Source organism: Salmo salar, chromosome 02 (genome assembly GCF_965601325.2).
Source record: "Salmo salar chromosome 02, fSalSal1, whole genome shotgun sequence".
Taxonomy (NCBI): domain Eukaryota; kingdom Metazoa; phylum Chordata; class Actinopteri; order Salmoniformes; family Salmonidae; genus Salmo; species Salmo salar.
Window position 1 is genome coordinate 55,398,380 of NC_138292.1, and position 243,997 is coordinate 55,642,376.

The following is a 243,997-nucleotide window of genomic DNA, read 5'->3' on the forward strand; positions in this document are numbered from 1 at the left end:
GTGGACCTGCAGAAATCTTGATGGGCCCCCCCAAAGAATTGCTAACTTCCTGCAATTCTACACATTTTGCCATGGGGCAAAGAGACAAATTTGCAGTTTTATAGCTAATCTCATGCTATTCTACACATTTTGCCATGAGACTGAGAGAACATTTTGCATTTTTAAAGCTAATTAAAGCTAAAATCTAGGTGTGTTGACTGTAATAAAGGCACTGGATTATGAGCTGTGTTTTTTGCTAAATGAACAAATAAAGTAGGCAATGGCATGAAGCATAAAGCCATAGAAGCACAGTGACATATGCCTCAAGGTGGTCATGTTTGTGCCATATTGGGGGTGTGGCTTTTAGTTAGTTCTTTTTGGCCACCCATCCCATGAGCATGGACAAATAATGTCCTGGTTAGAGCACAAATTGGGTGGGCCTGGCTCCCCAGTAGCTGGGCCCAGACCCACCCAACCTGTGCCTATGTGGCTGCTTTCAATTTGGAAACATATTAAATCTAAGTATCTGGTCTTCAAAATGCAATATTCACTATTTTTATTAGATTTTCTTAGTCATTTATTAACAATACAATTATCTATAACTTAATCAAAATGCTCAAAACGAATAACTGTTGAACCAAAATGATGTTGTGCCTAGTTAACATACATAGTTTGACAGCTTCTTCCGAGTCCCCAATAACCTGATGTTCATGTTTTCAAGGGAAATGGAAAGAGAGACTGTTACTCAACTTTAGATTTTTTTTGGACATTAACAACACATTTGAACTCCTCCACATTTATTGGATTGGTTGAACAGTGCAGAAAATAAACTCCCACGACTGTTTTTTTTTCTTCTTGTCAAGACCAGTATTTAGGGGGATCTAGTTTCAGGCATTTCTTTTACGCCTGATACGTTAGGTTCATGGTTTGGCAATGTCTGAACACGGTACATTTTTATATTTTTACCTCATAAATGTATCAATTTGACATCATTAGGACAAAGTGGAAAGAGTCACTCTATGTGCAACAATTTGGAATTACAGTGCCTTCAGAAAGTATTCACATCCCTTTTGACATTTTCAACATTTTGTTGTGTTACAGCCTGAATTTCAAATGGAATAAACTGAGATTTTTCATTAATTACAAATGAAAAGCTGAAATGTCTTGAGTCAATAAATATTGGACCCCTTTGTTATGGCAAGCCTAAATAAGTTCCGAAGTAAACATTTGCTTAACAAGTAACATAATAAGTTGCATGGACTCTGTGTGCATTATAGTGTTTAACATTATTTTTTGAATGACTACCTCATCTCTGTATCCCACACATACAATTATCTGAAAAGTCCCTCAGTCAAGCAGCGAATTTCAAACACAGATTCAACCCCAAAGACCAGGTAGGCTTTCCAATGTCTCGCAAAGAAGGGCACCTATTGGAAGATAGGTAAAAAAAAAAAATAACAGACATATCCCTTTGAGCATGGTCAAGTTTTTAATTACACTTTGGATGGTGTATCAAGAGACCCAGTCACTACAAAGATACAGGCGTCCTTCTTAACTCAGTTGCCGGAGAGGAAGGAAACCGCTCAGGGATTTCACCATGAGGCCAATGGTGATCTTAAAACAGTTACAGTTTAATGGTTGTGACAGGAGAAAACTGAGGATGGATCAACATTGTAGTTACTCGACAATACTAACCTAATTGACAGAGTGAAAAGAAGGAAGCCTGTACAGAATAAAAATATTCCAAATCGTGCATCCTGTTTGCAACAAGTCACTAAAGTAATACTGAAAATAATGTGGCAAAGCAATTAACTTCTTGTCCTGAATACAAAATGTTATGTTTGGGGCAAATGTAATACAACACATTAACGAGTACCACTCTCCAAATGTTCAAGCTTAGTGGTGGCTGCATCATGCTATGGGTATGCATGTAATCATTAAGGACTGAGGAGTTTTTCAGGATAAAAAAGAAACAGAATGGAGCTAAGCAAAGGCAAAATCCTAGCGGAAAATCTGGTTCGGTCTGCTATCCACCAGACGCTGGGAGATCAATTCACCTTTCAGCAGGACAATAACCTAAAACACAAGGCTAAATCTACACTGGAGTTGCTTGCGAAGAATACAGTGAATTCACACCCCTTGACATTTTCGACATGTTGTTGTGTTACAGCCTGAATTTAAAATTGACTAAATTGAGAGTGGCCGAGTTACAGTTTTGACTTAAATCTACTTGAAAATCTATGCCAAGACCTGAAAATGGTTGTCTAGCGATGATCAACAACCAAATCGACAGAGCTTGAAGAATTTGAAAAGAATAATGGGCAAATGTTGCACAATCCAGGTGTGGAAGCTCTAAGAGACTTTCACGGAAAGACTCACAGCTGTAATTGCTGCTAATGGTTCTTCTACAAAGTATTGAATCTGGGGGGGAATACTATTTCATTTTCAATAAATGTCCTAAAAATATGTTTTCACTTTGTCATTTTGGGGTATTGTGTGTGGGTGCGGGAAAAAAATATATTTAATCTGTCACGCCCTGACCTGAGAGAGACGGTTTATTTCTCTATTTTGTTAGGTCAGGGTGTGGGGTGGGCATTCTATGTTTTGTATTTCTTTGTTTTTTGCCGAGTGTGGTTCCTAATCAGAGGCAGCTGTCTATCGTTGTCTCTGATTAGGAATCATACTTAGGCAGCCTTTTCCCACCTGTGTTTGTGGGTAGTTGTTTTCTGTTTTGTGTTTCTGTACCTGACAGAACTGTGCGCTTTCTTTTCCCTTTGTTATTTTTGTTCGAGTGTTTGTTTGATTTAATAAATAATCATGAACACGTACCACGCTGCATCTTGGTCCCCTCTCTACGACGATCGTTACAGAACTACCCACCACAACTGGATCAAGCAGCATGCCCGGGAGGAGATGGATTCCTGGTCTCTGGAGGAGTTGCGAGAGAGGAGAGACTGGACTTGGGGGCAAGTATTGGAGAGATACTGCCGGGGAAGCAGGTGAAGGCAGCGAGAGAGGAACTAGCACGGCAAGGACGGAAGCATGAGAGGCAGCCCCCCCCCCCAATTTTTTTACCACGGGTAGATTGGCGGAGTCAGGGTTGAGACCTGAGCCAACTCCCCGTGCTTACCGTGGTGAGCATGTGACTGGTCAGACACCGGGTGGTGCGGTGATGCGCGATGTATCTCCAGTGCGCATCCACAGCCCAGTACGTCCTGTGCCTGCTCCTCGCACTCTCCCTCCAGTGCGCATCCACAGCCCAGTACGTCCTGTGCCTGCTCCTCGCACTCTCCCTCCAGTGCGCCTCCACAGCCCAGTGCGTCCTGTGCCTGCTCCTCGCACTCTCCCTCCAGTGCGCCTCCACAGCCCGGTACGTCCTGTGCCTGCTCCTCGCACTCTCCCTCCAGTGAGTCTATTCAGCCTGGTACGCCCTGTGCCTGCTCCACGTACCAGGCTGTCAGTATGTCTCCTCAGTCCGGTGAGACCCGTTCCGGCTCCACGTAAGAAGCCTCCAGTGATGATCCATGGTCCGAAACCTCCAGTGATGATCCATGGCACGAAGCCTCCAGTGATGATCCATGGCCCGGAGCCTGTAGGGATGATCCATGGCACGAAGCCTACAGTGATAATCCATGGCCCGGAGCCTCAAGTGATAATCCATGCGGCCGAGGAGCCAGCCCGGAGCCGGGGTGTCCAGGCCGGCCCCAGTGCCATGGCCCGGAGCCGTGGGTCCGGGAGCCTGTAGGGATGATCCATGGCCCGGAGCCTGTAGGGATGATCCATGCCGGCCCGGAGCCTCCAGTGATGATCCATGGCACAAAGCCTCCAGTGATGATCCACGTCAAGAAGCCTCCAGTGATGATCCATGGCGCGGAACCTGTAGTGATGATCCATGGCACGGAGCCTGCAGCGACGGTCCCCAGTCCGGAACCTACAGCGACGCTCTCCAGTCCGGAGCCTCCAGCGGCGCTCCCCAGTCCGGAGCCTCCAGCGACGCTCCCCAGTCCGGAGCCTCCAGCGACGCTCCCCAGTCCGGAGCCTCCAGCAACAGTCCCCAGTCCAGAGCCTCCAGCAACAGTCCCCAGTCCAGAGCCTCCAGCGACGCTCCCCAGTCCGGAGCCTCCAGCGACGCTCCCCAGACCGGAGCCTCCAGCGACGCTCTACAGCACGGAGCCTCCAGCGACGCTCTACAACCCGGAACCTCCTGAGACGGCCTGCAGCCCGGAACCTCCTGAGATGGCCTGCAGCCCAGAGTCTTCAGCGGCGGCCTGCAGCCCAGAGTCTTCAGCGGCGGCCTGCAGTCCAGAGTCTTCAGCGGCAGTCGGCAGTTCAGAGCCTCCGGCGATGATCCACGGTCTGGTTCCTCCGGCGACACAGAAGCGGGGGGATCAGCGGGTGGAGTGGGGGCTTCGCCCCGAACCAGAGCCGCCGCCAAGAATAGATGCCCACCTGGACCCTCCCCTATAGGTTCAGGTTTGCGGCCGGGAGTCCGCACCTTTGGGGGGGTACTGTCACGCCCTGACCTGAGAGAGACGGTTTATTTCTCTATTTTGTTAGGTCAGGGTGCGGGGTGGGCATTCTATGTTTTGTATTTCTTTGTTTTGGGCGGAGTGTGGTTCCTAATCAGAGGCAGCTGTCTATCGTTGTCTCTGATTAGGAATCATACTTAGGCAGCCTTTTCCCACCTGTGTTTGTGGGTAGTTGTTTTCTGTTTTGTGTTTCTGTACCTGACAGAACTGTGCGCTTTCTTTTCCCTTTGTTATTTTTGTTCGAGTGTTTGTTTGATTTAATAAATAATCATGAACACGTACCACGCTGCATCTTGGTCCCCTCTCTACGACGATCGTTACATAATCAATATTGCATTCAGGCTGTAACACAACAAAATGTGGATGGAGTAAGTCAAGGGGTATGAATACTTTCTGAAAGCACTGTATAGTGTAGTGTACAATGCACTGCTGAAATTCCTGGGTTGTATTTAACAACATATTCCACTCATTATCCGAATTTCATTGATACACTGTAAGAGGACGAATTCCAATCAGAGAGACAGGCGATTCTGTATCAGTTGACGAGTCACGTAGAAAAAGTGATCTTGTACAATGTTGCATGGGGCAGAAACGGCATAATGGCTGATTTACAATAGGCTAACCCTATTGCTGATGATTTGTCCTACGTATGTACTGTATAAGGATAATGAAACTGTAAGACTGACATATTTGTCAATATGCTCACAACCTGCCATTGGATACAAATAGTGCATGGATAAATACAGTAAAATAGTGCATGGATAAATACAGTAAAATAGTGTATGGAAAATTATATTTACCATCTATGATTCTTTCTATTCAACACTTCAAAAAGAACAGTTTTAAAATGTGTCTTGTATTTTTTGCTATTAGATTAAATGGTCATTAAAATGACAAAATTATGTATTGGTGACTAAATGAAATGTGCTCATGTTCTTTCACTATAAACTTTGATTTTGCTTAACTAACCTTTTCCTGCAGTGGGCTAAATCAGCATCACACAGTGTTTCTTGGTGGTCTTAAACAAATCTACTTTGTAAAAAAAGTATTCACCTCACACACATGGTTATGGGCTTAAAGAAAGAAGGCATATGTACCATGTCCGATATAGAGTTGAAATGTCATACATTTTGAGTTTGCATCCCAATATTACACGTTATATACTGTACATCACAGAAGTCGGAAATATAACCAAACCGTTTGACATAGAAACACTGGATTTTCAGGTTATTTTTTATCATGTTTATTAATCATGAAATGATGAAAAATATTCATAAAGTTTCACCCATGAGGCCACCAGGTAATTTGACTGCTAGAACGGGCTACATGAATCAGAGGATAAAAATGAGTGAAACCCCAGTGAATGCACAATCAAAAGTTCTGAACATAAGATAGGGGGCATTACAAATGTTATCCGTTTAAAATGTTGCACTTAGAGTTTAGAAAATTCACCAAATCCTTGTGAAAATAGCACCAAAGTGATTAAAAGAAAACGGTAATATGCAAGATCCCTTCGGCTCAAGACACCTTTGTTTTAGTGTTAGTGTGCTTTAACTAGTGTACACTATGCACCAATATGATAACCAGTGCAATCTGAAATATTTTCTATGATCTTTATGTATATATTTATTTATCCAGGTTAGTCTCATTGAGATCAGATGTATTTTGCAAGAGAGACGTAATCTATAACAGATAGCGGCAAGTGTTAGTGTGTGTGTTCGTGTGTGTATTACGGCCCGCGGCAGTTCAGCTATCTAACCATGTTTTTATTGGCCTCTTAAAACCTCCCAGATAACTGTGTTTTGAGAACGTGGCATACGTGGTTTAGCATTCACACTCACCACCTGACCAAGGCAGCTTGTTTTCAGCGCCTTCCAGAGAAAAGGCAGAAAGTCAAAAGTACTGGAAAAAGAGGTGTGTGGAATTGGTCAGCCAAGCCTTCCCCCTCCCTCCCTCCCTCCTCTCTCTCTCTCTCTCTCACACACTCTTTCGCAAGGAGAAATTTTTATTTTGAATTTTTTTCTTTTTTTTGGAACCTGTGCAAACTTTCCTCTCTAACCCCCCCCCCCCTCCCCTCTCTCTCTTTGCTCTCTTTGTCACCCTCTCTCTTCATTCGAACATCCGCAGTCCAGCAGCAATGGTAAATCTTTCAAAATCCATAATTCAAGCTCCGGCGCTCGTCTCCCCTCGTCTCCCCCTCCCCCACTCCTGGCTCTCTCTGCCTGGGTAGGGAAAACCTCACACTGCCTGAGCTGGAGGAGAGGGAGAGAGGGAATGAGAGGGAGAAAGAGGGGGGAAAGGGAAAGATTAAAAAGCGAGAGAGGGAGAGAGAACAAACCGAGACCAAGGGAGAGAGTAGATAGGGAGAGAGCGATGAGAGAGTAAAAAAGAGAGACGGAGAGAAAGAGACTTAAATACTGATTCAAACCCCACATTGAAAAACAACAACCAAACATATGGCTGTGCTGCCACAGAAACAAACACCTTCGCAAATATACGCTCAGGCTAGGTGCTACAGTATGCAAACAATGTTTTCATTGATACACACTTTACATTCACAACACACAATTAGGAACCCCAGGTATGACCAAACACACACACACACACACACACACACGCACACACGCACACACACACACGCACACACACACGCCACACACACACACACACACACACACACACATACACTCACTCACACACATTCATTCTCTTACCCACTTTCATGGTTGAGAAAGATGAAGCAAAAGGAGTGGCTAATAAGTCTGGCTGCACAGCTGATTGGCAAACTTACTGTAAATTGACACATTATGTGACTGAACTGAACAAAAAGAAGAATAACTATTATGAAACTAGAGGCCGAAGAAATCTGTCTTGGCCCCCAAGACCCTCACAAACTTTTACAGATGTAAAATTGAGAACATCCTGTTGGGCTGTATCACCGCCTGGTATGGCAACTGCACCGCCCATAAACATAGGGCTCTCCAGAGGGTGGTGCGGTCTGCCCAACGCATCCCTGGGGCTGCACTGCCTGCCCTCCAGGACACCTACTGCACTCAATGTCACAGGAAGGCCAAAAATATAATCAAGAACATCAACCACCCGATCCCCGGCCTGTTCACCTCGCTATCATCCAGAAAGTGAGGTCAGTACAGGTGCATCAAAGCTGGGACCGAGAGACTGAAAACAGCTTCTGTCTCAAGGTCATCAGACTGTTAAATAGCCATCACTAGCCGGCTACCACCCGGTTACTCAACCCTTCACCTTAGATGCTGCTGCCCTATGTACATAGTCATGGAATCACTGGCCACTTTAATACTGTTTACATACTTCTTTATTCATTTCATATGTATATACTGTATTCTACTGTATTTTAGTCAATGCCACTTTGGCATTGCTCGTCTTAATATTTATCTATTTCTTAAATCAATTATTTTACTTTTAGACTATTGTTGTGAATTGTTCGATACTTCTGCACTGTTGGAGCTAGGAACACAAGCATTTCGCTACACCCGCAATAACATCTGCTAAATATGTGTATGTGACCAATCAAATTTGATTTGATTTGAAAATAAATTATATAAAGTATTATGGAAAGCTTTGGAGTACATTAAATGAAATGGTGGACAGAAAGACTAATTCAACTCCATCTTTCATTGAAACAGAAGGCTCATTCATCAATTGTTTTTTGATATTGCTAATTATTTTAATGACCGTTTCATTGGTGAAGTGGGCAAACTCAGGCATGAAATTCTAACAACAAACTGTGAGCCATCACATTCATACATAAAATACCTAATAATGAAAGATAAACTGTCATTTTTAATTCTGTAAAGTTAGTGTGGGAGAGGTGGAAAGATTATTACTGTCCATCAATAACGAGAAACCATCTGGTATTTACAACCTAGATGGAAAACTACTGAAAATGGTAGCAGACTATATTGCAACTCCTGTTTGTCATATCTTAATCTGAGTCTGGAGAAAAGTGTTTGTCCTCAGATCTGGAGGGAAGCTAAAGTCATGCCGCTACCCAAGAATGGTAAAGAGCCCTTTGCTGGTTCTAACAGCCGACCAATCAGCTTGCTGCCGGCTCTTAGCAAACTTTTGACAAAATGGTGTTTGACCAGATACAATGCTATTTCTCTCTGAACAAATTAACTTTCATCATGCGTATAAAGAAGGGCACTCAACATGTACTGCACTGACACAAATTACTGATGATTGGCTAAAATAAATTGATAGTAAGAAGATTGTAGGAGCTGTTTTGTTAGACTTTAGTGTTATGACTTATGTGTTATGACTTTATATCCTCTACCGTATCATGGGTTGAGAGCTATTTATCCAATAGAACACAGAGATTTTAATTTAATGGAAGCTTCTCTAATGTAAAACATGCAAATTGTGGTATTCCGCAACAGTAAAGGGCCAAGACAGCTGCCTTGCGGAATAATGTCCTATCACAGCCATTAAACTCTGTAACTGTATTAAAGTCACCATTGGTCCCATGGTGAAATCCCTGAGGGGTTTTCTTCCTCTCTGGTAACTGAGTTAGGAAGGATGCCTGTATCTTTGTAGTGACTGGGTGTATTGATACACCATCCAAAGTGTAATTAATAACTTCACCATGCTCAAAGGGATAGTCAACGTCTGCTTTTTCTTTACCCATCTACCAATAGGTGCCTTTCTTTGCGAGGCATTGGAAAACTTCCCTGGTCCTTGTGGTGGAATCTGTGTTTGAAATTCCCTGGTCGACTGAGGGACTTTACAGATAATTGTATGTGTTGGGTACAGAGATGAGGTAGTCATTAAAAAATAATGGTAAATGCTATTTTTGCACATAGAGTGCAACTTCTTATGTGACCTTTTAAGCAAATTGTTACTCTTGAACGTATTTAGGCTTGCCATAACAAAGGGGTTGAAAACTTTTTGAGTCAAGTATTTTTAAACATACAATTTATAAAATATCATCCCACTTTGACATTATTAGGTATGGTAGGTCATTGACAAATAATCTCAATTTAATCAATTTTAAATTCAGACTGTAACACAACAAAATGTGGAAAAAGTCAAGGGGGTGTGAATACTTTCTTAAGTCAATGTATATATAAAAAAGCAACTAAAGACACACCAATTTCACAAATGTTTAAAATAAATACAACCAAATGAATAATAATGTGTGGGTGTGTATTGTGTGTGTTAGAGTGTGTGTTAGAGAGAGAGAGAGAGAGAGTGTGCATCTATCAGTTGCACATATAGTGCATTCGGAAAGTATTCAGACCCCTTGACTTTTTCCACATTTTGATTATATTTCAAATATTCTAAGAATCTATGAAAATGTCAGAAAATGTTTTTAAAAAGTGTCAATCTTCCTGGGGGTATATATGACCAGATTATGATAAGATTTCCTCTTGCTGAAATGCTGTCAGTTCCACTAATGCTAGTGGTAGATCATTTTAACATTTTCTGACATTTTCATAGATTCTTAGAATATTTGCAATATAGAGTGGGAAAGTGGCCATGCGTTTGGACAATTAATAGACACTGCAGTAAATATAACCTAATAAAAACATCTGTCTTGTCCAGACCCGGAGTCTACACAGACCGTTGCGCCATAGCCAATCAAAGGCACAGTAGGCCTATATTGGAAAGGGAAAGGAAATGGAAAGGATATACCTAGTCAATTGTACAACTGAATGCATTCAACTGAAATGTGTCTTCCGCATTTAACCCAAACAAGCCATTTGCCACAAGGGCCTGCCATCATTCACTTTGAACTGGACTGTGTGTTTACAGGCAGTTGCATCAGCGCTACATTAGATCATTAGAACGCATTCGGCAAAAGCCACAAAATACACTTGAATGGATTTCTGCAAATATGTAGCTAAATACAACGGGAGTCCTCTTACATTTTGGAACTTTACAGTCCTATTGATCAAACAACCATAAAAGGGTAGGCTCTCTTTCCATATATGCACATCAACAACAACAAGATCAACAACTAATTCTAGCCAGAGCAAGTGGAGCTAAAATCTAATGAAGGAACATTAGATAAACCCTCTCAAACTTTTTTCAGCTAGTTGGCTGTCAAAATTGCACTAATAGACGATGGGGAATATTCTTTCTTCTGGCAAGCTGCCAATGCATGCGTTGTTCCAACCAAGCACCCAAGCTAACTGGCTAAAGTTGACTAGCTTGCTAGCTAGCTACTTCCAGACACAAATGAGAACACACCTCACTGACCACCGGACATATTTAGCGGGTCTTGCGGTTTCGTAAATCCATCCGTTATTCTGCCCTCTGGCACACTCAGACAAGAGTGCTCTGAAATGAGAGTAGATAGCTAGCCAGGGTGAATTTCCGAACACAAGAGATACAGTGCATTCTGAAAGTATTCAGACCCCTTCCCTTTTCCACATTTTGTTACGTTACAGCCTTATTCTAAAATTGATTAAATAAAACATTTTCCTCGTCAATCTATACACAACACCCCACAGTTTTTTAGAAATGTTTGCAAATGTATTAAAAATAAAAAACAGAAATGCATTATCTACATAAGTATTCAGACCCTTTGCTAGGAGACTCAAAACTGAGCTCAAGTGCATCCTGTTTCCATTGATCATAGGACATGATTTGGAAAGGCACACACCTGTCTATATAAGGTCCCACAGTTGACTTTGACAGGGCTCCAGAGTTCCTCTGTGGAGATGGTAGAGTGGCCAAACAGAAGCCACTTCTCAGTAAAAGGCACATGACACCCCACTTGGAGTTCGCCAAAAGGCACCTAAAGGACTCTCTGACCATAAGAAACAAGATTCACTGGTCTGATGAAACCAAGATGGAACTATTTGGCCTGAATGCCAAGCGTCACGTCTGGAGGAAACCTGGCAAAATCCCTACCGTGAAGAAAGGTGGTGGCAGCATCATGCTGTGGGGATGTTTTTCAGTGCCAGGGACTGGGAGACGAGTCAGCATCGAGGGAAAGATTGACAGAGCAAAGTACAGAGAGATCATCGATGAAAACCTGGCCCAGAGTGCTCAGGACCTGAGACTGGGGGCGAAGGTTCACCTTCCAACAGGACAACAATACTACGCACACAACCAAGATAACGCAGGAGTGGCTTCGGGACTAGTCTCTGAATGTCCTTGAGTGACCCAGTCAGAGACCAGACTTGAACCCGACAGAACATCTCTGGAGAGACCTGAAAATAACTGTGCAGAGACACTCCCCATCCAACCTGACAGAGCTTGAGAGGATCTGCAGAAAACAATCGGAGAAACTCCCCAAATACAGGTGTGCCAACCTTGTAGCATCATACCCAAGAAGACTCGACGTTGTAATCGCTGCCAAAGGTGCTTCAACAAAGTACTGAGTAAAGGGTCTGAATACTTGTGTAAATGTGATATTTCTGTTTTTTTCTTTTAATACATTTTCAAAAATATCTAAAAACATGTTTTTGCTTTGTCATTATGGGGTATTGTGTGTAAATTGATGAGGGGAAAAAAACAATTGAATACATTTTAGAATAAGGCTGTAATGTAACAAAATGTGGAAAAAGTCAAGGGGTCTGAATACTTTCCGAATGCACTATATGTGCAACTGATAGATGCACACACTCTCTCTCTCTCTCCCTCTCTCTCTCTCTCTCTCTCTCTCTAACACACACTCTAACACACACAATACACACCCACACATTATTATTCTTTGGTTGTTTTTATTTTAAAAATTTGTGAAATTGGTGTGTCTTTAGTTGCTTTTTTATATATACATTGATACATACGTCGACCAGTGAATTTCAAACACAGATTCCACCACAAGGACCAGAGAAGTTTTCTGATGCCTCGCATAGAAGGGCACCTATTGGTAGATGGGTCAACATTTAAAAAAGCAGACACTGAATATCCCTTTGAGCATGATGAAGTCATTAATTACACTTTGGACGGTGTATCAATACACCCAGTCACTACAAAGATACAGGCATCCTTCCTAACTCAGTTACCAGAGAGGAAGAAAACCCCTCAGGGATTTCACCATGGGACCAATGGTGACTTTAAAACAGTTACAGAGTTTAATGGCTGTGACAGGAGAAAAATGAGGATGGATCCACAACATTGTAGTTATTCCACAATACTAACCTAATTGACAGAGTGAAAAGAAGGAAGCCTGTACAGAATAAAAATATTCCAAAACGTGCTACTGTTTAAAACAAGTCACTAAAGTAAAACTGAATGTGGCAAAGCAATTCACTTTTTGTCCTGAATACAAAATGTTATGTTTGGGGAAAATTCAATACAACACATTAACGAGTACCACTCTCCATATTTTCAAGCATAGTGGTGGCTGCATCATGTTATGGGTATGTTTGTAATCGTTAAGGACTGGGGAGTTTTTCAGGATAAAAAATATAAATCATAGCGATAAACCTTGTTCAGTCTGCTTTCCACCAGACACTGGGAGATTAATTTACCTTTCAAATCAAATCTAAATTTATTGGTCACATATACACATTTAGCAGATGTTATTGTGGGTGTAGCGAAATTTTTGTGTCTTTTTTATGTATTTCGGCTGTATGTAATAACACAAAAAACGTTCTGGGCTAATATTGCAACAAAAAAAAAAAAAACTTTAAGTTGCTTAGGAGCTAGATCTGCCATGTCTGTCAGCACCATCTTGACAGGACAATAACCTAAAACACAAGGCCAAATCTGCACTGTAGTTGCTTCGAAGAAGACAGAGAATGTTCCTGAGTGACCGAGTTACAGTTTTGACTTAAATCTACAAAGAAAATCTATGGCAAGACCTTAAAATGGTTCTAACAATGATCCACAATCAGTTAGAATTTTGACAAGAATTATGGGCAAATGTTGCACAATCCAGGTGTCACATCCTGACCAGTATAAGGGGTTATTTGTTATTGTAGTTTGGTCAGGACGTGGCAGGAGGGTGTTTGTTTAGAGTGTTTCGGGGTTTGTTGGGCTATGTTCTTATTTAAGAGGGGGTGTTTGTTTAGAGTGTTTCGGGGTTTGTTGGGCTATGTTCTTTGTAAGTCTATTTCTATGTTCATTCTAGTATGTCTATTTCTATGTGGTGTTTATTGGGTTGACCCTCAATTGGAAGCAGCTGCTCCTCGTTGCTTCTAATTGAAGGTCCTATTTAAGAGGGGTGTTTTTTCTATCGGTTTTGTGGGTAGTACTTCCTGTTTCGTGTATAGCTGTATGCCTTACAGGACTGTTTGTCGTCGTTATTTTTGTATACGTGTGTTTTGGTCTGGTTTTCCTTCTTTCTGCCAAATAAAAAGAAGATGAGTGTACACATTCCCGCTGCATTTTGGTCTAATCAATACGACGCCCGTGACACCAGGTTTGGAATAAATCACTACCTAGAAAGACTCACAGCTGTAATCACTGCCAATGGCGCTTCTACAAAGTATTACCTGAGGGGTGTGAATACTTACGTAAAGGACATATTTCTGCATTTTCAATAGATTTGCAAAAATGTCAAAAAACATGTTTTCACATGGTATTGTGTGTAATGGATGAGAAAACAATTTATTTAATCCATTTTGAATTCAGGCTGTAACACAACAAAATGTGAAATAAATCAAGGGGTATGAATACTTTCTGGAGGCACTGGAATGTTTAAGTCTGGAATGTCTACATGTTCATGTTTTTAAATGTATATAAATTGAAAAGTATTTTTGTCTGTAATTATGTGTCGGATCCCAGTAAGACTAACTGTCGCCATTGGCGTCAGCTAATGGGGATCCTAAATAAAATCAGAATCTCTCGTACACACACACACACACTAGAACCCCCACACACACACTCTCCCAGATGGTGGCGTGGGACCAGAGGCCCTCCCTGGCTGTGTCTGTCTGCTCCACGTGTCTGAGCTGTCCTTGGTTTTCCGGCCCTCTTTGAGAGGCCTCTGATTTATGGGACAGATCTCGCTGTGTGTGTGTGTGTGTGTGTGTGTGTGTGTGTGTGTGTGTGTGTGTGTGTGTGTGTGTGTGTGTGTGTGTGTGTGTGTGTGTGTGTGTGTGTGTGTGTGTGTGTGTGTGTGTGTGTGTGTGTGTGTGTGTGTGTGTGTGTGTGTGTGTCTACGTGTGTATCTATGGGTTTGTGTATGTGCGTGTGTGTGAGCTGTGAATGCGCGCTGTCTGTCCATGCCAAATTTGTCTCGTGTTACTCTCCCAGGCCGCACAGCTTTGCACAAGCCCCCAAGTTATAATTCTGCAGACAGCCCTCAACTGGCCCAAGACCAACAGCTCTACCACTGGCTTTTGTATAGGGCTTGCATTGAGAGATGTGTGTGTGTGTGTGTGTGTGTGTGTGTGTGTGTGTGTGTGTGTGTGTGTGTGTGTGTGTGTGTGTGTGTGTGTGTGTGTGTGTGTGTGTGTGTGGGTGTGGGTGTGTGTGTGTGTGTGTGTTTATGATGTAACCGGGCTATCTGAATTGTGTCCCGCCACCCGCCAACCCCTCTTTTACGCTACTGCTACTCTCTATTCATCATATATGCATAGTCACTTTAACCATATCTACATGTACATACTACCTCAATCAGCCTGACTAACCGGTGTCTGTATGTAGCCTCGCTACTTTTATAGCTTTGCTACTGTATATGGCCTCGCTACTGTTATTTTTCACTGTCTTTTTACTGTTGTTTTTATTTCTTTACTTACCTTTTGTTCAACTAAAACCTTTTTTGAACTATTGGTTAGAGCCTGTAAGTAAGCATTTCACTGTAAGGTCTACACCTGTTGTATTCGGAGCATGTAACAAATAAACTTTGATTTGATTTGATGTGCATATGTTTGTTTTTGTGTGTGTACGGTGTGTGTGTGTGTGTGTGTGTGTGTGTGTGTGTGTGTGTGTGTGTGTGTGTGTGTGTGTGTGTGCGCATGTATATTTGTCTGCTCGTGTGTGCACCTACGTGTTGTGTTAATGTGTTTTTCTCCGTGTCTGCTTACGTTTACGCGTTTCACTCATCTGGCCCTTTCCCTGTCCACCCGCTGTCCTCTCTCTCCAGTCTCTTCGTCTCTCTCCACTCTCTCTCAATCTCCAACGTTGTAACAAGCCAGCCGTCTCATAACGAATTTGACCCTCACTAATGACCACCTGTTTGTTGTCGGGGGAACGTGCTGGGGCCAGCGCCTGTGTTGGTTAACGTGATTACCGGACAAACAATGGGGGCAGACGGGGTCAGGAGACAACAGACGAGCCATCAAAGGAACCCATCGGTTTAATGATGTTTCGTGGTCCCTCCATCCCCTTCATCCTACTAACTCTGGCAGGGAGCGAGGGGGCATTGAAGGCATTGAAATGGAACACCAGCAGAAGCAGCAACACCAACTGTCTGTCTCTTTTGTCTGTGAGAGAAGGCAGGACTTGGTTATTTATAGAGATTTTAACAGACTGGACTGGACTGGGCAGAAAGAGAGGGACTGGGCAGGCTGGATGGGACCCGTGGAGAGGAATACAGGGAAGGGAAGGATACAGGGACAGTTCTCTGGCATAGAGTGGTGTAGTGTCCCGTGGGATGGTTCATTCAGCAATCCACAGAGCTTGATCGCTGTTTGTCTCTCGCTGTCTTTTTCTTTCTCTCCCTTGCTCTCTCTGTCATTCTGTCGCTCACTCACTTTTGCTCTCGCTCTCATATACAGCACATGGGTGAAATCCAACTTCCATTTATATTTCCCTCTCTCTCTCTCTCTCTCTCTCTCTCTCTCTCTGTCTCGCTCTCTCTCTGTCTCGCTCTCTATCTCTCTCTCTCTGTGTAACCCAGGGTGAGATATGTACAGTGGAGAAAATGTGGCCACATGTCAAAAGCCCAGAGCTGGAGAGCCAAGCAGGCAGGCAAAGTCAAGAGAAGAATAAGGTCAAGATGAATACCAAGGCTTCATCCTAAATGGCACCCTATTCCATCGATAGTGCACTACTTTTGAACAGAGCCCTGGGCTGGGATGAGGGCAGATTCACGTAGGAAGTCCTATTAAAATCAATGAGAAAACCCCAGGATAATGGCCAAAGGAAGTGGACTATTCAGTACCTAGCCCAAATCCACTGGTGCTCTATAATTCAGTTTTATTTTTTTATGACCATAAAAGATATGATAAAAAGAACATGCATTGTCATTATGTAATAAATGCAATATAATCCACATATATGAATTTTATGAGAAAGAGCCAGGATAAAGGCCAAACGTTAATGCACTAGTGGGCTATAATTCAGTTCCACTCTGATATATAGTGTTATATGATATAAAATATAATACAAATAAAATGAAAGATCTTCCATTTCCCATATATGGCAATAGATAATAGTCTTATAGCCAATAGAGCATTTTATTGGTCAGAATATAGTGTGTATAACAAATACAGTCTATTGTCCTATTTAAACCAGGCATTGTGTAGACAACTTCTTATTTCTTTGTTTGAAAATTGGCCAAACCGCTTCCCTCCATTTTAAAACAGCTCTGCCAAATCGAATGATAATGATCCTTTTTTCCATAAAACATCATTTTCATGAATCCACTCCCTTGCCGCAGAGGAGGAGGCAGCCGTCGTTTTCGCTGGGAAAATGAAAAGCCCCATTACTCCCTCCCTCTCTCACTGCACCACCTCCGGAAAATTAAAATTCAATCAAAATAGGCAAATTTGCTCCCCCACAGGACACCATTGAGAGGAGCGTGCGCCGCGGCGTAAGGTACTCCAATCAATGGCCTTGTTCCCTCCTCACAGACCGACCAGGAACTCACAATTTGCATGACACAGAAGGGTGTTAGGCTCATACACACACACACAGGATATCTGGCACCTCCAGGAAAGGAAGCGATCACGTACATAAGTTTCCATTGAGCTGCGCTTTAATCCAACTTATAGCAGGACTGATGTGGTCTGGTTCATATCTGCAGTGGGCAGATAATGGATTTTGAATGGTGTGTGTATGTGTATGTGTGTGTGCGTGCGTACATGCATGCATGGGCTCTGCTACAGACACTGAAGGGCAGACGCACGGTTTCTTTCTTTCTCTCTCTCCCTCTCTTTCTCTCCTTCTCTTTCCCTCTCCCTCTTCTTCACTCCTGCACGCTCTGCGGCAGCCAAGTGCTCAATACGCTATCGACTGGCTCACCGTGGCAACCTGCAGAATTCCGCCGCCTCCCCACGAGCCTGGCAGCCTGTCCATCGACCCCCCCCCCCCCCCCCCCCCTCCCTCCCTATCTCCATCTCTGCTTCCCATCCCCCACTCACAGCTCCAGGGAAACGATGACGTGGGGGCTTCTTGCTTGGGAAAGAAAAAAAGAGGGAGAGAGAGAGGGAAGAACAGAGAGAGAGCGAGAAAGAGAGAGAGAGAGAGAGACTCCCTCCTCACCGCAGTAGCGGTGACAATGGCACTAGGAGAGCCATTTCAGAGCAATGAGCCAGAAAACGCAGCCCCACTGCTGCCATTCATTCTGCAGCCAAGCATCACACTCACTACAGTCTATGGCACCACAATACAATTCATCTATCAAATGGATCTAATATACAGAATACAACACCTGAATGAGATCCATATGATAAAAACAGCTGTATCTACTGTAGCTAACGTATTACATCTAATAGGACTGGATTTAATATTCAATTGAATATTCACATTTTAGCATCAGCTCCTCTGGTTTGGCAAAAAAAAATGTAAAGCATGTCAATGGAAATGGAAATCTAAAGCATTGCATCAAAACATACTGGATAAGTTCACATTAATGTCATATCCAAGTAGGACAGCATGTACAGGACTATCCACCTCAGTAACCAACGTTAGCCAGCTAGATAGCTAGCTTCCCCAATTAGCTTCCCTAAACTGAAAGGATATTCCATTTAAAATCGGCCCCAGGTCATCCATCTTGGATGAGTTTCCCCCCGAAATGAGAACAGCATGGCGTTAAAACGGTTGCTAATCATTGTGTTGGGCTAATAATAATCCTTCCTCAGTGGTTGCAGTCATCAGCACTCGGCTGGGCCTGGCTGGACAACCAGTGTGACGGCACAGCCTAATCATCCCCCATCGAGCCCTGTCAGGGTGGCTGCAGGCTGCTCTTAACATTTAGACACACTCACAGGCACATAGAATACACTCTTAGACCCTTACTCCTCAGCTTAAGATCCCCCTTCTCCCTCTCTCTCTCTCTCTCTCTCGTAAATGACTACTGGTCCCTATCAGGGTCTCTCTTTTTCAATTTCTCTCTCTCTCTCTTTCTATTTCTCTCTCTCTCTCTGTCACTTCTGGATTCACTAGGGTACCATCATGGCTAGAGGGATGTTGGGGGATCTCCAATGGTGGATCTGGAAACTCTCAGTCTAGCCTAGGCGGCAGGTTAGAGTGTTGGGCCGGTAACCGAAAGGTTGCTGGATTGAATCCCCGAGCTGACAAGGTAGAAATCTGTTGTTCTGCCCCTGAACAAGGCAGTTAACTCACTGATCCCCGGTAGGCCGTCATTGTAAATAAGAATTTGTTCTTAACTGACTTGCCTAGTTAAATAAAGGTTAAATAAAATGTTAAAAAGCCTATAATTATATGTCCAGGGTGGAGTTTAACTCGTGTATACTAATGTAGTACTCAACTCCCAGTTGTTATATTTCGGACAGGGTGGAAACCATACAGTAGTGACAGGAGAATGAGGATTATAGAGCTCTGTGGGGGTTTCTAAAATTCTCTTCAGAGGTTTTTAAAGTTCTGCAAGATCTATATGGCAGTAGGTAATCTTGGCCCAGGTAGAACCTTTTTAGAAAAGGGTTCTTAAAGAGGTCTTTTGGGGTTCTTCGCTAGGGGAAATGGTTCTTCTTGGAACCAAATGGCTTCTACCTGGAACCAAAAAAGGGTTATCATACAAGGTCTGCCGAAGAACCCTTTTGGAACTCTTTTTTTCTAAGTGTGCCTGCCTTTCCGGTCTGTCTGTTTGTCTGCTCACTCGACATGTCTATCTGCCTACCCAGCCTGTCTGCCCATCCTTGCCCAGTCTGTCTGTCTTCCCAGCCATGGCCAGTCTGTTCTTCTCACCCCGTCTGGCCCTCCATCACCAGCACCACTCTCTCACTGGGCCTCTTCCAGACCCCGACAGGCAACACAAATGGCGTCTGTGGCGCTCCCTGCCAGACACATGATTAGCGCGGTTAACATTCGCCATCAGAGGTGCTATATTATAGTGGACCAAGACCAGGGAGTCACTCCCTTTCTGCCAACTAACCCCACCTGGCTGCCAGTGAACCGATACATCACACCAACGACCACAAACGTCCACACAACCAACAGGAGCTTTTTATAGTCTTCTTTTTACTCTGATAGTTGACGTTCACAATATTTCCTGCTTTTATTGTTCTGGTGCTTAAAGGATCCGAGCTACCATGGAAGCAGAAGAAGCCGTTTGAACGTCACGAAGAGCGAGGGGGGTCGTAAACCGCGAAAGGCCCGGTCAATATTCCGATTGATGAACTGGTCTAATCTGGTGTGGCCGTGTGGAGTCAGAGAGGGGTGAGAGAGTAGAGAGGGATGAGAGAGGTAGACGGAGAGAGAGAGAGAGAGAGAGAAAGACAGACAGACAGACGCAGAGAGAGGAGGGAGAGGGAGGGAGAGAGTACGTCACTAGTCCCTGTCAGAACCGAAGCAGAGGGGAGAGAAAAATAAGAAAAAATAGAACATTCTCAACTGTGAGTCAGCTGACTGTTCAAAAGTCATGATTGTTACCTGCCTCTGACATCATGAGCTGCTCCGTAGACTCCCAACCAATTACTCTGCCTGCTCTAAGGAGGGTGTTGAGTCATCGTGACATCGTGGCACTCTCCCCTGACGTGTGGAGAGACGTAAACGACTTGCGTCGTGTCTGGTGAAGGCTGCTGGGAAGGCTGCTGTTTGACGTTACTAAAGCGGTCCTCTGGCATAAAAGCCATTATGAATGAGTCATATGTGTTTATTCATTTTGAGCTTTGTGATGGTCCCTACTATGAATGATTGAATATCAGAGCCGATGTTTCTTGAATAACCGGAATATTGAAGGTCAATAGAGATATTCATCACTCACAGTGGTACATTTGATTCTTTATTCCCATAAGAATGTGCCCCAACCTGGAAATGATTCATTTCGTAATTGAAAGTAAGGATTACTATGTGGGTGGAAGACTTAAATGATTGTTTTGAATAAAAGTCACTGATCCGAATGACGAAGACCTCCATTGGCAACCACTTGTTTGGTCTTCCAAATTGTGATCGTTTATAAGAGTTTAACAGGTGTCATTAATTCCACCTAATTAGCATATACATGGTGTAAATATTATGTAAATACCATGCTATATTATCCATTTGAGTTAGTCAATGCCGCAGCCAAGACTTTGTTCTCCTGCTTCAACTCTCAAACCTTTCTTCATCCCTTCCCCCATCTGTCACATCCACCTGAGACTCTTCCTGATTTACCTGCCTGTACAGTCCCTTTCAGTTCTAAATCATTTTTATTATTCTTATCATTCTCCACCATTACATACTTGGACAATAAATTCCTCATTCCTGGTCCCTTCCTCTTGTGTAAACTCTCATGTCTTCTCTCCATACACACCCCGAGAGTTTCTTGGTCGCAATTTAAGCTCTTCGTCATTTGATCTTTGTCAGGTTTCTTCTCTCTGACGCACATAAAGTCCGTTTATTTCCTACATGTAGGCTAAATGTCATCTTACTCAGATGTCGCCCTGTTGTATAAACAATCCTGTCACTACATACCGCCCCTTTTGTACACTGCCAAGCTCTCCCTGCTCTCTTGCCCACATCCCTTCAAACAGATTCATACATGCAGCAACGATTCCCTTCAAAACCCCTGACCCGAATGCCCTCCTCTTCTTTGTACCTACCCTGCACCATCCCCTACCCTTGTTCTGAGGGCCATAATTTCAATTTCTGACCAACCATGTCCCCTATACTTCCCATTGCTTAACATAATTCCTCTTTTTCTCTCTCCCATACCTAATGCATGTCATTGGACCCGTTATTGTAGACCTAATGTAATGGTTGTCTGTTTCTAAAAAGCCGTTCCAGAGCCCCGGCCATTCCAGAGCTAGCACACCTGATTCAACTTGTTAATAAACACAATAATAAAACCTATGGAATTTTAACAATATAATATGGCTATTAAACCAGAATAGAAAAACCTGTATGGTTCTACAAAGAGCCTTTGAGTTGATTGAGAAAGATTCTTTATAAAACCATTTTCCATAAAGGTTCTATAAAGAACCATTAAGAAAATAGTTCTATACAGTCTCAAAAAGGGTTCTAACCATAGCTAAATCATTTTTTGAAGCTATATAGAACCTTTTTTTAATGGTTCTTTATAGAACCTTAGGAAAGGGCTCTTTATAGCACCATACAAGTTCCAATTAGAACCTTATGAGCATTATTCTTTATAGAACCTTCAAATAAAGGTTGGTTACAAGCCAAAGAACCCATATATGGCACTATATCGAACCATTTGTTTTAAGTGTATATGTTTAATTTGGTTTATTCATTTTGCTCAATACATTTAGTTGAAATCCCATTTGACATATGGAGGCTATGAAGTACATGTCAGGCATTCAATTAGTTGTTTTATAAAAGCTTGACGTATATAATAGAGGATTTACTTGAAAGGAGGGCATATCACACTACAAGTCTTCTCAAATTCTTTATACAATCTGGTTGTTCATCCCAACAACCATGGCAACTGTAACCTAAATGAAATAGATCACTCAGTCCATTGAAACCTATTTGGTATGCCTTGTGCTATCAGGAACATCATTTTCTATCAAGACAAATGAATGACTTTGAAAGTCCTTTATGCATAAACTGTCATTTAAAGTTAAGAGGAAATTGGGTAGGCTATTTGCAGTCTCATGTGTGGTCATCATTCTATGTAAGAATGGAAATCTCCAATAAAACATTGAACCTGGATTTCACATAGGTTTATTATAGTGAGATGAATCATGCGTTATCTCTGTGGGTTAGAGGTTCATCAGGGATGACTTCATAAGAAATGCCCATAATAAACATCAAATTACTGTAGTTTTGGAATGACTGGTTGCAGTTATGACATGCTGCAGGCCTAGTCTATGATATAATTGTTCCTCAGATTGGCCATGTAGATCCCTTTGCTGGATTTTTTTACAGGTGCCATTGAGCTTTCAGTTGCTGAAAGGGTCAGTTCATATGTCGGGTTATTGAATGAGCATCGTATGGAGTTTGCATGGACACGATAACATATTAATAAGGCTGCATGTGCATCGCGTTCCCTTGAACCTTTGAAACATGTGTCATGCGCAAGTTGAAAGAGTGAAGTGGAAATGATGTGTTGGTGTCCATTTTTATCATTCCAATTACATCCATTGTTAAATCTTTAACTGATATGGCTCATAAATTGTAATATTACGCATAGCCTATACAAGTTAGGTAATACGACAGTCACAGCCTTTTGGTGACATACAAATAGGATTTTTCCATGGGCATATCAAGAGTCAGGTGTCATTGGAGAATACTGTATCTACTAAAAAAGATGGCAAAACTTCGTTTCAAATGGTTTTCATCAAAATAAGTGTATTTGAGTATTGTGGCCCTTGCAGTCAACGGTATGCCTCATTTATTTCGAAGAAGATTGCGAATGTTATAGAATTGCTGTTTTTTTTGTGACGGCTCGAAGCTTGCTGCTCGAGCCACAATGACAATGCTTTGTGGTCTTTCCTTTGAACCCATTGAAAAATAATGAATGTTTTGATAGCCAGCGTGGGTATGGGAGTGAATTTGTGCGCAAATACTCTTGTGAATCTGGTCGTTCAACTAGTTAATGTGATATTTGTCTGGCGTTTTGAGCTCATTGCCTTATAAGGAAAGGAAGTCGTGCCTGTCTGCAATAGGCTGAACATTGCCGCCTGCATGAACTGTTCTCCTTTAACCCTTGCGCTGCTGAATTTTATTTACGTTTAAAATAATACTCGACGCTCCCGCCTTTATACCGAAAACATATAACGAAATAAATAACAATGTAGACAAATACCAATCATTTTACAATGTGTAAGGCTTATACAATATAACAGATCATTTGACAAGCCAAATCGACGTGTGTGCGTGTGCATGCGCGTGTGTGTGCGTGTGTGTGCATGTACAACCGTTGTACGTACAACCGTGCGTGTGCGGTGACTATAGCCTACTTGTCAACATGTCCAGCCTTTTTTCATGTTTCAAAAAGACAGCGGGCATAAGACACACACGAACCACCACCAGCGGCAATAACTGTGCTGTTGTAAGGTGCAAAAAAAGAGAACACATTATGTTGGCTTTTCTATGTGCCAGAGGTAGGCCCATGCGTCTATCGCCCAAGTGATAACGCAGCGGCTGGTGCCCGTCATAGTCGGATGGCAGAAATAAACGCGGTGGAAGAAATGCCAACCGGGTTTAAGACTAACTGATGTGACCTACATATCTCTGACACAACCACGGGCCATTGATGTGCAGAGAAAATTCACTAGATCCCCCGTACCGCGACACTGGCGCTCGAAAAGGGCTTACATGTGACCTTGTATTAAGGACAGGATAATATGGATGGAGAGGGTAGATATTTATGGAAGATATTTACCGGCACGACGCGTCCTTGCTCAGCCATTGGGTATGGTAGCCAAGTCACTAAGGCGAATAGCAAAGCTCACGTTCATGGACATTCTTTCAAAGATCCCTGTGTGAAGTCTTTGGAAAACGATCATAAATAACCTGGGAAATCCATATTACAGTTATCACAATCGTATGAGGGTGATGATGGTTATTATTAGTAGAATGTGTAAATTAGATAGGGGAGTGATTCATACAATCTTCTATAGCTTAATTAGCTGCACATACTGTTTCAGTGTGCATAATGCTTGTTTTCTATCGTGGTTAAATGCTCAAGGTACCATTTATTGTATCATTCAGTTATGGGCTACAATAGGGCCTACATACCCATAATTAACTGTTGAATATATTTGTTTTGGTGTGGGAACCCAAAGTTGAATTTCAGTAGGGCCTATTGATGATGAGTCACTCACACAATGACGTTCACTTCATTTATCCATCGGTTTCAGCCAAACGGAAACCAGGGCTGTGTCCTTTATAAATATCTACCATACACTTGTAACACTTGTGAAAACGTTAATGGATACGTTAACAAACAGGCTACATTAATTAAAATGGATCAAAGGAGATGGGCATGGAGCATAGGCAATGGTAGCCTTGATTCCTTTTTTCATCATTTGGATGACATGCGTAAAAGGCATTCAGTTACAATTCCCAATTTGACATATCATAACACAATATTCTACTTTTCATAGCACCCTCTTTTGCAGTTCCATTTCACCCTACACATCCATGGGCTAAAGCATGAAACTGCCCCAGCCCCCAAAAGCGCCTCCTCCTCCTGACGTCACATCAATGGCTCTTTGCATTAACACTTTTCTGCAACCCCTTCTCGTGTGCAAAGCAAAACGGATCGCACTGCCACTGCCAACGAATTCCGACTAGAGTGAGAGGGAAAGAGAGGGAAGATCGGAGAGAAGGGAAATCTCCCGTATCAATTTGAACGACGGAAAAACAGCACAAAAGCGGGAAGGGTGACAGTTTCTACAGGCATTGGAAGAGAAACCTTCCCTTTGCATCGAAAATGGAGCTACCCGCCGCGGGAGAGCACGTCTTTGCGGTGGAGAGCATCGAGAAGAAGCGGAATCGAAAGGTTTGAAAACACTTCAAATATATGACTGCTCAATATCCACAAACAGGGTTCTTTTGTATCACTATACAATATATTGCGTAATTGATGGAAGTAAATGATGTTGTTGTGTTTTTGCAGGTAAGACTATAATGTCAAAGAACCGCTTATAGTCAAATTAACCAATATGTTCTCTCATCTGCGTATAGGGGAGGATGGAATACCTAGTCAAGTGGCGAGGATGGTCTCCAAAGTAAGTTAGCTTTTAAAATACTATAGCATACTTTAGTACTACCTTAGTAATGCAAATTAATATTTCAAGTTTTCAAGTGTGTGTGTTTGTGTGTGTTTGTGTGTGTGTGTGGCGGGTGCGTCTTTGCGCGCGTTGAAGCGAATGTTTGATTCGCTCGATGGCGCTTAGGATGCCATCACTAATTGATGTGTTAAGCGAAAATGAAGGTAACGTGAGGTAACTAGCCCCCCAATTACATTTTCTAGTAATTAACTCTTAAAAGCTAAAATCTAGGTGTCTTATTTAAGTTAAATAAATCAAATATTGAAACAAAATGGCATTGCACATCTCACTATTAATATCCTCACTATGATGAGGTTTTGATGTAAGGTTCCACTTTTCATTGGATTGCCATAATGGTATATCTATAAAAAGTGTATAGATCTAACGTAATTTGAATATATATGTACGTTTTTCTAAATGACCATCATTAAATCACCTTACCTCAGAATCGTTTTGTTAGAGTGACTTAAAAATGTAGATTAGACGGGTGACAACGTGGTTTGTGTGAGAAATATATGGGGGCAGTTACCCCGGGGACTTGTTACCCCACGTTACCCTAATCACCCTCATGATTCCCATAGAGTTGCTGTTTTGCTTGTGTTGACGTTGTGAAGTATACTTCCAAGCAATTATTAACACTTTATAATGACCTATTTCCAGAGTATAGGCTACTTACTTTATTACACATTTATCAATAATGTTTATGTTTTGATGTAGGCCTATTTGGTCAAGACTGACTGGTAACTGTTAACAGCTAACCTGATTACAGAAGTTGCCTAGCTACTTTACAATGGATTCTGTCTGCAACCAAGCGGATGACGGCCACATTTGATATATGGTTGATAGAAGGCGACCTCTGTTGATGTTGATAGTAATGTCTCTCTCTCTCTCTCCCTCTCTCCCTCTCTCTCTCTCTCTCTCTCTCTCTCTCTCTCTCTCTCTCTCTCAATAGATATAACACGTGGGAACCAGAAGAAAACATTCTCGACCCGCGGCTGCTTGACGCTTTCCAAAACAGGTGAGTTTGACAGACTCGATTTGACGTGACAACCTTGCGTAGTCAATGGGGGTGGGGGGCGCTGCTCTGTGTGTTTGTCTGTGCGTGTGCGCGCATAGCGCACCACTTCTATCTCGTGGTGTGCCTAAATGTGGCCTTAATTGAATTACATTTTCCTCTGGCAATGTTAAAACTTTTCAAAAGCCCTAAAAAGGACATGATGCGATCACAATGTTTTTAATTTGTATTTTTTATCTCAGTAGGCCTATAATAACAGTAGGCCTACACAGTGACCACACAAATCGGATTGAAAACATTTTGTAAAGATTGCGGTATGACTGTTACAATTTCGTAGTCGACCATATTGGACATTGAATTGTCCCTATGTGATATTCTTAGGCTTATAACAATAGATGGTTTGATTTTAGTTTGCCCATACCACAATAGGCTATCATCTTTCACAGGCTATATGCTTATGCAGACACCAGGGCCAAACATTCCTTGACTGCATGCTTTGTCTTGTCCCCCATCCCTGCTTCATCTCAGCATGTATTGGATGAGAAAGGCACTGATAACAACATTAGATAGACAAAAAGTGCACTAGTAATTTGTAATAGTAATTAGTAATAGGCGATATCCCTGTAACAACCGTAGAAGCAACCGCTTGAAGACACCGTGTGCCTTTTCAAGATGTCTTGTTTGCTGGATAAGCGTTACTATTCACCGGTAATTGCTAAACCTCCTGTGGGGGTTTTCTGGACGTGAACACACAGCTACAACTGCACTATGGCGCAAAAACCATGCAGTGACTCGGCCTGTGGTCGGGTTTGCAGTCATTCTCTCCCGCAGTGTGCGCAAACCAGCTTTTAAAAGAGAGAGGTCGCTCAGTAGGGAAAATGTTGACGGAGGGCGGTGTCTGTTTTCGCCATTATCTCTGTCTGTAAACGGGGGAGTTTTTATTGTAGCTAATTACGTGACTCTCCGGGGGGCATCACCGGGCAGAGTACCAGGCTATGAAAATATAAGACGTCGCCACCGTAATTAGATGTGCGAAAGGGGGGGGGGGGGGGGGGGGGGTGACATCAGTACTCATTGGGTATTGAATTACTGCTCTTGAGAAAGCATGGGAAACAGTGGGCTATAGGAAAAATATCCTATCCACCGGTTACATAGTCTGTAGATGTGTAGTTAATTCAAGCCCTGAATCTATTCCATCCTTATATGGATTGAATGTTGAACTAAAAACTATTAATTCCATGTGGAAATTATTTTGGAGTAATGCAGATTTAGTCAGGCCTAAACCATAGCATATTTGACAGGAGAAGGCCTTTGATATGCAGAAATGCCTGGTAAACAAGTAATAAGGATATAAGCCTGAAGGCCCTACACTACATAAAGCATGATATTTGTAATTCATGTCTCATGGGTTCAGTTAGAGGATCTAGTGGTAAACATGGGTATATGACTGAGGGGTATTCCACTGATGTTTCATGTCACCAATTAGGATTAAATGGTGCATGGGATTTTCCCATAAATCACTGCATTGCATTACTGTATTTCATTATTGTTAGTACATCATCATTATTGTGGATGGTTTGAGTGACATGGTGGTGTTCTCTGTCTTTCACAGGGAGAGATACGAGCAGCTTATGGGATATCGCAAAAGAGGGCCAAAGCCAAAGCACCTGATGGGCCAGGTGTGTCTTCACATATTTTGGAGGGGATAATTAACCCCCGTATTACGATATATTTGATCAAATAAATGTTACAATTATGTATGAAAGGCCCTCACAGAACTAAACACAAGTTTAGAACTAAACACAAGTTTAGGGCTCAGGACTCACCCAAAGGTCATCTAGAGGACACCATTTGATGATAGCATTTTTCTAACCTTCATTACAGAGAGAAAATCAGTGAAATGGGGATGTCAACAAGTCCGCTCTATCAGTTAACCAACAGCTGTGTTTTTCGCAGGTCCCGTCCTTTGCCCGGAGATCCAGCGTCCTCTCAGGCCTTCAGGAGACCACCCTGGACGAGGACAACCGGCAGAAAGTGGATCCCATCCAGACAGTGCGCTCGCAGACCCAGCAGTACCAGCTGAACAGCAAGAAGCACCACCAGTACCAGCCCCTGCTGGCCAAGGAGAGGGATGCCGAGCAGCAGGCCAACGGAAAGAAGAAGCTCTACTACCAGCTCAACAGCAAGAAACATCACCACTACCAGCCTGACCCCAAGATGTACGACAGCACCCAGTGCATGAAGCCAAGGGAGGCCACCAAAGCTCCGGAACTGCCCACCAACCACAGCTGGAACCTGCCTCCCGCGCTGCAGCAGAAGTGGGTCCGGGACAAGGACTCTGGTTGCCTGAGCAAAGTCAAGGATATCACCATGGAGCTAAAGAAGCTTCCGGCTCACCTCAACGGCCACAGTGGCGAATCGGAGCAGAGCAAGGCCACGGACAAAGAGGACGCACCGCTGTTGAAGGCCAACGGTGTCAGCGACAGCAAGCTGAAGATCGTCAAGAACAAAAACAAGAACGGACGCATCGTCATTGTCATGAGCAAGTACATGGAGAACGGCATGCAGGCGGCAAGGATTAAAAATGGAGATGTGGAAACCCTTGACGAACAACCCTTGATGAACCTTGACGAACAGCCGGACAATAATGATGATGCTGCAGAAAATCAACTTGAAAAGATGAGGCTCGTCCAGAAACTGGGTCTCACCAATGGATTCGCGAAAGACTACAACAAAGGGTCTAACAGATCTAACGTATTTAAGTGTCCTGCTGACAAGGTCGACTCACCCAAAATGGAGCTTAGTGCGACAGAGCAGAATAAACATTTCAATGTCAGGGGTCAGAAGGAGGCTACAGAGGATCAGCCCCTGCAGCTGACCACCAAACCTAACCTTGCCCCTTGGCCCTTTGAGATGGGGGTTCATAGGACTCAGCCAGGAAACGGCTCTTCTCCAGCCCTCAAACGTCACCTTTCGGAGGCAGACAAGGGCGAGGACCGGGGTGGCTGTAAACAGTTTCTAAACTCCCGGAGTATCAGTGCACCCTGCACTGTGTCCTCACCTCCTCAAAGCAACTCCATGGACCAAAATGGCCACCATAGCCACAATGGCCACCAGGACTACGACTTCCTGGAGTCTAACCAGGACGAGCCCATGGACCTCAGCTGTGTGAGGTCCAGGCGGGAGGCTCCAGTTCCCACAGAGACACAGGTGGCTCCTTCTGCTGAGGAGGAGAAGACTGCAGAACAGACAAAACTGCCATTGGCCATCACAACAGAACAGACTGTGAAAGGGGAGCCGTTTCCTTCATTCAAGCCTTTCCTTGGGAATATAGTCATCACGGATATTACAACAAACTGTCTCACGGTGACATTTAAGGAATACGTTACAGTGTAACGAAGCTAGGAAAAGACGATCTGAGGACAAGGGATTAACAGCAACTGTGTGAATTTGTACAAATGTGTGTTGGAACATATTGGTATTTTCAGATGTTTGAATGTAAATAAGAACCCTTACAGTTTGCATTTAGTGGGGTTGAGATTCATTTTGTTTCGGGTTTCTAACCCTTCTATAATTTGCATGTACGTAACTTTGGCTATCATTCTCTAAATGAGACCCAGAGTTTTTGTCATACTTGATGATGTAGGCTTCTAATTGAGTTACAAACTACTTTAGTACATGCTATTCTGACATATGGTATCAGGGCTCAGTGAAAAAGCACTTACTCATGTAAATATTATTTACTTTTGATAAAGGCTTTATATCCGTTGTGCTTTACAGTCTTTGTTTCAGGTCTATATATTGAGAAAGAAAAAGTCTATGTATTGTTTATTGGTAAATGACACCCTCTTTCAGTTTATTTGCCTGTGTGTGGTGTGTGTGCACGCAAGTGAACACGTGTGTGTGTCTGTGCGTTCATGTGTAGCGACGTTGCAAAATGATGGGCTGTGTGTGCGCATGTTCAGTACCAGTCAAACATTTGGACACACCTACTCATTCAAGGGTTTTTCTTTATTTTGACTATTTTCTACATTGTAGAGTAATAGTGAAGACATCAACACTATGAAATAACACATATGGATCATGTAGTAACCAAAAAAGTGTTTTATATGTTATATTTTAGATTCGTCAAAGTAGCCACCCTTTGCTTTGATGACAGCTTTGCACACTCATGGCATTCTCACAACCAGCTTCATGAGGAATGATTTTCCAACAGTCTTGAAGATGTTCCCACATATGCTGAGCTTTTCCTCCACTCTGGGGTCCAACTCATCCCGACCCATCTCAATTGGGTTGAGGTCAGGTGATTGTGGAGGCCAGGTCATCTGATTCAGCACTCTCCTTCTTGGTCAAATAGCCCTTACACAGCCTGGAGATGTGTTTTGGGTCATTGTCCTGTTCAAAAACAAATGATAGTCCCACTAAGCGCAAACCAGATGGGATGGCGTATTGCTGCCGAATGTTGTGGTAGCCATACTGGTTAAGTGTGCTTTGAATTCTAAATAAATAACTGACAGTGTCACCAGTAAAGCACCGCCACACCATCACACCTACTCCATGCTTCACGATGGGAACCACACACGTGGAGAGCATCCGTTCACCTACTCTGTGTCTCACAAAGACACGGCGGTTGGAACTAAAAATCTCAAATTTGGAATCATCAGACCAAAGGACAGATTTCCACCGGTCTAATGTCCATTGCTTGTGTTTCTTGGCCCAAGCAAGTCTCTTCTTATTATTGGTGTCTTTTAGTAGTGGTTTCTTTGCAGCAATTCAACCATGAAGGCCTGATTCACACAGTCTCCTCTGAACAGTTGATGTTGAGATGTGTCTGTTACTTGAACTCTGTGAAGCATTTATTTGGGCTGCATTTTCTGAGGCTGGTAACTCTATTGAACTTATCCTCTGCAGCAGAGGTTACTCTGGGCCTTCCTTTCTTGTGGTGGTCCTCATGTTAGCCAGTTTCATTATAGCCATTGATAGTTTTTGCAACTGAACTTGAAGAAACTTCCAATGTTCTTGACTGACCTTCACGTCTTAAAGTAATGATGGACTGTCGTTTCTCTTTGCTCATTTTAGCTGTTCTTGCCATAATATGGACTTGGTATTTTACCAAATAGGGCTATCTTCTGTATACCACCCCTACCTTGTCACAACACAACTGATTGGCTCAAACGCATTAAGGAAAGAAGTTCCACAAATTAACTTTTAACAAGGTGCACCTGTTAATTGAAATGCATTCCAGGTGGCTACCTCATGAAGCTGGTTGAGAGAATGCCAAGAGTGTGCAAAGCTGTCATCAAGGCAAAGGGTGGCTACTTTGAAAAATCAAAAATATATTTTGATTTGTTTAAGACTTTTTTGGTTACTACGTGATTCCATATGTGTTATTTAATAGTTTTGATGTCTTCACTATTATTCTACAATGTAGAAAATAGTTCAAATAAAGAAAAACCCTAGAATAAGAAGGTGTGTCCAAACTTTTGACTGGTACTGTATATGTGTGTGTGTTTGCAAGATGGACAGATTCAAATTAGGAAGATAGAAGTTTGTTGCTTGGACAGATCATGCCACATGAGACGACAGGGAGAGCCAAACAAACAGGGCCTCCCGGGTCAAACTGCACAAGTCAATGAAGGACCTTGGAGTTAACATGTACTTTGCACTGTTGTAGGCTGGCTGAGGGGGGTGAATGGCTGCTGTGAAGGGGATGGCCTTAGCCTCTTATCTGAGGGTAACGTTTAGGAAGATAGATATTACTGGTTTCAATTATTGTAAATATGTGAAATACCCACTCATATCATTCATTCCCTGTAGCTCTAACAATGTGGCATTTCAAGTCCCATTGGCCTAGTTCTTTCTTCAAGACCCATAACATGGATATTATTCATTTAAAACAATGCTATGTTTATAATTGATCCTATTTATTGTAGCTATTCACTATTAATGTGAAACATGAAGGGAAGTTGGAAATTATTTATATAGTATTAATTTTAGAAGGTCGTGTAGGCCAACTAACAATCACATTAATCCCTGAAGTTTTGTTGAACTAATGATGAATTCACCTAAATGTCATATTCAGAATGTAAACTATGGGTGATTAAATCAACATTACAGTTAACACAGGTAGTCTTTAATTTTCAGTGCATTTAAGGAAATGTTTGGCTACTCTTTTATTCACACTGTTTCCTTCATTCTCCGTTATAACTAGAAGTACAGAAGTAATTATGAACCATGTTCTCATAGCCAACACTCTAATGCTTATGAGTTTGATAGGCCTATGGCCTTTTGTGGGCTCATAACACTGTTAACTTGAGCCTATAAGAGTTGCATAACACTGTTAATGTTTCAATAGCATTCAGTGTTTTCATTGCAAGGGCAAGGTATATGGTATCCTAGGCTAGTCTATAGCCTATATTGGTATCATCAAAAAAACATTCATTCATGGGACGTTCTCAATGTTCTGTTTGAAACCCCTTTCAGCACTTGGTTCTTCAAATATGCATTGTAACTGCTTTAAGAGGGACATTGTTGTTCATGTGAGCAGACTAATCTCAAAAGGCTTCTTCTGATGTGTTTTGCAAAGAATAAAATGGTAAGAAAGTTATGAGCCGAATCTCTTCTTTATGGGCTAAGTGACTATGCATGATCAGATGATCAGGGGTGGCAGGTAGCCTAGTGGTTAGAGCGTTGGACTAGTAACCGAAAGGTTACAAGTTTGAATTCCTGAGCTGACAAGGTACAAATCTGTCGTTCTGCCCCTGAACAATGCAGTTAACCCACTGTTCCTAGGCCATCATTGAAAATAAGAATTTGTTCTTAACTGACTTGCCTAGTTAAGTAAAGGTGAAATAAAAAATGTTAGGGTGATACAGATCTACATTGTGTCTTTGGGTGAGCAAAAGATGATGAACTGTGGTCTTGCAACACAATCTTGTAGAAACCGCATGACTTGCTTCTTGCACTGGCACTCATCACAAGCAGGAGGTTAAAATAGATGCAGTACTAACCTCGCTTCCTGGCCTGCTGCAGGGCTGGCCCTAGCCTTTTGGGGCCCTAAGTGAAATTTTGTTGCCGACCCCCCCCCCCCACCTTGCGGGCAAAACATTTTAGTGGCCTATTGCCATGTCTTATTCCGATGTTACATGATGAGTGAGAGTCACTAACCTGTGGTTTAAAGTACATAAGTAAAAATAGTTGAAAGTACTAAAGTCGTTTTTTGGGGTATCTGTACTTAACTTGACTATTTATATTTTTGACAACTTTTACTTTTACTTCACTATAAAGAAAATGATATACTTTTTACTCCATACATTTTCCCTAGACACCCAAAAGTACTCGTTACATTTTGAATGCTTAGCGGGACAGGAAAATGGTCAGATTCACACACTTATCAAGAGAACGTCCCTGGACATCCCTACTGCCTCTGATCTGACGGACTCAATAAATACATGCATCGTTTGTAAATTATCTCTCAGTGTTGGAGAGTGCCCCTGGCTATCCGTAAATTAAAATAAACAAGAAAATGATGCAGTCTGGTTTGCTTAATATAATGAATATGAAATTATTCATACTTTTACTTTTGACACTTAAGTATATTTTAGTAATTACATTTATTTTTGATACTTAAGTATGTTTCAAACTAAATACTTTTAGACTTTTACTCAAGTAGTATTTTGCTGAGTGACTCACTTTTACTTCAATCATTTTCTATTAAGGTATCTATACTTTTACTCAAGTATGACAATTGGGTACTTTTTCTAACTATAGAAACTAACTATATTAATGGGGACCCCTTGGTGGTCAGGTCCCCTGGGCATATGCCCTGCGTGCCTAGTCAGTAATTCGACCATGGTTACTACGAGTTTAGATACCTGGCTAGATTAATTCCTCAAACAAACAAAAAATTGGGGAGGTTTGGGGGGTGTCGCTTATGCCTAGGACCGGCCCTGCCTGCTGAATTTAGATTATTTATTGATCAAATCAAATCAAATTGTATTAGTCACATGCGCCGAATACAACAGGTAGACCTTACTGTAGACCTTACCCCCCCCGTACAAATAGTTAATGCCACAAACTCCCTGAAAGCATGATCTTGTTTCTCTCACTGCTAAACTAGTTTGGGTTCTTGTGAAGTTTTAGACCTTACAGTGAAATGCTTACTTACGAGCTCCTAACCAACAGTGCAGCTTAAAAAAATACAGATAACAAATAAAAGTAACAAGTCATTAAAGAGCAGCAGTAAAATAACAATAGCGAGACAATATGCAGCTCACAGATCACTGCACCTGTACATAGCCCATCTGTAAACAGCCCATCTATCTACCTACCTCATCCCCATACTGTATTTATTTATTTATCTTGCTCCTTTGCACCCCAGTATCTCTACTTGCACATTCATCTTCTGCACATCTACCATTCCTGTGTTTAATTGCTATATTGTAATTACTTCGCCACCATGGCCTATTTATTGCCTTAACTTACCTCATTTGCACTCACTGTATATAGACTTTTGTTTTCTTTTGTCCTACTGTATTATTGACTGTATGTTTTGTTTATTCCATGTGTAACTCTGTGTTGTTGTATGTGTCGAATTGCTTTGCTTTATCTTGGCCAGGTCGCAGTTGCAAATGAGAACTTGTTCTCAACTAGCCTACCTGGTTAAATAAAGGTGACATTTAAAAAAAAAAATGTATTCAATTATTTTTTATTTTTTTAAATACAGGGGGGTACTGGTAGAGAGTCAATGTGCAGGGGCACCGGTTAGTTGAGGCAATATGTACATGTAGGTAGAGTTATTAAAGTGACTATGCATAGACGATCACAACAGAGAGTAGCAGCGGTGTAAAAGAGGGTGGGGGGGGGGGGGGCAATGCAAATAGTCTGGGTAGCCATTTGATTAGATGTTCAGGAGTCTTATGACTTGGGGGTAGAAGCTGTTTAGAAGCCTCTTGGACCTAGACTTGGTGCTCCGGTACCGCTTGCCGTGCGGTAGCAGAGAGAACAGTCTATGACTAGGGTGGCTGGAGTCTTTGACAATTTTTAGGGCCTTCCTCTGACGTCGCCTGGTATAGAGGTCCTGGAAGCTTGGCCCCACTGATGTACTGGGCTGTTCGCACTACCCTCTGTAGTGCCTTGCAGTCGGAGGCCGAGCACAAAGGTTAGCAGCAAGTCTAGACAACTCTGTAGACATATGTGTTGGTCACACTCATTATGCAATAGTGCTTTAAGTTGTGTCAAAGGCGTTGGGGCAAATGCATGTAGGCCTAAGGACAATCACAGTAACCTAACTGCTCTTTTACAATAAGCCCTCCTAGTTTCAGATGATCATCTCATGCATGGTCAGTTTTAATATATATATATATATTGAAGGACAGTATCTTATCTAATTCCTTATGCCAAGCTGACTAAACTCAACTCTATGGTGAAGGTTGTTTCTGATGAACTCCACCTATTCACCCAATGTCAATACTTCAACATGTTTTCATTATGAAACGCTTACCTTGTGCCTGTGTTTGTCCTTGGTAGTTGCATGTTTTTCTTTGTTTGCTGAAATCAATACTTTTTAATAAAACGTTAATCAAATACAACCACCGACTGTTTCCTTGTTGGGATTCAATGGGCACACGCACATTTGTGCTGAATTCCCGTCTTAGAGCAACAGCAATGAGCAAAAAGTCTGCGGTTATATATGATTAACGTTTATTGAAAATGTATGGATTTCAGCAAACAAAGAAAGGCATGCAACGACAGAGGACAAACATAGGTACAAGGTAAGCTTTTTATAATTTTGCAAACATGTTGTATTGACCTTGGGCAAATGGAAGTAGTCAGAGCTGAATTCCACGAAGCCTGGTCTCTACTCAACTCTGTTGCTGGTGTTAATCAGAGACTTCCTTCACCGTGAAGTTGAGTTTAGTCAGCTACCTTCTTCCAGGGTGCAACCCCATAATCCATGGTTGTTGTTCACATGTGAGTAAATTGCTGAGTTTCTACCCTAGGTCTATGAAATCCACCTTGGATGCATATGGTCTCGTTCACAACGTGTATGAACCTGTCCAACAAAACTGTTTGTCAATATGCAACTGAAGCTAGAAAGCCTGTTAATCAACACATGTAAGGTCAATGAGGCCTTTATCGCCTATGTAGGCTAATTTACAAGCATATTCATTAGTTTTGTTGCAATCGGGAGGCTCCACGGGGTTGTAGTCTACTTGTAGAAGTTGGCACAAGAACCCCCCCCCAAAAAACAACATTCAATGGATGGCATTATTGAAGCATTAACATTGCTATAGAATTATAGGCTGCAGGCCGATTTCCATTGAGATGATTTACCATGGTGCGTCATTGAACCATTTCCATTGAAGGAAGAAATTGATACTCCTCCTATAATTGCTCATAAATGAACTTAACCTTGGAAACTATGCAGATACAATTAAATCTATATGCTACGCTCAAGTGGAGGTGACAATGTTTAGCTGATCAGATGTAGGCCTAAGAAGGCTATATGACCCGGAAAAAGCCACATTTTCATAAATCAGTCGTTGCCTACAATAATGGGAATTAATAGGGCCAAACAAAAATAGTTTCTAATATCTCGCTCATCAACTAGCCAACTTGATCCGCCTCCCCATGCCAACTCTTCTCCCCAGCCAATCCATTCTCATAAATTATTTTGAAACCTTTTGAAGTTATATGGACAATGTGGTAACAAATTGTAAAAAGCAGAGTATCTAGTTACAAAGTGACCTGCAAAACCGGGTTTATATGGCATGTTTTGTAGGCCTCGTCGTTTTCCCGAATTGCAGAGATTGCTGCAATGATTTCGCATGCACCTTTGACATTAATTTCTCCCGAAAAGGAAAACGTGTGTCCCTGCCCTAAAAACAAGTTCGATTAAAGTCCAGTATACTTTTTGGTCCAATTTGTTTGAAGTAAAGCATGTCCTCTCTCTAACCTGCACACATACACACACACATTTGCTAAATTGGAGATTGACAGGAAATCTATGTATTATAGGAAAATATTTCATACTGGATTGGAGTGATGATATTGTTTGTTATTTTACAATGGCACTGAACGTTTTCTCATTCATAAATCTATCGGCTGTTGCTGTGCATTTATTTCCTGGTTGTTTGTTCATGCATGATTCAAATGTTGTTTTGTTGTCTATAACACCAATGTTTCTGTGTACCCTACTTATTTGACAGTGTTGGCAAACAAATGTTGACATTTTGGCTTATATGGTAGCTATGCCCTGCATTTGTCACAATGCGAGTCTAATTTATGTGGGAAAATATGACAAATGAGGTCAACCTGTGGCCGATTTATCATCTGTCTTCCCCTATTTGTCATGCAGTTTTTTGATATAGTAGATTTACAAACGCAACTAGGGACAGTGTAAAGAGTGTGAAGAATTACAGTTAAATGATCATCAACATGGCGGACTGACTGTAAATAGAGTCGTGACAGCTGCACAGTCGAGAGCAAAAGTTGCCCTTAGCCCCAACGCCTCATTGCGAAACTTCAGGGATGATGTGTCGCAAAAACCCATCGCCTTGACAAACCACGACCGCAGAGCAGAAGCTTTTTACTCTCGACCATTTTATTTCATTCCATTGCCGCGGAGCCCCCGAATAAAACAAAAACTGCTTTCGACACCTTAACGCGCAGAGAACGAGAGAGAAAATGGCTGTCTCTTTTAGTCTATCCAGCTTATTTTTTTATCGAGGTTTTAAAATGGGCGCATGTGACACCACCGAAACGGATGTAAATTAAATAAATGAGATATCTTAATGTTATGAGGTTAATATCTGTAGCCTAACTGTCTGGAGATCATAAAGTTAAAAAAATGTTACCAGCCTGCCAACGGAACAAACCCAACCCATTTTGTTAAGTGTCGGCTATGTGGCAATATAACAAAACTATTAACGTTTGTTTATTATATTACATTATTAGATAAATGATGTTCTTGTTGCCTCCAACCATAGAGATATAGATATATTTTATAATAGTGTTCTAATTCTACACCCCTATCCGCGAGAGCGGTGATCACTTTTGGCAGTCTATTTCAGTCATCTCAGAATGTTCACAACTTTGTTGTTTTTTGAAACCAATGTTACTTAATTTAGGCCTATACATTCCATTCTCTGTGAATTGTTCCTATAGGAATTATATTGTTCTAAATTATGTTTGGAAAGGATTGACATTATGAATATGCTAGTCTATAGTAACGCGTTGGGTCTTGTGGATTTAAATTTGTACCGTTGTTTCTTTTCACAGATACCTTGGCTGGCCCCGTAATTTATACAATTAAGCTCTATCGAAACAGAAGTTGCCGATGCCTCTTTCTCTCCCTCTGCGCACACATTCCACATCCCTCCTCCTTATCAGCAAAAAGTGTAACCTTGAACATTTGTGTTTGCAATATTGTGTGCACGGCAATGTGATCTCGGTTATAGGCCTAATGAAAATAGCTTGAAGGTCTTGGTTATAGATGTGACTTCCTTTAATGACCAACTGGATGAAAATAAAGGTGACATTTGAATTATGTCCGATGCAAAATGTGACAGATGTTGGCCAAGCTTTTAGACAACTAGCCCCAAGAAGTTGTGTTGTTATGCAAATTTCACCAAAATAATTAATAAGCACAGAGGACTTGAAATACATGATAACTGTGTCTGTGTGTGCGTGAGAGTGCGTGCGTGCGCGCTTGTGGCAATTATGTGTTCGCGTGTCTGCATAGGAGAGGAGAAATTAAGATTCGTTCTTCCCCTTGTGCATGATGTCCTTGCCTTTGCATGATGTTCGTTTTTCGCTTTTCTGTGCAATAGGTAATGGCGGTTGCCCAGATACGAGCGAACCAATAATCTTCTAACAGGTCGACCATGCACCCATATATGGCTGCAACCACTGCTGCACTGCAGTCGCGCGGAGACCAATGCTTACCCCATAAAAGGAGTCCCGCAGCCCGTCTTCCTCCGGTAAAGCGATGCAGAAAATTCATTACTGGCATCATGTTTGCTTGTGGAAAAATACAAGAGACAAAATGAAAACCTAATGTAAATGCATATGACGAATAATAACATGAGGGACGGTTCAATATCCCATCTAGCCTATTTTCTGCATGTCTTCTTTGTCCTGTACTGCTTCTATCTCAACAGGGATTTTGAGAGCATTTACATTAGGAAATGACTTGTAATTGACTAGATGTTGATGTGTTTGCATGGGTGCCGTCATGGGCCTAATTGATAGCATAACAAACAATGCAATAACATGCATTGATTGGCAAAGAGGGGGTCCTTTGTTTCAACCATATCCATTGCAGCCTGTCAGCGCAATATTGCCATTAGCCTATTGTCATTTCCAATGGATCCAGATTGACCTATAGGCGTCTAATTAACCAATGAAGAGTCTATGTTGTGGTTTAGGCATGCAGTCAGCGTTTGAGATTTGCTTTGTGTGCATGGACCTACCTGCATGTCTCTAAGCTTTGGGGTGGCCCGCTATAAATTAAAATCGACATGCATGCTACACTGAATCAACCATTAGTCTATCTCAGTTAGGTTTTTCAATTATATATTAGGCCTACCTCTCTCTCTCTCTCTCTCTATTCCTGTCGAGCAATAGGAAAATGGTATTTAAGTATTGCTTATTAGTCAAGATCAGATGATTTGAAATAGATTATGGCTGGGTCTATCAGGGAAACAATGTTATAATAAGCCTATATGAGTTTTCTCCTAAACGAGTTGCTCACGGGGGCCAAATGATCCCAGAGAGTAAAAAGCCTATAGTCTAGAAGTATAAGATGAAGGCTTGCGTGATCTTTGCATGCTTTAACAATGCAAACCTATTGAAATGAGTCAATGCCAATACCTAAGTTGTAGAAAACATTGTCGCTCCTCACATGTGCAAATAAACTTTGACCATAATAAAGGCCGACATCTGAGACATATTTTAATCAATATACTTTTTGTCAAATGGTTGTGCGTCCATCTCAGCTCATGTGTTGGCCTTAACAGGAATATTATCCGATTGATTAGCCTATCTGATATAGCTGTATTTATATAACTAGGAATAGATCAACCTAATTAGGAAATCATCATTCATATGAGCCTATATTCTTAAATGGAAGGATGTTTGTGTTAAATTAATGCCTTTTTGTTCGTGTAATTTAGTTCATAATATAGGCCTGTAATCTTGTTTGAAAATCAATCTGAACTTTTGGAGTCTGTTTTCTTTAAGGGAACTTGGTGATGAGGTCTGAATTAATATGAAGTTTCAAGAGGATATGGATATGTTATTTTTAGTACTCAATGAAATATATTTGCGAATGATTTGTAGCTGTCAGATTAAGAAAATCAGTTTATCGGTCAATTGCACACAAGGTCCAACCGAAATGTGACTTCTGCTTTTAACCCAAACCGTTCATATAGGCCAACAGGTTTTGTGGAGAGGTGCAGGGGGCTGCCACACTGAGCGCCCGGGGAGCTATTGTTGTGAGAGGTTAAGTGCCTTGCCCAAGGACACAACAGCAGGCAATGGAATCTAGGATTTGATAGGCCTACCAGCAACCCTCCGGTTGCCATCTCACTTCCTGCCAGACCCGGGATTCTAACTGGCAACCCTCCGGTTGCTTGCTCGCCTCTAACCGCTAGGCTACCTGCCGCCAATCAATTGGTGTTGTGAGTTTAACCTTCAGTTGAATGCACTTTAAATTAATATTTAGACTAATTAATTCTCTGACCAAAAATAATTCGAATGGAAAGTTTGACAATAATCCATCACGCGGGACATTATATAAATTGACCTTTTCCGATCCGACAAGTCTTTGGATGCTGTTCATTTGAATCTGTGCTATAATGCCATATTCATTTTATTTTAGAGAAATAATATTGACATAATAATGATAATACAGATAACAACAATAATAATAATATTATCGTTATTATTAGTATTAATAAATAAACAATTAAAATACATACGTAGGCCTATCCAATTAACAATAACGATAAATACTAGGATATTATTATTATTATTATTTGATCTATTTTGGTCTGACAAACCTGTCTTTCTTTTACATATGGCCTATATATTCCACATACTCCTTCAGTTGTTGCTGTAACGTGGATAAACGCAGTAGGCCTAGCTGACTGATTTATGCTGTGAAAACAACAGGATTTATCACACGTGTCTAATTATTTGAGCAGATCGTAATGAAAGTAAGCAAATTATTTAAAGCACCTATTTCAAGTCAGCGAACTCATTTACCAAGACTGAATTATTAGAGACCGCAACGGACGAGATTTTATGCTTAGTTTTAAGTGACGGGTTCGTGGAAATTATAGACCTAAATATATCCCTTGTTGAGTGGTTGTGCAATGATCACTTGGTGTTGAGTTGAAAATATTTTTTGCCTAATTGAGGCCCATGTATAGGCCTACAAGCTCTATTCAAAGCTTTTGTTTTTCTATATGAAGCCTAGCTCTACTCAATTAATTACACTACATAGGCCTACTTCCATACCCTAACTCAAACTATAGGCCAATTTCGCTCAACTTTTTGATAGGCTATAATTACAATATTTTCCCGATTAGTCTAAAGTTTATGTTCAGGTTAATTCATTTTATTTGAGGTCCTACCTAACAATTTGATGGCAATGGCCTACTCGAACACTTTAAAGGCTATAAATTAGGTAAATACTTACGACTAAGCTAAAGGTGCAATGTGTTCTCTGATCCACACATTTAGACATCTTCGATTGTGTTCGTTGAATGAAGTCAAACGTGTATGGAAACTGTAGCTTAGGTTTAAACGAATATCCTACTGAATGGAGACTATAATTGACACCATTTATTGCGAGAGAAAGAAAGAAAAAGCTAAAACACCCATGACGCTGCTTGTAGGGCTCAAGAGAACTGGAATAAGGATAAACTATTGCACATGAATGTGATCTATAGCCTATGTTCTATTTAGACATAGGACATTTCCTTTAGGCCTATATTGTCTCCTAGTGTCTTCATACAATTTACCTTATCATGACTGTAAGCTATTGATTAGGAGCACTTTAAACTGAAATATTGTGTGACAGTTCAGTTGATAACTGAAATGTGCACACATTCAATCTGCTTTCCTTCACCTCTTTGGCGTATTACATTACATTGTTCATTAATTTTCATTCTGCATATGTTCTGCGTTTAATATCTGGCGACATGTGTTTTTAAAGATCTCCGAATAATCCGAGTAATTGATCCACCGCGCTAACTCCACCATTTTCCCCTTAAGAATTTCCAGAAGTGGACGCTCCTCCTACTCACCTAGCAACCGCGGGCACGTAGCAACGGCTAACCCAATGGGCTTACTCTAAATGGTTCCACCGACTGCGGTTCCTAGGCAACACATCATTTTTTTTTTGATGACGTCTTTTCTGTGCAGGAGTATTATGGTCTGTCTGGAATTCACTCCGCGAGACAGGGGAGAAAAATATCTAGCGTTCACCACCAAGCTTTAGCTAACGGTAGCTGGATTGAAGTAAACATGGAGCTGTCTGCAGTTGGGGAACGGGTTTTCGCAGCCGAATCGATCATCAAACGGCGAATAAGGAGAGTATGTGAAACACATTTTCCTAACATGCATAATCTATTTTGACGCGCCACTGCAGTTCCCTAACGAAGCGTTCTTTTTCTATTTCTGATGACACGCAGGGTCGAATGGAATACCTTGTGAAATGGAAAGGCTGGTCACCGAAGTAAGTTGCGTTGAATTTAATGCTAGAGAACCTTGCTTCTACATGGATGTTGCTGGCTGCTAGCTGTGGCGTTCGCTTGCTAGCTAGGTGGCATCTGCTAGTGACAAAGTCAGCGCAGCACGCTGGCAGTGTTAGCAAGCTAGCTAACGTTAGCCCGTATCGATGCTTTCTTTCCCAGTGTAGTGGGAAACTAACCTCTGTCAATTGTATTTTTCTCCATAGATTTAGCACTTGGGAACCGGAGGAAAATATATTGGACTCCCGCCTCTTCGTCGCATTCGAAGAGAGGTAAATTGTATGGATATGGGCCTGTTCATGTTGTACATTCATTGCATGCAATGTTAGCAGCACAGCAAAATAAAATGCATCCGTCACGCAAGTCGCCTATTGCACTTCACTCTCTTGATACTCAAAATGGGTGTCTTGCTGTTTCAGGGAGCGCGAAAGGGAACTATTTGGGCCCAAAAAGAGAGGCCCGAAACCGAAGACATTCCTGCTAAAGGTAGCTATGTTGATATGCATGCATTGTTGAAAATAATCCATCCAACACGCAGTGATACTGTGGAATCTACTGAATTTAGGGCTGCATGGTTGGACACGATTTCTAGCATGTGGCATGTAAACATACCACAGTCTCCACCCACTATTTATCCACAGGTTCTTCATCTGGTTAATATATAGCTGTTGTTGCACTAACACGTAAATATGCAAGTTTGAAGGATCCACGTCAAGTTTTCCCATGAGAATCACCTTTTGTCTACCGGTATTAAGGCAACATCACATTTAGTGCAAGATGTGTATTTGTGTAGGTGTGAATGTGTATTTAGGGAGATTAGTTAGTTAGGCTGGTGCTAATAGACCTTAATACATTTTTTTTTAACCGAATCATGGTAAATTGGTTGGATTGACAGGTAGCCAAATTGATCAATAAACATGCCAGGTTAATTCTTTATATTTCGAAATGAACTCAATGTAGGCCTACACGTTTGGAATATAAAATGTACTTATAAAAGCGAGGGTCTATTCAGGCGTGCATCGGTTATTCGGCACGGTTAAAACTTATGACGTTTTAGCGTGTAATCGTCAGTAAAGCAATCGTTATAGCTAATTCCAAAAGTTTGCATGGGACTGGTTTTGAATGAAATCTTAAAATCTGAAGACTTCATCAAACGAATGCCCTTGTCTTTTCAAGAAAACCAACTATGAAAATTGCTAAATACCAGCATCTAATTTAAAATGCAGGTTCTCTCACAGGCCTGTAAATAGCTCTTTTCAAACTGAGCTAAAAATACATATATATAACAAGTAACTATTGTGAAAATGTAAAAGTGCTAGCAAACTGGTGTAGCCTGTAAATTCTTCAGGGGATATTATGCCAAGTTAAGATTTTGTCTACTGTCTTCATTTATAGTTGTGTACATGTATTGTTACAATTAGATTATTTGTTATAACATTGTTTTGCTAATTGCAAGTGCACATTATTTATTAAGCCATTATAAAGCGGCTGGCAGACTCTTAGTATATATGTGTAATGACAAATAGACTATCCTCAACTGACATTTTAAATTAGTCTTTATGAAAGAGAACATTATACCCACTGAAATTGGAGCAGTGGAAAAACATTACACATATTGCCAACTGCAATAGCCTACTTTCAATTTTCCATCTTTGTTGTTGATAAGATTTTCCCCAGTTCAAAAGTGGTTCTTCTCTGGTTTCCTTCCCCGTTTAGGCACAAGCTAAAGCTAAAGCCAAATCGTACGAGTTCAGGAGCGATGCAGTCCGGGGGATACGTGTCACCTACCCGACCCCAGAGCCTGTCATCACCCCCAGAGCCCGAGAGGGGCTGAGGGCCGTGGTCCCCACCATCTTCCCACCCAGCACCGTCAACAGGGGCGAGAGTGTGCGGGTCAGGCCCCCAGAACTGGTCCGAGAGCACCGTCAACCAGTCCTCCAGAGGCCCCCAGGCCCCGATGGCTTTGTGACCGTCCCCAAGAAAAGAGGGCCCAAACCCAAGCTGCGATTTAAGGACAATCCCTTCAGCGCTCCTCCCGCCGCCCCAGAGCCCCCCAAGAGGAGGGCAGAGGAGCAGGCGACATATGGCCCACTCAAATTGGCCAAGCTGGGCCTGTCCGGTGGTGAAGAGAGGGGGTCTGAGATGAGGGGGAATAAACTAGCCCACAGGCACCAGGAGGAGCTGGGTGGTTATCCCCACAAGCAAATTAGGCCCGTGGCTAGTGGGAGCACACAGCAGCACTGCGGCCCAGACAGGAGCATGTTGCACTCACACAGAATAGGCTCTGACTCCCAGGCCTGCAGGACTAAAGAGTGCCCCTCAAACTACTTTTCCCCTCCCCAACTAAAGCACCTATCCAAAAAGAATGTGCATCAACCCAGCGAAGAGCTTCCACAGAGGGGGAAGCCTTCACTCATCGCCAAAATCCCTGTGTCGCGGATCCTGGGCCAAACGGACGAGGTGACTTGGAAGCCTTGCTTGAACAACGTGGAGAAGGTTCTGGTGACTGATGTGACCACAAACTTTTTGACAGTGACTATCCGGGAGAGTAGCACAGATCAAGGATTCTTCAAAGATAAAAGATGATTGGCTCTGATTTTAATTGTCTTCAGCTCTGTCAATCTTGTACCAAATTATTTGGAAAAGTCCATACTTTATAGTGTCATTTATCATTCAGATTTTTTATGTAATGTATAAAAGCAAATTACAGGATTGTATGTGCAGATGTGTATATATACTATAGTTGGAAGTCTATTAAATGTAATGACCAAAATTAAAGGAAGTCCATTTGAAGCTAATCACCCGTTGGCTATTTGAAAGAGTTGCATGCCTTGTGTACTGCGTTTACTTGTTTACAAATGGCTTTTAGTTTTCAACAATCCGCTTTTAAACAAACAATATACTTTGTCAGACAGGCTATATTTATGTCAAGCTAGTACCTTTAAAACGTAAGAGGTATAATGTGGGCGCATTTGTCATTTGATTTCACATGTCAGTGAGAAAAATAAATATAGAGAAATCCTAAACCAATTATAGTGTGAAGTATATGTTCCAGGCCATGCCATTTCAAGTTGAGGTGTAGCTTACCCTATTCATTGCAAAAATGTATCAAGCACTTTTTGGAAGGTTTAATAAAAAGTGAATCAAATCTATGTCTTGTTGACCTACATGTCCTCTATAAGAGTTTATATAGCCATTACAATGCTATAGGCCAGCAGATGTAGGTCTTATTTCCAGATTTTATAAACGGTTAATGAAAATGGGAAAGGTGGTTGATGTTTATGAAGAACGTATATTGACATATTATCCATAAGGTCTTTCTGTTGACATCTGTGTTGGACATATAAATGAAATGCTTTCAGTGTAACAGAATGATCACAACCTGATGTCACAGTTTGCTTTTGAGATGCTTTCCAGTAAACTCGTTGCAATTGTCTCTGTTTCTGGTTGTCAGGATTTCTTCCAACTGATTTTAAGATTCCTTTTTTTGCCTTGGTTGTGAAAAGGACTGATGAAAGTTGCAAATGTGCTTTATAGATTTACAGGTTTCAGAAATACTTTGGTGACATGGGATTTTTTTTATTTAGGAAGCTGCTTTAGTTTGCATGTTTCCCGTTGTCCTAATTTCAAATAACGTTGACCATATTTCGGATTCATTGACCAACTGCAGGAATAGGTTTACTTCGTCTTTGCCGTGGTTCGTAATGACATTTTCTTAGCAATATGGTAGTGCCTATTATAGTATAGAAATAGGTCCTATTTTTCGTTGAGATTAGTGCGTTTTGGCAACGGTCCACAAAGGCCTAGAAAGTCGAGACCTTGGTTTATATATTTTGTAATGATTCAGATTTTTTCAAAACAAATCTGGAAGCAACTCAAATCTATAGGCCAATTTGCTTTCATTAAAAATACAATACTAATTTATTTTTATTAAAATGACAAAGATTGCTAAAAGAATAGGGTAGTAGGGACTAGGAATAGGGTAGTAGGGATTTTAATACGAGTTTTATATTGAGTTCTATTTAAATGTAATTGTGCTGTCCTCAGAGGTCGTACTGCAAACTCTTCACAGAAAAAAACCGTAGCCTATAATTATTCTAAGTGGTTGACATTGGGCTTACAGGAAGAATTGAATTGTACTTTTGCAAAAAAAAATCTCAAATCATAAACCAATAAAATCCAGCGCCCATCAGTATCTGCGGAATGGACACGCTGGTTATGTGGGGTCACAAGGTAGGTAGGCCTGTGTTACCAAATAGGTCATCAGAGCTAACATAGATTGCCTACGAAATGTATATTTTAACCTGCTATTACACTTATGTCTGACAGGAAAAGCATTTGCCTGACATAAGACTCCGGTCATTTTTGTATAGGCTGTGGCCTAATGTTTAATGATCAATTTGCATGATTGTTCCGTGCTTACTCTGTTTTTTTTTTACTTGGTTGGTTCCAGTGGCCTATTTGTACGCCTATCTGTGCATTTGTTTTGCAGAATCATTCGATGATGGTCGCATGCCACGTGCAGATAGTAATTGAACAATCTGACTATTGATAGGCTACAATGCAACGTCGGGTGTTAGATGTTGAATCATGGGGATATAATACAATACAAGAAAAGTTTCACATAAAACTGACCAAATGCTTCAAAAATTGATCGATATTTTTGAAAATCAATCAGCCCAAACACCAACAGCACATTTCTTAAATTGTATGTAAAATGTGTGCCGGTTCAGTCGTATACGGCCATATACGGCCATTATCAGTTTAATGATATATTACGCAATGTTACAAATAATTTGCACAACGTTCACTTCGGAGAATAACTGGATTTGTTCTTGTCTGGATATATTTACTACCTACACACGTCCAGAACTGCGTAGGATTTAGCCTAGTTTTAGCCTATAAAGCGATTAATACTTTGTATCAAATAATACCCCTCTTTCCTTTCACAAGTTGTTATTCATTGTGGTCAATAACATGCCGTTCTTCTGTAGAGCCTCCTGCGCGAGAAAGTAACAGCACTGTGCAGAGTCACACAGTGAACTCGAGGGAAGAGCACTGTCTTAAATTCCCCAAACATCAGTAAACAACGATAGTAACCTCGGGTCATGGCCGACCGCAACAACCGTAACCCTGGGTCAGCAGCGGGGTCAACCCACATGACTGCCTATGACACCATGGAAAATCTTCCGCTTCACATTTCCTCTTTCTTAGTAGTGAACGTTTTTATTTTCTCTGAAGAAGTCTAACCGAAGCATGTTCAAAGTCCAGTTTCAAAACTGAAGAAGAAAAAAAAACACCACATTTCCAACATCTTTTTATTTGATTCGATTATTTATTAAATTATTGTTTTTTTAAACATTGTTTTACATAATACAATGTATATTTTCTCATAACTGTATCCACATATAACCGGATCATGTATCCTCTATGTTGTTAACATAATTGTATATGTTTCCTATATGCTAATGTTGCTGGAATAAGCTGATCATGCTCTTATCACCAGTATCTACTGATGGCCGCTAATGTTCCCTGCTGAGGCTTCACCATGAAATGCATGTGATAGAGTTACACTCTGAGCTTCACCCTCATATCATTATCATGGCCATCATCATCATTGTCGTCATCACAGTTGTCAACATCCTTCTTGCCGTCAACGCCTTCCGCCACACAGAAAAAGTTGTTCGCCAGAAGACAACAACAAAAAAGATCTAGAATCAGTTTACCCCAATTCTAACTATAACCAATCAGGAGGGAAATACAAAACTGATCAGCGTCAAAAGGCACCATCATCCTATAGGCTAATTATAGGTACTGTACATTGTGTTCAATAGGCAGGAAACTGAATATTGTTCGAAATGTAGAGAAATTATGTACTTTCTGGTACTTTTTTTTGTTACACAGCATTTTGCTACCCTGTTCCCTACTCAACAAGCCCCAGGGGACCCAAGCAGGCATGTTTTATGGTTGTGTTTGACAGACAGGGACCTGGGCTGTGAGGAGTCAAGGCGAGGTCACTGGGGGTTAGACAGGGTGTCCGTAGTTCCTGTCACAGCGGGGGTAGCAGTGGGGGTTCAGCCAGTGTTCCAGGTTGGTCTCCTGGGCCCTCTGATTCAGAACTTGCATGTGGAGCAAGTGCTCCTGTACAGAGAGAGAGAGAGAGAGAGAGAGAGAGAGAGATGGAGATGGAGGGGGGGCAAGAGTCAAAAGAGGGGGGAAGAGAATGTGAGAGAATCATGAATGGGTTAGGCTGTCTTTTTTCTTTTTTTGGAATGAAACAGACCAGGGAAAGAAAGAGCTGACAAGCAGTTTCATTGTATGACTACATATTATCTAAAGTGCTGTTCGTTTTTCAAGCCGTAAGCAGCTCTCATTATCATATCAAAACAGAAGAAATTACAGGGTAACTGTTAAGTGAATTTTTTTTTATGGATTCTTAGAAGGATGACACCGCTGCAGGTTTGTAATTGTGCCCCTTGCACTTTGAACCCTACCCTCATTGGCTCATCGGGGTGGCCGGGCTTCTGCCTCTTGGTCCGCAGAAGTTGCTTAGCATAGCTCTCCTTGATGATTGGGTTTGCATCTGTTGATAGAGAGACAAAGAATTTCAAGACATCCATATCTCTTCGTTTTTCAAAGAGCTGACTCTTTGAAAAACTGTTTGCCTACGCAGGTTGGCATTTATTGTCATACTTTTTTCCCTGAAGGCAGCTCTGCAAAGTGGTCACTAGCTGGCAGAGCCACAAAGTCATGCAAAGTCATAGTTTTGTCGGACCTGGACTACTGCCCAGATGTGTGGTCATGTGCGGCAAAGAAGGACAAAGGTTAAATTGCAGTTGGTCCAGTACAAAGCAGCACGTATCGCACTTAGATGTACACGGAGGGAACGTGTCAGTGGCATGCGTCTCCTGGCTCAAAGATGAGGAGAGATTGACTGCATCACTATTGGTCTTTGTGTGAGGTATTGATCTGTTGAAGGTACTGAACTGTCTGTTCAAGCAGTTGACACACAGTTTGAACACCCATTGATACAACACAAGTCATGCAACCCAGAGGTCTCCTCACAGTCCCCAGGTCCAGAACAAGAGGCTGGGAAACACAGTAGTAAATAGAGCCATGACAACATGGAACTCTCTGCCACCCCAGGCAACTCAAGCTAGTAATAAAACCAGATTTAAAAAACAGATAAAATAACACCCTACTGCACAAAGGGAACTGTGAATTGACACAGTCATTTTTATATATATTGTATTGTAATTTGCACTGTACTATGTATTAGACCTAGATATTGTGTGTATGCACTGATACAATGCATTCAGAAAGTATTCAGACCCCTTGACTTTTTACACATTTTGTTACGTTGCAGCCTTATTAAAAAATGGATTAAATCTTTTTTCCCACAGCAATCTACACACAATACCCCATAATGACAAAGCAAAAACAGGTTTTTAGATTTTTTTTGTCTATATAATGTCTCACACAAACCAAGTCATGAGGTCGAAGGAATTGTCCGTAGAGCTCCGAGACAGGATTGTGTCGAGGCACAGATCTGGGGAAGGGTACCAAAAATTTTACTCCTCAGTAAAAGGCACATGACAGGGAAAGATGAACGGAGCAAAGTACAGAGAGATCCTTGATGAAAACCTGCTCCAGAGCGCTCAAGACCGCCAACTGGGGTGAAGGTTCACCTTCCAACAGGACAACAACCCTAAGCACACAGCCAAGACAACGCAGGAGTGGCTTCGGGACAAGTCTCTGAATGTCCTTGAGTGGCCCTGCCAGAGCCCGGACTTGAACCCGATCGAACATCTCTGGATGTGGAAAAAGTCAAGGGGTCTGAATACTTTCTGAAGGCACTGCATGTAGGCTATGTGTGAAGTTTTAAATGTATGTATTTCAGTCCTTGACTAATAACATTCTGTAATATGTATAATGTCATGTTTCATGTGGACCCCAGGAAGAGTAGCTGATGCTTTTGCAGTGGCTAATGATGCTTTTGCAGTGGCTAAATATTGCAACAATCAGTGACATAGGGTACTCTCTGCACAATATACCAAAAACCACATTCTTGTAATTTTCCTGAAATCAGTCATTATTTGTCACCCACTCTTTCCTCCTGTATCTCTCTGGTTGCTCTTGATTTTTATAACTCAAAATACAACTTTAACCCACATTTCCAGACTTGCCATTTCAGGTGCAGCCATTAAAACAGGAAGAGAAACTTGCATTCGATTTGGAACCATCAACAACAACCCCCACATCACACACCCAGCGTGTGGAGGATATAGGGGAGAAGCTGTGGATTCTGTTTGTTTGGCTAGTACATGTTGAGCCGTGTACTCTCTAATGTACCAGGCTGAGGGTGCAGATTAACAGCCCCTGGTCTACATCCCAAATGGCACCCTATTCCCTATATAGTGCACTGGACCCTGGTCAAAAGTGGTGCACTATATAGGGAATAGGGTGCCATTGGAGATGCAACCCTAGTCTCATAGAGCTCTGTCTCTGTCTGTCCCCCAGCAGCAGCAGAATATCATTAGGAGGCTGTTTTTTGGTGGAGCAACAAAGTACCCATTCATTTCCCCCACTCTCCAGAGAGCCAGGCCAGCCCATGGAGCACGTGACCCCCAAAGGCCAACCTGCGAGGGGGTATGAAAATGAACCTGGCTGGCTCTGTCAACAGCGCCAGGCACACACAGTGACGTGGCAAAGCACTACCCAGGACTCATGCAGGCTTTTTGCAATGATTTTGAAACTGCATTGATAAGAGCTTAAAAATAGAAGTACCCGATGTTGCAATAGGGGGCAGATCAATACAATATTTAAATGAGCTATGTGCATGCAGTTAAAACAATTCTGTCATATTTGTTTTGTTTTACGTGAACAATTATTTGTTTTGCTTATTTTCATATTTTCATGCAATATCTGCATACAACAGAAATGTATTTAGTTCCATATTTACTAGTTACAATGACGCAACACAATATTTGCTTTTCTGTGCACGACTGAATTGCATTTTTATTTTGTAAGTTTAATTATGAAGCAATTACTTTTCTTTATGCATGTAATTATTTGAGCATATAAATTACTGCATTAATTACTACTTAACAACTGCATAATCATATTTTCTTAAAACAACATTTCTATTGCATTAACATTTAGAAAAACATGCAAAGATAAACTTTTATCAGAAACCTTCAAAAGACTCACAAGCCACCAAAAGGTTAATTAATACATTTTTCTAAAGTCAATTTACCTCTTCAAAATGAGCCTACCTGCTGTGTAGATGATCAAGAGGACCAGACAGAGGGAAAATGCCACACACTTCTTCATCTTGGTCTCAGCTCTCCTGTCCGGCTCCTTCTGCACTGAGACCCCAGTCCGTAGGAGATGAGGGGGTAAATTCTCCTCTTACGTCACCGATCACCTCCCCAATCCAAATATCACAAAACAGGGTCACATAACTGTGAAAACATCTGTTGACTGTCACTGTGCCTGCTGTTCTGGCATGAGACATGTATTTATTTGTATATTTATTTGGTGGTGATTATAGCATGCAATGTACTTGTTTTTTTCATCAGTTTGAACTTTGCTACCGTACTCAAATTGATTTTTATTCTAGCATGAATTACATCTGTATCCAGTTGCAGTTTTAGCGTTATGATTCCAAATTTGCAATGCTGATTCTATCCACTTGATGGCGCGCAAAACTCATTTTATACACAGATAATTTGTTAAGGAATAATGGATGTGTTTTTCGCAAGGCAGTGGTTTTTTTAAAGGCTATTTTCTGTTTTGTTCTTGGTTTCCCAGAAACTAGGCCATGCGCCTTATCGGCCTTGGGCCACACTCTTTTTACGGCACTTCAATAAAAGTTATTTCCGTAGTAGGTTAGGAGAGCATGTTCGCTAACCATAACCCGTTTCTTAACCTTAACCTCAGAATCCTAACCTCCTTTGCAAATTCTCCTAACCTGCTTCAGTATCGAAGTGCCGTAAAAATATTGTTTTGGCCTTATCACTGTTTGGATTGCAAGATTTTTTGACGGCGTGCCGCGTTTTCAACAGTCATTCCAGCCAAATGTAATGTAATAAAGTTATTGTTCAACTTCTTTCTATCATCATGTAAAAATGCCCAAATAATGTGTCTGTTTTTCCTAAATATAAGATTTAAGAAATTCCGGGTAACTTCCTATAGGCCTAGTAGGCCTATCAGTGAATGTGAAGCTCTGTCTGCGTTTTGAACGAAAAGCTCTAAATCTTTCCCCTCAACAAACTGTTTTTGATCTGTTATTCAGTTGCCAGAGTCAGCTGAGCGCTACGTAAAAATGTACGTCATGGTCCCGTTAGCATATTGGCCAATTAAAACGAACGACACTATTGATAATGGGCGAGTCGAAACTGACTGATCTACAAATCACATTACAGCATAAATAACCATAGAGAATGATAGGGGCCTCTAGTGGCCAAAAGGCTATTAGCATGGACAGCGCCATTGAGGGTTTCCACCATTTTAAATGTAGTCATCTGGGTGGGACTTCATTGGCTCATCCCTCCTGGTGACCCTTTTGGAATCATGTCCAACTGGGTCAGCCAATCGGGAAGAAGAACATAGACTACTTCAAAATGGAGATAGCCTCAATGGCGCTGCCCATTTTGTCGCAAACGCTATAATGGCACAGATACAAAGATGAGTCCTATATATATCTCTATGTAAATAACTGCTCAATGTAATTTGCAGATCAGTCAGTCAAAATGTACCCATGATACAACACGGTTTTGACGCGATTGAACGGCCATTAGGTGGGAAGGCCAGTATTTGCAATGGAACATATGTTTTATCGATGAATCTATTGTTTAGTCGTGTTATTGATATAGTAATGAAGCTGTCATGTCAATGCAACCTTTAATATTATAAATTCCTGGGCATGCGTTTCGTGTTTATTTATTTTTTTACAGACGATGGATTATCAGTTTCTAATGTTGTCATTGCTGGGTAGGTAAGGAGCACATCAGGTGCCCAGTAACTATAGCTAGCATAGCTTCTGATAACAACAACAGTATGCTAATATTCCAAATGTTGGTGGTCGTCGTCTAGCCAAAAAAATGAACGGTAGCCAATGTTTATAATCTCGCTCGAGCCTTGTTTGATGCGTTATTTCGCAAAACGAGAAGTTTGTAATTTTCGCGTAGCTATAGCATGGACATCATGATGCGCGACTTGCGCACAGTGGTTATATTGGTGAACTCTCGTGATATTCTATGATTTGATTAGTTTATTCGCGTTAATACCAACCACTCTTCCTCGAATGTCTATGGAGATGGACGAGGGAAACCGCGACCAATCGTCACGGGAAGAGTGGACACTCCTGTTTTGGACCACTCTCGCTGTCGTAGTGCCCGTGATCATTACTTTGTGGTGCAGTGTCCAACGCTCCAAACGGAAAATACACATGAAAGACTTCTTCCGCAAGAGCAAGCACGGTTGGCACTGCACCGACCTGTTCAACAAGCCCACCTATTGCTGTGTATGCCAACAACACATTCTACAAGGGGCGTTCTGCGACTGCTGCGGAGTGTGCGCCGACGAGACATGCCTGCGTCGCGCCGACCGGAGCCTTGTGTGCAAAGAGATTATGGCTCCGTCCCAAACGGATGGGACACTGGAGCACCGCTGGGTCCGGGGAAACGTCCCTCTCTGCAGTGTCTGTGCGGTCTGCAAGGAGCAATGTGGGAACCAACCGAAGCTGTGTGACTTCAGGTAGTATTATTTTGCTTCTAGGCTGTCATTTGTGTGTGAGTTTTTGTCTGTCACATTAATCAGAGTGAAGCCCAGCGGGATGCAAAGGCGTTAACTTCTATGTGTATGGTTCTGGCCCGAGAGATGGAGAGGGTGCTATTTGTCATTTTTCAATCATGGGGAAGCTGAAGTTGCTTTATTTGCAAATTGACAGGAATGAATATCATATTGGTAACCAGCTCGCTGGCCATCTTTTGCCTTGACATTACAGTGAACTCCAAATAAATTGTGTTTGATGGGTGTGTGTTTGTCCCTTGGCAGGTGTGTGTGGTGTCAGACCACGGTGCACGACGACTGCAAGCCCAGCCTGTCGGACGGGGAGCGCTGTGAGCTGGGCGAGTTCCGCAGCCTCATCATCCCCCCTCACTACCTCCACCTCGTCAACAAGCTCCGCCGCAGGCACCCCGATGAGTACAGCAAGGTCATAGGTCACACCCAGGGAGGGGTCAGTGTCTGGGGTTAGGGTGTCCCAAATGGTGGATCGGAACCGACTGTTTGGTTGCATTACTAGCAACTATCACTCCCTCTTGAGTCAGGTTAGAAGACTGGGTTGTGGCTTGCAACAGGTTTTGTTTACTTTAATTTTAACTCTGTGTGTGTGTGTGTGTGTCTAGCTGGCATCTGCCTGCGGGAGCGGCTGGACTCCGGTGCTGGTCCTGGCCAACACTCGCAGTGGAAACAACATGGGGGAGGCTCTGCTCGGAGAGTTCCGCACCATCCTCAACCCTGTCCAGGTCAGTCCTCTGTGTAGCATATTATGGAATTATTAAGATGTCTAGGTCAAATTGAACTGGTGCACAATAGGCACTCTTTCGAGTTAAAGTGATTGTGGAGGTGGCACGTGATGGTGTGATGCATAAACATCTCCTCCCTCCCCTCCTATCCACCGTGTCCCCTTTGTTTCCTCCCATATCATCCCTTTTCTGTCTGCTATCCTCTCCTTATCTCCTTTTCTCTTTCCTCTCCTTTTCTCTTTCCTCTCCTTTTCTCTTTCCTCTCCTTTTCTCTTTCCTCTCCTTTTCTCTTTTCTCTCCTTTTCTCTTTCCTCTCCTTTTCTCTTTCCTCTCCTTTTCTCTTTCCTCTCCTTTTCTCTTTCCTCTCCTTTTCTCTTTCCTCTCCTTTTCTCTTTCCTCTCCTTTTCTCTTTCCTCTCCTTTTCTCTTTCCTCTCCTTTTCTCTTTCCTCTCCTTTTCTCTCTCCTTTTCTCTCTCCTTTTCTCTCTCCTTTCCTCTTTCCTCTTCTCTTCTCCTTTCCCCTTCTCCTTTCCTCTTCTCCGTTCCTCTTCTCCTTTCCTTTCCCCTCTCCTCTTCTCCTCTCCTCTCCTCTCCTCCTCTCCTCTCCTTTCCTCTTCTCCTCTCCTTTCCTCTTCTCCTCTCCTTTCCTCTTCTCCTCTCCTTTGCTCTTCTCCTCTCCTTTGCTCCTCTCCTTTGCTCCTCTCCTTTGCTCCTCTCCTTTGCTCTTCTCCTCTCCTTTGCTCTTCTCCTTTGCTCTTCTCCTTTGCTCTTCTCCTTTGCTCTTCTCCTTTCCTCTTCTCCTTTCCTCTTCTCCTTTCCTCTTCTCCTTTCCTCTTCTCCTCTCCTCTCCTTTCCTCTTCTCCTCTCCTGTCCTTTCCTCTTCTCCTCTCCTTTCCTCTCCTCCTCTCCTCTCCTCTCCTCTCCTCTCCTCTCCTCTCCTCTCCTCTCCTCTCCTCTCCTCTCCTCTCCTCTCCTCTCCTCTCCTCTCCTCTCCTCTCCTCTCCTCTTCTCCTCACCTTTCCTCTTCTCCTCTCCTTTCCTCTTCTCCTCTCCTTTCCTCTCTCCTCCCTTCCTCTCTCAGGTGTTTGACCTGTCGGAGCTGCCTCCCTCTAAGGCCCTGCAGCTGTGCACCCTGCTGCCGCCAGGCAGTGTGAGGGTGCTGGTGTGTGGGGGGGACGGAACCGTGGGCTGGGTGTTGGATGCCATCGACACCATGAAGCTCAAGGTAAAGGACTGTGTTTTTACATGTGTAACATGACAATGGGCAGGAGCAAATGAGTCGTGCAGCTCTATGCCAAGAGACTGTTGTAACTAACGTTGTAACCAACGTTTCTGTAACTGCTGTTGGTTATTATTGAATAACACGTCTGTAGATGGCGCGCATGTTCCATTGGAATCGCATTCGCATCTAATCGCTATAGATATTTTTCGATAGCTCAAACGGTTGGTACATTGTCAAGGAGGGCGGTCACGTTTGTTTGTGAGCAGAGGATCACTGGTTTGAGCCCGGTATAGGGACAGTGGAGGAAGATATAATGTTAGCAGCACACTGACGTCTGTTTCACATGCGTGTGTGTGTATTGGTCTCCAGGGCCAAGATCAGTTCATCCCCAGGGTGATGATCCTGCCCCTCGGTACGGGGAATGACCTGTCCAACTCCCTGGGCTGGGGGTCGGGTTACGCCGGGGAGATCCCTGTGGAGCAGGTGCTCCGGAACGTCCTCGAAGCAGAGGTGGTCAAGATGGACAGGTCAGTGGAGAGCCACAGGAAGTTGTGTAGCCTGCTGTGCTAATGCTACAATGCTACGTAACCCAAGTAATGTAGCCTGCTGTGCTAATGCTACGAAGCTCAAGTCATGTAGCCTCCTGTGCTAATGCTACAATGCTACGTAACCCAAGTAATGTAGCCTGCTGTGCTAATGCTACGAAGGTCAAGTAACAGCTTATAATACTACGAAATCCAATTCCTGTAGCCTTCTGTGCTAATGCTACAAAGCTCATGTAACGTAGCCTTCTGTGCTAATGCTGCAACCCTCAATATCCCTAGTTCCATTTTGTGTTGTAACATGGTTGTAAATGATCCAGTATGATCTTCATTGTCCTAACAGGTGGAAAGTTCAGGTAGCCTCAAAGGGGCTCTACTTTCGTAAGCCAAAGGTGAGTTGCATTTCACCCTCTCTAGCTAGCCTCTTTTGATCTTGTCCATTTGCCCTGCATTTTGATATAATTCAGCAACACGTACTATATTCAGTGTGTGGCCCATACAGGAATCACACCTATAACTCTGGTGTTTCCACTGCCAGAACCATGCTCCAACCAAGTGATCCATTGCAATCATGGGGCTGTTCCAGAAAGCTGTATCAATTAGTAAGCCAGCTAACTGTCCAAAATTGCTTGAAATAACTTATTTTTAAGAAAAAGGACTTAAAATTGACTCGACAAACAGCAACGAGTATACACATTTTTCATGAACCAGAAAAACAAGTGAAATGGTTGTTTATCAACGTTAGCTGGTTAACTTAATACTCCTGCTTACTGGTATAGCCTACGTGATTGGTTACTCATTGTTTATACCCTTGATTTGATCAGTAAAGGACCTCTTAACTCATGTGTACCATTCTCATCAGGTCCTGTCCATGAATAACTATTTCTCAGTGGGCCCGGATGCCCTGATGGCTCTCAACTTCCACACCCACCGTGAGAAGACCCCCTCCTTCTTCTCCAGCCGCATCATCAACAAGGTCAGTCGGCCAAAGACACATCTGTAAATATGAACAAACATATGCAAGTTACTTCACGTGGTTGAATTTACATACGGTATGAGAGGACGTATACAGGATGGTTGCTTGAGTGTAATGGTTGACACGTCAATTTTGGGGAAAAATGCTTTAATGCTACCTTTCTCTCTTAGTCAAATACATTTGGAAATGCTTTTACTGACTGAATATTAATTATGTGGTTGGTTGTTCTGTAAATGGCTGATTCAGAATAGTCTAGGAGTGGTTATTTGGGTGAAAATAAAAACATATTTGAATTTGTTCAAACGTGACCTGCTTTTGATACGACGTGTCCTACAGCTTTCCCCTTTATAATGGTCAAACTGCTGCCCTTCCTTCTAGGCTGTATATTTCATGTATGGCACCAAAGATTGCTTAGTTCAAGAATGCAAAGACCTGGATAAGAGGATTGAGGTAAGGCATGCAAGGAGACACACAACAACACACACACCAACAACACACACGCAGACACACATAGTGGCCTCAGGGAACGACTCTCATGTCTGTTGTGCACTCTTTCACCTCTATGCCTCTGGAAGAATTGAATAGAATGTTCCGTTGCCTTGGTAAATGTCACGAACTTAAAATGAACTCAAGCATTCTTTGTGCGTTGTATAATCCTTGGATGCCTCCTTGAACTAGCTGATACTCATATCATTAATAATATTGTGTGCCCGTGTGTGTTTGTGCGTGCGTGCCCGTGTATCCGTGTGTGAGCGTGCGTGCCTGTGTGTGCGTGCGTGCCTGTGTGTGCGTGCGTGCCTGTGTGTGCGTGCGTGCCTGTGTGTGTGTGTGTGTGCGTGCGTGCCTGTGTGTGCGTGCGTGCGTGCCTGTGTGTGTGTGCGTGCGTGCCTGTGCGTGTGTGTGTGTGTGTGCGTGCGTGTGTGCCTGTGTGTGCGTGCCTGTGCGTGCGTGCGTGCCTGTGTGCGTGCCTGTGCTCCCACAGTTGGAGCTGGATGGAGAGAGGGTGGCCTTGCCCAGTCTGGAGGGCATCATCGTGTGTAACATCGGCTACTGGGGCGGAGGCTGTCGTCTGTGGGAGGGCATGGGGGACGAGCCCTACCCCCCTACGAGGTGAGCACCACTGGCTCACACAGCACCTTAGACAATGCAGAAATGGATATAATAAAGTCTTCATAAGCCCTACCATCAGTCTATGTCCATTGAAAAGTTGCTTGTGTATTATCACTGAAAGCATAACTAAAGATCACTTTGTCCTTTTTTGTGAAGCCTTCATAAACTCTACATTAGGCCTTTTAGAGATGCTTCAGAGGTCATTGATAAGCTAATGTCATGCGACCTAAAGGGTGATTTGTGAAGCATATATCTAGGGCTTATGAACGCTCTATAAAGCCTTCCTAAGTTGCTTTCTAACTGTTCTTCATCTCCTGTCCTCTCTCCCAGGCTGGATGACGGGCTGCTGGAGGTGGTCGGTGTGTTTGGCTCCTTCCACTGTGCTCAGATCCAAGTCAAGATGGCCAACCCGGTGCGTCTGGGCCAGGCCCACACAGTCAGGGTGAGGTTCCAGCACCATCACCACCACTTGCTGTTTTATCTCCACAGTGTGAGAGGACAGCAGTGGTGTACTGGACACATTTGTGTCTGGTGTATTCTGTGTTTCCTTCCTGGTTCTGTCACTTTGACCTTAGCTGAATAGATACAGTACCAGTTTGAATAGCCATCTTTTGTAAGTAATGGAATAATTTGCTAGTTTTGTTTGTAAATGTGGTTGGTTCATGTACAGTGAATGTCAATGTACTTAAAATATGCTTTTACTGTGCTCATCACTATTCAGCTCTTCCAAAGTAAAACATATATATTTTTTACCTTCTCCTCCCTCCACCTCTCTCCTTCCGTTTTCTCCGCCCATCTCTCTTACCACCTCTCCCTTCCTATCTCTCTGTAGCTGGTGCTGAAGACGTCCCGGATGCCCATGCAGGTGGACGGGGAGCCGTGGGCCCAGGGCCCGTGCACCATCACCATCACCCACAAGACCCAGGCCTTCATGCTCTACCACAGCGCCGAGCAGACGGACGACGACGACGAATCCAGCACCTCCGAGGCTGAGAGCTCCGCCCCCCATGACTCTCCCAAGCCAGCAGGTCCCGCCTCTGCTCGTGCCTGAGCCCCCAAGTTCCACCTCCTCAATGTTTCATCCATACCCCTTCTTTTGTTCGTTATAGTAAATTCTGATGACGTAATGCCACGCTTGCACACTCCCCAGATGATATACGTGAGAGCTCAGGCATATTCCCGCCTCTGGGTAAAGGAGGGAAGGAGATGTTTCAGTGGAGGATGGTATATTTGCACTGATCCCTTGTACCATAGTTCCATAGTTCTAATAGTTCTATAGTTCTAACAGTTTGGCAGTGTTTCCCAACATGGACCCCGTGTGTCCCTGACTCAGAAGGAAGCATTGACCTCGACACTCGCACTCCTATGATAGAATATATATTTGTAAGTCAATCACTGGACTTTGTTTTGTTAACTCTATTTCATGATGGTGCACTGTTAATGCCACGCTGGCCAAATCCCCTATTACATGTGCTGTATTGGGCAGACACTAGTTAGTGGTTACTAAGTGTTAAGAAAATGTTACTTGACTATATTTCTTAAAATGAGTTCATTAGGACTCCTAGTTAACCATTCCTAGTGAAATATCCGTTGCTTATGAAGGATTTATTCACAGGTTTAATCATTTCGACCTTGTAATTTTTGGAGACGAAATGTCTACCGCTGTCTGTTAACGTACTCCTACTTTTTTTGCAATATTTTGTCCTTTTCTTAATAAGACCCCTTTGTGTTGGGCACTTCTTGTTGCACTGTAGGAATTACTCCATAGGATATAGTTAGAATTGTACCATCCCTCATAACCAAGTTGCAACTGGTCGAAGTATTCATAGGTATATTACACTGTCAGTATCTATTTTGTTTATGTTGTCTACGATGGAAAGATTGTTTATTTCAAACACTTTTTAAGGTCTTCATGCTGCTTAGCACTGGACAAACCGCTAGGTGACACCCTATGTCTGTCGCATAGAAATAGATTCGCATCTAGCCATTCTATTTCTATGGTGTGTCGACTGTCAACGTTTATTACCACTGAATGTTTTAAGGATCTGTGATTTGGGGTTTTTCTGAATCTCTTGTCACCTTTTTTGTCATTTTAGTGAGGTCAAGGGTCAAAGTTGAGATGATATCAGGTTTGTTACAGCCATAATATGAAGTTATAGGTGGTGTTCCAGGTCGACTGTTATGCTGGCACGCTGCGCACCTGGTTCCTAAGCACTTCTGCAGGTCCCTAAGCTTGTGGAACCAGTCTGATCACTGCGTTCGCCGTTCTATTTCAAATCACGTGCAGTAGAACAGAATAGTTAACACAGCAATCAGATTGGTTCCACCAGGTCCCCCCTGTCCATATAAACTCATTCAGTGTGAGCTATAAGGGAAAAGTGATCCTAGATCAGCACTCCTAATCATCTGTGCAGCGCGACTGCAAAAAATATGACCTGGAACGTCTCCAAAAAGTCTTGGCGCTTAAGAGATTAAGCCAGAGCCAACCAGTGGCATCAACTGTATAACGGGAGGATTGTCAATGTTCATCTAAACAGCTTCGGAGGTCCATAGTTATCAATATAATGCCAATGCTTGTGATATACAAGTGCTTACATTCCCTTTGTGTGTGTTAAGCCGTTGGGTAATCGTCTCGTTGCTTGAGGACACCCATTTTACGTGTATCTGCGCTTCTACTGTATGTTTACAACAAACCTGAATGTTCTAGAAACAGTTCTGAGCATCTTGACTGTGGACAGAAATGTTATTTCAAACAGTATAGGTCAGGGGTACTCAACTCTTACCCTATGAGGTCCGGAGCCTGCTGGTTTTCTGTTCTACCTGATAATGATTTGCACACACCTGGTGTCCCAGGTCTAAATCAGTCCCTGATTAGAGGGGAACAATGGAAAAAATGCAGTGGAACTGGCTTCGAGGTCCAGAGTTGAGTTTAGTGGGTATAGAGTCTCACACTGGAGGTGTCATAATACCCATAAAACCTAGCGGTCAAAACAGGGAAATGGTTCCAATTGTTTTTCCACCATACATTTTTCCTATTTTAAAAACACTTAATAAGGGCTGTGTTTCGTGTAGGCTAACCCTGGCGTGACGTTTTGATAATCATGTAAATCTCTCGGACAAGGTGACTTTTCAATATATTCTGCTCCATTTACACTTAGATTTGAAAATGCTAATTAGCATCAACGTAGAAATGCAAAACTACAAATCCCTGCAAGCTCCTGCACGTCATCTCTAGCTGATACCTTTGCTAACAGGTATTGTGTCAATTTAAAATTTGCACAAGCCCGTTCACAGAACTGTCAATTTTAAAATATTCTGCTAATTTCCTCATTACTACATTTAACAAACATTCGATACATTAATCCAGAGATTCTTACCTTTCCTTCAATTCGACGGTCTCGTCCAGATCGGCATTTGTAGTTCTTTATGATAGCCACATTAACATTTCATTTTTGGGGGGTAAATACAGGCAAATATATTTATAAAGGTCACCTTTTCCTAGAGATTTACCTGGTTATCAAAACATCACAGCAGGGTAAGCCTACATGAAACAGACCTTATTTTAAGTGTTTCTAAAATCTCCCATGGGATGTGACCGCTATGTTTTATGGGTATTATGACTCATACTGTGGTACTCTATAGGCTGTGAGGTTTTTTAGAAATGTAATTGCATTGCTGGAGAAAGCCTACTTTCATTCCATGTGTTTTGGAAAATGAGGTTTGTCGAAGAGCATGTACTGTATGCCACCGAATGTTCTCCATTAGATTGTCTTCAGATATTGAATGGTAATGGATAATCTTAGTCTTGGTAGTTTATGTACATGTCATTATGTCTACGCTTAACGGTGGAAGGAGACCTGTGATAGTCTATTGCTGATACCTTTTCCTGTAAAGATTCGAGTACAATTTACAGCGTACCATGAGGAACAGTATATTTGGAGATATATTTAGCTACACATTTAGTTTTTGCAGTCAAACCACTACATAAATGCACAAGATTGCTGTGGGAAGTGTCAAAGAAATCAGTTAGTCATAACAGCACTTTACTGGCGTAATAGAACAGAATGCATATGACTCCATTTTGTCTCCATCTAATGGTACGAAATTTGCCATCTGCTTCGTGGCCATTCAAAAAGAAAAGATGGATCGAGAGATGGATAAATTACTTTTATTGTAAGCAAACAATCACTTTAAAGCAATTAAAAACAGAGAAGCTACTACAGATGTTGAAACGGATCATTTCACTGAATGTAATAAGCAATGTAAATTAGAATTTGGAAACACCAATAAATATTTTCATATGTATTATGAATGTCATTGTTTTCTAATATGTACATTATTTCATTGTTAGTTTTGCAAGTATATAATAGGAAAAGCAATATCAGTGCTTTTCCTTCCCGTGCACTTGCAGTTTGAAGTAATCTAATTACCAAATGCAATATATGTGTCTAGATATGTGGAACAAATAAGCCACAAACACCACACTCATTAGTAACTATATGTATTTGTATGTGATACATTTTTGGAGGAATATATTAACACATAGCTTATAATAGTAAATCATGAGGGGAGATTATCAAGTTGTCTTTAACAAGATTAAACCCCTTATACACAATCTATACCTTACCCTTTAAAACACAACCAACCATTTCTAATATTTTTCAGTTAAACTGAAAGTCAGTAAACCAAACCAACACGAAGTACACCATCAGCACATTAAGAACCGAGCTTATAAGACCGAAGGAATGGACAGAGAGGATAACATGCTAACACACAAGGACCATGACTATGGCCCTCTGATCTTTACTCTTTATCTGGTGTTGTGTACGCGAGTCGTTCGGACTTTGTCCAAACCTTTGAGGATCTCTTAGAGCCAGTGGCAATAATAGCTTAAATCCAGCAAATTAATTCATATTTTCCTTAAATATCAGCTTGCCTTCATTCCACCAACAGTAGAAATCCCTTAAATCAGGAAAACTAGTGTTTCTATAGAGGGAGAAGGCAATGACACCAACTATTCATTTGGCACGGGGCTTTGCAAAGCAAAACGAATCCATCACATGCTATTCTCAACTTGCTCTCCGATCATAGCGATGGCTGTATATCCATAAACGGAAAAGTTCCAATCCACAATATCAGAGACATGAATTATGAGAAGCATGCACCCACGTCACAGACAATGTGACACCCACAGATGGCCAAAGTAACACCAACAGACCATCACTGTGCTACAGATATGTACCCTTCTTGGACATGAGAAGGCCCTAGCTATGGGCTATAGCTAAATTAGCTATAACTTGGGCCCAGAGTTTTTCCTTTGTCTGGTCACATAGACAGGAAAAACCCCAGCCCTAAATCATCCCTATTTACAAAACCCACAGAGTTGGAAAAACTCCTGTTCACAGGGTCTAAATGACCTCTGCTTGTTCTTATGGGCCAGGCTGGGTCTATCTAGCCTGGTTGCCAGATCAACCAACTCTGCCCTGTTCACTGTAATTCTAAACCAAATGCAGATCTGGCAACCAGGCTAGGTTCTATCAAGCCTTTAGTAGCAGTGTCCTAGTAGCAGTGTCAGGAAGCGCTTTCAGCACACCCTCACACTGCACCATGCGGAAACCCCCTTCACTTACAGGCTCTATGTGAAACACTGTAGCGAAATGTATTAGATCAAGAAAAAAGTGAACGATACCCACTTTTCCTTTGGGGGTATCAAGAATAATGTGGATGCTTTTCTGTTCTATTCATTGATTCTCTATATCCAGTGGTTATTGGATATGGCATTCCCTAATGCGGAATGCCTGACACCAGCAAAAGCCATCCACTCTCTTGCATAGGTGTGCCAATGCATGGCCTTCTGAACGTTGTGGTACTGTTCATATACAGAATAGATATATATAGATAGATATATAATAGATATATAATAGAGTAGATAACATACATGTTAGACACATGTTTATTAATGTTGTTTTGTGTATATTACATGTGATTACTGTGGACTACCAAGACCCACACCAAGAGATCATAAGCTCTGATAAAACAGCTACCCACAGACCACTTAAATGTATCTGTAAATAAACTGGACGATCAAGACATTTAGCCAGGACTGCAGCACAGGAGAAAGAACTCATTCGCCTGGTTGAAATACCACTTAGTAAGGTCATGTTTGCCTATAACACGTAACGTAACCACTTGCGAATCAGACATGAATAATCACAATGTCAGCTCATTTCTTCTATCCAGCCAATGTAACTCGCTGTGTCTGATTAACCATTAAGGAATACATCGACTTAAATTCCTTTCACGGCATGCTGCTGACATCACAACAGCAGTAAAACAAAGGTAGTAAGGATGTCATCATGCTTTTGACAATACAATAATATTGTATAATAATTTGTAATGTTCCTTTACCTGTATGCAAGTGCTTAGTTTTCATTAGTTGCTGATTAACAAATGCTGCCTGTTTAGAGGTTGCTGTAGTTACAAGAGACCAAAGTCCAAAATGATATGACCTACACTGCATTATTACTATAGTCAGTGACTACAACCAAATAATAACCTTTAAAGATACAAGCCTAATATCAGTATGATTAAGTCATTTATTGACCCAGATGCTGTATATTCTAATTATTTGTGAGTGAGAAGAATGTGTGTGTGTGTGTGTGTGTGTGTGTGTGTGTGTGTGTGTGTGTGTGTTAACTTCTCAAGACTGCAGCTTGCACAGGCTAATAGATGAGCCGCTGGAGAAAAGCCAGAACGCCGGGTACACTGCCTCGGCGAACTGGAACACAAATGTATGGAAAGGGTATGCCCGTTCCTGTATGTTATAGAAAGTGGCCGTTCCCTCTTCGCAATCCAGTAGCACGCCGACGCGGGTCGGATTCGGGTTCTGCAGTACAGTCTCACTGCTGGCGTGCCAGGCCGACAGCTTGACGTTGAACCACTCCACGCACCAGGACTGGGCGTTACGCCCCAGCCGGCTAGCCGGACCCTTCCGGTCGATGCTGTTGTAGGCCAGGCCGATGCCGGTGAAGTTGTTGCTGCTCATCTTGACCTCCCAATAGTGGCGGCCGCGGGAGAAGCCCTTGGAAGTGAGTACCTGGCTGCAGACGGAGAAACGGGCGGGGCCATCGGGGTAAGGGGTGGGCTCGTCTGACACAGAGGCCACGGTCATGTTCTCTGTGAGGGCGATGCGCTTGTGGGCCGTTTTGGGGTCAAGGGTGAGAACCGTGCCATCTGGTGAGGGAGAGACAGGAGGTAAGATTCTGTCTCGCACGCAAACACACCCATGCACACACTTTTCTAAAAGTTCCTTCAGAATGCAGCACTTGTTTTCAAGCTAGTGTTAGGAATACAGGGAGATAAGTGGTTAGACCACAGAGTCTATTTCCACTACAGACATCGCTCCACAGCTGGCAGCAGCTGCCAGGCCAGATGTTAGCAGTACCAGCAGGGTTAAGGATTGTGTAATTGCTCACAGGTGCGAGTGATTGACTGGCAATTACTGTAACAATCTTAGAAGCTGATCAAGAGTAGCATCCCAAGCCAATGGGGATTTCCTGCTGAGTGTTTGAATCTTTTTTGTCTGGTATGCCTTTTTGTATATTGTTATACTTGTCATCACATGAACAACAACAACCAATATGAGCCGTCTCCCCTAGAGACATTTACAACACCCTATTGACTTATGTTGAACGCACACTCGGAGGTTACAGACTTGCAGCTTGCCAGAGGATTCCAATGGAGCAGTGTGGATAAAAGGTCAAATTTGGAGCACAGTGGCATATCCCATCCCTGCATCGAGGTACGTTTTCCGTCCCATATCTCACGCCGGCTCCACGCTGTCTTAATGTAACCATGATTGAGTTCCGACCCCAGTGCAGCTCAGTGTAAACAAGCGTAACGGTAGGGTCGGTATCTTCTAGCAAACTTATAGCCTATCCTAGCTTCCCTAGACTGAGCCAGAGTCGGTTTGCTACGTGGTTTCGGTAAACACTTGTGAACTTACATTGTAGAAGGTCAGTTCGTTTTGCTGCAGACGTGATACTTGGGGGAACATTTGGTTGTCCTGTAAGAGAAATGCCATGAGATTAGTTTAGTAGAGTGCATAGGTGACTTTGATAAACCAGAGGGGTATTCCAGAAAGCCGGATTAGGGAGTTGGCGAGATCTGTCAAACCAGAATTTGAGCAAACTCCAGATTTACGGTTCCAGAAAGAGAGCTCGACCTATAGCCTGATCCAACCATAGCAACGAATGCTTCGGAAGCAAACCTGCTACCTAAGAGGTTAACTTGATCTTAGCCTGTCCTGGTGAATAAAGACGGGGCTTCTCCGACAATCAGATTGTTGTCCGTCACCATGGCCCGTCCCTTTGCGGAAAACACAATTGACATCAGAGCCTTTGTAATGCACGGCAAACAACGAAGGGAACAAACTATTGAACCTTGACTAGATCCTTGAAATTATTCAGAAGGTTATTTTTTGGAACCTTTTCCACACAATCAATATCTGGGCAACTTACTCAACCTGTACATAGCCAATGTAATCCAACGTAGTTTCGCCTTAATTGATATAGGCCTACAAACTTTGTATTACGTAGCAATTTTTTGGCCTCTGAAAGTTTCCTGTACGAGGGTGACGCTGAACGATTTGGCAAGGCAACTGTGCGTAGAGCCGTAAGAAGAGCGTGCCTTTCATTAGAGATTTTTTTGATGTCTTTGTTGCATTCCCCGCCCATCAAGCGGTCCATATAATCATGGAGGTCTTTAACAGAATTGCAGGTACAGTAGGCTGCGATGCTTTGCTAATCTCAAATTAATAAACCTAAGCAACATGATGAAAAATGATAAATAGCCTAATTCATCCCGCAGATTTTGAAAACATCATTGGTGATACAACTTAACATAGAACACATTGTTGCCCATGTTGTCATGAAAAGCACTCAATAAATTATTCATCCTATATAGGCTATGGAATGGGCCTACCATTGCAATTGTGACATGGCCTAATAAGTAAATTGTAGTAGCCTATAGCCGTGACACGAATATCACCAGCACTGCAATAACAGTGCTCTATCAAGTGAAAGCATCATTACTAGTCACCCATGTGTGTAAGCTAGGCCTATTAGATATTGGAATTGTGCCGCTTCACTTAAGCATTTACTCGGTCTGCAATTTTCTGCCAGGCACCCTCTCTGGCTTTTGCAGCGGCGGCTATATTACATTTTTGGTAAATATGTGAACATATTTGTTGTATGTTACAATAGTTTCTTGTTCTAAACTTGTGAAATATTGGGCTCTGTCTTTCTGAATCCATAGCTGTAGTTTATTTCTGTCATCGACACGAGGCCCTTTTTGAATGTTGCGTGCCAGTTGTCGGATCAACCAATCTGCAATTCGCTTAGCATAATTACTTAAACGAGAAGCAGATGTTCTGGAACCAAGAAATCACGTACTCCCTCATCTGGTTAAGAGAAGCGGGATATTTTCAGGGAATCCTAAATATGTAAAACCATCTTTCTGAAATACCCCCCAGTTGCGACAAGTATCCAGAATTGCATTCAAATTTGTCATTGGAGGCTCACTTATGGAATTCAGCTGCTTGAGCAGAGGATATCATTTTAAGCAACATTTCCCCAGTGTATAGATATTTATTTGCATGAACAACAGTTCTACCTGGGTCCTCTCTGTTCCTGGGTCTGGGTTCTGCTGACTGTCCTCTGGGGTGGTCCCTTGGTGTGTGTGGAACAGTTGTGGTAAACTCTCTGGGAGCATTAGGTGGCTTTTGGGGATTTTCTGAGGGAAGACAAACAACTAATTTAGAATATATTTTCATATCCAATGATTGCAGGCAGTACTTTTACGCAATATTGTATGAGTCAGCTGCTGCCTAAAGCATGTAGGTTAAAGGGATAGTTAGACTTTTTGGCAATTAAGCCCCTTTTCTTTTTTTTTTACTTACCCAGAGTCCGATGAACTCATTGATACCATTTTAGTGTCTGCATTTAGTTTGAAGGAAGTTGAGGGTAGTTTCTGACGCGATTGCTAACTAGTAGTAGCACAATGACTGGAAGTCTATGGGAGCATCTAGCCAAAATTTGCTTATTTGACAAAATGTCGAAATATCCCTTTAAGCGCTCTCTCCAAATAAGGTTTGCGGAACAGACTGAACAGCCATAACCCTGTTAAACCGGATCATAAACAAAAAACATGTCATGCACAGCACACCTGTAATTGAAGTACAGTGGGGGGAAAAAGTATTTGATCCCCTGCTGATTTTGTACGTTTGCCCACTGACAAAGAAAGGATCAGTCTATAATTTTAATGGTAGGTTTATTTGAACAGTGAGAGACAGAATAACAACAAAAATATCCAGAAAAACGCATGTCAAAAATGTTATAAATTGATTTGCATTTTAATGAGGGAAATAAGTATTTGACCCCCTCTCAATCAGAAAGATTTCTGGCTCCCAGGTGTCTTTTATACAGGTAACGAGCTGAGATTAGGAGCACACTCTTAAAGGGAGTGCTCCTAATCTCAGTTTGTTACCTGTATAAAAGACACCTGTCCACAGAAGCAATCAATCAATCAGATTCCAAACTCTCCACCATGGCCAAGACCAAAGAGCTCTCCAAGGATGTCAGGGACAAGATTGTAGACCTACACAAGGCTGGAATGGGCTACAAGACCATCACCAAGCAGCTTGGTGAGAAGGTGACAACATTTGGTGCGATTATTCGCAAATGGAAGAAACACAAAAGAACTGTCAATCTCCCTCGGCCTGGGGCTCCATGCAAGATCTCACCTCGTGGAGTTGCAATGATCATGAGAACGGTGAGGAATCAGCACAGAACTACACGGGGGGATCTTGTCAATGATCTCAAAGCAGCTGGGACCATAGTCACCAAGAAAACAATTGGTAACACACTACGCCGTGAAGGACTGAAATCCTGCAGTGCCCGCAAGGTCCCCCTGCTCAAGAATACATATACATGCCCATCTGAAGTTTGCCAATGAACATCTGAATGATTCAGAGGACAACTGGTGAAAGTGTTGTGGTCAGATGAGACCAAAATGAAGCTCTTTGACATCAACTCAACTCGCCGTGTTTGGAGGAGGAATGCTGTCTATGACCCCAAGAACACCATCTCCACCGTCAAACATGGAGGTGGAAACATTATGCTTTGGGGGTGTTTTTCTGCTAAGGGGACAGGACAACGTCACAGCATCAAAGGGACGATGGACGGAGCCATGTACCGTCAAATCTTGGGTGAGAACCTCGTTCCCTCAGCCAGGGCATTGAAAATGGGTCGTGGATGGGTATTCCAGCATGACAATGACCCAAAACACACGGCCAAGGCAACAAAGGAGTGGCTCAAGAAGTGGCCTAGCCAGTCTCCAGACCTTAATCCCATAGAAAATCTGTGGAGGGAGCTGAAGGTTCGAGTTGCCAAACGTCAGCCTCGAAACCTGAATGACTTGGAGAAGATCTGCAAAAAGGAGTGGGACAAAATCCCTCCTGAGATGTGTGCAAACCTGGTGGCCAACTACAAGAAACATCTGACCTCTGTGATTGCCAACAAGGGTTTTGCCACCAAGTACTAAGTCATGTTTTGCAGAGGGGTCAAATACTTATTTCCCTCATTAAAATGCAAATCATTTTATAACATTTTTGACATGCGTTTTTCTGGATTTTTTTGTTGTTATTCTGTCTCTCACTGTCCAAATAAACCTACTATTAAAATTATAGACTGATCATTTCTTTGTAAGTGGGCAAACGTACAAAATCAGCAGGGGATCAAATACTTTTCCCCCCACTGTAAACACACAGAAAAACACAGAAAAATCTGTTTTCAGTCTGCCTTATGTTCGTTCCCTTCCTTGTGATCTCGTTTCTTGTCTGACTCCGAAAGGGAGAAATGGATGAGACTTGTAGGATCAAAAAAAGTAACTGTGTCATAGTTGACCCTTTAGAGGTGTAAATAGTGTTATAATTGGCAGTAAGTCTTTATTGACAGTACAACAATGATCTGCCATCTGGTTTTTGAACCATTCATGTCACCGATGTTTCTGACTGAATAGAACGAGCTGTATTTGTCCTGTTTCTGTCTGGTCTGATAAGGAAATGGAGAGACCTAGTCGGTGCATCGCATTCTATGTTTGTTGAATGGTTCAATGTAGCGTCTTGGTAGAATGTACCTAGACACTAAAAAGGCAATCTTTATCAGGCTACAAGGCCACAACGACCCATCTTGAAAATAGCCTACTTCTCCCTCGGTTTGAATCGTGTGGAGGCTTCTTCCTCTGGTTTGCCCTGAGGGGGGCTCCTGGGCTGTGGGATCTACGCATTCCCGGATGACCTTGTGGTGGCATGCCTCCTGAAACAAAGACCAGATGAATCTTAAGATAGTGTCACACTGTATCAAAGTAAATACAGTGCCCAAGGTCGTGATTAGGCTATGAGTGACCACCACAACGAGTCTATTACTTATTTCACTAACTATTGTGGCTGTACAACTTAGCCGGACAAAAGCCATACCTTTCTGGAAAGTTACAACCGCTACTGTATGCCAGCAGGAGTTATTATGTAGTTATTATAAAGACGAGGGCATAACGGCACTCACCCATTTCATGGAAGTTTGGCAGCAGAGGAGGACCAAACCTCTCAGCTGTTGGGAAGAAATCACATTTTATTGGTAATGTACATATATTTAGCAGGTGTTATTGCCGTTGTAGCGAAAGGCTTATGTTCCTAGCTCCAACGGTGCAGTAATAACAATACACCCAAATCTCAAAAATAAAAAATGAATTAAGAAATATTACAACGAGCAATGTCAAGAGTGTGGAAAATAAATGTATACACTGAGTGTATAAAACATTAAAAACACCTTCCTAATATTGAGTGGCACCCACCCTTTGCCGTCAGAACAGCTTCAATTCGTCGGGGCATGGACTCTACAATAGGGATGGGCATATGACATTTTACTGTTCTAGTACTTGCATAATTTGAGTGCTCTAATGACAAAATTATAATAAATGGAACACACTGGAAAATGTGTGCATTTGTCTATGCCAACAGCACGCAACCATGCATAACTTATAACCATTACAGATAAGTTCTAATCGCTCGATTGCCATTCATTGAAACTATAATGAGCTATGTTAAGGCATCAGTTAGTTCGGCTGGCGCTTAGCCAACCTTGGCTAGCCTAACCGAACGAGTGTGCTCGCATACTCCCTCCCGTAAGACCTTCGCTTGAAAAACGAGAGAAAAAAGCGGCAATAGTACTGTTTGTCCATTTTGAGACGCTGTAGCCAGTATACACTTCCTCAAAATAGTCAGAATTAATCTAAAATATCGTCAAAATTAATTACATTTGAGTTTTTGCCGACGATCTTAGTCACGCAATTTTACATCTAACTAAGATGTTTTGTGCAGTTTTTTTACAATAAAAAAATGTGCATGAAAGAGTCGTGTCTCCTTGAATGACAGACTTTATTGAAGAATCCCTATTGTTGACCAATCACTGACGAATGGGCGTGACTTCGGCTCTGAACTTCGGCTTGCCTCCAGAACATTTTTTGTCTGCCCGAACAGCCCCAAAAAAATCTCACCAAAGTCCATAACTAACAAAAACGTCACAATAATATGCACAAATTCTACGGAACTGTTTCGCCTGGGAAGCATGCTTTTACATGCTCGGCTCTGGTGGCCACAGCTGCACTTTGCAGTGGCAAAAGACACAACGCGAGATGTCTGCTGTTGCTTGTCCAGCGCCGAGAACGGTTCTTTGTGCTTGATAAGCATGTGATTTGTCATGGATCTAGTTGTAGTTTCTGCTCAGTATAAGACACATTTTTTGCTTCAGTTTCACTTCTCCACTCGGATGAGAATTCACAAACTGGCATTCTATCAACAGACAGCTCTCTGATGTGTAGCCTCTTTGTTTCTCTCTGGTAAAATGCTAGATTAACTTCAAGCAAAACATTAGATTAGGAAATGTAGCTGGTTACATTCTTTCTATGATAAACATTAGACAGTTTGAGCTCTCCAAACAACCTGCACACTATGAGAATGAGAACGCTATGCCGTATTAATACATTGAATAAATGGAAATTACCATAACCAAACATTCTAGATTAATGGGGAAATGGCAATGATTAACAGTAGCCTACATCTACTACTGTTGATAATAGCAGGGATTTCATAATCATTGACAAACAATTCACACCATGACAACAATGAATATGTATGAATTGGCGGGAGAGTGAGCATGGAGAAAGACGTGCCTGGCACTTTGTCTCACAGTATTTTATTTTTAAAATCTATGGTTAGAGAGATTTTTAACGTCCTGCCCATCCCCACTCTACAAGGTGTCAAGCGTTCCACGGGGATGCTGGCCCATGTTGACTCCAATGCTTCCCACAGTTGTTTCAAGTTGGCTGGATGTCCTTTGGGTGGTGGACCAATCTTGATACACATGTGAAAACCCAACAGCGTTGCAGTTCTTGACACTAAAATTGGTGCGCCTGGCACCTACTACCAAAGGCACATCAATATTTTTTCTTTCCCATTCACCCTGTGAATGGCACACATACACAATCCACGCCTCAATTGTCTCAAGGCTTCAAAATAATTTTTTTAACATGTCTAATACCCCCATCTACACTGAATGAAGTGGATTTAACAAGTGGCATCAATAAGGGATCATAGTTTTCATCCGGATTTACCTGGTCAGTCTCATGGAAAAAACAGGTGTTCTTAATGGTTTGTACACTATGTATATGATGGTGTGTATACACATTATGAATAGAAATGGTATTTAAATCCGTAGTTAAATACGATAGGCCTTGACTACAGTATATAAACACACGAAGTGGGTAAAACAGTATGTAAACATTATTAAAGTGACCAGTGTTCAATGACTATGTAAATAGGGCAGCTGTCTCTAAGGTGCAGGGTTGAGTACTGGGTGGTAGCCGTCTAGTAACAGTGATTAAAGTTCAGGGCAGGGTACTGGGCGGAGGCCGGCTAGTGGTGACTATTTCACTTAGGTATTTTAAGTATAATGCTTAGAATCTGGAAAGCAAACGCCTCACACCACCAGATTGGTAACCAATTTGAGGGATGAGTTGTTGGATTGTGAATTATTGTTTGATTGGACTCATTGTTTGATCCCTTATTGATCTCCAATATAAAATAAAATCACCATTGTCAAACATGTCCATGCAAAGTTCTGGAATTAAATTAAATATCACAAGGCATCATAGAAATGCCGCCCATAAGCACATTTCATACACTTGTATACACACACACCTGGTTTGAGTATCTGCAGTCTGGCCTCTACAGGCTGTTTCAGTACATGTGTGAGATGCTCCCTCAGGACTGCAGAGTAGGCATGCCAGACTGCCAAGGCCTTAGAGTCCAGGTTGACCTTCGGGGTATAGGGGTCAAAGGCCACCACTGCCGGCATGTCAACTGAGGCCTGTCCCAAAGGAAAAGGTAAAAACCAACAATAAGATATAATATAATTTCAAGACCACTGAGCTAAGGCCGGGAGCTGACCCAAGTCTTCTGCTTTCAGGTAAGGTTGCTCATCATCACCTGAGTGAGAGCAGTTCACCGAAGCCACCTTATCTACACTGGACTCACCTGTAGGAAAGCCACGGTCTGAGTCTGACTGAGCAGGCTGTTGATGTCATCTTTTGCTGCGCTAAGCTTCACAATGTTCTGGTTGAACTTCTTCATGAGGTTCTGGAGTTTGGTTTGACCGCTCTCCTGCTCGCGGTCCACAGTGTTCAGAGCCTCACGCTCATCACGGTCCAGCAGCTCGCGGATTTGGCGGTACTCGTCCTCCAGAGCTCTCTTCCTGCTGGCTGCAGAGTCCTGGAGGAGACGGACACACAGTATACGTGGAGTTCTCAAATTGATCTCTCTCACAGCATCTCACACCGCTCTTACTGTGGCTGTTCGATATTTAGTTTTTCCGGGTGCTCAAAGCTTTCAAATGGCTTCACATGTTGATTACTTCCTAGTGAACACAGCAGTTAAGACATTTTCTTGAGTCCCTGGTTTAAAAAGTGATATCTCACCTTCAACATGCTCTGCTGGTCACTCATCTGAGAAATGACCATCTGGTTCTTGTCAATCTTTCCATCCAGCAGACTCAACTTGCCCCTCAAATCAGACTGAATGAGACATGAATGAATATCATCTTCAACCAAATAAAACATTTCTAACTCTTAAGATGGGTTAACTTTGGTTTTCTTTTAGGATTAGTGATTTGACCAATGACATCCCTTCTGTAGCAAAATAGGGTAAACAGTCAGTACTGAGGCTTGAACCAGTGACCTTACGCCTGTAGCCTAGCGGTTAAGAGCGCTAGAACGAGCCAATAGGATCTCACTAGCTCGTGCTTGGCTCTGTATGATTCATTTGCTCCCATTGAAACGACAGGCTCTGGTCTATCCCCTTTCCCTTATAAAAAAGTCCAGACCTCTAGACAGTTGTAATGCACTACATGGGGGCAATGGGCTGGCACAACACTACTGTATGCCTGACTGTGGATGGGATGTATTAACATCTATTGTGAACTTACCTCTTGCAGTGCCCGTTGTTCATCAGGGTTGGAGAAGGTACAGCCTTTATGCACCTGCTGCAGACAGACACCACAGATACAGCGGCCATGTTGGACACAGTAGAACTCCATCAGCTTGTGGTGGTCGGGGCAGATACGGTCGCGCAGGTCGCCCAGAGGCTCGTTCAGCTGATGCGCGCCAAACACTGGGTTCTCATGATGAGGCCTCACGTGCTCAAGGCAGAACGACGCCATACAGGTGAGGCAGGTTTTGAATGCTTTGGCTTCCATACAGGTGTCGCACAAGATAACCACCTCTTTGGGCTCCATCTTGACCGCATCCCACATGATTAAGTCGCCCATCTCACTGGGGAGGGCGCTTTTATTCGACTTCATTTTGAACGTTTCCACAACAGTGCTGAGGACGGTGTTCTTCTTCAGCTCTGGTTTGGTGGTGAAGTGGGTCCGGCATTGTGGACAGCTGTAGTTGTCTTTCCAGGTTTCTAGGAGACACTCTTGGCAAAAGTTGTGTCCACATGGAATTGTCACCGGACAGTCGAAAGCACAGAGGCAGATGCTACAGCTCAGTTCGTCTTCGAGATTCATGAGGGAAAACATATCCTCCGCCATGATGGAACTACAACTGTCCGCTGTTGTGTTGTCTGTGAGTATTCTGTTTAAACTACTATTCTGCCAACAGCAGAAACGATGACGTCACCTTTGTATGGAAACCTTCAAAATAAAAGCCCACATTTCAAAACATTGCAATGTTGATAACCCATTCTAAAGATATTAAATTGTAATCAATTGCCATGTACATGGTGCTTATATGCAAGGTATTTTTTTTAAGTGTAAAAAAAAAAAATGAAGACCACTTGGTATAGCTATTGGTATGTTCACAATACTGGGGTAGCGAAAAAGTTTATTTAGCTGAATTTTAACATGTCAAAACGCACATGTTAAACTTAATTAAAAAAATAATAATCCCAATCCCTTAAATATTTTTTGGGGGTGACAAATAAAGTAGCAGGGTTGACCATAAATAAAGTAGCAGGGTTGAACGTTGACCATAAATAAACAGGGTTGACCATAAATAAAGTAACAGAGTTGATGTGTTATTCTCGACCCGCTCAGTTTTCCAACACAGAACACCAGAAAATGGGCAAAAAGAGCAGAACCAGCTCTCCTGCCTTTACACTGATTTGACTATTAGATGTCCAATTAAATCTTTTACAGGAATAGCTTCACCATATTAAAATGCGAGTTCAGTTAATGTAACAGGGTTGACCTTAAAATCTTGGACAGCTTTGTTTAATTCCTTAAATTAATCACATTTAGTTATTTAATCTTCAGAAATGACTGTCAGTGTAACAGTATTGCTTTGGCCCCTCCAATCGCTCCACAAAAGCTGCGGCCCTTGCAAGGCAAGGGAAATAACTACTTCAAGGTCTGGAGGGCGTGACGTCACTGATTGAAACGCTACTAGCAAGCACGACTAACTACCGAGCCATTTCACACAGGTTGCAACAACATAACTACGGCTTTACAATGATTGTAAAAACTTGGGGAATATCGGCACAAATAATAGTTGTTTTTTTCTCTATAAACCAGTATGTAATTCATAGTGTATATAGGGTAGGCCCGTCATTGTAAATAAGAATTTGTTCTTAACTGACTTGCCTAGTTAAATAAAGGTTAAATAAAAAAATTAAACATCGTTTTTTTTTTTTTTTTTGCATTACAGTATTTGTGTGAACTTTCAAATGAAACGCTGGTATAAATAATGAAATAAAAAAAATTGGTTATTTTTCCAAGGTGGATGCAATGCTTTGAAAAACAGTTGTACGTAACTACTGTTAATAAACAAAAGGATAGTCACAAAGCTTTCCATGTCCTTGCAGGGAGACTCTTATTTTGAAAGAACATCCTGTCGCTAGTGGAGAACTGTATTCTAGTTTCAGTGCGTCACTCTGGCGAAACGAAACTTATTGACAGTCTTTGCTTACGTGGTGCAGCTACGGAATATTTGGGTTTTGAAGATACTATCGTTGCGCGAAATCATTATCTACTTTATTTTGATTCTAACTTTACCGTTTCCCCTTTTGGATAGAGAAATTATTACCAAAGATGTTGTGTTATTACATTATTTGCTTGAATGAAGTGGCCAGCTGTATCTGTATTAGGCCTTCATGATTTTATTTATTTTTTATAAAATGTTCCTGAACACGTATATTTTAATAAGTAAAGTAGCCAACGGAATCAAACTTACCAGGCTGTAAAGTGCACTGACAGCTGACAAACGTGTTCTACGTACGTCCCCTGACATGTACGAGTTCGGTGTAGCTGTCTGTGGATTCTTCTTCGGTGGGGTTTATCGGCAGTTGGCATCCAAAGTTATGGTGCATTACCGCCAGCTACTGTACTGGAGTGTGTCCCAGTTTCTCTTAAAAAAAGATAACAAAAAATATAGACTGTATATAATGACGTTCTACTTAGTATACTCTTTAAACTAATTTCCTGTATCCACTTCTCCCTTAATCTGGATCTCAGCCTCTTCCCCCCTCATACTGCCCACACTATGCCAATACAAGCTCCCCTGTCTCTGTTTCCTGGCAATAATCACACTTTCCTGTTGGATGCTTTCCCATAAAGTCTTATTTAACCGGCTGTGTCCCACCCCTAATCTTGTAAAAATAGCTCCCTCTCTTCTGTCTCTTCCTGCCATCCTCCCCTTCCCGACTTTCCTCTGTACTTAGAATAAATGCCTGCCCTTAGTATCGCTATTCTACTGCTCCTGCCATCTCTGCACCACCACTGTCCATATCAGGCTTTTTGCCTCTGCCTTGCTCGTTTGAAACCAATTTGATTTCACCAACATGAGCTTCCAACCCCTAGCTTTGCACAAGGGGAAGGTAAGTTGAACAAAAGGTGGGTGTCCACCCCAAAATTCTGCATGTCATGATGACAGAGACCCGTATCGATCAATGAGTGAGAAGACTTGAAAGACACGATGGCGGCGCACATATTGTTGGATTACTTTATGCACCTGGACACTGACATTGTGAGACTCCTGTTTCCCTGAATCAAGGATGAAGACCGCATCGCTAAGGTTGGTTGAAAATTCTCTGTGCTACACCAAACAGTACCTATCCTATAACACCCAGTAATGGATACCAACATTTTTTGGTTAAATCACATTATCTGGTGCAACAATCTGTAGCTAAGAGAATTTAGGATCAGCAGATGATGGAGAGAAATTGCAATTCCAAAGAAACATACAGTAAGTTCAGGGAATACTTGTAAAGCTGTGGGAGGACAGTTGTCATGATCAAACTGCCATTCAGCTCCTCATGAGTCATTAGCTTGAAATCCAGAATAATGTCTAATCCCTTGAAGGAAACAGCTCACTGGATACAGTTATGCTACAGTTACACACACAGGCAAAGGAATTCTGTTTTTGTATCTAGAGTCCACTCCAGGAAGAAGCCCAGGCACCACACGGTATTGTCTATAAGTCAAAAGCAAATACTCTATTGTACAGTTTGAACAACAGTTGAACCGTGCCAGCGTAACATCAACATTAGGGTAGACTAGTTGAACATGCATACATGTGCACAGGCACAGAACAATATCTAGACTAATAGAATGAAATATTGCGTAACCCTCAACCTTTGCACAGTGACCAGACCATTCAAATATGCCTAGGTAGGTAGGTAGGCAGGCAGGCAGACAGTATCTACCTACAGCCATGTCTATCAGGCATGCTTAGGCAAATATTTTTATAGTAAAACCAGCTATAGTTTTAGAGATTTACAACAGGAAATTGTTGTATAGTTGTTTTTCCTCACTGTTTGCTAGTAAACTTAGGTAGTTTGCTGGATATGCAATACTTGTTATTTACATCTTTTGGAATCGTATCTTGCATCATGCCTATAATTCTGTAATATTGAAATGCATCCATGGTCATAATCATAACCAATGTCAACCCTCATCAATTATGTTGCATAGCTAGCTAGTAAAATTATTTACAGTTTCTGATGTTACACATGTTTGCTAACAAGTTAGCAGCTGCCAGGCTAAATATCTGGCCAACTCCAGTCATGTGCTAACGTTTGCTGTTAAACCTAATTTTGGGTGGCTGGTTGTAATGGGGCGGCAGCGTAGCCTAGTGGTTAGAGCGTTGGACTAGTACCGAAAGGTTGCAAGTTCAAATCCCCGACCTGACAAGATACAAATCTGTCGTTCCGTCCCTGAACAAGGCAGTTAACCCACTGTTCCTAGGCTGTCATTGAAAATAAGAATTTGTTCTTAACTGACTTGCCTAGTTAAATAAAGGTAAAATAAAAAATGTTGTAGCTTGCTGTTTAGTAGCTAGCCATATCTACAATTTAAAAGAGAGGTTTTACAATCGAGATACAAAAGGGCTCCGATTTGTAAAAACTCTTCCCCCCACACACACTGTAACACAGTAGTAGCTATGTTAGCCAGCAATACACAATATGTGTTTCAGTAGATAAACTAAAGTTAGCAAGGATGCTTGCAGGAAAAATAACGTCATGTGAGCGGACCAACTCTAAAACGGAAAGGTGGAATAAACGAGTAGGTTTTCTTGATTCAACACAGTTCTCTATTGAGGGATTTCTGACAATACAAACACTCCAACACAGTCAATGAGAATCTCCAAAGGAACAACATACATCTTCTTCTTGAGATGACACAGGATCACATTACGATTATCTTCAAACTATAACAACAATCACATATTCGTCGCCGTCTTAATGGATCTTCTTGGATAGTACCTCTCTCTCCGTAGCCATTCTCCAGAGATAGTTTATCTTCCTCCCTTCTTGCTGGATCCATCCTCTCTCTTGTTGTGCTACTATCCGTGAGCTCAGCCTGCCCTCTGGTGGTCCTTCCACATACCTCCCCCCTCAGGACCGGACCGGAGGGTCGGGCGCCAGACGCACCGTCTTGGTCGCGTCGGGACAGCGCGTCTGCATTCCCGTTCCTCGATCCGGCCCTGTGGATGACATGGAAAGAGAACGATTGTAAAGCAAGAAACCATCTGGCTATTCAGTTGTTATTGTTTCTCTTACCAGCCATCCACGTGAGGGGCGCATGGTCCGTAACTAATGCAAACCTCCGACCCAGTAGGTAGTACCGGAGATAATCGAGGGCCCACTTAATGGCTAGGGCCTCTTTCTCTACGGTAGCATACCTCTGTTCCCGATCGCTGAGCTTTCTACTTATAAAGAGAATCGGCCTCTCTGCTTCGCCTTCACCCTGAGCTAGTACGGCCCCGAGCCCCGTAGCCGAGGCGTCTACCTGTACAATGAACTCTTGTGAGAAGTCCGGAGCCTGTAGGACGGGATCAGAACACAGGCCCTCTTTTAGCAATTGAAAGGCCTCTTCCGCCTCATGTTTCCACTCTACCCGGTTTGGCAAGTTTTTCTTGATGAGGTTTGTGAGGGGGTTGGCAATGGTTGCATATCCAGGGATAAAACGGCAATAATATCCCGTTATCCCTAAGAAGGCCCGAACGTCCCGCTTGGTCTGGGGTCGAGGCCAGTCCCGAATTGCCCTGGTCTTCTCTGCCTGTGGGCGTATTTTCCCATTCCCTACGGTGTACCCCAGGTATTCCGCTTCGGACAGACCCAGGCAGCATTTTTTTGGATTGGCCGTCAACCCTGTGGCTTCCAGACTCATGAGCACCGCCCGTAGTCGTAGGAGGTGACTATCCCAGTCCTCGCTGTGGATGACCACATCGTCTATGTACGCCGCTGCGTACTCTTGATGGGGCCGTAGAATGGCATCCATGAGGCGTTGGAAAGTTGCAGCAGCACCATGCAGTCCGAAGGGCATCCTCACATACTGAAAAAGCCCCTCCGGTGTGGCGAAGGCAGTCTTTGGGCGGTACTCTGGAGCCACCGGCACTTGCCAATATCCCTTCGTCAAATCCAGGGTGGTGATGAACTTGGCCTTTCCTAAGCGCTCCAAGAGTTCATCCACGCGGGGCATGGGAAACGCGTCGAATGTAGAGATTGCATTCACGCTCCTAAAGTTGTTGCAGAGTCTCATACTACCATTGGGTTTGGGGACCAGGACTATGGGACTGGACCACTCACTCGTCGATGGCTCGCTCACACCCATCCTCAGCATCTCCCTTACCTCGTTCTTGGCGATGACTCGGCGGGCCTCAGGAATCCTGTAAGGACGGATATGCACCTTCTTGCTGGGTTTAGTGTGGATATGGTGGAACAAGACATCTGTTTGTCCTGGGAATGGAGAGAAGACCCGGCCGAAGTTAATAATCAGCTTGTCTAGCTGTCTCGACTGTTCCGGCAGGAGAGTATGGCCATGGCGCACCTGTGGTAGAACCTCCTCTTTTCCTTGGCCCTCCATGGCCATCAAAGCCACCTCCTCCTCTCTTCCATGGTACTTCTTCAACAGGTTTATGTGATAGAGTTGGACCTTCTTCCTCCTGTCGGGTTGTTTGATGAGGTAATTGACTGGTGAGACCCTTTTCATTACCTCGTAGGGCCCCCTCCACTGCGCCAGCAAGCGGTGTTCAGCTGTGGGCACGAGCACCATCACTTTATCTCCCACGGAGAACTCACGGGATGTCGCGGACTTATCGTAGGCCCAGCCTTGGGTCCTTTGCGCCTTCTCCATATGCTCCTTTACTATGGTCCACACTGCCGACAGGCGGTCTCTCATCAGGGTAACGTGTTCTATTGTGGATCGAAAGGGACATGGTTGGGTCTCCCAGGTCTCCTTGGCTAAGTCGAGGATCCCTCGACAGGGTCTGCCGTAGAGCAATTCAAACGGGGAGAATCCAGTGGACACCTGGGGTACTTCTCGCAGGGCAAACATTAAGTGTGGGAGAAGCATGTCCCAGTTTTTCCCGTCTCTGGACACCACTCTTCTCAACATGCTTTTAATCGTTTTGTTCAAGCGTTCGCACAACCCGTCTGTTTGAGGGTGGAATATGCTTGTACGTATCTGTTGAACCTGATATAACCGACACAAGTCCTTCATCAACCGGGACATGAACGGGGTTCCCTGATCGGTTAGGATCGTATTGGGAAGGCCTACCCGAGAGAACATCATGAACAATTCCTTGGCAATTCCCTTGGACGACATGTTACGCAAGGGTATGGCCTCTGGGAACTTGGTAGCGTAATCTACGACCACTAGGATGTACTCGTGTCCTCTGGCAGATTTTGGGAGGGGTCCCACGAGATCCATAGCTATGCGTTCAAAGGGAGTCTCTATGATGGGGAGAGGAATCAAAGGGTTACGTAGGTGTGGCCGTGGAGCTGTACTCTGACATTGATCACACGTCCTACAATACCTGGCCACATCCCGGGTGACACGGGGCCAATAGAATCACTGCATGGTTCTGTCGATAGTCTTGTCCCGTGCCAGGTGTCCTCCTAGGACGTGGGAATGGGCTAACTGTAGGACTGTATCCCTGTATGGTCTAGGCACCATTAGTAATTCCTGGATTTCCCCCCTTCGTTGCACGACCCAATATAAGAGACCCCGCCTGATTGCATAGTAAGGAAGAGGGGGCTCACCTGATCCGTCGACGTTCCTCCCGTCGATCACCTTCACCTTCCTCATGGCCTCCCTTAGGTCTGGGTCTATATGCTGCGAGGTGCCGAACTGTCCCTTTAATTCCTGGGGCAGGTCGACCTCGGTAGAGGGGTGTGGAGGTTGTTCCCCATCCCCTCCAGGGGTGACTGAGGAGAATCCCTTCCAGGTTCCCTCCTCGGATGGGGCTTCAAATATATCTCTTAGCGCCTGGTTGCTCCTTCCTTCCTGCGTCGTGTATAACCCTTCGCAGGTGTCTTCATCGGTGGTTTCCTGGAATATCTGTCGTAAACGTTGGGTCTCTATTTCTTCCTCTGCTCCAGAGGACAAGGACGAGGCTACGTCTCCTTGTAGGACTACTAACTCGGGCTTGGATTTGTTTTTTTTCTTCTTTCCTGTCCCTCTTCTTCCCATGCATAACGTCATCTGCCGCAGCTCTTTATATAGAGGACAGTCTCTCCCTATCAATAATGGCACCTTCAGCTGGGGTACTTTCCCTGCCCTGACTGTACACCTTCCTTTCGGAATGAGAATAGACAGATTCATGGTGGGGTAATAGTGGGTGTCTCCATGGATACAGGACACGGCTACTTTGTCTGGTAGCAGTGTTGCTGAGGTCACCATCCGTTCCTCTACTAACGTAACCATACTTCCCGAGTCGAGAATGGCTACCACATCTTGTCCTTCTACTCGAACCGGAATCTCTGGGGCCGGGGCTATTTCTGTTAACCAACAGTGTTGATCATGCTCTCTCGAACCGGGATGCGTGGGGATGGGCAGCGATGACTCCGTGACCATGGACTCGTCCTTGCTAGGACATTGTGAGGCATAATGGTCTGGAGACTGACATTTATAACACCGACCCTGCTGTGTGGGGGATGACTTCTCCCACCTCCGGAGGGGGTATGGAGGTTTCGGTGGCGGACGTGCCGGGGCGAGTCGTGGTACGGGATTTGTAGAATCCTTCCGTTCCTTCTTGTCCCCTTTTAACAACTCCCCTGTAGATCGGTATGTTTCCACCGCCTGGACTATGTCGTCAGCTGACAACGGGTTGGTTTGACCCACAACCCTTTTTAAGTCACTGGGTAATTCCCTCAATATCTTGTCCACAACGAGGGTCTCTATTACATGTCCTACTCCCTTTCCGGGTTCCAGCCACTGTTTCATCAGTCGTATTAGAGCGAAGATCTGGGCACGGATGGGTTGGTCAGTCATATAGGTCCACTGATGGAACTTTACAGCTCTATCTCTGGCAGTCAGCTGGTACCGGAACAGGATCTTGGTTTTTAGTCGCCCATAGTCCTCAGCTTCGCGGGAATCCAGGTCAAAATAGGCTTCCTGGGCCACCCCAGTCAAAAGAGGGGCTAATGCGCTCGCCCATTCTGTGGGCAGCCACTCTTCCAAGGTGGCCGTCATTTCGAAGGTCATGAGGAAGGCCTCGATATCATCCTCCTTGGAGAGACGAGGTAAGATGGCGTGAGCAGCCGCTCTAGGCTTCACTCTAGGTTCTTCTCGCCCACTCAGCTGTCGTTGCAGGAGTTCTATGGTTGTCTGCTGTGCCGTGATCAACTGTTGTAGTAGGGCGTTGTCCATCGTTCTTGAATGGTTCCTCTGTGTCTACTGGAAGAATCTTGATTTACTCACTTATCCTTGTGTCACTCGTCCACCTAGTGCCCGCATTCTCCACCAATGTGAGCGGACCAAGTCATTTGGTGTCACTCTAAAGCGGAAAGGTGGAATAAACGAGTCCAGAGTAGGTTTTCTTGATTCAACACAGTTCTCTATTGAGGTATTTCTGACAATACAAACACTCCAACACAGTCAATGAGAATCTCCAAAGGAACAACATACATCTTCTTCTTTAGATGACACAGGATCACATTACGATTATCTTCAAACTATAACAACAATCACATATTCATCACCGTCTTAATGGATCTTCTTGGATAGCACCTCTCTCTCCGTAGCCATTCTCCAGAGATAGTTTATCTTCCTCCCTTCTTGCTGGTTCCATCCTCTCTCTTGTTGTGCTACTATCCGTGAGCCCAGCCTGCCCTCTGGTGGTCCTTCCACAGTCATTTGTGTCTGATCAGTTCTTTCATTTTTTCCCAAAGGATTGTTGTTAGTGTCTGCCTTGTTGTTAGTGTTCCCCTTTAAAATTTAATTGAGAAGGTTTTTGGGAAAGCCGTTCCATCAATCAATCAAATGTATTTATAAAGCCCTTCTTACATCAGCTGATGTCACAAAGTGCTGTACAGAAACCCATCCCCATACAGCAAGCAATGCAGGAGTAGAAGCACGGTGGCTAGGAAAAACTCCCTAGACAGGCCAGAACCTAGGAAGAAACCTAGAGAGGAACCAGGCTATGAGGGGTGGCCTGTCCTCTTCTGGCTGTGCCGGGTGGAGATTATAACAGAACATGGCCAAGATGTTCAAATGTTCATAGATGACCAGTAGGGTCAAATAATAATAATAATCACAGTGGTTGTCGAGGGTTCAACAGGTCAGCACCTCAGGAGTTGGCTTTTCATAGCCTATCATTCAGAGTATCTCTACCATTCATGCTGTCTCTAGAGAGTTGAAAACAGCAGGTCTGGGACAGCAGGTAGCACGTCCAGTGAACAGGTCAGGGTTCCATAGCCACAGGCAGAACAGTTCAAACTGGAGCAGCAGCACGACCAGGTGGACTGGGGACAGCAAGGAGTCATCAGGCCAGGTAATCCTGAGGCATGGTCCTAGGGCTCAGGTCCCCCGAGAGAGAGAAAGAAAGACAGAATTAGAGAGAGCATACTTAAATTCACACAGGACACCGAATAAGAGAGGTGAAACACTCCAGATATAACAGACTGACCCTAGCACCCCGACACATAAACTACTGCAGCATAAATACTGGAGGTTGAGACAGGAGGGGTCGGGAGACACTGTGGCCTTGTCCGACGATATAGGCAGGATATAACCCCACCCACTTTGCCAAAGCACAGCCCCCACATCACTAAAGGGATATCTTCAACCACCAACTTACCATCCTGAGACAAGGCCGAGTATAGCCCACAAAGATCTCCCCCACGGCATAACCCAAGGGGGGGCTCCAACCCGGACAGGAAGATCACGTCAGTGACTCAACCCACTCAAGTGATGAACCCCTCCTAGGGATGGCATGGAAGAGCACCAGTAAGCCAGTGACTCAGCCCCTGTAATAGGGTTAGAGGCAGAGAATCCCAGTGGAGAGAGGGGAACTGGCCAGGCAGAGACAGCAAGGGCGGTTCGTTGCTCCATTGCCTTTCCGTTCACCTTCACACTCCTGGGCCAGACTACACTCAATCATAGGACCTACTGAAGAGATGAGTCTTCAATAAAGACTTAAAGGTTGAGACCGAGTCTGCGTCTCTCACATCGATAGGCAGACCATTCCATAAAAATTGAGCTTTATAGGAGAAAGCCCTGCCTCCAGCTGTTTGCTTAGAAATTCTAGGGACAGTAAGGAGGCCTACATCTTGTGACCGTAGTGTACGTGTAGGTATGTACAGTAGGACCAAATCGGAAAGATGGGTAGGAGCAAGCCCATGTAATGCTTTGTAGGTTAGCAGTAAAACTTTGAAATCAGCCCTTGCCTTAACAGGAAGCCAGTGTAGAAAGGCTAGCACTGGAGTAATATGATCACATTTGTGGTTCTAGTCAAGATTGTAGCAGCCATGTTTAGCACTAACTGAAGTTTATTTAGTGCTTTATCCGGGTAGCCGGAAAGTAGAGCATTGCAGTAGTCTAACCTGTAAGTGACAAAAGCATGTGTAGCAATATTGATGTTACTCATATTGATGTTACACAGGAAACGGAAACCAGTTGTTACTTACTTTATTAATGTGCTGGTTGACAACATGCCTAGTAAAGTTTGCTTAACTATATATCTTTGTCTGTCGTGACTACAACACAAAGCATATTGAAACATAATGACAGCGGTACTCAAAAGAACCTGGATCTCATCGATGTAAATGAAGAATACATCCCAGGCGGCAGTTTGAAAAAGTGCTGGCAATCGTAAGTGACTCTATGCTAAAAGCTAGCTGGCTATTAGATACAAGCAGATTCGTAAGTACCTAACATTCCATTCTAGGGCCTCCTGGGTGGCGCAGTGGCACTGCATCGCATTTCTGTGCCACCAGAGATTCTGGGTTCGAGCCCAGGCTCTGTCGCAGCCGGCTGCGACCGCGAGGTCCATGGGGCGATGCACAATTGGCCCAGCATCGTCCGGGTTAGGGAGGGTTTGGCCGGCAGGGATATCCTTGTCTCATCGCGCACTAGCGACTCCTGTGGCGGGCCGGGCGCAGTGTACACTGACCAGGTCACCAGGTATACGGTGTTTCCTCCGACACATTGGTGCAGCTGGCTTCCGGGTTGGATGTGCGTTGTGTCAAGAAGCAGTGCGGCTAGGTTGGGTTGTGTTTCGGAGGACGCATGGCTCTCGACCTTCGCCTCTCCCGAGTCCGTACGGGAGTTGCAGCGATGAGACAAGACTGTAACTACTGCCAATTGGATACCATGAAAAAAGGGGGTTAAAAAAAAACATTCCATTCTACAAATAAATCGCTATGGAAAATGCACTGAAACCTCTGGGGAAAATAGACTTTGATGATTGTAATTTAGCACTGACCTGGAAAAGATGGAAAAAGTAATTACATTTGTACATGGCTCTTACAATGAGCGAAAAACCTGAGGATTATAAAGTAAAAATTATCTCATTGGGGAAAAAGGCAGAGAGATTTGTGAGACCCTATGGGTGGGCAGTACAAAAGACAATCTCTCTGAGGAAGTAATTGCAGCACTGGATGCATTTTGTGATCCCAAGAAAAATGAAAAAATTGAGAGATATAATTTTTTCATGCGAAGTCAGGGCCAAGATGAGAGTTTAGACAAATATCTCACTGAATTGAGGACTCTAGTGGCCACCTGCAACTTTGCAGTAATCACAGACTCTCTTATCAGGGACAGGATTGTGTGTGGCACGTGTGACACACACTTAAGAGAGTGCTTACTCAGAGACTGATCTCAGTTTAGAGAAATGCATACAGATTATTGGAAGAGCTGCAGAACTGTCCAGACAGAGAGCTAAAGTCATAAATGTGCAGGGCCCTGTAGCAGTGCATGCAGTAACACAGAAAGAGAGACTGAGAGGGAGAGGAGACCCTACAGAGGGACAGAGCATTATACAATGCAGATACTGTGGACGGACACATGAGAGAAAAAAGGAAAAATGCCCTGCATATGGACAAAAAAGTAAATCCTGTGGAAAAAGAAACAATCACTTCTCTAAGGTTTGCAAAAGTGCAGGGATCAGCAAGAGAAAGAGTCCTGGCAATGGAAAATGCGTTAGTTGACTCAGAGAACGGTGAGGATGTTCTCTGCATCACACTAGGGCCAAAGTCAGAGAGCATCAACGTGGTGCAAGAGAAAACCACAGACCCCAATGCAGCTCTCTTTGCAACCATGCTGGTCAACAAAAAGTCAAATTTCAGTTGGATTGTGGTGCTAGATGTAATGTTATCCTCATAAAAGCCAGTAACCTAGAGCCCTGCAGTCAGTTATTGGTGATGTATAACAAGATTACTCTGACACCACTGGGGAAGTGCACACTTAAAGTGATCAATCCACGCAATAAGAAAACCTACCGAGTTGAGTTCATCGTAGTCAACAAGAATGTGCACAGGCCCATTCTAGGCAGTAAGGCTATCCAGGCAATGGAGTTGATTACTGTGCAGCATCACGACATCCTGGCCATCGAGAAAACGACAGGATCTTGGACTAAAGAACAAACAGGAGGTCTCTGATGTATTCCAGGGAGATGGATGCTTACCCGGCAAATTGAAGCTGGAAGTTAATGAGCGAGTGGAGCCCGTCCAGCTGCCAAAGAGAAGAGTGCCAGTAGTACTATATAAACCACTCATTGAGGAGCTCAGTGGTCTAGAGAAAAGAAGGATGATAAAAGCAGTTGGGGAAAAAAGCAGATTGGATTAGCAACCTGATCGTAGTGAAGAAACCGTCTGGAAAACTATGAGTGTGTATTGATCCGAAACCTCTCAACAAGATGATCCATTACCCACTTCCCACTATTGAAGATGTGCTGCCAGATCTGAACAGAGCACGCGTTCAGTCCAGCCCCAGAGATCTTTCAGAGGAAGTTGAACCAGGCAATGGAAGGTCTTCCAGGAGTCAAAATCATTGCAGATTACATCCTGATTGTGGGAGAAGGAGACAACGATGAAGCAGCGACTCTGGACCATGACAAAAACCTGAAAATGCTCTTGGACAGTTACAGGAAGCTCAATATCAAGCTGAATCCGGAGAAGCTGCATCTCAGGCTGAAAGAAGTGCCCTACCCTGGCCACCTGCTAACATCAGAGGGGTTGAAAGTGGACCCAGGAAAAGTGACAGCCATCAAACAGATGCCTAGGCCTACAGATGTGCAGGGGGTGCAGCGCTTCCTGAGCATGGTAAACTACCTAGCCAAGTTCTGCAGCCACGCCATGGAGCTCTGCGAACCACTGTGACAGCTAATACACAAGGACTCACTGTGGGAGTGGTCAGAGAGACATGAGCAGGCTTTCAATAAAATCAGGGATACCATTGCACAGACCCTGTGCTGAAATACTACAACCCAACAGAGCAGCTTGTACTACAGTGTAATGCTTCAGAGTGTGGGTTAGGAGCAGCCTTGATGCAGGGAGGACAACCAATAGCATACGCCAGCAGAGCCCTGACAGAGACTGAAAAAGGGTATGCACAGATAGAGAAGGAGCTGCTTGCAGTGGTGTTTGGCATGGAGAGGTTCCACCAATTCACATATGGACGAACTGTGGAAGTGCAGTCAGATCACAAGCCTCTAGAGAGCATCATGACAAAGCCTCTCCTCAGCGCACCAAAAAGACTACAATGCATGCTCATGAGACTCCAAAACTACGAGGTCAGTCTCCGATACGTTCCGGGAAAACATGTGGTGCTGACCAACTCCCTGAGCAGGGCGTACCTCACAGAACAAGACAACAGAGGCCCTGTGGAGGTCGAAGTGGAATCAATCAATATGATACACTACCTCCCTGTGTCAAGCGAGAGACTAAAGCACATCCAGTGAGCCACTGAGCTGGACCGGGAGCTCCAGACACTGAAAAATGTGATCCTGCAGGGGTGGCCTGAAGTGAAAGGACATGTACCCTTAGAAGTAGCCATGTATTTTCACAACAGATATGAGCTGAGTGTGCAAAATGGAGTTATCTTCAGTCGTTGTGCCTACTGCCCTCAGGTCAGAGATAATGCAGAGAATCCATTCCTCACACATAGGAACAAAGGGAAGAGCTTGCGAGTGTGTCTACGAGGCCAGGCATGAATGCACAGCTGAGAACATACATGGCACAATGTAGCACCTGCACTGCATGGGGTATGAGGCAGCAGAAAGAAACGTTGAGGCCACATGAAGCACCAAAGTGTCCCTGGGAAGAAATAGGGACTGCCCTGTTCTAGTTCAACGACAGAGACTACATGGTCACAGTTGATTATCTCTCCAACTTCTGGGAAGTGGACCATTTGGAGAACACACAGTTGAAAACGGTCATTCGAAAACCGAAGACACACATTGCACGCTGTGGGATACCTGACATCCTTTACTCAGACAATGGTTCCCAGTACTCTTCAGACGAGTTCAGAAGTTTCAGCAAGGCTTGGGACTTTACACACAAAACATTGTCTCCAGGATACCCGCAAAGTAATGGGAAAGTGGAATCGGCAGTGAAAACAGCAAAAAGACTGATGGCAAAAGCAAAGAGAGCAGGTGCTGACCCATACCTGGCCATGCAGAAACAGGCAAAGTACTACGACACCTCTGCTAAGGATCTCACAGAGCTGCAACGAGATGACAGGGTGAGAGTTCAGCCACTCATAGGACAGAAACAGTGGTGGCAGAGGGCCACAGTAGTCAGACCTGTGGAGCAAAGGTCCTACGAGGTGAAGACAGAACGGGGACAAGTCTTCAGGAGGAACAGGCGACACCTGAGGAAGAGCAGAGAAATAGAGGAGGATTTCCCACTGTTGAGGAGCCTGTCACAAAGCCAGTAAACAGAGCACCAGCTGATGCCCAGCAGGGTGCTGAACACAACCTAGAGGTGGACGCTGCACCTCAACAAGAAGATCCAAACATCTCAGGTCAAGCACCTCCTGATGTAATCAACACTCCCCACATAAGGTTTGGTAGGGCCATCTGAAGACCTATACACCTGAAAGACTTTGTGTGAAGGTAAAAATAATAATAATTAATGGACAGTCAGAGACAGTAAACAAACATTCAGTTCACATTCCAGTTTATTGCAGACATGGACTACAAGCCAAAGTTAGATGGAGTCTGCCTTTGTTGTAGAAAAAAAAGAGAACATGTAGCTATATTGATGTTACTCATATTGATGTTACACAGGAAACAGAAACCAGTTGTTACTTACTTTATTAATGTGCTGGTTGACAACATGCCTTGTAAAGTTTGCTTAACTATACTGTATATCTTTGTCTGTCGTGACTACAACACAAAGCATATTGAAACAGCATGGATTCATTTTTCTGCATCATTTTTGGACAGAAAGTTTCGGATTTTTGCAATGTTATGTAGATGGAAAAAAGCTGTCCTTGAAACAGTGTTGATTTGTTCGTCAAAAGAGAGATCAGGACCCAGAGTAACGCCGAGGTCCTTCACAGTTTTATTTGAGGCGACTGTACAACCATCAAGATTAATTGTCAGATTCAACAGAAGAGCTCTTTACCAGAAGACGGTTAGGCCTATCATTAGCATCGCTATATTTTTCCTGTTCCTTAATTGTTTGAAACCTGGACATTTTACTTCATATTAAGAGGCATGTCTTAACTTGCTTCAAAGTAGCCTATAGCCAAAATCCCACCATAGAAACATGGTTAGACTTAATTTAAGACTTCCTCATATGCAGTCTCCTGTTCTATTGGTTTTTCAAATGAACTTTATTTAATTGTCTAGTGGCAAAAGACATTATCCTAGTCATATTAGCAACCCATGATAGTTGTTGCATCTTTAGAACCCTTTTCTTCATAAATTTCGAACATATATTTCGTCTCTGTCCATGACACCGCTTACAGGTGCGGTGCGATTTTAGAACGCGTTTTCCCGCAAATTGCATTTTGGAACATTTGTCCGTATGCCTACTGCCAGGTGTACATTGCTGCGCTTAAAATGTGAAGAAATAATACTATATCAACATTTTAATTTAGACATTCTGATCTGTTTCATCAGCCTTATTAATAGATACAGCGTATACCTCCACTACACTACTTTGATACGCATCAGTGGGGATTAAGAAGTGAGTATACACAATGCCCGTATAAAAGTGGGTATACGGCGTATACCTGCACATACTCTCCAATAAACCAATTGAACTATTCTCTGACTCCTTACATGGACATTCTCATCAGTTTATTTTGTTATTTAGCAACAGTAATTTAGTAATTCTTACCACGTAGACCACATTGTCACACACAACACAAGTTCACACAAACACTGAATGGTACATTGTTTATTCGAGTTTTTAATTAAGTTCACAGAAATTGTAAATCTGCATTCAAAATGGATGGAAAATGGTCAACATTCTAAGAAGTGGCGAATCAAAAGAGGACAACGATGTATTTAATTACATATCGAGGTGTGGTATCCTTACATTCATTTTGTTAAACTGCAGAGGGAAATTGTTCTTGCCGTAGGCTATTATTGATGTTTAGGTTTCTACACTCAAATTAGATCAGTCTGTTCCTGTCAAATCAACTAATGTTCCACAAATATTTCAAGTACAGTGTACACAGTAAGTGCAATGTTAAACATGTTTAGCATACCTATGACTTTTTAGTTCACAGGTTAAGATTCATGCATATATTTACTCAGTTTTATCATGAGAAAATCATCATACAGTGTCTGAATTTCTGAAAGTAAGCCACCCTTCAGGCAAAACAACATAATTCTGGGGGGTTTTGTATTTGGAAGAACGTGAAAGCTATGGGGACTAAGCTAGGCATATGTCTATATTACAACTCTGTGCTGCCAGCCTGACTTCAGATGCTGTTGACATGATTGGCCCCGATCCCAGGGTACTGTGTGTTGCTCTGGTCACCGGTGTAGTCTCCACTGAGCTGGTGCCTGTCCTTCAGCAGGTCTGCAAACTGCTCCTCCTGAGAACACACAGCAACAAACGGCTACATTTAGTTTTGTTTTTCAAGTCATGTTACCAGGTAAGAGAAATGAAAATTAATATGTAGCCTAAACACTCGTCATGACTCATCTTTATCTTAATGATTGTGGTAGATATCTCCAGTCTTACCAGTACGTTCATTCGCTCAGCTGCTGCCACGGCGACGTTCAGCTTCCTCTCATCCTCCTCCCTCTCCTCCTCGATAACCCCCAGCCTATGACGCCGATTAACAATTGCATTTTAGTTCATCTTCAAACCAAATAAACTCTCATTCATTTGAAAGGTTGTGAATGTAATTTTATGACATTTCGATCTGTCCCTCCTACTCCACTGTCTCACCTGAAAGTGGCGCTGGCGAGCTGTTCCTCACGGACAGCCAGAAGATCACGCAGTTCGTTAACCTCAGCCGACAAGACTGCATTCTGATCTTGACTTTGGACAATGAAGTCCTCCAGCCGCTTGGCCATCTCCAACTCGCGCTCTGTCACCTGCTCCACCCCCAGGCGGAGCTCCGACAGCTCCTGTGCATACTGGTTAAATCACAAATCAACATCATGGCGATCAAGCAATTTCATCATTGCAGTATTTCTTTGATGAGCTGAAGTAATCAATGCGAAAGAGGAAGGAGCAGCATTACTGGATGATAAATAATATGAAGGTGAACCCACCCTGTCCAGTAGGCTGATCTCTTCATTCTCTACCTTCCTCTCGTATGTCTCCTTGTTCTGGGACACTTTGATCCAAGGCACTGGAGCAGGAGGAGCCTTTACACTATCGCTCTGACACAAGAAGAGGGGATGCTTTCATGAGATTCAATTACTCCTCCCACCCATCGACTCTCAACAGAACAACCACATGGCAATGCAAGGTTATGACTATGAACCATGTACTTCAAGAGGATAATGTCAACATAAAATAGAATGTCTGAATGTTGACAATTGAAACCATATGGCCAAGATTTCCAAACTCACGTTCTGTGGTGATGAAATATCAAGTGGAGGGTTGGCTTCCTGCTCTGCCTCTTGGTCCTCCAGTGGCAGATTTTCAGTGCTGCTCTGTCTCCTCAGTTGCTGTTTAGGGATCCCCGGCGGTCTGTGCGGAGCACTCTGGGTCCTGGATACTGGCTTCCTCTCTCTGGCACTCATCCTGTCTCGCTTGACCCCCTGAAAGCTTTCTTTCCGCTGGCCGCCCTTCCCATCCACAGGCAGCTGGAGCAGGGAGTTGTGCAGAGGGCTGTACTTGCCCACGTCTTTAGGGGGCACGTAGGTCGGCTTGGAATGACCAATGTTGCTGTTGTGAAAAATAAAAATCACGACAATAAAGCGAGACGTAAAAAAGATTGTGAAACTATGTACGCACACAAGTAGGTCTACAAAAATGCTTATGTGCAATACACATAGGGTGCACATGCAGAAGTGCACTCGGCAACCTCACCTGCTAACAGTAATCTGTAGAGCATCTGGGCCCAGAGATTCTGTAATCTGGTTCAGGATTGAAGGCAGTGGGTGCAATTTGTCTATGGTGTCCTGAGGAAGAAATATGAACGAACAGCATGTTAGCTACCACTAAACCTTACCATGGGAGGTTTCAGCTTCGTTTAAAGTTTTGTTTGTCACATTTGTCACATACAGCGAAATGCTTATTTTGCAAGCACTACCCAACACTGCAGTATTCAATATCAAATCAAACTGTATTTGTCACATGCTCCAAATACAACAGGTGTAGATGTCACGACTTCCGCCGAAGTCGGTCCCTCTCCTTGTTCGGGCAGCGGTTAACGTCACCGGCCTTCTAGCCACCGCCAATCCAATTTTCATTTTCCATTTGTTTTGCCTATGTCTTACACAACTGGTTTCACCCACCCAATTACCTGTTTATTATTTATCTGTTCCCCATGTTTGGTTGTGAGTGTTTGTTGTATTGTGGGCTTGGTATTCTCTTGTATGTTGATGACTTTGAGTAAAGTTACTTTTATTTACTCATCTCTGCTGTCCTGTGCCTGACTCCTCTGCACCAGCTATACATAGATCCTTACATTACTTACAAGCCCTTAACCAACAATAGTTTTTAAGTGAGTAAGGAAATATTTGCTACAAAAATAATAAAAATAAAAAGTAACACAATAAAATAACAATGACGAGGCTTTATCCAGGGGGTACCGGTACAGAGTAAATGTGCGGGTGTACAGGCTGAGCTAATGTACATGTAAGTAGGGGTAAAGTGACAATGCATAGATAATAAACTGCGCGTAGCAGCAGCGTAAAAAAGGGGGTCAATGCAAATAGTCAGAGTAGTTATTTGATTAACTGTTTAGCAGTCTTATGGCTTGGGGGTAGAAGCTGTGAAGGGGCCTTTTAGACCTAGAGTTGCCGTGCAGTAGCAGAGAGCACAGTCTATGACTTGGGTGGCTGGAGTCTTTGACAGTTTTTAGGTCCTGGATGGCAGGAAGCTTGGCCCCAGTGATGCACTGGGCTGTACACTCTACCCTATGTAGCACCTTGCTGTCGGATGACGATCAGTTGCCATACCAAGCGGTGATGCAACCAGTCAGGATGCTCTCAATGGTGCAGCTGTAGAACTTTTTGAGGATCTGAGGACCCATGCCAAATCTTTTCGTCTCCTGAGGGGGAATAGGCTTTGTCGTGCCCTCTTCACGACTGTCTTGGTGTGCTTGGACCATGATAGCTTACAAACTGCTTCACTACAGCCCCGTCGGTGTGAATGGGGTTGTTCTTGGCCCTCCTTTTCCTGTAGTCCACGATCAGCTCCTTTGTCTTGATCACGTTGAGGGAGAGGTTGTTGTCCTGGCAACACACAGCCAGGTCTCTAACCTCCTCCCTATAGGCTGTCTCATCATTTTCGGAGATCAGGCCTACCACCGTTGTCTTGTCAGCAATCTTAATGATTGTGTGTGTGTGTGTGTGTGTGTGTGTGTGTGTGTGTGTGTGGTGTGTGTGTGTGTGTGTGTGTGTGTGTGTGTGTGTGTGTGTGTGTGTGTGTGTGTGTGTGTGTGTGTGCGTGCCCATGCAGTCGTGTGTGAACAGGGAGTACATGAGGGGACTAAGCACCCATTCCTGAGGAGCTTGCGTGTTGAGGATCAGCGTGGCAGATGTGTTGTTGCCTACCCTTCCTGACAGGTGGCCTGTCAGGAAGTCCAGGATCCAGTTGCAGAGGGATGTGTTTAGTCCCAGGGTGCTTAGCTTAATCATGAGCTTTGAGGGCACTATGGTGTTGAACGCTTTTTAAAACACCATAGCTACAGACGTGAGTACTACGGAGCGGTAGTCATTTAGGTAGGTTACCTTGGCGTTCTTGGGAACAGGGACTATGGTGGTCTGCTTGAAACATGTATATATTACAGACTTGGTCAGGGAGAGGTTGAAAATGCCAGTGAAAACACTTGCCAGTTTGTCAGCGCATGCTCTGAAAACGCATTCTTGTAATCCGTCTGGCCCTGCGGCCTTGTGAATGTTGACCTGTTTTAAGGTCTTAACGACATTCACTACGGAGAAGGTGTGACACAGTCGTCTGGAACATGGTCAGTGTTGCTAGCTTTGAAGTGAGCACAGAAGACATTTAGCTCGTCTGGTAGGCTCGCGTCACTGGGCAGCTCACGGCTGGGTTTCCCTTTGTAGTTTGCAAGCCCTGCCATATCCGACAACCGTCAGCCAGTGACTGATGTGGTATACTCCACAATGCCATCAGATGAATCCCAAAACATATTCCAGTCTGTGCTAGCAAAACAGTCCTGTTGCTTAGCATCCGCATCATCTGACCACTTCTGTATTGAGCGAGTCACTGATACTTTCTGCTTGAGTTGTTGCTTTTAAGCAGGAATCAGGAGGATATAATTATTGTCAGATTTGCAAAATTGAGAGTAAGGGATAGCTTTGTACGCGTCTCTGAGTGTGGAGTAAAGGGGGTCTCGAGTATTTTTTTTTTCTTCCTCTGGTGGAACACATGGCATGCTGGTAGAAACTATAGTACAACTGATAAAATAAGAGATTTTACAATGTGCAGTGATACTGGAGTATTTGAGGTAGATATGTACTTATAGGCAGGGATTATGAGAATGTGACTGGTAGCAGGATAAATAATAATAGTAAACAGTGGCAGCAGCATAAGTGGAGGTGGGTGGGTGGGTGTGCGTGTGTGTGTGTGCACGCAAGTGTCAGGTCTACTCCCTCTCCCCCATTCCGTGCTCGACATCGCTGGTTTACTAACCACCGGTCCTGGCTGCCCATCATTACGCACACCTGCGCCCCTTCATTACTACCTTGATTACTTACCATTTATCTAACACTCTGTTTATGTCAGTCATCAAGTAGTATTGTTTATGTTTCCTTGTTAGACGCTTCTCTTCTCTTGTTTTGTACTCCATCAACACCATGATCAGCTGGCGCAACTGGGTGAACTATGGTCCTCCGAGTCCTCCACCACCTCAACACCACCCGAGAGGATTCACTTTCAAATAACGGAGGGCCTTCTACCATGATTCATCCTGGCAAGCCAGTCTCCCAGGCTACCCAGCAGTCTGCTCAGGATAGCTATGCCCAACTGTCCCTCCTGGACAAATAAGATGGGATGCCATCCAAATGCCATGGTTTCCTACTCCAGTGCTCCCTCTATTTCGCTCATCAGACGGGAGCCCCTACCACTGAGAGGTCCAAGGTTGCCACGGTCACTTCTCTGCTGACTGGGCGGGCGTTGGAGTGGGCTATGGCCATCAGGGAGAGAGGAGAGGAGGAGCTGGGTTCCTACGAGGGGTTCATGGCTCTGTTAAGGGCGGTCTTCGACCATCCACCGGAGGGTAACTACTCCAACTCCTGCAAGGTGCCCAGACCTCTGCGGAGTACAGTCTCACCTTCTGGATGAGCCCGCTCCTCGCCCTTGGGGCCGTCACCCTGGCCAGCGTTGTCAGTCACACCTGGACTTCATTACTACCTTGATTACTTACCATTTATCTAGCACTCTTTCTGTCAGTCATCAGGTAGTATGGTTTATATTTCCTTGTTAGATGCTTCTTGTTCCATGTTTTGTTATCATTAAACTCACACTGCACTTGTTTCCTAACTCCCTGCGTCTTCGTTACAGCAAGAGTGTCAGTGTAGGCGCGATAGGCGGATATACATGTAAACAGGGCTGAAAAGTGACTGGTAGCAGGAGTACAAGAATGTCATAGCATAACACTTGCCTTTGATTCAGTTGATTTATGCCTACCTGCTTCATTGGGGAAATTATGTCGACCAGCAGGCTGTGTAGGACAGCTAGACGCAGAGGCAAGTCAACATAGCCATCGAAGGATGTCATTGGGATCTCTATGTCTGGGCTGGACACTGTCTGAAGGAAGCACCTCATCCTCTCCCAGTGCTGCTGCAGGAAGTCATTCATGAACAGCATGTACTCCTCCTTCTCACCAAACCTGTTAATGGAAGAGGATGGGGAATGGGTTAGTGTTGGAGGAGGGAACGCCTGGTTTGGGAATATGGAGAGAAGATGTTTATTCTTATCGGGAGACTCAATAGCCTTGGTTTCTCAAATGACTACCTCGCCTGGTTCACCAACTACTTCGCAGACAGAGTTCAGTGTGTAAAATCGGAGGGCCTGTTGTCCGGACCTCTGGCAGTCTCTATGGGGGTACCACAGGGTTCAATTCTCGGACCGACTCTTTTCTCTGTATATATCAACGATGTCGCTCTTGCTGCGAGTGATTCCCTGATCCACCTCTACGCAGACGACACCATTCTGTATACATCTGGCCCTTCTTTGGACACTGTGTTAACTAACCTCCAAACAAGCTTCAATGCCATACAACACTCCTTCTGTGGCCTCCAACTGCTCTTAAACGCTAGCAAAACCAAATGCATGCTTTTCAACCGTTCGCTGCCCGCACCCGCCCGACTAGCATCACTACTCTGGACGGTTCTGACCTAGAATACGTGGACAACTACAAGTACCTAGGTGTCTGGCTAGACTGTAAACTCTCCTTCCAGACTCATATCAAACATCTCCAATCCAAAATCAAATCTAGAATCTAGCTTTCTATTTCGCAACAAAGCCTCCTTCACTCACGCCGCCAAACTTACCCTAGTAAAACTGACTATCCTACCAATCCTCAACTTCGGCGATGTCATCTACAAAATAGCTTCCAATACTCTACTCAGCAAATTGGATGTAGTCTATCACAGTGCCATCCGTTTTGTTAACAAAGCGCCTTATACCACCCACCACTGCGACCTGTATGCTCTAGTCAGCTGGCCCTCGCTACATATTCGTCGCCAGACCCACTGGCTCCAGGTCATCTATAAGTCTATGCTAGGTAAAGCTCCGCCTTATCTCAGCTCACTGGTCACGATAACAACACCCACCCTTAGCACCCACTCCAGCAGGTATATCTCACTGGTCATTCCCAAAGCCAACACCTACTTTGGCCGCCTTTTCTTCCAGTTCTCTGCTGCCAGTGACTTAAACGAATTGCAAAAATCGTTGAAGTTGAAGACTTACATTTCCCTCACTAACTTTAAACATCAGCTATCTGAGCAGCTAACCGATCGCTGCAGCTGTACATAGTCCATCTGTAAATAGCCCACCCAATCTACCTACCTCATCCCCATATTGTTTTTATTTACTTTGCTGCGCTTTTGCACACCAGTATCACTACTTACACACCATCATCTGCTCATCTATCACTCCAGTGTTAATCTGCTAAATTGTAATTACTTTGCTACTGTGGCCTATTTATTGCCTTACCTCATGCCATTTGCACACACTGTATATAGACTTAATTCTTTTCTATTGTGTTATTGACTGTACGCTTGTTTATTCCATGTGTAACTCTGTGTTGTTGTTTCTGTCGCACTGCTTTGCTTTATCTTGGCCAGGTCGAAGTTGTAAATGAGAACTTGTTCTCAACTAGCTTACCTGGTTAAATAAAGGTGAAATACATTTTTTTACAAAAATTCTTGACTTGGACCACAAAGTTTGAAGAATTAAAATGAGTGTCAACTTTAATATTTCCATCATTGTGTCAGATGTTTTGTGGGTATATTATGTAATGTATCTAGTAGCTCATCTCTAAGGTTGGTATCCATGGATACATGGATGAATTATGATGGGGTGCAGACAGAGATGAAGCCCCACGCACTCACAGGGTGAAGTTGGCCAGGTTCTGGATGACCTTGGCGGTGAAGGTGAGGGTGCGCAGGGTGGCCGGCTCTGGATAGGGCTGTGTCAGACCAAACAGGGAGGGGCTGAGGATGGCGGGACACAGAAAACGGAGGAATAGCGAGGCAGAGATGAGGCGCTGGCCAATTTCAGGTCGTCCCTGCTTCTCGCACAGCTCCACCCAGCTGGAGAAGATCCTGTTCAGCTCTTCAGGGAAAGACCTGTGAGGTAAACGGTGGCAAGAGCGGTCAATTGCAGCCTAGTATTTCCTGTGAGTGAATCTGAATCAGCATTCATTTGATAGCATTCTTCTGGCTAAGACTGCTCTCCCCATTTTCTATCTTTATATATTGTTTCCCATCAGGTCTATTTGTCCCTCACCCGTGCATCTCAGTGATTTTCTGCACTGCCTCCTCACAGCTCTCCTTCAGGTGCCGCTGGTTGTTTGACAGCTCAGAGGCGGGGCATTTGAGAGGGTCTACTTCACAGCTCTCTACTGAGGCATACAGTCGAGTGATGAAGTCCCCTGTAAGAAGAGCAATGGCACAGTTTTCCATAACAGTTTCTAAGAGGAAGGTCTAAAAAAGTGTTAAAACAGATCCACTGTTACCCAGGGCGAAAAATTGTACTTCCACAGATATTCCTTACCCAGGGTGTCGATGAGGTACTTCTGGCCCACCAGCTTCATGTACTCATCAATGGCCTTGGTGGCCAGCGTGTTCTCCCTGAAGATCAATGCCTCTTTCTCCCCAAGGCGCTCCACCTCTGCACTACCCAACTCGATAAGGAACTCCTGGAACATAAACACACAGAATAAGCGCTTTTAGCAAGTTATGACTAGCTGACTATTGTAAAGGTCTACTTTAAATGCTTATCATGAAGCAGCGGTCATCCCTTTGTTTTGCTTACCTTGGCCTTGCCAATGCTTTGCAAGACGTGGACCAGTGCCCCGGCTAGTTCCTCCTTCTCCCTGACTGACAGCAGTGGCTGCAGGTTCCTGCACATGCCCACATAGTCCACTGTCACAAACTCTGCAAACTCCTTATACCTCTCGATGGGCAGCACCTGCAGGTTCTGAAAGCGGGCCTTGACACGGAGCGACGCTTGGGGCCCCAGTTGCTCCTTCGTCCCTCCGGCACCAGACGCCTTGTAGGGAATAATCGGGTGCCACTTCTCCTGGAAGGCCCTTCCACGGATGTCGGCCAGGGATATGGCCACACTGCCAAGGGGATGCAGGGTGGACTCATCCCGGGAATGACGCTTCTTCTTGGGCTCCTCATCGCGGAAGAGGTGCAGGGTGATCTGGGAGACCGACGGCAAGTTGTCCAGCTCAAAAAACTCTCCCCAGAACAGCTGGCAGCCTCCGACCACCCCGCCGCTGCCCCCGAGCACCCCACCAGAGGATCCATCACCAACCAAGCTGGAGTGATGGGAAGACTTGCCCACGGCTCGGCTACTGGTGCGGGCGAACAGGGTGCCGTCCAGGTGCAGCTCGCAGTAGTATCGCCTCTTGGGGAGCAAGTCCTTGGCCTCGTTCACCCATAGACTGAGGGAGTTCTCTGTCCGCTCACAGTTGTCCTAACGGAGACAGAACACGTTAGAACATCAATCAGTGAGTATACGATATGGATTCCTAGGATATCATGGCAATGTGGCATACATTAAAGGATATGTTTTCCTTTGTACAAAAATATCAATTTCTTTTGTAATATTCCATTTTGTGACTCCAGTGGTTCCTCTCCATTCTATAAGTAACTGCCAAAATAAAGTAAAAACACTTATGAGGGATACAAAGTACTGTATATTGAAAGCATGTTCCAGACACTTGTAGAATCTATGCCAAGGCGCATTGAAGCTGTTCTGGCGGCTCGTGGTGGCCCAACGCCCTATTAAGACAATTTATGTTGGCAGTTACCTGTAGAAGCAGGCTACATGAAGAATGGAACAGCTGGATAGGAGAAACCACTTGAGTCACACAAAAGGGAATATAACGTTGCGGATCAACTTTGGAGTGACAATTTCATGTGTACAACATTTAAAGACCTGCATCACTACACTGAGAGATTTGCTGTTTCTAAAAGGACGTATTTGGGTGTTTTTGAAGCCTTTGTTTTTTTTTTCGGGCCCCCATAATATACAACTAGGATGAGGAAATTATTTGCTGTTTGGGATCATTTTCTCAAAAACAAGTGCAATTGCAAACGTGTCTGGATCCTTCTATAACATTCCATTTACATAAAGAAATAAAATATTTTTTACAACCAAATTAATCTTCTCCTTTAATTGGTATTGAAGATGAATGTTTTTAAATAGTTTCTTTACCTTATTGGGCTGAGCAGCCCGTCTCAGGTCCTCTATCCAGCGGTCTCGCTCAGCAGCTGAGGTGCACCCAAAACAGTGGTTGTTCTCTGAGTTTATCACCTAGGACATCAATATGAAGGTGGAAATTGCCAGCAGTCAATACATGACAGGACAGAGTGAAGCAAAGATGATATTGGGCAGTATTTAACATGAACCTGGTCAAATCACTTTAAGACATGGGACGAGTATAGATGTTCAATCAAATTTCAATCAAATTTATTCATAAAGCCCTTCTTACATCAGCTGATGTCACAAAATGCTGTACATAAACCCAGCCTAAAACCCCAAACAGCAAGCAATGCAGGTGTTACAGGTCAAAGGTCCGCTCTACCTCAAAGCAGTACTTCTCCCCCAGGATGGAGCTGTGTACAGGCCTGATGACCGTACTGGTGTCTGCGCTCAGATCCAGGTTTCCTGCAGCGCTGACTGGGATGGACACGGACTCCCGTGAGCCATGGAGCCTGCTGAACAGACAGGGAGGAGGAGACGAGAGGAGTCAATGAGGAACAGCCTGCCTTACACACCAAGAGCACTATGAGACTGACCACATACCTGCTCCCTTTGTTCAACCCAATGGTGTTTAACTGGGTATTGCTCTTTCGCATGGCTCCACCATAGAAACGCCGCTTGATCAGCCCCTTGAGACAGAGGGCAGGAAGAAGACAATTAAAGAGGGGGGAGGGAGAGATGGGTTCAATTCATCTCCAGGGGCATACTGATTAGCAGGCCCTGAGTCATACAGAATCCTCAGGAAATCCAGAGCTGTTATGAATCATGTAATAACAGTATTTTATCTGTGGAGTATGTAGTGCTCACCCTCACTCCTCCATCTTGGCCCTTCAGTCTGGGGCCTCCAGTGGGGGCCATGTGGTCGGGGCTGCATTCTGTAGGTCCAAGAGATACACACAGTTAGCATGTAAACATGTAAACACAGTTTTGGCTTGACATGATCCCTCCCCTCCCTTGAAAAAAATGGCAACATTTTATCAGAGCGTCTCGGGCAGGAAGTGGGCATTGTGGGTTGTCTCTGTTATTGTTGCTTCATATGGAGACATACTGTATATCTTGTTACATATCACTCACGTCTTACATATGTACAGTGAGGGAAAAAAGTATTTGATCCCCTGCTGATTTTGTACGTTTGCCCACTGACAAAGAAATGATCAGTCTATAATTTTAATGGTAGGTTTATTTGAACAGTGAGAATAACAACAACTAAAAATTTAAAAATGCATGTAAAAAATGTTATAAATTGATTTGCATTTTAATGAGGGAAATAAGTATTTGACCCCTCTGCAAAACATGACTTAGTACTTGGTGGCAAAACCCTTGTTGGCAATCACAGAGGTCAGACGTTTCTTGTAGTTGGCCACCAGGTTTACACACATCTCAGGAGGGATTTTGTCCCACTCCTCTTTGCAGATGTTCTCCAAGTCATTAAGGTTTCGAGGCTGACGTTTGGCAACTCGAACCTTCAGCTCCCTCCACAGATTTTCTATGGGATTAAGGTCTGGAGACTGGCTAGGCCACTCCAGGACCTTAATGTGCTTCTTCTTGAGCCACTCCTTTGTTGCCTTGGCCGTTTGTTTTGGGTCATTGTCATGCTGGAATACCCATCCACGACCCATTTTCAATGCCCTGGCTGAGGGAAGGAGGTTCTCACCGAAGATTTGACGGTACATGGCCCCATCCATCGTCCCTTTGATGCGGTGAAGTTGTCCTGTCCCGGTAGCAGAAAAACACCCCCAAAGCATAATGTTTCCACCTCCATGTTTGACGGTGGGGATGGTGTTCTTGGGGTCATAGACAGCATTCCTCCTCCTCCAAACACGTTGAGTTGATGCCAAAGAGCTTCCTTTTGGTCTCATCTGACCACAACACTTTCACCCAGTTGTCCTCTGAATCATTCAGATGTTCATTGGCAAACTTCAGACGGGCATGTATATGTACTTTCTTGAGCAGGGGGACCTTGCGGGTGCTGCAGGATTTCAGTCCTTCACGGCGTAGTGTGTTACCAATTGTTTTCTTGGTGACTATGGTCCCAGCTGCCTTGAGATCATTGACAAGATCCTCCCGTGTCGTTCTGGGCTGATTCCTCACCATTCTCATGATCATTGCAACTCCACGAGGTGAGATCTTGCATGGAACCCCAGGCCGAGGGAGATTGACAGTTCTTTTGTGTTTCTTCCATTTGCGAATAATCGCACCAAATGTTGTCACCTTCTCACCAAGCTGCTTGGCGATGGTCTTGTAGCCCATTCCAGCCTTGTGTAGGTCTACAATCTTGTCCCTGACATCCTTGGAGAGCTCTTTGGTCTTGGCCATGGTGAAGAGTTTGGAATCTGATTGATTGATTGATTGCTTCTGTGGACAGGTGTCTTTTATACAGGTAACAAATTGAGATTAGGAGCACTCCCTTTAAGAGTGTGCTCCTAATCTCAGCTCGTTACCTGTTTAAAAGACACCTGGGAGCCAGAAATCTTTCTGATTGAGAGGGGGTCAAATACTTATTTCCCTCATTAAAATGCAAATCAATTTATAACATTTTTGACATGCGTTTTTCAGTTTTTTTGTTGTTGTTATTCTGTCTCTCACTGTTCAAATAAACCTACCATAAAAATTATAGACTGATCCTTTCTTTGTCAGTGGGCAATCGTACAAAATCAGCAGGGGATCAAATACTTTTTTCCCTCACTGTATGTGTGTACATTTCCCTGTTTATTTGGAAACCATTGTGGAGAGACAACCAGTGGTTGATCTAATCTCCCCAATCTAAATTGCAGTCCTCTGAAACCACCAGGGGAAGTGTAGTCATTTCCCCCTCTCTGCATTTCCTCTGAAGACTGAACAAATAACTGCTCAAATGGATGAGGCCGCAAGGCTGAAGATTATTCAGACTGAATTTGAATAACTAATCTAGAACAGTACATGTACTGTATAACGGAACATTAATGCACTGTCTTTGAAATCCTATTGATAACCACTTTAGCTTAAGTCTCTCCAACAGTAAGAAATGTCTAACGTAAGAAGGTTGAGGGATGACTAGGCTCAGTGTCAGAATGAGTCAACCATTGATAAGTGTTCTGACAGTCACACCGGATATTGCTTTTATCTAGTGGAAGGAACCTTGTAAGTGCAGCCTTCATTTCAGACATTGATTAACTTAGTTTAGAGACTACTAAAACCCTGAGTACCACTGCAGAGCAGAAAATCAGCCGTGCTGTCACTCCAAGTCAATAAAACAACACATTGAGACACTTTTTTTTTATTACCCCTTTTTTCTCCCCAATTGGTAGTTACAGTCTTGTCTCATCACTGCATCTCCCATACAGACTCGGGCAAGGAACAACCCAACCTAACCTAGCCGCACTGCTTCTTGACACAATGCACATCCAACCCGGAAGCCAGCCGCACCAATGTGTCAGAGGAAACACCGTACACCTGGCGACCGTGTCAGCGTGCACTGCGCCCGGCCCGCATAGGAGTCGCTAGTGCGCGATGAGACAAGGATATCCCTGCCGGCCAAACCCTCCCTAACCCAGACGACGCTGGGCCAATTGTACATTGCCCCATGGACCTCCTGGTCACGGCCAGGTGCGACAGAGCCTGGGCTCGAACCCAGAATCTCTGGTGGCACAGCTAGCACTGCGATGCAGTGCCTTAGACCACTGCGCCACCCCCGGAGGCCCATTGAGACACTTTTTTGGCTAAAAGAATACATTTACCTACGGCAGTAACTAAAGCCATCATACAGTACATCACTTTTCTTCAGAGCATTCGTTAAAAATGGACCTTTGTTGATATTCTCCTTTCATAGACATAATCAAGTAAAATATTTGTCTGAATCAATAGTAATTGTGACCGTACAAATGAACTTCTATCTAATCCTTTGCTTACCCAATGTGCCTCCACATGCAATCCAGCGTCTAAATCCCATCATTGAGAGAGGGCGAGAGATCTGTCGAACCCGCTTCACCTAATCACACTTAAGAGTGAACACTGTTTCACCTCTCATGGTTCTCCTCTCTTCACCAAATGGGCCTCGCCAATGTAGGCATCACATAGAACTAATCAATATCTAATATTATATAGCCAGACTAAGTCCACAAGCTAATACTAATAAAAGTAACATGAATGAGAGAAGCCACGCTACAGACACTGCTTCTTCTCAATCAGCCCTGACTGGTCTTCTGGAACATACAGATGTGATGGTATCTACCCCCAAAAGGTTTGAGGAAACAATTTGAAAGCCACTCGCAAGCATAATCACGTCAGCTATTTCCTCTGTGCCTGCTCTACCGTTACTCTGCTAGACTCTCTAGTGGTTGTGATGCTCCCGAATGGATGTTATCCATGCAAAGACATCCCTGACTCAGTCTTGCTCAGTCTGTATTTCTGAGGATCAACCATTTTGATGGGAAAATGGACTTCACCGTTGTATCTCCTTTGTGTCTCTGATGTTGACGTTTGGGAAAGCTATTAGAGAAATCAAGGTATTGATCACAGTTCCAAGAACCCTATTCATATGAAACACTCCTACTGTCTAAAATCATGAGGCAGTATTGGAGTACTGACCCATGTTGACATCTGCCAGGTTCTGCATGCTGAGGTTTGACAGGCAGCTGCTGACTCGGTTCCGGGTCCACATCATTGGCTGAGAGAGGGAGTAGAAGAGATGCACACTCACATAATAACCTAGAGAGAAACCATGACTATCAACTTCATACAGTCAAGTGTGAGTTTCCATTGAGAGTGCAGTGCTCCCAGTAATAGTACTAACTGTTAAATGCGATGCTTCAAGGTTGTGTTGACTCCATATTGTTTAATAATGGAAGTGCATTGCTAAGTGTTGTTGTTGGTCTGTGTCGTGTACCTCTTCCTCCGGGGTGATGAGGATCTGTCCGTCCTCCAGGACACAGTTGTTGATGTCCCAAACGGGGACGTCCTGGGGAGGGGCCCATGACAGCCTGGCTAGCTCTAGGGACGCAGCTGCAAGCCCACTCCCACCCGCATCTATACACACACACACACCATGACAACAGCACACTAGATCAGTACAGAATGGGATGGACCAAATCACTCCAATAGTCACTTGAAATCCTGGCCTTTTTATTTGAACTGTCTGTGTGACACAACTAACTACAGTTGTATGACATGGTCTACAATAGATGCCACTAATTTGACTCATTTTGATAACCCTAGTCATGCCTCTGTGATTGGACACAGTTATTTTAACAATACTCTATCTCTGTGTCTGAAATTGAGTTTTCCTAATTACAGTATAGTCTAAGGGAACCAGCACTAGTCATTCTGGTGGGGGGGGGGGGGGTAATTGAGTGCACACGCTAGCACCTGGATGTTTTTCATTCGGAGTAATTATGGCATGATGTCGTTATCTGACACAGTGCACATGGCCACTCCCATTTCTAGTTTGTAGTTGTTGTTTTGATGCTATCTTCTCCGCCCCTCCTCGCTCCCCATCGATGACGAACCACAACTCTCGCGCATCCTGTGTCAATTTGTTTTCTAATCTAAGTATGGCTATATTAACTTCTCCTAAATCATATCACCCACTGTCACATAGTCTTCCCTCTGGCTCAGTTGGTAGAGCATGGTGTTTGCAACGCCAGCATGGTGTGTGCAACGCCAGGGTTGTGGGTTCGATTCCCATGGGGGGCCAGTACAAAAATAAATAAATAAATAAAAATGCATGAAATGTATGCATTCACTACTGTAAGTTGCTCTGGATAAGAGCGTCTGCTAAATGACGTAAATGTACTGTAGGTTTTTTAATCTGTATCTTCAGGTTTATTCCAGTCTCCAAGACGAATAGACTGACTGAAAAGTCCACTCAAAATGGTCTCTGACTGTATGGTTGAGTATAATGCTTTTGGTTTTATGCAAACTTGCTTCTTTAAAGTGTAAAATGCTTACTAACCATGTCTACCTCATCATGGGTTCTTAGACACACACTAAATGCCATGTATACAACACCAGATTTCAGCATTTCACTGAAGGAAAAATTACGGAAAATCTAAACTACACTAAAATCGAGAGACTAACTAAACTATACAAATTCAAACCTAGAATTGAAAACTGTACTCAAAATGGTTGACATACAGCGATGTAGGACGTCTTAAAAAACAGAAGAAAGAGCATGGTATTGTCATGTGTGGCGCTAGGTGTGCATTCAGATAACTAGGCAATCCGCTTATGGTGTGCATTCTGCGCCTTCACCTTGTAGAAGGGCCGGGGTGCTGTTTCTGCTCAGCAGCCGGGGCCTCTTGAGCTTCTGCGAGACGGTGCGTATGTACTTCCTGAACAGTGCCCCTCCGCCCCCTTTCTGTGGCGTGTCCCCGGGAGGTGGTTCCGGTGCCTCTGCGCTTGCCCCCGGTCCCGATGTTGCCTGGGCTGAAGAGGAGGGGGACTGGGTAGTGAACAGCGACCCTGGAGGCTCAGACTGGACCCTTCTGAAGGGGTTCTTCCTGGAGGTAGGGTTCTTCTCCAGCCTGGGGGTCTCCCCTCCTCGTCCAACGGTTGAGGCTCTTTCTCCGGGATCCTCGCTCAGGGCTTTCCGCCAGTTCTGCATCTTATTACTCCATTTGGTGGTGGAGGTCTTCTCCATCTTCTCTATTGTTGTTGATGCTGTGGCTCCACCCTCTCCTCTCGTCCCGTCAAGGGTTGCTGCCTTGGCTCCAGTGTGCCACTTGTAGGTGTTGAGAGGGTCGACGTCCTCAGGAGGAGGGGCGTCTTGAGGATGCTCAGCAGGTGTCTCCTTCTCCTCCTCTGTGGGTCCCGTCTCCTCTGCAATCGGTTTAGCTTCTGGCTCAGATTCAGCCTCCTGGTTTGTGCCCATTTTCATCTTGGTTTTTGTGAGTATCTTTTTTTTAGCTTGCTCCTCTCACTGTTTTCAAGAATGGAATAAATCGTCTTTACCTCCTTACTTAAGGTCCCCTCAAAATGTAATCACTTAGGATGACTAATAATCTGGACATCACTTGTTTTTCTTTCTTGATTCTTTTTTTTATTTCTGTGTTCCAAAATGTCATCCGGCAACATCTGTCTGACTGCTTCGTGTGTAGTTCCTTTGCTGTGAGTCTTCACGCCCTCAACCTCCCACACTCAACGGTTGCTTCCTTTCACAGTGTCACTAACTCTGTTTTTTTTTTTCATGTATTATAGTATTCTGACTGGTCTCTCTGCTCTCTCACCTCTCCCCTTCTTCCCCTTGACATCCTATCCAAGAGTTCTCTTTTTACTTTCTCTCAAATCCTCCCACACCCTCTGTAATGTTCTTAATGCCTTACTGGCCCTTGTCCTGAACAGAGTATTGTTAAATTCCTCCGCTGCATGGAAGACATCTCTTCATAAAATCCTCAGGACCTCTTCACGTGTATGGTTTAGGTAACTAAAACTGTTGTTAAGTCTGAAGTTGTCCTCCACCTCACAGGAAGTGTGTCAGTTCGCTCAATCATTTTGAAAGCGCCAGAAAGGAACAGGGGACGTCTTCAAATGTTCTACCCACTTGCCTACTCTTTCTTTGTATATGAAATGTAAATACATGCTTTGTTCTGATTTGTTCATTTAGCCTAGATATGAATTGTTTGCATCTGTACCTTCCTTTACACAGACGGCTCTTATTTCTTCACACCTTCCTCTTTTAAAAAAAATGTAAAACATTGATTGAGACATATGATCTGATGCTATAGTAATAATGGGAAGCTGAGACATCCATTTCACAACTCTGTCTTGGGGCCTGTCCCATTCACCAGTTCTATCAACTATTCGGATCAACCCTGAAGTTCATACATTAACGACAACAAGATGTAGAATATTTATTGAATGATATTTAATAGAACATCATCACCATCTGTGGGTCGTCTGACACAGATACATGTGGTTGTTTGTGTTCAGTGGCTGCTGGGCTCAGTTTCCCGTCTAAACCAGCAGCACTTCCTGCCAGCCAAACAGGTTCGATAGACTCTAAACCACTTCCTGTGTTGATGCTGCACAGTTGTGACACATGCACCTGTTAAATATTTCAATCTCACACACTGGTCAACGCGTGTTTCATGAGATGATGACTGTGAGTTTGAATTGGACAGGCAGCCAAGAATTCTGATCCAACACCATTGGATAGGTGAAAACAGGGTTCCTCATTACAGTTCTCTCTGATCAGTGCCAGATCAGAGAACCATTTTCAAAGTATTCTCCTTTGAGTTGTGGATTCTCTTTGAACTGTCTCCTTATGCAACCTACAACGGACTTAGAAGACATACTAACAACTTCCAATAGCTTTGTCAAAGCCCCACCACTACAAGTATAATTTATCTAAACCTTTACTCAGAAACACTGGAGGGCACTATTATACCAATATAACTGAACTGTCGTCAGGATATATTATTTAACATACTGTAACACCTATTTTAAAGTCCCTGCATTGGTTGCCTGTAGTTTTATAATTGATTTTAAACACACTATGTGGCCCTGCACCTGAATACATGTCTAACATGCTTTTAAGATACTGTATGTGCCTGGTCGGTACCTCAGATCTTCTGTCATGGGTCTTTTAGTTGTTCCAAAGGTGAGAACCAAAACGTTTGGTGAGGCTGCCTTCAGCCACCATGGTCCTGGCCTTTGGAACAGCCTGCCGGAGGATCTGAGGGCCTCAGAAACTGTATACATTTAGAAGAGCTACTTTTAAGCCGTACTTTTGCTTAGTCCTATCTATTTTATCCCATTGTATATATCTTATTTATTTTAATGTATTTTAATGCATTAGTCTCATGTCCACTGTTATCATTTTACTATTTTAATTAGTCTCATTTTTATTTGATTTGCTAAGCACTTTGAAATGCATCATCTATAAGAAATGTGCTATGTAAATAAAGTTTTGATTTGGTTTTGATGAGGAAAATAGCCCACAGTAGAGCCATTCAACCACAAACTTACAAAGTGTCTCAAATGATTTTGTACATATTTACTAGTGTGTAATGCAGTAATACTGTGATTAATACGCACTTAATAAGTACTTCTCAAACAGCTTAATAGTCTGGATAATGAATTAGTACAAAAATGATTTCAAGCATTCTTCATACTATACTAAGTTATATGAAAAACACTAATGAAAACAGTTTTTTTGTTGGGGTTCAGATCCCCTTTATATTTATTATTAAAAATAGGCAGCTGGAAGGAAAGGGGGAGATGGTGGAGAAATTCAGTCGCTGAGGCAAAGTGTGGCCCGGAGTTGTGTGTGTGCTTCAGTCACTCCTCTTTGGGGAGCCTGTTGGTGCATGTGAATAACTTCCACACACGTCGGAGGAATCGTAGAACGACATGTTTCTTCTGCTTCTTTTTGCCACTGCGCACCTCTTCCACTGCGTTCGACACCTCAGGCACTCCGCTGCACACCTCAGGAAGGCTCTCGTTGGATCCAAAATAGGACTTAACAGACAACGCAGAGCAGTGAAAGAGTAAGAACAACGCATATGTCCTTTAGCTGTTTCACAAAACATACCACAGACATTCAAAGTCAAAGATTATAGTAGCTAATTTATAATATTGTCCAGTTTCAGACAACCCTGATACACCCCACTTACAAAGACACTTGACCTTTCATTTACGAAACAGGCCTCTTGTTCCTTACCTTTGGGAGTTTTGCAATCATATCATTGAAGTCTCGGGTCAGCTGATTTTCCCAGTCCTCATTCAAACACCCTTTGGGGTTCACCACCTTGCTAAGGACATTTTCAGTGTCCTGAAGGTCTTCAGCAGCCTCTGTCTTTGTGTCACTGGACACCTCTTCCACTGCGTTTGGCGCCTCAGGCATCTCACCGCACACCTCAGGATCTCCACTGTACACTTCAGGCACTCCTCTGCATACCTCTGGACTTCCACCGAACACCTCAGGCACTCTAATGCACACCTCAGGATGGCTCTCAGTGGATAGGAGCACCACCTTGCTTAGGCCATTTCCAGTTTTCAGAAGATTTCCAGCAGCCTCTATCTTCATTGTGTCACTGCACACCTCTTCCACTGCGTTTGACGCCTCAGGACCTCTGCTGCACACCTCAGGAAGGCTCTCAATGGATCTGAAATAGGACTAAACAGACAATGCAGTAATGAAAGAGTAAGAAAAACAAAGTCAAAGATTATAGTAGCTAATTTATAATATTGTCCAGTTTGAGACAACCCTGATGCAGCCCACTTATGAAGACGATTGACCTTTCATTTACAAAACAGGCCTCTTGTTCCTTACCTTTGGGAGTTTTGCAATCATATCATTGAAGTCTCTGGTCAGATGATCTTCCCAGTCCTGCTTCAGCCACCCTTTGGGGTTCACCACCTTGCTGAGGACATTTCCAGTGTCCAGAAGGTCTTCAGCAGCCTCTGTCGTCGTTGTGTCACTTGACACCTCTCCCACTGCATTTGACACCTCAGGCACTCCACTGCATACCTTTGGACCTCTACTGCAGACCCGTGGACCTCTGGTGGTCACCTCAGGACCTCTGCTACTAACCTCGGGCACTCCACTGCACACCTCAGGACCTCTGCTACACATCTCAGGAAAGCTCTCAGTGGATCCGAAATAGGACTAAGCAGACAATGCAGAGCAATGAAAGAGTAAGAACAAAACAGATATCATTCCTTTTTCACAAAACATACCACAGACATCCAAAGTCAAAGATTATAGCAGGTTTTTTGTAATATTGTCCAGTTTGAGACAACTCTGATACACCCAACTTGCAAAGACACTTGACCTTTCATTTACGAAACAGGCGTCTAGTTCCTTACCTTTGGGAGTTCCGCAATCATAACATAGATTTTGGGGGTTCGCTGATCTTTGCAGCCCTCCTTCAGCCACCCTTTGGGCTTCACCACCTTGCTGAGGACATTTCCATCTCCAGCAGCCTCTTTCTCCACACTGACCAGGTCCAGTGGCTCAGCCTGAATGTCCACCACATTTTTATTTGGAGACTCCTCTGAAGCCTCCTCATTGGTGTTGTCAATGTCAGCAGCCCCAGCGACACTGGCCGGGCACTTGGTCTTTGGACTTTTCTCGTCAATTAGAGTTTCCTTTGAAGAGGTCTCAGAATGTCCATACAGCTCAGTGAGCTGTAAATGGACAGAGAGATACATAACTATCCTATAGCTATTTCACAAAGACAACACACCAAATACATCCAAAGTTGATAGGAACTCCGATGTAATATTGACCAACTTCGAACACCATATTATACACAGAAATGACAAAGATGCTTGACATGTTATTTTAAAGAAACAATATTGGCATTGCAGATGGCTCGTATGTCTTACCTCAGTGGCCTGGCATGTCTCATCCTTTAGATGCAAGAAGTTCAACTTCCAACATTTCTCTTTCAGAAGCTGGATGGCTCCGTTGGGCGCCGTGTCCACGATGACATCGGACATCCTTAATTCATCCTGAACTCTCTGGCAACTGACCAAGAGAACTATCTCTGTCTCCAGGCCCCTCTCTGCATCCCAAGTCTATGTAACAACATAATATGTAATTAACAGACCGTTGATGTATCAAGTGAGACTGGACACTGGTCCATCATTGAAATGATGGGAAAAATGATTAATTTGAACTGATAGCTACTGTTTTTCTCTTTGGGTACAAAAACGAGCTTGCTGATATCTTAAATGCTTTACAGTGGGTGTACTGTTTGCTCTACATAGTCCTTACCAATTCAGCTACACAGACCTTCCTCCATCTCTTCCATATCTCTGTCTCACGCCTTCATGTGAATATAGAAATGTATCAGTCTATGTCTGTCTACACTATCAAACTATTGCTGTCATCTAATATATTTTGATACATTCAGGTTATCATTTAACCTTGTCTAATGATGTAATATACTTAATTTGGTAACTTGAGTTTAACGTTTCGTACAATTAAAAAATAGTCTGAGAACACTGTACTCACGCCAAGAAGACTCTTTTCCCTGCCAGGAGCCAGGCCTTCATTGGTCTCAGCGGGAGGGCCAGTGGGAGCCTTCCATGGGCTTTCCACTTACAGAATTGCCCTTTGAGCATTTTCTGCAATAGTCTTCAATTAGTGACTAAACCAGTTAGAATGTGGCAAGTAGAGAGTGATATGAATTGGTTCATGGCACAAACTAACTGCTCCTCCATGGAGAGTGATGAGGCCTTTTTGATCATTTGTTTTTGTTGGCCAAAGCTCTGCAGAAAGAGCTAGGGTTAATGAGCACAGAACCCAATACCAGATGTCTACAGCAGTACATCTGTCTTTTTCAAATGAATGCTGGAAAAAGTTATCTAAATGGGAGGAATATACATTATACCTTACATAGAACAACAACATGCAATATAAACAATGAAAGTGCAGATGAGATTAATGAGACCTTAATTATGATGAGGAAGCAAGTCATCTTAGATGATCGATAAATTGGTTGTATAGCTAATAGATTCGATATGATCCAAGTAACGTTATTTTTCTAAAACGTCGAATGCGTGCAATATCGGTCCTTCTCATTATGGGAAGACCTACTTACCTTACTGAGAACAGGAACAAATATATATATATTTTTTGATTGACTTGAATGAAGAATTCGCGTTTGCTATCGATATACTGTAGGTCGGTTGTGATTGTGAATAATTTAACCTCTGAGTAATACACATAGAATTAGGAATTAAAATGTATGTTATTGGACATTGTGACGCACATAGAATTATAATCTAGATTCCATTTCTATGGTGACACGTTCCTTATTGCGCACAGCGTGCGTAAATTTATGAGCACATTTATTTATCCTGTTGTTTCATTTGCCCCGGACCAATCCTATTTCTCCCTAATGAATACAGATCCTCTAAAATTTTTACGCAATGTCACTGGAAAAAAACGTTATTTATGATGGTTTATTGGCATTGGCAATTCGCATACAAAAGGGTTAGAGAAATACATAAAACATGCAATACAGTATTAAAATGTGTTGGTTAAAAAAATCGCTTAAAAAATTTAAGACGACAGGCTATTTAAAGTAGGCTATATTAAATTCATTACAGAATTAATCAATACTATTTACAGTATGCTTAGGTATCAACAATGACCAGTGTTGGATATTTGACATTATACTGTACTTTTAATACATTGAAAGTGTATGAAAATAGCTAAATCAGTGTTGATTAAACAGTGTCACTGTCTCTCTCTCTCTCTCGGCAGAAGCAGCTCTACTGATCACAAATATAAATGCAACATGCTACAATTTCAACGATTTTACCGAGTTATAAGTTCATATAAGGAAATCAGTCCATTTAAATAAATTAGGCCCTAATCTATGGATTTCACATGACTGGGCATAGGCCCACCCACTGGGGAGCCAGGCCCAGCCAAATGGGAACCAGGCCCAGCCAAATTAGTTTTTCCCCCACAAAGGGGCTTTATTACAGACAGAAATACTCCTCAGTTTCATCAGCTGTCCGGGTGGCTGGTCTCAGACGATCCCACTGGTGAAGAAGTCAGATGTGCAGGTCCTGGGCTGACGTGGTTACATGTGGTCTGCAGTTGTGAGGCCGATTGACGTACTGCCAAATTCTCTAAAACGACGTTGGAGGTGGCTTATGGTAGATACATTTACATTCAATTATCTGATAACAGCTCTAGTGGACATTCCTGCAGTCAGCATGCCAATCACACACTCCCTCAACTTGAGACATCTGAGGTATTTTGTTGTGTGACAAAGTTGCACATTTTAGAGTGGCTTTTTATTGTCCCAAGGACAAAGTGCACCTGTGTAATGATCATGCTGTTTAATCAGCTTCTTGATATGCCACACCTGTCAGGTGGATGGATTATCTCGGCAAAGGAGAAATGCTCACTAACAGGAATGTAAACACGTTTCTGCAATATATTGGAGAGAAATACGTTTTTTTGTGCGTATGGAAAATCTCTGGGATATTTTATTTCAGCTCATGAAACATGGGACTTTACATGTTGCTTTTATATTTTTGGTCAGTACACATGTCTCTCTGTTGTGTTACAATACTGTAATGTGAAGCAGTGACAACCATAAGGGTGAGTGTTATACGCTGTTATAACTCTAAAACACACTATTATCATGGACATAACAAACTGATACCCCCATACAATCCGATGAAACATTTTGACAAAACTGTTTTTATTCCACACTGATTTTTACATGCTTGTCTTCTTCATTGGTCCTTTTTTGATGAGCTGGTTTCCTGTAAAAGATTGCTGTAATGAGTGATCAAGATAACACCGGATGAAAACGTGTCAGCAGCATCAATATCAACAGTGCACAAACAGCTTAATGTTGGTGTTTATCACTAATGTCTAATGTATGAAAAAGGGCACAATTGTATTATGACTGAATAGTGTTCTGGCGCAACTGTGATGACCTTTTGATTGTGTATGTATTAAACGGATACATTTGACATTGACTAACAGTATAGTAGCCTATAATACTGAACAGTCTCTCACCCCAAAGTGCTCCCAGCCCCTGATCTCTGAGTAGAGTGCATCTCCTGGACAGGAGGTGTCCACCAGCTGCCGGTGCCCGTGGAGGGTGAAGTTGGCCTGCAGGCACCCGCCGTCCACTGCACACTTGGCCAGGTGTTGGTGCACCAGATCCAGGGTGTGGCACGAGGGCAGAGAGGAGGAGTAGTTGCCAATGAAGGCCACGCCGTAACTGTAACAGTTCTGTCCCCTGGTGTGGGTGCCAAGGTGATGCCAGCCTCGCCCCTCGTAGATGTACCCGTCAGAACCCACCACAAAGCTGAGGGGGACATGCATTTAGGAGTTGGAGTGATAAAACAAATGATCTCACAACCCTGATTCCTGTTATAGCCTCTTGTCATTACATATTGCTTCAAGTTATACCGTGTAACATCATGTCAAGATTTGCTATGTGTAACGTCTGCTTCCAACTCACACTCTCAAACACATAGATCCTCGTGAACGCAGCTCACTCTCCAGATCCCAATCACCTGAATTCGGATCACCTGTTCACACACCTGTATGTCATTATCACACACTATTTAGTTCAGTTCTTTGCACCCCATCGTTATGTGTTGTTTGTTTTGTGACACACTTCTGTTCAGAGCACTGTTTTTCCCGTAATTTAATCCTCATAGTTTTTGCCTGCCTCACAAACGATGCCTTTTGCCTCTTCCTTACCTGTACTTTAGTCTATTGGATTTCCTGTTATCAACCTATTGTCTGATCTCCTGGACGACGTTACCAGCCTTTTCCCTGCCTGTACTGTTGCCCTTTTGGACCCCCTGTGTATGACTTTCTGCCTGCCCCTAGACCCAGCTACCTGCCTCCTCCTGTGTCCTTTACAATAAACACCTGCTGCACCCTGCGCTTGAAACCAGCTCTCTGTCTCCCATCGTGTTCATTACACTATAATATGACTGCTTCAGTAATTGTACAGGACACTTGTCTCCATCTATGAAGCTTAGTATAAAGGGTTTGTTAATATCTGTGAATGGATGAGGGGGTCAAAGGTCACCTATATACTCTTCATATTTACAGACCAATTTTCTGTAGACTTCAAATGAATAGCCATTCATCCCCTACAATGTCATAATTACAGGGGTAAATGATTCCCTCTCCCCCATCCTGAGACTCACCCCAGTACCTGTGGACAAATTCCAGCATTCCGTCTCTCACTGCTTTTTCCACCCCTGTATCCTTGGCTATCCACTGATTGTCCTCCAGCCTCCACACCAGGTATGGGGTCTCCATCACCTGCCTCTGGTTGTCCAGGGTGCCCAGCAGGGCTTGGGCAATCTCCCTGCGCTTGGGGCCGATGTGGCTGGATACAATCCCCAGGTCTTGCCCCTCCAGGACATGGTTGTAGTAACCCTTCAGCACCTTGCTGAGTTTACCAGGCTGTTCAGAGGGGGCCAGGGTGGCAAGATCCATGCCCAAGATGGACCCATCAATTCCCCCTTTGATGAGGGCATCGCTGGCCAGGGTGGGCACCCACAACAGCTGGAACACCTTGGGGTGGGTCACGTTGTCCCAGCAGCCGTCCGGCCCCAGACGCAGAGCGGGTGGAAAGTCCTGGAGGCTAAGGAACGACAACCCTAGGTTTTTGGCCAAGGTGAGGGGAAACATGCCCAGAGGAGGGGTGCCCTCCAGCTTAGCTTTCAGACCCACCTCGATGCCTAGAAGCATGGGAGCAATGGCCACTGTGGTGCCATCTTGGGTCAGAACGACCCCTCTCTCCTCACCACAGTCCGTCACAAAACGGTGGATGGCTTTGTCGAAGAAGCCAAAGAGAGTAGTGTCGAACACAGAAGTGTGGGTGTGGCTGATGTTGTTGGAGGCCCCCAGGAAGTGCAGGGCGAGTGGGTCCTCACCAGGGCTAGTGGGGACAGGTCTGGGTAAGAGTCCTCAGCCTGCTCAACGGCACTGATGAAACTGCCCATGTCCCGCAGGTGGTCCTCTGAAACTAAAACAAATGTTTTTCGTTCATGCCACAACAGACTCAGTGCAAACATTCACCTGGGGCTTCATTCATACTCATATTCATAATATCTTGGGGTATTTAATGTATCGTACACCAGTTAAATACTAGTGACTTTTTGTGTTCATTTGAGCTCTCAGTTTAACGATAGAAGCATATGTTGCCAATGAAGATGTGTACGGACAACACAGTATGGCAGCCACACTTTCAGACATATGAACCCAAATAAACATGTAATTTCAGTCCATTAACACAGGTTACCTGAACAGAGAACGCTGTAGCACGTTCCAGCCACAATGAAGAGCCATAGAATCACTGTAGTCATTCTGAGTGCAGCTGTATCACACCAGATCCAGAGGCTAAACTAAACCCACAAACAATCCCCAGATCTTCTTATCTCTTACAGTCCAACACTCTGTTATGACAAACCATAACCACTCATGACAAACCACAAGCAGAATGTCCAGGTGCTCAATAAGGCTTTGTTTCAAGTACCTAAAGCTGGTTTCACTTCCCACTTCGGGGAATTAATGTGTTTGTAATGTGGTGTCCCAATAGATGAAATAACTCTCCAAATATTGATTGGTTCTTACTCAAAGTCAAAGTTTGTCATCAGAAAACAAATAAGGCCCTTTCAAGATTGTGACGAGATCAGGCGTAAAGAGACAAGAGAAGTGCTGAAGATATGCTGGTTTGTATTAGTCATCACAGTATTTCCTTTCACACATATGGATGTAATTACACACACATATACACAGACACACACAGATGGTGAAGTCTGGTAAATGTGTTCCACGATGCATAGAGGAGAGGGGCCGTCAATGTCAGGGAAGCCCAGTAACCTTATTGGAAATGACACTTAACAAATTCCCAAAAAACAAGCCAATGTAGTAGGCAGACACTATAATCAGGGCATGTATGCTTTTTCAGATGACAGTAACGTTCCTGACTCATGACACTAGCGTCCCATGGCAGGTGGTGTTCATTGGCTTATGAGGTTTTGGTGGTTGGGAGTAAAGGGGAACAAAGTCTATTACACTTCAGTGACTGCTGCATTGAGAATAGCAGCCAATGTCTGTTTGTTTTTGTGTGTTTTTTCCATCCCCAACCCTCTTATTCTCAGTGTATGAGGTGAATTTTGGCCCCTATATTAATTTTCCTTTTGTGACATTAAGAAAGCCATCCATTACCAGTGGATAAATTGGACAATAGTGGCCTCTACTGGATGATAATTAGCTATATTCTTATAATTTGTATAGGTTTAAAAAAATCTATTTAAAATAGTGATTTATGAAAACTGTAATATTTTAAATAATTGTATCAATACCATAATGTTTAAACGGAAGATATTTCATCATTAATATCATTATCTGTCACTGTGACGTATCCCCCGGAACAGGAAGTAAAACGTGTTGTTTGCCAATTGTTCTGTTAAGAACAACAACAGAAATTGGTGAGAAAGATTAATTTGAATCATTTTATTATTGTATTTGCTATGTTTATTTCTTCTTTGTGCATGTTTTAGAGTCAGCTTTCCACAATGTGTGTTCATTGAACGAAATAATCCTTGTTTTTATTCATATTCTGTTCAAGAGTATCTAACCGTAGTAGCACGTTTGCTGGTGTGTTGAAATAGATGACTGGGAAAAATCATTTGAACTGTCATCCAACTCCGGCATCCTTCAGGAGTTACGACTTGAAGATTATGTCATGATTTGACCTCTTTTTTTCCCCAGAGTTCCCAGTTGTCTTGAAAGCACCAACAGTCATTCGCTGATATTTTATTATACACCAGTATTCTGATGTTGTTGACAATCACTCACTCTCCTCACCTTCCCGTGTAGAAAATGGAGACTCGCTTCACCAGGGGCAAGTCTGCGATTCTAGAGCGCTCGCTCACCAGGCCCAAGACTGAGGTCAGCGTGAGCGCATTCGCCCTACTCTTCTCTGAAATGGTGCAATACTGCCAGAGTCGGGTGTACTCTGTGTCCGAGCTGCAGGCACGCTTGGCAGACTTGGGTCAAGGCGTGGGGGCCAGCCTGCTGGATGTGCTGGTGTTGAGAGAGAAGAATGGAAAAAGGGAAACCAAAGTCTTGAACATACTGCTCTTCATCAAGGTATGACCAAGAGAACTTTGCACATTGTGTGTGATTCACACACTAGACTTTTTCATTAGTGTAATAACAACCAATGTTTGACATTATACTAACATTAACATAACATTAGGCTTTAATGTAATACAAATATAGCCTCAGACTTGACCTCCACTTCAACAGACCTGGCCTCTGACATAAGCATAAACACAAACAAACCTTCACCTTTCTCTGCCTTCCGTTCCCCCTCGATTCCCCAGGTGTCGGTGTGGAGGGCCCTGTTCGGCAAGGAAGCGGACAAGCTGGAGCAGGCCAACGACGACGACAAGACCTACTATATCATTGAGAAAGAGCCCCTGATCAACGCCTTCATCTCGGTGCCCAAAGAGAACAGCACGCTCAACTGTGCCGCTTTCACCGGGGGTGTGGTGGAGGCCATTCTAACACACAGCGGCTTCCCTGCCAAGGTCACTGTGCACTGGCACAAGGGCACCACTCTCATGATCAAGTTTGATGAGGCCGTCATCGCCCGAGACAAGGCACTGGAGGGCAGATAGGATAGATAGAGTTCAGAGGTAGTAGGTAGTGTGAACTGAGATGTACAAGGGATGTACTGTATACCCTATTGGCTGTATAATGTATAGTGCTTCCTTTCCTATTCATTTTATTGTCCTGACAGATGTGGGAGAACGAAGAAAGTACTCACTTTAACTTCCCTATCTGTTGGCAAGGTCAACATACGTACTTGAATATTGCTACGTGGGTGGAGCCAGTTTTTACAACGATGCATACATTTGTGTACATAGTTACAGAACTTCCCTACTATGACTAACCCACTATAACTACGACATTATACGTAAATTAACTTTATGGCATTTGCAGAAAGTACACAGATTTTATTCAGAAACGTTAGCTTTACTAATTATTTTACTTATTCGGTGCATTTGAATCAGTGAGGACAATGACATAGACCAAGGAAAGGAAGCTAGTTGATAGTACGGTATTCATTATTTTAAAGGACCTACTCTAAAGGGAGATGAAAGGGAGGAGTAACAGTATGGAAAGCGAGGAGTGTGGATTGAGCAGCTCACTGATGTGCTAGTAGTTCACTGATGAAAAAACAGAAAGGGTCACAATTGAATGCGCTTTATCCTGGACTGATTGTTCAGCAAGATGTCATTTTTGTAAAATGGAATCCCCTGATTGAACAGAATTATCTAGCACTGTACAATGATATGCACTTCAGTCTTATTTGTAATGTCTTATGGGTGGGAAATGTTACAATGCTCCCCATTTAGACCTGACGAATCCTTGTGTCATTGTAAATATATGTGTGGCTGCTTTAATGTCCACAACTTATTTGGTGCTTGTATATTGCTTTGTCAAAATTGAAATAAATACTGTAATACCTGAAATAATGCCTTTGTATATAATTGAAATTACCAAGAAATGTAATGTTTAAATTTGCCATATGGACCAGAAATTCCATGAGAATAAATAATTGTGTCAATAACAGGTCTCAAGTTATACATAATTAGATGTTGTGCTTGGTATGTGTTTTACTATTGTCTGCAATTAAATGTTGGCCGGAGGCTGCAAAGAAATTGTAAAGTTGAAGTGGGAGAAAGAAACCTACAGAGAGATGAACCTGGAGAAGAGTCCCCTAAGCAAGCTGGTCCTGGGGCTCTGTTCACAAACACAAACAGAGCCCCAGGACAGCAACACAATTAGACCCAACCAAGTCATGGGAAAACAAAAAGATAACTTGACACATTGGAAAGAAATAACAAAAAAAACTGAGCCAACTAGAACGCTATTTGGCCCTAAACAGTGGCAGAATACCTACCCACTGTGACTGACCCAAAATCTGACCCAAAATAAAGGAAAGCTTTGACTATGTAAAGACTCAGTGAACATAGCCTTGCTATTGAGGAAGGCTGCTGTAGGCAGACCTGGCTCTAAAGAGAAGACAGGCTTCCTAACCTGCCCTTCCTAACCTCATGCCAAATGTATGACCATATTAGAGACACATAATTTCCTCAGATTACACAGACCCACAAAAAATTGAAAACAAATCCAATTTTGATAAACTCCCATATCTATTGGGTGAAATACCACAGCAGCAAGATTTGTGACCTGTTGCCACAAGAAAAGGGCAACCGCTGAAGAACAAACACCATTGTAAATACAACCCATGTTGATATATTTTCCCTTTTGTACAAGAACTATTTGCACATCGTTACAACACTGTATATAGACATAATACGACATTTGAAATATATTTATTCTGTTTGAACTTTTATGAGTCTAAAGTTTAACTGTTCATTTTTTTATTGTTTATTTCACTTTTGTTTTATTATCTATTTCGCTTGCTTTTGCACTGTGAACATGTTCCCCATGCCAATAAAGCCCTTCGAATTGAAAGAGACGAGAACAAGCGCCACCGTCACATGATGACACATGAGTCACGTGATCTCGTCTGAGGAAGTGAGTTATGTCTTGTCCCGGTGTTGAACCTGTACGGTAATTACAGAACACACTGAAAAACGTCGTCCTCATGGCTATCTTCCCGGGACAGTTAACTTCACGCCAACAATATAGTCGCGTTTTATAACAGCTTTTATTTGCCATTGTTTATTCTGAGACGGTTCAGATTTTATGTCGCATATTTATTTATTAGTTTCAAAACGTTTACATGGCTACAGCAAGCGGCAGTTGCAACCAAGGCGGCGCCAGTTCAGGTATGTTGAGTTGTTTACAAGTCATTTTCACGAATTTTCTGACATGTTACTTTGCGTGTTTTTAAATGGTTATATTGTTGCATGCCTTCCATTGAAAGGAGGGCCCTGAGTATATTCGACTTGTGTAACGTAGCTCTACAGTGGGCTGTCATGCCAATCATCTCCATAAAACATACATCTCATTCTAGGTACAAATTGAATGGTGATTAATCGTGAATAAATGCGTAAGTAACATTGTATAACATAGTAACATTGTGCAACACGGTAACATTGTATGAGGTTGACGCAGCAGCATCAATAATGTTTTGTTACAATCTTTCCAAACACTGACTGGAAGAAGCGTTATTGCATAAATGTGTACAAAACCATCCACCATATTTAGTCAGTTATCCACAATATGTTTTGGTTTTAATCATGTGATCGCTGTTTCTGGGCAAGTCACGCAGCTTTGATGTGTGCAATATGAGTCTTTGTGTGTATGCTATTCCTGAATACTGAATGATGTCGTATTTCCAATAGAAACTAGTGACGTTATGCTATCCATTCACACGGTAAGTTGAGCCGCCTACATATTATCACTACCTTTTTCAAACCATGTCCATATTTCCCAAACACAAAACAATCACAATCCCTTTGTCTTTTAATCATTTTACTCATCTTTTAACACAGTATTATCACCTAACAAACACTGTATATTTTAAACACTTTTAATATAAGCCAGGCCCTGGTGTTGCCTCATATCCTAGCAATAATGTATTGCATTACACCTAGGAAGAAAACACTTCAATTTGATTAACTTGCCATTGGCTCAACTTACCCCATTGCCACTGGCTCAACTTACCCCAAACAGAACTACAAGCAAACATAACTACAAGGATGTACTTTCATGCTAGGTTTAGAGCCTCGTGTTGACGCTAATAGAGACCCCAAGTGATCTATAGAACAATCTTTAAATTATCTGCTTTGGTTTATATGCAAGCATCATGAAACCTCTAGCACAATAAATTCATTTGAATTGTTGGACCTAACTTGCTTACCACTTTCCATGTGGTTTCTTCCTCCACAGACTCAATGAAATCATGACTTCTCCCTAAATATTTGGTGAAATTATACATTTTGTGTATGGTTTCCTAGAAACAAGGGTTGGCAAACGTACCCTTTGGCTCAACATACCCCACTCTCACCCACAGACATTCTGGATGAAATAGGCAAAGAGTTCGCTTTATGTTGACCTGATGCTGACAGAATTCGCTAATAACAGTTTGCACTTGTAAAGTTTGGGGTAGGAAATTATACCTGATGGCCACTTTCAGCAAGGAAAATTGTAGCCTTGAATTTGTTCTATTCTATCCCGCCATTGCATTCAATGCTGTACTTCAATTCTCATGAGTCTTGATTCAAGCAATTTTTCCTAAATTCCAGGGATAGTGCTATCCGGGATCCCTGGGACGCCTCTACCCTAAACACTAGCCCCTACCACAACCATTTTAAATTATTAGTTGGACGTCCCAAGGATTCCGTTAAAATTCTAGAGCGTTGGAAGCTGAAAGAAACAAACTGTTTCATGAGCCCCCTCCAGGACTCCGAAGACTGACTACTCTTGCTCCCTCCTACCACCATAGCATGTCTGCTACATTTTAAACCAGACCCAGGTTCTCCATCTACCATACTCTGTGATAACCACCCAACATCTAGTTTCTTAACTTCCTCTCACATGTCGTAGTCTACGGTGCCCATATGACTGTGGACATAGGCTTTCACTTCTGCACTTCACTGTGTGTGGGTCAGGGGTTTAGAAATTTTCTTGTAAGCAGTCAGTACTTTTTTTTTTTCTCATGCCGTAGTATACTTTTGACTCATTGTTTACAGTACTTAATTTGTGGGTTGCAAATGGTTGGACTTTTTCCATGGGATGTTAAGCCCTGGAATTTGGGGGATTTTGCTTATATTCATCAAAAGAGTTAGCTTATAACAGTGAACCTTTTTTGTGGGATACACATAAGGCAATTCTAGGTCTTGCGGCATATTTTGATTAAACTATCCCTAATTCAATGGAATTTCAACCCTCTGCATGCACAGTGCATTCATCCATCACATGTGCAGTGCACTCTTCCATCACATGTACAGCTGATTCTCACTGATGAGATGCTATTGAGCCCACACTACTACACTGTCTGAGCCAAGGACTACATACCTTCTGGTAAGATTTGATTATAATACTGGGTGGGGTGAATATATTTTATATGACAAACACAATTTTTTGTTAACCAGTAAATAGCAGCTTACAGCAAAGTGTGTTTAAATAATTTCTAACTTGTTAACAATTTCTGCTAGTTAGTTTTTGTTACCATGTGGGTTTTAGCTTGCTTGAGCCTGCTAACTGAGGGGTGTTAATTCACCTGTTTCCATACATGTTTAATTTTAAAACATTTATCTTACAAAGGAGTTGTTTAATCTAACTATTTATCTGTACATGGAATTGTATTTGTTGTTTTTATTACTCATTTTTTTTCTAATCTTTACAGGAAAATGCAACTGCCCTATATGATGTGTGGAGACATTTCACTGCAACTAATGTAGATGGTAAAGCTGTGTACATTTGCAAATCATATGTGAAGAATGCAACAAAGATGCAGAATCATCTGGCCAAGTGCATAATGTTCTCTCAGTGCTCACAACAAGCAACCTCTGACAAAAGTCCCTCTACTTCTATTTGAGGTGAAAATGATGAATCAGACACCTTATCGATAGCAACAGCTCATGGTCCTGGAATCAGAAGTTTTTTTTGACTCAATGGAGGAACGTAGTCAGAGATGCTGATGGAATGTCTTGTTCGAGCTGTGTATGCAACTGGTTCACCTCTGATGCTCACAGGCAATGTGTATTGGAATAGATTTCTGAATGTTCTTCGCCCAGCATACACCCCTCCAACCAGGCATGCTTTATCTACTCATTGTCTGGATGCAGAGTTCAAGTCAAGGTCAAGCAAATTATAGAGAAAGCTGACTGCATTGCAATCATCTCTGATGGGTGGTAGAATGTTCATTGGCAAGGAATAATTAACTACATAATCTCCACCCATCAACCATTATTCTACAAGAGCACAGACACAAGGGACAACAGACACACCGGTCTCTACATTGCAGATAAGCTGAAGGCTGTCATCAATGACCTTGGACCACAGAAGGTTTTTGCACTGGTGACAGACAATGCTGCGAACATGAAGGCTGCTTGGTCTAAAGTGGAAGAGTCCTACCCTCACATCACACCCATTGTTGTTCATGCATTGAATCTTCACCTCAAGGACATCATGGCACTAAAAACAATGGATATACTCTACAAGAGAGCCGAGGAAATGGTTAGGTATGTGAAGGGTCATCAAGTTACAGCAGCAATCTATCTCACCAAGCAAAGTGAGAAGAATAAGAGCACCACATTGAAGCTGCCCAGCAACACCCGTTGGTGTGGTGTTGTCATCATGTTTGACAGTCTCCTGGAGGGAAAGGAGTCTCCAAGAAATGTCCATATTACAGTCTGCCGATATGGACAGCCCCATCAAGAGGATCCTCCTGGATGATGTATTTTGGGAGAGAGTGGTAAGCAGCCTGCAACTCCTGAAACCTAAAGCAGTAGCTATTGCATGGATTGAGAGAGACAATGCCATCCTGTCTGATGTTCACACTCTGCTTGCAGATGTAAGAGAAGAAATCCGTACTGCCCTTCCCACTTCACTGTTGCTCCAAGCAGAGGAAACTGCAGTTTTAAAACACATCAAAAAGCGTGAAGACTTCTGCCTGAAACCCATACATGCTGCAGCATACAAGTTGGACCCCAAGTATGCTGGCAAGAACATCCTGTCTGGTGCAGAGATCAACAAGGCCTATGGTGTCATCACTACCGTGTCTCGCCACCTTGGCCTGGATGAGGCTAAGGTTCTTGGAAGTCAAGCAAGGGCTTTGGGATGTGGATGCAATATGCAAGTCGTGCCAACATGTCTCATCAGCCACCTGGTGGAAGGGACTTTGTGGATCTGAGGCTCTTTCTCCTGTTGCCTCCATCATCCTCCAAATCCCACCAACATCAGCCGTCTCAGAGCGCAACTGGTCCTTGTTTGGGAACACACACACCAAAGCACGCAACAGGCTGAACAATACAAGGGTTGAAAAATTGGTGGTCATCTGGGCAAATATGAGGCTTTTTGAGCCTGACAACGAGCCATCCTCAACAAGGTTGGAAAGTGACAGTGAAGATGAGGCCTCAGTCTGATGTTAAAGAGGTGGACATTGAGGAGGTCCAGGGCGACGACATGGAAGCCTGAGAGGAAGACAACCTAAGCTTTAGTGTCTAGACTATCATTTTACAGATGTATGTTAAATGTTTTTGGGAGATGCAATGGATCATTGGATCATTCAATATTCCATTTCTTTTGTTGTTCAGTGAAATCATCCCATGTGAAGAGTCAACTCATTTAATAAAAATTCAATTATTTATTATTTTTTTCTATTGGAAGGATTTCATCATTTGCAATTATGTCTACTTATGATAAGGTAAAAGGTTGATGTTTCTGTCTCCATATGATATGGTAAATATAGCCAATGAAAAAAACATCTACATTTAAATGGTATTAATATTAATTTGCATATATTCCCATAAATTACCACAAACTTTCCACCTCTGAATATTCCCCAAAATGTGCAACCTTAACAACACCGATATAAAGTGTTTTTTTTCTCAAAGTTGCCGGAATGTCATGTGCATCACACTTCTATGAGTAACCTGTAAGCATTATGAATCTTCTGTTAGATCAAATAAGCCTCATGTATCTAAATTGCAATAAAAAAATGTCTTGACTAAATTCAACGTTCTTATTTTCCCCCTCATACAAAAACTCCTCACTTGCTTAAATATTAATGATCTGCTTATGTGTACAGATTTTGCGCGGCGTAAACCCTCTCGCTTTGCCTCTTCCTCTCTGACGTGACCGAACACTTTTTCATGAGTGTCCTTTAACAGAAGTCACACGGCACCATCCGCTAATCAAAGTTACAAAAACACGTACAAAAGTTAAAGTGGACAAATAGCCCACAGTGTTGCGAGCCAGGTTTCTGGTCATTTTTGCGGTTTGCGATGTTCAAATCCCAGTTGAGGTATACATTTTTCCTTTGAAAATTCCTTGTGAATTACAGGTATTTATTTAAAAATTGTATGTTGGCGAGAGGTTCGGCTAAAACATTAGAAATGAAGATTCTAAATATATTTAATGAGGAGCTTCTTGGAGCCCCTCTTGCAGCCTGACTTATAGGCTACTGCAATACAGGGGCGTAGATCTGCTGGAGTGCACCAGAGCCATACTTCGCTAATTCTCAGAATGGTGCTTGTTTAAAACGAAATCCATAAAAGCTAAAACAATGTCTCTCAAGATCACTTAATGATTCATTACTATTCTACATTGGCCTAACATACCGACTATAATAGCGTACAGTGCATTCGGAAAGTGTTCAGACCCCTTGAATTTTTCCACATTTTGTTACGTTACAGCCTTATGCTAAAATGGATTAAATTTAAAAAAAAAATCCTCATCAATCTAAACACAGTGCCCCATAATGACAAAGCGAAAACTGGCGGCATCCACCTGTGGTAAATAGAATTGATTGGACATGATTTGGAAAGGCACACACCTGTCTAAGGTCCCACAGTTGTCAGAGCAAAAACCAAGCCATGAGTTCGAAGGATTTGTCTGTAGAACCCCGAGACAGGATTGTGTGGAGGCACAGATCTGAGGACGGGTACCAAAACATTTCTGCAGCATTGAAGGTCCCCAAGAACACATTGGCCTCCAACATTCTTAACTGGAAGATGTTTGGAACCACCAACACTCTTCCTAGAGCTGCCTGGCCAAACTGAGCAATCAGGGGAGAAGGGTCTTGGTCAGGGAGGTGACCAAGAACCAGATGGTCACTTTGACAGAGCTCTAGAGTTCCTCTGTGGAGATAGGAGAACCTTCCAGAAGGACAACCATCTCTGCAGCACTCCACTAATCAGGCCTTTGTGGTAGAGAGGCCACACGGAAGCCACTCCTCAGTAAAAGGCACATTACAGCCTGCTTGGAGTTTGCCAAAATGTACCTCAGACCATGAGAAACAAGATTCTCTGGTCTGATGAAACCAAGATTGAACTCTTTGGCCTGAATGCCAAGTGTCACGTCTGGAGGAAACCTGGCACCATCCCTACGGTGAAGCATGGTGGTGGCAGCATCATGCTGTGGGGATGTTTTTCAGCGGCAGGGACTTGGAGACTAGTCAGGATCGTGGGAAAGATGAACAGAGCAAAGTACAGAGAGAATCTGCTCCAGAGCACTCAGGACCTCAAACTGGGCGACGGTTCACCTTCCAACAGGACAATGTCTTAAGCACACAGCCAAGACAATGCAAGAGTGGCTTCGGGACAAGTCTCTGAATGTCCTTGAGTGGCCCAGCCAGAGCTCGGACTTGAACCCAATCTAAGATCTCTGGAGGGGCCTTGAAAATAGCTGTGCAGTGACGCTCCTCATCCAACCTGACAGAACTTGAGAGGATCTGCGGAGAAGAAGGGGAGAAACTCCCCAAATACAGGTGTGCCAACCTTGTAGCATCATACCCAAGAAGACTCTGGGCTGTAATCGCTGCCAAAGGTGCTTCAACAAAGTACTGAGTGAAGGGTCTGAATACTTGTGTAAATGTGACATTTTAAATGTTTTTATTTTATATTTTGCAAAAAATTCAATAAACCTGCTTTTGCTTTGTTATTATGGGGTACTGTGTGTAGATTGAGGGAACAATACAATTCAATTCATTTTAGAATAAGGCTGTAATGTGGAAAAAGTCAAAGGGTCTGAATACTTTTCGAATACACTGTAGTTTAACGTTACTGTTAGATCAAAAACATCACTTAATTTCTTATGTAGGCAACACTTACATGTACAACGTTTTCTGTGCATTACTGTTAGGGCTGACACCATTTAGTCGACTGGGTGATTGTTTGGTCGAGCAGTGGCAAATATTTAAAAACAAATTATGGCAGAAGAGACGCGTCTGATTCAAGCCAGTCTGAGTGGACTAATCCAATTTTGAGGCTGCGGGGATGGCACACGTTAGCAGGTAGCCTAGTGGTTAGAGCGTTGGGCCAGTAACCGAAAGGTTGCTAGATCGAATCGCCGAGCTGACAATGTAAAAATCTGTTGTTCTGCCCCTGAACAAGGCAGGTAACCCACTGGTCCTAGGCCGTCATTGTAAATAAGAATTTGTTCTTAACTTACTTGCCTAGTTAAATAAAGGTAAAAACACCAGTATCACCAGTAGTACATTTACCATTAATTCCCATAATTTCTGATCTACAATGCTTGTTTGGTTATTGTCATTTCTTTTAATGCAGTAGTGGACACGTTGTTTGCAGAACGCACAACCTAGGCTACGCTTGTGAGGGAAAAAAGTTTGGGTTTATTTCATTCCATTTACGAGTAGTCAATTCTGATTGTTTTAACTTACCACGACGCCAGGACAGCGGAGTCAAACACCACCTTCCGGAGACACCTGAAACCCCACCTCTTCAAGGAATACCTGGGATAGGATAAAGTAATCCTTCTAACCCCCCCCCTTAAAAGATTTAGATGCACTATTGTAAAGTGGTTGTTCCACTGGATATTATAGGTGAATGCACCAATTTGTAAGTCGCTCTGGATAAGAGCGTCTGCTAAATGACTAAAATGTAAAATGTAAAATGTTACCATCACTGTGGAGCTTCTCAAAGTAATTTTTTCTTTGCCTCAAACAGCAAGTAAACAAGAATTTTTATTTTTTTACATCCATTGAGCGTGACAATTGTTCCTCAACGTAGCCTATTTGTCAAATCTTTCCAGCTCTCTCCCTTTTTGATATTTCTCAGCATGAAAGGGGAAAAAATGCCATGCTCTGATCCGGTGGAAATGTCATAAAATAGGCCTACCTAATTACTTCTTATCCCTTTTTCAAAATGGCCTTCAGCTGTGTCTGTCTGTTTGAAGCTCACTGGCAGGAAACTCTGAGGACCCAGAATATTTAGTACACTGTTGCAAGCCAATTTGTAGCCAATTTGATTTATAGGATATTTACTTCCATCAGGATATTTTCTACCTGCGGTCTGCAATGTTTTAATTGTTGGCTTTATGTAGGCTATTTTTACATATTGGCAATAGAAGTTACTTTTAGATTTGCATAATTTTCATTTAGAATTTTGATTAACCACATGACATTGATTTTGAGATATGGAGTTATTTATTAAAAATGAAATTAAACTGTTCCACAAAAATGTGCATATGAAAATCATAACTGGCATGCAGATTAGTAGAAATGGTAGGATAACTTGGCACTCCAAATGGGAAAGGTTGCTGACCGCTGGTGTAGCCTATTACTGGCAACTTCAGGAGCATAATGGCAGAATCTGCGAGGGCCAGCAGCAGCGGGCAGCAGGAGGAGGATGGTCTAGAACTGTTTTTTTCCTTTTTTCTTCTGGTTAGGCTATATTGATCTCTGGCTCCCTCTTTAGTAATTTGTGTGTCTTCATTTTTAATTGCAGTGCTTAAAGCGTCAGACAAGCTCAGTAGCCTACATAAAGTTAATTTTATTAAAACGTATGGAAAGATACACGTTTTAAAATTTCGACCAATCGATTGGTCGAAAGAACAGATTACTCATGGTCGACCGATTTTTATTTTTTATTTTTTTTATTGTATTTTTTTATTTATTTAAAGAAATAAAACATTTCGGAGACAGCCCTTATTATTATAATCATGCACTTCGTCACATGTGTTTTGCATCAAGGACAGTTTATTTATAAAAAAGATTTCCACAGCAAAAAAGCTTGATGCGAGGGGGGGCTCGAACCCATGGTTAAAGTGTATTATCGATTTAGAGTCAACCACTTTAGCAGTGTGTGCCACATGGAAGCAATGGTAATAAGCAAAAACTGGAAAACTTGAACATTTTGTCTGTTAGTACTAGTCAAAGATGCATCAATGCAATATTGGAACATAACATTGTTACACACCAATGGAACAAAAGTAAACCTTGAATTTATAGGTTTAAATATCCCTCTGGTGTCCAGGGTTGATATATTTTTAAACAAATGTTGTTAGACTTTATATCCAAGATCTTTTATAGGCTGATGCAGAATTTGTTACAGGAAATAATCACTGTCAGCTGGTGAGGCTACCATAGGGCTAACATGTGCCAGGTTATCTGATTGGACCAGCTACAATGTAGTGTTCTATAAAGTGCAAGTAAATCATTTTGAGACTAAGAAACAGTAAAGTAAAAAAAATAACAATAACAAAAAGTCCACCTCATAACCATGTCCTCTTGCCACAGGAGGAAATGGAAATAGAGAGTTAAGAGTTGACAGAGACAAGGAGCAGCTTTGCTTGTTTACTGGTTCCAATGAGGTTACATAGTGTAGCCTGCTCTCCCTGGGTGGCCCAGTGCAGACTGATAGCTGCTGATCTGTTGTAGTGATAGAGATGCTGGCAGACTGATGGTCACAGTGCTGACTATGACTGACGGACAAGGTGCAGGGCTGTCTATTAAGCCTTCTCTAACACACCATTGACTGCCCTGAACCGGAACAGCAGGATCTTTCAGCGGATTTATTCAGTTTGATTGACTCTATCTCTTAGTGCGGCTCGGCAACAAGCCGACATCATCTGCAATTTTGTTTTGACGAATGCCCCATCAAGATCTGTCAATTTCTTGACTTGGGCTCCTATTGCTGGCACGAAATGTTACAAAGTGAAATTCTTTCAGCACAGGTCTGAATTGTTTTTGACAGGATGAGTCACGCAACTGCTGTCATGTCTGTGAGTGTTTGACCTTTACAAGGTTCTGTGTGTGCAAGTTGATATAATGTAGGTAGGTCACCCCCCGCTAGATAGGCTTCTCTCATTCACTTGGCCGAACTAAAGATCGTTACATATGCAGGTGATTATTGTGGATGGCTTACTATAGGTAAACATTGATCACCCTTGCCACACACACACACACACACACACACACACACACACATCAATGATAATCTCTTCTACTTCCGTCAGACCAGATTTTGTGTCTTCATGTCTGGGTCTTCGAGTTCTGGTAAACTCACATCCTGTTTACCAGATGTGAGGTGACCCAAGAGTTGACAGCAGTTAATTTCCAAGTTCAACTTCCTTTTTCTCCATTACTGCTGAACTAGCTCTTTTACCCACTAACTATATAGTCCAGATTTTCCTTCCAAGTCTGTTATTGTCACATGTTTGTTTGGTCAACTCTGAGGTTGAATTAAGCTTTCACCAGCGGTCTCCACTGACTGTGCAGTGATATAGGTTTTTACTACACCTTTATGGTTTATGTTATCAACGACAATCAAAATGTGTAGCATCGCACCTCGAAGCTCTGCTCCTCTGATAAATTACTACCAAGTCAGACGGGTGTATTAGCGTAGCATTAGCCCGACCATCCCTGGAGTCTTTCTGTGTCTTCCAGCCATCTCCAGTGGTGTGTTTCTGTCAGCCTTGAGTGGCGGAGCCGCCAGCTATAGCACACCAGTCACCCGCTTCTCTTCCTCCAGGGAGGCTGTCTGTCTCGCCCGGCCCAGCCCAGGGTCTCTGATCTGGCTGTTGTTTTAATAAGCTGGCCTGTGTCACCTCCCAGGGTTTTACTAGATAGAGACGTGATGAAGGATGACTATATGAGGCGAGGGAGATTAGGAAATGTAATGAATGAAAGCTGCCCAAGCTAGTACAAGAGCTGTCACTCACTGAAGGGTAACATTACGACACGTAGCCTATTCATCAGTAAGAAACGGTGTCAACGGTTCAAAACCACATACACTGGGAAAACCGTGTCGGTGCTCACAGAGGAAATGGCACTAATATAGAGTGTCATTGTGGCGCCCTATTGCAGATTACATTGCTGTTTCTTTGATAGGCCATATTAGTCACTCTCACTATCCTTCTATCGCTGCTAACATGTTTTTTTTCTTCCCTCGCTCTCTATCTGTCTCTCCAGAGAAGGAGAGGTTGGTTTCCTCTGTGTCTCCTCACGGCTACGGCTCCAGCGACAGCAGCGACAAGCATGTTCACCACAGACACAGCCATGGCAACCCCCGGTTGCCCACGGCAACGGCGGGGGGTTGGCTGGGGGCAGAGCAGGAAGAGGAGGCCCTGCGCAGGAAGCTCAAGTACTTCTTCATGAGCCCCTGTGACAAGTTCCACGCCAAGGGCCGCAAGCCCTTCAAACTGGGCCTGCAGCTGCTCAAGATTATCATTGTCACGGTGCAGGTAACTACACACATTTAGTTTCATATGCACTTTGAGTGTATGCACAACACATTTTAAACGCCCTCATGGCAAAGCTCGGGTTTTATGGCAGGACCAACAATCCTGAAGTCCATAACAACTGACACCTTGTTTCATATGCACCGTTCCTATTGGTGGATAGGATGTCTGTGCATCGGATGTTTTTAAATATGGACCGACAATCTTTACAACAATAACTTCTATAATTTCCCTAAGAGCAAAAAGGGTTATGTTATAGTTGTGAACAGTCACTTTCTTTCAATAAAACACCTGAATCCCTACTTCCCTCCCTCCGTCCATCAGCTGGTGTTCTTTGGCCTCAGCAACCAGATGGTGGTGACGTTCAAGGAGGAGAACACCATGTCCTTTAAGCACATCTTCTTGAAGGACTATGACGAGGGCTCCGACGACACGTTGGCCGTGTACAGACAGAGCGACGTCTACGAACACATCTTCTACGCCGTAGACCAGGTAACAGTCACTAACGACACCTGGGTCATGTTCATTCGGGCATGCAACAGAAAATGTATTTAAAAGGAAAATGTTAATGAGGGTTTCAGAATCTCTCCGTTTGGTGCCTAATGTACATGACCCGTCATACAGACTGGTATGTAAACATGCAGCGCAAAGAAGTACCACATCTCGCCCCCTTCATAATTTCATCCTCTACTTTCAACTAAAAGTCTCCAACTCTTAGGCCCTGTTTGAGTATTTAGAATGTATCCTTTCCTTCCTGCATCATTTTGAAGTAATCACAGATCTGAGCGAGTTTGATTGGCGAAAGAGGTAGTGTAGAAACGTTCACTAATCAAATCCTCATACAGAACACTGATTACCTCAAATTAGGGAGGAAAGGGGGATGAATTATTTTTTAAATATTAGAGCAGGGCCTTATTCTCCATCTTCGTACCCTTCCTCCTCCCTCACAGTATTTGGTGCTACCCGAGACCACGGTGGGACGCTATGCGTACGTCTATGGGGTCGGGGTGAACGGGAGTGCCCTCTCTCTCTGCCAGCAGTACTACAAGAAGGGCAGCATCGATCCCGCCAATGATACCTTCAACATTGACCCTCATGTTATCACAGGTACATAGATCTACTTTCTTGCATTATGCCAGTGGTCACCAACCCTGGTACTAGAGCTACACAGTGTTGGCGCTTCCCAAATGGCACCCTATGGAGTGGGAATGTGGTGCCATTTGGGACTCAGCTTAAATGTAGTTCTGTTCCAGCATTAAAACACCTGATTTGGCTTATCATGCTTTTGATGATTAGTTGACTGGTTGAAAAAGGGTGAGTTTTGTGCCGGATTTGAACAAAAGCCTGCACGACTTGTGGCTTTACAGGGCCAAGTTTGATGATTCACCAGTGCTCTATGCCCCCGCCTTGTCTAGCCTGAAGTTAAGTTATTTCATTTCCTACCCAAAGAGTTGCTAAGCTGCTTATTTCCAGTACCATGTCATCTTTTCAGTAACAATCCATTGTAACTGTATAATTTGTATTGACTAAACATGTGTAAATACTGTATTGTTCCCCAATCATGTGAAAGTAGTAGGAAGCCCCACTTCCTTATATGAGCTGACACTTGGGACAATACTACTGACTAAAGGGAAAACACATTGAACAACAGAAATCACCTGGTATTGAAATGGCCTGCCCTTTGACTCTTGACATGATCACCAGAACAGAATAACCATAGATATATAACTACTAGATCAGACATTTATTTCAGTGTAATGGTCTATTTCAGTGTAATTCTATTTGGATAAGGAAAAACATTAACAGCCCCTGAAATGACTAACTTCTCTCTCTGTCCTGTTACTAGATTGTGTGGGGGTTAACCCTCTGTCAGTCCCTCGAGCGCCTTTCGGCAGTGACTACAAGAACTTTACCCTCAAGTTCCACAAGTAAGGCTTCATTTTTCAAATGTCTTTTCAAATGACTTCGGGCTCTCATGTTTTTTGTCGGTCTACAACTAAGATAGATGGGACATCCATCTTTGTGGTATCTAACTGTTCATTTGTATCGCTCTCACACACATCCAAACTGTTTACACACTACCTATAGCCTTGGGATATCTTCATTAGACGCCAAACGGAAAACTAACAAAAAAAGGGGAGGGTCTACCTGTACTTGTCCAATAAGAAACATACATTTTTGTTTTGTGTTGCAAAATGTTTGAAAACTCTTCTTTGCTTTCACTTTGACACAACCCTGATATCCCTCTTGTTTTTTTTCTTTTCACTCTTTGTTGTCTAGACTCATAAACGTGACGATACAGTTCCAACTAAAGGCCATCAACATTCAGACCATCATCAACAACGAGATTCCTGACTGTTACACCTTCTTCATAACGGTGAGTCCCACCCCCCTTCCCTCCCCCACCACTTCCTGCAAATGGTCCTACCCAGTCTGTGGCTCATTGTAACCTGTTTAGTGTGTAGTAGTTGCTGTGGAAACCTTTTCATTGCCTGTATATTATAGGTAAGCTATGACCTGTTTGTTATAAACTCAGCAAAAAAGGAAATGTCCTCTCACTGTCAACTGCGTTTATTTTCCGCAAACTTAACATGTGTAAATATTTGTATGAACATAAGATTCAACAACTGAGACACAAACTGAACAAGTTCCACAGACATGTAACTAACATAAATTTAATAATGTGTCCCTGAACAAAGGGGAGGGGGGTCAAAATCAAAAGTCAGTATCTGGTGTGGCCACCAGCTGCAGAAAGTACTGCAGTGCATCTCCTCCTCATGGACTGCATCAGAGTTGCCAGTTCTTGCTGTGAGATGTTACCTCACTCTTCCACCAAGGCACCTGCAAGTTACCGGACATTTCTGAGGGGAATGGCCCTAGCCCTCACCCTCCAATCCAACAGGTACCAGATGTGCTCAATGGGATTGAGATCCGGATTCTTCACTGGCCATGGCAGAACCCTGACATTCCTGTCTTGCAGGAAATCACACACAGAACTCTAGTATGGCTGGTGGCATTGTCATGCTGGAGGGTCATGTCAGGATGAGCCTGCAGGAAGGGTACCACATGAGGGAGGAGGATGTCTTCCCTGTAACGCACAGCGTTGAGATTGCCTGCAATGACAACAAGCACAGTCCAATGATGCTGTGACACACCGCCCCAGACCATGACGGACCCTCCACCTCCAAATCGATCCCGCTCCAGAGTACAGGCCTTCGTCTAACGCTCATTCCTTCGCCGATAAACGCAAATCTGACCATCACCCCTGGTGAGACACAACCGTGACTCGTCAGTGAAGAGCACTTTTTGCCAGTCCTGTCTTGTCCAGCGACGGTGGGTTTGTGCCTATAGGCGACATTGTTGCCAGTGGTGTCTGGTGAGGACCTGCCTTACAACAGGCCTACAAGCCCTCAGTCCAGCCTCTCTCAGCCTATTGCGGACAGTCTGAGCACTGATGGAGGGATTGTGCGTTCCTTGTGTAACTCAGGCAGTTGTTGTTGCGTGATGTTCGGCTGTACCGATCCTGTGCAGTTGTTGTTACACGTGGTCTGCCACTGCGAGGACGATCAGCTGTTCGTCCCGTTTCACTGTAGCGCTGTCTTAGGCGTCTCACAGTACGGACATTGCAATTTATTGCCCTGGTCACATCTGCAATCCTCATGCCTCCTTGCAGCATGCCTAAGGCACGTTCACACAGACGAGCAGGGACCCTGGGCATCTTTCTTTTGGGGTTTTTCAGACAGTAGAAAGGCCTCTTTAGTGTCCTAAGTTTTCATAACTGTGACCTTAATATCCTACCATCTGTAATCTGTTAATGTCTTAACGACCGTTCCATTTACATTTACATTTTAGTCATTTAGCAGACGCTCTTATCCAGAGCGACTTACAGTAGTGAATGCATACATTTCATACAATTTCATACATTTTTTTTTTTTTTTTTCCTGTGCTGGCCCCCCGTTCCAAAGGTGCATGTTCATTAATTGTTTATGGGTCATTGAGCAAGCATGGGAAACAGTGTTTAAACCCTTTACAATGAAGATCTGTGAAGTTATTTGGATTTTTACAAATTATCTTTGAAAGACCGGGTCCTGAAAAAGGGACTTTTATTTTTATTTTTTTATTTTTTCTGAGTTAATTATCCCTTGACGAGTCCACCACTTTTTTATGTTTCATTTTGTTGCCAACGTTTACAGCAAGTGCTACTGGTACCTGTATGAATGTCTGATCTGTGGTTCTTTCCATCGGATTCTACAGATTGTCCTGGACAACAAGGCTCACAGTGGTAAAGTGAGGATCAGTCTGGAAAACCAGGCTTTTATAAAGGAGTGTAAAGACCCCAGTGTTTCAGGCCACGGTGAGATGGACGTTTTGTTTTTATTAAACATTTATTTCACCAGGGTAATATTAATTTAGCACTAAACAGGAGAAATGGACTGAAACGTAGGGACTACCCGAACTGCTTCCATTGCTAAATATTTTTATACGGTGTGCCCTAATTATTACAACCCAGGAGAATCTCGAGGTAGTAAACTCTTTTTTTTTTGTATAATTTTTTTTTTGTTGAGGAGACCTGGTAAGAGAGTTGGCAAAATATATTTATATTTGCATGGGTCAATACAAACCTACACACAGAATGACCAGACAGAAATTAACCGGTACAACTTCTACCACAAACAAACACTATGTAAACACTAAGCAATCTCCCCTTTCACCATCTTCATTTGACCTCATAAGACATTATAGATGCCTCATAAGAATTTTCACTTGGTCATGCATTGATGTCAACATGAAAGTTTAACTTAAGTGGAAGTAAGTATTCACTCCTATGCTTCTACTTGATGAAAGCCACTAACTCCTCTCTTTCCTTCCCTCCCTCTCAGCGGAGAACTACACGCGGCTAACGTTTGACGTGGTGGTGGTGATCGTTTGTATACTGTCCCTGCTGCTGTGTGGCCGCTCCATACTCCGCGGCATCATACTACAGGCCGTAAGTCACTGGGAGGTGGAGGGCAGGAAGAGAGAAAGTGGTGAAAAGGGGGAACATCCAATCTGGTGGTCCTCTATAGCTCAGTTGGTAGAGCATGGCTCTTGCAACGCCAGGATAATGGGTTCGATCCCCGGGACCACTCATACGTAAAATGTATGCATGCATGCTGTAAGTCACTTTGGAGAAAAGTGTTTGCTAAATGGCATATATTATCGGAGAACAAACTGTAGATGCATGTGTTTGCTTGTTATAGGGTTGGGGAGTGGGGTGGAAGAAGGGGAGAAAATATATATTTCTTTTTTTTTAATTGATGGGAGGTGATTGGTATTCTGTGAAGTGATTCCATTCTTAGAGTAATGTTCTGCAACACAAAATCTGAGAAGGTGTGAATACTCGTCTTTCCAGTAGGGCCACCCACATTCCTCTCTCTCTCTCTGTGTAACAGGAGTTTGTCGAGTTCTTCAAGACTAACCTGGGCCGGAAAGTAAGCTGGGACGAAAGGATGGAATTCATCAACGGCTGGTACATCCTGCTCATCATCAGTGACGTCCTCACTGTCATCGGCAGCATCATCAAGATTGGCATCGAATCCAAGGTCAGTCCCCCTCTAGGGGACTTTTTCCTCTACTGCTCAGAGTAGAATAGAACACCTTTTATTTTTCCCAGAGGAAAATGCAAAAAAATTATTTGAAATCGGCACTCAAAAAAGTATCTGTTTGGGTTATGATAAAGATTGTTGTGCTAAGCTCATGAGGTATTTATGAGTTGAATATCTCTCCATACAGAATTTGTCATCGTATGATGAGTGTGGCATTCTGTTGGGGACTTCCACCTTGTTGGTGTGGGTCGGAGTCATTCGCTACCTCAGCTTCTTCCAGAAGTACAATGTAAGTTGCCTACACACAGAGACACACACACTAACGATGACAGTGATTCAACCACTCTCCTGGCTCTCCCTCTCAGATCCTGATTGTGACCTTGCGAGCTGCGTTCCCCAACGTGATCCGGTTCTGCAGCTGTGTGGCTGTCATCTACCTGGGCTACTGCTTCTGCGGCTGGATCGTGCTGGGGCCCTATCACGTCAAGGTACAGACAGCCACCATTTTGAAGCACAGGCAGACATGCTAACAGAAGAAGGCCAATAACGGAGCGGGTCGGCAAATAGATTGAAAAGGAAACAGTGAATCTGGAGGGGGACACCCCATATGCTTCAGTGATGATGCACAATGGTGCATTTTGGGATTTTGCACAATAATGACGTACTGTGTTATTAACATGTGATTTGTCTATTATTATAGTTCAATATTTACTGGCCCTTGCCAGTAAGATGGCCATAAGGGATTTATTTTGTAAAAAAATAAATGTGTACTGAATCCTGAATAATTTTGAACCAATATAGTGAGAAGGTCATATTAAGTCACATGGTTGTTTGTGTAATTTAACAGTCTCTCTCCCTATCGTATTCAATTCAGTAAGCTGCTATGAAATACATGAAATGTAATTGAACTGTTTCCCTCTCTCTCGCCCTCTGTCAGTTCCGCTCTCTCTCCATGGTGTCAGAGTGCCTGTTCTCGCTGATCAACGGCGACGACATGTTTGTGACTTTCTCGGAGATGCAGGAGAGCAGCACGCTGGTGTGGGTGTTCAGCCAGGTCTACCTGTACACCTTCATCTCCCTCTTCATCTACATGGTACTGTCGCTCTTCATCGCCCTCATCACCGGCGCGTACGAAACCATCAAGGTAACATCAAAGGGCAACATTTTCGTCAGGCAAAAGAGCACAGATCTGTGTAAAAAATACAGTAAAACATCATCCGCAGTGTGATTTAATTTGAAAATGTTCTTCAACGATGTGCATTTTCAGAGATCAAGGTACAGCCAAGAGTAATGAGACTTTATAGCCCTTTATCTATGAAGGAAGTTAGAGGTAGTTTCCCATATTGCGTTACCGCAATATGACTGGAAGACAATAGTATCTACTAGCATGCTTGCAGTTACCCTGGACTTCCAGTCATTGCTCTAATGCTATTTAGCAATTGCGCTAACTCTAGTTAGCAACTTCCTTCAAACTGCACGCATAGACATAAAAATGGTATCCACAAGTTCATCTGACTCTAGGATCCCAAAGTGTCCCTTTTAAACAGACTCTAATACAAATGAATGTAAAAGATAAGCATTGTATAATTTCTTATTTGCTGCTTGTCTTTTACTTTCATTTGGAGTTGAGGCATATAGCTGGGTTTACACAATACATTTTGTGGGATGTAGATTCATATTTAGAGTTGCATTCCTCATAAAGAACATTCATGTTCACTGCTCATATCGAGCAGTACAAACAGAAGCCAATTCCAAACAACAAAACCTAGTGAAAGCCAACCGATCACGGTACACACGGTGGTTGTGTCCCAAATGGCTCCCTATTCCCTAGGTAGTGCCCTGGTCAATGGTAGTGCACTACATAGGGAATAGGGTGCCATTTGAGATGCAGAAGTGAGTAACCTAAACATGGATGCATGTCTCCTCTCCTGTCCCTCCAGCACCAAACCCAGGAGCCCTACCACATTACGGACCTGCACGCCTTCATCGCAGAGTGCACTGACACGCCCAGCTCGGGGATGTTCCGGGGCCTCGAGACCTCGCCCTGCTCCTTCTTCTGCTGCTGTGACAGGTGGGTCATAGGGCACAGGTCAAGACTGAAGGTAGAGGTCAAGGCCGGGTTCAGAATCCACACTCCAGCTCCTAACCGCTTCAGTCTTTGCAGATCTGAAGGAGTCAGACGGGTGTAAGTTGATGGTGATGGCTCCAACTAGCCTTGATGGGGTTGGATGTTCCCCTGTAGAATGATCAGCAGTAGAGGCCACTTCAATGACCAGACAATAACAGATGCATTCACTGTTATCCTTTCTATCATGGTTGAGAGACGTTTGTTTTTCTACATGTGTATGCGCTATCGTGTTAAGTGTTTTGTTTCTTCCCTCAGAACGACAACATACGAGGATGTCCTTTTGGTGAACTGACTGGGCTGTGGTGTCTGGACCTACAGCGCTTTCTGCTGGTCCAGAGCGCCGCACTGCGTCCAGATTTTCATTGTCTTTACCATCAAATCTGGGTCAGGCATGAGCCAGGACTATGAGCTGAAAGCCTAATCCTTTTTGACTGGATTCATTGTCAAGACCACTTGCGTTGTGTGAATGTTATAGGGATGTTGCACAGTAACATACAGCGCAACACCACGTTCCCCACACAGAAAGAAAACAACAGTATTTTGCCAAAATTGGGATTTACGCACAATCCATACTTGCTGATAGCCATAGTGCAATGTGGAATGTCTTGTTAGCACATTTAGCTGCTTTTAATTGTTTTACATACATTTTTAGGTGTTCAGTAAGCTGCACAAGAGACAAGAACTGGACAAAGCATGTTTTTTTATGTCAGAAGTTGTGGTTATATATGAAGGGGATGACAATGACATGCATACTTCATACTAGGCCAGAGACTGCTCTGGAGTAGCACTTCCACTGTCCCTAAGGAGAGAGCACTTAAGTCCAATTCACATGACTCATGCAAGAACGTCATTGCCCTGTCATGAGGCGCAAGCCCATCAAGAACTGCTGAGAGCAAGGCTGGCTTGGCCACAGCGCTTTGTGGTCACCACCGCTGAACTCAGTACAAGTAAATTGAACTTAAACCCTGCACTGCGCCTGGACCCAATGGCTCACTCAATGACCTTAATCTTTGCTCCGGTGTACAAATCTCCTGCCAAATAGGCTGTGTTTAGACAGGCAGCCCAATTCTGATTCCCCCCCCCACACACTAATTGGCCTTTTGACCTTTCACATCAGATATTTTTCAGAGTTGATTTGATTGGTAAAAATAAGATGAGAATTGAGCTGCCTGTCTAAACGCAGCCATAGTATTTCAGCGTTTTAAGACCGATCAATTAAAAAACCAGTACTCACACCCAGGTGCTGGTTCTCGTCTCCAGGAACAATATCCATAGAATTGTTCTATAGTTTAAGTTGGACACAGAAAGAGATGCAGTGCATCATCTCAAGCACACCTACAGTGCCAGTAGTTTCAGTAGGTGTTAATCCGATGACGCGGCACACAGGGTAAACGCCAGTGCCATTTGTTGATTTGTACGTGTCAAGTTGTACACTGTACATGTCCTGTTCACGATGCACAAACGATGCTTTTTATCGCTACGTGCGGAACACTGCTTCGTCAGAGTTCATTTGAAAAAGAGGCCCGTAGGGAAGTAGTCGAGTCCACTCCCGAGTCTCACAAAGACCCACCACGGCAGAACATTCCGGTCGCAATGGAAATGTGACTGTCCAATTTTGCCTGACCTGAATGTAACTTCCTTTTAAATGAGGAAACTACATGATTGGAAAATGGAGAGTTCATCCATTTTTTTTTGTGAATTTTTAAAGGCTTATGCTCCAGTCATGGACAATATGGATGGAGAACTGCAAATTGTATCCGACTGGTCTAAAGAACAAAGACTGCCTGCGAGTAACGAGGAGAGGATAACGAGCAGGCAGGACAGCTAAACGAGGCCAGAGGGATTGGGGTATTTGCGAGCACTGCAGTAATGCTTGTGATGTTGACCCAGAAGAATGCTCTTACATATGTTTTGTTCCCATTCTGTTTTATGTCTCATAATGATGTCTAGTTTAAAAACCAACCAATTGCTTTGTCCTTGTGAAAGTTTAAATTATTTAGTTTTTTTAAATGTTGGGTTGTTTTATGTATCTAGAGAGAAACGCCTAAGGGGAGTTTGGTCTTCAGGTTCGGGCTCCAGAAAGTGGTCATGCATTGAGCTTTGTACTCCAATCACTATTGAAGGAGGAGGGGGGAAAAAAGTTTTTTTATAATAGGTTATAGGCCTGCTTCCATTTCGGTCCCAGCTACTTCGTCTAAAAGTGAACCTTTTGGCGTTGATAGATTCCAAAGAACCAAGGTGTAGGCAAAGTTATATGGGAATATAACCTCCGAAATAGGCTAAAAGCAGAGCTTTCACCATATCTGTTCTTTAGGCTCTGAGAACACCAAAGGGCTGGAGGCTACGAGAAGTGGCTAGGGGCTGAAATGGTACTGGGCCGTAGCCTGTCTGTCGGTTAGTGAGGAGTCATGTAGCTCTTATATTAATGGTCATATAGTACATTTAAATTAAATGTATGTTCTTAACTAAGCAGTACACAAACAGGATTTGTTTTTGGCCTTGCGTTTGTATATTGTAGTATTAGACACTTAGATGTCCGAGCAGTCTGTAGACATGTATACAGTTCATTGTGTAATCTTTTTTTTTTTATGTTAATCTTACTTGAACATTATTTTGAGTGTGTTGGATCTCTGTGCCACACTTAGTATGATGCCAAACCACTGCTGATTAAATGCCTGTTTGTTCACGTGGCTGGAAATACTTCGGAGGAGGTGGTGGTGGCAATTGCTTTGGGCTGCATCCCGATTCTCCACCTTTCTCCCGAAGTCTGCATTTGCACACATCAATGGCTTTGAAAGCAATGGATTGGTTTAATCGTTGGCTAGAGAGAATTTCATCTTGTTAAATCCATGACGGGAAGTGTGCAAGTGCAAAGCTTTTTAAAAAGGGTAAAGAATCAGGACGCAGCCATACTTTGGTTTCTTCACCACTTGATTTTGATCCAAACAAAGCTGGTCAAATTGTCTGCTTTGTTAATGTTTGGGTTATATATTGTTTGCATGAAACTCAAGCCCATAGTCAAGCTTACAGTATAAAGTGTGTGAAGGAAAATCATGAGTGTACCTCAGGATGTAATTACCTGAAGTTAACAGAAGGGGGAGTGAGGGCGTTTGCACCCCTCAGACTCGGAAAATAACATCCTAAAGGAGGAGAATAGACCACCTTACATCCAAGATCGGTTTATTAGGTAGAGCGAGACAATTGGGATCTAATACCACCGAAGACAAAATGTATTATAGTACAACAAATACCATAGATACATTTACACAATTCATGTAACATTCAATATGCACAAATTCGTCACAGTCCACATATCAAAACGGCGATGGTAGCTCTCCTTAAATAGAACACTTGTGCCCATATCCTGGCAACACAGGAAGTTGGTGGCACCTTAAAAACCCCGCCCCTTTTTTTCAATTTTCGCCTAAAATGACATACCCAAATCTAACTGCCTGTAGCTCAGGCCCTGAAGCAAGGATATGCATATTCTTGGTACCATTTGAAAGGAAACACTTTGAAGTTTCAGGAAATGTGAAAGGAATGTAGGAGAATATAACACAATAGATCTGGTAAAAGATAATACAAAGAAAGAAACCAACTGTTCGTTTATATTTTTTTTTGTACCATCTTTTGAAATGCAATATAAAGGCCATAATGTATTATTCCAGCCCATGTGCAATTTAGATTTTGGCCACTATATGGCAGCAGTGTATGTGCAAAGTTTTAGACTGATCAAATGAACCATTGCATTTCTGTTCAAAATGTTGTATCAAGACTGCCCAAATGTGGCTAATTTGTTTATGAATAACTTCATGTTGAAAATTGTGCACTCCTCAAACAATAGCATGGTATTCTTTCACTGTAATAGCTACTGTAAATTGGACAGTGCAGTTAGATTAACAAGAATGTAAGCTTTCTGCCAATATAAGATATGTCCTGGGAAATGTTCTTGTTACTTACAACCTCATGCTAATCGCATTAACCTACGTTAGCTCAACTGTCCCGTGGACAGGACACCGATCCTGAAGAAGTTTAATTGGGGAGAACGGGCTCGTGGTAATGTCTGGAGCGGAATTAGTGGAATGGTAACAAACACATGGTTTCCATGTTTTTGATGCCATTCCATTTTCTCTGTTCCGGACATTATTTTTGATGCCATTCCATTCGCTCTGTTCCAGACATTTTTACGAGCCGTCCTCCCCTCAGTAGCCTCCACTGCCTAGTAACGTACCTTTCCTAAGCAGCCTTTGGCAGCTGATGCAGCACATCATTCCTTCCAGCCCACTAAACCTAATATCATCATCCATTACGTACTGTCCTGGCTGCCCATCCTTTAGCCCATGCCCATCTCAGTGACGCACACTTTGTTTTTGCACTCTAGTAGTCTACTGGGTGTGTCCACTGTGTATGTCCACTTGATGCTGGCGATGGGTTTTTATTGTTTTTCTTTTTTCCACACCAAATACAAACAAACAAACAAACAAACAAACACGACGACGACTACAACTCCTCTGCCAGACCCGCATGCTCACACCTTCATCCCTAGTGCCTGCATTATTGTTTGCTACTTGGCCTTAAATTGTACCAATTCATTTTTTCTCAATATTTCAATAATAAATCATTTGATTTTTCCCTTGTGTTAATGATGGTGGATTGATTGATTCCCAAGTTTTTAAGTATACTTTTTTTTCAAGATGAGTGATGAGAAGAGAATTGTCCAGCCCATTGGGGATCTCACTACACCCCCATATTGTTTTTCCATTTAACCTTTATTCATACAGGTTATTTTCATAGAAATATGCCTTTTGCACTAGAGACCTGTAATGACCTGAGGATATGCTTGTTGTTGTTGCATGGTGCCCTCAATACATAATGACTACACTGAGGTAATGGTCTACAATCTAAAGTTTCAATGGGTTTGGTGTCTGTGGCATTGTTATTTCTGTAGTATTTCATTTGTCGTTTGATATTGTGTTCCAGTGTGTCAAAGGTGGCCTCACGTTTCCAGACTGCCGAACAACGATGACCGAGAGAAGCTACTGTAGTAAAGGGGTTACACACTAGGCTTCTATGATAGTTGTTGTCTTGGTGGACTAAATACTTCGTACCCAGGCCAGAAATTGACCACCATGACCCTTTTCTTCAGCATGAGTATACGTGTGTGTGCTGGTCTGTTTTTCTCTCTGTCTGTTAGCCTCTCTGTATGTGTGTGGGCTTGCATGGTTGTTTTGCTCTGTGCCATGGGCAGCGTATACAGCTGTACCTGGAGCTGCATACACAAAGTATGTCCGGGGTTGGTGTTGTTTTGGCAGATGGGTGAAACAACAAGAACTCACTGGAAGACAAGTCAAATAGTGGGATGAAAGAAACCACTTTGGTTTAACAATTAATCTCTGTTCCATTGCCACAGGCTTTCCCATAGAAACCAATACTGAGCCACACCCTTATAGGACAACATTACAGAGCATTGGGGTGGGTGGGCAGAACCAGGAACTAACTGGATTTTGTGGTTTTACTAACAACCCAATTTAAGGATCTTAGTTTGCAGCCGAATATATATATATATATATATACACACACACACTATAAAAGCTACAGGGTCAGGGAGAGGCTCTCGGTTCCCCAGTCTCTGCAATTGGCCCTCGACGATAGTAAAGGCTGACAGGCTGCAGATGTAACAATTGCCAGAGCCCTGCGAATAGCTGAGACAGACAGAGGGGTCAGACGCACTGTATGAGTCACTCGCTTCCCCAGACACAGACAGACACACACACACACACTGTAAGAAAGGCAGTTTGAATGGTGAGGATCCCTATGTCTACATATTTCACATCACTCTAGTCCAGAGTGAATGCATCACGTCTGTTTCCAGTCTAACCCTCTCCTCTCCTGGCACTGTGAGTTGGGACTTTTCTTTGCCCAAAGCCTCCTCTTTCATTCGTTCTTCTTTGCCGTCTTGCTGTATAACAAACTAGTTGTCAGATTTCTTGGCCCGATTCAGTCTATTTCTGTCAATTTCACAGTCTTTTTATGTTCCCCGTCTTTTCATTGATTCCTATTGTAAAGCCAGCAGCTGCAACTGAGGGAACAGAAGCAAGCTGCCACTCCCATTGTGGGCAGTCAGTGCCATGCAGCAAAGTAGCTGAGGCTGTATGTCTTCATAAGCACCATCAGCAAATGCACCTCATCTCCAGAACATAAACTTTTCAGGAAATTGATAAAATGACCATATTTTCCCATTAACGAACATACAATTATGACATTTCCGACGCTATTTGGGGTAAATGTTGTTGGTCCTAGAGTTATGAAATGTTCAGAGCACATGGAGTTATTGCTTTGCAAAAACTGAGTTACAAGGTTTTCATCAGACAGTGAAATGATGCTAATAAATAAGACAACCAGACCAGGATTGTGAACAATGCCTTTCTCAGTTGAATAAATATGCCTATTCTTCATTGATATCAAGAAACTATCAATTGCATTCAAATCGATTTTTTTAACCAACTGAAACCTTTACAGAATACTGTGTATACATAGTTAGGTAGTTTAGCCTATTTGTTTGGCCTTACAGGCATCCAGTGTAGGCCTGCAGTAGTTTAAATATTAGCCATGAAGCTGGATTTTGGAACTTCATACACAGAGAATGGGTGAGGGATGGGGCATTGGGGCCAGACACTCTCGCACACAGAAAATAAAAGGAGGGGCAGTGGTTTAGCATATGACATCATCCATATTTTTTAAATAAACCTCAGGCCATGGTTCTTCATTGGTTCCTAGCTGGATAAATCGATTTTTTTTTGTGAGGGGGGGCATGCTTCTCCTGCAATTTCACCCTCGCTCGACTATGTGGTAACGCCACTCATTCGATTCCTCATCTCGAGAGTGAGCTTCTGCGGTCCCAAGAACGTTACTAAAGAGGGATGCACGCCGTTTGAACAAGTCAGTTGCATCTACAGCTTCATTGTGAAGCTTGGCAGTGAAGGGAGCCAGTTGCACTTTTGATTGTTTGTCCTCTACATTTATAACCTCTTCATCGACACATTTGGTCTGTTTTTGTCCAGCCAGCGAGGAAGTAGCCTACGACTGTACCTGAAAGAATTTAGGGGGAAACGCTGCGAAGCGTGCCTCGACATTCTTACGGTGAGTGGGAATTGATACAAACGTCTCGCAATAAGCAATTTCTAGGATACATTGTTTCCATTTCGGTGTCTTTTTATTATATTTCTACTAATTCATGCTGCTTTCTCGTTAAACAATGCCCGCTACGTTATCCAAACAAAGCTGACGAAATGACACCGATCAAACGTTCGTTGTTGAAAGCCCATGTTTTCAAACTGGAGTTGATGTGACGCCTACAACGTCGGTGAACTGTTTGGGCGGTGGTTTCAACAAGGATGTGGTGGTTTCCTTTCCCTAAAATAGCCGTGTCAAGGAGCATGAGGTGACTGGACACACAACTGTATGCGTAGCCTAAGTTGTATGTTAATTTAATCAGTTTATTGACTAACCTCGGCACCAAACTTCCCCCCTATTAATGCCCCCAACTCAGACTCCCATTGTTCTGAGAAAGAGAGGGCCCCGAATGGCTACTGCAAAACCCGGGGTTAATTTACTGTTCATGATTGTGTCCTGAGATTTGGCCTTTGCTCAATTCTCTGTGGCTCACCAGTAAACTCTGCTATGAAACTGCGTTTTCTAATGGAGAGCAAGGTGTGAACGGCTAGCAATCGACAGTGCATCCTTTACATGTGTCGCTATGAAAGAACATTAGTCTAAATAATTTCATTGTTGGTTATATTGCTGAATCAATCTCGCATTATACAAACCGTTAACATCCTGCTGAAAATCTCATGTGAGCACAATTGATAGGGGGAATTGTGATGGGCAGGCCTATATGCTTCTCTATCACAATAAGATTTTTTGAGTTCCTTTTTACACCAGCAGCACGTCAGTGAAAACGGGAGTGTCGGTCTGGCTCGCGCGCGCCTCCAGGTCTGGAGATGTCTGCAAGATTATACTGCTCACCAAAATCTGTTCACACCGCTGTCTGATTTCATACTCGCACCTACACATCCAGAGATATCATCCATGACCACAGACTGAGACTGGGCAGTGCTAGAGGGAGAGATCAGATGGCAATGTCAGAACGCCATCTGGGTTTTGGCTCCAAATACATGTTACATAATCCGTAATGGGGCACATGCTTTACACATGCTAGGCAATGCTATCCCACCTGCCCCATCTCAATGTCACTGATTGGGTGTCAACAGAAGTCTATCAAATGACTGATTCTTAATCAGATTTCAAAAGTCTGTCAAACAGCATCAGTCTGGTCATATCTGCTCTTGTCATCGATTGTTCTGTAAAGCATAACATGCCTTTTTTATCAGTGATCAAGTGCTTTCTTTCAATCTGAAAACGGTTAAATGTTAAATTGTCATTTGATTTCTTAAAGGAGACATGACTCTTCCTTTTCAAGGCATATTTGCTAATGTGGTGAATGTGTTCTTGTTTTGGGGTTTTGTTGTAGGGGTGTGTTATCCATTTCAGCAGTGACTGAGCAGTTGTGTTGCTGCAAGGGGTTTGACAGTGACACCCTCTCCCCCACCCTGAGTGGGGAATGTGTCCCCTCTCAGCAGTGACCTCTCAGGCAACACTCTGAGTGTGAATTATCACTGCAGGGGTGTGAAACCATCTCTCTCACTGAAGCCTATGGCAGCCTGAGCTTCTGGCAAGTTCACAAGACCAGGGGTGTCAAACATACAGTCCAGGAGGGGAGGGGGGGGGTCCAATCTGGCCCGCGGGTGGTATAATACATTTTTTTAAATATACTTTGAAATGACTAAAACCAAATCAACTGTCAATTATAATGGACCTACATTCAAACAGTTTCTTGAATGTGTCCATCTCGTTAATAATGCATGTCAGGGTGCATTGAAAATTCCAGAAACGATGGATAGAGGACAATGTTTAGAAATAAATTCAGTGCGTCCTGCCGGACCTTGTTGAAGACCAAATGCGGCCCCAGGGGAAAAATGACTTTGACACCCCTGTTTAAGATAATACCACTTTCCCTGTACGTTGCCACTTCCTCTGCCCTCCTCCTAAACCTCTGCAGTGTCCGATCTAAATAGACTAGAAGTTGGCAGTCAGTGACTAGTCTGGTTTCAATTATGGGCTCTTTTGGCGTAGAGGAACTACTTCACACTACGTCAATGGGGGGAGGGGGGATTCAGGGGACACTCCCAACAAATCGTGGGGTGGACATAACAGAACGTTGCAATTAAAAACCAACGTTTGCCGGCAAAATCTTTGCAGTGGTTTTGCAGGTAGTTGATGCAAACTAGCCTCTTGCGAAATGCACTCATTTAAAAATGTAATGTAATGTAATGTAAAAATAACCTGCGTGATCTTTATTCAAGCCGATAAAGTAGTGACGTAGTTTGTCTATGCCAGAAAATACCCTCGTCACTACTGTTGCCTATGGTCGGGTTGACGAGACTACCCTAAGTGTAGGTTTAGGCTCGGTATTACCAACCCTAAAATCATCCTTATCGCTGTATTTATTGAGAAAAAAAACAGACCTTAGATCAGCCTCTGACTCTCGTAGAACTAACGTTCTCTTGACGAGAGTCATGTAACATGATTGGCACCCAACTAGTCTTGGAATGTAAGTGCACTTGAAACGGTTCCTCTCCTGTAGTGTACACTCCCTTGTTAGTCAACATGGTGCCCTATGGGGCAGCTGCAGTTGCCTATTTTTGGGAAGACTCTCACAGAAACACAGGTGGTTGGCGTTGCATTGGTTGGCGTGACCGGGCCGCTGCTTAAATTGGATACAGCCGTGAAACTCCGCAGGTCAGTATCTGTTATTTTGCTGGGTGCCTTCAACAAATTCACTTAAATAATAGTCTTGGGAGTCACAAAGGTGTGCTGTTGACTCGTGGCTTTCCACTTGTAATGGTTGCTACTGCTCCTGTATTTGCTCTGGTTATTGTTGGGGCCGTGCGAAAGCATCAATGCAACAGCTGCCGAGATGATACCCAATGGATATCAAGGTCACTGGACTCAAATCCATTTTCTTTGCCCTGCATAGTGAGCAGATGAAATAGTACCTAATTACACACACCTGCTCACTAGCCATCATCTACCCTATCAACAGCCATAAAATCCCTCAATTTGCTGCGTTACATACGTCACACGTCCTGTGAATACAATTACAGTAGGTTTCATCATGCGTTCTCTCACTGGTTTCTATGGTGTCTCAGTAAGTCCGTCCCAAATACAGGGAGAAGGGTGCTATTTGGGGCTCAGACACGGTCTCCAGTCTGGAAGGGCTGCTGCCGGCTGTCCCATGGAAGGCTGTGGTTGGTTGTGCTGCTGTAGCGCTTGCCGCTGTGGGGGTCTGTGCCTTGGTATTCAGCGTTCACTTTATTAGCCACGAAGCAATGGACACACACTGCTTTTAGACTCTGGCCATCTGGCATTGCGAAATGTGGCTCTGTGCTCTGCTACGATCCAAAGTGTTCAGCACATTCAGGAATCGTATTTGGTCAGATCCTCTGTTCTGATCTGGCCTTGAGATGCCTGCTCAAAGAACAATTAAGTCCACTTATTTCATATTTTTCCTGTGAGGCTTCATTCAAATCTATCCACGCTGCATCCCTCCCGATATACTTCAGCCATATCTGGTTTGTTTTAATGGTGTGCTTTGGGACAAGGTTTGATTTGTGGTTAGGTGTTGACCCCAAGGTTTGAGGTCTGTGTATGATGGCCCTTGCTGTGTGTGTGTGTCATGGCTGGTTACACATATCCTGTTTTCCTCTGGTCTGCCTCTTGACCCATGAGTAACCCAGGTCTGTGTGTTCAGTAATAGAGCCATGGTGTGTGTGTGTGTGCCCAAGTGCATGGCAGCCAGGCAGGCCCGATGGTATCAGTCCATCTGGCCTGGGCTCACCCTGGCTGCTCATAGCCCTGGTAACTGATCTGGCCCTGCGGCAGCAGTGACACAGAGCACAGCTACTTTCCACTATTGACTTTCTTCCTGATCCCCAGAGAGGATCCCACTGTCACCCTCCCCATCCCTCCAAAGCCTGGTGTCCCTGGTCTGTCATGGCTTCTTCTCAATGAGTGTTTCAGTGATTCCCCGCAACCCATCCCCTTCGCAAACCCCTCAGACCTTCTCTAATGGGTTTTGAGAAGATGCGAGGAATCAAGGAATTATGAATTTAGAGCCCTGGTGTCCCAGGTCTGGTTGTTCTGTGGTTGTTCTCGTGGGATTTTGGCCAAAACCAAGCGTGCCAGCTGCTACCCCTGTCCCCCTGCCTCGGCTGAGCTAATCCATACGCCCCTCTATGCCCCAGGCCAAAGGGGGCTCAGTGGGCACAGGGGCAGACAATGAGACCTGTCTGTTACCTTTTAATCCTCAGATTACCCACTGACAACCAGCACACCCACCTCCCCTCTGCCATCTCCCACCCTGCGGGAACATTCAGCCCCATTCATGCCTTGTCCTGAAGAGACCCCCAGACCAAACCTGGCTCAGTGCTGCTTTGAACCTGGTCCACTTTTATCCAGATTGTTCTGACTGCCTGCAGCACGTAGGCTAGTGGCTAGGCTAGCCGCGAGTCCATTCCCTTCTCATTCCCCCCAGGCTAAATGACTAGGTTACCTCATTGTCTTATGATTTCCCTTAACACCAACTTGCTAGGCTAGGCTAGCCCATCCCATCTGATTCCCCCAAGGCTAATTGGCTACACTAACTATCCACTTAGCCTGTAGCGTGACTCGCCACAGCCTTATCCTCATCCCGTTATCGAGCGCTTTTAACGTCAGTTAGCACATTCTCCATGCCCCCCTATGGAATGAATTAACCTTAACATGTGGTTTGAGTACACAGTCCAGCTCATGAATTGTTTAGCATGGCTAAGCCAATGCTTAGTGTCCAGCCTGTATGTCGGGGGCAACGGCTCTGATCCGGGAGGGCTGCAGCGCTTGCAGGATTTTGTTCCAATGCAGGACACATACTTCAGCCAAGCAATCAACTAATAGTGGTCTTTCATTAGACCAGGATAGGGTTTATTCACAGAAGCTGGACTGGAGCATACACAGACTGCAGTCCACTACTGATCCATAGAATAGCTTAGAAGCGTCTTTTTGTTTTCTCCGTATATCTATGGTCTACCCAAGTTGGCAAAAGGGCCTTATGCCCTGGTGTCTCCAAAAGGGGTTCTCCCCAGCCTCATCAGTCATCCACGGAGGTAGGGCTGTGCAGACACGTCATACAAGTCTGTCTAGCGTTAACAAGCTCTGTGGTGTGTCAACTATACATGGGGCCTGGCTTCCAGAAGTCCCACTATCCAACCACAGTGCAGGGGACACCCAGTGAAGGGTGGGGTGATGCAGGAAGAGGGCGCTTGATGGGGTAGAGCTCCGCTGCCCGACGGGCCCCGACATTACACATCGTGTTAGGGCCTGTTTATTCATCAATAACTAGGATACGGACAGGGCTATCACTAAATTGACCACTACCGTTTTGAAGCTGAGCCATTTGCTTGTGCTCTGCTGCGCAGTACAGTCATATCTGACTAGGATCATAACAATGTTCCTTGAGTTTTGTCTGAGTTTACAGCTAACTGCTCTCATGGCTAATTGAGCAGAGCAGCCCAAGTGGAGACCTTGCTGTGGTTACTCACTGACTCGGAGTGCAGGGAGCTTGTGACAGATGGAGAGCAGCAGTTAAAGGGTTTACTAATGGGTAGGGGATCTTGTGTTCGCTTTTGATTAGCCATGGAGGGATTTCATAGGTCATTTTTGATATTCGATTTATTGACATCGGTTTTATGCTTCAATTCTGTCTCCAACTAAAACGAGTGCAACCTCTTCAGTGTACTGCCAGATGAGATGCCATGGGCTTTAATTAGTAGTGGTGGCTTTTCAGGTTGGTATGAGCTCATATTACCACTGAGTAATTCCATTCCACTCTGAGTCCATTGTGCCAGTGGTTCTGGTTAAACGGAAGGGTAAAGGTCAGCAAGCTATTCTCTATGGGAGAGTTGCTCCTGTTGAGATGCCTCATAGGAGATCAGCACCCTGCTATCACCCTCAGGTCACTGAAAAGCCTGCCACCATAGGGCAAGCCTGGGAAGTCAGCGGTGCATAGCTTCCCTGGGAGAGCCCACAGTAGTGTGTCGTCCACCATGGTCTGTTTTTGTTACGGAGTGGCTGCGGCTCTGGCTTTTTCAGCATCTTTAGTCGCACAGCACTAAAAGCTTCTGAGTGTGTATATATTCTACGCGCAGAGAACCGGTTACTCAGGCGACGCATACAGTCATTGGGCAAATGGTCATGGTGCTCGTTTAATAAAGTTGGATCGACGTCTGCACGATCTACGTAACGGAACCAAATATAATGGCAAAGTAGTATAAAGTTAGTCAACAGCTCGCGCCTCTAGGCAAAATACACAGGTAGGCTATGCTACAGTTTAACACAATCTGCTCTAAAATTAGTTGGCTCCATCATTCTAAACAGCACTGTAGGCTACTTCGAAACAACACTGTATAACTGAAGAAAATCTGAATGCATATCCCCCATTTAAGCTGATTGAGCTCAAATGGTTACTATAGAATGATGCTGCATGGATGTTTCACTGGTAAAACTTGACGACATATCATGTTGAATGCGTGGTGTTTTTGTCTTACTGTAGTTTTATGCTATTCTATTCGGTTCTGTAGAATACTGTGATCCTTGTAATCTTGCAGACACTGATTCAGCTTTGATCTAACTTTATTAAACGAGCACCATTCCACTGAGTAGCCTGTTCTCTGCACCTAAAGTAGAGAATATTCACATATGCAGAAGCTCTGGATCTTTTGAGTGCAGCAGACTAAAGATCCTGGAAAAGTCGGATCGGCAACCATAGCCTTTTTTTTTGTTATTATCAGACGCCAGCAGGGACTGTGAAAGAATGTTCCCTCCCTGTGTCCCAGAATGAATTCTTTTGGAGTAGAGCTGTGTTTTTTGTGTGTGGTTTCCTGCCTCGTGTGTCTGTGTGTCTGTGTGTGTGTGTAAGAATGCGACAGTTGTGGTTAGTGTTGTGACGTGAACAACCCGCCCCGCAGTTGGGTCTGCCGAGGACATCACTCTCTCACACACCTTGCCACTTAAGGCCCCTACCCTTCTTATACCCTGCCTACTAGCCTATATAGAGCCTCGTACAACCACTCGGCCGCTGCAGCCTACATATAGGATCTTATCATAATCTCATGCTGCACTTTGCACAAGTTTGCCCAATGTAATTTAGGCCTATTAAAGGTCCAATGCAGCCTTTTAAAAAAAAAAATCTATATCAAATAATTTCTGGGTAACAATTACGTTTTCAAAAAAATTATATCTTTTTTTAACAGGTGGCTTCTTAGCAAAGAGCTATTGGTCTATTAACAAATTTTCTGATGTCACCAGGCAGGCCCAAACTCCATCCCACCACAACAGGCTGAAATTTCAGGCAGTCTTTTCAAGCACTGTTGCCCCTAGTGGCCGATTTCTACATCTCCCGACGTCCTCAGACATGGGTGGACGTCGAATACCGACTCACTAGTGACCTGCCTGGCTTGCCTTTGTTGATTTTCAAAACTGAGAGCAGGCGACTCCTAGGTCTACGACAACAGCAGTGCGTTAGGGAGCATCTTTCATTTAGTCGGGACTGACTGAGACAGCCATGCAACTGGGCTGAGAACCGAGCTGGGCTCATATGCTCAGCAGAGCCTCTCCTGTCATCATGCTGTGAGTAATGACTGTGTTGTTGGTGGATTTCATCAGGAGATTGGATCTCTGCGTGCCATGTTTTCTGAGTGTTCTGTGGTGATGCGGCAGAACTCTGCAACACTGCCTTATACGGGCAGACAAAGCAACAGTCTTAAGCTCTCTCTCCACACACACTTCACCCCATCCTCCGCTCTTCCACCACCAATCCTAAGAGTTCATTCAACTTCCCCTCTTACTAAATACACTGCTCAAAAAAATAAAGGGAACACTAAAATAACACATCCTAGATCTGAATGAATGAAATAATCTTATTAAATACTTTTTTCTTTACATAGTTGAATGTGCTGACAACAAACACACACAAATAATCAATGGAAATCCAATTTATCAACCCATGGAGGTCTGGATTTGGAGTCATACTCAAAATTAAAGTGGAAAACCACACTACAGGCTGATCCAACTTTGATGTAATGTCCTTTAAAACAAGTCAAAATGAGGCTCAGTAGTGTGTGTGGCCTCCACGTGCCTGTATGACCTCCCTACAACGCCTGGGCATGCTCCTGATGAGGTGGTGGATGGTCTCCTGAGGGATCTCCTCCCAGACCTGGACTAAAGCATCCGCCAACTCCTGGACAGTCTGTGGTGCAACGTGGCATTGGTGGATGGAGCGAGACATGATGTCCCAGATGTGCTCAATTGGATTCAGGTCTGGGGAACGGGCCGGGCCAGTCCATAGCATCAATGCCTTCCTCTTGCAGGAACTGCTGACACACTCCAGCCACATGAGGTCTGCATTGTCTTGCATTAGGAGGAACCCAGGGCCAACCGCACCAGCATATGATCTCACAAGGGGTCTGAGGATCTCATCTCGGTACCTAATAGCAGTCAGGCTACCTCTGGCGAGCACATGGAGGGCTGTGCGGCCCCCCAAATAAATGCCACCCCACACCATGACTGACCCACCGCCAAACCGGTCATGCTGGAGGATGTTGCAGGCAGCAGAACGTTCTCCACGGCGTCTCCAGACTCTGTCACGTCTGTCACGTGCTCAGTGTGAACCTGCTTTCATCTGTGAAGAGCACAGGGCGCCAGTGGCGAATTTGCCAATCTTGGTGTTCTTTGGCAAATGCCAAACGTCCTGCACGGTGTTGGGCTGTAAGCACAACCCCCACCTGTGAACGTGGGGCCCTCACACCACCCTCATGGAGTCTGTTTCTGACCGTTTGAGCTGACACATGCACATTTGTGGCCTGCTGGAGGTCATTTTGCAGGGCTCTGGCAGTGCTCCTCCTGCTCCTCCTTGCACAAAGGCGGAGGTAGCGGTCCTGCTGCTGGGTTGTTGCCCTCCTACGGCCTCCTCCACGTCTCCTGATGTACTGGCCTGTCTCCTGGTAGCGCCTCCATGCTCTGGACACTACGCTGACAGACACAGCAAACCTTCTTGCCACAGCTCGCATTGATGTGCCATCCTGGATGAGCTGCACTACCTGAGCCACTTGTGTGGGTTGTAGACTCCGTCTCATGCTACCACTAGAGTGAAAGCACCGCCAGCATTCAAAAGTGACCAAAACATCAGCCAGGAAGCATAGGAACTGAGAAGTGGTCTGTGGTCACCACCTGCAGAACCACTCCTTTATTGGGGGTGTCTTACTAATTGCCTATAATTTCCACCTGTTGTCTATTCCATTTGCACAACAGCATGTGAAATTTATTGTCAATCAGTGTTGCTTGCTGAGTGGACAGTTTGATTTCACAGAAGTGTGATTGACTTGGAGTTACATTGTGTTGTTTAAGTGTTCCCTTTATTTTTTTGAGCAGTGTATATTGGCTCCCTCTTTGGACAAGCTGGCAGTCTAGGTAGGCAAGTTCTGGCTTTCCCTGCTCAACAATTATTCCCCCCCTCAGTGGATAGGAAGTATTTAGGAGGATGTGTAATCTCATGCAGTTGGTAGGTTAATGACTGCCTTGGGTCGTATTCATTAGGCACTCAATGGAAGAAAATGGACTGAAAAGGGGAGGGATAACCTGAACTTGACCAATAAGAAATGCTAGTTTTCATTTTCCTTTGCGAAACGCTTTGCTACGACATTCCCTAATGAACACAACCCGTGTGTGTGGATCTGCTTTGGTCAAAATTCATTGTTGTAACTTCTAGTGAACTTGGTCAGTTGTTGACTTTGACTGGTGAATGCCCCTTTCCTGTCTGCAGGGAACTGGTCCAATAAAGAAGTTCCATGTTGGAAACCCCCTTCCTTCCCTAATAAACCCCTCATTCTCCAATACTCTTTTGTCCTTGTAAACTCCTGTCTTTCTAAAGCCTCTCCACTCTCTCTCCCTCATTATCCGCCCTCCTTTCCTGTCATACCCTTTATACACACCACACACTGTGAATGAGGCCTGTGTTTCCTCTGGCCAGAGCCCCAGTACTTCGGAGGCATCCACATTGCAAGGCCTCACTCAGACAGCAGTCCATTAATGAATAGCCAGAGACTGAGGCCCCTGTTTTGTCAAACATCCATGGCGCTATACAGCTCAGTTACACCATATTCTCTATCGTCCAGGCCCAGTTTAGTCTAGCTAGCAGACACTGTTAAATGCTCAATTGGGTTGTCTCTGTCAGGCACAGGGGCAGTCAGGGACGGTTGGTCACAGACACAGGGTTTGCTTTGGCAGTGCAGTCTAAAATGGAGGTCTATTGTCCACAGTCTTGTAGTCAAAGATGATGCAAGTACTCTGTACAGCACAGTGGAATCAGAAGAATGCATGATGTGGTAGACCTTTCTCGCTCTTTTATTTATATATATATATATATATATATATATATATATGAAGCAATTTAAAGATTTTACTGAGTTACAGTTTATATAAGTCAGTCAATTTGTAATTAATTATGCCCTAATCTATGGATTTCACATGATTGGGAATACAGATATGCATCTGGCCACACATACCTTTAAAAAAAAAGAATTGGGGTGTGAATCAGAAACAGTCAGTATCTGGTGTGACCACCATTTGCTCAAGCAGCGCGACACCTCCCCTTCGCATAGTTGATCAGGCTGATTGTGTCCTGTGGAATGTTGTCTCCCACCTCTTCAGTGGCTGTGCAAAGTTGCTGGAAATTGGCAGGAACTGGAACACGCTGTCGAGCCAAAGCATCCCAAACAAAGCTCTGGTAACACCTCTGGTGGCGATTCCTGCATTCAGCATGCCAATTGCATGCTCCCTAACAACTGGAGACATCGGTGGCATTTTGTAACAGAACTGCATGTTTTAACCTCTCTGGGTTATGTGGGACGCTAGCGTGCGGGACACACTATTCAACAGCCAGTGAAATAGCAGGGCGGCCTCCCAAAACTTCCGGTGAATGAGCACATCAATTTACAGAAATACTCATCATAAACCTTGATAAAATATTCAAGTTATTCAAAGAATTATAGATGCACTTCTCCTTAATGCAACCGCTGTGTCAGATTTCAAAAAAGCTTTACGGCGAAAGCAAATTTTGCAATAATCTGAGTACAGCGCTAATATATATATATATATATGTATATATACACACACACAAAAAAGCCATACAGCTACCCGCCATTTTGGAGTCAACAGAAATGACAAAAATTACATTATAAATATTCACATACCTTTGATTTTCATCAGAATGCACTCCCAGGAATCCCAGTTCCACAATAAATGTTTGTTTTGTTCGATAGTCCATTTATGTCCAAATACCTCCTTTTTGTTTGCGCGTTTAGTCCACTACTCCAAATGCAGGAAGCGTGTCAAATGTCACGACGAAAAGTACAAACAAAAGTTCTATTTACATTTGTAGAAACATGTCAAACGATGTATAGCATCAATCTTTAGGATGTTTTTATCATAAATCTTCAGTAATATTCCAACCAGACAATTTCAATGTCTTCAAAAAAGAAAAGGAACACAGCTAACTCTCACGTGATTGCGCACCACTGAACTCATGTCGTTCTGTCATCTGACTCCAGGAGCTCTTATTCTCTCCCCAGTCACAGTAGAAGCATGAAACAACGTTCTAAAGACTGTTGACATCTAGTGGCAGCCTTAGGAAGTGCAAAATGAACCCTAAGTCACTGTATAGGCAATTACTTAAACTACAAACCTCAGATTTCCACACTTCCTGGTTGGATTTTTCTCAGGTTTTTGCCTGCCATATGAGTTCTGTTATACTCAGACATCATTCAAACAGTTTTAGAAACTTCAGTGTTTTCTATCCAAATCTACTAATAATATGCATATCCTACCTTCTGAGCCTGAGTAGCAGGCAGTTTACTACGGGCTCGCCTTTCATCCGGACGTCAAAATACTGCCCCCTACCCTAGAGAAGTTAAGTGGCTTTTTATTGTCCCAGCACAAGGTGCAACTGTATAATGATCATGCTGTTTAATCAGCTTCTTTATATGCCACACCTGTCAGGTGGATGGATTATCTTGGCAAAGGAGAAATGCTACATAATCTTTGGCACAAATTTGAACTTAGTGCATATGGAAAATATCTGCAATCTTTTATTTCAGCTCATAAAACATGGGACCAACTCTTTAAGTTTATATATTCGTACACACCCTTCCTCTGACAGCTGTTTATAGGCTGCTTCCCTGAGGAGCCTGACAGGCAGAGCTGGAATGTGGACGGGGTGGCTCGGGTCACCGACAGACGCCCTGGCCCGAGCCCTCCCCAGGCATTCTAGCACATGACACTGGGCCTCAACCTCAAACCTTTATGGTGGATTTATCATTGAAGCACCCCCTCATATTTCCCCTCCACGCTCTTCCCGTTCACCTCCCTCTGTGAGCTAGCAGAGGAGTGTATGTATGTATGTATACATTTTTTTTTTTACCAGTGGTTAAGACTGTTATGACACTACGCTGTCATCAGTAACACCACCCTGCTCCATCCACTACCCTTCTTGCTATTTTCTTCTCTTTTGTTCTCCCTGTAGTCCGACTGCATTTCCAACCCACTCTCAACACAGCTAAATCCCCCTCTGTTCGTATTAAAGGGATATCATAAGTGACCCATTTTGTTGCGCTGCTAAAACATGGCAGGCACTGTAGGATGATTGCAGACAAACCGCTGTAATTAAACTGCTAGAAAGAAAGCGAGGGGATAGTTGGATGCAAAGATGAGCCTGAGGGCAACGAGTTTCTTCCGTCCAGACAGCCCACCCCAACAAGCTTACGATGGCCGCGTTAACCCCACACCCAGAGAGAAACAAACAACTTGCAGAGTTTGTTTTCACAGACACTATCTAGTCAGTTAATACCCAGCCGCTGTGTTGTCAGACTGCGGCCCGGGAGCAATTTCCAACCGGCTTATGAATTTGCATACTTCCAACACATGGTAATTGTTGCCAAGGGTATTGAGGTAATTGTGATATTAGCTGCCGCTCTAGCTGGAAAGTAAGCATGCTGTGTCCTGAATATGGTATTAGCCCTTTTTTCACTGGTATTTGTTATGCAAATTAATGGAAGGGAGCACAATGGCTCATTATTTCATAGATATGAAAGGCATCATGCATTTTTATCAGCCGTGCAATTTATTCTATCTTTTTTTTTGGGGGGGGGGGGGGGGGGGGGGGTGTTCCCCTTTTTAATCATTCCAATTGCAAATCTATGCCAAGACTCAGCCAGGGATGGAAAGCTGCTCTGAAGTTCCCAGAGAATTTGTCGAAAGGACATTGTGGTTTTAAGATGCCATGCATCTTAGTTTCAAATAGGACAAACTACAGCTAGCTGCTCTGAAGCAGAGGAGTTTCTAACACCCTCACTAATCGCCTTGCTACAGTTCAACAAAGCCCTTGATATGCATGTGTAGGGTTTTAGTGATGCCACCTTCCACAACCCAGAGGTCAGCTCAGTTCATGGTAAGGAATGCGGTACAGGCTGCACTTTGGTAAGCCCCTGGCATTAGTGGTCAAGTCAGCAGCCCCTGGCATTTGCTGGACCAGAGATTGGCACAAGTAAAGCCAGGCCAGTGCCCATTCTGCCCATGGCCAAAACATCCCCTTTTTACCCTGCTGCTGTCCACCGAATGCGCGGGACAGCGACGGCGCGTTAATCCGACTCCTGCTCGGCCCACTGGCGCTGCCCGCTGGATTTACTTAGCTGGCAGTCGTCCCTCATCCCGCTATCTCCCCAACGCATCATTACATCGCTACGTTGGTGTCAGAGCCCATCCAAATGCCTTGTGTAGCACTAGCCGTAGCACTAGCCGTAGCACTAGCCGTAGCACTAGCCACGTTGTTTGAAACACTGCGTATTGAGTTGAACTTGTGATATTGTGAAGAGATGATGACCAATTTAGTAAATGTAGTTTAGCCATGTTTCCTCTCCCAAATTAGATTGATAATGCTCAATGTACTAGGTGATTGATTGCGACTACCGGCCTATAACTCCTGGGCAATAATCCAAACCTGATTCATCCAAGTCATTGATAACAAGTTCTGTTTCACAAAAACATCTTGGGTCATCAAGAGTTGAAGTATGCTATTATTTATATAATATGTATGTATGTATGTATGTATGTATAATGTAGAGATGTGTAAGACTAGCTAGCAGCTCTGGCATAGCCCTGCTCAGTTGACTGAAGGCTGCAAGCTTGGCCCCTCTCCTCATGGCGCCTTTATCCTCCCTTGCTCTGTGCTGGTGGATATGTAACAGCAGAGAGGAGAAAAGGGGGTGAGGAGGAGTCCCCCACAAGTGGTCTGTTTGTTCATTTGCCTTTCCAATTGACTGGGCTAATGTGCGGTTAGGCCTCACGTGTCGCTCACAAACAGGCCAAGGCCAAACTGTCTTGATGGAAAGAAATTCCTCTAAACATTGAAGTAAGTGAAGAAGTAGCAAACTGAGGTTTGTGTGGAGAGTTTCTGCTTGGCCTTTAGGTTTATCTGTCTGCTCCACTGAATAGCCCCTCTATAGAAAGTTGCATTGATGGAAGTTTCAGTTAAACTATTAACGACGACCTCCTTCAGATGGCTTCTGCATTAGTCTCTCTTGGTCTGTGCTCTCCCAGTCCTTTCCTCTTCCATTCTTCTCTCCCTTTCCCTCTCTTGCTCTCCTTCCTTTTCCATCTCTTTCACTCTTTCCCCCCCCCCCCCCCTCTCTCACACTCTTGCGCTCTCTTCTTCCTCTCTTGCAAAGCCTGTTTGAGCTCCAAACACTGATTTCTGCCCAGACCATCTGTTGACTGAGAACAGATCTCATAGCGTATCTATGGGGTAGAGTAGCGGAAAGAGGAACAAGTGGCTAAGAAAAGATATAGGGGGGGGGGGATACTGAAAAGAAATGAACGGTTGGTGCTGGGGTAGAGGGGCAGTTGGACAGGGAGAGCTGGAGGAGTGGGTGGGAGGGCTTGTGATAGGAAAGGAAGGGGTGGTGGAAAGTAGAGTATATGAGAGAAATCAGCAGCAGTGGAGGAGAGGCCATGTTGGCTTGGGAAGGCAGCCTCGAGGGGCTCCAGTAAGGCTAATGATCCCCCCCCCCCCCCCCCCCCCCCAACGTTCATCCACGCTATAAATTTGTCTTGCACAGTATTGTCCATTTGAGGCCTCCCAGAACCAGCGTATGACTTTCCTTAATAATCGCTGGCTGTCATCGTGGTCAGCATCTGGGCTGGCAGCACCGAACAACAGAATCACTAACAATGGGACATGTGGTCCTGGTTTTCCAGACTCTCTCTCCTGTGGACTGTCAGGATATTGCAAGGCCTTGTGGTCTTTCAGCACTCCATCCACAACTCTCTCTCTCTCTCACTCTCGCTCTCTCGACATTTTGTTTTCTGTTATTGCATGTCAAACCTTTTGTAGTACTCTGACAATACCCATTTTAATCATGGATTGTAAATGTGTCTGTTCTCAGTCTCTGTGATCCTCACATTGTATTGCTATCAGACAGTGTGAGTGATTGTGCAATTTAGAAACAAATCATCATGTTGGCTTCCCTGGCTGCTGTCTTCCGTTTTTTTTTTTCCCCAATAGTTTCAAATTCTTCGGCGAGATCATGTGCCTCATGGCATTTCGGTTGGTTTTAATGTTTTTAAAATGATACTAGTCAACGACTGCATGATTTCATGTGGCTATTCTGATAATATACTTGAGTTCTGCTACCAGTATTTGTAGTTCAATGATAAACATGTTTTTTTTTTTTTTCTCACACCAATTTCAACGTCAACATTTTCTGAATCGCTCTTCTCCCCCATCCAGATCTGTGAGGTTGTTGAGAGGACGTTGGTTCCACTCCGGGTTCAGTGTGTTTGTGATCCGGTGAGTGAGACCGTTGCCGGGCTTACAAGGGATGAAACCGGATGGGGTTGCCATGGAGCCCACAGAAGCCGTAGGAGCCGAGCCCTCGGCCCAGGGGATGGCCACTCACGAGATTCCCACCCAGCCAGCGCCTTCAACTTCCCCGTCTTCTCCATCACAGCCCGAAGACATCCAAAACACCACGGCGCAGCCTGAAAACCCCACAGCACCCCCTGCATCCAAGGAGGTCAATGGGGCCAATGGCAAGGCAGCAGCTGACCCCAAACCCAAGGCTAAGACGGTGGGCTTGGCTAAACCACGGCCAGGCACAGCTGGCACCAAGACCGCAACGGGTCCGGCATCAGGACCCAGCACCTCTCGTCCGGGCACGTCCCCAAGCCACATGGCCAATGGATTAAAGTCCTCAGCCAGTGACCTGGCCAAGAAAGCCGCTTTGGACAAAAAGAGAACCACCACTATAGCTGGAGCACCGGCTGCAGCCACAAAGAGGTCTGTGGCTTCCACTGTCAAGACCCAAACTAAGGTAGCTGTCGGAGTCCCCAGGTCCACCTCTGCTACCAGGCCAACCAACACTACACGGACTGCGGCAACGGGGCCTGGCACTCCAACGAGGAGACCTCCAGCTGCTGGGCCCATTATTGGGGCTGGGGCCAGACCCAAAACCACAGGTGAGAAGCCAAAGACTATACACACTCACACACATACTGCCGAGTATTTTCTTGTTAACCATGCTTTGGTTAGACACACAGCTTTTGTTTTCCTTTGTCCCATGTTGAGTCTTTTAGTTACTGTCCAATGTGTTTTAGCGCTCACACAAACCCACCTGTGCTTGGCTGCAGACACATTTGCTCTCAACTCCTACTACACCAATCCTTCATCCCAGTCCTCACTTCTACCCCTCATCTTCATCCCACCTTTTTCCTCCCCCATCTCTCTCTTCATGCACTTTCTCATTCACTCTCCCTCTCCTCTAGCTTCCAGACATGCTGCCCCCAAGCCTTCCAGCACTTCAGCTGCGGCCAAACCCGATAGGACACTGGTTTCCAAGACAACCAGGTAAGGCAGCCTATCCCGTGCCTGCACCGCCACCGGGCATGCAAAGTGGTTTACAGTCCCGTGACATTTGTGAACAGTACCGGGCATGCAAAGTGATTTACCGGGCAGTGCCATTTGTGGCCGGCAAGTGCGCATTTGAATGAACTCCAAAAGAGGGGGGGAACCCAGGTACTGTTTATAGTTTTAAAAAAAGAACCTCTCCCATCGCATACACAACACACAATACAATCACCCAAGATCTGAGGAGCCGCCTCGCACAAAAGGCATCACTCGATAAATCGGATCAGTGACAGAATTGTTTTGCGAGGAGCTGAAATGGAGTGTCGATGAAAAATGGCCATTGTGGGTCCTGCCGGTCTGTTATTGGATTAGGTTTCCCACTGTCTCAAATGGCACCCTATATTATATCTTGCGCTGCTGTTGACCAGAGCATTATGGGTCCTGGTCAAAACTAGTGCACTCTATAGGGAATACGGTGCCATTTGGGACGCACCCCTAGTCTACTCTGAGTCACACGAACAGCAATATACCTGAGACAGAGGAGCACGAATAACATGGGTTATCTCCCCCCAGGGCAGGTGTTAATCACTGGGGCTCTTGACTCTCACACTCACTGGAATGTTCTAGCAACTCTACGGGTGTGTCTCAATAATTGTAATGGTCTAAAGTGGCAACCTCATCTCTTGATGGAGAGGAGATTAGGTTCTTTTAGACTATTGAGATATACCCACTACACAGTATTATGGCTCCACACCTAATCTCTTGTAGACAGACTATGTAAACATAAATGGTACTGTAGATCTGTTACGAGACAACGGCGCATGAGATAAAGAGCAGCGTTCGTTGCAGTGCTTTGGCCAAATCAAGATTTCGTAGGTGTTTGCATTTTTTGAATTTCAGGAGGGGACATTTGGCCCGTAGACTTGCCTGTAACTTGCGAAGAGAGTGGGTGGAGCTCTTTGTTAGACCATGGATCGAAACCCATCTTCTCCTAATGTGTATGGACCCAGAATTTAATCGAGCATCTGACCAATTACGTGATTAATCCACACTTAGTTTTCCACAGGACATACTGTTCACCTCTTAGTTTCAATTAGAATTCTCTTCTCCCACTTCCTCCCTAATGCGCTGCTTTTATTATATGAGATGAAATGTTGATCTGACTCAAACCAGTTGAATCTGGGAACACGCCGCTTTACCACCCCCTCTTTAGTCGGACTAAGGACAAGTACGAGTTGTTCATTTCAGCTGGTGTTTTAACAGGTGTATGTGTTGGACTTGAAACTGGCACCACTTCAACTTGTGGAGATGTAGTTTTGCATCGGTCGACACTTATTAATGCGTGTATCCCAGTGTCCTTATCCTCTGAATTATGCAGATGTGGGGATGGTTTCAGCTGCAGCATTGTGGTTACAAGACTTTCCCAGAGGGAATGCCACTTGTTTTGGAACACTGTGACATCAGGCTTTTTTCTGTGTGTGATGACTTGTCAGGCATGTGGGGGGTGGATGGTGTGGATTTGTTTTAACGACATGCAGAAACAGCAGGTCACTGTGTGTGAACATACAGTGCGTGTTTGACGATAGGAGCAGTGTGTTTGACGACAGGAGAAGCAGGTTGTGTGTGTGTGTGTGTGTGAGAGCATGCTGTTTGTGTTTGACGACAGGAGCGGTGGCAGCCAGACTGTCTCTCCATCCATGCTGGGCCCTGTCCCTGCCTCCCTGGGTGAGCCAGGGCTGGTGAACAGGCCTCTCCCAGCCATAGCTGTGACTGCTGCTCTCTTCCATTAGTCATGAGTCTGTGAGCAGGGCAGGTGGCACGGGGCTCATATATAAAATGAATAAATATAACATTACTGTTCCGTTTCACCATTGCAACAACAAAAAAACATCAGACGGCCCATAATACAAAATGAGATGAAAGAATGGCCTATAGTACGTTGCCATAGTTACACATTGTCAGAGAAATAGGGTTTCCTTAAACTATACACATTAATTGCCCTAAGGGGTGAAATAAATTGTACTGTGTAAGAAGCAGATATCAATATATTAGAGGCGAACGGGTCGCAACAAGGGTGAGTGAGATTGGATGGGAGCCTCAGAACAAGGGGATTGGGTAGTGTGGCAACTGGCAAGGTGAGTTATGGTGTTGGATTAAAGGGAAAAGGACTAAGTTAGCAGATGTGCTGGTACCTTGAGGTGTAGCAGAGCTGTTTTAACACCTGGTCTCGCCTGCCACACTTCTGGCACACACACTGCTGGGTTGTGTTCAGTAGGGCAAAAACATTTTGAAATTGTGAACTTGTCCAGTAACAAACGCTCATTTTCTTTCTGTTGCAAAATGTTTTGTTATGGTTTTCCCTACTGAATGTACCCTAGGTGAATGATTTCACCAATCCCCTAATGCAGTGGTTCCTGAACTTTTTATAGTCCCGTACCCCTTCAAACATTCAACCTCCAGCTGCGTACCCCCTCTAGCTCCAGGGTCAGCGCACTCAAGTGTTTTTTGCCATCATTGTAAGCCTGCCACACTCACACTATATGATATATTTATTAAACATAAGAATGAGAGGGTTTTTGTCACAACCCGGCTTGTGGGAAATGACAAATGGCTCTTATAGGACCAGGGCAATAATAATAATAATAATAATAATAATTTTGCTCTTTATTTAGCTATCTTACAACTTTATTTGTTTATCGAAAATTGTAACTCATCACGGGTTAATGAGAAGGGTGTGCTTGAAAGGATGCACATAACTCTGCAATGTTGGGTTGTATTGGAGAGAGTCTCAGTCTTAAATCATTTCCCACAGTCTTGTCTGTGCCTGTATTTAGTTTTCATGCTAGTGAGGGCCGAGAATCCACTCTCACATAGGTACGTGGTTGCAAAGGGCATCAGTGTCTTAACAGTGCGATTTGCCTAGACAAGGAACTCTGAGTGCCGCCCTATCCAGAAATCTGGCAGTGGCTTCTGATTAAATTACATTTCCATTTCGGGGAAAGTAAACTGCGTAATTGTGCATCCACTCAGGTGCTTCGCTATATCAAATTTGACATTGTAAGCTTGTTCCTTTGAACACAAATCATACAATGATGGAAAGACCTGTTGTCCTTAATGCAGAAAGAGAAGAGCGCCAACTTCTTAGCCTCAATTTTGTCCCGCACGTTGAATATAGTTGCGGAGAGTCCCTGTAATACTAGATTCAGATCATTCAGGCGAGAACAAACATCACCCAGATAGGCCAGTTGTGTGAGAAACTCGTCATCGTGCAAGTGAAAATGATGGTCAGTAAAAAAACTAAGCTCGTCTCTCAATTTTAAAAAAGTATTGGTACTTTGCCCCTTGATGACCAGCGCGCTTCTGTATGTTGTAAAAGCGTTACATGGTCTGTGCCCATATCATTGCATAGTGCAGAAAATACACAAGTTCAGGGGCCTTGCTTTAACAAAGTTAACCATTTTCACTGTAGTGTTCAAAACGTCTTTCAAGCTGTCAGGCATTCCCTTGGCAGCAAGAGCCTCTCGGTGGATGCTGCAGTGTACCCAGGTGCCGTCGGGAGCAACTGCTTGCACGCGCGTTACCATTCCACTATATCTCCCTGTCATGGCTTTTGCGCCATCAGTACAGATACCAACACATATTGACCACCAAAGTCCATTTGATGTCACAAAGCTGTCCAGTACTTAAAAAATATCCTCTCCTGTTGTCCTGGTTTCCAGTGGTTTGCAGAAGAGGATGTCTTCCTTAATTGACCCCCCATAAACGTAACAGACGAACGCCAGGAGCTGTGCCAGGCCCGGCATGTCTTTTGACTCATCCAGCTGTAACGCATATAATTCACTGGCTTGTATGCGAAGCAGTAATTGTTTCAACATCTCCTGCCATGTCACTGATGCGTTGTGAAAGTGTTGTTTGATGAAGGCATTGTCTGTATAGTTTTGTTGGCCTTTTCCCGAGCATTGTCCCAGCCATATCCGCGGCAGCAGGAAGAATGAAGTCCTCCACAATAGTATGGGGCTTGCCTGTCCTAGCCACTCGGTAGCACACCATATAAGGCGCTTCTAGCCCCTTCTTATTAATGGTATCTGTTGCTTTTATACGTCTTAGTACTCGAAAGTCATCCAAATTTTCACTCAAACTCCCGTGGCTTATTTTTTCAAATTGGCATGTTTTGTTTCTAAATGTCTGAGCAAGAGTGAAGGTTTCATCGAGTTGTGAGAGAGTACTTTTGCACATAACACACTGTGGCTCTGGAAAGGCACTACTCCCAATATAAGTGAACCACCAAATCAATGTATTTCTCATCATATTTGCACCCCTTCGATGGTCCGTCCCTGTCTGTTCAATGCTTTCCCGGGTACGGGGGCAGTAGCTCTTCGGATGTATTAGATTCACAACAGTCAGTGTCCATGCTAGCTGGGCTAACAACATGTAGAATTACTGATGCTAGCATTTGATGTGCTCGTGGAAGCGGAACAACTTGTGTCGTCGACAGGTGTAGTACTGCTGGTAGTACCAGTAGACCTGGTATGTGTCTCGATGGACCTTTTTTTGTTGTTGCCATTTATACCTTTTCGCGCAAACGGCATGAGCAGCAGCTACGTACGGACCGTTAGTGGAATTCCCACGGGAGAGTAATGGTAAATGTGATAGGAGGATATTTACAGGTAGCCTAGTCAAATATTTCACATTGTGGTGTTATTGGGTCATTCTCATGAAACCATTTAAAATACCATGGCAGTAATGATTTTAAATATAAAACATGTAATTTAGTAATATAACAAATTATCATAATAAAGAGATGTTCTCTACCTTGAGCAGAGTAATTTCAACATAGGAATTAATTATTCTTGTATTGCATTTTCTGCTGAAATTGTCATTACTGCAAAGCGTCCAGCTTTGTCTGAATGTATGTTATGTTGTAACTTAAACAGTAAAATGAAAGATCTACTAGATGTTTTCAAATGACAGAAATTATTAACTGAATATTCCTGTATAATGAAAAATGACGTGTCCATGGCTGTTTACACACAGAGAATTTGAAATGAAGCAACACATCTGCCAGTACCTTCAAGATGGCTACCAGTTAAACAGATCTCTTTATATTTCTCCAGTTAAAGTTTTGGCAAGTCGGTTAGGACATCAACAGTGTGCATGACACAAGTAAGTTTTCCAACAATTGTTTACAGACAGATTATTTCACTTATAATTCACTGTATCACAATTCCAGTGGGTCAGAAGTTTACATACACTAAGTTGACTGCCTTTAAACAGCTTGCAAAATTCCAGAAAATGATGTCATGGCTTTAGAAGCTTCTGATAGGCTAATTGACAACATTTGAGTCAATTGGAGGTGTACCTGTGGATGTATTTCAAGGCCTACCTTCAAACTCAGTGCCTCTTTGCTTGACATCATGGGAAAATCAATAGAAATCAGCCAAGACCTCAGAAAAAAAATTGTAGACCTCCAAGTCTGGTTCATCCTTGGGAGCAATTTCCAAACGCCTTAAGGTACCACATTCATCTGTACAAACAATTGTACGCAAGTATAAACTCCATGGGACAACGTAGCGGTCATACCGCTCAGGAAGGAGACACGTTCTGTCTCCTAGAGATGAACGTACTTTGGTGCGAAAAGTGCAAATCAATCCCAGAACAACAGCAAAGGACCTTGTGAAGATGCCGGAGGAAACGGGTACAAAAGTATCTATATCCACAGAAAAACGAGTCGTATATCGACATAACCTGAAAGGCTGCTCAGCAAGGAAGAAGCCACTGCTCCAAAACCGCCATAAAAAAGCCAGACTACGTTTTGGGGACAAAGATTGTACTTTTTGGGGAAATGTCCTCTGGTCTGATGAAACAAAAATAGAACTGTTTGGCAATAAAGTTTTGGCAGATTTTTTTTTTTTTTTCTTTTGATTTTCCCATGTCAAGCAAAGAGGCACTGAGTTTGAAGGTAGGCCTTGAAATACATCCACAGGTACACTTCCAATTGACTCAAATAGAACTGTTTGGCCATAATGACCATCTTTATGTTTGGAGGGAGTGGTAGGATCATGTTGTGGGGGTGCTTTGCTGCAGGAGGGACTGGTGCACTTCACAAAATAGATGGTATCATGAGTGAGAAAAATGATGTGGATATATTGAAGCAACATCTCAAGACATCAGTCAGGAATTTAAAGCTTGGTCGCAAATTGGTCTTCCAAATGGAAAATGACCAAGCATACTTCCAAAGTTGTGGCAAAATGGCTTAAGGACAACAAAGTCAAGGTATTGGCGTGGCCATCACAAAGCCCTGACCTCAATGCTATAGAAATTTGTGGGTAGAACTGAAAAAGCGTGTGCGAGCAAAGAGGCCTACAAACCTGACTCAGTTACACCAGCTCTGTCAGGAGGAATGGGCCAAAATTCACCCAACTTATTGTGGGAAGCTTGTGGAAGGCTACCCAAAACATTTGACCCAAGTTAAACAATTTAATAGGCAATGCTACCAAATACTAATTGAGCGTATATGTAAACTTCTGACCCACTGGGAATGTGATGAAAGAAATAAAAGCTGAAATGAATCATTCTCTCTACTATTATTCTGACATGTCACATTGTTAATAAAGTGGTGATCCTAACTGACCTAAAATAGGGAATTTTTACTAGGATTAAATATCAGTTAATGAATTTACTGTGAAACTGAGTTTAAATGTATTTGGTTAAGGTGTATGTAAACTTCTGACTTCAACTGTACATTGAGTAAAAAGTTGCTTCGTAATCATGTCTTCTCTATTGTTAGCAAAACATACTAATGTTCCTTATCAGCCAACACCATTCTCACTTACCGCTGCAATTTAAGGCCAGTTGCGGTTGAGAACTTGTTTCAGTAATGAGAATTTAATCAGACTATTTTTTTAAATATATAATGAACTCTTAATTTAATTATTATTTACTAACTGTTGATATTTTGCTTTATGTTCTGTTTAGTTGCAGACAGCAAGTGACAAAAAGAAAGCTTTAGTGAAGGCTAGGCTGATAATTTAGAGAAAGTTTACATCAACCCAGAACTGCTGGAAGAGTGCAGAAGGAAAGGTGTTGGAGAGGTTACAACAAGCGTAATCCAAGGCACAACCTTTCCAAGGCTCAATTCTTTAAACTTAACCCATTTTGGATTTGCCAGCGACGAGTCAGAGAAACGTGCGTGCAAAAGGCCTGAACTTTGGCTTGAAGTTAAAGAAGCTGCACCAGCTTGGGTCACTCTACAGGCCAGTGTGTGTAGTGACGACGTGGTGTTTTTGTGCGTTCTGTTTTTAGCGTATGTTCGTTGTACTTTTGAAGCGCTGCAAAATTAGATTGATTGAACTTGAATCCATGATTGTGCCAATATCAAATTTTCTACTTTTAAATTTTGTTTTTAACCATACCTCAGCCTTAGTATACTTATTATCATTACCGAAATCATCAACCTCATTTCCAAAACCTATGTATCATTACCGCAACAGGTGTTAATTTTATGTTAATTTAATAAAAGGAAAAATTGTTTTTTTAATTGCAGGCTTGCCACATCATTTTGAAAATGTCAGGTTTCAATGAAATATAAAAAATATTAGGTTGTAGATTGCAGAAGGTGTTGTGGTAATGATAGATCAGTCAATCAAATTATGTTACTTGAAACTGAAATATATATATATTTTTTTATTAACTGTGCATGACTTAATTTTTAAAAAATGTGTTAGCTTTCCTAATGGTCTTAATTTTTTAAGACTGTTGCGGTAATGAGATTTTTAAGGACTTGTTTTGGAAAACCTGTTCAAAAAGGTGATAAATTGTCAATGTTTTTAAATTAATGCTCAAACACTTCAGACCTTGTCAACAAATGTCCTTTTTAGGCATTAATAACAAGTCTCTTTAAAGATTTCAACCAGTCACTAGCCTTTCTGACAGCTTGATTATCTGGCTGGCCACAGTAGGGGGGTGCCATGGCGATGGAGGGGATTCTAATTCCCTGTGTCTGTATTCTCTCCTTTTCTCTATCTGGAGACAGTGCCCTTGTTTTAAGCGGTTTGTTTTTGTCCGCCCATCCCTCCATCTCTCCTCCTTTACTCCTCCCTTCTGTTTATGTACAGTACCAGGAATTTAGCCAGCACCCTCTCCAAACCCTCCCGCTGCTCCCCTCCCTCCCCTGTGAGGGCATCTGTCATTTTGGTGGGCCTGAAGACTCTCTCTGAGAATGGGAGGAGTCCAGGGTGTTGTATAAGATGGGGTAATGTGTGTTGAGAGCCATCCATATGGGAATGCCATCAAAATGGTCACAGTAATGAAATGGCAGTTACACCTCATATGATCTATTAGATGACAATCTATGCAGGTCAGATACCTTTTTACTTGCAGTCTGACTCAAACATGCATTATAACAGAGTTGTTGAATAACTAAAAGCAGACAATTGAATGTCTCACTAGTTCTTGTGAAATGCAGTCACACAATGTTCCTGTCCCAACCCCTCTCACCCCCTTTGGGGATGAAACCATGCAGTTTCGGCCACAGGCTCGGCAGGGCATGGTTACTGTTTAACGCAGATGCCCTACACATATTATGATAGCATCGTACCCAAGGCCTCAGTAAATGGGCTGTCTCTGGATCAGTTGCTAGAGGTTTCCACAGCAGAGTTACTTAATTGAAAACCTAGACAAGCTGATTTGGGTCTTGTTCCCTGTGGTAATGGGATGTTTCATTGCCAGTGGGCCAACACAAGCCCCCAGGAATGCCTTCTGTCTCAATAAGCAGCACGAGGGGGCTGTTTTTTGAAAGGCTCACTAGCCAAGCGGAGCACTGTCCGAGGCAAGGTTCCATTTGCTGAAAGGTGGCCCTGGAGAGAAGCGGGCGAGGAGAAACTGACAGGGAAGATGGCCATCCTCCAACAGGGATAAAGTATACCTCTGGGGCTCGCTCTCTCTCTCTGCTTGATTTAAAACTGCATTTTTAATCTGTCAACTTGCGGTGCCAGGGGAGCCTGGCTGTGTCTGACAGTGAAAAGAGGGAGGGGGGGAGACTCAAATGAAACTATCCCGGCAACACTTTCGCTCTTACCCAACAAATGTTACAGCCTATTGTATTATTGTCATCACATAAAATGTATACGTTTTTAATTGCCATTGAATTACTCTTTAAATAGCAGAGGACGCGGACATTTTTATTGTAGAAAAGGGCTTGAGTGTCGTGCATGATTTAATAATTTTGAAGTGTAGAAATGAAGCATCTTTTTATGGCAAAGCTTTCATAGGTTGGCGATTTTTATCTTGGATACACCTGTCGTGTTGTATCCTTAAACTGGCTGTGAATCTATCGCACCACTAAGGCATATCAACCAAGTATTGGCTTTGAATCCCTTGTTGACGCTAATCCCTTGTAGCCACAACAAATATACCAAAGCCGCTGAACTACTGTGCCACCCAAGCAATTAATACTGTATGGACTCCACTGAGCTTTGACTCACATCCCTCCTTGACTCCCTCCCTGAGGATCAGGCAGTTCTGAGTCTTTCTGTGAAGACGAGATGGAGGGTTATTTGAGGTTACTGCTGCATGCACAGATGACTGGCCTCGCCTCCCATCTCTCCCTCCTTCCTTTCAGAAGCAATCTCTCACTCTCCATTCCCCCACCTTAATTTAGTGCTCCTGTCGTTTCGCGTTCCCTACGTGGAACTGACCCAGATAGGAAGGCAATCTGCTTCCATGTGCTTTTAGTTAGCTGTCCACTCTCTCCCTCTTTCTTCCATCATGTTAGTTCTGTCGCTCGCTCGTTTCATCACTGCGTACCTGGTTGTAGTTTCTTTCCCTCAACCTTATTTTCTTCCTTTGAACGCCGTCTCGTCCAACGCGGCTCACCCCGCCCGTCTTCAACTAATTCCCCATGTCATCTGAAGGTACAGCTTGACCTCTTGTTTCGCTGCTCTTTACCATACAATCAATGTCCTGCTCCCTCTGTCCCATCGACGCACGCTATTACAGTATAATAATGGCCAAACCTAAAGGCCTTTTGAGTCTCGCAGCCTTTATTTGATCCCGCTAACAAATGGAAACAAATGGCCGTTCTTGTGGGAGAGGCGTTTGTGGCCAGGCATGCTCGGTCCGGACCGCTTCAGGCCCCTCGTACGACCGTAAGTTTTTGTCATTGTGAATTAATCTGTGTTGTCTGCTGTGGCCAAACCATGGCGAACCAATCAAAAGAACAGCATGACGGATATTGGGGTAATTGATTGAATCGCAACAATGCCATAAAACGGTCAGTTCCTCTGTTTCCTATCCCTTTTTTTGTTTTAGACACTGTGTACGTATGAATCTGTTCTATAGAAATGACAAGCAAAGCATCGATTATTTTATTTAGATTTTTTATTTTTACATTTTTTTGCACAAATACAGTGCTGCCGTTGTTTCATTACACCTGGTTCTTCTGTGTGCAGAAGAACGCTGGTAGCATAGTGTAGTATAGCCTTAGGCTAATCATATGAATTGCCCATTTTAAGCAACTGTTTTGAATGTAGCGCTCTGTAGCATGGGCTACAACTCATGGCACAAGCCTGTCAATGTGAATGCCTCACACCAGTCTGTACATGTAGATTGCACACTCCAGTATCACGTGTCCAAGCGTAGCTCTGTATGTTGCATAGCGTAAGGATAATCGGTCAAGTGTGCTCCTAAATACAAGGGCACACAAACACACACACACACTTAACATTCAGTTCACTCAGCAGTATGCAGGGGGATGGGCACTGCCCTTGCTCTGGAGAAGGCCGTGTCTGGATCCTGTGGCTTCTCCACAGCTGTCTGGCACCTGTTAAAGTGAACGAATGGCAGATCTAGGGTCAGCTTACCCTCCAAATCCATAACCTCAGCCAGGAGAGGGGTAATTTAGAAACTGACTTCTATTAGACAAGTATATTACCTACTGTACAGTTTTGTGCCCACTGAACACGACCCAGGAGTCTTGGGAAGGTTGAGCTCCACTGTTAAGAGGGAGTGTTTTAATGAATCAGTGACTCATGTCTGCCTCTAACCCTCTAAAATTTGAGGGGTAGACTGGGAGCTTAATAGCCCATCGATTAGTCTCCTCTCTGTCCTTGGAATAGTACTTCTCTCAACCCTCTGAGTGCGACCCTCCCCCACATCCTGTTATTTTTCCACAATCACTCTTTCCCACTCCATCATTCCCTGTATCATTTCCTCTTCCCCCACTAGACTGGGATTAGAAAATGACTAAGCAATGCGTTGCAGGCAGACAATGAATGGGCCTTGTTAATGGTTTTCTGTTACCTCTTGAAATTGTTTTTATGTAGTGCAGGACAGCCCTTGACTGTTCTAGCTTACTGTATGGTGAGCACTGAGCAGGTGAATAACCACTACTGATTAGTTTCAGGTTTAGAGTGAATTGATCATAGAGAAGTCCCAAGCCTATCAGCCGACATTAGGCAGCTGATCGAATGGCACTGAACTAAAGTCCTACACTGAGTGCACAAAACATTAGGAACACCTCTTTCCATGAGCCTGACCAGGTGAAAGCTATTATCCCCCATTGATGTCACTTGTTAAATCAACTTCAGTCAGTGTAGATGAAGGGGAGGAGACCGGAGAGAGTCGATGCCCCTACATAATTGAGGCTGTTCTGAGGGCAAAAGCAGGGACGGCTCAAAATATGTTTGTACACTGTGTACAATGTAAGTAGGCATTCATTCATTGTGAACAGCAGATGGTGTCCATTTAGCCCTTGAGGGTCTTCTCTGAACTCAGTTTTCATTAAAGCAAACGGGTCTGTTATTGTTTATTGTATGGCAAGACTACTCTTAAAAATCTCATGTCTGCTGTTGTCAAAATCGAATCAAGTTTTATTGGTCGCATACACATATTCAGCTGATGTTATCACGGGTGTAGTGAAATGCTTGTTTCTAGCTCCAACAGTGCAGTAATACCTAATACACGCAAATCTCCGAAAGGAATTAAGATGGAGATATTAGAATGGCAATGTCAATCTGTAATGTATATGATGATTTTGTGTGTGTGTGTGTGTAGACATTATGAATAGAAAATGTAGAGCAGTAGTTATAGGATGATCCTTGACTAGAATACAGTATCTACATATGAAGTGGGGTAAACATTATTAAAGTGATCAGTGTTCAATGACTATTGTACATGGGGCAGCAGTCTCTAAGGTGCAGCGTTGAGTACCTGGTGGTAGCCGGCTCGTAACAGTGATCAAAGTTCAGGGCAGGGTACTGGACGGAGACACGCTAGTGGTGACTATTTAATTCCGATGGCCGAGAGATGGAAGCTTTTTGTCTTTTTTGTATTTTTTACTAGGCAAGTCGGTTAAGAACACATTCTTATTGCTTTGAGGCACCTGTACTGTCTACGCCTTCTAGAAGGTAGCGGGGTGAACAGGCTGTGGCCCTTTTAATGTGATCTTCTTTGCCTTGCTGTGACATCGGTTGCCGTAGGTGTCCTGGAGGGTAGGTAGTTTGCCCCCGGTGATGCGTTGTGCAGACCGCACCACCCTCTGGAGAGCCCTGCAGTTACCGTACGAGGCAGTGATGCAGCCTGACAGGATGCTCTCAGTTGTGCATCTGTAAAATTGAGGGGTTTAGGTGCCAAGCCAAATTTCTTCAGCCTCCTGAGGTTGAAGAGGCACTGTTGTGCCTTCACCACACTGTGTGTGGGTGGATCATGTCAGTTTGTCAGTGGTGTGTGTACACCGAGGAACTTGAAGCATTCCACCTTCTCCACTACGGTCCCATCGATGTGGATTGGGGGGTGCTCCCTTCACTGTTTCCTGAAGTCCACGATCATCTCATTTGTTATGTTGACGTTGTGAGGTTATTTTCCTGGCACCACACTCCCAGAGCCCTCACCACCTCCCTTTAGGCTGTCTCGTTGTTGTTGGTAATCAAGCCTACTACTGTTGTGTCATCTGCAAACTTGATTGAATTGGAGGTGGGCATGGCCACGCACTCATGGGTGAACAGGGAGTACAGGAGGGGGCTGAGCACACCCTTGTGGGGCCCCAGTGTTGAGGATCAATGAAGTGGAGGTGTTGTTTCCTACCCTCACCACCCGGGGGCAGCCTGTCAGGAAGTCCAAGACCCAGTTGCACAGGGCGGGGTTCAGACCCAGGGCCTCGAGCTTGGAGGGTACTATGGTGTTGCGCTGTAGTCAATGAACAGCATTCTTACATAGGTATTCCTCTTGTCCAGATGGGATAGGGCAGTGGGATGGCGATTGCATCATCTGTGTATTTATTGGGGCTGTAAACAAACTGAAGTGGGTCTAGGGTGATGAGTAAGGTGGAGGTGATATGATCCTTGACTAGTCTCTCAATGCATTTCATGATGACAGAAGTGAGTGGGTGACTCTCACAAACTTGGATTCAAAGATTTCAAATATGAAATCTTTGTAGACTTGCATCAATAAATGTCCTTTTTAAGCATTAATAACAAGGTCTGAAGTGTTTGAGCATTCATTTAAAAACATTTACTGACATTTTAACACCTTTTTGAACATATTTTCCAAAACAAGTCCTTAATCTCATTACCGCAATGGTCTGAAAACGTCAAGACCATTAGGAAAGCTAATACATTTTCATTTTTTTAAATGAAATAAGTCATGCACAGTTACTTAACTCAAATAATATACATTTTTAAATTAAACATTTTATTTAATTTTGACTGCTCTCATAACCGCAACTTCCGCAATCTACAACTTTATATTTCATTGAAACCTGACATATTTTCAAAATTGTGGCAAGCCTGCATTTAAAAGCAAACTACAATTTTTCCTTTCATTAAATTAACACCTGTTGCGGTAATGATACATAGGTTTTGGAAATGAGGTTGATTTCGGTAATGATAAGTATGGTTAAAAATGTAATGTAGAAAATAAATGAGATAATATTGGCACAATCATGGATTCAAGTTCAATCAATTTAATTTGCAGTGCTTCAAAAGTACATAACATACATGGGCTAAAAACGGAGAACACATAAAAACAACACGTACAGAACAGCACATGTCATCGTCACTACACACACTGGCCTACAGTGTCTCTTGGGGATGGCGTTTCTATGACCCCAAGCTGGTGCAGCTTTTTTAATCTTAAAGCCAAAGTTTTCAGGCCTTTTGCAAGCACGTTTCTCTGTCTGACTCTTCGCTGGCCAATCCAAAATGGTTTAAGTTTAAAGAATTGAGCCTTGGAAAGGTTGTGCCTTGCATTCTCAGACATCTTCTATGAAGATTTGCTATAGTGTCCATTAAGGCTCTCAGAATATCTGTCAGAATTTCTCTGGATTTCCCATTTATTACAGTGGAGTCTTCATCTTGATGAAGGAAGCGGCTAACAAGTGTGCACATTAGTCTTCTCTGGCTGTTATTGGGTAATGTTCTCTTCTGGACCTCTCTGCCTTCCATGTTGACAACTACCTGCTTCCTCTTGACCATCTCAAGTCATTTCAGTCTTTTTCTTTAGGTAGATCATCTCTTTGGTCCTCTCCAGCATCTTCTCTTCTGTGTAGCACAACTTTGACCTCAATTGTGATAGTGTTTTCCTTCTTCTGTTCCTCTTTTTGGGTGATTCCTTTGGGGTAGATGTCTTCATTGGTCCTGGTGTCTGTAGAGACGCCTCTCTTCTTTTAGGAGATGCGTTGATGGCAGGGACATTTACCTGCTGAGGTGAGAATGGCTGTTCTCTTGGAGGCTGTGGCTTCTGAAGATTTTGATTAACTTCTTCATTTTGCTTCTTGAACATGTTGAAGGGTATCATCTTCCTCACTTGGTGTTATGTCCAACACAGCTTTTAGCTGTTTTTCTTCTGGAATACCTTTTTTGAATTTTCCCGGCACTGTTTTTTCTTCATGCTGCTGCTTTGTCAGAAATGAGCATGACATGAAATGAGCATGTCTCAAAACATGGGAAAAGTCTTACTGTTATGTACACGTCATCCTATAGTAGAGACTGAATGGCTTACTGACTGTGTGTGTCCTATAGAAGGGACTGAATGGCTTAGTGTGCATGTGTGTGCATCCTACAGTAGGGACTGAATGGCTTACACTTAAACTGTGTGGGCATCCTATAGTATAAACTAAATGGCTTACTGATTGTGTGTGTGGTGGATGTGTGCACGCGCATGTGTAGACTTCCTAACACTGTAGGGTATTGACTTCCTATAGACACTGTATGAGGGCATAGGCTGTATGTAGACTATATATACTAATTACGCTTGCTGTAACCTCTCCAACACCTAACCTCTCTTTCACTCTCTCCTTCCTTCTGTACTCTTCCAGCAGTTCCGGGTTGACGTAAACTTTTTCCTCTAAATTGTCAGCCTAGCCTTCGCTAAAGCTTGATTTGTCACTTGCTGACTGTCTGCAATTAAACAGGACAAAAAGCAAAATATCAACAATTAGTAAATAATATTTAAATTAATAGTTCATTATATATTTTTTTTAAATATAGTCTGATTAAATTCTCATTACCGAAACACAAGTTCTCTACCACAACTGGCCTTAAATTGCAGCGGTAAGTGAGAATGGTGTTGTGAGGGCTGAGGATGACGAACCTTAACATGTTTTGCTAACAATAGAGAAGACATGATGACTAAGCAAATTTTTACTCGATGTACATAATTAATCATTAATGAAGTATATTTTCATAGATTCAAAAATTTACGTTTTTCTAAATGTTGAAAACTATCTGTATCGGTAATGATAATCAATACTGTCGTGTATGCAGTCTGACAAAATAATGTTTAACTTTTAACTGGAGAAATATAAAGATCTGTTTAACTGGTAGCCATCTTGAAGGTACTGGCAGATGTGTTGCTTCATTCAAAATCAAACTTTATTTAAAATTCTCTGTGTAAACAGTCATGGACACTTCATTTTCCAATATTTTTGAATTATTATTATTATACATGAATATTCAGTTAATAATATCTGTCATTTGAAAACATCTAGTAGAACCACCATTTTTTTTCTTTCATTTTACTATTTAAATTACAACATAACATGCATTCAGACAGAGCTGGACGCATTGCGGTAATGAGAAATTCAGCAGAAAATGCTATAAAATACAAGAATAATTAATTCCTATGTTGAAATTACTCTGTTCAAGGTAGAGAACACATCTTTATTATATTTTGTTATATTACTAATTTGGATGTTTTTAGATTTAAAATCATTACTGCCATGGTATTTTAATGGTTTCATGAGAATGACCCGAGTGCTACGGGGCGATAGTCATTTAGTTCAGTTACCTTTGCTTTCTTGGGAACAGGAACAATGGTGGACATGTTGAAGCAAGTGGGGACAACAGACTGGGATAGGGAGAGATTGAATATGTCCATAAACACACCAGCTAGCTGGTCTGTGCATGCTCTGAGGACGCGGCTAGAGATGTCATCTGGGCCAGCAGCCTTGAGAGGGTTAATGCGCTTAAATGTCTTACTCACGTCGTTGGCACTGTGTTCTCCTCAAAGTGGGTGAAGGTGTTTAGCTTGTCCGGGGGCAAGACGTCAGTGTCCGAAGTTACTGACTGGTTTTCCTTTTGTAGTCTGTGATTGTCTGTAGACCCTGCCACATACGTCTCGTGTCTGAGCTGTTAAATTGCGACTCCCCTTTATCTCTATACTGATATTTAGCTTGTTTGATTACCTTGCAGAGTGAATAACTACACTTATATTCAACCATATTCCCAGTCACCTTGCCATGGTTAAATGTGGTGGTTCGCGCTTTCAGTTTTGCGCGAATGTTACCATCTATCCACGGTTTCTGGTTAGGGTAGGTTTTAATAGTGGGTACAACATATCCTATATGCTTCCTGATAAACTCAGTCACTGTATCAGTATATTTGTCTATTATTCTTGGAAGGTACCCAGAACATATCCCAGTCCGTGTGATCAAAACTATCTTGAAGCATGGATTCCAATTGGTCAGACCAGCGTTGAGTAGTCCTTAGCACGGTTACTTCCTGTTTGAGTTTCTGCCTATAGGAATGGAGGAGCAAAATGGAGTCGTGGTCAGATTTGCCAAAAGGAGGGTGTGGTAGGCATCCCAGAAGTTGGTTGAGATTTTAGCAGTGCAAGTACTACAGTTGATATGTTCATAGAACTTCAGCAGCCGTTTCCTCAAATTTGCTTTGTTAAAATCCCAGCTACAATAAATGCAGCCTCGGGATATGTGGTTTCCAGTTTGCATAAAGTTCATTGAGGGCTGTTGTGGTATCGACTTGAGGGGGGATATACACGAATGTGACTATAACCGAAGAAAATTATCTTGGGAGATAATACGATCGGCATTTGATTGAGGTATTCTAGGTCGGGTGAACAAAAGGACTTGAGTTCCTGAGTATGTTACCACACTTACACCATGAGTCGTTAATTATGACACATACACCCCCGCCCTTCATCCCGGAGAGATAGGTATTCCTGACTGTGATGAACTGAGAACCCAACTGGCTGGACCGACTCGGACAGTATGTTCTAAGAGAACCATGTTTCCGTGAAACGGAGTGTTAGTCCCTGATGTCTCTCTGGAAAGACACCCTCGCCCTGAGCTCGTCAACTTTATTATCCAGAGACTGAACATTAGCGAGTAATATACTCGGAAGTGGTGGGTAGTGTGCGTGCCTCCTAAATCAGACTAGAAGACTGCTCTGAGTACCTCTCCTCCGCCGGTGTTTTTGGTCGGCCTCTGGAATCAGTTCAATTGCCCTTCGGGGTGCGAACAAAGAATCTGCTTCGGGGAAGTCGTATACCTGGTTGTATTGCTGGTGAGTTACCTCCACTCTGATATCCAATAGTTCTTCCCGGCTGTATGTAAGACACATCTTTCTGGGCTAACAATGTAAGAAATGATACATAAACAAAATACTGCAAAGTTTCCTAGAAGCGAGGCAGCCCTCTGTCAGTGTTATTTTATCATTTTAATTATTTAAAAAATTACCTCTTAACTAGGCAAGTCAGTTAACACATTCTTATTTACAATGACAGCCTACCCCGGCCAAACCCTAACCTGGATGACGCTGGGCCAATTGTGCGCTGGCCTATGAGACTCCCAATCACGGCCGGTTGTGATACAGCCTGGAATCGAACCAGCGTCTGTAGTGATGCCTCTAGCACTGAGATGCAGTGCCTTAGAGCGCTGCGCCACTCGGGAGCCTATCATTGCGCCCTCTTGGTCAGGTTATTGTAGATGTGAATGTGTTCTCCATAACCTACCTGGTTAAATAAATAGTGTGTTCTTCCCCAGGCCTGCCACTGGTCACACTGGACTGTTGATGGGCGCATCCAAGCCAGCCGCTGCCGGCTCCAGCAGACCTGCAGCTTCCAGAGTCGGCACCACAGCCCCCTCTACTGGCAGGATTACCACAGCGCAGGCACCCAAACCTACAGGCCCTGCCAAGAAAGGTGCACATGCCTTACAAGTTTTGTACCATGAATGAAACCCACTTGATTCTATTTGGATTGGTCTTATGAGCATCACCTGTATGTATCTCATAATCAACTTGACGGTACCATTTTTATATTTTTAGTTGAAGAGATATGCATGTTTAAATAATTTCTGCTCTGTTACAGATGTCAGCAGACCAGCAACCACTACCGCAGCCAGAAAGCCGGTAACATCCGCCACTACCAAAACGACCAAACCTGACCCCCCTAAAGCGACTGCAGCCTCCAGACCCGAGCCCGCCTCCAAAAGGCCCCATCCCACCAAGGCGGCAGACACCAAGCCAGCCCGCCCTAAATCACAGGAACCCAAGCCCCTGCCCACACGTAAAGCCCCTCCCACCACGCGGCCCCCTGCCACACGTCAGCCCCAGGGCAAGACCCCCCCTGCCTCCCCCAGCAACAAGCCCGTGGGCAGCACCACCCCCCAGTCGGTCAAACGAGCCTCCAAACCAACCCAGTCTGTCCTGCCCTTCACTGCCAGACCTGGAGCTCCCAAGTCTGCAGCCATACCAGCTGCAGCAGCTGTGGCTGCTACTGCAGCAGCTGCCGTGGCAACAGTCGCCATGACAGCCGCAGCAGAGCCCGAAGTGGCAGCTTCAGAAGTCCCAGCACCAGTGTCTGTGTCTTTGCCAGCAGTGGCCCTGGAGTCCAGAGAAGAGGTTTCAGCCCCAACTCCTCAGGATACTACTTCTCCATCTCCACCACAGAGCCCACTCAGGCTGGCTCCTGCTCCACCACAGGACTCACTAGTCACTGTTGCCCATGAGGAGAGGTCTGAACGACCAGAGACTGTCCCAGCAGCCCCGACACAGCCAGCACCAGACCAGACCTTACACCAGGACATCCCCACAGCAGTGGCTAGGGCTACACCCAGCCCTCTGGATGCCTCAGAGAAAACCCAGCTCAACATGGATGAAGAAGAGGACGAGGAGAGGGAGGGCAGCCAGCAGGTGTCTGTGTCAGAAATGAGCGGCTCCCAGCCCACGGAAGAGTCCAGGCCTGGCTCAGCCGGCCCTGCGGGTTCAGGGTGGCGTGCAGGCGGCGCCCTGCTATCGGAGCTGGACTCTGAGGTGAGCTGCAGCCAGCAGGGGGCGTCGGAGCTGAGCGCCCCGGGCGTCCTGGAGGGCACAGAGAGCATGGATGATCTAGGAGACGCCAGTCTGAAGGGTGCCATCGACATGGAGGGCATGTCTGCCTCGGCCGGCTCGCCTGACTTCGAGAAGGTGCCCGACATCCCGACCAATGATTTTGATGACTACGATGAAGACGGAGACCGGGTGTGCGACATGGAGGTGGGTTCTGAACGGGCGGATGACCCGAGACGAGTGAGGCGCGACGAGGATGAGGATGATGATGTGGAGATGGCCAGTGAGGGGGTGACTGAGAGCGGGCTGGAGAGCTACGGGAATGCAGACGAGGATGACTTTGCGGAGGATGAGAGACTGGACAACCTGAACCAAGCCCTGCCTGCCCCGCTGCTGCCTTCTGCCCAGTGGGACCAACCCAACCCCAACTCCTTTTGTGACCCCTGGGCCCAGCCGCACCTCCAGGCTGCCTCAGCTGCCCCCCTGCAGACCCCTACCAGCCCCTCAGACCCCTGGCAGGCTGATATGGAGCCACCCACCCGGCACTCCGCTCAGCCCTGGCTGCAACTGGCTGCCACACCATTTGTTCCAGCTCTACATGAGCCCTCGCACCAGCCTGCCCCTGCATCTCCACTTGAGATAGAGACCCTAGCCCCATTGCACTCCCTGTCCCCCATAGCTGCCTCCGGCCACGGCATGTCACACTCCAGCACCCTAAGCCCTACGGAGCTGGCTGTCCGCAGCAGCGAGACCAGCACACCAGAGGAGCTCTGTGACTACAACAGCAGCTCCGGGGTGGAGTCCCGCTCTGAGGGGGGGAAGCTCCACACCCTGCCTGCCGCCCTGGCCCCCGTGCTCTCCCTCCAGCCTGAATTTGAGGACCTGGGCATCCACCTGGAGAGAGAGGAGAGAGAGGGGGAGGTGGGAGAGACCCTGCCAGCCAACGAGGTCCTATGGGACCCCGCCACAGCACCCACGTCCAACCCCTCGTCGTCCTCCACCACGGAGGATGAGGCCAGCGACACAGAGGGCGAGGCCCAGCTGGACGAGCTGGGCCAGTGCATCCACACTGCCACCTTTGACAGCAAGCCCGGCGCTCAGCGCTGCCTGTCTGCCCTGGAGGAAGGGGAGGAGACCAGTGGAGGCGCAGAAGAGGGCGGAGACACCCCCCAGTCTGCCAACTCGGCGGCATCCTACGCCTATGACATGACGGCGTCCAACACCAACTCCAATAACCACTCCACGGCTGAGAGCTGTGCTGAGAGCTGCGCCAAGAGCCCTGGCATCTTCTCCCTGGAGGAGCTGCCTGAGGAGGCCAAGGACCCGTCACTCATCCAGGAGCTGACCATGCCGCCGCCCCAGCAACAGGCTGCCTCGGCAGACTCCCTTCTAGTCTCCAACCCAGAGGAGCAGCAGTACATGTTGTGTGGGACGCTTGAGACAGAGCTAGGGGACACGGGGGATCTGAAACCCCTGGACCCCGCGCTGTTCGTGGCCCCCCAGCAGCCCGGGGAGGGCCCCCGTGTCACCCAACCGCCCTACTACTCCACTGTCTGTGAAAACACTGAGAACTCTCTCACAGGTAACGTATAGTCCCCCCCCCCCCACTTCCCTACATACCCAGTAACACACCTTTTACCCACCCCTCCCCCCAGAGCCCTCTTTGCTGTTTTAGTCATCATTTTGTCCCCAACCTGCAACTGGGGTGGACGTGATCAAAATGTTAATAAAAAAAACGGAGCAAAAATAGGGAAGGGAAGAAATAAAGACTTTAATACAGCAGTGCCACTTCCCTCGTATGATATTACCTTATGAATATATATGGCTTAACTCCTGTATGTGCAATAGCTACTACTATTACTATTAGAATGTGTGTTTTTCTTTTTAATTAACAGATCTGAAACATGAACTGGCATGGTTTGATTTGCATTGACTTGGGCTGTTGTGGCGCAGCTCTTAAGAAAACCAAGAAGAAACAAAATAAAATGTGGAGTGAAATGTAAAACATTGTATTTATCCAATACTTTTTACTGAACAAGAAAATGCTGATGAATGTTGATTTTGTATTTTCTTGCTGTTTTCCATCATTAAGAAACAGACATCTGTCCTTCGTCTCCCCCAAGCACTCCCCCTTTCCTTCTTCACTTTAAGGTTAGACTGCCCCTCCCCCCCTCTTTCTTACGTTTGTCCTTTTTGGAGTATTTACCGTTACCAAGCTTTAAATAAAGATTAGATATTTAACATGACTCCTCTCTCCCGGACAGTTTTATTCAAGTGGGGATTGGGGAGTTGGATGGCACATTTTGTATCACATACATTAAGTCCTATAACATGGGAGTCAAGGTTGTGTCAACCTTATGTGGGAGACATTATATACCCGTGGGGCATATGGATTCAAAAGCACTAATGGTCTCCCAGCCGGGAAGCATTCATACCTACATCCTCACATACCTATAAACACACATGCACTCCTCACCCTACTCCCACCATCCAGAATAGGGCTCAACGGAGACAATCTGGAGTATGCCAATCAAACTCCCACCTCCCCTCAGCTGCTCCTCTTCCACTCTGTGACTCCTCCCCCCCCCCCGCCCCCTTATGTAAGACCTGGTGGAGTGACCCTTCCTTGGTCTGCTGGATTCCTCCATCACCAAACGAACTGAGAAGCAACGTCAAGAAGGTTCACCATCATCCGAACAGAAGAGCATCCCCACCAGTGTTTCTTTTCCTCTAGTAATGTGTGTTTTGCCTTTTTATGTTTCTGTTCTGCCTGGCCTCTACATTGTTTGCGATATCTCTGTTATATCTACAAGTGCATGTCCACCGCACACCTTTTTTAACCTCACTGTTAAACTACTTTACCCTTGGGATGCCTTGTTTGCATGTCACTGACTGACACTCATTGGCTTTGGTTTGGTTTGAGGGCATGGTCTGAAATGGCACCCTATTCCCTAAATAATGCACTGGCCCTGGTAAAAAGTAGTGTACTATATAGGCAGTATGGTGGCATTTCAGACGCAGTCCAGTTCATATGTGGTGGTGCTGCTGTCTGTATACTGATGCATGGTGAAAGGTCTTGTCTTGCATGTTTCACTTACTCACCAGCTCCCGACGGGGACTGAAGGAAATGGTTGGTTGCTCACAAACTTTTCTTTTAATTTCACAAGACTATAGGTGGTAGTTACTGCATATACAGGAAGTTGGGCTGCTTTATTGCACAAAACAATACTATCAGCATATTTTGTTTTGGGAAGTCACATTTTGAAAAGGTTAATGAAAATGGTTTGCTATATTTGCCCTCTGCTTTAACTTCCCCAGCCAATGGGACGCCCCTCCCACCTCTCCCTGCTGTCATCATTTCTCCTGTTCTCCCATTGCTTCACTTCACCCCTGTCCCCACCTCTTTTTACACGCTTTGCTTTTCAGGCTGTCAGTGTTGCACACTTTGCCCATGATATCATGTGAGTGAGGAGGTAGTTCCTGGTTTCAGTAGTCATATTGACACACTTTGGCTATCCTAAACCATTAGGCCCAGCTACAATTGTAAATTTAGTGTTCAAACGGCCCCTATGCCAGAAATGTATGCAAATCTAAAAACTGCCAAAATAATGGAAACACTTGAGTAAATGAGGGTTGCAAAGTATATTAAAGCAGGTGCTTACACACAGGTGTGGTTCCTGAGTTAATTAAGCAATTAACATCCCATCATGCTTAGGGCCATGTATAAATATGCTGGGTTGGCCATTTTATTTTGGCTACTATGGCTATGCCCCCATAGGATGACAATGCTCCCCACAGGACACGAGTGGTCACTGAATGGTTTGATGAGCATGAAAATGTCAACCATATGCCATGGCAGTCTGTCACCAGATCTCAACCCTGTTAAACACACATGGGCGATTTTGGAGCAGCGCCTGAGATTTTCCACTGCCATCACCGAAAATGGAATGTCTGGTGGAAGAATGGTGTGGCATCCATCCAATAGAGTTCCAGACACTTGTAGAATCTGTGCCAAGGTGCATTGAAGCCGTTCTGGCTCGTGGTGGCCCAACACCCTATTAAGACATTGGCATTTCCTTTATTTTGGCAGTTACCTGTACACTATAATAGTTGTAAGTTGCCTGTGATGATACACAATACATCACTTTTCAAGCCACAAACACGCAAATTACAATCTCTCGACGCTACATATTTACTGTGTGTGTAGAACACTACATCACTCAGTCTTAAACTCTTCCCACTAACGTCTCCTTGGTAGACTACAATACCCACAGTCTCTGTTCTCTGCTCTCACCCACACTGCACTGCTCCCTCTCACTTGTCTGTCTTTCTCTCTTTCTAACGCACGCTTCCCACCGGGTGTGATCTCCACTGTTTCCTCGCAGGGCTCAACGTGCTCCCCCAGCCACACTACCGCCGCGACCACCACCCCAACCCCCACTGTGACATCTTGACCCCACCCAGGCTGACCTGTGCTGACCTGCCCCCCCGGAGCCCTCGCCTGCAGGCCAGCCCCCAGCTCCGCAGACTGGAACGGCACCAGCAACAACTACTAGAACTGCAGCAACGCAGAGAACAGCAGGGAAAACCCAAAGAAGAAAAGGACGACGAGGCGAGGAAGAAGACGGAGAAGAAGAAAAAGGAGGCGGAGCAGCAGGAGGAGGAGAAGCTGAGGAGGGAGGAGCTGAAGCAGAGGCAGCAGATCATGCGGTGGCAGCAGGAGCTGGAGGAGCAGGCGCAGCAGGAGCTGGAGGAGCAGGCACAGCAGACGTCACCGCAACAACAGCCCCAAAAAGGTCAAGCAACAGTGCTGCTTTCGCCTTCTTCTGGTCTCCATACCATTTATGAAGCCCTGGAGAGTGACGAAGAGGGGAAGGAAATTGAGGTTAATGTCCAGCTCGAACAACGCGAAGAAGCCCCGCTGGAGAAAGAGGTTGACAGTAACAGTGACCGTCGAGAGGTATTGGATGAGGACGGAGCTGATAGCAACTCCACCTCCACTCTCAGTCCCTCTCCAGACTCCCCCGAGCAGGAAGAGTCCCGGGACGCCTCCCCAGAATGCCCCCCTCCCCTGGACCTGGACTGGGGGAAGAAAGTTGACATTGTCCAGCAGCTGATCAACCAGACCTTGCTGCTGACGGGCGACGGCTGCTCCTCCCTGCTCCTGCTGCCCGGAGGCACCTTGAGCCCCCTGGAGGCCAGCCTGTGGCCCAACCTGCTGCCCCCCCTTACCCCTCCCTCAGCCACGGTCACGTCGGTCAGCAGCTTCTCCCCGGAGGCCCCCGGCCAGTCCCCCCAGGGTGAGTGGACAGTGGTGGAGCTGGAGACACACCACTGAGGGATGTAGAGTGTGTGTGTGTGTGTGCACACAGTGAAGACTCGCCACAAATGGTCGCACACACTGCTCCACAATATTATTCAAGGTCTGTCAGTCACATCACTGCTGTACACAACACTACTTTGACTCTTACACTGTAACACCACCACTTTTACCTCTCCTTACCATTCAACAGCACTGAAAATACAACACTACTGTTTGATACACTGAACTTACACCTCTGTATTTTCAAACATGATACCTTTTGAATGGGTGGCAAAGGACACTGACACCACGGTCATATCAATCACAGACTGAATCACACTGGAATTTTACACCTCTCTCTCATGCCAAAACTATGTTAGGTTACACACCAGCAGTCCCAGAGAGCTACTACCTTGATTAGACTGGTTCACTGAGGCTTCTCGGACAGCTATTTGGGTAGAATAGTGACAACTTGTTAGCCATTGTCCATTTTACTGAAGCTAAAACTACTGGATTTTAACATTTATTTAACCTTTTATTCAACTAGGCGAGTCAGTTAAGAACAAATTCTTATTTACAATGGTGGCCTAGGAACAGTGGGTTAACTGCCCTGTTCAGGGGCAGAACGACAGATTTTTACCTTGTCAGCTCAGGGATTCGATCTTGCAACCTTTCGGTTACTAGTCCAACGCTCTAACCACTAGGCTACCTGCCGCCCCAGCTAGCCTCACACACGCAATATGTTTTGATTGGGGGGGGGGGGGGGGGTCCTAGGTGGTTCAGTTCACACTGAAGATGTTGCACTACTGACTTGGTTTATGATTATTGGTCTGAATTACTGATGGGAAAAACTGCACTTGGACTAGACCAGTACCCTATAATGATCACCCTGAACCTGTCACTCACTCAATGCCTGCTTAGCTTTGTGCTTCAAAACTGCTTGATTTACTCTAGAGCAGCAAATCATAGAAATAGAATCCCTAGAACAGTCACAGGATCCCCCTTCCAATTGCTGAGGGCCTTTAGCCTTTCTAGGGATTCTATTTCTATGGGCCAAGTTCCTGTGTTTCTCTGACATCAAACCAGAGGCCTTCCACCAGCTGAGGTAAAACACTGGTTGGCCGTATCTGTTAGAGTCGATAAATAACCTTATTCTATGATGAATGCCACCATTTCAGGGTGGTATTTCACCAAGCAGGATCTATCTTGTGATCCAGCTTAGTGAAATACACCTGGGTGCTAATGAAATGGATTGTTTCTGTTGCATGCTACTGCTGACTCCGATGAAGGCCACCGGAAATATCAGTTTATTTTTTTTCAGAAGCGTTGACCTTTTTGTTCTGAAGACTTGGCCCCATATCCTGGGTGGTTTTCCTCATGTTTAGTCTTGTTTCTGTGGTTACGGATGATGTCATGATGGGGGTGGGAGTGGTCATGACATTGATACGAGGTAATGGAGAAATTAATAGGTAATTGAAGAGGGTCAGAGTGTAAGAAAACACAAAGACTATTGAGTAGATTACTCTGGGGATATAACCGGTTCTTATGTGAGGCTGCTGGGTCCTAGCCTGGTCCCAGATCTATTGGTGCTGACCATCTGCCCAACTCCTATGGTAGTTTGGTGTGATGAAGACCATAGGCGTTGGGCACATGGTCAGCACCAACAGATTGCCAAGATGACACAAACCGATTTGGGACCAGTCATGGGTTTTTGCGGGTTAATATTGGGGTTAGTCATGAACTATATTTGAAGGATGGTGGTACAGAGTTAACCTTGTGGATGTGTATATGTGTGTGTCTGGGTGGAAAGGTACTGCATGTGAAGACAACAATTTGCATTACCTCAGTGGATTGTGAATATAGTAAATGAGTATGTCCATTAAGCCTATAATATGGATTTCTAGAGCGTTTTGAAAATGGATTTATTGCGCCGTGTACCTTCAGTTTGAAACCTGATCTGACATGAGTCAAACACTGTCTTTACTATTAGGGTACTTGTGTTCAAATGGGGACTTGCATTAAGCCTCACTGAAGTTGATTTTCGAACTGGAGTGTCATCTATTTAGCAGAAACATGGATTTTGTAATTGTGGTTGAACTTTGAGCCCTAAGGACAGTCCACTGTGTGGGGCAACGATCCTGGATGGACAGAAACGGGTGGTTGTCCCAACAATGGGTTGGGATGAAGAGCTGTAAACGCTGAGACACACCTTCATATACCATGGGGTTGGACTCGACTGTTGATACAACCACTCTGCTGTGAGGCCAGGGCTAGTAGATACTATAGGTATCTGGAAATCAAACCCTTTTCCACCATAGGCACAGCATGCAAGGGCCTTTTATTTTTGTTTTTTTTAATTATTTTTTTAGAGAAATGGTAGCTAGATTCTCCAGTGTCTTTTTCAAGCCGTTTCCATGTGTAGCCAAGTGGCTGCCATTTTCTAAGGCAGTTTGGTACATTCCGATTTGAGGGCTCTGCCACTTCTACTCCAAAATCCCAAAGCGACTCGCACAAGGCATCGGTCAAAGCTGGACTTTATCTCGTGTTTTTAAATGTAGTGTTTTGTATATTGTTAGTGTATAGTATTACTGAAAGGGGAGGCTCAGATCATTTATTGCAATGACGTGAACCCACTGGATTTTTATTTTGTACTGTAGAGAATATTTTAAAGTACAGTAGATGAGAGGTGACATTATTTATAGATTTAAAGCAGATCTTGTTTTAGAAAATGAAGGTTAATGATTGTAGCTGTAATGGTTTATTTAAATTCCAAGATGTGACCTTTGAACTTCTGTCAGCACTACACTTGTAGACCTTTTTTTCTTTTGTTTGTATGTTTTGCCTGCATTTCTTAAAGATCTTTTCAGTAGTTATCAGGGGATATGAAGTGAATAGGTCGTGTTCAATGCTTCCATGAACACGCTTTGGTACATTTTTGTATTTTATGTAACTGATCAAATGGTCTACAAACATGCACGTCTAGCTGGTGTAGAAATTACACTGTAGTAAAATACAATATCATGCAAGTTACAGAACTATCACACCCAATGGACATGTCTGGGAATCACTAGTACTGAAAGATGTGGAATTTTCCCCTCTTTTTGTAAAGTTCTGTAATTTTATTTTAAAATGAAGGGAAACCCCATTCTAATTCATGTCTATTTTTGTTGAAATGAGGTTGGCATTTTGACATTGTGGAGTTCAAATTACGGCAGCTCGTTTAAATACGTAATTCCTTGAGGTTCTGTGACTTTGTGAAGGACTAATGTGTTTGTCAATATTTCAATGCATTTTATTTAGAGAAAATAAAATGATTTTCTTTTGCCATTGTTGTTGTTTCATTATTACCACTTCCAACTCATTACCTATTTAAAATGGTGGCCTGTTGCCCTCCCAGGGTAAGTGTTGGCCATAGCAAGTAGAAAAAAGTCAGCTCTCCTTTCCAAATACCCACCTTGGGGCTAGATTCAATCCATAGCGCAGAAGATCTGCTGAGACTGCGTTCATGGTCAATGTTGCATATGTCCGCTAAATTGGAATCGCGCTATAGCGTGGATCTTCCATGCAACGGATTGAATTATAGTTATGGTCTTGTTACATTGCTTAGATTTACAGTCAAGAAATGGCAAGAGGGGGATAATGCTGTTTAAAAAATGTTAACCTTTTAACTAGGCAAGTCATAACATTCTTATGTACAATGAGTGCATACCCCGGCTAAAACCAGGCTACGCTGGGCAAATTGTGCGCCGCCCTATGGGACTCCCAATCACAGATGGATGTGATACAGTCTGGATTCGAACCAGAGACTAGTGACGCCTCATGCACTGAATTGCAGTGCCTTAGACCGCTGCGCCACTCGGGAGCCCAGAATGTCTTTAGTAGTCTTGCTTGCCAGACAGTCATATCTGGGTCTAGGTTTGAGAGGTTTTTCCCAGGGCTACAGGATAATGTTCCTGTTCCACCATGCTGAATTATCTGAATGTGCAGAGAAAAAAAACTAAAATAGTTCTCCCTTCCTGTCTTTTACAAACATCTAAACACAATTTAGCGCAGACTTGTGCTATGCTTGATTTTAGTGGTCCAAGAGGAACTGACAAGGGGGGGGGGGGTCCACAGTCCTGTGCCATAAAGGTCCAGACATTTCCCTTAGATATACAGGTCTAGGATCAGTTAACCCTCCACTGGCTCCACAAATCCTACTCATAACCATGAGGAGGAGAAACGCATCAGTCTATAGATTGAAAAATTCTGACGAATACAAGGACTATTCTCGAGACCATTCCGGAACAAACTACCAGGAATACCTGTTAAAAATGACGTGAATACATCAAGAGACGTTGAACAGCAGACCATGAATTTAATTCATCTACTGTTGGATCAAATCAAACTTTATTTACATAGAACGTTTTGCAAAAGTAAATTCATGACATCTATTTATCTGAAACCCAGAGAATGAATGATCCAGAGTTGCTTTTCTAAAGAGTGTTGTCCATCTGACAAGATGTCTTTGTCCTAATTAATTTGTTTCTTTGTGTGAACTTTCTTTCCTGTGTAAGTCAGTATGTGCAAGTCCGTATATGTTCAGTTAGGTTCCCCTTCCGATTGAAGCTTTTCCCACAGCCTCTACAGCTAAATGGTTTCTCTCCTGTGTGAGTCAGTATATGCCTCATTAGGTCCCCCTTCTGAATGAAGCTTTTCCCACAGTCACCACAGCCAAACGGTTTCTCTCCTGTGTGAATCCTCATATGTCTGGACAGATGTCCTTTGAGTTTGAAGGTCTTTCCACAAAAGGGGCAGGTGCAGGGTTTCTCCACATGACAGAGTCTGACATGGGCCTTCAATTTACAGGTGGAGTTGTAGCGTTGTTGGCAGAGATGGCATTCGCTGGGTCTCTTCTTGGTGAAAGTCACATGCTCCTGCAAGTCAGCTTTCAGAGCAAACATTTCACCACAGTCACAGCAGCGGTGAGTTTTTCTAGACGTGGTGCTGGGTTTGCAACAGTGTTCCCTCATTGATAGGTTGGGATTCAATGGTGGGCTGGGATGCAATGGTGACAGCAGCCTAAGTCCTACTGGGTCACTGCTTACAGATGAGCTGTGGCTGTAGGCATAGTTTTGATTATCTGGAGGGTCACAGGGAATGTCGAGACCCTTTAGGTGGGTAACAGTGACATGTGGGAGATCCACTGGTTTAGAGTTACTGTCTCTGTTCTCCACCGTCTGGGTTTGGGGAAGAGTAAAGGACTGAAGTGGGTTTTCCTGATCACATTTACTTTTCACACAAAGAGGAGGGAATTTGAACACACTATCAGCCTCCTGCCCTTGAAACTGCTCTTCCTCCTGACAGGTCCAGAGTTCCTCCTGTTCCTCTTTAATTTGTGTGGGTTCTAGGTCCTCCTGCTGCAGACTAGTTCTCCACTCCTGCTCACAGTGCTGCTGCTCAGGGGGAACCTCCTCTTCGGTGACAGCAAGAGATGACTGAAGGGACTCTGAAGGAAAGGCGAGGAGCAGAGATGATCTATATCATATACATAAATATGACACTTCATCTCTATGATATACAGTACCAGTCAAAAGTTTGGACACACCTACTCAATCCAGAGTTTTTGATTTGTACTATTTTCTACATTGTAGAATAATAGTGAAGACATCAAAACTATATAAAATAACACATATGGAATCATGTAACCAAAAAAGTATTAAACAAATCAAAATATATAAGCCTTGACAGCTTTGCACACTCTTGGCATTCTCTCAACCAGCTTCATGAGGTAGTCACCTGGAATACATTTCAATTAACAGATGTGCCTTGTTAAAAGTTAATTTGTGGAATTTCTTTCCTTCTTAATGTGTTTGAGCCAATCAGTAGTGTTGTGACAAGGTATGGGTGGTATACAGAAGATAACCCTATTTGGTAAAAGACCAAGTCCATATTATGGCAAGAACAGCTCTAATAAGCAAAGACAAACGGCAGTCCATTATTACTTTATGACATGAAGGTCAGTCAATATGGATCATTTCAAGAACTTTGAAAGTTTCTTTAAGTGCCATGATGAAACTGGCTCTCATGAGGAACACTACAGGAAAAGAAGACCAAGAGTTACCAGCCTCAGAAATTGCAGCCCAAATAAATGCTTTACAGAGTTCAAGTAACAGACACATCTCAACTGTTCAGAGGAGACTGTGTGAATCAGGCCATCATGGTCAAATTGCTTCAAAGAAACCACTACTAAAAGGACACCAATACGAAGGAGACTTGCTTGAGCCAAGAAACATGAGCAATGGCCATTAAACCGGTGGAAATCTGTCCTTTGGTCTTATGAGTCCAAATTTGAGACTTTTGGTTCCAACCGCCATGTCTTTGTGAGACGCAGAGTAGGTGAAAGGATGATCTCTGCATGTGTGGGATTTATTTAGAATTCAAGGCACACTTAACCAGCATGGCTACCACAGCATTCTGCAGCGATACGCCATCCCATCTGGTTTGCGCTTAGTGGGACTATCATTTGTTTATCAGCAGGACAATGACCCAACACACCTCCAGGCTGTATAAGGACTATTTGACCAAGAAGGAGAGTGATGGAGTGCTGCATCAGATTACCTGCCCTCCACAGTCACCCAACCTCAACCCAATTGAGATGGTTTGGGATGAGTTGGACCGCAGATTAAAGGAAAAGCAGCCAACAAGTGCTAAGTGTAACGGATGTGAAATGGCTAGTTAGTTAGCGGTGGTGCGCGCTAATAGCGTTTCAATCGGTGACGTCACTCGCTCTGAGACTTGGAAGTAGGGTTTCCCCTTGCATTGCAAGGGCCGTGGCTTTTGTGGCGCGATGGGTAACGATGCTTCGTGGGGTGTCAGTTGTTGATGTGTGCAAGGGTCCCTGGTTCGAGCCCAGGTTGGGGCAAGGTGAGGGACGGAACCTACACTGTTACATTGATGCTGTTGACCCGGATCATTGGTTGCTGCGGAAAAGGAGGAGGTCAAAAGGGGGGTGAGTGTAACGGATGAGAAATGGCTAGTTAGTTAGCGGTGGTGTGCACTAATAGCGTTTCAATTGGTGACGTCACTCGCTCTGAGACTTGGAAGTAGGGTTTCCCCTTGCGTTGCAAGGGCCGCGGCTTTTGTGGCGCGATGGGTAACGATGCTTCTTGGGTGTCAGTTGTTGATGTGTGCAAGGGTCCCTGGTTCGAGCCCAGGTTGGGACGGAACCTACACTGTTACACTCGGAATGTGGGAACTCTTTCATGACTGTTGGAAAAACATTCCAGATGAAGCTGGTTGAGAGAATGCCTAGAGTGTGCAAAGCTGTCATCAAAGCAAAGGGTGGCAACTTTGAAGAATCTCAAATATAAAATAAATGTTGATTTGTTTATCACTTTTTTGGTTACTACATGATTCCATATGTGTTTTTTCATCATTTTGATGTCTTCACTATTATTCTACAATGTAGAAAATAGTAAAATAAAGAAAAACCCTTGAATGAGTAGGTGTGTTCAAACTTTTGACTGGTACTGTATATACATAGATATACACACAGCTTTTAGACATGCCTGAGTGCGGATACCTATATTCTATTTCAATAAGATTTTCGTTTAACTTTTTCATCATGCACGGTAAGTTTTTTATATATATATATATATATATATATATACAAAATGGTGATCACGGTTAGCCTAAACAATTATCATCAAGAATAAGTGCAGCTAGATATTTGTAAATCTAAATGCGAACCTTTTCTACATAGGTTTATGTCCGGTGTTATCCGCAGTAGTCTCCGCAGATTATCATTCTCCTCCTGGTACTCCGCTACCGTTTTCTCTACTGCCCCGAAAATCTCCACAGCAGCCGCCGTTAAACGTTCATTTAAGAACACATGCAACATCTGTAATGTATACATTTTCAGTCGACTGAAAGGTGGGTATTAAGCTAGTAAAGCCAAATATACTGATAACTAACCCCTATTGTCTGCGGTATGGCTTCGTCCACGAAGAAAAATGGTGGCCACTGGCCACAAACAAAACAAACCCTCTCCCAGTTTTACTTCCGTATTGTCTTCTTCTGTTTCTATCAGTCAGTGGTGAGCCCGTAAACGCATCACACCACCCCCATGTGGATGGATGCTTACTAGAGAATATAATGTTTCTAAACCAGCCAGGTCACCTGTGATACAAGTCAGTATTCGACATCAGCCCATGTCTGAGGACGTCGGGAGGTGACGTGGAAACCGACCACTTGTTACCTTCAAGTAGGTTTCGGTTCTGCTAGGGTGTTGTGAACGGGGATGGCAGATGGGCATAAGCAACTTCCTCTGGTGCCAATGGTTGCATTAACAAAAATCTCAAAAACAATTTTTGGCACCAGTGGCTAACTCTTAAGTAAGGTTTTCTGCTTCTGGTGCCATGTTCGAATCCAGCAAAGTTGTTTTTGAGATTTTCATTTTAAGTCTATCCCAAACCTTAACCCTTACCTGACATGGAAACCGACCACTTGTTACCTTCAAGTAGGTTTCGGTTACTTGAAGGTAACCATAACCCTAACCTTAAACATTCCTTAAAAATTCAGAATTAATGTCTACGCTTAACCTACTATGACATTTCACAAGCATGGATGAACATCTAATTCTGAAGTGAGACTGAGAACTTGTTGTTCTAAACACTTCTACATTGACGTGGATGCTACCATGATTAAAGATAATCCTGAATGAACCCATGAATAATGTTACAGAAGTACAAATATCATACCGCCCCAAAAGATGCTAACCTCCCCTGTTATTGTAATGGTGAGAAGTTAGTATGTCTTGGGGGTATGATATTTGTTCATCTAACTTTTCACCCATCATTATTCAGGACTATCCATAATCATGGTAGCATCCACATTAATGTAGAACTGTTTAGAAACATATATTGTTATTTACAATAACAGTGACTCTAAATGACCCAATACATTGTTTACTATTCATTTCTATTGGGCACAAAATAATCAGAAACACAACCAAAACAAACAGCAAATGCATCCAACAAGTTTGTAGAGTCTCAAGCTTGATGTAATCATTGCGTGCTAGGAATATGGGACCAAATACTAAACTTTTGATTACTTTAATATACATGTGAATTTGTCCCAATACTTTTGGTCCCCTAAAATGGGGGACAATGTATAGAAAGTGTTGTAATTTCAAAAAGGTTCACCTGCTATGGGTGGAAATACACTCAAATTATAGCTGACAGTGTGCACGTTAACCCCATAGGCATTGTATAATTTAAAATCCAAAGTGCTGGAGTACAGATCCAAAACAACAAAGAATGTGTCACTGTCCTAATACTTTTGGAGCTCACTGTAGGTCAGATCAGTGGTCATGGTTTGATATTATGAAGCTATTGCTGATGCATAAGATAATACCATGCCTTTGGAAAGTATTCAGACCCCTTGACTTTCTCAACATTTTGTTACATTACAGGCTATTCTAAAATTAATTAAAAAAAAAAAACGTTTTCCCTCATCAATATACACGCAATACCCCATAATGACAAACAAAACCAGGTTTTTAGAAACTTTTGCTAATAAAAAAAAAATATATCTAATGAAATATTACATTTACTTAAGTATTCAGACCCTTTACTCAGTACTTTGTTGATGCACCTTTGGCAGCGATTACAACCTTGAGTCTTCTTGGGAATTATGCTACAAGCTTGGCACAGCTGTATTTGGGGAGTTTCTCCCATTCTTCTCTGCAGATCCTCATAAGCTCTGTCAGGTTGGATGGGGAGCGTTGCATCTCAGGTCTCTCCAGAGATGTTCGATCGGGTTCAAGTCCGGGCTCTGGTTGGGCCACTCAAGGACATTCAGAGATTTGTCCCGAAGCCACTCCTGCGTTGTCTTGGCTGTGTGCTTATGGTCGTTGTCCTGTTATAAGGCGAACCTTCACCCCAGTATGAGGTCCTGAGGGCTCTGGAGCAGGTTTTCATCAAGGATCTCTCTGTACTTTGCTCCGTTCATCTTTGCCTCGATCCTGACAAGTCTCCCAGTCCCTGCCGCTGAAAACCATCACCACAGCATGATGCTGCCACCACCATGCTTCACCGTAGGGATGGTGCCAGGTTTCCTCCAGACGTGACGCTTGCATTCGAGGCCAAAGAGTTCAGTCTTAGTTTTATCAGACCAGAAAATCTTGTTTCTCATGGTCTGAGAGTCTTTAGGTGCCTTTTGGCAAACTCCAAGCGGGCTGTCATGTGCCGTTTATTGAGGAGTGGCTTCCGTCTGGCCACTCTACTATAAAGGCCTGATTGGTGGTGCTGCAGAGCTGGTTGCCCTTCTCCAGATCTGTGCCTCAACACAATCCTGTCTCGGCGCTCTACGGACAATTCCTTCGACCTCATGGCTTAATTGTTGCTCTGACATGCACTGTCAACTGTGGGACCTTACATAGACAGGTGTGTGCCTTTCCAAATCATGTCCAATCAATTGAAATTACCACAGGTGGACACCAATCAAGTTGAAGAAACATCTCAAGGATGATCAATGGAAACAGGATGCACCTGAGCTCAATTTCTAAACTCATAGCAGAGGGTCTGAATACCAATGTAAATACTTTCCCGAAGGCATTGTACATCAGTGCATTATCACTTATCTACCTACAACATATTTGGCTTGACAGTAACAACAAAAAAACATTAAAGCCATTTTTCTCAGTTTCACTGTTTGCGTAGTTACTGCTCTTTGCCTTTGTAGGGCAGTATAAATATCTAGCCAAAACTCAACTTGACGTTCAGTATCTTTTCTCTCAAATTGGAACGCAGTTTGCCCATAATGTTAGCACCGCAGTGACAAACCAGGGATATAGCTTGAAAACGTACCTCAATCCAGGGATGGTAGGTGTCGCTCAGTGGAGGCTGCTGAGGGGAGAATGGCTCATAATAATGCCTGGAACAGAGCAAATGGAATGGCATCAAACACATGGAAAACATGTGTTTGATGTTTTGGATACCCGTCCACCTATTCCGCTCCAGGCATTACCACAAGCCCGTCCTCCCCAATTAAGGGGCCACCACCCTCCTGTGGTGTCGCTGTTTTCCTTCAATTTCGTGGCTGGGATAATAATAACACAGGGCAATGTCCCCAATCACTACCCTGGGACATTGGGATATTTTATTTAGACCAGAGGAAAGAGTGCCTCCTACTGGCCCTCCAACACCACTTCCAGCAGCATCTGATCTCCCATCCAGGGACTGGCCAGGACGCTTACCTTCAGAAGCAAGCCAGCAGTGGGATGCAGGGTGGTATGCTGAAATGGCATGTGACTCTCACCAAGAAGAGACCCAGTGAATGCCGCCTCTGCAAAAAACGCTACAACTCCACCTGTAAATTGAAGGCCCATGTCAGACTCTGTCATGTGGAGAGACCCTGCACCTGCCCCTTTTGTGGAAAGACCTTCAAACTCAAAGGAGATCTGTCCAGACATATGAGGATTCACACAGGAGAGAAACTATTTAGCTGTGGTGACTGTGGGAAAAGCTTCAATCGGAAGGGGAACCTGAACTTGCACATACTGACTCACACAGGAGAGAACGTCCACAAATAAAGAAACTAATAAAGAAAGCAGAATGAAAACCCAAAGAGGAAACTAATTAGGACAAAGACATCTTGTTAGAAGATGGACAACACTTTGGAAAAGCAAAGCAACTCTGGATCATTCATTCTCTGGGTTTCAGATAAATAGATGTCATGAATTGACTTTTGTAAAACGTTCTATGTAAATAAAGTTTGATTTGATCGAACAGTACAGAGTAGTTCAACTCACAGGTCTGCTGTTTAGTCTCTTGATGTTTTCACATCTTTATAAACCGGAATTCCTGCTAGTTTGTTTTGGAATGTCTCCAGAATAGTCTGACTGATGTTATTGATACATAAAAATATATATTCTCCAATAAAATGTGTCCTTGCATTTGTCCAATAATATTTGTTATACATTTTGTCTTAATGTTGCTCATTTATGATATTGATGTAATCTTGTATATTACATTTTTAAGTGGGCTCAATCAGAAACGACCTTCAAAGGTATATTTCGGGATTGTGGCCTTCATCTACTTCCCCATTTTTATGTCTCTGTTAGAGGTAGTTAGAGATAGTTTCGCGAACCAATGCTAACTAGCGTTAGCGCAATGACCGCAAGTATATGGGTATCTGCTAGCATGCTAGTAATGCTTCAGTGATACACAGCACCTCCATGTGGATTAAGTTTTACTTCAAGCTCCAGAAATAGATAACTTCATTTGGGGAAACAGTTTTAATTAGTAATAGGATGATCCTTTTTTGCATGAACTGAATTGAAAGACAATACATTTTAACACAGGCGACTCCTGACAACTGCAACGGCTTGGGACTGATGTGAAAACATGCATTTAAAAAGAGAATGCGCTTATCATAAGCAATTACAAAGAATGTCACTGAAATGGGACTGGACAAACACTGTTGTGCACTTAAAACAGAGTTTTCACTCACATTGCACTTATCAGGAATCGACTTTGAATCATTACTTCCATAAAGACTCAAACAATATCCTGAATGAGCAGCATTAGGTCAACATTTATGACAAAAAGACAGATGGAAGGAGATATTTTCTGGAAAGTGTGAACATTTTTAACGTATCAATAACATCAGCCAGACCATTCTCTCATCACCCTGAGAGACATTCCAAAACAAACGACCAGATATTCCTTTTGGTAATAATGTGAAAACATCAACAGACTTTCAACAGCAGACCAGTGAGATTCACATAATACTGCATACTACTGTTTGATCATTACCTCACCCTTCAAATAAAATGAAACTTTATTTACATAAAATATTCTGTAAAAGTAAATTCATCACACATCCATTTATCTTAAGAGAACAGCATGAATGGTCCTGAGGTGCTTCGCTAAGACTGTTGTCCACATCCTGCTTTTTTATTCCCATCTGTTGATAGAATATATTTGTCCTATTTCACTTTCTTTCAGTTTTCATCCTGTTTTCTTTCTTCCTTTGTGGACCTTATCCACGTTTCACTAGATAAGCCTTATGAATGAATATTTTACCACAGACTAAGCAGCTATGTTGTTTCTCTCCTGTGTGAGTCTGTATGTGCACCTTCAGCTGCCCCCTCCGATTAAAGCTTTTCCCCCAGTCACCACAGCTAAATGGTTTCTCTCCTGTGTGAGTCAGTATATGCGTCATTAGGTCCCCCTTCTGAATGAAGCTTTTCCCTCAGTCACCACAGCTAAATGGTTTCTCTCCTGTGTGAATCATCATGTGCCTGAAAAGATTTCCTTTGAAGGTCTTGCCACAAAAGGGGAAGGTGCAGAATTTCTCCATGTGACGGATTTGGACATGGGCCTTCTATTTACAGGTGGAGTTGTTGCTTTATTTGCAGACGCTGGATCTCTTCTTGGCGAGAGTCACATGCCCCTGCAGGTCAGCTTTCAGAGCAAACGTTTCACTACAGTCATGGCAGCCGTCCGTTTTTCTAGACGTGGTGCTGGGTTTGGAACGGTGTTCCCCGATTGATGGGTTGGTGGGTCCTACTGGGTCGCTGCTTACAGCTGAGCTGTGGCTGGAGGCATTGTTTTGTTTATCTGGAGGGTCACAGGAAGTGTCTAGACTCTTCAGACAGGTCACAGTACCTCCTGATCACATTCACTTTTCACACAGGGAGTAGTGAATATGGAGTCTTTGAGATCAAAGAGTCCTTGAAGCTGCTCTTCCTCCTGACTGGTCTTGACTTCCTCCTCTTCCTGTTTAATCTGTGTGGGCTCTAGGTCCTCCTGCCCCAGACAGGGGCTCCACTTCTGCTCACAGTGCTGCTGCTCAGCAGGAACCTCTTTTTCAGAGACAGTGAGAGAGAGCTGCAGGGAGTCTGGAGGGAAGGTGCAGTCTTTAAATATCAGTGTCAATAAAAACAGAAGTCAATGAATTGAAGAAGTAAGCTGAAATTGTAAATCAAAAAATGTTGAACTAGAATCTAAAAATATTTTAAATTACTTATCAATAAACTAAACATAAAAAGCTATTTGTTGGACACACATACTAATTTGTACTATTTTCTACATTGTAGAATAATAGTGAAGACATCAAAACTATGATATAACACATATGGAATCATGTTAAACCAATCAAAATATATTTTAGATTCTTCAAAGTAGCCACCCTTTGCCTTGATGACAGCTTTGCACACTTTTGGTATTCTCTCAACCAGCTTCACCTGGAATCCTTTTCCAACAGTCTTGAAGGGGGTGGGGGCTAAGTAGACCAGAGCCAGCCATTACTGCATTGGTGCCTACGGGAGAGCTAAAAGATTTGTCCGTATATTACAGATTTCCCCCACACACAGTCATGGTAGTACATTTTGGCCTAATTTTATAACAAACCAAATGTGTTCTGCGCATTATGAGCCCAAACTTTTCAGTTCGTAGATTAGGAGAAATGTCACTGTTTGAGGTCTGTGCAATTTCTCAAAGCGCCTGAAGCAGTCTAGGAGAAAGCATGCTAATGCGAGAGGGGGATAGCCCACTTACACAGACCAGAGCATTTACCTTTTTTTTTTAAATGGAAAACGCTGCAACGCGTCATCTAAATACCTTCAGTATTTCTGGCTTCCACCATTTTAAAGTAGTGGGGATTCCTATGGGTTGGGAGCGATCTGCCAATGATCAGAGCATTGTCTTCTTCAAATTGGGTGCAATGGTTTGTTAATGGCTTTAAGCTATATCAAAGCAATCTAGTGGCCACAAATGAATGACACATATAATTTGGTTTCAGGACTCCAACACTGCACGTCGCGGTAAACCATCAACATTAGCTTCAGATTTTTTTCAAACACAAAAGAAAACCCCAATTGACTACATTAAAATCTAGATAGCCTCAATGGTGCTGCTCACGCTGTCACAGACACCATAATGGAACAAATACAACGTTTAGCCGTCTTTCCATCTCTATATTTCGGTACAAACCTATTCTACTTAATTTTATATCCGGTGTAATCCGCAGGAGTCTCCGTAGCAGATCATTCTCCTGATACTACGCTACTGTTTTCACAACTGCCCCGAACACCTCAACAGCAGCCGCCTTTAAACGCTCATTTAAGAACACATGCAGCAACTGTAGTTTAGACATGTTTAGTTGTAGTTTAGTCAACTGTGAGTTGGATATTCAGCTAGCATACTAGCTTCGTAAATGAGGAAAGAATGGTGGTAAATTAACAAACCAGAAAATCAAGTTGGTCTTCTATTTGTATCAGTGAGGGCGAGTCCATTTCCAGTGAGCTGAAAGCTGTGTTTTCAGTTAACTTAGTTTTAGTGGTGTGTCGTTGGCGAACAAAAGGCTCTTTTTGAACGGCTCTTTTTGGTGAACGTCGGGAATCGCATACCGTACTATTAGTCTTTGAGCTCCAGACATCGAGGGGTGGAACAACTGCTGCCTCTCAAAATGAGTTCAGATTTTTTGACGCCAGCCCCCATCAAATTTGCCCAAATCGGTGGAATTCTAAATTGGTGACACGCCACCTTTTGGGGGGTAGGGTAGAGTACAGTCATACAGATTATTGTTTTTTTTTTGAGAAAGATAATACAAAAAAAATGTTAGAGTGGGGTGAGGTCGCAAGAATTTTTTTGGGGAAAAAAAGGGGATCCCAGAAATTCTGGTGGAAAAATGGGGTCGCTGCTGAAAAAGTTTGAATAACACTGGTTTAGACTGAGGGGTTGCCTCCCACAGTTTACCATGAGGGGATTCGATTAAAATGGCCAGGGTTGCATTGGTTATGGCCCGTCACATGATAGTGGTGCCCTGCAAAAATGTCTCTACCCCATGGCAAAATAGAATCGCATGATTTTTTTTAAATAACATTTTCTCTCCAACCCATGGCGAAATGTGTAGAACTGCAGAAAATGTGCTTTCAAACTGCACCTTTTTCTCTATGCCCAAATTGTGTAGACTTGCAGGAAATTAACTTTAAAAGTGAGATTTTTCTCTATGCTGTCAAGAGGGGAGGCCACTAAACATTTGTGCCTGCTTGGTGGGGGGGCCCTCCAACCAAATCTAGCTTCCTCTCTCTTTCTCTCTAGTCTTGAGGCTGGATTATGAGACAGTACAAGTTTACTCGTACTATTAAGACACACTATACTCGCAATCATGACTAGTTGTGTTACTTAGGCCTATGTTTTAGCAATGAATACCATGGCATGCAGACACTTACCATTATTACCAGCCATGTTACAAAATTGTGACATTTTAGGCCATAAGGATGAGGTTTTTCATTATTGCATTATCGTGTAAAATCAACTATACCACATTTAGGTGTTTGGTTGGCATTAACAGTAGAGGCTAAATAATCTATCTTTTTAATCTTAACAATTGCCATTACTTCACATTGTGGTTTAGAATAGATTCTTATACACCCACAAACTATAAGGCTACACCTGAATGCTTAAAGTAATGTCTCCATCAACACATATAATCTACCAATATAGCTACTACCCATCCCATACCATCATAGTATTAGGTATTGGGAAGGTGCTGGCTCATTTGTTTTGCCCCCTGCTACATATGGCTATATCGGTCCGCTACATTCTAAAAGGAAAAGGTTCCTGGAGTATCCTTAAGGGGTTCTTCAAATTGAAACTGTGGGGGAACCCCTATAAGGTCTTCAAAGAACCCCTTTTAATGGATCCTCTAATAACCTTTTGAAGAACCGTTTGGGGTACATTTTTGAACTACCCGCCCCCTTCCCGTTATTATTATTCTTATTAATAATAATACGCTTAACAATAACACAATATTTTTGATCTCAGTGTTTATTATGATTTCAGTGGCAAAGCAGAATAAAAATTTTTTCGAAATATGAGGTAAACTCACAGCAGAACCCCAAGTCCAATGGGTATATCCTCTGGCGTGTTGTTGTTAATGTGTTGATGTTCTCCAGAATGATTTTGCAGTGCATGGTGCTCAAACAGGTTTCCTGTTATATTGATCAGAGGTGTAGGGAGGGTGAAAAAGAGTAATTATACAGATGATTAACAAAACATGCACACGACAGTATTCATACCTGTTTTTGTGGTGAATGTGAATGAAAAAAGCTGTTTTGTTAATGGTTTTCATACATATACCTTGTCCATAATGTAGAGGCCTATGGTATATTTGTTGACAAGGTAAGGAAGGAAGATGGTAAATGGGATCTGCATAACATTCCAATACCAATTGACATACCTTTGTTGATTCAGATCCATTGAATTGTGTCCATTTTCTGTTTTCGAAAGATTTGCACAAATATGAAAAGATAGATGTTATCATCATAAAACAGTATAAATTTAGATCATGCAACACTCTAAAAATGAGGGGTTCAACAAGGGTTCTTCTAAGACTCTCAAAGTTATTCGAAGAACCTTAGGTTTCTTGGCACTGAAAATGGCTCCCAAAGGTTCTTCCGAGAACCCCATAGGAGGTGTGGGTGCTGCAGCACCCCTCCCGTGATTGTGTGGGACAGCCTTGCATGTTGGTCCTTTGTATCCACGTCGTGCAGCCAAACAATCATGTCCCAAATTTTAGCAACAAATTCAAACACCAATCATTTCCAAAAAAAGTTGATCTGTCCCGTGTTTCAGTCAGTCATTCCAGACTGTCTTTTTGCAGCATAGAGGAAGAGGGGAAGCGAGAGGTTTTATATATATAAAAATAAAAAATATACATACACACACACACACACACACACACACACGATTAAATCAATATCATAAATGAAGAGAATTAATACAAGATGTATCAAAAATAATATTGGACAAATGCAAGGATACATTTTCTGGAAGTATCCATTTTTTTATGTATCAATAGCATCAGTCAGACTATTCTGGAGACATTCCAAAACAAACTAGCAGGAATTCCAGTTTATAAAAGACATGAAAACATCAAGAGACTAAACAGCAGACCTGTGAGTTGAACTACTCTGTACTGTTCGATCAAATCAAACTTTTTTGTCATGAATTTACTTTTTTGTAAAACGTTCTATGAACATCTATTTATCTGAAACCCAGAGAATGAATGATCCAGTGTTGTCCATCTTCTAAAAAAATGCCTTTGTCCTAATTTGATTCCTCTTTGTGTTTTCATTCGGTTTTCTTTATTAGTTTCTTTATTTGTGGACGTTCTCTCCTGTGTGAGTCAGTATGTGCAAGTTCAGGTTCCCCTTCCGATTGAAGCTTTTCCCACAGCCTCTACAGCTAAATGGTTTCTCTCCTGTGTGAGTCAGTACATGCCTCCTTAGGTCCCCCTTCTGAATGAAACTTTTCCCACAGTCACCACAGCTAAATGGTTTCTCTCCTGTGTGAATCCTCATATGTCTGGACAGATGTCCTTTGAGTTTGAAGGTCTTTCCACAAAAGGGGCAGGTGCAGGGTCTCTCCACATGACAGAGTCTGACATGGGCCTTCAATTTACAGGTGGAGTTGTAGCGTTTTTGGCAGAGGCGGCATTCACTGGGTCTCTTCTTAGTGAGAGTCACATGCCCCTGCAGGTCAGCTTTCAGAGCAAACGTTTCACCACAGTCACAGCAGCGGTGAGTTTTTCTAGACGTGGTGCTGGGTTTGGAACAGTGTTCCCTCATTGTTGGGTTGTAATCCAATGGTGGGCTGGGATGCAATGGTGACAGCAGCCTAAGTCCTACTGGGTCACTGCTTACAGATGTGCTGTGGCTGTAGGCATAGTTTTGATTATCTGGAGGGTCACAGGGAATGTCGAGACCCTTTAGGTGGGTAACAGTGTCAAAATGTGGGAGATCCACTGGTTTAGAGTTACTGTCTCTGTTCTCCACCGTCTGGGTTTGGGGAAGAGTAAAGGACTGAAGTGGGTTTTCCTGATCACATTTGCTTTTCACACAAAGAGGAGGGAATTTGAAAACTATGATATCAGCCTCCTGCCCTTGAAGCTGCTCTTCCTCCTGACAGGTCCAGAGTTCCTCCTGTTCCTCTTTAATTTGTGTGGGTTCTAGGTCCTCCTGCTGCAGACTGGTTCTCCACTCCTGCTCACAGTGCTGCTGCTCAGGGGGAACCTCGTCTTCAGTGACAGCAACAGATAACCGAAGGGACTCTGGAGGGAAGGCGAAGAGGAGCAGAGATGATCTATACCATACAATTAAAAACACTTCATCTCTATAAGATATACAGTACCAGTCAACAGTTTGGACACACCTACTCATTCAAGGGTTTTTCTTTATTTTGACTATTTTCTACATTGTAGAATAATAGTGAAGACATCAAAACTATAAAATAACACATATGGAATCATGTAGTAACCAGAAAAGTGTTAAACCAATCAAAATATATTTTATATTTGAGATTCTTCAAATAGCCACCCTTTGCCTTGACAACTTTGCACACTCTTGGCATTCTCTCAACCAGCTTCATGAGGTAGTCACCTGGAATGCATTTCAATTAACAGGTGTGCCTGTTAAATTTGTGGAATTTCTTTCCTTCTTAATGCATTTGAGCCAATCAGTTGTGTTGTGACAAGGTAAGGGTGGTATACAGAAGATAGCCCTATTTGGTAAAAGACCAAGTCCAAATTATGGCAAGAACAGGTCAAATAAGCAAAGAGAAATGACAGTCCATCATTAATTTAAGACATAAAGGTCAGTCAATCCAGGAAATGTCAAGAACTTTGAAAGTTTCATCAAATGCAGTCGCAAAAACCGTCGAGCGCTATGATGAAACTGGCTCTAATGAGGACCGCCACAGGAAAGGAAGACCCAGAGTTACCTCTGCTGCAGAGGATAAGTTCATTAGAGATAATTGCACCTCAGAAATTGCAGCCCAAATGCTTCAGAGTTCAAGTAACAGACACATCCCAACATCAACTGTTCAGAGGAGACTGTGTGAATCAGGCCTTCATAGTCGAATTGCTGCAAAAAAAACACTACTAAAAGGACACCAATAAGAAGAAGACTTGCTTGGGCCAAGAAACATGAGCAATGGACTTTAGACCAGTGGAAACTGTCCTTTGGTCTGATAAGTCCAAATTTGAGATTTTTGGTTCCAAACGCCATGTCTTTGTGAGACGCAGAGTAGGTGGACCGATTATCTCGGCATTATCTGGTTCCCACCGTGAAGCATGGAGGAGGTGGTGTGATGGTGCTTTGCTGGTGACACGGTCAGTGATTTATTTAGAATTCAATGCACACTTAACCAGCATGGCTACCAGAGCATTCTGCAGCGATACGCCATCCCATCTGGTTTGTGCTTAGTGGGACTATCATTTGATTTTCAACAGGACAATGACCCAAAACACACCCTCAGGCTGTGTAAGGGCTATATGACCAAGAAGGAGAGTGATGGAGTGCTGCTGTAACAGTGTAGGTTCCGTCCCCCTCTTCGCCCCAACCCGGGCTCGAACCAGGGACCCTTGCACACATCAACAACTGACACCCCACGAAGCATCGTTACCCATCGCGCCACAAAAGCCACGGCCCTTGCAACACAAGGGGAAACCCTACTTCAAGTCTCAGAGCGAGTGACGTCACTGATTGAAACGCTATTAGCGCGCACCACCGCTAACTAACTAGCCATTTCACATCGGTTACACTGCATCAGATGACCTGGCCTCCACAATCACCCAACCTCAACCCAATTGAGATGGTTTGGGATGAGTTGGACCGCAGAGTGAAGGAAAAGCAGCCAACAAGTGCTCAGCATATGTGGGAACTCCAAGACTTTTGGAAAAGCATTCCTCGTGAAGCTGGTTGAGAGAATGCCAAGAGTGTGCAACGCTGTCATCAAGGCTAAGAGTGGCTACTCTGAAGAATCTCAAATATATTTTGATTTGTTTAACACTTTTTTGGTTACTAAATGATTCCATATGTGTTATTTCTTAGTTTTGATGTCTTCACTATTATTCTACAATGTAGAAAATCGTAAAAATAATGAAAAACCCATGAATGAGTAGGTGTGTCCAAACTTTTGACTGGTACTGTATATAACCAACTTTTAGACATGCCGGTGTACGCATACCGAGCTATATGCTATTTCAATAAGCTTTTCATGACAAACGTTTTCATCGTGCACGATAAACGTTACATTGAACTATTTAAAAAAGTATTAAATGGTGATCCCTGTTAGCCTAAACAACTTAGCTGTTCATAAAACATTATTGTAGCTAGATATTTATAGATCTACATACGAACCTTTTCTACATAGGTTTATGTCCGGTGTAATCCGCAGCAGGCTCCGTAGCCGATCATTCTCTTCCTGGTACTCGACTACCGTTTTCTCAACTGCCCCGAAAATCTCCACAGCAGCCGCAGTTAAACGTTCATTTAAGAACACGCGCAACATCTGCAATGTAGACATTTTCAGGCGACTGAGAGGTGAGTATTCAACTAGTATGGCAAATACACTGATAACTAACCCCTATAATATGTGGTATGGCTTTGTCCACAAACAAAACAAACCCTCTCCCAGTTTTACTTCCGTATTGTCTTCTTCTGTTTGTATCAGTCGGCGGTGAGCCCGTAAACACATCACACCACCCCCATGTGGATGGATGTTTACTAGAAGGTACACAGACAGAGTTTCCAGTCTTTGGTTCAGACCAGTAATAATGGAAAGAGAGAAATTACAAATGGGGAAGCAGTTATAATAACTAATATGGTCATCTATGATCATTTATTGCATGAACTGAAAGACAACACATTGTAACACAGGCAACGTCTGGCAACTGTAATGGCTTGGGAGGGACTGATGTGATAGTGTGTGCAATAAACCAGAGAATGCAGTTATCATGAACAATTATAAAGAATGTTATTGAAAAATCACTGTAATGCACTTAAAACAGAGTTTGCACTTATTCAAAGTGCACTTATCAGGAGTGAAGTGTATATCATTACTTTCCAAACAATTCTAACAAAATCATGAATAAGCTGCATTACAGTTTTTCCCAATTGTTAACACAGTAAAATTGGAACATGAAATGCTATCACAGAAACCCAAAACTCATGTACCAAATCCCTAAACCAAGTATGCAAAATTGCAAGCACAATTCGTTCTTTACACTCAGTTTTCAATTCTATATCACACTTTTTGCAAAACACTACACACAGTTCTCTACATTAGGCACAACATTCAAAATGAAAATCTCTTTAGTCCCTTTGGAAAGCAACGCCAATCACAATGTCAAGCTCTATACACCAATTGGCAACACCCACTCCTCACAGGTATAAACACTAGTTGCTGAATTGTTTGCTTAGAAATCAGAGCTTTAGCACTATAAAAAGGCCACAGATGAGCTCTCCTGTTTTGGAGGAAAATGGAAGTCAATGGTGAAGCAAGAGCTAGAGGTGAAGGAGTGAGAGGAAGGACAGGATGAGGAAGGACAGTTGTTTCAGATGAGATCAGGGCCACATTGGTTGACCATGTGCTCAACCATGGATGGAGTATGAGGGAGGCTGGGCAGAGAGTTCAGCCCAACCTGAGCTGCTACACGGTTGCATCTATCATCCTTACATTCAGAAATGACAACCGGTAAGTTACCTACCATCTACACTATGCTCTTTATGTATGTATACTGCAGTCCGACATACAGTATCTCACAAAAGTGAGTACACCCCTCACATTTTAAATATTTGAGTATCTTTTCATGTGACAACACTGAAGAAATGACACTTTGCTACAATGTAAAGTAGTGAGTGTACAGCTTGTATAACAGTGTACATTTGCTGTCCCCTCAAAATAACACAACACACAGCCATTAATAAAAGTGAGTACACCCCTAAGTGAAAATATCCAAATTGGGCCCAAAGTGTCAATATTTTGTGTGGCCACCATCATTTTCCACTTAACCCTCTTGGGCATGGAGTTCACCAGAGCTTCACAGGTTGCCACTGGAGTCCTCTTCCACTCCTCCACGACGACATCACGGAGCTGGTGGATGTTAGAGACCTTGCACTCCTCCACCTTCCGTTTGAGGATGCCCCACAGATGCTCAATAGGGTTTAGGTCTGGAGACATGCTTGGCCAGTCCATCACCTTTACCCTCAGCTTCTTTAGCAAGGCAGTGGTCGTCTTGGAGGTGTGTTTGGGGTCGTTATCATGTTGGAATACTGCCCTGTGGCCCAGTCTCCGAAGGGAGGGGATCATGCTCTGCTTCAGTATGTCACAGTACATGTTGGCATTCATGGTTCCCTCAATGAACTGTAGCTCCCCAGTGCTGGCAGCACTCATGCAGCCCCAGACCATGACACTCCCACCACCATGCTTGACTGTAAGCAAGACACACTTGTCTTTGTACTCCTCACCTGGTTGCCGCCACACACGCTTGACACCATCTGAACCAAATAAGTTTATCTTGGTCTCATCAGACCACAGGACATGGTTCCAGTAATCCACGTCCTTAGTCTGCTTGTCTTCAGCAAACTGTTTGCGGGCTTTCTTGTGCATCATCTTTAGAAGAGGCTTCCTTCTGGGACGACAGCCATGCAGACCAATTTGATGCAGTGTGCGGCGTATGGTCTGAGCACTGACAGGCTGACCCCCCCACCCCTTCAACCTCTGCAGCAATGCTGGCAGCACTCATACGTCTATTTCCCAAAGACAACCTCTGGATATGACACTGAGCACGTGCACTCAACTTCTTTGGTCGACCATGGCGAGGCCTGTTCTGAGTGGAACTTGTCCTGTTAAACCGCTGTATGGTCTTGGCCACCGTGCTGCAGCTCAGTTTCAGGGTCTTGGCAATATTCTTATAGCCCAGGCCATCTTTATGTAGAGCAACAACTATTTTTTTCAGATCCTCAGAGAGTTCTTTGCCATGAGGTGCCATGTTGAACTTCCAGTGACCAGTCAGTGTGAGGGAGTGTGAGAGCGATGACACCAAATTTACCACACCTGCTCCCCATTCACACCTGAGACCTTGTAACACTAACGAGTCACATGACACCGGGGAGGGAAAATGGCTAATTGGGCCCAATTTGGACATTTTCACTTAGGGGTGTACTCACTTTTGTTGCCAGCGGTTAAGACATTAATGGCTGTTTGAGTTATTTTGAGGGGACAGCAGATTTACACTGTTATACAAGCTGTACACTCACTACTTTACATTGTAGCAAAGTGTCATTTCTTCAGTGTTGTCACATGAAAAGATATATACTCAAATATTTACAAAAATGTGAGGGGTGTACTCACTTTTGTGAGATACTGTATCAGTAGGCCTATGTTACTCAGTGATTGTTGGCCAATGTTACAGAAATGTCTTTTCATATGGAAAGAAAATAGATTATTTTAGCATACTGTAACAAATCATATCATATTTGTGGATCTTCTGCAGAACTGAGAGTTGGCCAGGCCATGGTGGAAGACACCGGCTGTTCACACCGGAACAGGAGACCGCTATTGTGAACATGGTGGTGGCAAACAATACCATTAGACTACGAGAAATCCAGAACCACATAATTGCAGACAACACAATACTCAATAACATTCACCAGGTGGGCTTGTCTACATTGGACCGTGTATTACAGCGCAACCGAATCCGGATGAAACAGGTCTACAGGGTGCCATTTGAGCGAAACTCAGAGACGGTTAAAGAACAGCATTATGAATATGTGCAAGTAAGTACTATACTGTGAATTTACTATCATATCAGCACTGTATAGACACATTACAGTACTGTAATCCAGTGTATTGTGCCTCACCTTATTGACTGCTCTAGGTCTACTAGGTCTATGTCACATATTGTCTTGTCTGTTTCAGAGTCTTGGAGCTGGATGCCGCTGCAATTCAGCACGTTTATATTTACATTGATGAGGCTAGCTTCAACCTAGCCAAAAGACAGGGACGGAACATTATTGGCCACCGTGCCATTGTGAATGTCCCTGGACAGCGTGGAGGGAATATCACCATGTGCACAGCCGTTAGCCAGCAAGGCATCCTCCATCACCATGCCAACCTTGGTCCCTACAACACTGCCCTTCTCATCACATTCCTGGACACACTACATGGCATCCTCATTCCAGCCGAGCAAAGGGCTGGACCAGAGCAGCCCAGCTATGTTGTCATCTGGTACAACATGAGTTTCCACCGGGCTGCTCTGGTTCATTGACCACCCACAATTTATTGTTCTATACCTCCCATCATATTCCCCATTCCTAAACCCAATTGGAGAGATTTTTCGGCATGGCGTCGATGTACAGCTATTTTCAGGTCCCTCCAGAGATGTTCGATCGGGTTCAAGTCCGGGTTCTGGCTTGGCCACTCAAAGACATTCAGAGGCTTGCCCCGAAGCCACTCCTGCGTTGTCTTGGCTGTGTGCTTAAGACATTGTCCTGTTGGAAGATGAACCTTCCGGTCCCTTATTATAATTCAAAAAGTGTTCCCATATCATACTAAATTTCCCTTTCCTCTCCTGAAATTTTGAGAGAATGCCAAGAGTGTGCAATGCTGTCATCAGTGCAAAGAGTGGCTATTTGAAGAATCTCAAATATAAAACATATTTTGATTTGTTTAACACTTTTTTGGTTACTACATGATTCCATATGTGTTATTTTATAGTTTGGATGTCTTCACTATTATTCTACAATGTAGAAAATAGTCAAAATAAAGAAAAACCCTTGAATGAGTAGGTGTTCTAAAACTTTTGGTCAATGGTGTATATCCCCTAATAAGCACAGCTGTGGGGACTCTGAGGTAGGCTGTCCCACCCATTCTTCAAGCTTTTTAAAAACCTCTTTCCAAAACGTGAGCACCATGGGACATCCCCATATAGCATGCAGAAAGGTACCTACTTCACCCTTGCATTTCCAGCATAAATTATTTAACAATAAACCCATTTTATATAATCTAACTGGGGTCCAGTAGTACCTATGAACAATCTTATGTGTAAACGTACCCCTTATATCCCTGGTACACCACCCTACATTGTAAACTATATTTTTCCATACATCCTCCTCAATGTCACAATTAAGATTCCTCTGCCAAATCAACCTTACATTCTCATAATTTCCATATTGTGCATATGAGACTCTTTTATAAAACACTGAAGCAAAGTGTGATATTCCTGGTAACAATTGTGTTCTAACAAGTTTCCATCTCTCTGGAGGTTAATACTTATAAGAGACCCCATGCAGCTCCTTAGTTGTAAGTATTTCCAGAAATCTCCCTTATCTGGCAAATTACATTTATCCTTCAGGTCCTGATAGGACATACGCACTCCTTTCTCATATATATCAGCAACATGTTGTGTGGGTTTTTTGCTGCAGGGGGGACTGGTGCACTTCACAAAATAGATGGCATCATGAGGCAGGAAAATTATGTGGATATATTGAAGCAACATCTCAAGACATCAGTCAGGAAGTTAAAGCTTGGTCGCAAATGGGTCTTCCAAATGGACAATGACCCCAAGCATACTTCCAAAGCATATGACAAAATGGCTTAAAGACAACAAAGTCAAGGTGTTGGAGTGGCCATCACAAAGCCTTGACCTCAATCCAATAGAAAATTTGTGGGCAGAACTGAAAAGGCGTGTGCGAGCAAGGAGGCCGACAAACCTGACTCAGTTACACCAGCTCTGTGAGGAGGAATGGGCCAGAATTCACCCAACTTGTTGTGGGAAGCTTGTGGAAGGCTACCCGACACGTTTGACCCAAGTTAAACAATTGAAAGGCAATGCTACCAAATTCTAATTGAGTGTATGTAAACTTCTGACCCACTGGGAATGTGATGAAATAAATAAAAGCTGAAATGAATAATTCTCTCTGCTATTATTCCGACATTTCACTTTGTTAAAATTAAGTGGTGATCCTAACTGACCTAAAACAGGGAATTTTTACTTGGATTAAATGTCAGGAATTGTGAAAGCTGAGTTTAAATCTATTTGGCTAAGGTGTATGAAACTTCTGACTTCAACTGTAACTTTCCCCTCAAAAACAATTATACTAAATTGGGAGGGTTTTATCAGGAGGCTCCTTTCAGACAAGCACCTTTCTTCGTAGCATCACATGACTCCCCACCATCATCATCAGCACCTATACTGTTGAGCTGCAAGTATTACTGAATCTTACCATATAAATGTGTCTTGGTTTAGCTTATCACTACAATACTCATTTCAGACAGAAGATGTAGTATATTACCTGTAAAAATAATATATGACCCCTTTTCATACAGCCCCCTATTTACCACTTTCTTGCAGTTATACCCATTGTATACATATCAGTGGGTAACTGACAAATTGGGAGGGTTGGGGGCAGGGAGGAATGTTTAAACCATGGTGGGCTGTTTGCATTTCAAATTCGGGAGGTGTTAATCAATGGAAGTGTTAATTAAGTTACCTGCTGAAACGCAGAGAACCATTCACACAGACCTGATACCTGTATTTTGAGTACATGGTCTTTGATAACGCAGGAATCATGACGGGGTTCTATTCAATCTGTATCGCGGTAGAAATGTTAAGGTCATTTCTGATTGTGCCTACATAAACAGCGTTTACCATGAATGCAGTCTCCGCTAACATAGTCTTTCAATTGAAGTAAGGCTGTAATGCTACATTTCCGTGATATGGATTGACCAAAGCCCTGTATTTTTTTTTAAACCACCTACCCCTTTCAGATATACGAAGAACCAGGCATTGTAAATTAGTGAGATTTCGGTCTGTGCATGAAAGGGATCAGAATCTTGGTATAGGCCTATGGAATTCGGGGCTCGACTCAATCGCGACTGAAATGTAAAGGCAATATTGCTGCCGTCGCGTGATTGCATTGACAGTAAGAAAAAACGGCATATGTCGACTCAATCGGAAATTACCTTTACATTTAAATTGCGCTATACCACGGCTCTTCAGTGATACGATAGAATCGAGCCCTAGATTTTCAATGTCTGAGGACAGTATCTCCAGTTAGTGCTGCAGATTGTGCTATGTTTGGTGATGGCCACAGTCCTTGGCTATAAAGGTCCAGACATTGCCCTTAGACATCCAGGTCTAGGATCAGTTTAGCCTCCAATGGCTCCACAAATCCTACTCACATTCATGAGGAAGGGGAACACAAAACGTATATATCAGTCTGTAGTTTCCTACCATGAACAATAACAGTATTTAAAAATATATATATACAAGATTAAATCAATATCATAAATGAGCAGCATTAATACAACATTGATGAAAATTGATATTGGACAAATGCAAGTACACATTTTATTGGAGTATACATTTTTTTTTATGTCAATAACATCTGTCAGACTATTTTCCAGACATTCCTAAAACAAACGACCAGGATTTCCTGTTTATAATGAAGTGAATACATCAAGAGACATTGAACAGCAGACCATGTTATTGTTTTAAACTACTCTGTACTGTTAGATTAAATCAAACTTTTTTTTACATAGAACATTTTACAAAAGTAAATTCATGACATCTATTTATCTGAAATCCAGAGAATGAATGATCCAGAGTTGCTTTGCTTTTCCAAAGTGTTGTCCATCTTCAGACAAGATGTCTTTGTCCTAATTAGTTTCCTCTTTGATTTTTCATTCTGTTTTCTTTACTTGTTTCTTTATTTGTGGACGTTCTCTCCTGTGTGAGTCAGTATGTGCAAGTTCAGGTTCCCCTTCCGATTGAAGCTTTTCCCACAGCCTCTACAGCTAAATGGTTTCTCTCCGGTGTGAGTCAGTACATGCCTCCTTAGGTCCCCCTTCTGAATGAAGCTTTTCCCACAGTCACCACAGCTAAATGGTTTCTCTCCTGTGTGAGTCCTTATATGTTCTGTTAGGTGTCCCTTCTGATTGAAACTCTTACCACAGTCTCCACAGCTAAATGGTTTCTCTCCTGTGTGAATCCTCATATGTCTGGACAGATCTCCTTTGAGTTTGAAGGTCTTTCCACAAAAGGGGCAGGTGCAGGGTTTCTCCACGTGACAGAGTCTGACATGGGCCTTCAATTTACAGGTGGAGTTGTAGCGTTTTTTGCAGAGGCGGCATTCACTGGGTCTCTTCTTGGCGAGAGTCACATGCCCCTGCAGGTCAGCTTTCAGAGCAAACATTTCACCACAATCACAGCAGCGGTGAGTTTTTCTAGACGTGGTGCTGGGTTTGGAACAGTGTTCCCCCATTGATGGGTTGGAATCCAATGGTGGGCTGGGATGCAATGGTGGGCTGCTGTCAAGTCCTACTGGGTCACTGCTTACAGCTGAGCTGTAGGCATTGTTTTGATTATCTGGAGTGTCACAGGGAATGTCAAGACTCTTCAGGTGGGTAACAGTGACAAAAGGTGTGAGATCCACTGGTTTAGAGGCACTGTCTCTGTTCTCCACAGTCTGGGTTTGGGGAAGAGTCAAGGAATGAAGAGGGTTTTCCTGATCACAATCACTTTTCAAATAAAGATGAGGTAAATTGAACTCTATGATATTAGCCTCCTGCCCTTGAAGCTGCTCTTCCTCCTTACTGGCCCTGAGTTCCTCCTGTTCCTGTTTAATCTGTGTGGGCTCTGGGTCCTCCTGTCCCAGACTGGGGCTCCACTCCTGCTCAAGGGGAACATTCTCTTCAGAAACAGCGAGAGAGAGCTGCAAGGAGTCTGGAGGGAAGGTGCAGAGGTTATTTGTATACCACAGAATTAAATAGAACTGAATGATACAACTGAATGATATATCTCTATGATATATAGATCTACAGCCTTTAGACATACCTGAGTGCACATACCAAGCAACATGCTATTTCAATAAGTTTTTCATGACAGACAACTTTTAAATCATGCACAGTAAAAAATACATACACAACTGTTCTATAAAGGCTCGCTAATGCTAAAGCAGGCCATTGGATTCGAGGTGGCGCCTAGTGTTTGGGTGAGCAGCTGCCGGAAGGGTTGTGGAATCCAATGGGCTGGTTTAGCATTAGCAAGCAGCATTTCAATCTTCTAATTATATCATTATCAGCGACACCTTCCATCCCTGGATTGAGGTACATTTTTCAAGCTACAGTATATCCCTGATTTGTCACTGTAGTGCAAACATTATGGGCAAGCTGTGTTTCGACTTGAAGGAGAAGATACTGAACATCAACTTGAGTTTTAACTAGATATTTACACTGCCCTATAAAGGCAAAGAGGACTAACTACACAAACAGTGAAACTGAGAAAAATGCCTGGAGTTTTATTTTTCTACCCAGCCAAATATGGTGTAGGTAGATACAGTGCCTTCATTAAGTATTCACACCCCTTGACTTTTTACAAATGTTATGTTACAGCCTGAATTGTAAATGGATTAAATAAATAAGAATCTCACCCATCTACACACAATAACCCATAATGACAGAGTGAAAACATGTTTAGACATTATTTATTAAAAATGAAATCTCATTTACATAAGTATTCACACCCGAGTCAATACTTTGTAGAAGCTCTTTTGGCAGTGATTACAGCTTTGAGTCGTCTTGGGTATGTCTATATCAGCTTTGAATTTGTGAATTTTCTCCCATTCTTCCTCGCAGATAGTGTCAAGCTCTGTTAAATTAGATATGGAGTGGCAGTGAACAGCAATCTTCAAGTCTTTCCACAGAATTTCAATGGGATTCAAGTTTGAGCTTTGGCTGGGCCACTCAATGACTTTTACATTTTTATTCTGAATCCATTGCAGAAATGCTTTGGCTGTATGTTTTGGGTCATTGTCCTATTGGAATGTAAATCTTGGCCCCCAGTCAAAGGTCGTTTGCACTCTGAAGCATGTTCTCATCTAGGATTTGCCTGTATTTGTCTCTATTCACTGTTCCCTCTATCCTCACTAGCCTCCCAGTCCCTTTCACTGAAAAGCATCCCCAAAGCATGATGCTGCCATCACCATGCCTCATGGTAGGGTTGGTGTTAGACAGGTGATGAGCTGTGCCTGGTTTCCTCCAGACATAGTGCTTTGCATTCAGGCCAAAGAGTAACAATTTTGCCTGATCAGACCACATAATATTTTGCCTTATGCTCTCAGGAGTGGCTTCCTTCTGGCCACCCTCTCATGAAGCCCAGATTGGTGAAGTGCAATAGAGACTGTTGTCCTTCTGGCAGGTTCTCCCATCTCTGCCAAGAAACTCTGTAGTTCTATCAGGGTGGTTACTGGGCTCTTGGTCACCTCTCTGAACAAGGTCCTTCTTGCCCAGTTTGGTCAGGCGGCCAGCTCTAGGCAGAGTCTGGGTAGTTCCATATTTTTTAAATTTCCCAATGGAGACCACTATGCTCTTGGAAACTTTCAACACCCTAGAAATTGTTTTATACCCTTCCCCAGCTATATGCCTCATCACATCTCAGAACTCTACAGACAGTTCCTTGGACTTCATGGTAGTTTCTGCTCTGACATACACTGTCAACTGTGGTACCTTATATAGACAGGTGTGTTTCTTTCTTAATCACATCCAAACAATTTGGATGTGACAAATTGGCCACAGGTGCACTCCAATCAAGTTGTAGTTGTAGCGCAAGAATAATCAAAGGAAATTGGATGCACTTGAGCTCAAATTTGGAGCATCATAGTAAAGGGGTGTGAATACTTATGTAAATGAGAAATGTCTGTATTTCATTTTCAATAAATTTGCAAAATTGTGTAAAAACATGTTTTCACTTTGTCATTATGGGGTGTGTGTAGATGGGTGAGAATATATCAATACTCTCTGAAGGCACGGTATGTTTGGGGCAAATCCATCACATCACCGAGTACCACTCTTCATACAATATTTTCAAGGATGGTGGTGGCTGCATCATGTTTTGGATATGCTCTTCTTCGGCAAGCACTAGGGAGTTTTTTTAACGATAAAAATAAATGAAGAGCTGAGCACAGGCAAAATCCTAGAGGAAAACCCGCTTCAGTCTGCCTTCTAAAGACAAATTCACCTTTCAGCAGGACAATAACCTAAAACTCAAGGCCAAATATACACTGGAGTTGCTTACCAAGTTGACATTGACTGCTCCTGAGTGGCCTAGTTACAGTTTTGACTTAAACCAGCTTGAAAATCTATGACAAGACTTGAAAATGGCCATCTTGCGATGATCAACAACCAACTTGACAGAGCTTGAGGAGTTTTAAAAAGAATAACGTGCAAATAATATTGTACAATCCAGGTGTTTTTACCAAAAAGACTCAGCTGCCAAAGGTGATTCTAACATGTATTAACTCAGGGGGTTGAATACTTATCTAATGAAGATATATTAGTTGTATTTTTATCTTTAAAAATATTTTTTGAATTTTTCATCCACTGTAGATTAAATTAATTTTAATCCCAATTTGTAACAAGAAAATGTGGAAAAAGTCAAGAGGTGTGAATACTTTCTGAAGGCAATGTAAGTGGTAATGCATTGATGGATTATCTTATTATGAATTCATTTTTTTCTGCATATCAACCATGACCACTGATCTGACCCCTATGTTGATACTGCACTCTGCCTTTTGTATGACCTTAAACAACTGTATGGGTAATGCAAAAGCAAGGTGCAGTATCTACAATCTAAATTGTTGCTTTTCTTTTTGATGGAAACAGTTTGAGAGTTCTAACTAAACTCAGCAAAAAAAGAAACGTCCTCACTGTCAACTGCGTTTATTTTCAGCAAACTTAATGTGTGGATATATTTGTATGAACATAACAAGATTCAACAACTGAGACATAAACTGAACAAGTTCCACAGACATGTGACTAACAGAAATGGAATAATGTGTCCCTGAACAAAGGGGGGGTCAAAATCAAAAGTAACAGTCAGTATCTGGTGTGGCCACCAGCTGCATTAAGTACTGCAGTGTATCTCCTCCTCATGGACTGCACCAGATTTGCCAGTTCTTGCTGTGAGATGTTACCCCACTCTTCCACCAAGGCACCTGCAAGTTCCTGGACATTTCTGAGGGGAATCCTCACCCTCCGATCCAACAGGTCCCAGACGTGCTCAATAGGATTGAGATCCGGCCTATTTGCTGGCCATGGCAGAACACTGACATTCCTGTCTTGCAGGAAATCACGCACAGAACGAGCAGTATGGCTGGTGGCATTGTCATGCTGGAGGGTCATGTCAGGATGAGCCTGCAGGAAGGGTACCACATGAGGGAAGAGGATGTCTTCCCTGCAACGCACAGCAATGACAACAAGCTCAGTCCTATGATGCTGTGACACACCGCCCCAGACCATGACGGACCCTCCACCTCCTCCAAATCGATCCCGCTCCAGAGTACAGGCCTTGGTGTAATGCTCATTCCTTCGACGATAAACGCGAATTCGACCCCTGGTGAGACAAAACCGCGACTCGTCAGTGAAGAGCACTTTCTGCCAGTCCTGTCTGGTCCAGCGACGGTGGGTTTGTGCCCATAGGTGACGTTGTTGCCGGTGATGTCTGGTGAGGACCTGCCTTACAACAGGCCTACAAGCCCTCAGTCCAGCCTCTCTCAGCCTATTGTGGACAGTCTGAACACTGATGGAGGGATTGTGCGTTCCTAGTGTAACTCGGGCAGTTGTTGTTGCTATCCTGTACCTGTCCCGCAGGTGTGATGTTCGGATGTACCGATCCTGTGCAAGTGTTGTTACACGTGGTCTGCCACTGCGAGGACGACCAGCTGCCCGTCCTGTCTCCCTGTAGCGCTGTCTTAGGCGTCTCACAGTACGGACATTGCAATTTATTGTCCTGGCCACATCTGCAGTCCTCATGCCTCCTTGCAGCATGCCTAAGGCACGTTCACGCAGATGAGCAGGGACCCTGGGCATCTTTCTTTTGGTGTTTTTCAGAGTCAGTAGAAAGGCCTCTTTAGTGTCCTAAGTTTTCATAACTGTGACCTTAATTGCCTACCCTCTGTAAGCTGTTGGTGTCTTAATGACCGTTCCACAGGTGAATGTTCATTAATTGTTTATGGTTCACTGAACACTCATGGGAAACAATGTTTAAACCTTTTACAATGAAGATCTGTGAAGTTATTTGGATTTTTACGAATTACCTTTGAAAGACAGGGTGCTGAAAAAGGGAAGTTTCTTTTTTTGCTGAGTTTACATTCCAACTTTATTTAACAGTTTTATGTAGTTATGTTTTCACGTTTTGAATGTTGTATTTAAGTAACCCTCAATAATGTTTTCACCATAAGAAATATTGTATAACTATCATTATAACCTTGTCATTTGCTTTATCTTAGCTAGCTAGCTTTTACATATTTTGTTTTATCTTTCTTACCATTTATGGGTATTTGCAGTTTTATCGTAATTGTTTCGCAGGACTGTGGTATGTTTATTCTGGTGATAACTGGATCACTACCAGTATTATGGTGTGTGCGTGATTATGATCAGGATGGCCTGAACTCGGAGCCCGGTAGAATAGCAAGGCAGACCACAGTAACTGCAGTAAGGATGTTCATAAAGGTTAACCATTAGTCACCGAAAATACATCTGACCGTCATGCTTATCATTCTATCGGTTAATTTGCATAATTTTGTGGAATTAAATTGGTGTCCGAATTGAACAAAATCGGTCTTAAAAAACAGCCACTGTGTCTTGGTCGACGGGAATTGTTATTTAGCCGAAAATATTAATGTACAGCTAGTTAGAAAGTAGCCTTCTTATGTCAACTAATGGCTGTCAGTGAGCCGAGAGCGGAGACTAGTTGCTAGGCAGGCTACAGGGAGCATTGGGCGAGAGGTGCAAAAAGCAGCTAAACTAAACGTTTCACAGCCTTTCATGTTCTACTGGTTTTTATATCAACTTTCTTTCATTGTCAAGATGCCAAAGTCACAATCCTAGTCATATTAACAACCCTTCCTAGTTGTTGCATATTTACATTTTCCCTCTAAATTTCTAATGAAGATGTTAATCTCGGTCACATGAAACTGTTCTTATCAGGTGCATCTTTTAGAAGAGTGTTTTCCCGCAAATTGCATTTTGGCAAAGGTTTGAAAATGATGCATTCCATTCTCTGCTTCATTACAGTAATTGCATGTTCAATAATATGAGAGGATAGGCTTGCTATTGTCGCATGTTTTTAAAGCTCTTAATGAAAAATGTAGTTCATAATCTAAGTAAAAAACAAGGCAAATAGCTGTAAGTGAAGTTACTGCACTCTGAACCAAGTGTGTGTGATTGCGGAGCACAATTCGTAGGGATCCTGCATGTGGCTCCCATTGGTTTCTGCATGAACGCCCCCCCACGATCGCGACATCTTCATGCTTGTGTAAAACTTTTGATATACTGGATTTCCTATCTACCGGTGTCGCCCCCTCCTCCTGTGTACCAGTCCTCATTGCTCGCACAATGTCCTTCACTCCCGCCGCCTGCCCTCGCTGTCATTACCAGAACTGCGGGAAAGCAGTGCCCGACAGGTGGGGGCGAAGGTCTATCAGTACACTAGCTAGTGTTGTCACCCCCGCCTAGTCATCTTCTGTGGGGTTTATCGGCGGTTACATCCAACATTATGGTGCATTACCGCCACAAACTGTACTGCTCCCGCCTGTGTACCAGAGTCCTAGCTTAAAGAGCGATTGCCTTTAAAAAGCAACGAATCCCTTTGAAAACGACGAGTCCAAAACAGCCAGTGTCAAAATGTACTACAAAGTGTAAATAGGATCATTTTAGTCATAAAGCCAGTCTGGTCTAAAACTGAATTTGGAACATCCGTGCGTCACAACGGGGTAAATGAAGGTTGAGTTTTGATTTGACGATGTACATTTTCCCACTAACATGGGATGAACAGCTGCGGTGATTGCGCTCTATCCAATAGTACAGACAGTGAGACAGACCTGCCCAGCTTTGTTTACCTACATTTAAAAAAAAATTGCGATGTTTTGTCTTATCGTGAGAAATACTGCATCAAACACCTTACCTAGATCTAAAACAGCCTCTGCAAAAATATCCACATTTATTACAGATTTCGTTAGTTAAGTTAGATTCATTCTGGGGATTTTGAAGAAGTGAAATAGGCTTCCGCGTCTAGAGTGTCTCATGAGGGACAAACATCATTAACCAAACGAGGAATCAGTCAGGAAACACACCTCCAAGAGCAACACATCAGTGGCACCTAAAAAAATGGCCTAATAGAAGTATAAAGAGGGGTTCCTGTTGCATCCTCCCATGACATTGTTTACGGACAGTTTGCTGTGGAAGTGTCTCCTACCCTGGCGTCCTTAAATCAACCAAATCTAAACTATTTGGTTTCACCCCAAAAACGTTTACACTCAACAGAGGCATATAACAATAATTACAATTTGATGTGTTGAATGTGTCCTTCGCTAACAAGTATGCGTTTAAAACTGCGTTTTATCCAGGGCCTCTAATTTTCCGCCTGTAGAAGTGAGAGATTACACGGTAATTTACTCTCGCGTTACTGTTTGGTCTAGAATGGCAGACCACAGGCGGAATATGGGGAGACCCTAGATAAACCGTTTTAAACGGAAGAGCACATTCAACACGTCTAATAGTAAGTATTGTTCGTAGATATACTAAATATGCTTCTTGACTGGAAACCTTTATGGTGAATCCGAATAGTTTCGATTTGGCTTATCAAGGACGCCTGGCTAAGGAAGCGTCAGCAACGAGCTGTCTGTAAACAATGGCGTTGCAGAACGAAGCAAGATTCATCCAGATGCAGAAACGCCCCGAATTGCGGGACGCAATTGCACCCTTCTCTGAACAACTAACGTTAGTTATTGCAAATTGTAAACTCCAGTTTCTCTTAAACAGAAAATAATTTAACCAGGACACTTTAACAAGATAAAACATATATTACAAAGCTTGATTTGGGTCTCAACAAAATGTTGACCAAAAGTGTAGTTACTGCTGTTTGCAATTGTACGGCAGAATAGATCTAAATGATACGAGCTATTTTACATTGTTTTACGTCCGGTGTTATCCGCAGTAGTCTCCGTAGACGATAATTCTCCTCCTGGTACTCCGCTACCGTTTTCTCAACTGCTCCGAAAATCTCCACAGCAGCCGCCGTTAAACGTTCATTTAAAAACACATGCAACAACTGTAATTTAGACATTTTCAGTCGACAGAGTTGGATTTTCAGCTAGTATTCGCTTCTTTCACACGGAAAGAATGGTTGCCACAAACAAAACAAACCCGCTCCCCGTTTTACTTCCGTATTGTCTTCTTCTGTTTGTATCAGTGGGTGGTGAACCCATAAAAACATCACAGCCCCCCCCATGTGGATGGAGTTTCACTACATACCAGTGATGACGGAAATAGATAACTTAATGTGGGGAAGTTTTAATTAGTAAAAGGGTGATCTTGGATGATCATTTCTTGCATGAACTGAAAGACAACACATTGTAATACAGGCGACTCCTGACAACTGCAACGGCTTGGGACTGATGTGAAAGCGTGCATTAAACCAGAGAATGCAGTTATTAAAATGCTATGACCTCACCTGTTTTGTATTCTAGGGACTTTAGTGAGTAGACTGGAACATGGTTTTATGGACATACAATCAATATTTGTTCTGTACAGTGCAATATTTGTTCCATATAGTGTCCAGGGGCCATACACACATCTATTTGACCACAGTAAAAGTCCAGCAACAGTTGCTATGACCTAGCTATTTGTTCAATTTACATGTGTTGTATTCTAGGGACTCTACGGTGTAGATTGCACCATGTTTTCTTGGAGACACAATCAATATTTATTTCTGTACAGTGCAATATTTGTACCGTATAGTGTCCATTAAGCTATTTGACCACAGTAAAAGTCCAGAAACACTTGCTATGATCTAGCTTTATTTTTTGTTCAAACTCACCTGTCAAGCCATCAAGAGGATTGTGACCTAGTGTGAGAGAGGTGGCAGGAAGCCTCTCAGCCTGCCTTGGTTTGTTTTGTATTGCTGCTTTTTGCATGCCTTTTTGTATTTTTTTCCTTTTTGTATATATTTATGTTTTGGCACCATCTGAATAAATAACTGGCCTAACATGGGAGTACTGACTGAGCTATCCCTGGACCTAAGGTAAGGTTGCTGGCTCCCTGGTAGACCCTGGGTCTCGAGCCCGCCCTGTGCAACTGGGTCCTGGACTTCCTGACGGGCCGCCCCCAGGTGGTGAGGGTAGGTAACAACATCTCCACCCCGCTGATCCTCAACACTGGGTCCCCACAAGGGTGCGTTCTCAGCCCTCACCTGTACTCCCTGTTCACCCACGACTGTGTGGCCATGCACACATCCAACTCAATCATCAAGTTTGCAGACGACACTACAGTGGTAGGCTTGATTACCAACAACGACGAGACGGCCTACAGGGAGGAGGTGAGGGCCCTCGGAGTGTGGTGTCAGGAAAATAACCTTGCACTCAATGTCAACAAAACAATAGAAATGATCGTGGACTTCAGGAAACAGCAGAAGGAGCAGCCCCCTATCTACATTGACGGGACAGTAGTGGAGAGGGTGGAGAGTTTTAAGTTCCTCGGCGTACACATCACGGACAAACTGAAATGGTCCACCCACACAGACAGCGTGGTGAAGAAGGCGCAGCAGCGCCTCTTCAACCTCAGGAGGCTGAAGAAATTCGGCTTGTCACCAAAAACACTCACAAACTTTTACAGATGCACAATCGAGAGCATCCTGTCGGGCTGTATCACCGCCTGGTACGGCAGCTGCTCCTCCCATAACCGTAAGGCTCTCCAGAGGGTAGTGAGGTCTGCACAACGCATCACCGGGTGCAAACTACCTGCCCTCCAGGACACCTACACCACCCAATGTCACAGGAAGGCCAAAAAGATCGTCAAGGACAATAACCACCCGAGCCACTGCCTGTTCACACCGCTATCATCCAGAAGGTGAGGTCAGTACAGGTGCATCAAAGCTGGAACCGAGAGACTGAAAAACAGCTTCTATCTCAAGGCCATCAGTCCCGTGTGGCTCAGTTGGTAGAGCATGGTGTTTGCAACGCCAGGGTTGTGGGTTCGATTCCCACGGGGGATCAGTACGGAAAAACATGTATGAAATGTATGCATTCACTACTGTAAGTCGCTCTGGATAAGAGCGTCTGCTAAATGACAAAAAATGTGAAAAATGTTAAACAGCCATCACTAACATTGAGTGGCTGCTGCTAACATACTGACTCAACTCAAGCCACTTTAATAATGGGAAAATTGATGTAATCAATTTATCACTTGCCACTTTATATTATTTATATTAGATAATGTTTACATAACCTACATTATTCATCTCATATGTATATACTGTACGCCATACCATCTACTGCATCTTGCCATCTTGATGTAATTAGATGCATCACTAGCCACTTTAAACAATGCCACTTTATATAATGTTTTCATAACCTACATTTCTCATCTCATATGTATATACTGTACTCTATACCATCTACTGCATCTTGCCATCCTGATGTAATGTATCACTAGCCACCTTAAACAATTCTGCTTTATATGTTTTCATACCCTACAATACTCATCTCATATGTATATACTGTACTCCATACCATCTATTACATCTTGCCTATGCCGTTCGGCCATCACTCATTTATATATTTTTATGTACATATTCATATTCATTCCTTTACACTTGTGTGTACAAGGTAGTTGTTGTGGAATTGGTAGATTACTTGTTAGATATTACTGCATGGTCGGAACTAGAAGCACAAGCATTTCGCTACACTTGCATTAACACCTGCTAACCATGTGTATGTGACAAATACATTTGATTTGATTTGATACTGTACATTCATCACCTAGTTGCATACGCTTTTACCCCTAGATATAATAAGTGGAGCCAAATCATCAGTAGGCTAGATATTGGTTTCGTAACATCACATTCACTTTTCACACAGGAAGCAGTGAATATAAACTCTGTGATATCCGCCTCCAGCCATTGAAGCTGCTCTTTTTCCTGACTGGTCCTGAGTTCCTCCTGTTCCTCTTTCATATGTGTAGGCTCTCTCTGGGTCCAAAGACAGAGTGAGGTGATCAGCTGTGGAGTCTGTTTGGAGCAGTTAGTGGAGCTGCTGTTATAAAACAGGTTACATTAGGACTCGGCAAGGACACCGACAGAGAAGATATGTAGTATTTTCTGTTTATTTAGCACATGCAGAGATGGCAGAGACTAGAACTAAGAGCTGGAAAATTGTGATAGATAGAAAGCAGGGGATCAGTGCAGTGGAGCTACCAGTGGAATTGACTCAGCTGCCTCCATGCACAGGACTGCAGAGCTAGATATTCGTATATCTGTCTCCTCCACAGGCACCTCATTTATAACTGTTACGTAAATGTCACACTCAATTCCTGTGTGTGCCATTTATGAAAAGTTTGCACATGTACAATAATATTGTGATTGATACCTGTCCTATAACTGCAGGCATGAATCAGCATTAAAACCGCGCCTGGAAAATGTCTTCCATTCACCTTTAATGGTGTCAATAATGCACTTTATTTGTTGTATAATTTGGAACTATTCGTAATTGAGCTAAGGCAGTTTCAAAAAGAAAGCACAATGGTAATTTTGATCACATTTCTGTAGAGGTGGGCAGAAGGTTTTAATATTTTGCAGTGACTTCATCTAAAACATGCATGCTGTTCATAGCAAGTGCCTGTCTATGCATTCTGCAAGATTTATGGTATATTCAAAATAATTTAAAAGTAGGCTAAATGCTACAGCACACACTTCTATGCAAAAGACAAATTGTTTTTCAATATTTAGTTAATCAAGAGATTATTGGGTTTATACAGTTGAAATTGGAAGTTTACCCAAATACTGACAATTCCTGACATTTAATCCTAGTAAAAAGTCCCTGTCTTAGGTCAGTTAGGATCCCCACTTTATTTTAAGAATGTGAAATGTCAGAATAATAGTAGAGAGAATGATTTATTTCAGCTTTTATTTCTTTCATCACATTCCCAGTGGGTCAGAAGTTTACATACACTCAATTAGTATTTGGTAGCGTTGCCTTTAAAATGTTTAACTTATGTCAAACGTTATTTGTTAGCATTGCCTTTAAATTGTTTTACTTGGGTCAAATGTATCGGGTAGCCTTCCACAAGCTTCCCACAATAAGTTGGGTGAATTTTGGCCCATTCCTCCTGACAGAGCTGGTGTAACTGAGTCAGGTTTGTAGGCCTCCTTGCTCGCACACGCTTTTTCAGTTCTACCCACACATTTTCTATGGGATTGAGGTCAGGGCTTTGTGATGGCCACTCCAATACCTTGACTTTGTTGTCCTTAAGCCATTTTGCCACAACTTTGGAAATATGCTTGGGGTCATTGTCCATTTGGAAGACCCATTTGCGACCAAGCTTTAAGTTCTTGACTGATGTCTTGAGATGCTGCTTCAATATATCCACATAATTTTTCTACCTCATGATGCCATCTATTTTGTGAAGTGCACCAGTCCCTCCTGCAGCAAAGCACCCCCACAACATGATGCTGCCACCCCCGTGCTTCACGGTTGGGATGGTGTTCTTCAGCTTGCAAGCCTCTCCCTTTTTCCTCCAAACATAATGATGGTCATTATAGCCAAACAGTTCTATTTTTGTTTCATCAGACCAGAGGACATTTCTCAAAAAAGTACGATCTTTGTCCCGATGTGCACTTGCAAACTGTAGTCTGACTTTTTTATGGCGGTTTTGGAGCAGTGGCTTCTTCCTTGCTGAGCGGCCTTTCAGGTTATGTCGATATAGGACTTGTTTTACTGTGGATATAGATACTTTTGTACCTGTTTCCTCCAGCATCTTCACAAGGTCCTTTGCTGTTGTTCTGGGATGGATTTGCACTTTTTCGCACCAAAGTACGTTCATCTCTAGCAGACAGAACGCGTCTCTTTCCTGAGTGGTATGATGGCTGCATGGTCCCATGGTGTTTATACTTGCGTACTATTGTTTGTACAGATGAACGTGGTACCTTCAGTCATTTGGAAATTGCTCCCAAGGATGAACCAGACTTGTGGAGGTCTACAAGTTTTTTGCTGAGGTCTTGGCTGATTTCTTTTGATTTTCCCATGATGTCAAGCAAAGAGGCACTGAGTTTGAAGGTAGGCCTTGAAATATATAGACAGGTACACCTCCAAATGACTCAAATGATGTCAATTAGCCTATCAGAAGCTTCTAAAGCCTTGACATCATTTTCTGGAATTTTCCATGCTGTTTAAAGGCACAGTCAACTTAGTGTATGTAAACTTCTGACCCACTGGAATTGTGATACAGTGAATTATAAGTGAAATAATCTGTCTGTAAACAATTGTTGGAAAAATTACTTGTGTCATGCACAAAGTAGTTGTCCCAACCGACTTGCCAAAACTATAGTTTGTTAACAAGACATTTGTGGAGTGGTTGAAAAACGAGTTTTATTGACTCCAACCTAAGTGTATATAAACTTCTGACTTCAACTGTATGTCCTGCCTTGCTTTACTCTCTGAGACTAAATAGGCAATGATGTCACTCTCCTATCGCACAGCAATACTGTAGCCTATAGGCTACTGTAAAATATTTAACATAAGCTACTGGTCAATTTACTGTGTTGGCAGAATGCTTTAATCTTTTGCATTAATTTATGCTGTATCTAGGAAAGAACTGTGTCTATTTCTGAAAGAGAAAACAATGGCAAATTGTTGTGGACCTGTCAGCAGAACGTTTGAATTCAACAATGTTTTGCATGACTTTTCCCCAGTGCTTAATTTGAGCCGGATCTGGTACCTCTCTTGGCATGCATTTTTTTCTTGCACTTTTTGCAATGTACAAATTATAACAAAAGCGATCAAAGTTAATTTGTGTTGCCTCTTCCTTAATTCTCCTGGCCCCTCCAAAAAAAAAAAATAATGTGAAAAAATGGATTTTCATAGTTGATTTGGGTTGGGTCAGCTTGGGTTTATGGTTGGAACATTTTCTATTGTCTCTCTCCCTCAGCTCTGATAGACATGACTTTGCAACTCTCATCTCTCCAGCATTGCACTTCATTTATTTCCTTATAGAATCATAGCCGTGCGAAGGGTTCTCGAGGAGCTGCAGCACCCCTGAATTTAAAAAAAATAAGTTGTCCAAAGGTATAGAATTACTGCTATCCAGAAAGAAATGAAATAATTCAGAATATCCTACTACATCACGAGGCCTATAATTTAGCCTCAGAGGATCAAAAGTTTCTTTAAAAAAATAGGGGGGGGACAAAAATGCAAAAGTTGTGCCACTGCAAAGAAGTAGCCTATAACAACAAATATGTTTGGCAAGAACACATTTGCCATCAAGCAAGTGAGTGAGCTGTGCATCATTGGGTGAGTCAGTGCAACTGGAAAGCATTTTTAGGACTGTAATTTCCTCCTAATGTTGTAGCCTACAAGACACCTAGGCTTAGGCTATTGATGGATTCAAGACAAGGTCAAAACCCAGAGAGGAAGCTAGCAGTTCCACCAAATCTCTCAATACAGGCTTCAGGGGCCTCATTTATAAACCGTGCTTGCATACAAAATATACCTCAAATTGTGTATGCACCAGATTTCACGCTAAAATTGGCATTTATAAAAATGTATCTTGACATTAGAATGTGCTCACCTTCATCTCCCTGCAAACTTTAGACCATGTGTACGCTTGTGGTTAAAATAGTGTATTGTAAGCTGGCAAGTAGGTATTCTGTGCAAACGGGGATTTGATAAAAATACGTTTATTCATAAAAACAAAACAGGAAAACATACAAACAAGAATGCAGCCATTTGCCATTATTGAGAACAGTGAAAGTCTATCTGTTTGATTTTCTGAATCTAAAATATAGAAATATAGTATTTTTCCTATTTCTTTTCTTTTCATAACCATTGCAGAATACATTCCTCACCTTTTCTGGCCATGATGGGTTCATATTCCCGAAGTAGCCATACAACAAATTACCACGCATACGCATCTCTCATTTAATTGGACCTATACTCTCTGGGGTTCTCTCTGTAGCTGTGTTGCCTGGGTCAGCTGTAATATTCTCATAGGTATCAGCAGCTCCAGGGCCTGGCAGAAGAGTTGCATAGCCTATATATAATATGGTCTGGTTAGCAGTCTTTTTCATGAACATTCCACTCCTTGCCACTGCTGTCAGTGTTCAATATGCATAGCGCGGGAAGTAGGAGCGCAGAAAAAAAAAAAAAATTATATATATATATATACAATAATAATTTGTCCTTTATTACTCTGGTATGAGCAGAGAAAAATACTCTTCAGACCAAAATTCCCCCTCAATCCCAGCTTCAGTTGCATTGCATTAAGGACTCGAAAGAAACACGAAATTGTCAGCTGCCGTCATTCCTCACACATATGATGATCATCCTGATTTGCTTAAATTTAAAGAATGTTGTTAAAATCATTTCCATTATATTATGGAATCCAGACAGGCTACTTTAGGAAACTTTCTGAATGGACATAAAGAGAAGAGAATTAGCGAATTACACACACACACACACACCACACACACACACACACACACACACACACACACACACACACACACACACACACACACACACACACACACACACACACACACACACACACACACACACACACAAATGCTAAAAGGACAGCTGGTGCACGATATCAGCTGGTGCACGATATCTAAGGAAGTCTCGAGGTTTTGCTCGCCTGAGGTAGAGAATCTCATGATAAGCTGTAGACCATACTATCTAACCAGGGTGTTTTCATCTGTATTTTTTGTAGTTGTCTACATACCACCACAGACTGAGGCTGGCACTAAAACCGCACTCAATGAGCTGTATTCCACCATAAGCAAACAGGAAAATGCTCACCCAGAGGTGGCGCTCCATGTGACCAGGGAAATGAATGCAGGGAAACTTAAATCGGTCTTAACCAATTTTAATCAGCAAAAGAAAAACTCGGAACCACTTTTACCCCACACACAGAGACGCATACAAAGCTTTCCGTCACCCTCCATTTGGCAAATCTGACCATGATTCTATCCTCCTGATTCCTGCTTACAAACAAAAATGTAAGCAGGAAGCACCAGTGACTCGATCAATAAAGTGGTCAGATGAAGCAGATGCTAAGCTACTGGACTGATTTGCTAGCATAGACTGGAATATGTTCTGGGATTTCTCCAATGGCATTGAGGAGTACACCACATCAGTCATTGGCTTCATCAATAAGTGCATCGATGACATCGTCCCCACAGTGACCATACGTACTGTACATACCCCAACCAGAAGCCATGTATTACAGGCAACATCCACACTGAGCTAAAGGCTAGAGCTGCCGCTTTCAAAGAGAGGGACACTAACCCGGAAGCGTATAAGAAATCCCGCTATGCCCTCCGACAAACCATCAAACAGGCAAAGAGTCAATACAGGACTAAGATCGAATCGTACTACACCGGCTCTGATGCTCGTTGGATGTGGCAGGGCTTGCAAACCATTACAGACTACAATGGGAAGCACAGCCGAGAGCTGCCCAGTAACACGAGCCTACCCGACGAGCTAAACTACTTCTATGCTCGCTTCAAGGCAAATAACACTGAAACATGCATGAGAGCACCAGCTGTTCCGGGAGACTGTGTGATCACACTCTCTGCAGCCAATGTGAGTAAGACCTTTAAACAGGTCAACATTCACAAGGCCGCAGGGCCAGATGGATTACCAGGATATGTACTGCGAGCATGCGCTGACCAACTGTCAAGTGTCTTCACTGCCATTTTCAACGTCTCCCTGTCCGAGTCTGTAATACCAACATGTTTAAACCAAACCACCATTGTCCCTGTGCCGAAGAACACTAAGGAAGCCTGCCTAAATGACTACCGACCCATAGCACTCACGTCTGTAGCCATGAAGTGCTTTGAAAGGCTGGTCATGGCTCACATCAACACCATTATCCCAGAAACCCTAGACCCACTCCAATTTGCATACCGCCCTAACAGATCCACAGATGATGCAATCTCTATTGCACTCCACACTGCCCTTTCCCACCTGGACAAAAGGAACACCTATGTGAGAATGCTATTCATTGACTACAGCTCAGCGTTCAACACCATAGTGCCCTCAGAGCTCATCAATAAGCTAAGGACCCTGGGACTAAACACCTCCCTCTGCAACTGGATCCTGGACTTCCTAACGGGCCACCCCCAGGTGGTAAGGTTAGGTAACAACACATCCGCCACGTTGATCCTCAACATGGGGGCCCCTCAGGGGTGTGTGCTCAGTCCCCTCCTGTACTCCCTGTTCACTCATGACTGCATGGCCAGGCACGACTCCAACACCATCATTAAGTTTGCAGATGACACAACAGTGGTAGGTCTGATCAACAACAAGACAGCCTATAGGGAGGAGGTCAGAGACCTGGTCATGTGGTGCCAGGACAACAACCTCTCCCTCAATGTGATCAAGACAAAGGAGATGATTGTGGACTACAAGAAAAAGAGGACCAAGCACGCCCCCATTCTCATCGACGGGGCTGTAGTGGAGCAGGTTGAGAGCTTCAAGTTCCTTGGTGTCCACATTACCAACAAACTAACATGTTCCAAGCACACCAAGACAGTCGTGAAGCGGGCACGACAAAACCTATTCCCTCTCAGGAGACTGAAAAGACTTGGAATGGGTCCTCAGATCCTCAATAGTTTCTACAGCTGCACCATCGAGAGCATCCTGACTGGTTGCATCACTGCCTGGTATGGCAACTGCTTGGCCTTCGACCGCAAGGCACTACAGAGGGTAGTGTGTATGGCCCAGCATATCAGTGGTGCAAAGCTTCCTGCCATCCAGGACCTCTATACCAGGCGGTGTCAGAGGAAGGCCCTAAAAATTGTCAAAGACTCCAGCCACCCTAGTCATAGACTGTTCTCTCTGCTACCACACGGCAAGCGGTACCTGAGTGCCAAGTCTAGGTCCAAGAGGCTTCTAAACAGCTTCTACCTCCAAGCGATAAGACTCCTGAACATCTAATGAAATGGCTACCCAGACTATTTGCATTGCCCCCCCTCCCCTCTTTTACACCACTACTACTCTCTGTTGTTATCATCTATCTATAGTCACTTTAATAACTGTACCTACATGTACATATTACCTCAATTACCTCGAGTAACTGGTGTCCCCGCACATTGGCTCTGTACCGGTACCCCCCTGTATATAGTCTCGCTATTGTTATTTTACTGCTGCTCTTTAATTACTTGTTACTTTTATTTCTCATTCTTATTCATATTTTTAATTTTTTACAGCAGTTTTGGTTAGGGGCTCGTAAGTAAGCATTTCACTGTAAGGTTTACCCCTGTTGTATTCGGTGCATGTGACTAATACAATTTGATTTGATTTGACCCACCAATCAAATCCAACAGCGCATCTCAGACACACACAAATCACATTTCTCCTTTCCTATAAACTTTTTCAAAATCTAGGCACACCTTCAAATCTTGTCATCAGAAAGTAGTCCTAGGCTACATAATGTTAAACGACCTTTGTTCTAAGATGACAGGTGTCACTCAATCCAGTCTAACGGACCTGTTTAACAAGCATGTAAGGCTACCTCTATTTTGGGGGACCCCTCTCACCCCCTGTCACAGAAGTTCCAGCTGCGTGGCTCCATTGTCATGAAGGCTATAGCTGCCATCAATGGTCTCTTCCTGTAGCTCTCGCCTGTTGCTGGTAGTGCAATGTGTATAGACCTATCTGACTGACCTACAGTCATGTACATATGTTTCTGTATGTGTATATATAAAATATATATTTACTGTATATTTTGTACATGCGTGACTCTATTTTCAAGGCTTTTTAATCTTCCCTTGTCGATGGATATTTACTGTGTGCATGTTTTTTTATGTATGTAAACATATTTCTACAGTACACAAGAATTGCCCTTCGGGGAGAATAAAGATGTATTGAATTTAATTACAGTAGATAGATAAGTGTGTAGTGGCTTCCTTTCCTCTTTACCTTAGCCATTGCCCTAGCCTGAAAGCGGGGTTGCTTCGTACGCATACAGTCCACATTCAAGGTTTCCAAACAGCCAAAACATTAAATGAGATCCAGGGATTTGGTGCAACAAAAAGGTTTATTCTTCTCATATCTAACAAAAAAATTGATTCTCCAATCAACTGAAATCATAGATTAATTGACATGGAAAATACATAATATGACCTGTTTGTATATCTGTATGGTCAAAAGACTATACCGCTCCCACGTTTAGCTAGGACTCCTCCCCCGAAGGCCCAACTTACTGCCTTTATCCTAACACACTTACCACAGTACACTGAATGGCAAGAGGGGGGCCAAAAACTAAGTTAAACTAACAAAAAATGAATACATCTCAATCAGGTAAATATAAATCATAAAGATACGTACCTAATATTTCATCATATACATTTACACAAACGTACATGGAGCTCTGTATGTTCTGTCTTTTATACAAATATGTCCAAATTGGCTCTAACAAAGTGTCTTCCTGTCCCTGCCAAAGGTGTATATGAAAGTCAGTACCCTATCTAGTGATGTGGTTGGTGGTGGCTCTATTCCTGTTTTTAGAGATTGTAGGAGAACATTACTCTTGCAATGTCCTTATAACTGCCTACAATGTCCTTATTTGTGTGTGTGTGTGTGTGTGTGTGTGTGTGTGTGTGTGTGTGTGTGTGTGTGTGTGTGTGTGTGTGTGTGTGTGTTTGTGTCCAGCTTCATCCCTCAGTTTACCAAATAAAGTGATACTCAGGCTGTTGATATTACAGATTGTGCCTTTAACTAAATTCAATAAAAGTGTGAGTTTTCTATTAAAGTTCTATTAAAAAGTAAACTATGATATAGCCTGTTGATGTTCATATTGATGCCAAATTTTAAAGGCTCAGTGCAGTCAACATTCTGTTTTTCATGTATTTTATATCATATTGTACAACAGTGTTATTTCCTGATAGTTGCTGGTTGAAAATACAATCTACACAGGACCTTCCAATCAGCAGGTTTGCATAGACGGGAGTTTCAGCTTTCCATGGTGACATCACCATGCAGTAAATTGATTAATAGACCAATAACAAAGAGAGTTCCAAACCTCTGACAGCTAGTTTTCAGTTTTCCCCTCCCCACTCAGACCACTCCCAGACAGTCCTAGCAAAATTCTAGCTTGAGAAATATATTTTTGCTAAAAAGCTAATTTTGTCAATTTTAATGGAAATCTATTAAAGTGGGGTACTTAACTGTTACCCAGACATTTTTTGATATTGATATAAAAACATCTGCATCTGGCCTTTAACCAATATTTTTTTTTTACCAATTTAAAGGATAAATCTGAGATTAAAACTACAACAAAGTGAGCACCCGGCCACTTTTTGGGGAAACAGCTGAGGGATGGGTCCTGAGAAATGCAAACATGCTCAAATTCATGTATTCTTCAAGAACCAATGGCTATGTGTTTGCACAATTGTGCAAACTAAAGAGAAACTAAATAATTCATGTAATCATCATGTTTGATTGAGCATGGACAGAGCGTAGACCCAGACGTTTAACATGATAGTAAAGCTGGGTCCCCCCCCCACACACACACCACACACACACACACACACACACACACACACACGTCAAAGGATAACACAGTTTATGTATTCTGGAACGTCATAGTCTTATTTGGAGGCACAGTTTACATCCCCAGTAAAGGCTTATTTTTCGTGCAATTTTGACCTGGGCAAGAGGGCTCCCTGCGGGTTTATGACCTGACCTGCTGTCTTTGTGTGGGCCAAACTTTCCCTATGCTGTTCATTGAATGTGATATGTTCTGTGATATGGCTTCTAGCTTGTCTCATGCACTTTTGAAAGCAGCCAGTAGATGGCGATATAAACTATTTTGTGTCTAGGAAAAAAGTGGCAATGACATTTTACATTTCTTTATTGTATTTAACTAGGCAAGTCAGTTAGGAACAAATTCTTATTTACAATGATGGCCAACCCCGGCCAAACCCTAACCTGGACGACGCTGGACCAATTGTTCGCCGCCCTATGGGACTTCCAATCAAATCAAATCAAAGTTTATTTGTAACGTGCGCCAAATACAACAGGTGTAGACCTTACAGTGAAATGCTTACTTACAGGCTCTAACCAATAGTGCAAAAAAAGTATTAGGTGAACAATAGGTAAGTAAAGAAAGAAAACAACAGTAAAAAGACAGGCTATATACAGTAGCGAGGCTATAAAAGTAGCGAGGCTACATACAGACACCGGTTAGTCAGGCTGATTGAAGTAGTATGTACATGTAGATATGGTTAAAGTGACTATGCATATATGATAAACAGAGAGTAGCAGTAGCTAAAAGAGGGGTTGGCGGGTGGCGGGACACAATGCAGATAGCCCGGTTAGCCAATGTGCGGGAGCACTGGTTGGTCGGGCCAATTGTGGTAGTATGTACATGAATGTATGGTTAAAGTGACTATGCATATTTGATAAACAGAGAGTAGCAGCAGCGTAAAAAGAGGGGTTGGGGGGGGGGGGGGGGCACACAATGCAAATAGTCCGGGTAGCCATTTGATTACCTTACCTGTTCAGGAGTCTTATGGCTTTGGGGTAAAAACTATTGAGAAGCCTTTTTGTCCTAGACTTGGCACTCCGGTACCGCTTGCCATGCGGTAGTAGAGAGAACAGTCTATGACTGGGGTGGCTGGGGTCTTTGACAATTTTTAGGGCCTTCCTCTGACACCGCCTGGTGCAGAGGTCTAGGATGGCAGGCAGCCTTGCCCCAATGATGTACTGGGCCGTACGCACTACCCTCTGTAGTGCCTTGGGGTCAGAGGCCGAGCAATTGCCGTACCAGGCAGGTACGTAAATCAACCAGCAATCACGTCCGGTTGTGATACAGCCTGGAATCGAACCAGGGTCTGTAGTGATGCCTCTAGACCGCTGCACCACTCGGGAGCCCCAGACATGTAGACCAGTGGTTCTTTTTGGTTAATGTAGGCCTACCTCCAATCACATTATGTTCTGCCAGAAGTTTACTATTCCCGATTGAGAAACACTGATGCAGACCTCTACATATCAGCCCCCTTCTCTCCAGTTAGGTCTCTCCAGTTAGTGCTGCAGACTTGTGCTATGTTTGGTAATGTAGTGGTTCAAGGGAAACGGACAGAAAGTGGGGTATGTCCACAGTCCTGTGTCATAAACGTCCAGAAAATGCTTTCATGAACACACAAGTGTAGGATCAGTTTACCCTCCACTGGCTCCACAAAA

General features: G+C 43.4%; 12 protein-coding genes, 2 long non-coding RNA genes and 1 pseudogene across 19 annotated transcripts; 8 read left to right on the plus strand and 7 right to left on the minus strand.

The window, feature by feature from the left end:
* Positions 1-24,945: 24,945 nt before the first annotated feature.
* Positions 24,946-33,135, plus strand: LOC106588430 (E3 SUMO-protein ligase CBX4). The gene is made up of 5 exons (XM_014177420.3): positions 24,946-25,242; positions 25,428-25,471; positions 26,466-26,531; positions 28,141-28,207; positions 28,485-33,135. Exons 1-5 carry the CDS (start codon positions 25,174-25,176, stop codon positions 29,922-29,924), a joined length of 1,686 nt encoding a protein of 561 aa, XP_014032895.3. The 5' UTR covers positions 24,946-25,173; the 3' UTR covers positions 29,925-33,135.
* A 9,810-nt stretch (positions 33,136-42,945) lies between these two features.
* cbx8b (chromobox homolog 8b) lies at positions 42,946-46,727 on the plus strand. The gene is made up of 5 exons (XM_014177406.3): positions 42,946-43,133; positions 43,232-43,275; positions 43,498-43,563; positions 43,711-43,777; positions 45,008-46,727. Exons 1-5 carry the CDS (start codon positions 43,065-43,067, stop codon positions 45,875-45,877), a joined length of 1,116 nt encoding a protein of 371 aa, XP_014032881.1. The 5' UTR covers positions 42,946-43,064; the 3' UTR covers positions 45,878-46,727.
* A 1,876-nt stretch (positions 46,728-48,603) lies between these two features.
* cq067 (CQ067 protein) lies at positions 48,604-52,669 on the minus strand. The gene is given in 3 exon segments (NM_001146412.1): positions 48,604-49,432; positions 49,786-49,874; positions 52,567-52,669. Coding segments are annotated over 3 exon segments (264 nt in total). The 5' UTR covers positions 52,625-52,669; the 3' UTR covers positions 48,604-49,315.
* Positions 52,670-53,902: 1,233 nt separating this feature from the next.
* LOC106588413 (diacylglycerol kinase epsilon-like) lies at positions 53,903-63,978 on the plus strand. Of its 2 annotated transcripts, none has more exons than XM_014177363.3 (11): positions 53,903-55,051; positions 55,352-55,535; positions 55,705-55,824; positions 56,905-57,048; positions 57,415-57,572; positions 57,931-57,979; positions 58,450-58,563; positions 58,942-59,013; positions 59,546-59,673; positions 60,004-60,115; positions 60,506-63,978. In XM_014177363.3, exons 1-11 carry the CDS (start codon positions 54,600-54,602, stop codon positions 60,722-60,724), a joined length of 1,752 nt encoding a protein of 583 aa, XP_014032838.3. In that variant the 5' UTR covers positions 53,903-54,599; the 3' UTR covers positions 60,725-63,978. The 2 variants fall into 2 exon arrangements, with proteins under 2 accessions (XP_014032838.3, XP_014032853.3); XM_014177378.3 differs by having other exon boundaries at positions 53,907-55,051; positions 55,352-55,511.
* On the minus strand, positions 63,826-78,817 carry LOC106588405 (E3 ubiquitin/ISG15 ligase TRIM25). 2 transcript variants are annotated; one of them, XR_014381371.1, is made up of 11 exons: positions 78,517-78,817; positions 76,269-76,979; positions 75,763-75,858; positions 75,323-75,556; positions 74,987-75,155; positions 72,294-72,338; positions 71,937-72,047; positions 69,346-69,465; positions 67,679-67,738; positions 65,217-66,906; positions 63,826-65,129 (listed from the first exon to the last, which is right to left on the minus strand). XR_014381371.1 is itself a non-coding variant. In XM_014177350.3 (10 exons), the coding sequence occupies exons 2-10, from the start codon at positions 76,875-76,877 to the stop codon at positions 66,374-66,376; spliced, it is 1,977 nt and encodes a 658-aa protein (XP_014032825.1). In that variant the 5' UTR covers positions 76,878-76,979; positions 78,517-78,817; the 3' UTR covers positions 63,826-66,373. The 2 variants fall into 2 exon arrangements, 1 of the variants encoding a protein (XP_014032825.1); XM_014177350.3 differs by having other exon boundaries at positions 63,826-66,906.
* Positions 78,818-93,400: 14,583 nt separating this feature from the next.
* Positions 93,401-110,468, minus strand: LOC106588395 (ras GTPase-activating protein nGAP). 4 transcript variants are annotated; one of them, XM_045706015.2, is made up of 18 exons: positions 109,844-110,468; positions 108,480-108,619; positions 108,182-108,260; positions 104,423-104,490; positions 104,159-104,244; positions 103,938-104,067; positions 103,568-103,666; positions 102,155-102,823; positions 101,894-102,038; positions 101,627-101,771; positions 101,230-101,466; positions 99,302-99,503; positions 95,516-95,607; positions 95,053-95,371; positions 94,750-94,860; positions 94,421-94,611; positions 94,211-94,295; positions 93,401-94,061 (listed from the first exon to the last, which is right to left on the minus strand). In XM_045706015.2, exons 1-18 carry the CDS (start codon positions 110,466-110,468, stop codon positions 93,945-93,947), a joined length of 3,540 nt encoding a protein of 1,179 aa, XP_045561971.1. In that variant the 3' UTR covers positions 93,401-93,944. The 4 variants fall into 4 exon arrangements, with proteins under 4 accessions (XP_045561971.1, XP_014032795.1, XP_014032815.1 ...); XM_014177320.3 differs by having other exon boundaries at positions 103,938-104,070; XM_014177340.3 differs by lacking the exons at positions 108,182-108,260; positions 108,480-108,619; positions 109,844-110,468 and adding an exon at positions 107,504-107,817.
* On the plus strand, positions 109,924-112,561 carry LOC123729823 (uncharacterized). The gene is made up of 2 exons (XR_006761487.2): positions 109,924-110,097; positions 110,286-112,561. It is a non-coding gene; the product is annotated as an uncharacterized LOC123729823 (long non-coding RNA).
* Positions 112,562-118,109: 5,548 nt separating this feature from the next.
* LOC106586547 (N-acetylmuramoyl-L-alanine amidase-like) lies at positions 118,110-120,055 on the minus strand (annotated as a pseudogene).
* A 1,411-nt stretch (positions 120,056-121,466) lies between these two features.
* Positions 121,467-123,595, plus strand: trappc5 (trafficking protein particle complex subunit 5). Its single transcript, XM_014177308.3, has 3 exons — positions 121,467-121,537; positions 121,929-122,201; positions 122,438-123,595. Exons 2-3 carry the CDS (start codon positions 121,932-121,934, stop codon positions 122,732-122,734), a joined length of 567 nt encoding a protein of 188 aa, XP_014032783.1. The 5' UTR covers positions 121,467-121,537; positions 121,929-121,931; the 3' UTR covers positions 122,735-123,595.
* Positions 123,596-124,650: 1,055 nt separating this feature from the next.
* Positions 124,651-148,585, plus strand: LOC106588379 (mucolipin-1). Its single transcript, XM_014177298.3, has 14 exons — positions 124,651-124,918; positions 135,973-136,244; positions 136,566-136,733; positions 137,192-137,348; positions 138,088-138,169; positions 138,522-138,618; positions 140,496-140,595; positions 141,122-141,228; positions 141,674-141,823; positions 142,014-142,115; positions 142,192-142,314; positions 142,764-142,970; positions 143,767-143,897; positions 144,210-148,585. Exons 1-14 carry the CDS (start codon positions 124,873-124,875, stop codon positions 144,244-144,246), a joined length of 1,779 nt encoding a protein of 592 aa, XP_014032773.1. The 5' UTR covers positions 124,651-124,872; the 3' UTR covers positions 144,247-148,585.
* Positions 148,586-150,684: 2,099 nt separating this feature from the next.
* Positions 150,685-196,246, plus strand: LOC106588372 (uncharacterized). The gene is made up of 6 exons (XM_014177285.3): positions 150,685-151,094; positions 166,945-167,672; positions 167,979-168,060; positions 186,335-186,492; positions 186,661-189,201; positions 192,005-196,246. Exons 2-6 carry the CDS (start codon positions 167,036-167,038, stop codon positions 192,955-192,957), a joined length of 4,371 nt encoding a protein of 1,456 aa, XP_014032760.2. The 5' UTR covers positions 150,685-151,094; positions 166,945-167,035; the 3' UTR covers positions 192,958-196,246.
* Positions 196,247-197,258: 1,012 nt separating this feature from the next.
* Positions 197,259-200,956, minus strand: LOC106588572 (uncharacterized). Its single transcript, XM_014177715.3, has 2 exons — positions 200,653-200,956; positions 197,259-198,409 (listed from the first exon to the last, which is right to left on the minus strand). Exons 1-2 carry the CDS (start codon positions 200,816-200,818, stop codon positions 197,478-197,480), a joined length of 1,098 nt encoding a protein of 365 aa, XP_014033190.3. The 5' UTR covers positions 200,819-200,956; the 3' UTR covers positions 197,259-197,477.
* Positions 200,957-209,723: 8,767 nt separating this feature from the next.
* LOC106588359 (uncharacterized) lies at positions 209,724-214,402 on the minus strand. Its single transcript, XM_014177262.3, has 2 exons — positions 214,115-214,402; positions 209,724-212,025 (listed from the first exon to the last, which is right to left on the minus strand). Exons 1-2 carry the CDS (start codon positions 214,278-214,280, stop codon positions 211,073-211,075), a joined length of 1,119 nt encoding a protein of 372 aa, XP_014032737.3. The 5' UTR covers positions 214,281-214,402; the 3' UTR covers positions 209,724-211,072.
* A 2,648-nt stretch (positions 214,403-217,050) lies between these two features.
* LOC145864333 (uncharacterized) lies at positions 217,051-218,538 on the plus strand. Its single transcript, XR_014382895.1, has 2 exons — positions 217,051-217,534; positions 217,677-218,538. It is a non-coding gene; the product is annotated as an uncharacterized LOC145864333 (long non-coding RNA).
* Positions 218,539-221,074: 2,536 nt separating this feature from the next.
* LOC106588356 (uncharacterized) lies at positions 221,075-229,981 on the minus strand. Its single transcript, XM_014177249.2, has 2 exons — positions 229,725-229,981; positions 221,075-222,483 (listed from the first exon to the last, which is right to left on the minus strand). Exons 1-2 carry the CDS (start codon positions 229,879-229,881, stop codon positions 221,468-221,470), a joined length of 1,173 nt encoding a protein of 390 aa, XP_014032724.1. The 5' UTR covers positions 229,882-229,981; the 3' UTR covers positions 221,075-221,467.
* Positions 229,982-243,997: the final 14,016 nt, after the last annotated feature.

Bases quoted from the DNA above. Each gene is read 5' to 3' on its own strand.
- LOC106588356 (XM_014177249.2), bottom strand. From the start codon at position 229,881: ATGTCTAAATTACAGTTGTTGCATGTGTTTTTAAATGAACGTTTAACG. The intron at 222,484-229,724 runs GTAAAATAGCTC...CCTTCCCTCCAG, and splicing joins AACACCGGACGTAAAACAAT to ACTCCTTGCAGCTCTCTCTC.
- LOC106588430 (XM_014177420.3), top strand. From the start codon at position 25,174: ATGGAGCTACCCGCCGCGGGAGAGCACGTCTTTGCGGTGGAGAGCATC. The intron at 25,472-26,465 runs GTAAGTTAGCTT...CTCTCTCAATAG, and splicing joins TGGCGAGGATGGTCTCCAAA to ATATAACACGTGGGAACCAG. The intron at 26,532-28,140 runs GTGAGTTTGACA...TGTCTTTCACAG, and splicing joins CTTGACGCTTTCCAAAACAG to GGAGAGATACGAGCAGCTTA.
- LOC106588359 (XM_014177262.3), bottom strand. From the start codon at position 214,280: ATGTCTACATTGCAGATGTTGCGCGTGTTCTTAAATGAACGTTTAACT. The intron at 212,026-214,114 runs GTTCGTATGTAG...CCTTCCCTCCAG, and splicing joins CATAAACCTATGTAGAAAAG to AGTCCCTTCGGTTATCTGTT.
- LOC106588379 (XM_014177298.3), top strand. From the start codon at position 124,873: ATGGCTACAGCAAGCGGCAGTTGCAACCAAGGCGGCGCCAGTTCAG. The intron at 136,245-136,565 runs GTAACTACACAC...TCCGTCCATCAG, and splicing joins TTATCATTGTCACGGTGCAG to CTGGTGTTCTTTGGCCTCAG. The intron at 136,734-137,191 runs GTAACAGTCACT...CCTCCCTCACAG, and splicing joins TCTTCTACGCCGTAGACCAG to TATTTGGTGCTACCCGAGAC.
- trappc5 (XM_014177308.3), top strand. From the start codon at position 121,932: ATGGAGACTCGCTTCACCAGGGGCAAGTCTGCGATTCTAGAGCGCTCG. The intron at 122,202-122,437 runs GTATGACCAAGA...TCGATTCCCCAG, and splicing joins ACATACTGCTCTTCATCAAG to GTGTCGGTGTGGAGGGCCCT.
- LOC106588372 (XM_014177285.3), top strand. From the start codon at position 167,036: ATGAAACCGGATGGGGTTGCCATGGAGCCCACAGAAGCCGTAGGAGCC. The intron at 167,673-167,978 runs GTGAGAAGCCAA...CCTCTCCTCTAG, and splicing joins GGCCAGACCCAAAACCACAG to CTTCCAGACATGCTGCCCCC. The intron at 189,202-192,004 runs GTAACGTATAGT...GTTTCCTCGCAG, and splicing joins CACTGAGAACTCTCTCACAG to GGCTCAACGTGCTCCCCCAG.
- LOC106588405 (XM_014177350.3), bottom strand. From the start codon at position 76,877: ATGGCGGAGGATATGTTTTCCCTCATGAATCTCGAAGACGAACTGAGC. The intron at 75,557-75,762 runs GTGAGATATCAC...CGTCTCCTCCAG, and splicing joins ACCAGCAGAGCATGTTGAAG to GACTCTGCAGCCAGCAGGAA. The intron at 72,048-72,293 runs GTGAGTGCCGTT...TCTTTGTTTCAG, and splicing joins GCCAAACTTCCATGAAATGG to GAGGCATGCCACCACAAGGT.
- LOC106588572 (XM_014177715.3), bottom strand. From the start codon at position 200,818: ATGTATACATTACAGATGTTGCATGTGTTCTTAAATGAACGTTTAACG. The intron at 198,410-200,652 runs GTTCGCATTTAG...CCTTTCCTTCAG, and splicing joins CATAAACCTATGTAGAAAAG to AGTCCCTTCAGTCATCTCTT.
- cbx8b (XM_014177406.3), top strand. From the start codon at position 43,065: ATGGAGCTGTCTGCAGTTGGGGAACGGGTTTTCGCAGCCGAATCGATC. The intron at 43,276-43,497 runs GTAAGTTGCGTT...TTTTCTCCATAG, and splicing joins TGGAAAGGCTGGTCACCGAA to ATTTAGCACTTGGGAACCGG. The intron at 43,778-45,007 runs GTAGCTATGTTG...TTCCCCGTTTAG, and splicing joins CGAAGACATTCCTGCTAAAG to GCACAAGCTAAAGCTAAAGC.
- LOC106588395 (XM_014177320.3), bottom strand. From the start codon at position 110,468: ATGAAAATGGGCACAAACCAGGAGGCTGAATCTGAGCCAGAAGCTAAA. The intron at 104,245-104,422 runs GTGAGCACTACA...CTCTGTCTCAAG, and splicing joins GCCAAGATGGAGGAGTGAGG to GGGCTGATCAAGCGGCGTTT. The intron at 99,504-101,229 runs GTGAGTGCGTGG...TTCCATTAACAG, and splicing joins AACCTGGCCAACTTCACCCT to GTTTGGTGAGAAGGAGGAGT.
- LOC106588413 (XM_014177363.3), top strand. From the start codon at position 54,600: ATGTCTATGGAGATGGACGAGGGAAACCGCGACCAATCGTCACGGGAA. The intron at 55,052-55,351 runs GTAGTATTATTT...GTCCCTTGGCAG, and splicing joins CCGAAGCTGTGTGACTTCAG to GTGTGTGTGGTGTCAGACCA. The intron at 57,980-58,449 runs GTGAGTTGCATT...CATTCTCATCAG, and splicing joins TCTACTTTCGTAAGCCAAAG to GTCCTGTCCATGAATAACTA.